At 50.5% G+C, this 286,411-nt stretch overlaps 12 protein-coding genes across 22 annotated transcripts in view; 5 read left to right on the top strand and 7 right to left on the bottom strand.

Moving 5' to 3' along the window:
• Positions 1-9,978: 9,978 nt before the first annotated feature.
• SLC7A9 (solute carrier family 7 member 9) lies at positions 9,979-41,919 on the top strand. Of its 5 annotated transcripts, none has more exons than XM_061576359.1 (13): positions 9,979-10,106; positions 14,994-15,297; positions 20,194-20,341; positions 26,992-27,234; positions 28,452-28,577; positions 32,648-32,747; positions 35,380-35,424; positions 36,349-36,472; positions 36,625-36,728; positions 37,147-37,243; positions 38,915-39,064; positions 39,539-39,707; positions 40,448-41,919. In XM_061576359.1, exons 2-13 carry the CDS (start codon positions 15,163-15,165, stop codon positions 40,510-40,512), a joined length of 1,506 nt encoding a protein of 501 aa, XP_061432343.1. In that variant the 5' UTR covers positions 9,979-10,106; positions 14,994-15,162; the 3' UTR covers positions 40,513-41,919. The 5 variants fall into 5 exon arrangements, with proteins under 5 accessions (XP_061432343.1, XP_061432344.1, XP_061432342.1 ...); XM_061576360.1 differs by lacking the exon at positions 9,979-10,106 and adding an exon at positions 10,134-10,236; XM_061576358.1 differs by lacking the exon at positions 9,979-10,106 and adding an exon at positions 10,218-10,236 and having other exon boundaries at positions 14,940-15,297.
• Positions 41,920-45,402: 3,483 nt separating this feature from the next.
• LOC133358065 (72 kDa type IV collagenase-like) lies at positions 45,403-64,411 on the top strand. Of its 2 annotated transcripts, none has more exons than XM_061576350.1 (14): positions 45,403-45,721; positions 46,424-46,665; positions 48,968-49,206; positions 50,305-50,456; positions 51,418-51,543; positions 51,942-52,115; positions 53,324-53,497; positions 53,929-54,102; positions 54,903-55,058; positions 55,217-55,364; positions 56,467-56,603; positions 57,926-58,085; positions 59,285-59,388; positions 61,178-64,411. In XM_061576350.1, the coding sequence occupies exons 2-14, from the start codon at positions 46,510-46,512 to the stop codon at positions 61,279-61,281; spliced, it is 2,004 nt and encodes a 667-aa protein (XP_061432334.1). In that variant the 5' UTR covers positions 45,403-45,721; positions 46,424-46,509; the 3' UTR covers positions 61,282-64,411. The 2 variants fall into 2 exon arrangements, with proteins under 2 accessions (XP_061432334.1, XP_061432333.1); XM_061576349.1 differs by having other exon boundaries at positions 45,403-45,740.
• Positions 64,412-65,563: 1,152 nt separating this feature from the next.
• MMP2 (matrix metallopeptidase 2) lies at positions 65,564-82,988 on the bottom strand. The gene is made up of 13 exons (XM_061576346.1): positions 82,514-82,988; positions 81,890-82,122; positions 80,597-80,745; positions 79,711-79,839; positions 79,245-79,418; positions 78,330-78,503; positions 76,976-77,149; positions 75,854-76,009; positions 74,652-74,814; positions 74,245-74,381; positions 73,614-73,773; positions 72,773-72,876; positions 65,564-70,391 (listed from the first exon to the last, which is right to left on the bottom strand). The coding sequence occupies exons 1-13, from the start codon at positions 82,769-82,771 to the stop codon at positions 70,288-70,290; spliced, it is 2,115 nt and encodes a 704-aa protein (XP_061432330.1). The 5' UTR covers positions 82,772-82,988; the 3' UTR covers positions 65,564-70,287.
• A 12,200-nt stretch (positions 82,989-95,188) lies between these two features.
• LOC133358071 (dipeptidase 1-like) lies at positions 95,189-109,507 on the top strand. The gene is made up of 10 exons (XM_061576362.1): positions 95,189-95,385; positions 96,873-97,002; positions 97,700-97,832; positions 102,507-102,657; positions 104,255-104,325; positions 105,054-105,232; positions 106,004-106,088; positions 106,624-106,699; positions 107,178-107,313; positions 109,246-109,507. The coding sequence occupies exons 1-10, from the start codon at positions 95,252-95,254 to the stop codon at positions 109,450-109,452; spliced, it is 1,302 nt and encodes a 433-aa protein (XP_061432346.1). The 5' UTR covers positions 95,189-95,251; the 3' UTR covers positions 109,453-109,507.
• A 4,479-nt stretch (positions 109,508-113,986) lies between these two features.
• Positions 113,987-139,213, top strand: DPY19L3 (dpy-19 like C-mannosyltransferase 3). 3 transcript variants are annotated; one of them, XM_061576344.1, is made up of 20 exons: positions 113,988-114,287; positions 118,464-118,600; positions 120,593-120,754; positions 121,976-122,109; positions 122,800-122,890; positions 123,694-123,815; positions 124,722-124,867; positions 126,183-126,306; positions 127,430-127,564; positions 128,003-128,134; positions 129,124-129,225; positions 130,543-130,616; positions 131,215-131,373; positions 132,370-132,492; positions 133,084-133,192; positions 133,721-133,777; positions 134,602-134,684; positions 135,367-135,499; positions 136,628-136,786; positions 138,194-139,213. In XM_061576344.1, exons 3-20 carry the CDS (start codon positions 120,649-120,651, stop codon positions 138,458-138,460), a joined length of 2,256 nt encoding a protein of 751 aa, XP_061432328.1. In that variant the 5' UTR covers positions 113,988-114,287; positions 118,464-118,600; positions 120,593-120,648; the 3' UTR covers positions 138,461-139,213. The 3 variants fall into 3 exon arrangements, with proteins under 3 accessions (XP_061432329.1, XP_061432328.1, XP_061432327.1); XM_061576343.1 differs by having other exon boundaries at positions 118,453-118,600; XM_061576345.1 differs by lacking the exon at positions 118,464-118,600 and having other exon boundaries at positions 113,987-114,287.
• Positions 139,214-143,701: 4,488 nt separating this feature from the next.
• LOC133358072 (G1/S-specific cyclin-E1-like) lies at positions 143,702-166,634 on the bottom strand. 3 transcript variants are annotated; one of them, XM_061576363.1, is made up of 13 exons: positions 166,446-166,634; positions 162,405-162,680; positions 161,621-161,710; positions 159,754-159,832; positions 157,494-157,571; positions 156,863-157,017; positions 155,695-155,830; positions 154,770-154,916; positions 153,697-153,792; positions 152,560-152,694; positions 151,310-151,421; positions 148,536-148,693; positions 143,702-147,663 (listed from the first exon to the last, which is right to left on the bottom strand). In XM_061576363.1, the coding sequence occupies exons 3-13, from the start codon at positions 161,632-161,634 to the stop codon at positions 147,565-147,567; spliced, it is 1,209 nt and encodes a 402-aa protein (XP_061432347.1). In that variant the 5' UTR covers positions 161,635-161,710; positions 162,405-162,680; positions 166,446-166,634; the 3' UTR covers positions 143,702-147,564. The 3 variants fall into 3 exon arrangements, with proteins under 3 accessions (XP_061432347.1, XP_061432348.1, XP_061432349.1); XM_061576364.1 differs by lacking the exon at positions 166,446-166,634 and adding an exon at positions 166,080-166,315; XM_061576365.1 differs by lacking the exon at positions 162,405-162,680.
• A 2,648-nt stretch (positions 166,635-169,282) lies between these two features.
• ORC2 (origin recognition complex subunit 2) lies at positions 169,283-190,830 on the bottom strand. The gene is made up of 16 exons (XM_061576352.1): positions 190,619-190,830; positions 189,790-189,948; positions 187,495-187,572; positions 185,936-186,022; positions 185,208-185,227; positions 183,625-183,682; positions 181,481-181,644; positions 180,108-180,206; positions 179,223-179,332; positions 176,915-177,047; positions 176,377-176,473; positions 175,592-175,738; positions 175,108-175,279; positions 173,205-173,266; positions 171,786-171,904; positions 169,283-170,562 (listed from the first exon to the last, which is right to left on the bottom strand). Exons 1-16 carry the CDS (start codon positions 190,659-190,661, stop codon positions 170,476-170,478), a joined length of 1,635 nt encoding a protein of 544 aa, XP_061432336.1. The 5' UTR covers positions 190,662-190,830; the 3' UTR covers positions 169,283-170,475.
• A 1,167-nt stretch (positions 190,831-191,997) lies between these two features.
• Positions 191,998-209,267, bottom strand: LOC133358073 (zinc finger protein 652-like). Its single transcript, XM_061576367.1, has 6 exons — positions 209,259-209,267; positions 204,786-205,325; positions 204,237-204,384; positions 202,394-202,509; positions 197,384-197,534; positions 191,998-196,494 (listed from the first exon to the last, which is right to left on the bottom strand). The coding sequence occupies exons 2-6, from the start codon at positions 205,311-205,313 to the stop codon at positions 196,232-196,234; spliced, it is 1,206 nt and encodes a 401-aa protein (XP_061432351.1). The 5' UTR covers positions 205,314-205,325; positions 209,259-209,267; the 3' UTR covers positions 191,998-196,231.
• A 1,107-nt stretch (positions 209,268-210,374) lies between these two features.
• On the bottom strand, positions 210,375-222,367 carry LOC133358074 (cytochrome c oxidase assembly protein COX18, mitochondrial-like). Its single transcript, XM_061576368.1, has 8 exons — positions 221,803-222,367; positions 220,795-220,912; positions 218,432-218,717; positions 217,541-217,641; positions 216,585-216,742; positions 215,334-215,455; positions 213,273-213,380; positions 210,375-212,330 (listed from the first exon to the last, which is right to left on the bottom strand). The coding sequence occupies exons 2-8, from the start codon at positions 220,863-220,865 to the stop codon at positions 212,127-212,129; spliced, it is 1,050 nt and encodes a 349-aa protein (XP_061432352.1). The 5' UTR covers positions 220,866-220,912; positions 221,803-222,367; the 3' UTR covers positions 210,375-212,126.
• Positions 222,368-224,113: 1,746 nt separating this feature from the next.
• Positions 224,114-235,208, top strand: LOC133358070 (zinc finger protein 853-like). The gene is made up of 3 exons (XM_061576361.1): positions 224,114-224,696; positions 227,423-227,781; positions 231,040-235,208. The coding sequence occupies exons 1-3, from the start codon at positions 224,660-224,662 to the stop codon at positions 232,144-232,146; spliced, it is 1,503 nt and encodes a 500-aa protein (XP_061432345.1). The 5' UTR covers positions 224,114-224,659; the 3' UTR covers positions 232,147-235,208.
• Positions 235,209-245,383: 10,175 nt separating this feature from the next.
• On the bottom strand, positions 245,384-266,027 carry LOC133358060 (glutamate receptor 4-like). Its single transcript, XM_061576342.1, has 11 exons — positions 265,891-266,027; positions 261,577-261,630; positions 260,006-260,245; positions 258,377-258,537; positions 256,839-256,895; positions 255,336-255,389; positions 252,964-253,185; positions 251,732-251,836; positions 250,242-250,340; positions 248,906-249,109; positions 245,384-247,412 (listed from the first exon to the last, which is right to left on the bottom strand). The coding sequence occupies exons 1-11, from the start codon at positions 265,940-265,942 to the stop codon at positions 246,348-246,350; spliced, it is 2,313 nt and encodes a 770-aa protein (XP_061432326.1). The 5' UTR covers positions 265,943-266,027; the 3' UTR covers positions 245,384-246,347.
• A 14,696-nt stretch (positions 266,028-280,723) lies between these two features.
• The window catches only part of LOC133358068 (zinc finger protein 696-like), an 11,560-nt gene continuing 5,872 nt past the window's right edge, over positions 280,724-286,411 (bottom strand). The window contains exons 3-4 of one of the 2 annotated variants that reach the window (XM_061576353.1): positions 285,815-285,958; positions 280,724-285,530 (exon numbers count right to left, since the gene is read on the bottom strand). In XM_061576353.1, coding sequence (XP_061432337.1) covers positions 284,421-285,530; positions 285,815-285,958 — 1,254 coding nt within the window. In that variant the 3' untranslated portion in view covers positions 280,724-284,420. The remainder of the gene's footprint in view (positions 285,531-285,814; positions 285,959-286,411) is intronic. The other variant, XM_061576354.1, reaches the window with a different exon arrangement.

Here is a 286,411-nt window from a genome sequence, read left to right as displayed (position 1 = left end):
ATGTGGTGGATGTATGGGTGGTGGATGTATGGGTGGTGGATGTATGTATGTGGTGGATGTGTATGTGGTGGATGTGTGTATGTGGTGGATGTATGTATGTGGTGGATGTATGGGTGATGGATGTGTGTATGTGGTGGATGTATGTATGTGGTGGATGTATGGGTGGTGGATGTATGGGTAGTGGATGTGTGTATGTGGTGGATGTATGTATGTGGTGGATGTATGGGTGGTGGATGTATGGGTGGTGGATGTATGTATGTGGTGGATGTATGGGTGGTGGATGTATGTATGTGGTGGATGTATGGGTGCTGGATGAATGGGTAGTGGATGTATGTATGTGGTGGATGTATGGGTGGTGGATGTGTGTATGTGGTGTATGTATGGGTGGTGGATTTGTGGGTGGTGGATGTATGGGTAGTGGATGTATGTATGTGGTGGATGTGTGTATGTGGTGGATGTATGGGTGGTGTATGTATGTTGAACTTCTTTCGCACCGTACGTAGCCAACCGTGCCAATCGGAGGTGCATGACCAGCAGTGCCCCCCTCACTTCTGCAACTTGACGACCCGCCCCGACTGGACACCTGTGATAAAGAGCTTCACAGCTCATCGGATTCCTCCTGCAGTCTCAATCAAGATTCTGATTCTGAAGACGACCACGTGACATCTGCCTTGTGACGTTGACGAAGCGCAGTCTTGGCGAGGAATCGATCGCGAGCCGTTCACGGAGTTCAAGTTCCTGCAGCGAACAAACTTGAACAGCGTGGAAGTTAATCTAGAATTGAAGCTTTCTGTAAAGTCACGTATGTAGAAATAAAATAAAATTAAAATTAATAAATTAAATAAAAGTACATCACGACGTTCCGAACGCAACACCACGTGGACGTTGCTGGTGGTACAGCGGCGGTATACAACAAGAGGCAAACATTTTCGCTGTAATTTTTTAAAATGTATTTCCCCCCCCTCGCGTTTCGCAACCCCCGGTCAGAAAATCTTGCGGGGCGATGGCGGCGGTGCGAGTCAAAATAAGTTCCCGTGATTCAGTTCCCGTGATGTCGCAGCGGTCGGGAGATGTTGACACGAGCGGCTGAACACGAAGCTTCGCAGTCTGTGGCCATACAGCAGCAGCAGCAGCCAGGGGACCCGTGGCGATTGGCTGGCTGCGAGATTTGGACTCCCCGTGCCCTCGGCCTGGTCCGACGGTTCCTCGATTCAAAGGAACCCAAACAAACGGTAAACGTTGACCTTCAGTGGACTGAATAAACCTTCGAATCACGTCAAACCGATGGACAGATTAGCCGATACAAATCTAGATTAAAGACGGTTTTATGAGGACCGATGTGTCACGCTGCAGCGGCATAACCGCCAATATAAACATTTGTTCTGCTGATAAAATCGCACGCGCGCTCTCGTGTCGTCACGAGGCCAAAGTGTGTCCACTGAGAACTCAGGCGCACATCAGCGCGCCCGAGTCCGTCACCCCGAGTTACAGAATGTGGCCTTTGGAAAGTGACACTCCAGAGCTGCTCCTGATAACTTCCAAGAAAAGCCTCGAAGCCTGACAGCAGAAGAAACTCAAACGCACGCGTTCGTGGCGACGCTGTGCGTGGCCTTAGAAGGGAAAAATAAACATACGACGGTTTGAGCAGTAGCCTTCTTCAGAGCATATGAAGGGTTCATACTCTTAGTTCTTTCGGTAAAGTCACGTAGGTATAAAATGAAATTAAAATTAATAAAAATAAAATAATATTAATTTTTATTAAAGTCACGTAGGTAAAAAACTAGATTAAAATTAATAAAAAATAATATTAATTTTTATTAGAATTAATAAAAATAAAATAATATAAATTTTTATTAATTTTAATTTCATTTTTTACCTACGTGACTTTACCGAAAGAACTAAGAGTGTGAATCCTTGCAGTCACGAAAGCTTCAAATCTAGAATCATATGAAGGGTTCTTTGCCCGAAATTGCCGACGACATTTCATCTGTGGAGGCCACTAACACTCAAGAATCTCGATTTAGCCTGCAGGAGGAATCCGATGAGCTATGAAGCTCTTTGTCACAGCTGCTCAGCAGGGGGCACGGCGACTCTTCTTCTCACGTGACCTGTGACGGCTCGCTCGCGCGGGCCTGCGTGCGTGCGCGTGTTTCGGGATGTACTGCTTGTCCGACGTTTCGCGTTCACGTGCTGGGAGCTGCATTCAGGAGCTGTAGGTCATGGAGAGCGGTCGCCTGTTGCTGCGGAAGAAGCATTCCCCACCCCCCTCCAAACACGTGTCGCGAAACGTCGGACACAGTGCCGAACAACACGCGGCTGGTTGCTGCAGTGGAACGAATGGGATCATCAACAGCGGAACCCTGTGCAGTTGCACGCACGTTGAACTTCGTTCGCACCGTACGCAGCCAACCACGGGCTAATCGGAGGTGCGGGAGGACAGCTCTGCAAATAATTTCGTCTTCGGTGTCAGGGCTTTAAAGTCGAGAAGCGAGTGCGAACTTTGACTTGTACGTTATCTACAGCGACGCAGCGTAACGGCTCATAAAATGTGAAGGTCGCATTTCAACACCCATTGTAGCCCGCTTCGTGCGTTCCGCAGCGGGGTCCCTCACGACCCCCCCAAAGAATAGATCGTTGGTACACTCCAAGCGGCAGTCATCGCATAAGCAGGCAGGCGGCAGTGGCCAGGCTGTACCATGCGGTGTGAGAGGGTTGTATGGGAGGGCCCAGGGACACGAGAAGAAAGCGGTAACTTTGAGACGCTAAATGTTCTATCGCTATTCACAAACCCAATCACAACCCCGCACTGACAATGGAATCACTGATGATGTGAATCACTGATGATGTGAATCACTATGTGCTCAGCTAATAGTTCAGCCCATCATCCCTCCGGGGTCGATAACATTGCAACTCTCCCTCGTCGAGTTGTGGCTGTGCCGTGGAGTGACTTCGCCCCTCGCCATGGGAGTGTGGAATGTTCACCGCTGGACTTCGGGCTGGAAGCAGGAGATTGGCACCGCCCTCGGCTATCACTTGCGCAGTGACTCACTTTGTGCTCGACTCGCTCAGAGCAGTTCAGAGCACTGAGGGCGTGGGCTCCAGTGTCGGGTGAAGCGAGTGCGGGTGGCCTGTCACATGATGTTTTAAAGGGGCCCTAAATAAATAAAAACACGTAAACATTCAAACACAGATTTGTTTTACTTGCATAGTAAAGTCATTGGATTTTGTCATTTGCTATACAGCCAGATAGTACGAGAACTCGACAACCTTAAACGCCCAGTCGTTCGTAAAGTTGAAGGCAGTATAGTACTATGGTAATAGAGCAAGTGCAGAATCACTGAACCGGAATTGATAGTTTGAATTTTTTAGCGCGGGGTTCTTAAAAGTGCGGGGGCCGTGAGCCACGCGACCGGTATCCGCCAGGGGCTGGATCCATCAAGTACGCACGTATAGTTGAATTTCTTTTGCACCGTACGTAGCCAAGCGTGCTCATCGGAGGTGCGGACTGTATCCACCACAAGGCTGTGTGTTGTATACACACAGCCTATAGCCGTGTGTGTACAACACACAGCCTATAGCCGTGTGTGTACAACACACAGCTATAGGCCGTGTGTTGTACACACACGGAGACAAAGAAAGGCTTCTTGAAGTGAACGGTGGCCCTGAATCACGAGAGAAGAGATCTATTTATATTCAAACGTTTAGCTATCGCTCGCGCCGGCGGTACACACTCTGCGAGTGAGAACGTCAACTTATCTGCACTTAGCCAAGACAAACACAGAGAAGATAACTAAACAAACGCAGAGGCCTGGACCTGTACGCGTGTATGTTGAATTTCTTTCGCACCGTACCCAGCCAATCGCGCTAATCAGAGGGGGGGGGGGACAACACACTTAATCTAAGTTGTCTTGTGGTTGTTGTTGTTTGACTTGCATCCCACTGGGATTTTTGCACACAGCGTTGGTGTACGGTGCTTTTTCTGCAATATTTTGATGTCTTTCTTGGATTTTCTGTTTGCACTCAGTCACATATTCACTTTAAGATGTTTTCTTGTTCATGTTTTTGTTTTTTGTTTGTTGCGGTTGCACCCGATTCAAGAGCCAAATGGCTCACAGGGCTACACCTAATACATGAAACTTGAACTTGACACAACAATCACTTCTAAAAAAACGAGTTTGCAATCTAGACGATGGTTTCTCACTCGCATAGCCCCAGTGCAGAATAATAACACAAATATTATTTATTTATTTATTGTGTCTTTGATTGAAATAGTCGGGGAGCCGCGTGCACCCCGCGCAGGGCTACTTGTACACAAACACCGCAACAGGGACACGGGAAACAAACGAATGATGACACATTCTGACTCAAATAAACAACACAGGTGATGGAATAAACCGCGTCTATTTCGTTCATTTCCCCTCCTCAGTTATTCTTTAACGGCACCGTTTGGCCGTTGCACATTTTGTCGTCACCAGGACATTCCGTAGTCACCCATTCCGTGCCATATTTAGTCGATTACCTTAACGCTCAATTATGTTGTTTTTCACATGCAAATTTTAAAATAAAACGGCTGCCCGCAATGTGCGCAGGAAGCCAACGAGTCACCGCACGCAGCCCCAGAGCCGCAAATTGCTGAGCCCCCTTGCTCCGGCGGCTTCCTAACATCGGAAGGGAAGAGAGCGTTCCAGACGGCCACAGCAGCAGCTTGTTGTGTTCAGCGGTGGAAGCGGCTCGGGACGAGCTGGGAGACGCCGAAGGAACGAATCTCGCGAATGTCTTCAGCTCTCCGCTCCGCTCTGTCATCTTCGTGCCCTGTTTGTCGAAGCGCCTGTTATATACAATTTATACATTTTGTTATTTGACCAGCTAAGGCCCACTGAGCTATACAGCTCTTTTTCAGAAGCGACCTGGACACAAACGACTGCTCAGCAAAGTCGCTTATCATCGCACCTCCGATGAGCACGGATGGCTACGTACGGTGCAAAAGAAGTTCAACATACTACACACAATACACTACACCATACATTGCAATACACTGCACTATGTATAGTACAATACGCTCCTATACACTACTGTAAGTTCTACATACAGTACATACACAAAGCAGCAGCCGAATACTCTTAACGCGTCTCTAGATGCGGAGGAGGACCCGGAGAAAAATCCACGCGACAACGTGGGAGAGAGAGAGAGAGACACGCAAACTACAAATACAGCAGCAGGAGTCAGGGTTGGGATCGAACCCACGACCTCCTGCATACCAGGCGAGGTAGTCAACATCTCCTAGCCACCGTGATGATGATGAGAGAGAGAGAGACACGCAAACTACAAATATACAGCAGCAGGAGTCAGGGTTGGGATCGAACCCACGACCTCCTGCATACCAGGCGAGGTCGTCAACATCTCCCAGCCACCGTTGCGGTGGGCCGAGAGCCCGAGGAGCGAACCACGCGGCTCTCCGCCGTCATCCTGGGACGCGAAGCCTCTCCTCCGCGTGCTTGCCGGAGAGACTCAAACAATTCCGCGGCTTGGACGGAGACCCTCCTCCTCGTTCCCCGGACCACCGCCTCCCGCGCTCGTGCGCGCTGCGATCCACCCACAGGGCGGTCTCGTGGCCCCCTCGCGACACGGGGCGGTCTCGTGCCCCCCTCGCCGCCACCGTCCCGTCCCGAGACGCTCAATGTGTTTTTAAACAGTCGACATCGTCCATTCAGCGTGATGTTTGTACTGTGTGATCCACGCGTTCCTCTGTTTCTCGGTGGAACCTCAAGAATGTTTCCCTCCACGCGTCCGTCCTCTTGGGTACGCGCCTGTATGTGCGTATGTAGAACTTCCTTCGCACCGTACCTAGCCAGCCGCGCTAATCGGAGGTGCCGGGGGTGGAATGCCAACAAACTAAACACAACAAGAGTTCTAAGGGAATGTTTACACTATGAGACCTCCTTTACCAGTGGCAAAATATAGTAGTAGGTTTTTATCCTTCAAACTGGTACAAAACTGACACCTTTATACAAGGAATCATGTTTGCAATCATCACAGCACAAGCAGTCATCTGGTCCAACACCAATGGAGACTAGGCTCTAAGGAAAGCTGTCTCGGGTGTGGACCAATCAACTTCAAGGACAGTGCATATTATTATCATCATCAGAGTTGTTTATTTTTGTTTTCATCTTGACTTCTTGTGTTGTGGTTATTGCAAACATGATGCCTTGTATTTTTCGATTTAAAGCTTTCGTGACTGCAGGGATTCATCTTCTTGGTTCTTTCGGTAAAGTCACGTAGAAGGGAAGTAATAAAAGAATAAAAATAAAACACAATAAAATAATTCTCACTAGTGAGAATTATTTTATTGTATTAGTCCAACTCTCGTGCGCTGCTCCCCGAGAGCCCGAGGCGTGAGCTGCGCTCGGCTCTCCGCTGCCACCCTGAACACAAAACACTCGGCCACGTTTCCTGCCTAGAGAGAGGACAAACAGCACAACAACAACAACGTCACCCCACTGCCCCGTCACCACCGTCAACTCCCGAGATCAATTAATTACCGTGCAACTATTAATGATTGACTCTCTCAATTAGTGGTGGAAGTTGGCCGGAACAGGTCGGGACACCGCGGTGATAACCCGCAACAGGCAGGGACACCGCGGTGATAGCCCGCAACAGGCCGGGACACCGCGGTGATAACCCGCAACAGGCCAGGACACCGCGGTTATAACCCGCAACAGGCAGGGACACCGCGGTGATAACCCGCAACAGGCAGGGACACCGCGGTGATAACCCGGTGTTCCGGCAGGAGCTGGGGACAAGCGTGGTGGCAGGCCATGTACGCGCGTTGAACTTCGTTCGCACCGTACGTAGCCAACCGCGCTAATCGGAGGTAACGGGGGAAGGGCAACACACTGAACACAAACAAGCAGTTCTAAATACATTAGTTTTAAATGTATTATGGTGGTGTCTTGTAGGGTATTGTAGTGTATAGGGTAGCATAGTGTATAGTGTATTGTAGTGTATAGGGTAGTGTAGTGTATAGTAGTGTGTATTGTATTGTAGTGTATAGAGTAGTGTAGTGTATAGTAGTGTATAGTGTATTGTAGTGTATAGGGTGGTGTATAGTAGTGAATAGTGTATTGTAGTGTATAGGGTAGTGTATAGTATTGTATAGTGTATTGTAGTGTATAGTAGTGTATAGTGTATTGTAGTCTATAGTGTAGTGTATAGTAGTGTATAGTGTATTGTAGTGTATAGGGTAGTGTATAGTAGTGTATAGTGTATTGTAGTGTATAGTGGAGTACATGCGTATATTGAACTGATTTCGCACCATGGGATCGTGTTTTTGCAAGTATCAAAGGATGAAAAATAAGAATAGGTTTTATCCTTTCTGGCAATAAAACAGGTGTTTGCATGTTCAGTACGAGTATTTGTGGTTAACGCGGACTTTATTGCTCGCGAAATGTTTCTATGTGGTTTTTTAACATCTTTACATCTCCTGTTTTATTGCCAGAAAGGGTAAACCCTCATGTTTCATTCCTTTTCATCGTCCGTATCCAACCAGTACAACCGTGCTCATCGCAGGTGCGCTAGAAGGACACCAAGCTAAACGCAACATGCAATTCTAAAGAAGTTAGTTTTCAACCTAGATGATTTAAGTGCAGCGCGATGCGGTGGTTGAAAAGGTCCGCCAATAGACCGCGACTCGCCCGTTTCCCGTCCAAGGGCGGGCGTGTTGCAGTCAATCTGAGACTTGCAAGCGAAAAGCAGAGCGCCACGTGATGTTCATTGCATCAATTCGCGTGAAATGTGTAAGGGCGCGGTGACACAGACATATTTCATGTGAAGGTTATAATCCCTTGTTCAAAATGACGTCCTTTTTACTTTGATGTCTCAACAACAGCGTGACGGAGATCACGTGACGTGAGGGTTCTGCCTTTGTCGTGAGGGTTGTGAGTTGACGCCGAGGAGGGGGGAGGAGGCGCCTCGCCCCCCCCCCCCCCCGTGGAGTGACGTCACCCGTTAATTATTATTAATGAGGGGTGGGTCCATGTGGAGGACGTAACCTGTTCATGATTATTAATTAGGGGGGCTGGCCGACGTGGAGTGACGTCACGTGCGGGACACAGACATTCTTGGCTCATTATAGTAGTAAATATACCGGAGCAAACATCCAGTAATATACCGTAACAAATAGACGTAACATCGCTTCCTTGTTTAATTAAACAGCTGAGACTGACAACATCGTTTAACTCGTCAAGGCGAGCCTCCGCCGTCCACGCTTGCGGGCACGCTCAGTTGGAACGCTCCAGATCTACGAGTTTCCCCAGGAAGTTATTCCCATTTCCAGCCCTGGCTATGCTCACAATAATTCGACTCCGGGGAGGTTGTGTGTGGGGAGTAGAGAGTTCGTCCAGGATACCATTACTAAAATAAACTATTCACTCTTTTCATTTTACCAGGTAAGGCCCACTGAGCTATACGGCTCTTTTTCAGAAGCGATTCTGGCCACAAATGACAGCCCAACGAAGTGGCTTATCGCGTGGACATTTATATCAGCAGCTAAAATACTCGAAACGCGTGGCGATGTTAAATGTGGAGGGGAAATTCGAAGGACCCAGAGACAAATCCACGCGACCATGGGGAGAGAGAGACGCAGACTCCAAATATACAGCAGCAGGCGTCAGGCTTGAGATCGAACCTACGACCTCCTGCATGCCAGGCGAGGTAGTTAACATCTTCTAGTCACCGTGGCGCCCCTGTCATCACACTCACTCCCCGAACTAACCCACTTCGCTCCACTCCCACTCACTCACCCACCCACCTCGCTACACAACAACAACAACCGCCATTCGCCACTAAGTGGCAGTGACGTCACCACGACGCTTGTGCCAGGCCATGTGCATCCTGAGGCCACGTGAAGTGTCGAACGCCCGCTGACAGGAGGTCACGGGGCAGACCTAGGTGCCACGGGTCGACTGACTGAGATGACCGAGATGACTGGCTGATGCACCACCTGTGCCCCCTACTGTGCCAAATTGCTGTGCTTTAGCCACCCGGCGCTCCGCTCGTTGTTGTGAGCGTCGCTCTTCCGCCCTCCGTTGTTGTTGGAGGGCGACTGCCTCCAACTGCCCAGTAGCGTCCTTCACGAGCCTTCTCCACTGAGGCCGATCTTGACACCGCTGGTACCAGTCATACGTAAGTCCACTCAGCTCCACGTCCTCCTGTACCACATCACTCCATCTCTTCTCTAGCCCGTGCCGCGCCCGTTTAGCCCCCTCGATCCGGCCGAACAAAAGCTGTTTAGGCATGCGGTGGCTGGGCATGCGGGCAACATGACCCAGCCAACGCAGCCTTGCCTGTATAAAAATAAATATAAAATGTATTATTTTATTATTTTTCTATCACCGTGACTTTACCGAAAGACCCAAAGAGTACGAATTCCTGCAGTCACGAAAGCTTTAATTTAAGATTTACCTGCCTCTACGGGGAGGATTTCCACACAGCCATGAGATCTGTTAACAGACTCCGAGACGAGAGGGCTCATCTGATCGAGTCGCTCACTTCTCTCAAGAGATGCCGCGACACCAAGCTAATACCCATCGCCTTCATTTCTGTTCGCATTCTGATCACAAGTATTGTGGTGAATGCAGACGTGATTAGCCGGGGTATTCCAAGCTCTGCGATCCTACATTTACATGCAAATTCCATCTCTAGCCCCGCCCACTTACCCTTGGGTTGTACCCATCTCAAACGTAAATAACCTCTAGCTGCAGTAGCTCTCTTGCTGAATAAAATACTTTTTTATTTTCGGTAACGCATCCCCGTCCGGTGAACATGTATGTCTATGGGCAACAGGCGCCATGCAGTGCATCCCACTTACGTGCTGTTTACCGGGAACGCGCGTGGCGCGCTATTCGAGGCACGCCTGTATTTCGACATTCACTCACCCCCCCTCCACATCCCACCCGCCTACCTACTTATCCAACGCCTTATCAATGACCTGCCTGCCTGCCTCACTAAGAGCTGGCTCGCCAAATTAATGAATCACCAGGACTGCATCGTGCACCCTTAACGGCACTCACTGCCGCAGCCCAGGAAACACCACCCACCCCTCCGAGCAGGTGAGTGTTTGAGTGTCTGTGGGCACGCGCACTTACTCACTGCGCTACGAACCCGGCGACCCAGAGTGACGGAATCTTTTAGCCGGTCACGGGAACCCCCCCCCCCCTAGGTCGACTCAGCCTTGAACAGGTACGTGGTGCGGTGTGTAAACATCGCCACTGTGGGAGATAAAGGCGGCCGGGCGTGGTATTGGCCACCCATTCTGCGTTGTGCCGTGCCGGCCTTCATAGGTGCTCGCTAACAGCACTTGCCCCTACAGTTTGTTAAGGCTACACGGGGGATCTTTGTCTTGTATCCCTATCCACGTGTGTGGCTCGCTGTGTATGTGTCTGTGCGCCCATCTTTATCTCTCAGTGTCTCTGCGTCCGTCTCTGCGTGTCTCCCCGTTTCCCTCTGTGTCTGCGTGTCTCTGTATCCATCCGCCCGTCTTGATCTCCCTCTATGTATCTCCGTTTATCTCTGTGCTTACGGTGGCGCCGCGGTGGCTAGGAGATGTTAACTACCTCGCCTGGTATGCAGAAGGTTCGTGGGTTCGATCCCGACCCTGACGCCTGCTGCATATTTGGAGTTTGCGTGTCTCTCTCTTCTCGTGGTCGCGTGGATTTTTCTCCGGGTCCTCCGGTTTTTCCCTCCACATTTAGAATCAACATCACGCGTTTTATTCAGCTGATGCTATAAATTCCACATTGATGACGATAAGCCACTTCGTTGAGCTATCATTTGTGGCCAGTCTGTTCTCCTATAACGCTGCGTGTTGTTTTCTTGAAGCGAATTTGGATATAATGCGATCAATGTATTCGGGAACACATTTTCACAACGAATTGCAGACAACGCGATTGAGCGAACAGAACTACGTCGTGCGAGTAGGTAACATCAGTCGTACAGTCGCCTCTTAGTAGCATCACACGAGGCAGTGGGATGCTGCTGGATGCTTCTAGATTCTACCCACGCGCCTCCGTCTTTGCTCGGCATGCGGACGCATCTCGCGTGTTAGCGCGGACCGTGCTCGGCTCCATATTATATAATTATTTATTACAACGTGATTTTTTTTTTCACAACGAAATGTGCATCGGGAACGCAACTACCGCGTTATAGAAGGACAGACTGGGGTTTAGTTTTTAGTTAATCTCCAAGCCTCTGTCTGTGTCGGGCCCCTCTACAATATCCCGCTTATCTGTAGCCCAATACCTGAGGCCCCCCCTCTACGATGTCTGGGGCCCCCTACCATGCCAGGCCCCCCTCTCCAATGCCTGGGCCCCCTCCGGCCCATAGGGGGGCCTTGCAGCTGCACCGCCCGTGCACTCCACATCTAGGCCACTGATTTGTCATTCTCAGACTGGAAGGGAGTGGGGGAGGGCAGGGAGAGAGAGCAAAGCCTTTGGCTGCTTAATAATTAATTAGGACCAATTAAGCCGGAGGTCGGCCACACATGCGCGTTCATCAGTGCAAAGTTCGGGTGACAGGAGCACAGATGTACATTGAAGAGTTTTCATTATTGATTTATTTTCTAAATGCCCCCTCTCCCTTGCACAACCAGCGATTCGTCTAGATGGGTCAAAGCAATGGTTAACCTGTTTGAGAGAGCGCGTGTCATGAAGGCGGGCAATACCTGGTGAGTGCCTTCATCGAAATACCTTCGCAGCAAGCAGCGTGAGGTCGCGATCGCCCTTCTCGCGCGCCTCGCCAGTGGGAGTGCGGCAGGCTCAGGATCAGGACAGCTTCTCGATGTCACCATTGTCTACGTTGTGATCGCGCATACTCGACCCTCAAAGTATAGAATCTTGTTGGGACTTGAAACCAGAGTAGAGAGGAGGAATGAGGACAATAGACTAACACTGCCCAGAGACTCAACACTGCCCATAGACTAACACTACACATAGACTCAACACTGCCCAAGAGACTCAACACTACCCATAGACTAACACTACCCATAGACTCAACACTGCCCATAGACTCAACACTACCCATAGACTAACACTACACATAGACTCAACACTGCCTAGAGACTCAACACTACCCATAGACTCAACACTACCCATAGACTCAACACTACCCATAGATTAACACTACACATAGACTCAACACTACCCAGAGACTCAACACTGCCCATAGACTCAACACTACCCATAGACTAACACTACCCATAGACTCAACACTACTATAGACTCAACACTACCCATAGACTAACACTGCCCATAGACTAACACTACCCATAGACTCAACACTGCTATAGATGCAACACTACCCATAGACTCAACACTGCCCATAGACTAACACTACCCATAGACTCAACACTACTATAGACTCAACACTACCCATAGACTAACACTACACATAGACTCAACACTGCCCAGAGACTCAACACTACCCATAGACTCAACACTGCCCATAGACTAACACTGCCCATAGACTAACACTACCCATAGACTCAACACTGCTATAGATTCAACACTACCCATAGACTAACACTACACATAGACTCAACACTGCCCAGAGACTCAACACTACCCATAGACTCAACACTGCCCATAGACTAACACTGCCCATAGACTCAACACTACTATAGACTCAACACTGCCCATAGACTCAACACTACCCATAGACTCAACACTACTATAGACTCAACACTGCCCATAGACTCAACACTACCCATAGACTAACACTGCCCATAGACTAACACTACCCATAGACTCAACACTACCCATAGACTCAACACTGCCCATAGACTAACACTACCCATAGACTAACACTACCCATAGACTCAACACTACTATAGACTCAACACTGCCCATAGACTAACACTGCACCTCCGATTGGCACGGTTGTCTACGTACGGTGCGAAAGAAGTTCACGGTACAGTACGTACACACGTACGAGCTCTTCTCGCGGTATCGCATGCATTATAGGTGACATCAGCGCAGCGATTATTTGCCGAGGCAATAAGACTATATAGAACAGGTTGGTTTTCTGCTGAGACAATACATTTTGTACGTGTCTAGGCAGATACGCCACGGAGATGTTTCTTCTGTGGAGTTCATTGGTCGCTATATTTTTCGAGTTACGTCTCAGATGACTCTGCGTGGAATGAGAAGCCCGCACAGGCTTCAGAGAGGAGGAACGTCTTTCTTTGCCTCTACGATTGGTAGCTCGCCAGCGATGTCTCGTGCGAGCCCCACTCCGCTGGTGAGACACTGGCGGGTCGAGACCGGTGCAGAGTTTTAGTCGTCTTCAAGCTGCTGGGGTGAAGCACTCCCAGGGCAGCGATGCTTTTAGTTTTGTGTGGAGATCGACGTGTGAAAGAGACACACAGTCTGCTTGCTTATTATACAAATAACAGCAAACTACAGTGTGCCCTCGTTATTCGCGAGGGGTACGTTACGAAAATGTCTCACGAAGAGCAACTTTTGCGGATGAGAATATTGGCCTACGAAAACCTATCCTGTTGAATGAATGACCTTAAATACGTAAACAAGCTATTCAATACGTGAAAATCATCATAATAACACGCTGGTTATTTTAAACATAAACTAAATATTAAAATATTAAATAATAGTTTATAAATGAACTTACCTTAAATTTCGATTTAAAGCTTTCGTGACTGCAGGGATTCATCTTCTTGGTTCTTTCTCTCTGCTGTACAATCGCCTTATCTCATCCCCTTCTCGCATAACGCTCTCTCTCTCTCATCGCTTTATCTCATCGCTTAATCTCTCTCGCTCGATACAACACGGTACTGCAGATGGTGTAGAGTTCAGATGCCATTCTTGGATAGCCAAAACAGCGGACGGCAAGTTCGCGAATAACGAGGGAACGCCGTATCTCGTTCCGCCCCCAACCACCCCACACCCCGACCCCTATAAAACCTGCACTCGGATAATCGTCCTCGCAGGAGTAGGGCGGTGGTTGTCAGCAAGGTGATCACCGTTCGGGCTGCCAGACTTTAGACTCGTGCAAAGAACAGAAAAACACAAGTCTCTCTCTCAGGTACGTTTACTCTGCGCGATACTCCTCTTAGATCACGGCTCACCGCCGCTTTGTGTAGATTACGAAAGTCGTTTGAAGTGGAAAGGTTTTAAGAGCTCGATCAATGTTGGCACAGAGCTGTTGGGTCGCAGCGCTGAACGGGCAACCGCTTGAGATGCCGAATCCAGGTTCCAAGCCTCCTGTGGCGAAAACTTGGCTCTGGAGTGCAGAGAGTTGATGGGGCGGAGCCCGGTCACCAACGACAGCACAACAATAACAACAACAAACCACCGTGTTAAGTATGGCTCTCCGCTGAATTTGGGCTTCGTTCTAGCTCCAAGAATGAACCAATATCGGTGTGGCTACCGTGCGACTCGCGTGCACTCTGGGTTGCAGAGCGGGCGGGAAACGCGTGGCTCCAGGACTAAATGGACCAGAGGTGGCTTGAACAGGGGGTCTCAGAGGTAGCTCTGCGGTGTCCGCTTCCACGGGCCGTTATCGACCCGTGTGTGGAGTCGCATTGATCCTGCGAGGGATCCGAACGGGGTCATGGTTAGTTTCGGGGCGTGACGCAGATCGCACAATCGCGATTATATTGAGACAGCAAAAAAGAATGTATAGCGCTGAAAACGCATTTCTTTAGAACTAATTTTTGTTTTTAGTTTGATGTCCATCCCCCGCACCTCCGATGAGCGCGGGTTGGCTACGTACGGTGCGAAAGAAGTTCAACGTACAGTACTTACCATTACATGTGTGACCAATGAACACAGTGCAAATGAGTCCACAGGGCGAATAATGATTAACCCCTTTGCTGTCATGCTTCTGGGTCGTTACTCGATTTTCATAAAACGCGGCGACAACAAACGCAGCGAGGGCGGTGCCACGATCAGGACAAAGTATCCGCCGCGCCTGTCCTGCTGCAGATCCCTCGCGACGCGGCCCGAGTCCAGCCTGCCGGCTAACAGCGAAACCGCCGCCACCGCCACAACTGCTGCTGCTGCTGCCGCCACTTGAACCGGGAGCTGGTGGGTGGCGATCGGCACCGAGAGAGAGAGAGGTGGGAGCCAGAGCCCGGGACACTCCGCAGGCGCCATGAAGGACTCGCTGAAGCGGCGGCACGTGGCCGACTCGAACGGGGCGACCCCGGGGAGCGGCCCCTCCCGAGGCTCCATCAGCTCGAAGAGCAGCAGCGGAGGGGGCAGCAACACCATGCGACTCAAGCAAGAGGTGAGCGCGGCTGCACCCACCCGCTACTGCCCCTCGAGTGTATGCGGGCTGCACCAGCAATGGTTACCACCTATTATTACACTTTTGTATTTTACCGGGTAAGGTCCATTGAGCTCTGTCGCTCTTTTTCAGAAGCGACGCTGCCTATCGCACTTAACTAAAGTCCAACGCAGTGGCTTTTCATCACGTGGGCATCGATAGCGGCCGTCAAATCACTCTAAATGCGCGACGTTGTTGATTCTAAACGTGGAAGGGAAAACCCCGGAGGGGCCTCGATAAAAAAAATCCACGCGACCACGGGGAGAGGGAGACACGCAAACTCCAAATATACAGCAGCAGGCGTCAGGGTTGTGATCGAACCCACGACCTCCTGTGTACCAGGCAAGGTAGTCAACATCTCCTGGCCACCGTGATGCTGATGATGAGAGAAACACACAAACTCCAAATGTACAGCAGCAGGCGTCAGGGTCGGGATCGAACCCACGACCTCCTGCGCACCAGACGAGGTAGTCAACAAGTGGCCACCGCCACGGTGTTCATTGTAAGAAGGTCGCATTCATCACACACAAAGTGCTCGACACAAATGAACCACCACAATTGCTCGCCTATCTCGTCAGGGTGGCATGCACCAGCGTCACGCGAACCCCGCGGTCATCATCGCAGCAGCAGCAGCGGCGGCTTTTGGCTGTCAACCATCGAACAGAGGAGGCGGCGGGCACCGCATCGCGCGACGCTTCTTGTCTCTTTGCCAGAACGGGCAAAGCGTGTTTCTGTTGTCATCATTGTGGTGCCGGCACAAAGTGTCCCAGAGATACACCCTTGGTGCTATCGTGTGTGTGTGTCCTGTTTGTTGCCGTGGCGTTCTTACCCCGTGTCCCCACTGGACATCTGTGACGAAAGAGCTTCACGCCTCATCGGATTCCTCCTGCAGTATAAATACATATTCTGACTGCGATCGGTATGCATCGGTGCAACTCTGGATGCCTGAAGCGATGCATCCCTTTCTAGCGGGGTGCCGTATAGCCGCTTTTTTTAAAAAAAATCCACTCCGCCACACAGGGACTTGCAGGGCCCTCAAGCCCGATGCCGCAGGGGACTTTACAAACACTCAGCGCTCGTCACAAACGGTGCGGTAGCCTTGGCACTGCTTCGTGTCGTTCCCCCGCACCTCCGATTCGCACGGTTGGCTCCGTCCGGCTCGAGATAAGTTCAAGTTCGACATACGTGGTTTGGCTGCTGCTACTATAAATGTCCACGTGATCAGCCACTTTCATTGAGCTGCCATTCGTGATGGCCAGGTCGCTTCTGAAAAAGAGCTCCATAGCTCAGTGGGGGCCTCACAGCTGGTAAAATACAACTCGTCGTATAGAATGGTGGCCCTCTCCACTATAGGGCACCGATGGCCCTGCCCATTCACAGAAACTGTGGGAATTGGATTCAGGCCACTGCTGCAAACAAGAAGACCTTCTGTGTCCAACAAGGAGCCCGTAGAGTGAAAGGATTGGCAGTTGATTCTCTTCAGATTCTTCCAGTCTGAATCTGATTCAAACAAGCCCAACTCTGCCGATGGGACACCGTGTGTCGAAACTATTTTTGAATCAAAGCTGCTGAAATGAAACACTCCCAGAAGGCCGTGCGGCTGATGGGTTGTGGAAGGAATATCCAGGAAACTTGATTCCTACTCTGTATAAACCGCTTGTTTTCATCTTCTGCTAAATTGTACAGAAAGATTAATGTCTCTTTCATACATCTCTCCACATAATATATTTTTAAAATAAATAATTGCTTACACAACCCATTGGCCTTCTGCAAGTGCACACATCAGCAAAACATCACCGTCAGTGGTTCAGTCGGAGCAACCTCTGGACCCGTTTCGATACGCAGCGTCTCATCAGCAGAGTCAGCCCTTCTGATTGATAATAAATATAGATCGGATTGGCAGTGCCGGGTGAAGCTCTGTAGCATGATGTTATAAAGGGGCCCTAAATAAAAAAACACGTAAATATAAACTTGCGTAGTAAAGTAATTGTATGTTTTCATTTGCTATACAGCCAGATACTACGACAAATCGCGAAACTTAAACACCCAGTCGTTCGTAAAAGGTGAAGGCGGGATAGTACTATCGTAATAAAGCAAGTGCAGAATCACTGAACCGGAATTGCTAGCTTGAAAGCATTTAGTGCGGGGCCCTTGAAAGTGCGGGGCCCGTAGCATACGTAGCTACTTTTGCTGCTAGGATAATCCGGCACTGCGGATTGGACTTAATTGAGAAGTGTTAAATTAGTTGTTGTTGTTGTTGTTTATTTGACAAGAGCCGTTGCTTTGACCTTTTTATCTCGTGCATCGAGTGGCCACTCAGCCTGCGCATGGCGAAGAGAAGCTCCCCTTGTCTGGGATTTCTCCATCCCCTCCATTCATCATTGTTGGTGTACAAGTCATCAGTCTGATGATCTCATTCTGCTCCGTTCACATCTCCAGTTCGCTCGGCATCTCCTCCGCTTCTCTGCTTCTCTGCCTCTGTGTTGCGTGTCGCAGCTCTGTCGAGTAAACCGGTCAAGATTTCGCGATTGTCTGTAAACTCGCATTGTTTGAATTTAACGGCAAATGAATACAAACGGGAGGTGTGACCTTGGAAATAAGAAACCCGAATCTTGAGAGGCACCCCAGCGAGTATTTTTAGAATTGTCGCTCAGATGTCCCTTGACTAAAACGACGTTTAACCTCTCGGCATCTAACTCTAAATAAAGATTACAGAGCAAATTCATCGTCACTTCTTCTAAACCAAAAACTAGTGTTTATATATTTCAAAACATTAAGATTATTGTTTTTATCTTACCAGGTAAGGTCCACTGAGCTATACGGCTCTATTTGGGCACAAACGATAGCTCAACGAAGTGGCTTGTCACGTGGCAATGCCGAGCAGCAGCCAGATAATTTAAACGCGCGACGTTGATTCTAAATGTGGAGGGGAAAACCCAGAGGACCCGGAGAAAAGCCACGAAACCACCTGGAGAGAGACACGCAAACTCCAACTATGTAGGCGTCAGGGTCGGGATCAAACCCACGACCTCCTGTATACAAGGTGAGGTAGTTCATATCTCGCCACCGTGGCGCCCTTTATCTCATGTCAATGTTGCTATTTGCACCGATTGTAGCTCTGGTGAAAGCGTGTCTCCGTGCCTTGGGTCTTGTCTCCTGCACACCGCGCGTGCAATATACACACTCACACACACTCACACACACTCACACACTCTCACACACACTCACACCCACTCACACACTCTCACACACACTCACACCCACTCACACACTCTCACACACACTCACACATACCCACTCCCACACTCACACACACTCACACACACTCACACACTCTCATACACACTCACATCCACTAACACACACACCCACTCACACATACTCTCACACACACTCACACACACTCAACAACAACAACAACCGCCATTCGCCACTAAGTGGCGGTGACGTCACCACGATGCTTGTGCCAGGCCAAGTGCACCTTGAGGCCACGTGAAGTGTCGAACGCCCGCTGGCAGGAGGTCACGGGGCAGACCCAGGTGCCACAAGTCGACTGACCGAGATGACCGAGATGACTGCCTGATGCACCACCTGTGCCCCCTACTGTACCAACTTGCTGTGCTTTAGCCACCCGGCGCTCCGCTCGTTGTTGTGAGCGTCGCTCCTCCGCCCTCCGTTGTTGTTGGAGGGCGACTGCCTCCAACTGCCCAGTAGCGTCCTTCACGAGCCTCCTCCACAGAGGCCGATCTTGACACCGCTGGTACCAGTCATCGGCAAATCCCACTCAGCTTCACGTCCTCCTGTACCACATCACTCCATCTCTTCTCTAGCCCGTGCCGCGCCCGTCTAGCCCCCTCGATCCGGACGAACAATAGCTGTTTAGGCATGCGGTGGCTGGGCATGCGGGCTACATGGCCCAGCCAACGCAGCCTTGCCTGCCGGAGGAGCTCACCGATGGGACTTTTCCCACACACACTCACACACTCACACGAGTCTCACTCATTCCCCGTCGTTGCCCAAAACAACAACTACAATTCCGTGGCTTCATGACTTTTCTCGCTCCTTCTCCCATCTTAGCCACAATTCGATGCCGAGTTGTCGATCCTTCAAGACCACTTCCTTTGCGATTGCATTCGACACGTGCTCTCCTTGCGTACTCGCTGCAATAGTGCCACCCTAAGTCCGTTTCACATTTACGTCACTTAACTTTTACAACCGAACCCATTCGTTCAGAGTTGAACATCTTTCGCGTTCGCGCGATACGTTTTCAGATCCTTACGCGACGCGAGTTCTTTTTGCACCCAACTTCTGAACGTTTCACCGCTGCCAATTGATCACGTCTGGCTTTCCTCGTTTTGGCCACCCAGGTCACGCATGCGAATGAGCTTCCATCGCTCTCAGTTAGCGGGGGGCTGGGGGGGCACGTGGGGCGATGCCCCACCCCCGTCCCTTCCGCAAACTGGACACCTTTATTAATTTATAGTCAGCGGAACGAGATACTGTACGGTGTTCCCTCGTTATTCGCGAACTTGCCGTCCGCGGTTTTGGCTGTCCGCGAATCGCGTCTGGAACGCGACACGATCTGCAGTGCTGTGGCTCGAGCGAGAGAGAGATGAAGCGACGAGATGAAGAAGTGATGAGAAAGAATGTGATGCGAGGTGACATTATTTATTCATTTCCTGTGGTTTACAATTAAGATGAGACACTCATTAATGACGTGCACCCGCGATTCATAATGTGAGTAACAAAGCAAACCCCTGCCGCCCCCATCCCCAAATACAGAAGTCAAACTCCGCCTACGGCTCTCGCCCTGGCCAAGAAACAGAATGACAACGACGACTTCTCGGTTGCCAACAGGTGGGTCTGATGAGCGGCATCAGCCTCATCGTGGGCACGATGATCGGCTCGGGGATCTTCATCTCGCCCAAGTCGGTGCTCGACAACGTCGGCGCCGTGGGGCCCAGCCTCATCATCTGGATGGGGTGCGGAGTCCTCGCCACCCTCGGTACCCGCCACACCAACAACGTCGCAGTGACGCACTGAGACTCCACGCGTCTTAATCCTGTCCCCCCCCCCCAGCCACATACTCATATTCAAAACTGATGTTTTTGTTATTTTACCAGCTATGTGACTCTTTTTCAGAAGCGACGTGGCGATTACAAATGATAGCTCAACGAAGTGGCTTGTCACGTGGAAAGTTATAGTAGCCAAATATTGTTAAGGGCACTTCGATACTAAATATTAAAGGAAAAATCGGAGGAACTAGAGAAAAATCCACGCTACCACGGAAAGAACTCGCAAACTACAAATATACAGCAGGCGTCAGGGTCGGGATCGAACACGGCGAGGTAATACATATCTTGCCACCGTGGCAGGCCTGATCAATAACGTTGTAAACGTGACGATCTTGTTGTGTTTGCAGAGAGTTAACACATTTGGAGTTTGTGTCTCTCTCTCTCCCCGTGGCCGCGTGGATTTTTCTCTGTGTCCTCCGGTTTTTCCCTCCACATTTAGAATTGCCATCACATGTTCAGAGCATTTGGCTGCTATACATTTCCACGTGATAAGCCACTTCGTTGAGCTATAATTTGTGGCCAAGTCGCATCCGAAAAAGAGACATCCAGCTCAGTGGGTCTTTCTTGGTGAAATGAACATTGTTTAGTTTGTTTCCCGAGCACTGATACTGACGCATTGCACAACTGTTCTCATTTCGAGTTGAATCAACCTCGGCGAGGCCTCGGAGGGGTTTGGGCAATCGCCACTGATTGTAGCTGTTGCCAAGAAATGAAATCAGCTCACCGGCTTCGTAGCACAGTGCACGAACCACCGTGCCACTGCTCGGCCCAATACAAAGATCCCCCGTGTAGCCTTAACAGACTGTTGGGGCAAGTGCTGTTAGCAAGCAACTATGAAGGCCGGCACGGCACACGAGGGGTGGGTGACCAGCACCACACCTGGCCGCATTTGTCTCCCTAGTGGCGATGTTTACTACACACCGCACCAGGTACTCATTTGAGAATGAGTCGACCCAGGACCAGTTCAGACAATCGTCACCGATGTTTGCCGTGAGCAGGAATCGAACCTCGGTTGCCGGGTTAATAGCGCAGCGCGCTAATGGCTACACCTACCGCTCTTTGTCCACCCAATACACCTCGACATGCACACACACATACTCAGTGTTAACAAATTGTCGGGATTAACTAAATCCAAGTTGACTCATTATAGTAATCTGATCCTTTGTCGCTTTTGGCCAGCCTCTTTGATTTCCTGAGTGGAGATTATGCAAACACAGGAAGCCCATGACACCCCATTGTTGGCATTGTTTGGCCAGAGATTGTGGGCCATAACGGCTTGTTCAGTGGGATTCAAGCAAAAAGAATAACGGGGAAGAGAGATAATCGCCATTCGTGGATTCCGGAACGTTTCCCAAGGTGTGTGCGCATTTGTCCTCATGGGAAGTATTCAATTATCCACCACAACGTGAGGTTCAGTTACGAGCCGCATAACCAGACGACGTCTGGTTATGCGGCTCGTAACCGAACCTCACGTAACCGAACCTCATGTGTGTCGTCTGGTTATGCGGGTGAACTCGCGAGGTGACGTCACAGCACACGATGATGTCATCAACACTTTGGCTGGCAAGGAAATTACTTTTAGCGCTGATTTTTTTTATTTTGTCACTCAGGTATTGACCAACCCTTCGATCAAAGTAGCAGGTCTCCTAGAGGGCAAGCGACTCGTAGCAAATTGACCACATCCACAATGTTTATTATTCACATTGGGTCATGCTTACGAGAGGTATGCTGGTGCCCCTTACAGACAGACAGGCAGATGGACAGAGTGGAGCTAATACATTCCTGGGAATGATCAGTTCAAGTCAGGAGAGGGGTGGGGGGGGGGGTTACGCTCCTGGAAGACACGACTTGAAACCGATACGACGTTTACCCAATCAGCTACTTCCGACAAGAGTGAGAGGGGCTACATTCCATGTCTCCCGTGTGTCAAGTCTTCATTAATGGGAGCGGGAGGGGGGAGCAGGGGGGGTAGCAGGTACAGAGATAAAGCCTCTTGGCTGGGCTGCAGCACAGCCAGTGAAAGATCTGAGTCCGGGTGGCGGGCGCCAGCGAGCAAACGGACCTCGGACCCAGCGCCGTGGGGACGCGGCAACTCCTCAACGCGCCGCTGCAAGATGCCCTCCCTCACCCGGAGGCGGCGCTCTGATTGTTGTGGTTGACCTTGGACGGGGTCGAAGTCGGCTCGAGTCATGTGGCCGAGGTCGGCCCGTGTCACGGGGTCAAGGTCGGCCCGTGTCACGGGGTCGGCCTATGTCATGGGGCCAAGGTCGGCCTGTGTCACGGGGTCGAGGTCGGCCCGTGTCACGGGGTCGGCTCGTGTCACGGGGCCAAGGTCGGCCTGTGTCACGGGGTCGAGGTCGGCCCGTGTCACGGGGTCGGCTCGTGTCACGGGGTCGGCTCATGTCACGGGGTCGGCCCGTGTCACGGGGTCGAGGTCGTCCGCCTCTCTTGTTGGCTCCTCTAATCCCGACCTTCACGACGCCTGCTGTAGATTTGGAGTTTTTCGTCTCCTCTCTCTCCCCGTGGTGGTGCGGATTTCTTTCTGGGTTCCCTTTTTTCCTTCACATTTAGAAACAACATCACGCGTTTAGATTACGTAGAATATTTTGCTGCGACAAATTTCCACGTGATAAGCCACTTCGTTGAGCTACCATTTGCGTGGCCAGGCCTTACCTGGTAAAATATTTACTTTAGTGATTTGTTTACCTTTCCTCGACTTTGCACTGCTATCGTGTTTTGTTTTTGTATTGTTTGTTGTTGTTGTAACTTTCTGCTCTGCCCCAACTGGAAATCTGTGAAAAAGAGCTTTACAGCTCATCAGATTCCTCCTGCAGAATAAATATCGACTCTGATTCTTATTAACGTGGCCCAAATCTCAAATGAGATGAGGCGTTCAAGAACCTCTTTTGACCCTCCCCAAGCAATTCCTAAGAACCATAAATCTTTAGTGCTCATACGACCCACTTAGTAATGACCCACTTACGTCTCTTCCCGTTATGTTTACTGCGCACTCAAACTTTGTAACGCGTCGAATGCCAAAGCTGTCCCCGTGCATCTGCCCCATCCATCTGTCCGACCCGTATCGATGTGACCACGAGATGACTCTCGTAAATATGATCCAATGTCAATGAAATCTGATTTAAAATTAGCAGTTCTGTTTTGGGTTAACATCGGCCAAAGTGACAGGGTTTGCCCAAAACTCACCGATTAAAAACTATAAAAAAAAGTTCCGAGTGGTTAAGCCGTTGTGGCAGGACCTGCTTGTCCCGCATAGGCCTCGTCAGCCACCAGCGTGCCTGCAGAAGACGTGGATGTCCTTCCTAGATCTTCGTTCGCGAAGCCAAGCCGTGAATCATGAATAACGTCATAACGCGCCGCTCACCCGTGACGTCATGCGCCGCGTGACGTCACCTCACCGTGTGACTCTTTAATCGCATCCATGCGAGCACAACAAAGACGCGGCTCCTCGGGAGCAGTCGCGCCATCCTGGAACGTGCCCGCTTCTCCTCCCTCGTTGAGGTCGGAGAAGTCTTCAGTGGTTTCTCGCTCAATCGAAGGCGCGGGGTGGCAGTCGTCACCTTTTTCTTCTTGGTTCTTTCGGTAAAGTCACGTAGAAGGGAAATAATAAAATAATAAAAATAAAACATAATAAAATAATTCTCACGACGTTTCGGCCACAACGCAAGCAGCCGTCCTCAGGTCAAGAACAGGTCTGTCGGGAAGACAGCGTCTGAATGAAACACCACCAGGCTTGGAGCGTATATTTAGGCTGGGTTGGAGGGGGAAGAGCGCCTTAACAAAATAATTTGCATATCAAGAGGAATTTAGCATATTTATGGGAAAAGCAAATATGGGATTAGTCACTACTTGTAGAATGCGTAGGAGGACAAAAGTCATCACCTTTGTCGCAGCCCTGAGCCCAGCCGAGATTTTTTCCACGGAGCAACCAACGTTGAACACCCCCCTCACCCCCGGAGGGAGGAATAGCTCGGCTGGTCCGTCAACTTCGAGCTCTGTGCTCCATCATTGCACACCACCTGGCCTATCAGCATCATCAGCCATGGTCAATCCGCTGCTGAATGAAGGACCTCCCTAAGGCACCGCAATCTCTCACAATCCTTGCATGTAATAATCACACTTTTCCCCTATTTAGTTTGTTGTTATGCTACGATTCCGCTCTCGGGAGTCAAGGCACGATGGAAGTGCACAATGAGAGCTCTTGCGGTGGGGGCGGGGGGGGGCAGTGCATCGCCCCATGTTATTAAAAAGCCCCTACAGAAGCAGATATCAGGGAACTAATTCTTACATCTATTCAAACGACCTCTGAATCACACGAGGGAGTCTTGAAACTCAAGTCAAAATTTCCAAGATGAACATACTACTTGGAAGACTTGATAATATCTAAATTTATATTTGTGCAACCATTGGTGATCAGGCTGAGAACCCGGGTTTAATTACGGTCAACCAGAACCCAGATTTAAACATCGGATCTCAAACGCTGTCAGTTCAACTGCTCCGACTCCACGAGAATAATCAAGCAGCACAGTATCTCACGAGCATTGGTGGTGTGCTGCGGACTTTGTACACTCACGCTCAAAGATAAATGTGCCATTAATAGACGACTGTGAGAACAAGCACCCTGACATTAGCAAGTACACATCATATCAAGTACCGATATAACGGACAGAGACGTGACCTGCCGGTTAATACGGCCATAACAAAGGGGGCATCGACCTGTTCCTTCTTCTCAAATGGTTGGGGGCGCCGCGGTGACGAGGAGATGTTGACTCCCTCGCCTGGTGTACAGGAGGTCGTGGGTTCGATCACGACCCTGACGCCTGCTGCTGTATATTTGGAGTTTGTGTGTGTCTCTCTCTCATCATCACAGTAGCTAGGAGATGTTGACTACCTCGCCTGGTCCACAGGAGGTCGTGGGTTCGATCCCGACCCTGACGCCTGCTGCTGCTGTATATTTGGAGTCGCTCTCTCCCCGTGGTCGCGTGGATTTTTCTTTGGGTCCTCCGGTTTTTCCCTCCACATTTAGAATCGACGTCAGAGTATTTGGCTGCTGCTCTACATTTCCACGTGATAAACCACTTTATTATTTGGTTCTTTCGGTTAAGTCACGTCTAAAGATAAAATAATAAATTAAATTAAATAATATCATACGACGTTTCGATTGCAACACAGGCAATCATCATCAGGTATAATGAAATAGCGACATAACATTATACCTGATGATGATTGCCTGTGTTGCAATCGAAACGTCGTATGCTATTATTTAATTTAATTTATTATTTTATCTTTAGACGTGACTTAACCGAAAGAACCAAATATAATTCCTGCAGTCACGAAAGTTCTAAAATTAAGAATAAGCCACTTTGTTGAGCTTTCATTTGTGACCAGGTCGCTTCTGAATTGGAGTTATATAGCTCCGCGGGCCTTACCTGGGGAAAAATATAATAATTCAGTGAACATCCGATCTCCATAACAAAGACAAAGATCCCCTGTATAGCCTGTAACAGACTGTTGGGGCAAGTGCTGCTTGCGAGCACCTATGAAGGCCAGCACAGAACACGAGGGGGTGGGTGGTCAGCACCACGCCTTTGTCTCCCCAGTGGCGATGTTTACACACCGCACCAGGTACTCATTTGAGGCTGAGTCGACCTCAGGGAGGCCCAGGACCGGTTCAGATAATCGTCACTGGTGTTGGCCGTGATCGGGAATCGGACTCGGGTGGCCGAGTTACCGCTCCACTACCCCTCGCCCCATGTGCACACACTCACACACATTGTGCGTGAACTCATTTGCCTTCACAATGAGGATTCAGTGCAATATCTGGAGCTCGACTGGGGGAAGGGAAGACGAGAGATGATAGGAGATGACACCTCAAGGGAGGAGTCAATTCCACCGTTCTAAGAGGCCTGATAAGATTGGGATGGTCCGCTAATCACCGTGACAATAAATCGGGGTTAGGAGAGTGCGCCGAGTTCGCACACTCGCTCGGCTCAGCGGGGCAGCATCTCAGCTGGAGAAGAGAGATAGCAGCCTCATATCATGATCACGTGGGTTACAACAAGGGCCAGATTTAGGTTTTATTCCTCCGCCACCACCCCTCGTGAAAGCACAACAACAGACGCGCGTGCGTGATTGTGCGTCATCATCGCGAAGCAAACAGCGCCGGTTGTTGTCGCCAAGTTTTTTGGCAAAACGTTGATGAATTTGGCCGGTTTTGCTCGAGGGGTAAAATCCCGAATGGGAACGCAACTTTAGAGGAACATTTCAAATTGGATCGTCGCCACGAAAGTTGTCGTCGATTCTCCGTTACGCGCAGACGGACGGACGGAGCTCACGCATCAATCGCTTTGTCCTCCTTTGGAAAAGCGCTTCAAAGCGAATTGGAAACATGGCAGAGTATGAAACCCACCGGCCGTGAATCCGACCCTTCGTCTCGGGAGTTTGGTTTAGGGATAGGGTATTGTGACTGATCGTCCATCCGTTCGTCCCTCTGCGTTGTCTGCCCGTGTCCGCGTCTGTCCGACCGTCTGTCCGACCGTCTGTCCGTCCCGCTGCCGCCTAGGCGCGCTGGCGTACGCTGAGCTGGGCACGATGATCACCAAGTCGGGCGCCGAGTACCCGTACCTGCTGGAGGCGTTCGGGCCCATCCCGGCGTTCCTCTACTCGTGGGCGTCCGTCATCGTGCTCAAGCCGTCCTCCTTCGCCATCATCTGCCTCAGCTTCGCCGAGTACACGTCCGCGCCCTTCTACCCGGGCTGCGAGCCGCCAATGCTCGTCAAGAAGTGCCTGGCCGCTGCTGCCATCTGTAAGTTGCATGACGACAAACCACGGTGGCTAGGAGATGTTAACTCCCTCGCCTGGTATGCAGGAGGTCGTGGGTTCCATCCCGACCCCGACACCTGCTGTATATTTGGATTTGGCGTGTCTCTCACCCCGTGGTCGCGTGGATTTTTCTCCGAGTCTTAGTCAGCTATCGCTGACTGAGCAAAGTACGAATGTGTATGTACGTTGAACTTCTTTCGCACCGTACATAGCCAACCATGGCAATCAGAGCAGCAGCCACAGCCACCAATACCCAGAACATGATAACGGAATCACTTGTGAGATGAGGGTGCACGATTCTCGATTGGTGTTGAGGACACACGTTACTAAAGTAACGATTATTTTGTAACATCTTATCGTACGGCACAAGGACAGCTTTCACTGCGTTGTTTGCGCTGTCCCCACGTCACGGATTAGTGCGGGTGGCTACGCACGGTGCAAAAGACGTTCAACATAATACGTACTCCACTATACACTACAACACGACACACTACTATACAATACACCACGATCCTGAAGTGAAAACGCTTCACAACCGCTTTACGCGTTTAGTTTGTTGTCCTTCCCCCGCACCTCCGACAAGCACGGTTGCCTACGTACGGCGCGAAAGAAGTTCAACATGCGTACGTACATAGGTGCAATCGCCGTGAATGCACCGCGTGCTCGTGACTTGATGGCACGACCGGCAGAGTCGTCACAATCGCACCGCCCTCGTTGGCGATTGTGCGACCGGGTATAGCAACTTGCCTCCGCTAATTGTAACTGCGAGTGTCCACAAATGGACGTCGTGCGCTGACCGGCGTCACCAGTCGAACCACTTGCTTTTGTTCACCTTCATAACGCAGTTTTTTTTTTAATACAGTCGATCCCCGACTTACGAACGCCCGACGTATGAACATCCGCACTTACGAACGAGCTTCCGTAAAAACTGGCACTTGCGAATCGAACCGCGGGGCTATTTGGTTCGGCAAATGTACAAATGCGCAATATTTCTTCTCACATGAGCTGAACGATGGTTCCCCTTTCTTGTCGAACCGTACCACATCGTATAACACTGACCGTACGTGCATTTAAATACGGTTCATTGTCGTCTTCCGACTTACGGACGGCACTCAGGTACGGCCGCCGTTCGTCCGCTCTGGTCTGATTCTGCCGCCACTGTGTCGCCCCCCCCATGCCCCCCCCCCCCACGCCACCCAGTGCTCATCTGCATCATCAACTCGGTGAGCGTGAAACTGGCCTCGTACGTCCAGAACTTCTTCACGGTCGCCAAGCTGCTGATCGTGGTGGTCATCATCGTCACCGGCATCGTGCTGCTCGCTCAGGGTGAGCGCTCCGAGGGCTGCACGGGGCCGCACGCACGACGCCGACAAACGCAACGCCGCCGAGATTTAGAAACTACGATGAAACTTGTTTTGTTTTTACCTTACCAGGTAGGGCCCACTTACTGTAGGTATTGTTCAGAAGCGACCTGGCTATCACAAATCTTAGCTCAAAGGTGCGGCTTATCGTCACGTGGCACTTTCTAGCTGTCACATTATCTCAACGCGTTGTGACGTTGATTCTAAATGTGGAGGGGAAAACCGGAGGACCCGGAGAAAAGTCCACGCGACCACAATGAGATAACACGCATACTCAGATATACAGCAGCAGGCGTAAGGGTCGGGGTCGAACCCACGACCTCCTGCATACCAGGCGAGGGCGTTAACATCTCCTAGCCACCGTGATGATGAGAGAGAAACATGCAAACTCCAAAGATACAGCAGCAGGCGTCAGAGTCAGGAGCGAACCCACGACCTCCTGTATACCAGGCAAGGGAGTTAACATCTCGCCCTGTTATTTGTGAGCTGAGCTCTTTAAACCCACGTGCTTAACGAGTCAAAAGAAATGGCTTTGTGCCCTTTCCCTTGGGCTAGATCTCCTCTCCACGCAGAATATGCCGATATAGTTTAGCAGAACAACACTGAGGATGTCCGATCGTCCGTCTGACTCTCCATCCAACCGCCGTCGTTCCATCTGATCCATCGTGATTCTATTGAGTATTTGGCAACTGCTATACATTTCCACATAATAATGATGATGATAATGATAAGCCACTTCGTTGAGCTATCATTTGTGGCCAGGTCGCTTCTGAAAAAGAAACTAATTAGCTCGGTGGCCTTTACCTGGTAAGATTACAAAAATAGTTTACCTGTAGTTGTGTTTGTATTTTTTGTTGTTGTAACGTTCTGACCCCGTGCCCCTCCTGGACATCTGTGAGAAAGAGTTTCATAGCTCATCGGATTCCTCCTCCTGCAGTGTAAATCAATATTCTGATTCTGATCTGTTTGTCCATTTTGGCCGGCCGTCCGTTCGTCTGTCAGTCTGGACCATTGGACACCATCAGCTTCTCCATACAACCCATCATGCCCACTATGATAGTGATGATGACTGAGCTCATCATCACCATCAGCTTCGACGTCCCATCGCCTGTGCCAATATCTGCAGGACAAACCGGAGCAAATCTCCGATCATCCGACCTAAGAAACGCGTGCCATCACATCGGCCTCGCCCCCCACTCCCCTTCCACCCCGGCCCCTCCCCCCACGGTGTTTACCCACCACCCCCGCCCCCCTGCCCCCAGCCTCAAGTCAACCGGTTCAATCCCCCAACTCCACCCCCCACGATTGGGAACGTTGCCAAATCGGGGTTCGCTATCTGCTCGGAGAGATACTTGATCGGTATCCCAGGTGCAGCGGTGTGCACCGCTGATTATAACCCGAATCTTTATCTCCGTGCCATTAAAGATAATGGTGCGGGTGAGCGTGGTGGGAGGGAGACACTCGGATTTTAGTGCCTCGTAATTTCCTGGATGACCGCGGTGCGACGTTTCACAACAACGACGACGACGAACGTCCATAGACATGCAAGCTCCCCTCCAGCCACGCACTCTCCCGCCTCTCCCCTCTCATCTCACAGAGAGATACTGGGCCGTCGTAGTCCTGTGTATACGCGTAAATGGGTATCTCGCAGAGGGAGATGATAGGGTGAGAGGGGAGAGGCAGGAGAGTGCGTAGAGGGGAGTAAAGCGAAATGAGAGGGGAGAGGCAGGAGAGTTCGTGGAGGGCAGTAGAGTGAGATGAGAGGGGAGAGGCAGGAGAGTGAGTGGATGGATTGTAGTATTGGGGTGATGACACCCCAGACACCACCGAAGATTGTACATTATTACAAACTAAAAACTAAACTTTTATTTTACCAAATAAGGCCGATTGAGTTATAGAGGCTCTTTTCAGAAGCGACATTGCAACAAATTATAGCTCAACTAAGTGGCTTATCACGTTGACATTTATAGCAGCCAAATACTCAAAATGCATGTTGATTCTAAATGTGGAGGGGAAACCGGAGGACCTGGAGAAAAGTCCACGTGACAGGGGGGAGAGAGTGAGAGATTCCACATATACAGCAGGCGTCAGGGTTGGGATGGGACTTACGACCTCCTTCAAACCTGGCGAGGTAGTTGACATCTCCTAGCCACCGCGGCACCCTCATTATAGCAAGCGGTGGGCGAAGCCTCGGCAAGGTAGAAATGATGGTGCCCATTGTATCGACTCTGGAGGGCCACGCGATGAAAGCGGTACGAACTTGTTATCTGACCTGCAGATAAAGCGCACGTTGATTGGAGATGTGACGGCCAGTGCCACAGCCTTGAGGAGTTCGTCGTAAAGAGTCTTGTGGGGTGGGGGTAGGCAGCGGCCCCCGGCATCACGCGGAGACACCGTGATCCCGGTGGTTTACGGCGCAATAATGGCGGCGGTGGCACGCGGTCTAAAAAGAAAAAGGACACGGGGTCAGCACGCTCGCACGGACACACACGGCACGCACGGCATGCACAGACACACACGGCACGCACAGACACACACGACACGCACGGCATGCACAGACACACACGGCACGCACAGACACACACGGATACACACAGCACACTCGCTCACACAGACATACACGGACACACACGCTCACACGGACACACACGGACACACACAGCACACTCGCTCACACGGACACACACGGACACACACGCTCACACGGACACACACGGACACGCACGGCACGCACAGACACACACGGCACGCACAGACACACGGCACGCACAGACACACACGGCACGCACGGACATACACGGCACGCACAGACACACACGGACACACACAGCACACTCGCTCACACAGACATACACGGACACACACGCTCACACGGACACACACGGACACACACAGCACACTCGCTTACACGGACACACACGGACACACACGCTCACACGGACACACACGGACACACACGGCACGCACAGACACACACGGCACGCACAGACACACACGGCACGCACGGACACACACAGCACGCACGCTCACACGGACACACACGGACACACACACACTTGTGCGTGCAAAGACTGAGACATAGATCAACAGTGGAGCCGTTAGCAGTGTGCTTGACAAAGCGGTGTTAGTGAGCATCTCCGATGAGCACAGTTGGCAGCGCACGGTGCGATAGAAGCATCAAAATCTGAATATCGACTGAGACATAAACACACATCGCACCTGAGGGTCTGGGTGGCCAGCACCACACCCAGCCGCCCTTGTATCCCCCGGTGCTCTCTGAGCTGCATTGGCTTCCGGTCGCTGAACTAATGCCTTATAAGGTCACGCTCATCACACACAAAGTGCTTGCCACAAATGAACCACAATGCCTTGCTGATTTTGTCAAGGAGCATACACTACCATCACGCGAACTCCGCTCATCAGCGCAGTGGTGGCTTTTGGCAAACCATCAAACAAAGACGGTCACCTAATTGCGCACTTTCATATGCGCTTCTGCGGCCGTCTGGAAGGCTCTTTCGATATTAGGAAGCCACTGGAGCTATCGACTTTTAAATCGTCGTCTAGATTGACAAACTCATTTCTTGAGAACGGATTTTAGTGTTTGGTTTGTTGTCCTTCCCCCGTACCTCTGATTTGCACGGTTGGCTACGTACGGTGAAAAAGAAGTTCAACATACATACAACATACGTACTACATACAACGTACATACTGCCACCGCTACCGTGCTCTGTGAACGAGCAGTTCACTCAGGAGAGTGGCCAAGTTGAACAGCGCGTCCATTCACCGTCGTGACCGACATCCAATTTTCCCGAAGTAAACAGTCGACTTACGGAACTTGGCTCGCCCTCTTGTCGACCCGCTGCTGGAGTACGTCGCGGGGGGCCTTGTTGGACCATACTTCACCACGCTGGGCGTCGCGGGGGGCCTTGTTGGACCATACTTCACCACGCTGGGCGTCGCGGAGGGGGCTCGCCGGTCGTTTTGTCTTCAAGAGGCTCCCGGTCCTTCCTCCCCCCCCCCCCCCCCCCACCACAGGACACACGACGAACCTCCAGAACAGCTTTGAAGGACATCAGTTGTCGTTCGGCTCAATCGGGGTCGCCTTCTACAATGGCCTGTGGGCCTACGACGGCTGGTGAGTGAGCCCCTCGTGGCGGGGAAGTCCGTCGCCCGCTTGGGCGGCCACGGTGGCGGCAGTGGCAACGCACGTGCCTGGCTGGCTAGGAGATGTTAACCACGTCGCTTGGTATGCAGGAGGTCGTGGGGTCGATGGCGACTCTGACTGCCGGTATATTGCCGTGTCTCTCTCGTTCTCTCTCCCCGTGGCCGCGTGCACTTTTCTCCGGGTCCTCCGGTTTTCCCCCTCCACGCTGAGAATGAACATCAGGCGTTTAGAGTCTTTGGCTGCTAGAAATGTCCACGCGATAAGTCGCCACTTGGTTGAGCTGTCATTTGTGGCCGGGTCACTTCTGAAAAAGAGCTACATAACTCAGTGGGCCTTACCTGGTAGAAGGAAAATAGTTTTGTTGCGGAGTTTCGTTTCTGTACATTCTCTCCACCGTTCTACAGAGTGTGACGGAGTGTGTGGCACTGAGCAGTAGGAAGCGGTGGTGCAGCGGTTAGCGCTCTGCGCTACGAACCCAGCATCCGCGAGTTCGATTCCTGCTCACGGCCAACAACCAGTGACGATTATCTGAACCGCTCCTGGGCCTCCCCTAGGTCGACTCAGCCTCAAACAAGTACCTGGTGCGATGTGTAAAAACATCGCCACTAGTGAGACAAAGGCAGCCGGGCGAGGTGCTGGCCACCCACCCCCTCGTGTGTCGTGCTACTCACTAACAGCACTTGCCCCAAAAATCTGTGAAGACTATAAGGGGGATATTTGTCTTTGTTTGTGTGTCAGTGGGCATAAAGTATCGGCTGTTAGCCGGTTAACAGCCGGTTAAAGGCAATACGGGAACATATTCGTTGTCGGTGACCGAGTGCGTGATGGAGTGGACTTTGTATGTTCTCCCTCTGTTCTGGGTTCTCCCCTTTCCTCCCAACGTTAACAAAACCACACGGCGTAACTGCTGATAAATATTAATAGATGTTTACCCTCTCTGGCACTAAAGCAGTTGTGTTAAGATGTTCAAACACCAAATAGATTAAACCTTTAGCAAGGAATCAAGTTCGCATTAGGCCACACGTACTTGTGGTGAACATGCAAACAAACATACAGCTGTTGCTAGAAAGGGTAAAAACCTATTCTCATTATTCTTATTGTTCATACTTTGATACGAGCAAACAGGCATCCCGTGACATCGCCGCTCACCGCGAGCTCTCGATGCCGTGACGCGTGTGGCATGGTCCTTGTGCTGTCCGCCTCTGGGCGGTGTCCTCTGGTCTGACACTGGTGGTGAGACGAGGCTATGGAGACGGCTGCTGATGTCTCTTGTGTAGGACAATCAGTCTCAAAGACAATGACCAGCACTCACGAGTTGGCCGATACCACCTTGGCATGTGAAGGACTGCAGAGCTTAGGCCAGGGGTGGAGAACCTTTTTTCTGCCAAGGGCCATTTGGATATTTACACCCTCATTCGCGGGCCTTACAACATTATCAACTTAAAAATTAGCCCGTTATATTTGGTCAAACATTTAATTAACTCACCCCTAATGCGATGGCTGGAACTGCTTCTCATTGGCGAGGCGTGTGATGTGAGCTGGTGTTGATGATGTTGCTGCTACTCGCAACTGCTTTCCAGGTTTGCTCCGAGATTTATTGAATTTCGAGTCCCGCCTGCAGTTGCCTTGGCAGGGCCAGACCAAATGATTTCGTGGGCCTTATACGGCCCGCGGGCCGGACGTTCCCCACCCCTGGCTTAGGCAATTGCTGGCGCCTGCTCACCGCGTGGCTGCTGCTGCCTTTGTGCTCATCAGTGACTCATCCTCGCACCTCTCAGTTGGCTCCCATCCTTCAGGCGCTGAGATGTCATCTCCCTCGCCTGGTGTGCAGGAGGTCGTGGATTGGACCCCAACCCTGACGCCTGCTGCTGCTGTATATTTGTAGCTTGCATGTCTCTCTCCCCCTTGTTCGCGTAGATTGTTCTCCAGGTCCTCCGGTTTCCCCCTCCACATTTCGAATCCACGCCACGCGTTTTGAATATTTTGCTGCTATACGTTTCCATACGATGATGATGATGTTTGGCTGCGACTATAAATTGCCACGTGATAAGCCACTTGGTTGGGCTATCATTTTGATAGCGGGATCGCTTCTCAAAAAGAGCTCCACAGCTCCGTGTATGGTGATGTTTGACGGTGTGATGTTTGACGGTGTGGTGTTTGACGGTGTGGTGTTTGATGTTTGACGGTGTGGTGTTTGACGGTGTGGTGTTTGACGGTGTGGTGTTTGACGGTGTGGTGTTTGACGGTGTGATGTTTGATGGTGTGATATTTGATGGTGTAATATTTGATGGTGTGGTGTTTGACGGTGTGATGTTTGACGGTGTGGTGTTTGATGTTTGATGGTGTGATGTTTGATGTTTGACGGTGTGGTGTTTGATGTTTGACGGTGTGGTGCACCACGTCGCCGCCTCTCGTGGCCGCAGTGATCATCACAGGCGACCACAACGACGACGACGACAAAGCACTTGAAAGACAAAACGTCGATTGTCACACGGGCGGTTCCTCGCGCGCGAATCGCGGAGAGCTCGGAGATTGGGCACACGAAGTCTTTGCCCCGCTGTCTGTTGCCGCTAACAACGCAAAACCTGCGTCTGTCCCACAGGAACCAGCTGAACTTCGTGACCGAGGAGCTGAAGAATCCCTTCCGGTACAAAACACGCGTTTGCTTTGTCTTCTTCTCATGCGTCTTCACGTGCGAACACCTCGTGGTGACGTGTGCGGTGCTGGTGATTGAAAGTCGCTGGCAGATTGTACTCCCAGAGAGTTCCCTGTGCGCGGTGATGCGGTGATGTGTGGGGACCAACATCCACGGGGCTTAGCCGCCAACTTACCGCGCAGGAATACATCGCGGATAATCGTCGAGGGGGGGGGGACAATTTCCCACTCGGCTCCTCTTCTCCGAAAGAAAATGCAGAGTACCGGGAAACCGTCCCACGGTGAGCAGCGGGTGTCTGTACTGAAGAGGGGAGAACAGCTTGATGGTCATAGTCGTCTTTCGTGGACCCAACGGCGTCTGCGGAGAATTGGAATCACACGTAACATGGTAACGGATAAGAGGAGTTTCTTCTACATTCTACGTCGGTCGTATAGAATAGCGACATTTACAGGCGTAGACTGCGTTTATATAACCAATAAGGCACATTCTAGGATGTGGATCGGGATCGAACCCGCGACCTCCTGTGTACCAGGCGAGGAAGTTAACATCTCCTAGCCACCGTGGTGCCCACGTCAATGCTATGGTGTGTGTGTGGGTGTGTGAGTGGTAGCGTAGTGGTTTGCATGTTGCTTTAGAACCCGGCGACCCCAGTTCAATTCCCACTCATGGCCAAAACCAGTGACGATGAAATCTGAATTAGTCATTGGCCTCCCCTAGGTCGACTCGAGCCTCAAATGGGTCCCGGGTGCGCTGTGTAAACACCGGGGAGACAAAGGCAGCCGGGCGTGGTGCCGGCCACCCACCCGCTCGTGCGCCGTGCCAGCCTTCATAGCCTCTACTCGCTAACAGCACTTGCCCCAGCAGCCTGTTGACGCTATCCGGGGGAATCTGTGTCCGCCGTGGTGTGCGCCGCAGAAACCTGCCTCTGTCCATCATCATCGGCATCCCGTTCGTCACCGTGTGCTACATCCTCATGAACATCGCCTACCTCACCACCATGACGGCCACCGAGCTGCTGCAGTCGCCCGCCGTCGCCGTCGTGAGTGCCCCCCCCCCACCGCCATCCCCCCTTCCTGCTGCACCACCACCACCACCCTCACCTCGGCCCAGGCACACACGTGGACACAACGCTCGTGACCCCGATTCTCCACCGGCGCGTGGCACCCCACCGCCGACCCGGTCTGTCACCAGACGTTTGGGGACCGCACTCTGGGCGTCATGACCTGGATCGTGCCGCTGGCGGTCGCCTTCTCCACGTTCGGCGCTGCCAACGGATCGTGCTTCACGGCCGGACGGTAACGTCACAACCGCCGCCACCACCGCCACCGCCACCACCACCGCCGCCACCACCGTCGCCACCACCACCGCCACCACCACCGCCACCTCCACTGCCGCCACCGCCACCTCCACCGCCGCCACCGCCGCCGTCACCGCCACCACCACCACCACCACCGCCACTACCACCACCGCCACCACTATAATCAGAATTTCTATTGATTCTGGGAAAACATACGAAGAGCTGTGAAGCTCTTTTTCAAAACCGCCACTCGCCAACGCAGCCACCGCCTGCACCACGCAGCCACCGCCTGCACCACGCAGCCACCGCCTGCACCACGCAGCCACCGCCTGCACCACGCAGCCACCCACGGGATGCACCACAGATGCCAGCAAGCAGGCAAGCACGTGCACCACACTCACGATGCCTTTGTGTAGGCTGACCTACGTGGCGGCGCGCGAGGGTCACATGCTCGAGGTTCTGTCGTTCATCAACGTGCGGCGCCTCACCCCGTCGCCCGCCATCTTCTTCAACGTGAGTCCTGGCATGTGTGTGTGTGTATGTCTGTGTGTGTGTCTGTGTGTGTATGTGTGTGTAGCTGTGTGTGTAGCTGTACCGGGGGAATTTCCATTTGGTACAGATATAATGGGAGGCTGATCGATGCCCGGGTGCGATCAAGGGATGGCTCCCTATTGGTCAACCACGTTATGTATGCCGATGATTTGGTAATAGCTGCTCATTCAGAAGAGGAGTTGGAGACGGTGCTGCTGAGACTGGAGCGTGCCACTAAGAGGTGGGGCCTTACCATCAGCCCCACCAAAACTAAGCACCTGCCTGGGTATTTTGTACCATCGGACACTCCACCCCCACAACTCCCAATTGGTGATGGGGCAGTTGTGGAGAGAGTGGAGAGTTTCCCATACCTGGGCAGTGTGCTTATGACCGGCTCCAGTTTATCAGCAGAGGTCTCACTCCGAATCAGTCGAGCGGCAATATCTTTTCATCGGTTGCGTAACGCTGTGTGGAAGCTACCTGGTCTGTTGCTCCGCACGAAGCTTCAGGTCTTCTCGGCCACGGTCATTCCCTCCCTTCTCTACGCTTGCGAGACGTGGACCCCCCTGGTGGAGCATCTTCGCCGGTTGGAAACATTTAGGCTGGCCTGCTTACGATCCATCCTGGGTTTAACCAGGCTGGATTGTGTGAGGAGCTCACAAATCCTTGAAAGATCTTGGCAAAGTCCCATCAGTGAGCTCCTCCGGCAGGCAAGGCTGCGTTGGCTGGGTCATGTAGCCCGCATGCCCAGCCACCGCATGCCTAAACAGCTTTTGTTCGGCCGGATCGAGGGGGCTAGACGGGCGCGGCACGGGCTGGAGAAGAGATGGAGTGATGTGGTACAGGAGGACGTGGAGCTGAGTGGACTTGCCGATGACTGGTACCAGCGGTGTCAAGATCGGCCTCAGTGGAGGAGGCTCGTGAAGGACGCTACTGGGCAGTTGGAGGCAGTCGCCCTCCAACAACAACGGAGGGCGGAGGAGCGACGCTCACAACAACGAGCGGAGCGCCGGGTGGCTAAAGCACAGCAATTTGGCACAGTAGGGGGCACAGGTGGTGCATCAGCCAGTCATCTCGGTCATCTCGGTCAGTCGACCCGTGGCACCTGGGTCTGCCCCGTGACCTCCTGCCAGCGGGCGTTCGACACTTCACGTGGCCTCAAGGTGCACTTGGCCTGGCACAAGCATCGTGGTGACGTCACCGCCACTTAGTGGCGAATGGCGGTTGTTGTTGTTGTATCTGTGTGTGTGTGTCTGTGTGTGTATCTGTGTGTGTGTGTCTGTGTGTGTCTGTGTGTGTGTCTGTGTGTGTCTGTGTATGTCTGTGTGTGTGTCTGTGTGTGTGTCTGTGTGTGTCTGTGTGTGTGTATCTGTGTGTGTGTCTGTGTGTTTGGTGGAGTGGTATTGGTGGTGGTTAGCGCTACGCTGTGCCATGAACCCGGCGATCCACTTTCTATTCCCGCTCACGGCCAACATCGGTGCCGATCATGTGAACCGGTCCTGGGCTGCCCTAAGTCGAGTACCTGGTGCGGTGTGTAAACATCGCTGCCACTGGGGAGACAAAGGCGGCCGGGGCGTGGCTCAGGCCACACCACGTCCACGTGCTTGCGTCTCTTTTTTTCTCTCGCTCACTTCTCTCTCTTGTCACCAACAGGGCATCCTGACGATCATTTACATCATCCCGGCGGACATCAACACGCTCATCAACTTCTTCAGCTTCGCCGTGTGGATCTTCTACGGCCTCACCATGCTGGCCTTCATCGTGATGCGCTTCACTCGCAAGGAGCTTCATCGGCCCGTCAGGGCGAGTGCTGCCAGGGCCCCCACCACTCCCCACCGCTCACCACCGCTGACCACTGCTACACCAAGCTCCTCAGCACTCTCCACCGCTTCGCAAAGCGCCGCTCATGGTCTTTCTCCCCGTGGTCGCGTGGATTTTGTCCCCGGGTGCTGTAAATGTCCACACGATAAGCCACTTTGCTGAGCTATCATTTGCGATGGCCAGGTCGCTTCTGAAATAGAGCTACAAAGCTCAGTGGGCCCTACCTGGTAAAATAAAAAATAGTTTTAGTTTTAAAAGGCCCCCACAATGGCCCGCTTTGTCTCTGGCGAACCAGATGATTCCTCATGTAGCATTTGGCCCCAAGGGCTGCCTCAGCCCCGGGCCTCCGGCGGCACCCCCCCCCCCCCCCCTCCAAGTAAATCTGGACACGTGAATTGAAGGACTCGCTCCGAAATCGCGGTGCGATTTTTAAATTCTGTCGCGGTCCGCGCGCAGATCCCTGTGGTGATCCCGGCGCTGGTGATGGTCGTGTCCGTGTACCTCGTGTTCGCACCCATCATCGACCTGCCCGAGTGGGAGTACCTCTACTGCGCCATCTTCATCCTGGGCGGTCTCATCTTCTACCTGCCCTTCGTCCACTTCAAGCTGAAGATCGGATTCATTTGTGAGTTTGGAGCAGGCAAAGTGGGGGGTAAGGGAGGGGAGATACGGAAGGGCCGAGCAGCGGGCACTTGAATGCTGATCGCACCTCCGAGTCGTTGATCAAACAATGCGTCCTATTCGTGAAATATGAGTGCGTTACAACATTGTGTGTGGTGCCACGGTGGCTATGATATGTTAACTACCTGGCCTGGTAACACGGAGATCGCAAGTTCGATCCCGACCCTGACGTCTGTTGTATATTTGTTTTTTCCCTCCACATTTAGAACCAATATCACGCGTTTAGAGCATTTTGTTGCTATACCTTTCCACATGATAAGCCACTTCGTTGAGCTATCATTTGTGGCCAGGTTGCTTCTGAAAAAGAGCTACACAGCTCAGTGGGCTTTCACTGGTAAAATAAAAAATAGTTGGGGAAATGTATAGCAGCAGCCAAATACTCTGAACGCGTGATGTTGATTCTAAATGTGGAGGGAGAAACCGGAGGACCTGGAGATAAAATCCACGCGTCCACGAGAAGAGAGACGCCGACTCCAAATATACATCAGGGTCGGGATCGAACCCACATCCTCCTGTATACTATGCGAGGGAGTTAACATCTCGCCACCATGATGATCTACTTGTGGCGTACCCACCTAATTGTGGTGATTATGGTGGTCACGTGCGTTGGGATAGATTAACGCTCCGGCCGCCGCTGCAGGCTACACAGGAGACCTCTGCCTCTGCCCTCTCTCTTCCCCGCAGCAACGCTGACCAAGCACATGCAGCTGCTGCTCGAGGTGTCCCCCCCGGAGCAGTCCCCCGAGTGAGCAGCGCGACACCGCAGCGGCCTCCGCTGCCTCCACGGCCGCCCCCCAACATCGCCGCTTGGAGCAAGGCCCACCGGCCACCACGACCACCGCCCACCCACCACGACCACCGCCGCTCGCCACCACGACCACTCGCGTCGCCACCACGACCACTCGTGTCGCCACCACGACCACTCGCGTCGCCACCACGACCACTCGCGTCGCCACATGTGCTGATTTTCCCAGGAGCGTCCGTCTTCTTTTTGAGGCAGCTGCTGTCCCAGGAAATCTGTAAATCTTCCCGGGACGTTAAAGTACCGTTCTTCTTCAGTGACGTAACAACAGCAATATGAGTAATACGCCACTGCGAGACGATGCCTTTGCGCGTGGTTCTCCACTCTTCCGCTACTGTGGGATATTCTTCTTCTGCTGCCCATGATTAGTCCTCGTTTTGCTTGTACCTCAGAGGAGGTGACACGTGGGCCACGCCGACTCCACCAGCCGTGGCTTCACCTGGTTTACATTTTGCGACGTCGCGCGGAAACAATGGAAGTCAGCTTCCGGGTGTGCGTGCACCATTTGAAAAAAAAATGTATCTACTTTGTTTGTTTGACCAGGAAAGGCCCACTAAGCTACGTAGCTCTTTTTCAGAAGCGACCTGGCTATCACTAATGATAGCTCAACGAAAGTGGCTTATCGCGTGGACATTTATAGCAGCCAGATACTCTAAACGCGTGACGTTGATTCTGAACGTGGAGGGAAAACCCGGAAGGCCCGGGGAAAATCTACGCGTCCACGGGAAGAGAGACGCAGACTCCAAATTTCCATTGGGGTCGGGATGGAACCCACAACCTCCTGTATACCAGGCGAGGTAGTTAACATCTCCTAGCCACCGTGGCGTCCCGGAATAAAATCACGCAAATTGCCACGATTCCAAGCTGTGCCTCGTTTAGCTTAAAGGTGACGGCTCAGTAAACATACCACAACATTGGCCCAACAATGTTCCACGTTTATGTGGGGGAGTGCCTGCTCCTCTCACGCACGATGCCCCACAGAGCCTCACATCGTCACGAATGGTTTAACGATTGCCGACGGTGGCAATGATGGCGAGTTAAAATGACACAATCCGTCATTTTTCACGTGCATCGTTCTCCAAATGTAATGTTATTTTATTTGTTTCCGCAGAGGGCAGCATTTTAAAGTAAACAGTCGAGCTCAAAATGCGTTGTGGAATCTGTGGTGTTGCACAACGTTGGGCTAGCGAACGAGATCCGGGTGATATTTAAAAGTTGAATTTGTCCCCGGAAGCAAGAGAAAATACTTTGTACGATGTTGATAAAAAAAAAAGTATATGTATACAGTAACATGTGTGAATAAAGTACGCAATACAATAAAAACAGCCACTGGATACACCTCAATATTTACAAACGGTGTTTTCGGTCTTTTTTTTTCTTCGTCCATGCCTGGATCTGAATGGAGGATCTCAGTGGTGGCCACTCTCTGATGCGCTCCGCTGAGGCCGCTGCTGTTTACCCGCGGCGAGGAATTGAGGTGTGGCGTGCCGTCGTCAGCGGCTTTTCATCTCAAAATTGTTGGAATGTGAAATCATGCGAGCGCTTGGCCAGAGTACTGAAGTACAGTGGTTTTGTTCTTGCAAATTATACGTACGTGTGTATGTTGAACTTCTTTTGCACCGTACATATCCAACTGCTTTCAACGTATGTGCAGAGGAAGGACAACAAACTAACCACAGAAATCAGTTATAAAGAAATTAGTTCGTCATTCTCGATGATTTACACATTCCTGCGGAGGGAGCTGGTAGGAACGTTGGGTTGCTCGGTCAATGGCCAGGGTCAACGACGGCGTGGTGTATTCCGCAAATATGCCCCACTGTGAGGGCGGGCACAAGCCGGCGTGAGTAGGTTAAACGTTGAGTTTTATAAGGGCACCACGGGGTGACCAGCCCCTCCCCACCCAGCCCCACCCCTCCCACCCAGCCCCACCCTCCCCACCCAGCCCCTCCCCACTCAGCCCCACCCCTCCCACCCCCCACCCAGCCCCACCCTCCCCACCCAGCCCCTCCCCACCCTCCCCACCCAGCACTTCCCTGCACTACGGACGGACACAATAATCCCCTGTGGGCTGGTGTAGCCAGGAGGTTCCTACCAGTAAAAAGTGCAAAGCTCCGATGGCTTCCTCCTCATGCGGGAAGGAAGAGCGCGAGCTGACGGTCTCAGCTCGCGCGCCAATGGCTCACACGGAACATCGTGGGGTACCGCCGGCTGAGTTGCGATGACATCGGAGTCTCAAGTGCTCAGAGTCCACCGGCTCAGCTGGGTCAGCAGTGACTGCACGATAGAAGTACCGTATTGTCATGATGTCTTGCACTTAATACGGATAAATTAGAGCTCTGTGAAGCTAAAGTAGATTGGCTCGACTGTCATGCTCTAAGGTCGCACTCAGTACACACAAAGCGCTTGCCACAAATGAGCCACAACACCGCGCTGATCTCTTCCAGGATCATGAACCACCATCACGCAAACTCCATCACCCTCACAGCAGCAGCAGCGGCGGCGGCTTCTGGCTCACCGTCGGACAAAGACGGTCACTGCATCGCGTGGCGCTTTCAGATGCGTTTTTGCGGCCGTCTGGAACGCTCTTCCTTCTAATATCAGGAAGCCACTGGAGCGATGCACTTTTAAATAATTTAGATTGAAATCTCATTTCTTTAGAACTTCGTTTTGTGTTTAGTTTGTTGTCCTTCCCCAGCACCTCCGATTAGCACGGTTGGCTACGTACGGTGCGAAAGAAGTTCAACATACATACATGTGGCAATCTATCTCGTAGCAGACTGTGCGAGAATGTGTGCTCCCTCGTGTGCAAAGATAACGAGGTCAAGTTAAGTCCCGGGTTCTTAATAAGAAGTGCTTTGAGCATATCTTGCCCAACCGTTCCGTACCACCGGGGTGATACGCAGTGCTTGATGAGAGCTAAGAATGGGAAGTAATTTAACTTTTGACGAGACGAAAAGGAATAAAGGGGGACTAGAGGGCCTGCGACGGGGTATTTTGGCCAACTCTTGCACGCTGGCCAGCCATCGTGGAAAGGTCGGAGTTACCCACACTTTACCCCCCCCCACCACCACACGTGACCTGCCCATCAAGTGTGGTGAACACCACAATTCTATACGGCTGGATGTACAAGAGGCAAGGGGGGAGATTGCTCAATGTGTGTTTTTATTTCAACTGCCAACACCAGGGAACCAGGTGCAGTGCGCTAAACCATGACAGCATGGCAACACCACAACGCCTCAATACCTCATCCATCAGCCATGGTCAATCCACTGCTACATGAAGGTCTAACCCCAAGCCGCCGTAACACCACGTGCGTTGGATTTCTTTCGCACCGTACGTAGCCAACCGTACGAATCGGAGGTGCGATGGAGGCACGACCGTGAAAGCGATCGTCGCTTTCACTAAATAAAAATAAATAAATAGCACTGCCAAAACAACAACAACGGTATCAGAGCGGCGCTGTGTCACGGAGGCGCTCTTGAATGTTTTCCAGATTAAACATTTATTTCGGATGTCGAAATCTTTCCTCCCCAGAATAAAACATCGGCGGCGGCGGCGGCTGTTGGATGGGGGCCAAACCCGCGCCGCCCGAAACTCGAAACCCCACGCCGACAACAGCGAACGCTCTGAGCGCGGCCACGGCGGATGAAGGTTCGCCCCCCCCCACCCCCCGCGGCTCTGTGCCCTCGTTTGTCACGTCGCAGACAGAGGGGGGAGGGGTAGAGGAGGCGATATTCTTATTTTGGTCCGGCAGATGTCGATTCGGAGCACCAACTACAATGTCAAATTTGTAAATAAAATAGACTTTGTGTTTTAGCAGGTAAGGCCCACCCACTGGGCTGTACTTCTCTTTATCACAATTATAGTTCAACGAACAGGTTTATAATCAACGTGGACATTTATAGCAGCAGCAGCTAAATACCTTAAACGAATGATGTCGATTCTAAATGTGGAGGGGAAAACCGGAGGACCGGGAGAAAACTCCACGCGTCAGTGTCAGGATCTAACCCACAACCTCCTGTATGCTAGGGGAGGTTATCAACATCTCCTAGCCACCGTGATGATGATGAGAGAGACACGCAAACTACAAATATACAGCAGCAGCAGCAGGCGTCAGGGTCGGGATCTAACTCGCGACCTCCTGTACACCAGGTGAGGTAGTCAACATCTCGACACATTGAGGTGGTCAAGCCAGACATCTGCGTCAGGAGCAGCGGAGTGTATCATCAGCATCATCATCGTCGCTCTGATGTCTGCTTCGTATTTGTGGCTCGGGGCATTGCGCCCCTGGACGTTGCACGGCCTCTGCTCCGGATGACCACAGTCACACCGCTGCTACTGGAGGGGTTAGAACTTTAAATCTGAGCCCCAGGGTATCCGACTCTACTGCTGCGATGGCGGATGCGGTTCAGGGGTGCACCGTGAGCTTAGTGGAAGATAAAAGCCTTGGGATCTTCTGCGTTGGGTCTACCACACCAGGGCGGTGTTTGCGAGTTCTTGTGAACTCCGTTCAGCTCTCCAAGCTGCACCGGGGGTTGTGAACTCAAGTGCGAAAGAAGAACACTTCAAGGTCCGCACAGACGGATTCACAAACCCACGCGCAGCGCTACCATTGCCATCTCGCAGCTCGCGGCAAAACGCACAAGAGGGCTGGGAACATCGTGCGGTTGAAGAAAAAAATAAAATCAACACGCTGAGCCGTGACCGTCCAACTGCACGTGACGCCGGGTCACAGAGGGAGAGATCGCGGCATGTGCCGCCCACGTGGTAACGCTCAGCCGCCCCGTGCCAGGCGACTGCAGAGTCGGCGTCTCACAGAACCCTTCGCCTGAAGCCTTCCCCTGAAGCCTGAAGCCCTTCCCTTGGAGCCCTTCCCCTGGAGCCCTTCCCCTGGAGCCCTTCCCCTGGAGCCCTTCCCTTGGAGCCTGAAGCCCTTCCCCTGGAGCCCTTCCCCTGGAGCCCTTCCCCTGAAGCCTGAAGCCCTTCCCCTAAAGCCCTTCCCCTGGAGCCCTTCCCCAGGCGCCTCCTCGCAGGGGAACGGAGCCGACAGATTCCGCTCGCCGCCCACAGCCCACAGCCCCCAGCCCACAGCCCCCAGCCCCCAGCCCCCGCCAGCCGCAGCCCGGGGCAGAGCGACTCGCGCGGCGCCACTTGCGGTGAGGAGCGATGCCGACGGTTAGGAGCTCCTCACGTGGCTCACCACCCTCACCACCATCACCACCCTCACCACCCTCACCACCCTCACCACAGTCACCACCCTCACCACCCTCACCACCCTCACCACCCTCACCACAGCCACCCTCAACACCCTCACCACAGTCACCACCCTCACCAGTCACCACCCTCACCACAACCACCCTCACCACCCTCACCACCCTCACCACAGCCACCCTCACCACCCTCACCCTCATCACCCTCATCACCCTCACCACCCTCACCACAGTCATCCTCACCACCCTCACCACCCTCACCACCCTCACCTTCACAACCCTCACCACAGTCACCCTCACCACAGTCACCACCCTGACCACCCTCACCACCCTCACCACCCTCACCACAGCCACCCTCACCACCCTCACCACCCTCACCACAGTCACCCTCACCACAGCCACCCTCACCACAGCCATCCCAGCCACTGCTGCCTCTGATGTGATGATGGCTGTGCAGCCCCCTGTGGGCTTGCGTTGTTTGTCGCACATTCCAGCACTTGCGTGACACCTCCGGCAGCCACTTGTTGTTGTTGTTGTGGACTCTCTGTCTCTCTCTCTGTGTCTCTCTCTGTGTGTCTCTCTCTCTGTGTGTCTCTGTGTGTGTGTGTCTCTCTCTCTCTCTCCCTGTGTCTCTCTGTGTGCTGCCAGGATTTGTGTCGTCGTTTCCACTGAGTTGGGGCCAGCGGTGACAGGGCGGTGCTGTCTGCTCCACGGGGAGTCACCCACTCTTGACCATGCGGCTGCTGCTGCCGCTGCGGCTGCTGCTGCCTCCACTGCTGCTGCTGCTGCCGCTGCTGCTGCTGCTGCCAGAGTCGGCTCGATGCGCGCCCTTCATCGTCTTCGAAGGCGAGGAGGAGCCCAACCGGCCCACGGACCTGCAGGTGGCCACGGTATGACGCCCCGTGGTATGACCCCCTGCGGTATGATTACCTATACGGTATGACGCTCTGCAGTGTTATGGACATGGGCCGTCAGGTGGCCGCGGTATGCCGACTGACGGTATGACAGCCTGAGCTGGCCATAGGCAGCACTAGGAGGGGCCTTGCCCCCCATTGTGAGATTCACAACAGCACGGTCGGCAGGTCTGGGATGATACGAGAGGGCCACAGTGTCATCGTACTACGTAGTCTGCACAAGCGAGACGACTATTATGTTTGATCTTCATAGCAATCATGAAAATAATGCATGAGTCGAGTTTCCCGGCTGGCTGCTGGCTGGGCTACTGTCTACCCCACAGCAACTTTCTTATAAGTGGCTACGGAAGTTGCCACCAAATCTAGCTGCATAACTGGACACACGGGGATTTACCATGCAACAAATAAACATTGATCTGGATTGAAACGGTGGAAGAAGCTTGGAAGATATAATAATTGTAAACTAAACTATAATGTTACCAGGTAAGACCCCACTGAGCTAGATAGCTTTTTACTGGTAGGAACCTCCTGGTTACACCAGCCCACAGGGGATTATTGTGTTCGTCCGTCCGTCGTGCATCCAAAAATGGGAGGGGTGGGGCTGGGTGGAGAGGGGAGGGTGGGGAGGGGCTGGGTGGGGAGGGGCTGAGTGGAGAGGGTGTGGAGGGGCTGGGTGGGGAGGGTGGGGAGGGGCTGGGTGGGGAGGGTGGGGCTGGGTGGCGCTGGGTGGGGCTGGGTGGGGTGGGGCTAGTCACCCCGTGGTGCCCTTATAAAACTCAACGTTTCACCTACTCACGCCGACTTGTGCCCCCCCTCACAGTCGGCCATATTTGCGGAATACACCACGCCGCCGTTGACCCTGGCCATTGACTGAGCAACCCGACGTTCCTACCAGCTCCCTCCGCAGGAATGTGTTTTCATAAGCGACCTGGCTATCACAAATGATAGCTCGCCGAAGTGGCTTATCACGTGTAAATATACTCTAAACGCTGCCGGGCAATGTAGAAGGGACATTGCGTGAAACGTCGCCTGCTTTATATACACATATGTTTCCCTTTCAAGGCCGTGTTTCTGCATAACGCAGGCCAGTCTTGCAAATGCGACTCATCCAGGTATCTTTGAGTTCTTAGCTGGTTAAACAGAACCAACAACTTTGAGTCCACACCTGGTGAAACAGAAACAACAACTTTGAAAACGTGAGAGTGTATGGCCAGGCAGATACGTGGACAAAGAGCGGGGGGCACAGTGGCTACAGCCAGAGATGTTGGAGTCCTTTGGCCTTGACAAGAATGCGAACTATGCAACGTCTCCTCCCATCTGTGCCTCTTTTGGCAGTCACGCGAGGTCTATCAGCCAAGAGATGGGCTCCCGTCACTGGCGATTTTAAGGACTGCGTCTCATTAGAACTTACTGACAACATGGATTTTAAAAGATCTCTGGGGTTTGATCTTCCACGATGCTCATGGTCCACCCTAAACCGCATCCGCTGCACAATCCGTGGCAGTAGATGTGGATACCTGATGATGAGTGTGCGACTGTGGTCGTCCAGAACAGACCGTACAACGTCTAGCGACGCAATGCCCGATCCACAGATACGAAGGAGGCATCACAGCGGCGATGCACTCCGCAGCTCCTAACGCGGTTATCTGGACTTGAACCAACTGAATGTGACATTGTAGCTCTTGCTCTGCATCTACATGAGCAGCTGTACGGAATAAAAGCGAGCGGTGGGTTGGTGGCAGCGTTGTAAGAGCACGTGTACCATGAACCCAGGAACCTGAGTCCATTTTCCGGCTAACATCATTACATTTGGGCGCCACTGAATAAATGAAGGACCTACTCCATTCTGACTGCTTTAGCCGATGAGACTAAGGAAACACGAAGTGAAATCCACAGTTGAAGACTACAATTCCACAGGTTGCCATCGACTGAGACTACGACTTGACAAAGATAATTCTGACTTAATTCAGATTAAAAGTATGTATTTATACTGGAGGAATCCGAAGAGCTATGAAGCTCTTCTTCACAGATGTGCAGTAATGAACACTGCAGCCCACTCTCTACCCCGCCCCTCTCTGCCAGCAGCGAACCCCAACATGGTCGCGATGTCGCGTCGTGACTCGATTCAAAATTACATTCGAGTCCAATTACTTTTCTGTCCCGTTGTGGCTTGAGTCACGCATCAGACGCTGCCTCAACACCGATAGCAGTGACGACGACGACGACGACGATAACCCACGACCGCCGGTCGCCCCCCTCTCCCCTTGACGCACCGCAGCGCTACCTGCGGGACTTCGGCTACTACGGCAGCGACGAGGGAGGAGCGCCGGAGGGCCGCCGCTTCGCCGACGCCCTGCGCAGGATGCGGAGTCGTCTGGGCGTCGCGGCGAGCGCCGGGGCCGCCCTGGACCGCGCCACGCTCGACGCGATGGCGCTGCCGCGCTGCGGGGAGGTGGACGAGGCGGGCTCCCCGCCGGGGATCGAGCGCGTGTGGCCTCGCACCGAGCTCACCTACAGGTGAGAGGGGGGGCACTGACCTCACCTACAGGTGAGAGGGGGGGGCACTGACCTCACCTATAGGTGAGAGGGGGGAGCAGGGGGGCACCGAACTCACCTACAGGTGAGAGGGGGGGGCAGGGGGCACTGACCTCACCTATAGGTGAGAGGGGGGGGCAGGGGGGCACCGAACTCACCTACAGGTGAGAGGGGGGGGCAGGGGGCACTGACCTCACCTATAGGTGAGAGGGGGGGCACTGACCTCACCTATAGGTGAGAGGGGGGGGCAGGGGGGCACCGAACTCACCTACAGGTGAGAGGGGGGCAGGGGGCACTGACCTCACCTACAGGTGAGAGGGGGGGGCAGGGGGCACTGACCTCCCCTACAGGTGAGAGGGGGGGGCAGGGGGTACTGACCTCACCTACAGGTGAGGGGGGGGGGCAGGGGGCACTGACCTCACCTACAGGTGAGAGGGGGGGCAGGGGGCACTGAACTCACCTACAGGTGAGAGGGGGGGCAGGGGGCACTGACCTCACCTACAGGTGAGAGGGGGGGGGCAGGGGGCACTGAACTCACCTACAGGTGAGAGGGGGGGGGCAGGGGGCGCGTGGGAGCCACGCTTCTAGGAGGCTCAGCCAGGACGCCGCTGCCCTTCCGTCGGCCGTGTGGCGGTAGGCTGGCAGATGTTACCTCCCTCGCCTGGTCTACAGGAGGTCGTGGGTTCGATCCCGACCCTGACACCTGCTGTGTATTTGGAATGTGTATGTCTCTCTCTCACCATGACCACGGTGGCTAGGAGATGTTACCTCCATCGCCTGGTACACGGGAGGTCGTGGGTTCGTTCCTATATATTTGGAGTTTGTGTGTCTCTCTCCCCGTGGTCGCGATGATTTTTCTCCGGGTCCCTCCTGTTTTTCCCTTCACGTTTAAAATCAACATCCCTCGTTCTCAGAGTATTTTGCTGCTATAAACGTCCACATGATTATGCTTATGATAAGCCACCTCTCATTTGTGATGGCCAATTCGCTTCTGAAAAAGAGCTACACACCAGTTTGGCCTTACCTGCTAAAGGTAAAAGATTTCAAGACTAATTATGTATTGGGCCGTGTTGCGGGCAGGGTGGTTGGCGAGACGGGCGACCTGGAGCGGGCCGTCGTGGAGGGCATGGTGGCGCGTGCCATGGCGGTCTGGTCGTCCCCGTCGCTTCTCCGCTTCAGTCCGGCGCCCCACGGCCAGCGGCCGGACATCTCCATCAGCTTCCACACCAAGGGTCAGAGGGCACAGGGGGTCACGGGTTGGAGCGCAAAGGGTTGGGGTCACGATGTGGTTTTGGCTGGGAAAGTGTCTTAACGGTGCTTTTTAATATTTTTATTTATTCAATCGCACAATCAGGATAAAACTGCGGGAGGTATTTGTTTAAGGGAAGAAAAATCACGCACACGCACAGAATTTTGTATTGCTTTCCAAAAAGGTTTCCCCATGGCAAGTGTTCAATAAGCGTCAATGTTACGTCGCAGGCCGTACGATGAGACGCCGCACGGCGCGTGACAATGGGAGTACGACGTCTCGGCGGTAATGACATCCAGCATCATCGGGCAATTGCGCCCGATGATGATTTAGTTTGTGACGTGGGCCGCGAGAGTAAGACGCCAGCCACGTTCCTGGGAGGCTCAACGGGGACGCAGATTTTCAACTCCAGTTGGAAATGGTGAAACGCGCAGGCGGGCGAGAGAGAGAGAGGGCGAGAGACAGAGAGAGACAGAGAGAGCGAGAGACAGAGAGATACAGAGAGAGCGAGAGACAGAGAGAGACAGAGAGACAGAGCGAGAGACAGAGCGAGAGACAGAGACAGAAAGAGACAGAGAGAGACAAGAAGGTTAACCTGATGGGTTCAGGGATGACGTCGTCCTGCTCTTTTTAAGACCGGAAGCAGGTGGATTGCTTCACTATTCTGAAAAATCGCCCGAAGATGCTGGATGTAATTAGCAGCGAAACGTCGTATTTACATTTTAAACATTGTGGATTTACTCTCCAACACGCCGGTGGGCTGAAGTAGTAGCTGATTGGCGCGTGGTTCACGTGACAAACCTCACCGGCTGTGTCGGGTGGTGGAGGGTTACGACACATTTACACTTCACGCGATCTAACCCAACAAACATCATCATGAACGATGTTGCTCGCGAAGCCTGCCCCGTGTCCAGCTGGCGGTGACGGCGCGTGCCCTGCCACAGACCACGGGGACGGGCGGCCGTTTGACGGGCCGGGCGGCGTGGTGTCCCACTCGCAGGGCGACTCGCGCGACGGAGTGCAGATCCACGTGGACGACGACGAGTTTTGGACGTTCGGCGAGGGACGAGGTTCGGTTTGCCGGGACTGGGGCCGTGCTCACCCACAACGTTCGCTGTGGCCCAGCATGTTCAACTAAAACTAAACTATTTTTTGGTATTTTAACACGTAAGGCCCACTGAGCTGGGTAGCTCTTTATCAGAAGCGACCTGGTGATTACAAATGATGGCTCAACGAAGTGGCTTATCATCATCACGTGGAAATCTATAGCAGCCAAATGCTCTAAACGCGTGATGCTGATGATGCTGATTCTAAATGTGTGCGTGTGTGCGTGTGTGCGTGTGCGAGCGTGTGCGTGTGTGCGTGTGCGAGCGTGTGCGTGTGCGAGCGTGTGCGCGTGTGCGAGCGTGTGCGTGTGTGCGTGTGTGCGTGTGAGCGTGTGCGTGTGTGCGTGTGTGTGTGGCTGTAGTGGTGAAGACGCGGTTCGGGACCGCGCATGGCGACTTCTGCATCTTCCCGTTCACGTTCGGGGGCCGCCTCTTCCACACGTGCACCGCGTCGGGCCGCGACGACGGCCTGCCCTGGTGCTCGGCCACCGACGACTACGACCGCGACCGCCGCTTCGGCTTCTGTCCTCACGAGGGTGAGCCGCCCGCTCGGTCGCTGCAGAGGTTCGCGGTTCGAATCGCGGAGGACGCTCCAGTGAATGCCGCGGTGCGTCCTGGTTAACGCCGTGTCTCCCGGACGGGGACCTCGCTTCCCCATCAAGGATAGTTTCGGTTTTGTTGTCCGCCCACCCAGCACCTACGATTAGCGCCGTTGGCTATGTACGTTGCAAAAGACGTTCACCGTACATACGTTTGTACACGTTGTGTTTCATGAAAGCTTTTGTTTAACAACACGCGAGTCCACTGCAGCTAGTGGCGCGATCCAGCTTGCGGGTCACCCGTCGCAATGAGCCGTAGCGACGCGGCTGCGCTGTGTACCAGGTGAGGGGTGAGCAGACCTACAATCTAACACGTCGGCTTTTGCGACCGATATTATTTCTCAATTGTAAACGTCGTGGGTTTCCCCGCCGTCACACCGATTGTGCCGAAGCGATAGCAGACGTGACGAATTGGCCGTGTTGGGTGGTGGTGGATTAACGACACATTTACATTCATGCGATATTAACAAGATATCTTTATTGTGGGTGTGTTAACCGTATAGACCAGGCAGATGGTGCGTGGTCTATACGTTCCGGATCCTGTCTAAAACTAAAACTTCCATGCGCCGCTTCTCGGTGGCTGCCCCCACAATCTGGAACGCCATCCCCTCTGCACATTCGCAGCATCGCCTCAATCATCTCCTTCAAGAGACACTTAAAGACTCACCTCGACAACCACGTGCTCTCTCGAGAGAGAGACTCTGAGCTTGGCTCCGCGCCTCTGAGTTGCGGTCGTTACGTTCGCAAATTTGCGCGCGTTACAAATTGCATCATTATTTATTTATTTGTTGTTACCGCGTTTGGCCCACTGAGCTGTGTAGCTCGTTTTCAGAAGCGACCTGGCCACAAATGATAGTTCAGCGTAGTGGCTTATAAACGGAAATTTTTAGCAGCCGAAAACTCTAAACGAGTGCTGATAACTCTACATGTGGAGTATTAAACCGGAGAACCCGGAGAAAAATCCACGCGACCATGGGGAGAGAGAGAGAGAGAGAGACACGACAAACTCTTCAATATAGAGCAGGCGTCGTCAAGGTCAAGATCAGACCCACGATCTCCTGCATACCAGGCGAGGTAACTAACATCTCCTAACCACCCACACTCAGCTGGACTGACCCTAACCCTGCCGCCTCCATCGCCCCCAGAGGCGTTCACTGTGGACGGTAACGGAGAGGGGGCCCCGTGCGTCTTCCCCTTCGTGTACGGCGGTCGCGAGTACAGCGCCTGCACCTCGGCTGGCCGCGACGACGCTGAGCGGTGGTGCGCCACCACGGCCAACTACGACGCCGACCACAAGTACGGCTTCTGCCCGCCCTCCGGTGAGAGCACCTCCGATTAGCACAGTTAGCTAGGTACGGCGCGAACGAAGTTCAACGTGCGTACACATGCCATCATCAGTCCACAGGACAGAGCGCAAATTATAATTTGGAGATTTTTTTATAATGAAATTCATCGTTTCAGACAGCGCACAACGCAGGCCTAAAAAAACCCATTCCTTTCAAACAACACTCGGTCACGTTTGCAAAGAGCTCGTGTCCTTCATGCATTATCAGAATCTTTATTCATCCCGGAGAAATCCGATGAGCAACGAAGCTTTTTTTCCCACAGATGTTGAATAAAAACAAGAATACGTTTTACCTGCAGCGGGGGGGGGGGGGGGGGGGGGGGTAAGTGGTAAGTGGCTTTAGCAACGTCCAGAAGGCTGTCACGTATTCGCGTGCGGCGTGTGCCCCCCCCTCCCACCGCCTAGCCCTGACCACGGTGGGGGGCAATGCGGACGGCGCTCCGTGCGTCTTCCCCTTCCGATTCCTGGGGCGGAGCTATGAGACGTGCACGGCGGAGGGTCGCGCCGACGGGCGGCTGTGGTGCGCCACCACGGGCAGCTACGACGCCCACCGCAAGTGGGGCCTCTGCCCCGCCGCCGGTATTGCTTCACGTTCTTTTTTTTGGGGGGGGGGGGGGTAAAAAAAACTGAAGAAGCAACGACGCCGAAGGCAACGGCGACCTCCTTCGCTGGAGGAATCCGGTGAGCGCTGAGCCTCTCTTTTCACAGATGGCCAATGTATTTTATTTGGAAGGGCGACATGGCCCAACAGTAGCGTGTTTAAACTAAACTATGTTTAAACTAAAAACTAAACTAAGCTATTTTGTTTTCAACTAAACTGTTTAACACATAGGCTTTCGCGACCAATATTATTCATAATAAATGCTTTTGGGTAAGATCGCGTAAATATATAAACGTGTCGTTAAAACCCGCGACCACCCGACACGGCCAACTAGTAAGAGTTGCCACTAAACAGAACGTGCCAATTGCCATGTTAAACTAAACTATTGTTGTTTAACCAGGTAAGGCCCCACTGAACTTTGAACCACTTTTTCACAGATATCCAGTACGGGCACGGGGTCAGAATGTTACAACAACAAACAATACAACAACACGATAGGAGTGCAAAGTCTAGGCATAGTAAATAAATCACAAAATATATTAACCAGGTGAGGCCCACTGAGCCATTAGCTTCTTCTTCAGAAGCGACCTGGCCACCGATGATAGCTCAACGAAGTGGCTCATCATGCGGACATTTATATCAGCCAAATAATCTAAATAATATAAACAAGATCCATCGTTAGGTGCGACGTCGTGCGCGCGTGTCGCGGGCGTGGGGATCGGCGTGTAGACTTCGACGCGTCCCTAACGCCCGCCGGGCCCCCCTGATGCCGCCACAGGCCTCAGCCTCTTCCTGGCGCTGGTGCACGCCGTGGGCGACGCGCTGGGGCTGGGCCACTCGCAGCAGCCCGGGGCCGCCGCCTTCCCCATCCTCTCGTACCGCCGCAACTTCCGGCTCAGCCCCGCCGACGAGAGCGCCGTCCGTGACCTTTACGGTAAGAGAGGTCGCAAAGGTCACCAAGGTCGCGAAGGTCACCGCCACCCAGATATTAAACTTTGGCGCCCCCCGTGCTCGTCTTGACTGGCGGAGACAAAATAAAACCAAACGGATGAAGGAGACCGACGATCCGATTCGCCCTCGCCGTGCGGACAGGGGAGCTGCGGGTCGCCGCCGCCACGGACGACGCGAGTGCCCGGCGCGAGGGCCCCGAGGGGTCCGAGGGGCCCGGCTTGTGCGACGGCGCCGTGGCCGTCGGGGCCGCGGTCCAGCGCGGAGAGACGACGATCGTCTTCAAGGGCAGGTGAGGGTCGGGCTCTCCCCACCACTCCCCTCCTCACTACCCCGCCAACGTTCCCCCTTGTCACCGGTTTTGCCAACTTTGCAGCGGTTTTTGGGTTTCCCACGACGACTACTTTACCACACGCATAGTCACGCAGTGAGCCGTAGATAAGGACTCGAATGGTGCCTCATCGTGTCAAGCGCCTTAAGTTGTCGCGCCAAATCTAGCGGCTCGCTGGGACGAGGACATTATGCAGAGTTTGCAACGACTCCCGCTATGAATTGACGATCCCTCAACATAGCGGTTTGCTCTGTTGGTAACTCGGAAAATAAATTGTCTGGTCAAGCAAGTCCACGTGTGGATTCGTGATCCTCAATTCACGTCCTGTTCAGGTTCACGCTGGACGGGAGTGAACTTGTTCAGGTTCACACTGGATGGGTGTGAACTTGTTCAGGTTCACACTGGATGGGTGTGAACTTGTTCAGGTTCACGCTGGATGGGTGTGAACTTGTTCAGGTTCACACTGGATGGGTGTGAACTCGTTCAGGTTCACACTGGATGGGTGTGAACTTGTTCAGGTTCACACTGGATGGGTGTGAACTTGTTCAGGTTCACGCTGGATGGGTGTGAACTTGTTCAGGTTCACGCTGGACGGGAGTGAACTTGTTCAGGTTCACACTGGATGGGTGTGAACTTGTTCAGGTTCACACTGGATGGGTGTGAACTTGTTCAGGTTCACACCCTGTTCAGGTTCGCACCCGAGTTCAATTCCCACTCGCGGCCAACATCAATGACGAATATCTGAACCGGTGCCGGGCTTCCACTGGGTCTTCGCAACCTGGACCCGAGTGCCCGGTGGGACGCGTTGCCATCGGCATCTTACTCCTTCCGTGCCCGTACGGAGCCAACCGCGCTCACCGGCGGTGTGCGGGGGAAGAACAACAAACTCAACACACGCACAAAACCAACTCTTCTAAAGAAATGGCTTTTCAGTGATTTAAAAGTGGCTATTGTAACGATCAAGTGACGCCTGCACAGCGCACCTTCACGCACCGCTTTGTAGACACCTCGGTGTTGACGGACCCTCCCCGCGTGTCTCCCACCGCCCCTCCGCCGTCGCCAGCCTCTGCTGGGAGCTCGTGGGTCCCGGGGGAGTCCCCAGGGGGCCGTTCCCCATCGCGCGGCGCTGGCCAGGGGCACCCCCCGCGGTGCAGGCGGCCAGCGGAGGCCCCGGGGCCGACGACGTGACCCTCTACGCAGGTTCGCCAGCGCCACCCCGAGCATTGCTCACTGCGCTGTGCCCCTCGGCAGTGCTGTTGTCAGTATTGTTATTATTATGACAGAGCCCCCCCCCTCCCTCTCAAGCACGGCCATTGGTTCCACGAAACCAGTCGTGAAGTGATCCGGTCGTGAAGCGAAAACATCGAACGTTACCATTTTCGCCCCAAAAACGTACATTTTAATATTTAAACAATGGATATTAATGCATAAAGATACTAACAACACAACACAATACTAACACAATACTAAAATAAACATGGTTAATCACTGCATTAATTAATATTTACTCCACCTACAGCAGCTTGTCGTTTTCTACCCACGTGACTTTACCGAAAGAACCAAAGAGTATGGATTCCTGCAGTCACGAAAGCTTCCAATCAAGATTCATAGTAATAGCTTCATCATCAGTGCTTTTCTCACGTAAATATATCTTGACTCACGTAGAGAAGCACTGACTCATATAGAGACACATAGACATAAACACAGACCTGCAAACTCACACAGAAACCCGCAGACTTAAGAGATCCGTGAGATTCACAGACAAATATAAACCCATAGAATCACGCAGAGACCAATAGACACCCATACTCATATAGAGACCCAAAGACTCACAGAGACCCATAGACTCACAAAGAGACCCATAGACTCACATAGAGACCCATAGACTCACCTTGAGACCCGTAGACTCACAATGAGACCCATAGACTCACATAGAGACTCGTAAACTCAAAATGAGACCCATAGACTCACCTTGAGACCCGTAGACTCACAATGAGACCCATAGACTCACCTTGAGACCCGTAGACTCACATAGAGACCCATAGACTCACATAGAGACCCATAGACTCACAATGAGACCCATAGACTCACAAAGAGACCCATAAACTCACAATGAGATCCATAGACTCACATTGAGACCCGTAGACTCACATAGAGACCCATAGACCCACATGAGACCCAAAGACTCACATAGAAACCCATAGACTCACATAGACACCCATAGACTCACATAGGGACCCATAGACTCACATAGAGACCCGTAGACTCACATAGAGACCCATAGACTCACATAGAGACCCATAGACTCACCTTGAGACCCGTAGACTCACAATGAGACCCATAGACTCACATAGAGACCCATAGACTCACATAGAGACCCATAGACTCACCTTGAGACCCGTAAACTCGCGTAAACATGCACTCAATGCTTTTCCCGCGTAGCGTCTTTAAAAGAAGAAAAATAAATCGGCGCGTTCAAGAATCTAAGGCCGCTAACCCAGCCACGTGACGTGTGGCCCCAGGCTCGCTGACCTGGAGGTTCTCCGGAGGGCGCCTCGTGGGGGCCGCTCCGAGGCCGCTGCCGGTAGCCGACGGAGCGGAGGGCCCCGTCCACGTCGACGCCGCCTTCTACAGCCGCCGCTGGCAGAGCCACCTCGTGTTCTCGGGACACCTGCTCTGGAGGTCTCCGTCAGACGTCACCCTTCCAGACGTCACCCTTCCAGACGTCACCCTTCACCACCAGACGTCACCCTTCCCCACCAGACGTCACCCTTCCCCATCAGACGTCACCCTTTGTCATCAGACGTCACCCTCCCCATCAGACGTCACCCTTCACCACCAGACGTATCTCACCGTATCTCACCTTTCCCTGCCACACGTATTTCTCACCTTTCGCCAAGCGTCTCTCATCAAGGAGCATCGACCACCATCACGTGAACTCCGGTCATCCTCGCCACGAGGCGAGGATGAACAAAGGCTGTCACCGAATCATCGCGCGGCACTTTCAGATGCGCTTCTGCGGCCGTCTGGAATGCTCTTCCTTCCGATATTAGAAGCCACTTGGAGCTATGCACTTTTAAATCATCATCGTCTATATTGACAAACTGATTTTAGTTGTCCAGAGCACTCGGCCTTGTTGCAAAGAGCACTCGGCCTTCGTGCATGATCAGAATCTGAATATTTGGTCACACTGGAGGAATCCAATGAGCTATAAATCTCGTTTCCACAGATGTTCCGGTACGCCTGTCAGACGGTCACGTTTGCTCAAATGTATTTGACGGTGACCGAAGACAAGGATGACCAACGATGCGGTTCTTCAGGGGCTGTTGATGGTCTGTGCATAAGGCGCGGGTGCCCGAGCGCCTCTTGTGCACGTTTCTGGGAGTTGTTTGAAATCTATGAAGGCCTCCTCTTGCCGGATTAGTCGAGGGGGTTTGTTTGACCATATTTCACCACACCAGTCAGTGCGGGTCGGTGAGGAGTGAGCCCAGGACCCGTTCAGATATCTCGCACGTTGTATGTATGTTGTGTGTACTTACGTATGTTAACCTTTTTAGCACCGTACGTAGCCAACCGTGCTAATTGGAGGTGCGGGGAAGGACAACAAACTAAATACAAAAATTAGTCTAAAAAAATGTTTGGGTGGGTGGGTGATCGGATGGGTGGGTCGGTGCTTGAGCGGGTGATTGGGTGGGTAGGTAATTTTGGAATATCGCCGTAGTCTGGTGAGTCTCGGCGTGATACATCCTTGGCGCTGGGACAGACCCGCGTTCCGTGTTGTTATCATGTTGACAGGGAGCTGCCTCAATGCCCCGAGTCGTGAACTAAATGGCTTTTCGAGCTTGGCCAGATGTGTCTCTGTGCTCGGGCGGTTTGTGCAGGTACGATTCTGAGATGAAGACGATGCAGCCCGGATCGCCGCGCAGGATCCGGGCGACGTTCTCCGGCCTCCCGGCTTCGATAGACGCCGCTTTCGAGCGCGACGGTAGGTTTGTGCGCACGCATACCGAACCCAATTCGCGCCGCAGACAGCCAGCCGTGCTAATCGTTTCCTGCCGTGCGTGACAAAAGACACGCAGGGTAATTTGCAACGCGTGCTGGTCGGAGTCTCACTCTCTCAGGACAAGTCGGAGGTGTGGGGGAAATCGCAGGCAAGCGGCGAATGCGGCCAGAACTGGCACCAAACCATTGGCCGTACTCTGCAGCCCACGACTTCAATGTTTCGTAAACGAACGAGTGTTTACGCACGTGCGAGCTAAACCGGAGCACCTGGAGAAAACTCGCGTGTGTGCCAAGGGCGGTAACACTCAATCGCTGTACAGATGGAAATGTATCTACTTGCTGTACTGCCAGCACACACACACACGCACACATGCAAAGGTAAAGGTGCAGCCCTGAAACTGCTTGATCACACCACTGCCTTCATTCGAGGTCAACTCTTCGAGACCAGCGGTCCCCAACCAGTGGACGCCGGGCGATTCGCGAGGCTACTCCGGGCGGTGGGGGAGGAGGGGTCCGCGCAAAATAAAAATCGCATCCCAGCCGAGGAAATGTCCAATTTCAAATCACTACGAGTAGCAGCAGCAGCAGCAGCAGTGGTAGCGCGTGGTGGTCAGCGAAATGTTTGGGGGTTTAAAAGGGGTCCGCACACTCAAAGGTTGGTAACTGCTGCTCTACGGGGGGGGGGGGTGTGATCCACCCTCGATATCAGGGGTCTCTAATCTGGGGTTCACGCAGCCCCGCGGGGTGCCAGGTGCCCTTTCTGGTGGTGCGAGACATGGCCAGGTTTGTTTAGAAGGTGAATCATTGAAAACACAAATTAAGCACGAGGCACGCAAGTAACAACTACTTTGTTTCATCAAACTCTGTGTATTTGTTATTGACGTTGTACAATCTGTTTACGGTTGAGAACCAGAGGGGTGCAAGGCTGCAGTAAAGGTTAAGCAGCACTGCTCTGGAGGGTATGTGACTATGTGTGCTCTGCCCTCCAGAGGGTGGTGTGTGTTTGAAGAGGTGGGAGTGCGCACACTTTACCCCACCACACGGTGAACCCATTTAGTCAGCGCCACGAGAGGGAATCGAATCGACGACCTTTGGCTTGCAATTTTTATTTGGCAGCTCCCATTGTAAGATGATGTGAGAATATGAATGTCTGCGTGTGTCGTGTAGAGGTTAGGATGCGCTGAGCTAAAAACCCGGCTACCTGAGTTCGATTCCCGCTCACGGCCAACACTAGGGACAATTGTGTGAACCGGTTCTGGGCCTCCCCTAGGTCGACTCAGCTTCAAATGAGTGCCTGGTGCGGTGTGTAAACATCGGCACCGAGGATGCACGTGCAGCCGCGCGTGGTGTTGGCCACCCACGCCCTCGTGTGGCGTACGGGCCTTCATAGCTGACGGCACTTGCCCCAACAGTCTGCTAAAGACTATATGGGGCATCTCTGTATTTGTCTTAGAGGAGCGGTAGTATTGTGGCTCGCGCCCTGCACTACGATCCTGGTGACCCGAGTTCGATTCCCGCTAACGACCAATGACAGCGGCAAATATCTGAACTGGTTATGGGCCTCGCCTAGGTCAACCCAGCCTTAAATGAGTACTTGGTACGGTCAATACCAGCACTGGCGAGACAAAGGCAGGTGGGCGTTGTGATGGCCACCCACCCCCTCGTGTGCTGTGCCGGCCTTCATAGGTGCTGCTCGCTAACAGCACTTGTCCTTGTGACAGGCTACACGGGGGATCTTTGTCTTTGTGCGTGTTTGTGTTCTGCTGCTCTAGGTCTGGCGTATTTTATCAAAGGCCACCGCATCTGGCAGTACGACGGGCGGACACTGACACACCAGGGCTTCTTCAACTCCGATTGGCTTGGCTGCATCACTTGACCTGGGCGCCTCCGTCCCACTCCGTGCCCCTGTGCCCTGTGTCTGAGGAGCAGGGCGAGGGTGAATTATTTTGGTGACCCAAGCCGGAAAATGATTCTCCCCCGAGATGTGTGCACAGAGGGCAGGGTTCACTAATTGACGGGTAAACGACAACCGCCGCTCAGAGATGCAGAATTTAGAAAACTCAACTAAACTTTATCTTTATTTTACCAGCTCTGCGTGTGATGCGGCTCTCGAACTATTTTGGTCAATGACAAAGACAAAAGCACGTGGCACTTCTTCCTTGAAAGCTTGTCCACCCCTGGTCTATCCCAAGACGTCTGGCCAACTTGGAAGAGTAGTAGGCCCATCAGAGAACGCTCTGCAAAATGCAAATAGTTTCCTGGAGTAAACTCAACTGTTGTTTATATTACCAGGTAAGGCCCACTGAACTATGTAGCTCTTTTTCAGAAGCGAGCTGGCCACCACAAATGATATCTCAACGAAGGGGCTTATCGTGTGGAATTTTATAGCAGCCAATTACTCTGAACGCGTGATGTTGATTCTCAACGTAGAGAGGAAAAACCGGAGGACCCGGAGAAATATCCACGTGACCACGGGGAGAGAGACGCAAACTCCAAATATACGGCAGCAGGCGTCAGGGTCGGCATCGAACCCACGACCTCCTGTACACCCGGCGAGGTAGTTAACATCTCGCCACCGTGGCGCCCGGTGTCCTTCTGCTAGCGCCAGTCGAGTTTATAAACGGCCTGTCGAGATGTTCCCCAGGGTGTCACTGTAAGCCAGGCTTCTTCATTGCGAGGTCCCGCGAGCCACTGGCGGCCCCTGGCGGCCTTTAGTGCGGCCCCCGACAATACACACCACGTGACAACACCACCCCACCCCCATCATCATCGTCATCGTGCTGCTGTCAACCCCCCAATGGTTCAAACGTGTGGCAACCCTCAACACTGACGATGTCTAATCCGCGAAAGTGCCCCCTCCACTGGACTCATTTTTTCCACTGCTGCGTCCCAGCCGAGCCAGCTTGAGGGCCCTCTCGGTGCTGTTTACCGAGCCGAGCCTGAAGCAAACCGTGATACATTGGCCTCACAAGACCGATTTGAAATTTGGCTCGGGTCGCAAGCGTTGTATGTACGTACGTGTGTTGAACTTCTTTCGCACCGTACGTAGCCAACCGTGCTCATTGGAGGTGCGGGGGAAAGACAACAAACTTAACACAAACAAGCAGTTTTACATTTAAGAGTGCATAGAGCCAGTGGCTACCCAATAGCGTCCATTCGTGTGACGTCAAGTCGGCGCGCACTGCGAGCACGAAGCGCCGCTGCCTCGTCTGCACGCGGCTCAACTCGTTCATTGATTGCGAAGTCGGCAGCACGGGTTCAGGATTTGCAGTGGAAAAGCAACCTAGCGTCTCCTGATCCGTGCGGGGCTGGCTTGGCATGGCTCGGTTGCGCAGTGGAAAAGTCGTACGTGAGACGTACCAGGTTGCAATTACGCACCACTCTTTGGTTCGTATAAAGAAAATTAATTAATTACTAGAATACGACGTTTCGATTGCAACACAATCAACCGTCATCAGGTAGAACTAAATTTGAGAGACAAAACACAGACACGTCGACACACAGACAGACACAAGCAGAGAGAGACAACACAGAGACACAGAGAGACACACAACATAGACACACAGAGACACCCAATGGCTCTTTTTCGAGGCCCCCTCTCTCTCGATTTAAGGCCTTGGAGGCATTGGCTCTCTGTGTGTCTATGTTGTGTGTCTCTCTCTCTGTGTATCTGTGTTGTCTCTCTCTCTGCTTGTGTGTTTGTCTGTGCGTCTCCGTGTTTGTGTTTTGTCTCTCTCAAATTTAGTTCTACCTGATGACGGTTGTGTGTGTTGCAATTGAAACGTCGTACTCTATTATTTAATTTATTTTCTTTCTACGTGACTTTACCGAAAGAACCAAAGAGTAATTCCTGCAGTCACGAAAGCTTCAAATCAAGTTTTAATTACGCACCGATTATCATGTTTGGTCAATGGCTAAAAATTTGTCGAATCTCTGCAGTCAGTATGCTGCCAAAAAGTGGCCGATTTGCTCAATTACTTCTGTTGATATTAAAATTTAGCGCATTTTGTTTTATTCTTCTCAATCTCAAAAAACAAACAAACTATTATAGCCATTGGCAAACGGCAAAGTATTTATACAACGGCCCACAGCAATTACGAGCCAGCAAGCGTGCATTCGGGGAAATCATCGGGCAGATTTCAAACCCATGGGACGAAATAAAACTCCAAAAGCAAATTAGGCAAAAATTATGGATGACGCAACGCGTTTACAAACTGCTTTTGTCTTCGGAAGTATTTAATTAGCAGACCAAAAACCGAGAATGGCTAATTTGCGTTCGCATGTTTGTAAACGTGTTTTTTTTTGCGCTGGCTTTTTGTCTTCAATCTTTGGGCAACCCTTTCATGAACGTGGCCGGTTTTCAATCGGGCAAATCCCCCGCAACTTTATTCTGCGGCTGAGATCTGATGAGAGGGGGGCGCATTCCGAGTGGCTTGGTCCTAGGCCAGGTCGACTTTGTAAGATTTTCTTCGTGTCACCAGGGCTTCTCAAGTTCATTTCCCGCACCTCCGATTAGCACGGTCGGCTGTGTACGGCGCGAAAGAAGTTCAACGTACACACAACTCCGTGGCGCAGTAACATTATCAGCTCAATATTGTATTTGTGTCGCATGGTCGCATCCAGGCTAACATATATCGCGGCTCCTCTTGCCTTTTAAAATAATTACATGGAGCGTTGTTGTTGTTGTTTTTCTTTTCCACTGCTGCTGTTGTTGAAAACAAATGTCATCATAGTGGTTGTCAAGAGGGGCCCCCCAGCTCGTAGCTGTGGCCACCAGGGGGGGCAAGGCACCCCCCACCTGCCCCCCACGCTAGCGACACTACAGGTGACCATACTTCACCACGCCAGCTACACTACAGGTGACCATACTTCACCACGCCAGCTACACTACAGGTGACCATACTTCACCACGCCAGCTACACTACAGGTGACCATACTTCACCACGCCAGCTACACTACAGGTGACCATACTTCACCACGCCAGCTACACTACAGGTGACCATACTTCACCACGCCAGCTACACTACAGGTGACCATACTTCACCACGCCAGCTACACTACAGGTGACCATACTTCACCACGCCAGCTACACTACAGGTGACCATACTTCACCACGCCAGCTACACTACAGGTGACCATACTTCACCACGCCAGCTACACTACAGGTGACCATACTTCACCACGCCAGCTACACTACAGGTGACCATACTTCACCACGCCAGCTACACTACAGGTGACCATACTTCACCACGCCAGCTACACTACAGGTGACCATACTTCACCACGCCAGCTACACTACAGGTGACCATACTTCACCACGCCAGCTACACTACAGGTGACCATACTTCACCACGCCAGCTACACTACAGGTGACTATACTTCACCACGCCAGCTACACTACAGGTGACCATACTTCACCACGCCAGCTACACTACAGGTGACTATACTTCACCACGCCAGCTACACTACAGGTGACCATACTTCACCACGCCAGCTACACTACAGGTGACCATACTTCACCACGCTAGTGACGCTACTGGATACAGCCCGAGAGGCCCTGACGAGTCTCGCTCGCGACAGTGACCCGGGCCGAGTGGACCGGCATCGCCGTGGCCTCCCTCTGTGAACCGGGCCCAGCCGTCGGCACCTTTTTGTGATTCTCTACGACGTGGGCCCGAAAAAATAAACTCGGTGGGTTTCCACTTTAAATTGGCGCTCCGGTTTCTTTTTCTAGTTTCCGTCTCTCTTTTACCCACGAAATAATTCACAGTGTAACACATTTCGTTCTTGTTCCTGGGTACTAAGTGTTATTTTCCTAATTTCTTATGCCTCAAAAGTACAGAAAGTGGCTATTATTCCCCACAAACTTTGCTTTTGTGACCAGGACAGTCATATTTAGAAATGTTCCTATTTTCAAAGAGAAAACTTGGTGTGCATGTGTCATTCGTTCACATAAAGTCCTGGTCACAAAAGCAAAGTTAGTGGCTAATAATCGCCAATTTTCTGTACTTTTGAGGCATAAGCAATTAGAAAACAACACTTAGTACCCAGGAACCAAAGTCGTGTTACAACATAGTTTCATTCCCGTCGAGGAGCGAGCGAGCGAGCGGACAGACGCGTTGTGTTCCAATAGTTTGGTTTTTATTTGTTTTTAACCAGCAAGCCGGGCTTAACGAGCAGAAATATAAAAAAAAAACTCCGGAACGAATCGGGACAAGGAGGGGAGGGGGAGAGGGAGGGGGGGAAGAGGTTTCCGTGGCAAGGCAGAGCGCGGCTGAGTGTAACCACTGCTTCTATGGGAGCGCCCCTTTAGTCAATCCACTGCTGGATGACTCCCCCCCCCTCTCCCAGCACGCGTGGTCAGCGCAGAAGAGTAGAGGCCGAGTACCCTCTGGAGCTCGCGCGCATGGGAGGCCCATCCGCCAGCAGTGGCGAGAGAGAGCACTTGCAGGGCTGCGCCTTGACCGGCTGACATGCGTGCACGCGTACAGCACTGACATGCGCCGCTTGGGATGGGCCCCACCCACACCGGGCGGGTCGGGGGGGGGGTTATTTGACCATACTTCACCTCGCTCGTCAGTGGAGGTCGGTGTAGGCAGGGAACAGGGACCGTGGGAATATAGGAGTGCAGTGCAACAATGGGAGGTCCTGCACTGCCCACAGCGTCACCCCCTCCCCCCCGTGTGTGTGTCATCTCCCGAATGTTCACTCGCGTTGAATCAAGATTAGTTCCCCAACATCAATGTTCGGGAACATTGTGGCTCACTCTACAAAATATCTGTACAGCCCTTTTTTCACGTTTTGCTTTAAACAAATTCTGACTCTTCCATCGCGCAAACGGAGAAAGCCTTGAGCGGTGACACTTTCACCAACGGCGGGGGGCGGGGTCCGTCGGTGGCACGCTCCCCGTGTTGTTTCACTCTCCGTGTTGTTTTGGGCCTAACTTTCGTCCTCACCAAATGTAGCCAATTTCTTTTTTTTGTACCCCCTAAACCAGAGCAAATATCGGTTGCTCCGGGGCCACAAATAAGTGGGGGGGTGGTAGGGGGGTGGTGGTGGGGGTGGTAGGGGGGTGGTGGTGGGGGGTGGTAGGGGGGGGTAGGACTACGAACACTCCCTGGTGGGAGAGAATTCAATTGACGGCCGCCCACGTGGCGCGCAAACGACAAAAACCAAAACAACCCCACGCGTCCGTGGATAGAGCCGCTCGTTGGCCTTGAAAGGAAAAAAATATATATATAAAAATAGGTGACGTTTCGGGCCATGGCCCTTCTTCATAGCGCGCACAAACGAAAGGGCCCATCGTCCTACAAACAGTTGCCCTTTAGAACGTTCCTCCTTGTGAGGCCACGCATCACACCGCCGTTACCGGCGGCCGTTGACCTCCGAGGGTTTTTTTTGTGTCTATTCGTTTTTAGAATCGCATTAAAGTCTCGGCGCGACCGCCGCCATTCGCGTCCCCGTGCCGCAGCCAGGAGCGCACGAGGCGCCAGAGCGTCACGGCGGGTTTGTCCAAACGTCACGGCGGGTTTGTCCAAACGTCACGGCGGGTTTGTCCAAACGTCACGGCGGGTGTCCGCCTCGCGCCCGGTGCTTACACTTCGTTTGCAGAGGCATGGGGGAGGAGGGCACTTTACGCCGATGAGACATCGTCAGTGTGAGGGCCGCCACACATTTCAAACCAGTGGGGGGTTTTGACAGCGCGACGATTATTATTTAGGGGGAGTGTTTTCACTCCTTGCGTCATTGTGTGTATTGTTCATTGTGTGTATTGTTCATTGTGTGTATTGTTCATTGTGTGTATTGTTCATTGTGTGTATTGTTCATTGTGTGTATTGTTCATTGTGTGTATTGTTCATTGTGTGTATTGTTCATTGTGTGTATTGTCGCGGGCCGCACGAAAGGCCACCAGGGGCCGACAGTCACCCGCGGCCCTTGCGATGAAGAACCCTGGCTTAGCGCACACATTTGTGATCTTTTAGGGGGTTTCGCTTACCCACAGTGGATGCAGCCCCCCCGCTCCTGCCCCCCCCTATTGTAGCTCCTGATGCACGAAGAAGAAAACATGACAATCTGAAAGGCTCGATTTAAAGCTTTCGTGACTTCAGGGATTCATCTTCTTGGTTCTTTCGGTAAAGTCACGTAGAATGGAAATAATAAAATAATAAAAATAAAAACATAATAACATAATTCTGAATGACTGTCTCCTCGACAGACCTGTTCTCCACCTGAGGACGGCTACTTGCGTTGTGGCCGAAACGTCGTGAGAATTATTTTATTGTTTTCTTTTTATTATTTTATTATTTCCATTCTACGTGACTTTACCGAAAGAACCAAGAAGATGAATCTAAAAAGCGTCGCAGTCACAGCGCTAATAAACGCGACGGTGTTTCGCTTTAGCCGCACACGTGTGGTGAACGCAGATTCAACAACAACAACAACACACGCTGGGCAGCAGCAGCAGCAGCCCTGCTCCGCCCAGCACCTCTGAAAGCTCAGCTGCCTGTGGGTGTTGACATCTCCAAGGGCACTGTTTATCCTCCTACGGGACCTAAAAAGCCATTTCATAGTAATCATAATTATCGACGGTTTCGAGGAAATTCTGACTTTAATGTGCTCGTTATGCATCATCATGGTCATTATTATTATTTTCAGCTTTTGGAACGAGTCAGATTCGCGCGTTGCGCCAGCCAGGCAGCCACGGCCGCTGTTTATTTTGAAAGAATTCGTCGTCGTCGTCGTGGGAGCAGAGAGGAGGGGACAGCAGAGGGGAGGGTAAGGAGCAAGAACGGGCAAGAAGACCAAACAAACCTCCACGGGATGTTCGCGTGAACTCGGAGAGACGACAAACAACCCCAAAGCTTCACCCGTCGAGTTGGGGCCAAACGGAAGGGAAGAAGACGTAAGGGGTCGAGAGGTCGGCCGTGGAAAAGAAAATGAAAACAACTTGATGTTGTGCAGGCCTTGCACCTCTTCCCTAGCCAAGCCATCCTAATGGGAGTTGTGGGAAATCACTTCCAATCCAGCCGCTGCCTAGACAACGACGACGATGATGGCGACCACGACGATGCTGGTCGCGTTGGTGTCGTTGTGGACTGTTGCGGTGCTTCAACATCAGCACGGGAGAGACAAAGGCTGCCGGGCACGGCTGCTGGCCACACGACAATCCTTGCATGCTCCGTCGGCCTTAATAGGCGCTCGCCAACAGCAGTCGCCCTAACAAGTCGACGATGTTCTGTACGTCAGTCGTTGCGTTGATGTAGGCGTGTGTGTTGAACTTCTTTCACACCGTACGTAGCCAAGCATGCTAATGGCAGGTGCAGTATGAGGCTCTCCCCACGGGGGTTGTTTGACCATATTCCACAACAATGACAAGGCCATCGGGAGAGATGTGTTCTTGTTGTTGGTGGTGGGTGGTCGAGTGCTTGGTGACGGCGATGAGGATGCTGACAGGGATAATGAGAGGGGTGACGAGGAGGAGCAGGGGGGGTGAGCGAGGCTCGAAGCAGGCCAAGGCATCGCGGGCGAGTGCAAGCAGCAGCAGCAGCATGCGGGCTGCGAGAATTAACGAGAGTGGGTTGGGGGGCCTTGCTTCAGTTGGCACTGCGGAGGGCATTGCTTCACAGCAGCGAGAGAGGAGCGCCGGGTGCCAGGTGCAGGTCCCCACGTTCTGCCCCCTCCCCTGTGACTTCCCGCCCGAGCGGTGGAGGCGCGGTTCCACCGACTTGTTGCGGAGGTTTGCGGTTCGTGCCCGCCACCATCGTTTTAAGTGTGTTTAGTGTTTGTTGTCCTTCCCCCGCGCAGCTCCGATTAGCGCGGTTGGCTACGTACGGTGCGATAGAAGTTCAACATACATACATGATGGTGGTGATGGCGGTGGTCATGTTGATGGTCATGTTGAGGAGGTACCTGCATGAGGAAGTGGGGGATGTTGGCGTTGATGATGGTGGTGATTCTGACGATGCGGCCGTCTGGAACGCTCTTCTGATATAAGGAAGCCACTGGGAGTCATGCACGTTTAAATCATCCAGATTGAAAGTCCTTTCTTTAGAAAGCCGGTTAATCCTGCGGGCGTGTAAACCTCATTAAACACTTACGCGCCGCTCACGTCACGGGGGGCGTCGATCGTCCACCGCGACGCGATGCGCGTGGTAACGACATCGTCGGTCCGCGAGGACGCGGCGTCGCGGGTTTGAAAGAGGCCGCACGCTTTGGGGAAAGAAAAAACCACGCGACAACATTGGCCCCTACGGCGAGACTCGGCAGGAACCCGGCTGGTAAACGAGTCCTTGAAACTCAAGTGAGGCTTTCCTAGATGTTAAATACCTCGCCTGGCATGCAGGAGGCTCGTGGGTTCGATTCCCACCCTTGACGCCTGCTGTATATTTGGAGTTTGCAGGTCTCTCTCGCTCTCTCCCCGTGGTGGTGTGGATTTGTCTCCGGATTCTCCGGTTTTCCCCCCACATTTAGAATCAACATCACCACACATTTAGAGTATTTGTCATTGGTGGCCAGGACACTTCGGGGAAAAAAAGAGCTACATAGCTCAGTGGGGCTTCCTTGGTAAAATTAAAAAAAATAGTTTAGCTTTTATCTCATATTGTATTGTACAACACAGCAGTGTCCCGGAAGAGGGGCGCATAAGAGCCTCTCGACAATGAGGCACGGCTGTCAGTGGTAGCGCAGGCAGCACCTGACACGCACGCAGAGCAGTCGGGAGGGTGGTAGTCAAGCGGCGTGCAGATGTCACACGGACCCCCACAGATGTCACAAGGACCCCATAGACGTCACAAGGACCCACAGAGGCACCCACGGAAGGGGCCCCCGCAGCGCTGCAAGGGCACGAGAGCCGGCGGAAAGGACCCGCCTCTCGCTGGGCTCATCAACATCCCAGCCAGTCCTTGAGGCAGACCCCGACCTTGCTCAGCCTCAGGTTGCGGTCCATGTACTTCTGGTAGTAGAAGTCCTTGAAGAAGTAGACGGCACCTGCAGGGGAGGCAGGGAGGGGGGGGGGGGGCAAAGGGGTCACAGTCCCCAGCATTATCAGAATTTGTATTTACACTGCAGGAGGAATCCGATGAGCTATGAAGCTCTTTCTCAGATGTCCAGTCGGGGCAGGTCAGAACGTGACAACAACAAACACAACTCAAAGACACGGCAGGAGTGCAAAGTATAGGAAAGGTAAACAAATCACTTGTGAAAAAAACTTTAGTTTTATATTTGTATATTTTTCTAACCAGGTAAGACCCACTGAGCCATTAGCATTTTTTTTCAGAAGCGACCTGGCCACAAATGACAGCTCAACGAAGTGGCTTATCATTATCATCACCACGTGGAGATCCATGGCAGCAAAATAACCCCGCGGTTCCGGACTATTCCAAAACGCCGCAGCCAGGCTGCTCCTCGTACGTGCTCGCTGAACGAGGCTCCATCGCCCTGCTCGCTCCACAGGCCCCCCATCCAAACCCGGATCGGTATCCAAAACGCTCGCTCGCCCTCCTCAAGATCCTCCCCCGGTGGAAGAAGCTTGACTCAATGTATCACTCGGCCTTAAGATTTGCATTGAACTGCCCATATAGGACTCACCACTGTGATCTCTACATTGGGTCAAACTTAACATCTCTGAATGTTCGACGGCTTGTGCACCAGATCTTATTTACTCATGATGTGCTTACAAAAAAATCTGCAGATTACCTGCTGGATCTCCTCTCTGTTTCAAAGAACAAATTTGACCTAAGGTCTACACTCATTTACCAGCTTCATATTCCCTATTGCCGTACATATACTGGAGGAAGGGCCTTTGCTATTGATGCCCCCAGGGTCTGGAATGCTGTTGCAAATAAATTGAAACTTGAGTCACTACCTATGAGATCTTCACTCAAAACTGCTCTAGAGGAGTTGTACACCCCTAGCTGCCAGTGCTATTCAGTGACCTAAAATAAAATGTTTCGATCCGGATGATCGCTACAAAGTATGACCTGTGTTTTGATTTAGTGTGCTGATCTTAAAGGTGCATTGAAAAATTACAATACTCCGATTGATGCTCCTGCTGTTGTGGAGTGACTCATGCAGCCAGCTATGGCTGCAGGGTTTTGGTAGTACATGTTGTTTATGCCATTTATTGTGAAAATTCCGTCACAGTTCCTATGATTGCTTTTTCATTGCTTTCATGGCTTTATTTTGGTGATTTCGAAAAGTGTATTGGTTTAGCCATGTTTGTTTGTTGTAGTACAGAGTTAGACTGATGGCCTTAATTTAAGCTGTCTTGTGGTTGTTGTTGTTTGACTTGCATCCCACTGAGATTTTTGCACACAGCGTTGGTTTACGGTGTTTTTTCTGCAATATTTTTGCTGTCTTTTCTTGGATTTTCTGTTTGCACTTAGTCACATATTCACTTTAAGATGTTTTTTGTTCATGTTTTTGTTTTTTGTTTGTTGCGGTTGCACCCGATTCAAGAGCTGAATGGCTCACAGGGCTATACCTAATAAATGAACTTGAACTTGAACAGAGTCCGTGCCTCGGGTGTTCCAATCTCGGGCGGTGACGTGTGCAGGTGGATTCAATGAGAAACTGCAACCTGCTGGCACGGTAACAGCTCAATGTGCCGTGGTGGCTAGGAGATGTTGACTGCCTCGTCTGGTGTACAGGAGGTCGTAAATTCGATCCCAACCCTGACGCCTGCTGCTGTGTATTTGGAGTTTGCACGTTCTCCCCATGGTTGCGTGGATTTTTCTCCAGTTTTTTCCTCCACATTTAGAATCAACGTCACACATTGAGAGTATTTTTCTGATATACATAATTTGTGACCAGGTTGTTTCTGAAAAAGAGTTATACAGCTCAGTGGGCCTTGCCTGGTAAAATAAAAATAGGAGTAAATAATAATAATAATATCTTCATCATCAGTGCTTTTCTCACGTAGAGATATTTTGACTCACGTGAAGAAGCACTGACTCAGACCCATTGACATAGATACCGACCTGCAAACTCACAGAGACCCGCAAGCTTAGCGATCCATGAGACTCAGACATATAGAAACCCACAGACTCACAAAGAAACCGACAGACTCACATAGAGACCCATAGACTCACAAAGAGACCCATAGACTCACGTAGACTCATATACAGTGGCCCAGTTGACTATGAGTGACCCCGAATGACCTTGAGTGACTTTGAATTTCCCCTGAATAATCCAAGTGACACTGAATGACCCGGAATAGTTCACATGAGCCCGAGTGACTCCGAATGACGTGGAATAACTCGAGTGACCCTGAGCGACTCCGATTGACCAGAGGGTGACCCCGAGTGACCCCGAGTGACCCCCAGTGACCCCGAAAGTGGCCGTCCTGGCATCCCGCCGTCGGGACTCACCGCCGTGTGCCAAGGTGGCGTCGACGCTGTCCGGCACGCCGTTCCAGTAGTCGCCGATCAGCTTGGGGTAGTCGGCATCCATCTTCTTCTTGTGCTCGTTGTATCTGAGCACAACAACGTCCCCCCACACATGAACACGTGACTCTCCCACCGCTGGAATCTTGTTTTTGTGATTCATATCGTTGGACTTTCCGGGAGCATTTCTGGTATTTTGTCCAGATTCTGCGATTGCAATATTTTGCATCATTTACACGCCACGTACTAATACTGTACATTGTGGTGCGATTTCTGGTGGTGTGGGGGTGGGGGAAAAACCGGACATGACGTCACTAAAATATCAGTGACATTACTTCTGATTTTCCAAAATCGTCTCAGAAAATAACGATTGGATCGTCCAAAATGTAATATATAGGCCCGATCTAACAGATGAATTCCAATTAATTGTAAAATACAGCAGGTCGTGGGTTTGATCCCGACCCCGATGCCTGTACATGGAGTTTGCATGTTTTCATGTTCTCTCTCCCCGTGGTTGCGTGGATTTTTCTCCGGGTCCTCCTGTTTTTCCCTCTACATTTAGAAACAACGTCACGCGTTAAGAGCATTTGGCCGCTGCTATAAACTTCCACGCGACTAATCCACTCCGTTGAGCTCTCAATGTGCGATGGCCAGGTCGCTTGTGAACAAAAATCTGTACAGCTCAGTGGACCTCATGTGGTTAAAAAAAAAGTTTAGTTTTATTTTCAAAAATTGCTATGAGCCACGCGCCACCTCATTCCAACGCGTCGCTCGGCACACGGCGCGTTGGCACGGTTCATCGTCGTCATCATCTCGGTGCTCATACCTCCAGTACTTGTCCCCAGCGAAGAGGTACGTCTTCTTGTTGTGGGACCAGTAGAACGCCGCATCCAGGCCCGTCAGCTCCGCGGGCAGGCCCAGTCGCGTCAAGCTCTTGGGGTAGCCCGGCAGCAGCTTGCCGCCCGCGTACGCCCAATACTTGGTGCCTGGTGGGTGAGGACGAGTTGAGAGGGGGGTGAGGGCGGGGAGACATGGGTGAGCACAGCTTCGCAGCTATCCGGCCGCGGTGCAAATAATCGTCACACGTTTGGAGTATTTGGCCGCTAAAAATCTCCAAGCGATAATCCGCTTTCATTGAGCTATCAGTAGTTATAAGCAGGCAGTTCTGAAAAAGAGCTACAATAGCTCAGTGGGCCCTTACCTGGTCAAATAAAAAATGATTTATTGTTTAGTTTTATCACTTACACATCGTTACGTGACCGCAGGAGTAAGCAAACCGCTCCAAGTCGGGCCCTGGCCCCTAAAGCGCTGGTTTTTATTGGGCCTTAACCAGCAAATTAAAATAGTTTGTAGTTTTAGTTCAGTATTAACCGACGAGAGCTGCGAGATTTGCTAACCCTGGCAGCAAAGCGGCGGTTCGATCGCGTTGGGGGGGGGGGGGGGCGGGGGGTGCTCACCGGAGAAGAACACGGTGTGGTTGCTGCTGGGTTCGGCGTACGCAGCCTCAACCCTCTCGGGGAGGCCCTCCCACACGTCGGCGTTCCAGCGGGGACGGCCCGCCCGCGAGCCTGGCTGCGCCACGCGCACGTGCATCCTGCAACAGGGGCGGGCGCACGAGGAGGAGGAGGTGATGGAGGTGATGAAGGTGTTCCCCCCCTCCGCAGTGCGTGTGTGTGGCGTGCACAGGCTCTCCCATCGCTCATTAAACCCGCTCCTCCTCCCACTTCACGGCGTTTTTTGTCCTTCCCCGCACCTCTGATTAGCACGGTTGGCTACGTACGGTGCGAAAGAAGTTCAACACGCGGTACACACACGCTTGGCAATTCGTAGTCCCGACCGGCGCTGGCCGCTGGGTTGTACTCACTTGTTCTTGAAGAAGTAGACCTGCCCGTTGATCTGGGCGATGGCGTCGAATTTCACCTTGACGTCCTTACACACCTCGTACTTGGGCCCCGTGTCGGGAGCCTGAGTCGGTGGGGCAACTGGGGCCTTGGTGGGCTTGGAGGGCTTCCCGCCCTTCCCCTCGCCTGCACCAACGGGGGAAGGGACGGGAGGGAGGGAGGGAGGGAGGGGGGGCGTCACCACCACCGACATCACCGTCGTCACCACCATCAGCATCACCAGCACCATCATCACCCACTATCATAACAACCATAATCAACACCACCACCATCAACACCTTAACCACTATCATAACAACCATAATCAACACCACCAGCACCAACACCTTCACCACTATCATAACAACCATTATCAACATCATTACCATCGACACCACTGCTCATCTGGAATAACTGAGCATCTAAATGCCCGTGGGCCCTCTTATCCAAACCAGCTGTGCCGAGCCAGCCCCAGCGCTGTTCAGGAGGCGCCAGCATTGTTTTTCCACTGCACATGCCCAGCTGCGTCGCACGCAGTGAAGACGACCCCTGATGTACGTATGTATGTACGTTGAACTTCTTTCGCACCGTGCATAGCCAACCATGCTAATCAGAGGTGCGAAACTCGTTCGCTGACCGGTATTGAACCCGGGCAGCGGAGATGAGAGCGCCAAATCCTAACCAGTGGACCACCAGGGTATGCCGTGTCCTCAGTGTAATCACTGAAAATGAACGTGTCGGTAGCCTCGACCCTGGCCCTGCTTGGCCACGAGCCAGACACGAATGTCTTTTAGAGACCAGCAGCAGCGCATCACAGTTTGGTTCCGGCTCGGCACGGCCTCAACGAGCCGGTGGAAACACCACCCGCACCGTCAGGGCCCCGCGCTGGCTCGCCTCTCGATGTGCCAGTGGCAAAAAGTGGGAATGCATGCGTGTATGTTGTGTGTATGTTGAACTTCTTTCGCACCGTACATAGTCAACCATGCTAATCAGAGGTGCTAACCTGACGCGGGTAGCAAGCAGTCCCCGCGCAATGCCAGTCCCTTCCCCAGGGACGGGCACCCTCCCTACCACAAACCCATCTATCCACCCACTCACCCACCCACCTGCACTCCCACCCACCCACCTGCACTCCCACCCTCCCTCCCACACGCCCATCCGCCCGCCCGTCCGCCCGCCCGCCCACCGTAGAGGTACTGGATGCCGGCGATGTCATCAGGGGTGAGCGGGTTGTCGCGCGTGAACTTGTAGGTGGGGAACATGAGAGCCTCCTCCTCTTGCGAGTGCTCCAGGCCCAGCGCGTGGCCAAACTCGTGCGCCGCCACCAGGTAGAGACTGTAGCCTGGGCACGGTGGCGGGGAGGGGGGGGGGACGGGAGGGGTCACGGCGCACGGTCAGGTCAGGGAGCTCGCCGGCCGGGCCCATCGTGCGGATGACCACTCGTGCCGGTCCCCTCGAGTTCTCCGCTGGGCGAGCAGAAGAACTCGACGACTCGGGCTTCATTTGTTTGCCGGTCGTGTCCCACCTCTCTCACAGGTGTCCCCCCCTCCCCCCACACCAGTTGTTTCTGAGGGGACACGTGCGAGCGCCCATGGTGGCGAGATGTTAACGACCTCACCTGGAATACAGCAGCTCCGTGAGTTTAATCCCGACCCTGACACCCGTTGTATATTTGGAGTTTGCGTGTCTTTCTCTCCCTGTTGTAAGGCCCAGTGAGTGCTCTTTTTCAGAAGAGACCTGGCTATCACCGATGATAGCTCAACGAAGTTAGTGGCTTATCATCACCTGGAAATTGATAGAAGCAGCCAAATATTTGAAACACGTGATGTCGATTCTAAATGCGAAGTGAAAAACCCGGAGGACCCGGAGAAAAATCCACGCGACCACAGGCAGAGAAAGAGAGACACGCAAACTCCAAATATACAGCAGCAGGCGGCAGGGTCGAGATTGAACCCACGACGTCCTGCAAACCAGGCCAGGTAGTCAACATCTCATAGCCACCATGATGATGAGAGATAGAGACACGCAAACTCCAAATATACAGCAGCAGGCGTCAGGGTCGAGATCGAACCCACGACGTCCTGCAAACCAGGCGAGGTAGTCAACATCTCATAGCCACCGTGGCGCCCCGTCTGACTTGGTTCGCTTTTTCCAACAAATTGCTCCCCTCGGAAATGTTCAGCTGGGCGCGCCACTGATGTTCACCTCAGCGTGGACATCTTTATTCGCCCATTTCATTTCGCCTCGAAGTGGTGTTCACCCACGAGGGGGGACGGGGGAGGGGTGAGTGGAGGTTGTGGGAGGTCACCAGCATCGGGACAGAAGCCCCACTTCTTGTCCTCGTCGAAGCTGGAGGTGGTGGCGCACCAGGACTTTCCGTCCTTGCGGCCGTTCTGCGTGCAGGCGTCGTACGAGTCGCTCAGGAACACGAAGGGGAAGACGCACGACGCGCCCTGCGCATTGCCGCCCGACGTCGCCATGGCTGCGGACGGGAACGAGTGGGATCAGGGGGCGGCACGAACCCACGCCCCACGCACGACATCGCACTCGTGAATATTATTTTATTTCTTTAAACAAAAAATCTGAAAACAAACGCTTCCCTCTTGCTGTTGTGAACTCACGGCCCCGCCCCGGCACTGGACATCTGCGACTCCTCCTCCTGCAAGTCGAAGTAAAGATTCTGAAAATCCCGGACGAGCAATTGCCGTGGCATCTGCTGGCTCGGAGAGGCAGCAGTGCCCCAACCGCTCGGTCAGTCGGGGCAAGCGGTTTCCCAGCGACTAGTTTGGTCAAACAACATTTGTATCGCGAAGATAGTACAAGTCCTGGTACTCAAGTGAAATTTATTTATTACAAATTCTACAAGTTCTTTACTTTGCCAGGTAAGGCCCACTGAGCTATACAGCTCTTTTTCAGAAGCGAATTAGCCACAAATGATAGCTCAACGATGTGGCTTATCATCATCACGTGGACATTAATATAATAGCCAAATACTCTGAAAGCATGTTGGTTCTAAACGTTGAGGGAAAAACCAAAGGACCCGGAGAAAAATCCACGCGACCACATGGTGAGAGACAAGCACACTCCATAAATACAGTAGGCATCAGGGTCGGGATCAAACGAATGATCTCCTGTATACCACCACGACCTCCTCTAGACCCCCCTTGGCCACTGGCACATCCGAGCTCCTCAGCGTGCAGGGGGGCACCTCGGATGTCTCGTGAGGCCGGCGTAGTGCGGTTTGGCTCCGCACTCGGCGCTGCGAGAAGACCATCCACACTGCGACGCGGCCTTCACAGTCCGCAGCGCGACAGCGATCGCCACGGCCTGGCCGTCGATCGCACGATCAAACGACTCCCACGCCGCCGATTCGCAACCAACTCTCGCCGATTGCCGCCGAGCCTCCGCAGAGGCTGCCGAACCTTCTTCACAACCTCGACACCCGCGGAGACGACGTCCCTGGCTTCACCGTGCCATGCGAACGAAGTCTTGAGGCACGGCTTAGATAACGCGCCAGTGGCACGGGCAAATAGCCGGCCAGCGGGAAAGACCGCCGCGTTTCAGCGAGGGCCCAGAGTGGGCTCGACTCCTGCCGGACGCTGCGGCGATGCCCCCTCTCCCCCCACTGCCCCCCCCCCACTGCCCCCCGCCCCCCCCGTCACCGTCAGAGGGGCAGAAGCCGTAGAGCTTGTCGCGGTCGTAGTCCTCCGTGGTGGAGCACCAGCGGTAGCCGTCCTTGCGCCCGGTGGCGGTGCACGAGTCGTACGTCTCGCCCAGGAACACGAAGGGGAACTTGCACGGCTTGCCGCCGCCGTTGCCGCCGAACGTCATGAGGCCTGGGGGTGCCAGCGGCCGCACGGTGGGTAAACAGGGGGGGGGGGGGGGCGGAGCGCGCACGGCGGGGGCAGCATGCGCTGGTCAATGCGTTGTGCAATCCATTGATATATGAATTGAAAACTCGTTTTCTAAATCAAAATCTCGTTTCCTTAGAACTGCTCGTCATTGTGTTTAGTTTGTGGTACTTCACCCCACTGTACCTCCGATTAGCACGGTTGGCTACGTACGGCGCGAAAGAAGTTCAACGTACGTACGTACAAAGTGGCTTACACAGATGAGAGTACCTGGTAGGTTAGGAGGAGCAGTGAAGTTAATCATAATAACATTGAAGGACCATTGGTAAATGTGCAATTTTCATCATGCAAGGCGAACATGAAGGTGCTACGTTTCACGCACGAGTATTGTCGGTGGCGGTAGTTCCACGGTCGGCGTGCGATGTCGCTTCGTGGTTTTACCCGACTGTGAGATTTGCGTTGCCGTTTTTGTGGCCTGCTCCGTTCAGAATGACGTCGTGGGGATCTTTCACGGCCACTGCGAGTGACGCGGACAGCGGGGTCCAGACACCCGGCACTATTAACCGGGGCGGCCACTGGTCGCAAAAAACCGCCACGGCAACGGGGGACGACGAGACTCCAGGATGGGTGAGCGGGAGATCGAGCGAGCGGGTGAGTGAGTGGGTGAGCGAGCGGGTGAGTAAGTGAGTGAGTGAGCGAGTGATCGAGAGGGCACGTGGCACTCACTTTCAGAGGGGCAGAAGCCATACTTGGCGTCGGTGTCGTAGTCGGCGGTGGTGGAGCACCACAGCATCCCGTCCTTGCGGCCCTTGGCGGTGCAGCCGTTGTACTCCACGCCCTCGAAGAAGAACGGGAAGTGGCACGTGGCTCCCTCGGCGTTCCCGAAGCGCGTCTTGATCACTGCTCGCCCACCGATGGCGTCATCGACGTTACAATACCACCACCCCCACCAACCACCGCCGACAACACGCACCACCGCCAATGCAGCAACGGAGGCAGTAGCCGCAGCGAAACTGGTGGCGACGTCACAAAAATGTGCGGTGCAGCACAGCGGCTCGAGACGCGCCACCACCGGCGCTGCGCGCGCGGCCACCCCGGTGGCCCCAGCCGTGGGGGCCACCGGCCGCTGGGCGGCGGCGGCGGCGACGCCTGCGCCATGGGTGTGGGAGCAGTCGCCACGCCGTTGATTTACCTTTGCCCTCCCCGAGCGACCACTCCTCGTCGTCGTCGAAGTGCGAGTCTCCCCCCTCGCCGCTGCGCGGAGGGAAGGCGTGTGCCAGCAGCCCGTCCTTGCCGTCAAACGGGTAGCCGTCGCCGTGCTCTGAGAGGCGCACGCGTCAGGGAGCGTGAAGCATCATCACGCGAACGCCGGTCATCCTCGCAGGGGCCTTTGACTGGCCACAATATAAAGAGGGTGACCACATCGTGCACTTTCAGATGCGCTTCTGCGGCCGTCTGGAGCATTCTTCATTCCGCTATCAGGAAGCCACTGGAGTCGTGCACTTTAACATCTTTTAGATTGAAAACTCGTTCATTTGGAACTGCCTTTTGTATTGTACTTCCCAGCCCCCGCACCCCCGATTAGCACGGTTAGCTACGTGCGGTGTAAAAGAAGTTCAACTTATGTGCATATATATGCGTATAGAACTTCTTTCGCACCGTACATAGCCAACCGCACTAATCGGAGGTGAACCTGAAAGTTGTTGACCCCCGCCATGAACACAAAGAGCGCAATAGAGGAAAAGAGAAAACGATACCCGATGGATATTTGTTCCCATCGGTGAACATTCGTTGCCTCCTGATAATTCGTACACCCATTTTAAGGTTAGGGTTAGGTGCTGCATTGGTTAGGGTTAGGCGCTACGTTGGTTAGTTAGGCCCTACATTGGTTAGGGTTACGCTCTACATTGGTTATGGTTAGTTTCTACATTTATTATGTTAGGGCCCTACCTTAGTTAGGATTAGGTGCTACTTTAGTTAGGCTTAACTAGTGGAGGGCGGGGGAGATAGTGGGGGGTGACGGCAGTAGTGGGGGGCGGGGCGGGAGGAGCAGGAGGGGGGTGGGTGGGGTGTCTCACCTCCGCGGCCGAACATGATCATGATGTCGGCCTCGCCATCGTAAAGCCGCTGGAAGGTGAGCGGCGTCACGGCGCTCCACAGCGCCAGCGCGCGTGCGAACGCGTCGTCCACGAGGCGCGTGTCCAGGTCGGGCGTGTAGTTCAGGATCCTGCCACGCACGCAAACGCGGTCAAGCGGCACCACCGCCACCACCGCCGCCACCGCCGCCGGCACCACCATGGCACCACCACCGCCGCCGCCGCCGCCGCCGCCGCCCCAGTCGTCATTCAGCCATTCGGTCACGACGAGTTTTGTCCGCGGTCAAGAAAAATTGGCCGCGATGATACCGAATTGTCTGCTCTGTTTTTGCGAGGAGGAAATGACTATTTACAGTACAGGGGCATAAAGCGCCACGGTGGTGATATGTTGACTACCTCGCCTGGTATACAGGAGGCCGTGGGTTCTATCCCGACCCTGACGCCCGTGTACATGGAGTTTGCGTGTCTCTCTCCCCGTGGTTATGTACATTTTTCCCCGGGTCCTCTGGTTTTTCCCTCCACATTTAGAATCAACGTCACGTGTTTGGAGTATTTTGCTGCTGTGAATATCCACGTGATGATGATAAGCCACGTCTCGTTGGGCTATCATTTGTGAGAGCGAGGACGCTTCGGATAAAGAGCTACGTTGCTCAGTAGTGAGCCTTACTTTGATAAATACCAACAGTTTATAGTTTAGTTTAACAGGAATGAAAAAAGAAATCCGTCATGACCTCAGTGGCTAACATTGACTGAAACAATTATGAATGCCATCGGGAGAACTTTAATACATCGGCTTTCGCGACCAGTATTATTTCATAATAAAGGTTTTAATTGGGTTAGATTTTGTAAATATAAAAGATTGCAAAAATATAAACGTCGTACTCGAATTGTAAATGTTGTGGGTTTACCCTCCAACACACCGGTTTTGTTTACGCGACGAACCTTACTAATTGGCTGTGTCGGGTGGTGGTGGGTGTACCGACACATTTACACTTACGCGATCTAACCCAAACAAGAACTATGATGGGAACTTTCACGTCCTCTGTGAGAGAATCAGACGGCGCGTAGTAGTATCGTCATTACCACTACCATTAGTGACTACGCCCGCGGTAATAACCAGGGCTGCCACTCCGATTCGAACCGCGAAACATCCGAGGCATCGCCGCCGGGCCGTGTCACTGCACCAAGGCCACGAGCGCGGCACGGCCGGTGTGCCGAAACCACCGCCGCCGCCACCGACTGCGCCGTGCCGAGCCCGGTTTGTGCGCGGCCCACCTGTAGGTGAGCTGCTCTTGGTCCCACTTCTCCTTGCGAGGGAACAGGTTGTAGGCGGCCACGTCGGGCACCCCGCACCGCGGCTTCTTCATGACGGCCACCGTGGCGGCGTCCAGCTCGCCCGTCTCCGCCAGGCGGAAGAAGCGCTGCATCTTGCGGATGGAGGAGGGCAGCTGCACCATGCTGCTCGAGTCGTTCCGCGTCTCCGTGTAGCCCAGGTTCTTCAGGTATTTCTGCGCACGTGCGAGACAGAGACAGGGAACGGGGTTGATGGTCGGAGGAGGATTTGGTGTGGTCGAGGCAGTGATCCTGCAGCTGCGAGGTAAGCAGAGGTGGAGGAGCTGGAAAGTTTTCAGAGTGAGATTTTGGACCGCGTGCACAGAATGTGTACGTATGATGGACTTCTTTTGCACTGTACTCAGCCAACTGTGCTCAGAGGTGGCGGGAGGGGGGCAGGAAAACAAACTAAACACAATAAAGCAGTTTTCAAGAAAGAGTTTTCAGCTCCAGTGGTCTTCCTAACATTGGACCGAGGAGGTGCGAACAGCCGAGGAGTGGAGTGAGATCTGGGAATGGGACGCGAGAGGTGTGACTGTGTGGGGGGGGGGGGGCAGGCAAACGCACCACGGCCATCCTCAGGTTGCGCATTTTCTCCTCGCTCTTCTCCTGCAGGGAGGAGGCGAGGGGCGCGTCGTCTTCCCCGTCGCCCGCCCCCCCGGCGGCGTCGCGCTCTCCGGGCTGCCCGTAGTCCTGGGGGTCCGCGCCGCCGCCGCCGCTCTCCGGGGCCAAGGGGGCACTCGGCGCCAGCGGCAGCAGCAGCGCCAGCAGCAGCAGCAGCAGCGGCGGCAGCAGTCGCACGCCCAGCCCACGGTGGGACGACATCGCAACAAGAAACTCTGCGCGGTCTTGAGACAAAGCAAACTCGAGAGACGCAAAACGGGGGAGCGAAAACAAGGATTTAAGAAATCGTCTCTCTTTGTTTCACAATGCGCCCTGGAGCTCGGGGGTCAGCGTGCGACGCGCTGTCGCTGCTCGCAGCGCGTGCGGCGGGAGACTCTCGCTTATAGCCCCCGGCGCTCGCTGGCGGAACAGGAAACGGGAGGAGGGAGAGCGGTCGGCTGCTGGCTTGCGGTGGGGGACGAAGGAGCCGGAGGAGGAGGTGGAAGAGGGAGGCGCAGCTCGGGCGGTGAGGAAATTGCACACGAGCCCCCCCCCCCCCCCCCCCCCCCGAGTGCACCAGCGGCGTTTCCGCAACGGTTGGACATCGCGTCCCCCCCGACTCCCCCCTCCGGGGGAGAGAGGGCCCTTCGCTTGTTTTGGTAACTTGAGGAGTGAGGAGGAGGAGGAGATGATGATAAGGTGAAGACGAGGAGAATGAGGAAGCAAGATGATAAATATAAAATGTACGCTGAAGTACTTTAGCAGTGTATGTGATCCACCGTGCTAATTGGAGATGTTGATAATGGCCAGGGGTCAGCAACCTGTGGCTCTGGAGTCGCGAGCGGAGCTCTTTGGCTTCCCCCTCGTGGCTCTTTGGCTGGTCCCTTGCAGCCAGCGTATTTTTTTTATATAAATCTGAAACAACATAATTGAACGTAAGAAGATAATCGATTAAATATGGCAGGAAATGTGCGACTACGGAATGTCCTGGTGACGACAAAATGCGCAACGGCCAAACGGTGCTGTTCAAGAATAACTGTGGAGAGAAAATAAACTAAATAGACGCGGTTTATTCCATCGCCTATTCTGTTTATTCGAGTCAGAATTTGTTTGTCATCGTTCGTTTGTTTCTCCCGTGTACCGGCAATGCTCGTGCACGTGTGCGAGAAGCTCCGCGTGCGATGCGGCTCTCAAACCATTTTGGTCAGACAAAAATCTAAATAAAATAGCTCCTCTTCTTCTGTGAAAGGTTGCCCAGCCCTACCCACGGCAGTGGCCGCAGCAGCAGCTACCCAGCGCCCAGGTATTGCAACTGCACCCGGGGGGGAAGCCTCGTCCTGGAGGGGCCCAGGCGCTGGGCTACGGATCGAGGAGGGGGGGGGGGGAGTGTGAATTGAGAGAGGGGAGAGAAAGCCCACCCCAACCACCCACCACTTCATTCCAGCGAGGCCCACGCCAGTCACTCGACGCCACTGCCCGACTGTGGCCATCCAGAACACGACGGCGCAATGCCCCGAGCCACAAAAATACGAAGGACGCACCGCACGGCGGCGGCGGCGATGACGATGATACACGACTCCGCTGGTCCTGACGTGGGTCGTCTGGCTCGACGACCACCACCGCAATGTGACGCTGTGGTTGTTGGCTCTGCATCGACGTCAGCTGTACGACAAGAAGAAGAAGAAGACGGCTATGGCCAGAACTAAGAGGAGGTGGGATTCCAACCACCCCCCTGCGCCTCCTCTCTTTCACCAGCCTCGCACGTGCACTCAAGACTCGGCAATGCGTCACAGCTTTGGCATATTATTTATTTTATTGGTCGACGACGCTTGTTGACCCAAGCCGCCAAATCTGAGGACTCTTCCTGTCAGGAGGACTCTGGCCCAATGTTTTCACGCTCGGTGGTGGTGGTGGGGGTTGATGGCGATGTTGCTGCTGCTGCTGCCGCTGCTGCTGCTAAGCATTATCCCAGTTGAGTCATGTGCAGGGTCTCGATTTCCCAGCACTTTGGGGATAACGTTTTGGCCAACAGCGGTCAGGGTTCGCGAGTGTTTGTTTTTAACCATTGCGACGCGTCAAAACGCTCCAGCAAACATACGCAAGCTACACACAAAGCGCTGGCACTTGCGCCTGCGATTTGTACTTATGTAGGAACTTCTTTCGCACCGTACGTAGCCAACCGTGCTAATGAAGTGTGGGTGAAGGACAACAATATAAACACAAAAATAAATTATTTCTCAATCTAGACGAGGATTTAAAAGTGCACAGCTCCAGATGTTCGACTCTGCTGGCTGTGCGCGTCACGCGATGCACACGGAGGGGCCTGAGCAAGGCACGGCCACGACAGAGCCCACGCTGTGGGGGGGGGGGGGCTGGGGGGGGTGTTGGAGGTCACGTGGGGGGGAGGGGGTGGGAGGGAGACTCGCACATGTCCGTCCAGTGCTCGCCGAGCTGCATTGGGGTCCGGTTGCTGAACGAACACATTTTACGTTCGCGCTCATGACACACACAGCGCTTGCCACATATGAACTGCAATACCTCGCAGCAGCAGCAGCTTATGGCTGGCCATCGAACAAAGACGGTCACCGCGTCGCGTGCTTTCAGACACGCTTCTGCGGCCGTCTGGAACGCTCTTCCGATATTATGAAGCCACTAGACCTGTGAACTTTTAAATCTGGATTGAAAAATAATTTCTTTAGAATTGCTTTTGTGTTTAGTTTGTTGTCCTTCCCCCCCCCCCCCCACTTCCGATTAGTACGGTTGACTATGTAGGGTGCGAAAGAAGTTCAACATACACGCACACACGTAATTCCGTTCCAATGATGTACACGCACGGCACCAGTCATTACCGATGACGTACGTGTGCGTCATCCGAACGGAATCGTAAGATAAACTAATATGCAATAACTTTATCGGTACGTCTTCAAGTCAGGGATCTGTGATCTTGGACATTTGTGAAAAAGAGCTTTGCAGCTCAACTGATTCCTCCAGTACAAGTAAATATTCTGATTCTGGAAGACATAAGGCCACACAAGAGGGTGTGTAGCACAGTTTAGTGCCAGCTATCGTAAAGTGCGGTCGTGCCGCTACGGTTCTCTGCGGTGAGTCACAATGTCTTTAAAAACAACGGCGCAATGCCTCTCTAAACAAAATTCACGCCGAGCTGCTCGCGCGTTCCGAGATTCGGTGGTGAACGGGACACCCCACACCCTGCAACTTGGAGACGTCTCGGAACGGGAGAGGGTTTGTGAGCATTTGGCGTCGTGTGGGAGGAGGAAACCGGCGCAGCACTGCGTCACGGTGGGGGTTGGGTGACACTCGGCTCTGCGACCTCTAAGCTGCCCTCGACTGTGCAGACCACAGCTCACTGGACGAAGGGATCTCAGATGCAGTTCTGTGATATCCGCTTCCGCGGGCACCGCTCCGAGAGGGGCACGAATGGATTCTCCATCTCGTGATGACGCGACGCTGACAGCGCCGTTCACAATTACATTTGGCGATAAATGACAAAAAATGTAAATCACGGTTTTGAACGCGTAGATTTTCTTAGCGAATATCATGATTCGCAATAGATTTTCTGGTGAGGCCATGTAATGATCTGTGAAACCCTGCACCAACCCGACAACAGCCAATTGGAGTAAACCGTCACGTGTACAAGCGTTTGGACGCACCAGTCAAGAACGTTTCAGATGACTGGCCGGCAAGTTGAAGAGTAATCCGCACCTCCGAGTAGCACGGTTGGCTATGTACGGTGCCGAAGAAGTTCTACAAACGTTGCACGCAGTACAACCAAGTTAATCAGTAGACACAGCGTCCACTGCTACATACACTTGTGAGGACTGCTCAGATCAGTCCTGCGGCCTGACCCCAAAATCAACAGCGATTCAGTAAACGTGAGATCCGCCAGCCCCTGTTTTCAGAGCCCTGCTTCCCAGAGGGTGCAACTGCAGCACCACACGAGGCCCACATTCCTCCTCGCTGACAAACAACACGCGACGTCTGATAGCGCGACCACGTCTGCCGCCGTGACCGCGCCAAGCCTCCCTTCCCAGGCACTCCCCACAGCGACTCAAATGGAGCGTCCCCATTGTAGACCACAGCTTTCGGAGAACCCATTATGGTTTCTTGTTGTTGTCATAATTGTCCCTGGTGGAACATCTGTGTGACTACGGGACATGCCCGCGTGGGACACAATTACTCCCTTTTCAACGAACCTGTCATCTGTGTTGACTCGCAAGCCAATGCCCGTATCAACAACAACAACATCGGAGTAGAAATGGGCAAGCGTCACCCCCTACTGCAGGAGCCGGCCACCAAAACAACCCAAAGAGAATTTTTTTTCGAATTCGATAGAAAAAAATATTTCAAGAACCCCAATGCATGCGAATACAGAATCAGAATGTGTTTACTGGAGGAATCCGATGAGCTATGAAGCTCTTCATCAAATATGTCCAGTAGGGGCAGGTAATAACGTTACAACAACAATGCAAAAACACAACAGGAGTGCAACGTATAGGAAAGTTAATCAAATCACTTAAAAATAAACAAACTACGTAATTTTTATCTCACCAGGCAAAGCCCACCGAGCCGCAAGTTGCCGGCAACAATACTTGGCAGGACCCTCCTGGAAAGAGTCACGAGGCTCCGCAAGCCTTTCCTGGGTAAACAATCGCAACAACAACAACAGTAAATGCAATGACAGTGGAGTGCCTTTCAGGACGAGTCAAAAGTCTAAGTGACGTCCTGCCCAAATGAGCATTATAGTGGTGACTCGTTTGAGTTGGGGGTGGAAATTCCACGTTCCTGTGACGGGAGCGACCCTCTACAAAAGGACGCAAATCACTGTTGATTTCACAGGAGTTGGCGGAAAAACATGGCAATCATGCTGGCATGCGCCACAGCCCATGAAGGAGTCTCACCTCCCGGGAATGAGAGAGTGGCCAAGTTGGTGGTTACTGTGGTGAGGACTGGCCATTTGTCAACGTGGAGCTGTGAGCACACAAACCACCAACGGGCGGCTTCCACAGCATCCTGTGTGCAATGCAAAACAAAGCAAGTGCCTCTGACCGCTGTACACAACGTCCTGACCGCGGTGATAGCACACGGGATGCCCTCGTTAGCTCGCACAAACGAGGTCTGCTTCTGTTGGGGGCCGCATCACTGTCGGGGGAGCGGTGGCGCAACCGCGAATGACCGCAGTGCCATCACCGAGCCGGCGTGGGCCAGAGTGTCAAATGAGTTCGAGTGTGGTATTCTGCGCTTGCTTATCAAGTCAAGGTGGACAGGTGAGGTCTTCGTGAATTGCAGAAGTGCCGGCTGGTTGACTGAGTCCAAATACAGAAGCCATTTGATGGTTATGGTGAACCGTCCAACAAAGACGGTCACCGCATCACGCTACGCTCTCCAGATGCACTTCTGCGGCCGTCTGGAACGCTCTTACTTCCCATATTAGGAAGCCACTGTAGATATGCACTTTTAAGTCGAGATTGAAAACTCATTTCTTAAGAACTACGTTGTGTTTAGTTTGTTGTCCAACCCCCGTGCCTCCAATCTAGCACGGTTGGCTGTGTACATGCATACATACATCCAAACACTCGAAACAGGATTTCTCTGATCTCTGCTTCTTGCGCACATATAGATTTGTTTTTTTCAGCCGTAGAAAACACGAGTTTGCGATTTGCCAGAGGCCATAATTTGGCCACCAAGTCTTCAGAAGAATGTAACACGTGCTTTGTAACCCACACATTTTTTGTGTTTTGCAATGCCAACTTTTACTGTACTACATTTTTCTAAAACTTTTCTTTTTACTCAAAGTTGGGTTGAGGCTAAGAATGGCATATATCGGGGGAGGGGAGGGGGGATATCAACAAAGATGATATTAACAGAGGTTTGAAAACACATTCGAATTTTTTTTTATTTCCGAACATATTTTTCAAGAATGAGAATGACGACGTGTGTAAGGTTTGTTTTAATTTCGTTTTAAATAACTTTCCCAGAAATTTTAGAATAATTATTTAAAGGAACACAACTTTTTTTTAGCACATGGCCAGGTGGTTTTAGCCGCACAGCGAGCTGCTCGCAAGAGGAAGGTCGCGAGGTCAAACCCGAGTTGGATAGGGGTTGAGACTCATCATCATCATCCCTCCGGTGTCGATACAGCACCACAAGCACAGCTCTGTGGTGGTACTCCAACAGTGACTGTCATACGGAGAGCCTCAACGCTACCATACGAATATGGAATTGCCACCACTTGCTCTGCAGGGCTGGAAACGGAACAACTGGCACCAACGCACTCAATTTTCAAGAGCAGAAAAAATGAAAGCAAACAGAAAACAACGGCTTTGAAATGTACATGTCGAACTTTTTTCGCACCGTACGTTGCCAACCGTACGTAGTGGTGTCGTGTATAGTCGTGTAGTGTGTCGTGTATAGTAGTGTATAGTAGTGTAGTGTATAGTAGTGTAGTGTATAATAGTGTAGTGTATAGTAGTGTAGTGTATAGTAGTGTGTAGTAGTGTAGTGTACAGTAGTGTAGTGTATAGTAGTGTATAATAGTGTAGTGTATAGTAGTGTGTAGTAGTGTAGTGTATAGTGTAGTGTATAGTAGTGTAGTGTGTAGTGTATAGTCGTGTAGTGTATAGTCGTGTAGTGAATAGTAGTGTATAGTAGTGTATAGTAGTGTATAGTGTATAGTAGTGTATAGTGTAGTGTATAGTGTAGTGTATAGTGTAGTGTATATTGTTTCTCCCTCCCTCAAGAACCACCTCTTCTACCTGGTCCATCCTTCCCTCCGTCCCTAGGCACCCCCCCCCCCCCCCGTAATTCCCGTACCCACTCACCCCCCTCCCCATGCCCCATCCCTATTCACCATATCGCTTAAAGCTACCCTCATTGTATCACCCATTACCTTTGTCAAGTTCCTTGGATAAAAGCGCTATATCAATAAAGGATAATATTGTGTATTGTGCATAGTGGAGTGTACGATGTTGAACTTCTTTTGCACCGTACGTAGCTAACAGTGCTAATGGAAGGTGCGTGGTCGAGGACAACTAAACTCACACTCACAAATCTCTGCACACTCGCCACTGCAACCACACGAGACACCACCGGGAAGGGACGTCGGCTTCTTGAGGCGACAGATAAAACTGCCTCTGCTCGCAAGTGGAGTTAGAATGAGGAGGGCAGCCAAAGTGACCACACACACGGAGTAGCCATGGGGGGGTGAGGTGGGGGGGAGGGGTGAGGTGGGGGGGAGGGGTGAGGTGGGGGGGGCCTCATTCCGTGCGCTCCACTTTGCCACAATCGCACCGGACTCACCGTGTGAGTCCGGTGTGAGTCCGGTGGGAGGAGGGGGAGGGAGTGGGGGGGGGGATGGGGCTGGTGGGGGTAGAAATCCGCGGCAGCTCCACGGCGGTGCAGCTCCACCAGGGCAAAGCGCGCGCGTGCCGGGGAAGCTCAGCCAATCAGCAGAGAGTGCCTAATTTTACTCGGAACGGTGTTTTTTTTATAAGTTATTTGTCCAAGCCAGCTTTCATTACGATGTTTTATTTACGTGCTCATGTACGCATGTGTTGTTTTATATTTTTTTATATGAAACGGTTGTTTTTTTGGTCTTATGATTTGTATTTGCTGTATTTCTTGGAACGTTATTTTACGAAGTTTGGTTTCGTGTCGTTTTTGTGACCCCCCCCCAGGTGGCTCCTGCTCGCGAGGCTGCTGCGTCCGTGGCGGTCCCTCGAGTCCCGGGCGGGTTCCACAAAAATCTACTTGGGGCTGTCCGAACCAATCCGGCGTATCGTAGCATAATCGATTATTCGGGGGGCGGGGGGGGGGTTTCAAAAGCGCAAGGTCCTCCGGTCCCCCCCCCCTCCACATTTAGAAACATGCATTGAGATTAGATGATTTTGGTGCTATGAATGTCCAAATGCTGGTGCCACTTTGTTGAGTTATCATTTGTGGCCAGGTCACTTCTGAAAAATAAGTGAATACTTCTGCGGGCTCTGTGTGGTGGGAGGCGATGGTTTCGTGTTGTATTTGTTTGTGTTTGTGTGATTTGGTTACCTTTCTTGTGCTTTGCACGACTATGATATGTTTGCACTGGTTGTTGTTGTAACGTTCTGACCCGCCCCTACTGGCCATGTGTGACAAAGAGTTTCATAGCTCATCAGATTCCTTCAGGATAAATAAATATTCAGATTCTGATTATTAAAATAGCTTAGTTTTTGCACATTCTTGTATGATCGTGTTTTTGGGTGTTGAATGTTTTTTGAGCGTTTTAAATATGGTCACTACATGAAATTGGCACAAATAAACACACATTGACAAAATACCCTAACTTTAAAAAGTGACTGCTTACTGTACCGTACTTACGACTACACTCTCGAAGACTCTGCGTGGGATGATGCATATAGTGCAGTATTTTCATTAAGTTGTTTGTAGGTCGTGTATAGTGGACTGTATATCATATGTAACACTCTAATCAAGCAGAGCTACTTTATTTTCTCACCACGTGAATGGTGCCGATCGCCGGACTGGTCACATCCTTTGGAGTGGGTTTTGCCGGTTCACAAATTAACATCAAAACTAACTCAAAACATTTGCCAACAACATCGGGTGACCTTAAAATGATGAAAAAATGTAATAGACGACGTTTCGGGCAATGTGTCATTATTCATGCCATATTAAGGCCACAGTGTTGTTATTGATGAATGTGTTCATTGGACTTACGCACCACTGCCAACGCAGCAGCATTTGTGTTAAATGAACTCACTCGGCTGCCACCGCTCAGGTCCTGGGCTCGAGCCCAGGTGTCGGAGCCTCTGAATCCGACCCGGTTCTCAAATGTGGCGAGCAGGTGATCGACTCGGTCACCAATAATTACAGCACAAAACAAACAAAAAATAAAGTTTGGGATTAAATTATTAAAATGTACGTCAAATTAATAATGTCTAGAATTAGTAATTGACTTACAATTAATAATAATTCTAAATGGAACATGAAATCGAATTGTTGCTGTTATGAATCCCATTATAAATGCCACATGAATTACTCTCACGAGCTTCATGGACGATGTTATTTTGCATTTCTTACTATTGTCCATTGTCCATAGTTCTGATGGTTCATTAGATATGTTTATAAAATTCCCCTGCTACTATTCTACTTGGTGCCTGTAAACCCTCCCTTCCCATGTAGCGTGCTGGCTACCACCACACCAGCTGTGCCACACAGCGCCTGTAAACCCTCCCTTCCCATGTAACTTCTTTGCCGCTTTGAGAAGGTCTCCATTGAAAGAGAGCTTATAAGCTCACAGGGCCTTACCCTAATAAACTGATTTACAAACCAATTAAATTGTAAAACAAACATTTTGCCTGAATTCCAGCTCTGAGACTTCAACATGGATATTTGACTGCCGAGTTGATTAGCATTTCGCTGCAGCAGGGCACATGGGAAAGAGCATCTCCGAAAGTGTTTACTTAGAAAACGAGCACACCTCAACACAAGGCACTATCTGCCGATCCGTTTCGTGTATAAAGGTAACTTGGAGGGTAACGTACTTGATACACAGACAATACGCCTCTTCAAATACAAAATACCATACAGGCCCTTTATAACGCAACCCATCAGCCGCACGGCCTTCTGGGAGTGCAGCATTGATTCAAAACAAGCATTGAACCGGTTTCGAAATAAGAGTGGCTTATCAACAGTCAGGCTTGCTTGAATGCCGGTGAACCACCAGAATGTATAGGCAGGAACCCTCCCTTAAGATATAAAATAATCTGAACACATTTGTCAAGAACACCACCTTATATAACACTGTCAATAGCAGTCAATAATACTGGGCCGCCATGGTGATGAGATGTTAACTACCTCACCTGGTATACAGGTCATGGGTTTGATCGCGACCCTGATGCCTGCTGTATATTTGTAGTTTGCGTGTCTGTTCGGGTCCTCAGGTTTTCCCTTCACACACGTTTAGAATATTTGGCTGCTATAAATTTCCACATGATCACCCACTTCATTGGACTATAATTTGTGATAACCAGGTAGCTTCTGAAAAAGAATATTATAGCTCAGTGGGCCTTACCTGCTAAAACTAAAATAGTTGAGTAGTAATATGAAAGAAAATGCATAACACTTTGGTTCTTTCGGTAAAGTCACGTAGGTATAAAATAAAATAAACCACGATGTTTTGGGCGCAACACAAGCGTCCGTCATCGGGTGGGAAATCATGATCTGCTGCTGAAGGCAGACTGTTTTTAAAAGGTTTGAAATGGGTGTGCAAATGACCAGGCAACATTTTTGGACAATGGCCCCTTTTTCAGAGGACAGACAAGCGAGAGAGGCGCCTCTACGCTCCGAGCAGAAGATGCTGACGCCTAAATGGTACCTTGGCTTCTCCAAGAGCTGTGAAAAGGGGCCATTGCTGGAAAGGTCGCCCATGGCCCGCTTTTACCTTAAGGCCACGGTCTTTTTAACGAATGCGCTCGGAGTGTAGTTGTGTCTCTGCACCACCGCCCAACTCAGCCGTAGCAGCAGCGGCGGCGTCACCAAATTATCTTAAGACAGGGAGAGAAGATACGATCCGAGTTCAGATACCATCGGGGGTAAGCGGTGTGTGGGTAGGTGGTGGTTACGTTGGTAAAACGTACAACATCCAAGGGGTCGGAGTTCCAGTACAGCTGTCCAAAGTTGAACGGATTAGAGTCGCACCATCAGCTACGTCGTATCTCTCCCCTCGCCGTGGGCTGTTCTCGAATAAGCGGGGGGGAGGGGGCTGATGCAACGGCCCCGAAAGATATCCTAATGGGATTTGTCGTCCCGTGACAAAGACGCCGATAGCGCGATGGGTTAAAAAAAACATTGCTGGAGGCGTAGTGAAATAGGTGAATAAGCATGTCCACGTTGATGTGAACATCAGTGGCGCGCCCTGATGAACATTTCCAAGGGAGAACTTTTTTTAAAAAAGCGAACCAAGTCATACGGGGTACGCCGCGGTGGCTGTGAGATGTTAACTACTCGCCTGGTATGCAGGAGGTCGTTGGTTTGATCCCGACCCTGACGCCTGCTGCTGTATATTTGGAGTCTGCATGTCTCTCTCTCATCATCATCATCACGGTGGCTAGGAGATGTTAACTACCTCGCCTGGTATACAGGAGGTCGTGGGTTCCACCCTCACCCTGACGCCTGCTGCTGTATATTTGGAGTTTGCGTGTCTCTCTCTCCCCGTGGTCACGTGGATTTTTCTCCGGGTCCTCCGGTTTTTCCCTCCACATTTAGAATCAACGTCACACATTTAGAGTATTTTTCTGCTATACATTTCCACGTGATTATAAGCCACTTTGAGTTATCATTCGTGGCCAGGTCGCTTCTGAAAAGGAGCTCCGTGGGCCTTACCTGGTAAAAGAAAGATACGCGTAGCTAAATCTGTTATAAAAGACCGGCGTTACGTGTGTCCGCTTGTCTATATGTCCGTCATCTAAATTATGAGAGCCTTTCAGAAGGCCTGAATCATACAAGTTATAGAAAGTGGACAACCCCCCCCCCCCTCCCCAAAGTGTGAGGGTAAAAATTTGATCCAACAGGTTTACAATAATTCACTCCCCCACCCCCCCTCCCCAAAATAAAATTATTTTGTAGGCATGTATGCCTACACACCTTACATACAATTGTCAGTAGTATCCCGGGACCTCCCCTGCCAGTATCAAAATATAGGAAGAGGTTTCCCTTTCTGGCAATAAAACAGTTGTGTTAAGATGTTAAAACAGAAACCTTTGGCAAGGAATCGTGTCTGCATTAACCACATATACCTGTGGTGAACATGCAAACAAAATAAATGCTCTGGTAGTATACGATGATGCATCGTTTCTGGAACTGATTGATCCACACAATAGACAGCTTTCTTTATAGCCTCGTCTCAAACAGTGTTAGACCAGAGGACGCCAAAAGGCGAACAGCACAAAAACAACGCACAATCAGGGCATTTACAGCTCGGGGTGACCAGATACAATATCGTGGTGCGTGGTCGTTGTGCAACATTGTAGCTGCTCACCCGAGCTATAGAGTATGATAGTTGATACACTGAACCGCCACCACCATAGCAGGATCCAGGGCAGCTGCTGGATTCGAAACCTTGAACCTCGGCAGCAAGCGGCGGACGCGTGGCCACCACAAAAGCCACAATTGATAGCCCAACAAAGTGGCTTATCGCCAAATACTCGAAACTCACGTTGATTCTAAATGTGGAGGGAAACACCTGAGGACCCGGAGAAAAATCCACGCAACCACGAGCAGAGAGACACAAACTCCAAATATCAGGCATTTTCAGGGGTTCAGGATCGAACCGACGACCTCCTGTATACCAGGCGATGTAGTTAACATCTCATAGCCATCGCGGCGCCCCAAGGGTCTAAGTGAGGAGGTTTTATCGGCCGATCGTTTCGAGGTCAAGGGGGGGGGGGGTCTCCGTTCCCCCTTTCCGGCGAGCGTGCCCCTACACCCCCGCCTCGTGCACGCTCAAGACATTCACAAGCGAGGACTTTGCCACTTTTGCAACGATTGCTAAATCGTTTCGTTTAACTTTGACCGACGAGGGGGGGGGGGAAACAAAAAAACCCACCCACACAATATCATGACACCGCATCAACCCTCGCTTCTGATGCGGCGTTATTCTCGCACTCTGGCCAGTAGCCGGAGCGGACCCTGATGGCCGGTCTCCTGATTGTCGTGGCGGCCCTGTGGGGGGTCTTGAGCCTCGCCCGGGTGCCCCTGACGGTCAGCGGTGATGTGTACCTCGACAGAGCGGTCGCACTGATGGCGAAGGTGCCGCTCATAGACGGGTGAGTCGGGGGGGGGTGAGTCGGGGGGGGGGTGAGTCGGGGGGGGGGTGAGTCGGGGGGGGGGTGAGTCGGGGGGGGGGTGAGTCGGGGGGGGGGGGTGAGTCGGGGGGGGGGGGTGAGTCGGGGGGGGGGGTGAGTCGGGGGGGGGGGTGAGTCGGGGGGGGGGGTGAGTCGGGGGGGGGGGGGTGAGTCGGGGGGGGGGGGTGAGTCGGGGGGGGGGGTGAGTCGGGGGGGGGGGTGAGTCGGGGGGGGGGGTGAGTCGGGGGGGGGGGGTGAGTCGGGGGGGGGGGGTGAGTCGGGGGGGGGGGTGAGTCGGGGGGGGGGGTGAGTCGGGGGGGGGGGTGAGTCGGGGGGGGGGGTGAGTCGGGGGGGGGGTGAGTCGGGGGGGGGGTGAGTCGGGGGGGGGGGTGAGTCGGGGGGGGGGGGGTGAGTCGGGGGGGGGGGTGAGTCGGGGGGGGGGTGAGTCGGGGGGGGGGGTGAGTCGGGGGGGGGGGTGAGTCGGGGGGGGGGGTGAGTCGGGGGGGGGGGTGAGTCGGGGGGGGGGTGAGTCGGGGGGGGGGGGGGGGGGGGTGAGTCGGGGGGGGGGGGTGAGTCGGGGGGGGGGGGTGAGTCGGGGGGGGGGGTGAGTCGGGGGGGTGCGTGGGACGGAGCGGCGAGCCACCGCCTCCGTCGTGGGCCGAGTGGAGGGAGCGAGGTCCTCACGATCCTTTGCTCAAAATCGGGAAATGTCTTCTCATATTGCTGTACTATCATATGGTACTCACTGGTATTTGTCCCGCCATCTCACTTGCGTGTACATCGTGGGACATCGTATCTCGCCAAACTTGATCATTATATCATTTATGGGGAAATGAAACCAACGATGCAAAACTTCCCATTGAAACGATGGGGGGAGAAGTTCGTAAAACCCTCCCACCTGCCTCTGTCGGCCCAGCGGTGTAAATGGGCTCACCGCAGTTCGCCAATCGACATCGCGCGAATGTGGGGTAAAGTGAGACATCTCGTGAGCGTCGAAGAGTAGACCAAATTCTCTACAGCTCCCAACAGCAGAGGCCATTCCATCAGCAGTGGCGTGAGCCAAGCAATTACAGCGCTGCACCTTTACCTTTGTATTTATGTCGTACTTCTTTCGCACCGTACGTAGCCAACAGTGCCCAGCAGAGCTGAAATCGGAGGGCTGTCGGTGCACTCAATGCTGTAAAACATTCTACTGGAATCCACCACTGGCTCCTGACCTCCAAAACCAGTGATCGATTAGGAACACGGGCAGTTGATCGGCAGTTCGCGTGTGGTGGAAAACGTGTCGGGACTACCACCAAGACACCTGGCCAGCATGGAAGAAGAGGCCAAGTATTTTTTAGAGGCCCCCCCCCCTCTCGAGTGAAGGACTCTTCTGCCGACAGTGGCGTCGCCAAGCAAATTGCAGAGCTGCGCCTTGTCCCCGTACCCTGAATCTTGGCTGCGTGGGGGGTTGCTGTTCCCTGCAGACACAACGACTTGCCGTGGCGCCTCAGGGACGTGCACAAGAATGAGATCTACGACAACGTGAACCTGAACAACATCACCACCACTCACACCAGCATGAGCCGCCTGCGTGCCGGGCGTGTCGGTGGGCAGGTGCTAACGCAACCCACCAACACCACCACCACCAACACCACCACCAACACCACCGCCATCACCAACACCACCGCCAACACCATCACCACCGCAAACACCACCACCACCGCCAACACCACCAACACCACCAACACCACCGCCACCACCGCCAACAACACCACCACCGCCAACACCACCATCACCGCCAACACCACCACAACCATCAACACCGCTAGCACCACCACCACAATCGCCAACACTAGCATCACCACCACCGCTACCACGACCACCAGCATCACCATGATCACCGCCATCAACCACAACCACCAACACCACCACCGCCACAACAGTCACCGCCAGCATCACCGCCACCGCCACCACGACCACCAGCACCAATACCACTACAAAGATGCCCCGTATAGCCTTACCAGACTTGGGGCAAGTGCTGTTAGCGAGCACCTATTAAGGCCAGCACGGCACACGAGGGGGTGGGTGGCCAGCACCACGTGATTAGCCACTTTATTGAGCGATCATTCGTGATATCCAGGTCGCTTCTGACAAAGAGCTACGAAGCTCAGTGGGCCTTACCTGGTAAAACAAAAATTGTTTCATAGCTTACAATTTTACTTAAAAAAAATTGTCACCATGAGAATTGGTGATGCTTTCCTGACAAAACAAGCCGCAATTCGTCGTTGTCTTTGTCCACCCGTCGGAGCAGTTCTGGGCCGTGTACACGCCGTGCGACACGGCCGGGCGGGACGCCGTCCGCTACTCCCTGGAGCAGATCGACGTCGTCCACAGGATGGTGAAGGAGTACGCGGACACGCTCACCCTCGTCACCTCGTCTACTGGTACCTACTCAGTCACGCTCACCCTCGTCACCTCGTCTACCGGTACCTACTCGGACACGATCACCTTCGTCACCTCGTCTACTGGTACCCTACTCAGTCACGCTCACCCTCGTCACCTCGTCTACCGGTACCTACTCAGACACGCTCACCCTCGTCACCTCGTCTACCGGTACCTACACAGTCACGCTCACCCTCGTCACCTCGTCTACTGGTACCTACTCAGTCACGCTCACCCTCGTCACCTCGTCTACCGGTACCTACTCGGACACGATCACCTTCGTCACCTCGTCTACTGGTACCCTACTCAGTCACGCTCACCCTCGTCACCTCGTTCTACCGGTACCTACTCAGACACGCTCACCCTCGTCACCTCGTCTACCGGTACCTACACAGTCACGCTCACCCTCGTCACCTCGTCTACTGGTACCTACTCAGTCACGCTCACCCTCGTCACCTCGTCTACCGGTACCTACTCGGACACGATCACCTTCGTCACCTCGTCTACTGGTACCCTACTCAGTCACGCTCACCCTCGTCACCTCGTCTACCGGTACCTACTCAGACACGCTCACCCTCGTCACCTCGTCTACCGGTACCTACACAGTCACGCTCACCCTCGTCACCTCGTCTACTGGTACCTACTCAGTCACGCTCACCCTCGTCACCTCGTCTACTGGTACCTACTCAGTCACGCTCACCCTCGTCACCTCGTCTACCGGTACCTACACAGTCACGATCACCCTCGTCACCTCGTCTACTGGTACCTACTCAGACACGCTCACCCTCGTCACCTCGTCTACCGGTACCTACTCGGACACGATCACCCTCGTCACCTCGTCTACCGGTACCTGCTCAGTCACGATCACCCTCGTCACCTCGTCTACTGGTACCTACTCAGTCACGATCACCCTCGTCACCTCGTCTACTGGTACCTACTCAGTCACGATCACCCTCGTCACCTCGTCTACTGGTACCCTACTCAGTCACGATCACCCTCGTCACCTCGTCTACTGGTACCTACACAGTCACGATCACCCTCGTCACCTCGTCTACTGGTACCTACTCAGTCACGATCACCCTCGTCACCTCGTCTACTGGTACCTACTCAGACACGATCACCTTCGTCACCTCGTCTACTGGTACTGGCCGAGCCGAATCGATACACATGCATCAGCTCGTCATCATCATCCCTCCCTCTGAAGTCGATAAATGAGTACCACTTTGTGGGGAAGTCGACAGTGGTTGTCCTATGTTTAGCAAGTGGTCGTCTTATCATCGCTGGTTGAATAGCTCGTCCCGGCCATAGGAATATGGAATTTCCACCACTGGCTCTGAAATTAGATTAGTATCGGTGCCCGTTTGAGCTGGAAACCACTTTGAATGTGTTTTTATACTCCACAGAGACTCACACAGAGACAAATAGACTCACACAGAGCCAAATAGACTCACACAGAGACAGACTCACACAGATCCACAGAGACTCACACAGACCGAGTTGTCTGTGATTAGAACCTTGCTGCAGTGGCCATCGAACAGACGGTCACTGCATCGCGCGCTTTCAGATGCGTCTCTGAGGCCATCTGGAATGCTCTTTTTTCCGATATCGGGATACCAATGGAGCTATGCACTTTAAACTCATCTACATTGATAACTCGTTATTTAGAAGTGTTTTCTGTGTTTATTTTGTTGTCCTTTCCCCGCACCTCCGATTAACAAGGTCGGCTTCGTACGGTGCTGTGGCCCTTTGGGTTCTAGCTCGCTTCAAGACTCACCTTTACTGCCGCCACTATTATATTTGTGGTCAGCCAAGTCACGCTCGTGTATCGTGTGGGTCGAGTCGAATGAGAGTAATGGATATCATCACATCCGAGGCGATTTCAGAGGGTTGGTCCGTCTTTCATTGTTCCACAAGCTCCTCCTGCCCGCTTCCACACCAACGCGTGCATCTGCGCCACGCGGGGTGCTGACAGGTTACAGCCTTGCACGACACACCCCAGGACGACTCCTCTGTCCCCACACCTGAGGCTACGCGTCCCCACACAAACACCCCCCCCCCCCCCCACTTAGGGCACGTTTAGCCCGAGCTGGCGTTCACCGCCCACTGCTGAGCGACACGTTCACAAGGCCGCCGACTTGCAGGCGACGCGAGACGTCGTCACTCGCTCTGGGCCAACCCCGGCCTGCCGCGTGCTCCGAGTAGAGTAGGAGGAGGTGGAGAGCCGGGCCCCTGCCGGCCCCTGCCGGCCCCTGGCCGCCCCAGCTCTCCACAGCAGGCGGCGTCAGAGGCAGCCTCCCCTGCCCGTGCCTGCTCCCCACCGGGTGTCCACTGACACTCACAGGGACTGCGACACCAAAGCCCTGGGGCATTGTGGCAATAGATCGACTTTAATGTCCCCACTAAACCTCTAAAGTCCTGTCGAGCTGCTACTTACAGCTGGACGCTTGGAGGAGGTTTGCGGGGACCGCTCCTGTTCCCTGCTGCCTGGAGCTCGCGAGCAGATAGAGCTGGGGTCAAACTCCAGCCACCCACCGCTGTGTGGGGGGGGGGGGTGTGGGGGGGGTGTGTGTGGGGGGGGGGTGTGTGGGGGGGTGTGTGGGGGGGGATGTGTGTCATCTCGGTCATCTCAGTCAGTCGACCCGTGGCACCTGCTGGGTCTGCCCCGTGATCTTCTGCCAACGGGCGTTCGACACTTCACGTGGCCTCAAGGTGCACATGGCCTGGCACAAGCGTCGTGGTGACGTCACCGCCACTTAGTGGCGAATGGCGGTTGTTGTTGTATGTGTGTGTGTGGGGGGGGTCCCTATTTATAAAACAGCGCTGCACTAATGGTGATTGACACTGTTTGTTGCAGGTGTCTCTAATTTCCATCAATAGCTTTCCCTATTACAGGTGGACCCCACCCTCCATTGTGTTCTACCTTGATACTTATTGGTGCAATGTGACGTCATCTCCGCCCTTGGGGAGTCAATGCTCCGCTGGCTCTCGCCACACGTGGTACACTGGGAGCTGCTTCCTCGAGTCCACACACTCCCCAGGGCTCACCTTGGCTCCAGAAATCTGCTCCTACATTGTCACAACCCTTCAATACCCTCACGTGATATTGATATGGCTGGAGGGCCACGACTCATCCCGTCACTATTATTCTCCAGTCTAGCCCGGTCTATTTGGAGCAAAGATTGGTGGTCAGTTTCCAAGAAACTTTTTCCCATCGAAATATATCTGGAATTTCGATTTAAAGCTTTCGTGACTGCAGGGATTCGTCTTCTTGGTTCTTTTGGTAAAGTCACGTAGAAGGGAAATAATAAAATAATACAAATAAAACATAATAAAATAATTCTCACGACGTTTCGGCCACAACGCAAGCAGCCGTCCTCCGGTGAAGAACAGGTCTGTCGGGAAGACAACGTCTGAATGGGCACCGACCAAGCTTGGCAAAGTATATTTAAGCTGGGTTGGAGGGGGGAAGGGGCGCCTTGACAAAGGAATTTTCATATCAAGAGAAATTTAGCATATTTATGGGAAATGCAGATATGGGATTAGTCACTACTTGTGGAATGCGTAGGAGGTGGGGGGGTTTTCAAAGTCATATTATGCCCGTGCATTATGCAGTATGCAGGATTAGCAGCATCAAAGGGAGGGAGTAAGGGTTAGCAGTAATAGAGGGGAAGGAATTTAAACTTGCAGCGGAGCAAAGAATCCATTCCCTGCGGAGAATAAAAGATATATAGTCAATGCCAGTGAGTGGACTGCGGTCTGAAAGTCACCGTAAACGTGAACACAATCAGTTAAGATCCGAAATGGTTTATTATTGAACGCTGCTGTCATGAACTCAGATCCGCGGTGTCGTAGTCCGGTGTGCCAACCGCTGCGCCACCACTTCCCCATACACTTGCATGAGTCCATGGGCAAGTGTTGACACAGACAGAATTACCACACAGACCGCACACACAGACAAAGATCCCCCGTACAGCCTTTAACACACTCTTGGGGTAAGTGCTGTTGGTTTGGGGCAAGTGCTGTTAGCGAGCACCTATCGAGGCCAAACTGGCATACGAAGGTGTGGGTGGCCCAAACCACGTCCTGCCACCTTTGTCTCCCCAGTGCTGATGCTTTGCAGACCACACCAGGTACTTATTTAAGGTTGAGTCATCCTAAGGAAGGCCCAGGACCGGTGCAAATTTTAAAAGTAATCTAAACTTGTTTTTATTTTACCAGGTAAAGCGCACTGAGCTGTAAAGCTCTTTTTCAGCTTCTCTGCAATATGGTGGCGAGATGTTAACTACCTCGCCTGGTATACAGGAGGTCATGGGTTCGATCCCGACTCTTAACACATGCTGTATATTTGGAGTTTGCGGTGTCACCCCGTGGTCGCGAGCAGCATTTTTCTCTGGGTCCTCTGCTTTTTCCCCTCCACATTTAGAATCAACGTCACCACGCGGTTAGAGTCTTTGGCCACTGTTATACATTTCCACGTGATGATGATGGTGATGATAAGTCGCTTCGTTGGGCTATCATTTGTGATGGCCAGCTCGCTTTCTGAAAAAGAGCTCCACAGCTCAGTGGGCCTTACCTGGTAAAACAAAACATTGTGAAAGCTTTAAATCGAAATCGTGATTATACTCAAGAAGCGGACGAACCTCGTGTCCCCCCCCCCTCTCGCCCCGCGGGATCAGAGCTGCGTGAGGCGTTCTCCAGCAAGAAGGTGGCGAGCCTCATCGGCCTGGAGGGCGCCCATGGGGTGGACAGCAGCCTGGCCGTGCTGCGGATGTTCTACTCGCTGGGCGTGCGCTACATGACGCTCACGCACAACTGCAACACGCCCTGGTAAGCCACAAAGACAAAGATCCCCGTGTAGCCTCAACAGACTGTTGTGGCAAGTGCTGTTAGCGAGTAGCACCTATGAACCCTGGGACGGCACACGAGGGGGTGGGTGGCCAGCACCACGCCCGGCCGCCTTTGTCTCCCGAGTGGCGATGTTTACACACCGCACCAGGTACTCATTTGAGGCTGAGTCACCACGTACGTACGCACGCAAATGAGAACGATTCTTATGTCCATGTCCAGGACGCTTGCTCTAAAGCCTCAGGAGCTCAGACGTCTTAGTACAACAACAATTTCTGACTTTAGGCTTTCATATATTTTTCTATTTAATGATGTCCATTTAGCCAAGATGATGGTATTCGTTGCGTTTAATGCGACATGAAAACACGTAACAGGTGCAGCCGTGGGTCCCTCCACCGACTCCCACCTCTAAAATAGCAAACGACACAAACTCTCTCCTGAAGCCTTCTCGTCGTGTCAAGCAGACCTCGACATTGGCCTCGAGCTCCTGAGCCACATTGCCGTACGCCAGAATGGAATGTACCATTTGGTGTGAGTAATCACGTTTAGTTCATGATAAAGGTTTTTGGGTTAGATCGCGTAAGTATAAATGTGTCGAAACTCTCCACCACCCGACACAGCCAATTAGTAAGGGATTTGTCACGTAAACAAAACCCCAAACAGTGACGACTTCAGCCCACCGGTGTGTTGGAGAGTACATCCACAACATTTACAATTTGAGCGTCAAAGGTTTGACCCTTTATGTTTTTCGTCGAGGCCACGTGCTAGTTTCGTGCCAAAATTCTTGCCAAGAAACGTTTTATATATATTTAAACAGTGCCAGCGTCCTTTGTGTAGCAAACTGCATCTCTCACGATCGTAGAGAAACCAGAGACGAGCGGCAATACAGCAGCAGCCGCCGGGCGGCGAGGACACGGCACTACCAACAATTGTCCAAGCTCTGCAGTCCTCTACACATCAAGATGTTTTCAGCCAATTAACGAGTGCTAATGCATCACATCTTGTCCCAACCATTCCTTCGCCTTGCTACAATCTAGCCAAGGGCACCCCCCCCCAATGGCAGCTGTCCCTCTGCAGCACAAGGTGTCTGCAGCGCCGGCCTGCAAAGAGGGGTTAGGTTCAATCATTGATTTTTGGGTTAGGCCACGTCAATTACCTGGTCAAATCTGTGTCCTCAAGACCCCTCCCCACCAAGCACACCCGAACAACGAGAGACGAGCCGAAAGTGCCCGGCATGGCGAGATATTATCTCTCCCGCCGCTTGGTGAGCAGGAGGTTGTGGGCTCGATCCCGACCCTGACTCGTTGTATATTTGCGTTTGCAGTGTACTCCCCGTGGTTGCGTGAATTATTCTCCGTGTCCTCTGGTTTTTTTTCCTACACATTTAGAAACATGCATTTAGATTATATGTCTGCTGCTATCAAATGTCACGTGATAAGCCACTTCGTTGGGCTATCATTTGTGGGCAGGTCGCTTCTGAAAAAAATCTACATAGCTCAGTGTGCCTTACCTAGCAAAATAAAAAATATTTAAAGTTGTTTCTAGTTTAGTTCCACTGTGCACGTGCGGTGTGTCCCAGGTCCGAGTCGTGGCGGGTGGATGGTGGGAAGGAAGAACCGACATCGTTCGACGGCCTCACCAATTTTGGAAGGTACGAGGGGTTAGCGGATTTATGTAACCTTGGCGACGATGATGACAATGCTACCACTTTGGCGATGATGACAATGCTGATTACGATAACGATGTTGACGATATAGAATTCAGCGGTGGCCAACTGGCGTCTCCCGAGCTCCGTGCCGCTCCTTAATCCACCACAAGTGGCTCTATCGAAGGGGACATAACGTAGAACGCGCTGTCACAGTAGCAAAGAATAATGGATGTCTCCCATGCTGTGCCGAAAACTGTCAACATCTATACACTACACATCTCTGCACTACACTATACACTACACTATACACTACACTATACACTACACATCTCTACACTACACATCTCTACACTACACTATACACTACACATCTCTACACTACACATCTCTACACTACACTATACACTACACATCTCTACACTACACATATATACACTACACATTTATACACTACACATCTATACACTACACATCTCTACACGTGACTCTGGCTCTGCTTCAGATTGGCCACCCATAGTATAGACGATGACCATGATGATGGCGATAATGATTATGACGCCGCTGCTACTGCCGACGACAACGATGACAATGACAATGTTGACAATGTGCGTGTAACTCCTTTCGCACTGTACGTAGCCAACCGTGCTAACCGGAGACGCGGACAACAACAACAATGATGGCGGTGATGATGACTGCGTAATGGTCTCTGTCTGGCCGTGGCCGCCCCCGCAGGAAGTGGTGCTGGAGATGAACCGGCTGGGCATGCTGGTGGACCTGTCACACACGTCTCGCGCCACGGCCATGCGGGCGCTCGCCGTCACCGCGGCGCCCGTCATCTTCAGCCACTCCAACGCCCACGCGGTGTGCGGGCACGGGCGCAACGTGGACGACGAAGTCCTCCAGAAGCTGGTGAGGGGGGGGGGGGAGCACCAACGCTCCCCGCGTGCACTCGATAGCGATGACGAGTTCTGACTCGTAACGCGTGGCCGCCGCGCGGTTCGTTCGCTCGCTCTCCAATTGGTGTTACGAGGAACCACAAGGCGAGCGGGAAAGGATAGCCAGGCGGTGAGCCGGCACCAAATCCAACCCCCCTCCCCCCTCCCCAAGATCTGCGGTCCTCTGTATATTAAGATGTTGTCGTACGTCTTCACTTACATGTACGTCATCGGAACGGGAAAGGGTTAAAGTCGCTCCTTGACCCCTGAAGCGTTGGTTCTCATCGCCAAAGTTAAAGGCAAACCCTGTGGCCAGTTTCCTCTTGGGCGAGTCCCTAATATCAACACAAGTTTACACTCAGAACGTTGCTTGTCATGTTGCAGGGTTGCCTCGACGAGAATTATTCCTGCACCCCCCCCCCCCCCACCCGTGTTACAGACAGAAGAACACGACGGGGTTAATGCAGGGGTCAGCGACCGAAATAACGAGAATATCCAATAATTGTTTTGGATTTGGTAAATAAACTCAATATTTCAAGAGCAACAAAATGCACGTGCATAACGTCACGAAGCGGCCCTTAAAGAGCCGCATGCGGCTCCAGGGCACACAGGTTGTCGACCCCCGAGGCTAATGCATGGACGCCCTCAACCGTCGCTGCTGGAAAGCTTGAAAGCGCTCCTGGCGCTCACGGCTGCGAGTTTGTGTTGAGAGCCTACGGTTCTCAATTGCTGACCGTGTTCGCAGAAAATCAACGGTGGGATCATCATGGTCAACTTTTACCCCAACTTCGTCTCGTGCAAGGACACCGCCACGCTCTCCGAAGTGGTTGGTGAGTAGCAGTGACCACGGATATTTTATTATCCTCATGCCCCATGGTGGAAAGTGCATTTTGCAATTCTTCATTATCCACTGCTACCTCTCTGGCTTATTTATAAACGCCAGGCGCTGAAATGTTTGCAACGTCATAATCGTCCCCGTGGCTAGGAGATGTTAACTACCTCACCTCGTATACAGGAGGTCGTGGGTTTGATCCCGACCGTGACACCTGTATTTATGGAGTTTGCATGTTTTCCCCGTGGTCACGTGGATTTTCAATCGCCATTCAGAATCAACATCACGCGTTTAGAGTATTTGACTCCTGCTTTAGAATTTCCATGCAATAAGCCACTTCGTTGAGCTATCAGTTGTGGCCAGGTCGCTTCTGAAAAAGAGCTATACAGCTTGATGGAGCTTACCTGGTTCCATAAAAAAAATGTTTAGTTTTTATTCTACTTTCAACGCAAAACAACCCAAATGTCAGTTCTTGTCTGTTTTTCATTTCCGACGCTCACAGAATAATTGTGCACATTCCTCTCCGCCCACAGGCCACATGGAGCACATCAAAAAGCACATCGGAGTGGATCACATCGGCATTGGGAGTGACTTTGACGGCTACGATGGGTAAAAAGACAAAGATCACCTTTATAGCCTTAAAAGACTGTTGGGGCAAGTGCTGTTAACGAGTAGCACTTATGAATGGGTGGGTGGTTTATCAGTTTATATATATTTGGTCGGAGCACGGAAGCCCACGTTGTATTGCATAACTAATTATAATAAACAGTGTACTATTTGTATTTTTCCACGTAAGACCCTCTGAGCTATATAGATATTTTTCAGAAGCGACCTGGCCACAACTGATAGATCAACGAAGTGGCTTATTGCATGGAAATTTAAAGCAGGAGCTAAACACTCTAAACGCGTGATGTTGATTCTAAATGTGAAGGGGAAAAAACCGAAGGACCCAGAGAAAAATCCACATGACCCCCACGGGGAGAGAGACACGCAAACTCCAACTATACAGCAGCAGGCGTCATAGTTTAGTTGAAATGTAAAAATTGTAGGCCTGACCCTGTTGGCTCAACGTCGTGGCGTGGTGCAGGGGCACGGAGGGGCTGGAGGACGTCTCCAAGTACCCGCAGCTCATCGCCGAGCTGCTCCGGAGAGGCTGGGCCGACAGCGACGTCTCCAAGCTGCTGGGGGAGAACATACTGCGCGTGCTGGCCCAGGCCGAGGAGGTGAGAAGGCGCCGTCGTCTGGAGGCCACGTGGTGGTGGTGGTGGTGGCGGTGGTGGTGGTGGTGGTGGCGGTGATGGCGGCGGTGGTGGTGGCGGTGATGGTGGCGGTGATGGCGGTGGTGGTGGTGGTGGAGGTAGCGGCGGTGGTGGTGGTGGCGGTGGTGGCGGTGGTGGCGGTGGCGGCGGTGGAGGTGGCGGTGGTGGCGGCGGTGGCGATGGCGGTGGTGGCAGTGGTGGTGGCGGTGGCGGTGATGGCGGTGGTGGTGGCGGTGATGGCGGTGGTGGTGGTGGTGGCGGTGGCGGCGGTGGTGGCGGTGGTGGTGGTGGCGGTGGTGGTGGTGGCGGTGGTGGCGGTGGCGGTGGTGGCAGTGGTAGTGATGGCGGTGGTGCAGTGGTGGTGGCGGTGGCGGCGGTGGTGGCGCCAGTTGGCGCAGGGGTTGATCCCGTTTCAACGGTCGCTGTATCACATATGTACCTACGTTGAACTCGTGGTCCACCTCAAACCCCCCCCCCCCAAAAAAAAAAACCTAAAAAACCCTAATAAACTAAAAAAACCTTGTCCACCGCACAAACGATGGCAGTAGATGCGGATCCCTGATGCACAAATGGAAAATGTTAAACTCTCCAGGAGTAGTGTGCGACTGTGGTCATCCAGAACAGGCCATACAACGTCTAGCGACGCAATGCCCCGATCCACAAATACGGAGGAGACATCACGGCGATTCACTCCGCTCCTCCTGACGCGCTGATCTGGCTCGAGACCACCTGAATGTCGCATTGTGGTTGTTGCTCTGCCTCGACATCAGCCGGACGGAAGAAAAATAAGATGTTGAACCTCTAATCGAAGGTGCAGGGGAAGGACATCGAATTAAACACAAAAAGCAGTCCTAAAGAAATACGTTTGTCAATCTGGATGATGATTTAAAAGTGCACAGCTCCAGTGGCTTGCTAATATCGGAAGGGAGAGCGTTCCAGACGGCCGCAGAACCGCATCTGAAAGTGCTGTGCGATGCGGTGGTGTGCAGCGGCTTCAGTTCAAGTTCAGTTTGCCACATCAGGGTTGTAACTGTAGTGCCACTACATAACCAGGCTCAACACAAGATTACGTGCTAACTTGGCTATCAAAACTTTGATGGTGCTGTTTGTTTCTGCTCGCTTGGCGTTTTTGGCCATCGGGATTGCGCTCAGTAGCTGGTTGGCAGGGGGGCGGCAGTGGCAACACTGCGTGGGTGCGCTGTGTGGTCGTGCTGCATGGCTACACTGCGTGGTCGTGCTGCATGGCTACACTGCGTGGGGTGCTTTGTGTGGTCGTGCTGCATGGCTACACTGCGTGGGTGCGCTGCGTGGCTACACTGCGTGGGTGTGCTGCATGGCTACACTGCGTGGGTGTGCTGCATGGCTACACTGCGTGGCTACACTGCGTGGGTGTGCTGCATGGCTACACTGCGTGGGTGCGCTGCATGGCTACACTGCGTGGCTACACTGCGTGGGTGCGCTGCATGGCTACACTGCGTGGCTACACTGCGTGGGTGCGCTGCATGGCTACACTGCGTGGCTACACTGCGTGGGTGCGCTGCATGGCTACACTGCGTGGCTACACTGCGTGGGTGCGCTGCGTGGCTACACTGCGTGGGTGCGCTGCGTGGCTACACTGCGTGGGTGCGCTGCGTGGCTACACTGCGTGGGTGCGCTGCATGGCTACACTGCGTGGCTACACTGCGTGGGTGCGCTGCATGGCTACACTGCGTGGCTACACTGCGTGGGTGCGCTGCATGGCTACACTGCATGGCTACACTGCGTGGTCGTGCTGCATGGCTACACTGCGTGGTCGTGCTGCATGGCTACACTGCGTGGGTGCGCTGCATGGCTGCACTGCGTGGCTACACTGCGTGGGTGCGCTGCGTGGTCACGTTGCTCTTGACCGTCCTGCAGGTGCGGGATCTCTTAAAAATGTCGAGGCCGGACGAAACCAACATTCCGCAGGGCGAGGTGCGAAACGACTGTCGCACAGACCACGGCGTCGCTGAGCAGCAGCAGCAGGAGGAGGAGGAGGCGTTAGACGGACGAGGAAACATCGCGAGTGGCCACGTCGTCTGCACCGTGGCCCCCGTTCTGCTGCTGCTGCTGCTGCTCCAGTGAAGAGGGTGGCGGAGTGGAGCAGCCCTTTTCCAAAATTAATATTAAGAGTGATATTTCCTATTTTGAATGTAATCGTTATTTTTGGTCTGGATTTAGCGCATTAAAGAACACGCAGTAACGGAGGCCTGTGAACTCCTTCCTTGAGACAACACATTCCATAGAAGCACCCCCTGCTGCCTCGCTCTCCCACAAAGATACCTGGAGGTTCATTATCCACAAGCCTTCGCTGGGAAAAGTTATAAAATTGGATTGACCACCACCTCATCGGAATATTTTCAGACATCATGGTAGTAAACGTTAACTTGATAGAATGTTACATGATGATGTAGCTCAGGTAAACAGGTTTAACATCACTCTTTTGTATATTTTCATTAACAATTACTATTACGCCATACGGTCTGGGATAAGCATGTAAACCTTAATGATAATGCAAGGAGTGACCCAGGGAATTTCTGAAAAGCAAGGGAGGACCCATGGCAAAACACCATCGACTCGCTGCGCACCCGAGGGGAAACACAGGGCAAAGCGACGAGAATGTCCCTTGCCGTATCACTCTCTGAATTAAACAAACCCTGGTGCCTGGAAAGTTGGCATGAAACATTCACAACACACTGTTTAAACTCCTGTTGTTGTCCATCATCCTACATCTGTGTCCAAGTAGTGCCACTTCCCTTCTCATCGCTACCTGCATCATCGGCTTCTCTTCTTCTATGCTGCAACCTTTTTTTCTTACTTCTACGTTGATCAACTCTTTGGGTCCATCTGAGATGCAAGTTGCCTTCTGTCGTGAGACATTTCGAGACATTTCGAGTGCCAACATGGGCCAGCTGTACGCGACGCAATGCCGCCATCTGCTGTCTAAATGTGGGAAGGAAAATAAACGTCCGAATTCGTCAATAATGTTGGATGGGTTTTAAAAGGAAAACACATAGGCGACATTTCGGGCAATGGCCCTTTGTCATACCTATTCATAACTATTAAGAAAGAGCATAGCTATGAAGAGCCATTGTCCAAAACGTCGCTTATATATTTTGTCCCTTATCGCTATTATCATATAGCCCTAACATACTTTTGAGGCAAGTGCTGTTAGCGAGCACCTATCAAGGCCGGCACGACACACATTGGGGTGGGTGGCCAGCACCACGCCCGGCCGCCTTTGTCTCCCTCGTGACCATGTTTACACACCACATCAATTACTCATTTGAAACTGAGTTGGCTTAGGGGAGGCCCAGGACCGGTTCAGATAATTACACTGTGTAACAAATGGTTTTTTTGGTTCCTGGGTAATAAGTGTTATTTCCTAATTGCTTATGCCGCAAAAGTACAGGGAATGGCTGTTATTCCCCGCAAACTTTGCTTTTGTGACCAGGACAGTGATATTTAGAAATTTACTTATTTTACAGAACATTCCAGATATATTCAGTGCTGAGTAAACTTGGAGTACCTTCTAGAACATTCTCGAACTTTCCAGTAATATAAGTAGTAGCCTTAAGCACACCAGTTCAGTTTAGTTCCAGCTGCCTCAGTGGATACATATCTGCATTTTTCTGAGATGACATCAATAGGCTACAAGCATCTGGCTGGCGCATTTTGCTATGTCTGTGGCCAATTTATCAAGACAAGAGCGAAAAAGTACTCTGTGGAAGCATCTGCTGAGATGTGTGAGGCCTACAAGGCATATTTCGGCATGCCTGTCGGGGATCAAGACAAACCCTGTGCACCTCATTTCACCTGCGAGCAATGCAACAAAAACTCCGGAAGGGAAAATGGACAATTGTTGCTCGAAATTGCATATAAACAAAATTTCTTACAATTTTTTTCATTGTACAAAAATGATTTTTAAATGTTTTTCTTACAATTTTTTTAATTGTACAAAAATGATTTTTAAATGTTTTACAATTTTCAATGTTATTGAAAAAATATACCGTATATGAAAAATGTTGCGAGATTCTCTTGCACATTAGTCATGGATGAAATAAAAACAATTTGTAGGAGGGTACAGAGAGGAAAAAAGCCATGAAATTCGCTATCCCAAGAATTTTGCGGGAACCCACTGACCACTCAAGCAACTGCTACTTCTGCATGGTGGACCCTTCCAAACGTCAGACTGGCAAGAATGCACCTGCTATCACGTACATCGCCCCGGTGCCACACTGCCATGAGCTCCCCGTACCCACTTCTCTGGACAGAGAGAGCAGCCGTCTTGAGAAGAAAGCAGAAAGTCAGAGAGTGAGGAAGACGTTGTAGATCCAGATGACAGTTTCAGAGGTGGAGCTGAGGAGAGAAACCCATACTACCCCAACCAAAAATACCTCAATGGCTTGATCAGATATCTTGGTCTCGCCAAATCCAATGCCGAGCTTTTGACGTCTAGGCTCAAGTAGTGGAACTTGTTGGATGAAAGTGTGCAAGTCGCAGATCAGAGGAAGCGTCACCAACCTTTTTGCAGCTTCTTCACCTGTCAAGATGGGCTCTGCTTCTGCCACAATGTGACCAGTCTGTTCGAGGCAATCGGAATCGCCTGTAACCAGAATGAGTGGCGCCTCTTCATTGACAGCTCATCTAGGAGACTGAAAGCCGTGTTGCTCCATAATGGTAACAAGTACCCGTCTCTTCCCCTGGCTCACTCGGTACACATCAAAGAGGATTACAACAGCATCACAAGACTTTGCTGGACGCCTTGAAGTATGATGAGTACGGCTGGGAGGTCTTCGGAGACTTCAAAATGGTGGCATTCCTGATGGGTCTCCAAGGCGGTTTTACCAAGTTTCCCTGCTATCTTTGCCTTTGGGACAGCAGGGACACCAAGGTGCACTACCACAAGCGGGACTGGCCACAGCGGACCGAGTTCTCTGTGGGGAGGAGCAACGTCAAGTGGGAGCCACTGGTTGACCCCCAGAAGGTGCGGATGCCACCACTGCACATCAAATTGGGCCCTGTGAAACAATTTGTCAGACCTGTAGATAAGGAGTCGGCAGCCTTCAAGTACCTTCAAGACTTCTTCCCTAAGCTGTCTGAGGCAAAGGTCAAAGCCGGTGTCTTCGTCGCACCACAGATAAAGAAGATCCTGGAGTGCAATGAATTCCCCAAGAAGCTCACTAGTAAGGAGAAAGCGTCTTGGGACAGCTTTGTCGCAGTGGTTCGTGGCTTCCTGGGCAATCACAAGGTCGAAAAATATGTGGAGCTGGTTGAGACTCTGGTGAAGAACTACAGCACAATGGGCTGAAGGATGTCCCTCAAAGTTCATATCCTTGATGCTCATCTTGATAAATTCAAGGAGAACATGGGAGCGTACTCGGAGGAGCAAGGCGAGCGCTTCCACCAGGATATACTGGACTTTGAACGCCGCTACCAAGGACAGTGTGACGAGAACATGATAGGAGACTACATTTGGGGACTGATTCGTGAAAGTGATTTACAGTATAATCGTAAATCTCGAAAAACCACTCACTTCTAAATCTTGTGTAGTCATTTTTGTATTACTTTAGTATAAATACATGTTAATTTTGATTCATATGTTTTTTTTCTGACTTTATGTGAACGAAAAGATACAAATTCGCCCGTTTTATAATTGAAAATAGGCACATTTCTAAATATTACTGTCCTGGTCACAAAAGCAAAGTTTGTGGGGAATAACAACCATTTATTTATACTTTTTAGATGTAAGCAATTAGGAAATAACACTTACTACCCAGCAACAAAAATTGTGTTGCATCGTGTAATCGTTACTGGTGTTGGTGGCCGTGAGCGGCGTTCGTCGCGTAGCGCGCTAACCGCTACACCACCGCTCCCCACAACAACCTCCATTCACCACTCACTCAGTGGCGATGACGTCACCGCGACGCTTGTGCCATGCTAGGTGCACTTTGGTAGGAGGTCACCGAACAGACCCAGGTTCGTCTTCACAGAAGACACAGACACGCTCATTGTCACTCAGACACATGGATTGTCATACACACACACACACTCGTTGCCACACACACTCACTGTCACATTCACACAGACACACTCACTCTCACACACACTCGTTGCCACACACACTCACTGTCACACACACACTGTCACACAGACACACTCACTCTCACACACACACACTCGTTGCCACACACACTCACTGTCACATTCACACAGACACACTCACTCTCACACACACTCGTTGCCACACACACTCACTGTCACACACACACTGTCACACAGACACACTCACTCTCACACACACACACTCGTTGCCACACACACTCACTGTCACACACACACAGTCACACAGACACACTCACTCTCACACACACACTCACTGTCACACACACACACTTACTGTCACACACACACACTCACTGTCACACACACACACTCACTGTCACATACACGCACGCATTGTCAAGCACACACACTCACTATCACACACACTCACTGTAACACACACACTCACTGTCACACACACACTCACTGTCACACTCACTCTCACACACACACACTCACTGTCACACACACGCACGCATTGTCAAACACACAAATTCAATGTCACACACACACTCATTGTCACACACACACGCACTCTCATACACACGCACACTGTCACACACACAGACACACGCATTGTCACACGCACGCACACACTCCAGCGCACGTCACCCAACATAGCCAATCGCTGTTCACCGTCGCCTGCTGCTGCTGCTGTTGTTGATGCCGCTGTTTGTGCCCCGCACACCGAGAGGAAGAAGCTCCCTGCGTGCTAGCGGCGTCCCTCCAACATCATCATCATCAGCAGCAGCCGCCATCCTTCAGCAACATCAACAACGACCACGACCACTGATGACGGAGGAATGAGATAGGCGGTGAGGCTGTTGAGTGTTTGTTGAGTGTTTGCATTTGGCGCAGTCGCAGCATTGAACGCGACGGGGGTGGGTAGATGGGGGGGGGGGCATTGGCCCAATGCATCCGATGCCCTGATGGAAATCTAACGCGTTGTTACCGTGCCCCGAGGGCATTTAATGGGATTTAAATACCCAGCTGGGCGTGGGAGCATTTAATTCGGAGTGCGGCAGCAGCGGCGGTCGTAGTCGCAACACGGCAGGGCACTGCTGAGCAATCCCGGCACCAGTTCGAGTCCAGACTGGGCTGCACCAACCCGCACTGCCCCAGCGCGTGGTGGTGGTGGTGGTGGTGAAGTATGGCCAGCAACAACGATGCCTTCGTGTGGCCAACACCGCGCCCGGCCGCCTTCGTCTCACCCAGTGGCGCCGTACAAGCACCGCGCACCAGGGACTCAACGGAGGCTGAGTCGACCTAGGGGAGGCCCAGGACCGATTCTGACAATCGTCGGTGGCTGTGAGCGGGAATGGCACTCGGGTGGCCGCGTGTGGGGGAGACCACCACCACCACCTGCTCCACCACCACCACCTGCTCCACCACTACCACCTGCTCCACCACCACCACCTGCTCCACCACCACCACCTGCTCCACCACCACCACCTGCTCCACCACCTGCTCCACCACCATCATCATCCAGCACCACCACCACCATCATCATCCACCAACACCACCACCATCATCATCCAGCACCACCACCACCACCACCATCATCATCATCCAGCATCACCATCATCATCATCATCCAGCACCACCACCACCATCATCATCATCCAGCACCACCATCATCATCCAGCACCACCACCACCACCATCATTATCCAGCACCACCACCATCATCATCCAGCATCACCATCATCATCCAGCACCACCACCACCACCATCATCATCCAGCACCACCACCATCATCATCCAGCATCACCATCATCATGCACCACCACCATCATCATCATCCAGCACCACCATCATCATCATCCAGCACCACCACCACCATCATCATCATCCAGCACCACCACCATCATCATCCACCACCACCACCACCATCATCATCCAGCACCACCACCACCACCATCATCATCATCCAGCATCACCATCATCATCATCCAGCACCACCACCACCATCATCATCATCCAGCACCACCATCATCATCCAGCACCACCACCACCACCATCATTATCCAGCACCACCACCATCATCATTCAGCATCACCATCATCATCCAGCACCACCACCACCACCATCATCATCCAGCACCACCACCATCATCATCCAGCATCACCATCATCATCCACCACCACCATCATCATCATCCAGCACCACCATCATCATCATCCAGCACCACCACCACCATCATCATCATCCAGCACCACCACCATCATCATCCACCACCACCACCACCATCATCATCCAGCACCACCACCACCACCATCATCATCATCCAGCATCACCATCATCATCATCATCCAGCACCACCACCACCATCATCATCATCCAGCACCACCATCATCATCCAGCACCACCACCATCATTATCCAGCACCACCACCATCATCATTCAGCATCACCATCATCATCCAGCACCACCACCACCACCATCATCATCCAGCACCACCACCATCATCATCCAGCATCACCATCATCATCCACCACCACCATCATCATCATCCAGCACCACCATCATCATCATCCAGCACCACCACCACCATCATCATCATCCAGCACCACCACCATCATCATCCACCACCACCACCACCATCATCATCCAGCACCACCACCACCACCATCATCATCACCCAGCAGTGGATTGGCGAAGGCACGGACGGTGGCTTGGCCACGGGTCCACGGTATCGCCGTGCCCTGAGGGCGTTTGATGGATAGAGCACTGCCCTGAGGGCGTTTGATGGGTAGATCACTGCCCTGAGGGCGTTTGATGGGTAGAGCACTGCCCTGAGGGCGTTTGATGGGTAGATCACTGCCCTGAGGGCGTTTGATGGGTAGATCACTGCCCTGAGGGCGTTTGATGGGTAGAGCACTGCCCTGAGGGCGTTTGATGGGTAGATCACTGCCCTGAGGGCGTTTGATGGGTAGAGCACTGCCCTGAGGGCGTTTGATGGGTAGATCACTGCCCTGAGGGCGTTTGATGGGTAGATCACTGCCCTGAGGGCGTTTGATGGGTAGATCACTGCCCTGAGGGCGTTTGATGGGTAGATCACTGCCCTGAGGGCGTTTGATGGGTAGATCACTGCCCTGAGGGCGTTTGATGGGTAGATCACTGCCCTGAGGGCGTTTGATGGGTAGATCACTGCCCTGAGGGCGTTTGATGGGTAGATCACTGCCCTGAGGGCGTTTGATGGGTAGATCACTGCCCTGAGGGCGTTTGATGGGAGGATCACTGCCCTGAGGCGTTTGATGGGTAGATCACTGCCCTGAGGGCGTTTGATGGGTAGATCACTGCCCTGAGGGCGTTTGATGGGTAGATCACTGCCCTGAGGGCGTTTGATGGGTAGATCACTGCCCTGAGGGCGTTTGATGGGAGGATCACTGCCCTGAGGCGTTTGATGGGTAGATCACTGCCCTGAGGGCGTTTGATGGGTAGATCACTGCCCTGAGGGCGTTTGATGGGTAGATCACTGCCCTGAGGGCGTTTGATGGGTAGATCACACTGCCCTGAGGGCGTTTGATGGGAGGATCACTGCCCTGAGGCGTTTGATGGGTAGATCACTGCCCTGAGGGCGTTTGATGGGTAGATCACTGCCCTGAGGGCGTTTGATGGGTAGATCACTGCCCTGAGGGCGTTTGATGGGTAGATCACACTGCCCTGAGGGCGTTTGATGGGAGGATCACTGCCCTGAGGCGTTTGATGGGTAGATCACTGCCCTGAGGGCGTTTGATGGGTAGATCACTGCCCTGAGGGCGTTTGATGGGTAGATCACTGCCCTGAGGGCGTTTGATGGGTAGATCACTGCCCTGAGGGCGTTTGATGGGTAGAGCACTGCCCTGAGGGCGTTTGATGGGTAGATCACTGCCCTGAGGGCGTTTGATGGGTAGATCACTGCCCTGAGGGCGTTTGATGGGTAGATCACTGCCCTGAGGGCGTTTGATGGGTAGATCACACTGCCCTGAGGGCGTTTGATGGGAGGATCACTGCCCTGAGGCGTTTGATGGGTAGATCACTGCCCTGAGGACGTTTGATGGGTAGATCACTGCCCTGAGGGCGTTTGATGGGTAGATCACTGCCCTGAGTGCGTTTGATGGGGAGATCACTGCCCTGAGTGCGTTTGATGGGTAGATCACTGCCCTGAGGGCGTTTGATGGGTAGATCGCTGCCCTGAGGGCGTTTGATGGGTAGATCGCTGCCCTGAGGGCGTTTGATGGGTAGATCACTGCCCTGAGGGCGTTTGATGGGTAGATCGCTGCCCTGAGGGCGTTTGAAGTTGACCCGTGCTTTGAGGGCGTGCGCTGTCTAATTTGCTCTGAGGGCATTCGACGCGTAATTCCCTGTGCCCCGAGGGCACGCATCTACACCGTCTTGCCTTCAGGGCATTTAGTGGGTAATTTATCGTCACCGTGCCATAAAGTTCCTCTATCTATGCATGCCCTGGGAACTGTCTTAGGGGCCGTCCATAAATGACGTCACGCACCTGGGTGGGGGGGCAGACATTTGTGACGATGTGTGACGGGGAGGGGGGGTTGAACGGGGTTTGAGAAATGTTACGTCACATCAAAATGCGCAACTTTAAATAAATATAGACAACACGTTCTACTTAATGAAATATACTTTTTAATAAATGTTTTCTCCTACAACATCAGAGTGCAGCGCCTAATTAAATACGCACTACAATGACAATAGTTTAAAGCGATTTGAAGCATGTTTTATTTTGGGGGGGGCAGAGCTTTGTGACGTCATATTTGAGGGGGGGTTTGACTTTTTGTGACGTCGTATGACGAAGGGGAGGGGGGTCAAAAATCGTGTAACGTTATTTATGGACGGCCCCTTAGCTAATGCCTCACCATTCCTTACCATGCCCTTATTATATCCCGACCATGCCCTCACGTACCCTCATATACCCTTACCACACCCCTCATGCGCTCTCACCGTTGCCCCCCCCCCCCCCCCCCGTGTTCTCACCAAGTGTGTGCCCAGGCGTGAGACGGGAGCTGGTGGGAGGCTGCTACGAGCCTGCCAGCGGAGGGCTCTGCCGTGGGTCCTGTCGGTGTGTCGCCTGGGCCGAGTCCACCCACACTGAGCCGTGTCCACCCACGCTGCTGAGACGGGCGAGGGTGAGTGGGGGTCGTGTGGTCGTGAGGGCGATTGGGAGCGGTGGCGCAACGGTTAGTGCACCGCGCTACGAACCCGGCGATCCAAATTCGATTCACGCTCACGGCCACCGACACCGATATCTGAATCTGTCCTGGGCCTCCCCTAGGTCGACTCAGCCTCAAATGAGTTCCTGGTGTGATGTGTAGCCATCGTCACTGGGGAGACAAAGGTGGCGGGGCGTGGTGCTGGCCTCCCACCCCCTCGTGTGCCTTGCCGGCCTTCATAGGTGCTCGCTAACAGCACTTGCCCCTACAGTCTCTTAAGGCTGTGCGGGGAATCTTAGTCTCAGCTCAGCTCTACAGAGCCCCTCTAAGAGGTGATTTTCGTCAACTCTTCCAGGGCTGGTCAGGCGGCCTGGCAGAGGGGAGAGTACCCACACTTTACCCCACTGTACTGCTGGAGGCAGGCTGGCGATTGATCAGGCAACCTCTGGATTGCAAGTCCAGTGTGCTTGCCAACTACACCCAGAGCCGTCCCTAGGGTACTGCGAATCAAGCGACTGCCCCGGGCCCTGTGCTTTGGGGGGGGGGGGCGCACTTGTACGTCACGGTATCAGTTGCAATACGGTTTTGTTTGAAGGCGTTGGGGGGCCAACATCGAGTGCTTTACCCCAGGCCCTGACTACAGCATTCAGCTATCTCAAGCACTTTGAGTGAAAGCACTCTATACATATAATTTATATTCGGTTATACAACCTTTCATCGATAAATCCACATATTAAGTTAATTTGCGGATATTTATGGGTTTTAAGACAAGCAATTTATTAGGAAGCAAGAAAACCCCACAGATTAATGAAAAATATTTTTCAAATCTGGAAGAAAATCATTTTTAAACAGCACAAGCATCCAGGAATATCTATAGTTACAGTATGTTGGAGAAAATCTCGTAGTTTGTATAACTTCTTATTAGTAATAGCAATTCTCATGGCCTGCGTCACCGTCCCTATGAGTATAACTTTTTTTAAAGTAGCATTACAATCAGTGGAAGGAAGTGTAATATTGCTTATATTACATTCTTTGGTGATGCATCACTAAGTGCATTATATTAATTAATACTATTGACATGATAATTCAGCCCAGGCCATCAGCACCAAGTGAATTATGCTAATTATAATCTTGTTGAAATGAGAATTGAACCAAGAAATGCATCACTAAGTGGATTATGTAAAAAGAAATGTCAATCGTGTAACATTGTTATGATTTAGTTTATCAGGCCCCATAGTTTGTGAGGTGTTGTCTCCCAGCTGTATCCACTCTCCTCTTGTGACTGTTATATACATTTTAACACAGTGTTATTGACAAACATGTTGGATAATTCTGTATTAGATTCACCAGCAGATGATCATTTCAGTGTTGTCACAGTTAAATGCTATAATATTGTCATTGCAATGGTTAATTGATATTCTGTCTGTTATTGTGATGATCTCTGTAGCAAATTGCAATTGGGTAGCTGCTTTGCATGATGTAAGGGACTTCCTTTATCAGGTTGGGAATGTTCAGAAATGCAAATGCACCATAGTGGTGAAGTATGGATGATAAACACCCTCATGGTAGTTTGCACCTAAGTGGGTAGTGTAGCGGTTAGCGCGCTGCGCTACGAACCCGGCGTCTCGAGTTCGATTCCCGCTCACGGCTAACACCGATGATGATTATCTGAACCGGTCATAAACGCGGGGACTGGCTGTATCGCCAATTTTAAATGCAGATATAAATTTAGCTCGATGGTTTTGTGCAGTCATTGGTGAGCGAGCTGAAACCATAAATTCGCTGCACGTGAAAACCCAGTTTCATTGCAGGATGCTGAAACCCGGATTCGAGGCCAGCATCTGAGTAGTGCCAGCTCAGCACCGACCTCTGACCCGCCCGGCCACCCCTATGTTAAATATTTCTCCGAAGGCAGTGTTAACCACGCAGCTTCTCCCCGCTCCGCCCCCTCCCTCCTTGCGTGCGCAGCGTACGTCTCCCTCTCTCGCGCGCGCTGCCGGCGTTTACCGGCGTTTGCCGTCGCGATGAGCCAGCTACGCTACCGCAAGCCGCACAGGGAGCAGGGTAACGGGCGGCGGCACAACGATGACGTTCGGCACGGAGCGCCGCCGACCGGGATGGACAAACGAGGTGAGGACCGCTTCGTCGAGAGCGAAACCCGGGAGAGGCTCGACGGAGAGACAAGAGGCGGTAGCGTGGCTCAAACCGTCGGAGCCGGCTGTGGCAAAGTGCCAACAGCCCCGTCCGCAGCCCGTAATGTTTTTTTTTATATCGGCGGACGTCGGGAGTACTTGTAACGTCCGCACAGGGTAAGTGTAGTCCTGACGTGGTTTCAAAACGGCGTCTGAGAAACGGTCGTTTTGAGACTGTCCTCACGTCTGCGGATGGCGAATTAAAAATTCCACCGCTCTGGGATTAGAGGCTCCTTTGTGAGGCTTTGTCACCATGGGGACTTTGAAGACAAAGTGAGTGTCAACCCTCGCGCTATGCGCCGCCAGCGCAGGACTTTTGTCCGGAGGGGGCCGTCTCGTTGCGTGATGCGCTGCGAGCGTGAGGCCCTGTGAAATCTCCGCCCCCACTCTGGGCATGCGTACGTGTGTATGTACGTGTGTGTGTGTACGTGTGTGTGTACGTGTGTGTGTACGTGTGTATGTACGTGTGTATGTACGTGTGTGTGTGTGTACGCGAGTGAGTGTGAGAGTGGTGTTGGCCACTCACCACCCCGTTTGCGGTGTCGGCCTTCATAGGTGCTCGCTTACAGCACTTGCCCCAGCAATCTGTTAAATCTATACGGGGTATCTTTGTCTTTGTGTGTGGGAGTGATTGTATCGTGTTTAGCACCAGTAACGATTATCTGAACCGGTCCTGGGCCTCCCCTCGTTCGACTCAGCCTCAGATCAATACCTGATGCGGTGTATTGCCATTGCGGATAGGCCAACAAATGCGGCTGGGCATGGTGCTGGCCACCCACTCCCTCGTGTGCCATACCGGCCTTCATAGGTGCTCGCTAACAGTTCTTGTACCTACAGTCTGTTAAGGTGAAACAGGGGATCCTTTATGGTGAATAATCCACTCTGATGCTAACCCGGTGAGCCAAGTGTGAATCACGCTCGCAGCTAATATCGGTGATTCACTTTTGAACCATTCCTGGGCCTCCCCTAGGTCGACTCAAATGAGTGCCTGATATGGTATATAAATATTACCGCTGGGCAGACAAAGGCCCGCTGGCTGTGGTGCTGGCCACCCACCCCACTTGTGCCACGCTGGACTTAATAGGTGCTCGCTAACAGTACTTGACCCAATGGTCTGTTAAGGCTATGCGGGGGATCTTTGTCGCATCTCCCCACCCAGATGGGGCGGTGGTGTCGAAAAAGCGGACGCTGGGGCTCGTCCTCGGCTGCCTGGTGGGAGTCGCTTCAGGGCTGTGCCATGCCAAGTACCTGGGCACGCTGCACGAGAATGAGCTCTGGTTCTCCAACATTCAGGTTGGTGCACTCACAGTTACTCACCCTGCTTGATTCCATGACTGCTGGGAACCCAGTCTAGGAATGGTGCAGTTCAGGCACAAGGTCAGCTCTAGGATCCGGGTTCGCGTCCCCACGTTCCATAAGCTACGAGGCTACGTTGGCTCACCTCCCCCCAAATCGCACCTCCAGTTAGCACGGTTAGCGACGTACGGCGGGAAAGTAGTTCGACATACGTACATACAAATGGTTGTGGTGTCACAGCGCGAGAGTCTCACTGCGGCATTGAAGCCACGAGCTCGCGACGCGTAGCCCCTTTTTAAAGTGAGCCATGTGGCGTGGTATAAGAGTGCCACCCGGCCTGGTGAGAGTTCGCTTGGCCTGGTGAGGCTGCCGTGTGATGTGAGGCCCTGAGCACTCTCCCGCTTTGTGAAGGTGACATGAGCGTGCGGCATCGGTGAGAGGTCGCACCCAGTTAGGGTTGCTCTCGGACTCAGCCCAGTGCCAGCAGCAGACCAGTACGAGTTCTCACTGACCATGCCATCTCAGATCATCTCCTGAGAACCCCTCTCTTCCACGTTGGCCATACGTTTTTGAAAGAGGTGGGTGGGGAGTCCCCACATTTTACCCCACTGGCCATGCAAATGGTACGGCACCCTTGCACAAGCTGCGCCGCACGATGTCCTGGGGCTCACGGAGGTTTCCCTGCAGGAGGTGGAGCGTGAAATCTCGTTCAGGACAGAATGCGGCCTCTACTACTCCTACTACAAGCAGCTGCTGCAGGCGCCCTCCTTCCTGCAAGGTGAGACGGTGGCCTGGCGAGCGATGTGGCCAAAACCACCCCCGGTGAGCTCGTCCACATTGCAGAAGCTAAGCGGGTGGAGCCGAGTTGGAAGCAGGATGAATGAACACTCCTGCAAGGTGGTCAGGAACTGGCAGTGCTGAGTATATGTACATTAGCTGTGTCTATTTCAAAACATCATCTGTCCCTCTATCTCTCTCTGTGGGTCAGTCTGGCTGTCTTGTCTGCATATTTATTGGCCCATCTATATGTATGTATAGCTCAACGAAGTGACTTGTCATGTGGAAATGTATAGCAGCCAAATACTCTAAACTCATGTTGTTGATTCTAAATGCGGAGAAGAATCCACGTGACCACAAGGAGTCCATGCAAACTCCAAATATACAGCAGGCGTCAGGGTTGGGGTCGAACCCACAACCTCCAGGCGAGCGAGTTAACATCCCATCACCGTGGCACCCCAGACGTGAAATGCGCGCGTGGTTTCACTTGTAAGCGGTGACATCCTCTGCTTCCCCTCCATCAGCTTTAGCGTCACTCTCCACGGCAGCTGCCTTATTCCATCCAATGATTGGGGAATGTTTTTTTTTAAGCGCTCGGCATGAGATTTCGAGAAACGTTGAACTTCAGGCTGAGCCTGCCTTATGAGTGAAACCAAGGGACTGTGAAACCATGATCGGGATCAAAGCCATGACATCCGGCATACCAGGCGAGGTAGTTAACATCTTCCACCATGGCACCCAATCGTGTGCGGTGGGATGATCGTGCGCCGTGGCCGTGGCTGCTGCTGCTGCTGTTGTTGCCAGGCATTCGTGAGCTGGTCTACGACAACCGCACTGAGTCGCTACGGACCATCAATCTCCTGCAGCGCATGAACATCTACCAGGAGGTCATCATGGGCCTCCTGTACTGCACCCTTCCCCTCCAGGTAAGGCCTCGGACCAAGTCAACAGAGTCAGCTCATCCGATCTCACAAGCTCAGCGGCGGTTTAGGCTGCTGTTGTGGGCAGCAGATGGCAGTTGAGCGAAAAATCCATTGTTGTAATGTACATCTATGCTCACCAACGCATACTGGCCAGCATGGTGAAGTACGGTTAAATAACCCCATGGTGTGGGGAGGCCCTCGTCCGGCGATGATGTTCGAATGTTGCACTAAGCTAATGGAGTGAACAAAATTGTACCAACTGGAGCAGTAAGAGAATGAGGACGGATACAAGCGAGACGATGAAACAGAACGAGATGAGTTTATTGGACTCTTCTTGTGTACAAAGACAAAAGAAAAGATGTAGCCTTAACAGACTATTGGGGCAAGTGCTATTAGCGAGCACCTATGAAAGCCGGCATGGCACACGAGGGAGGGTCAGCACCACGCCCAGCCACACTTGTTCCCCAAGTGGCGATGTTTACACACCGCACCAAGTACTCATTTGAGGCTGAGTCGACCTATGTATGTTGAACATCTTTCCCCCTGTACATAGCCAACCGTGCTAATCGGAGGTGCAGGGAAAGGACAACAAACTAAACACCAAAGCAGTTCTAAAGAAATGGATTTCCAATCTATATTTTAAAGTGCATCGGTCCAGTGGCTTCCTAATATCGTGCTTCAGAGGGCCACAGAAACGCATTTGAAAGCGCGCGATGCAGTGACCGTCTTTGTTTGATGGTGAGCCAAAAGCCGCTGCTGTGAGGATGACGGGACCAAGACAAAGCCACACACACCTAACGCGTGCGTCCATCTACACACGTGTTCGTACAGTCACCATTGCCACGACCTTACCGGTCCGTCCTTGAGCTCTACTCTGTTGTGCCGCTACCGCCCCCCCCCCCCCTGCAGGGTTGGCTTGAGCCCGTCTACTTCTACATCCACGCGGTGTTCCAGCTGCAAGGCCTCTACGTGGTGGCGCTGCACGTCACCGCCTGGTTGCTCAGCGGCACGTGGTTGGCGGGCCTTCTGGCCGCCACGTGGTTCACCGTCAACAGGTGAGGGAACGATTCCCCTCCGGCGTGCGTTCAGGCCTTGCCAGCCGAATGTTGTTTGTCTTCACCCAGAAGGAGCTTCTCAGGAGCGTGGAGTGAAACTTCGTGGTACAACCCCTGGAAACACCGTTAGGAGAGCGATTGCAGCGCGACCGTGAAAAACCCCCGCGGTCGATGAGAATTATCGTAAATGGGCCGGCTACGTGAGTGGCCGAGGTGGAGGCTCAGAGGGTGAAGCACTGAGCCAGTGACGCCGGGAGCCTGAGTGTGAATCCAGCCGTCCGCCTGTGAGTATCCGCTTGAATCACAGACAGCTGCGACACTCGAGCAGACTCACACCCAGGGTCGCAGTGGCTGCCGGCTCAGTGTTCTGACCCCTGTTTCCATCCACCTTTGACTGGCCTTTTACACTTAATGCCATATACTTTAACTGTTAACCATTTTTTTTATTTTCCCAGGTAAGGCCCACTAAGCAATGTCGCTCTTTTTCAGAAGCGAACTGGCTACAAATGATAGCTCAACGAAGTGGCTTATCACTTGGAAATGTATAGCTTCAGCCAAATACTCTAAAAGCATGTTTCTAAATGTGAAGTGAAAAACCGGGGGACCCGGATAAAAATCAACACGGCCACGGAGAGAGGCATACAAACTGCACACGTACAGGTGTCAGGGTCAGGATCGGACCCACGACCTCCTGTATACCAGGAGAGGTAGTTGACAACTCGCCACTGTGAGTTGCTAAGGTGGCTTTTATTGTATCAGATCACCGAGCCAGTAATACTGAGAGCCTGGTTTCGATCCCAGGTTTCAGCTACCGATGATTAAAACAGCTTCTCAAGTGTAGTGAGTTGATGGTCCCAGCAAAGTCACCAATGACCGCACACATTTAAGTTTTGTCCTGCACTTAATTTGGCTAAAACTCAACCTTTGGGAACAAAAAGTATTGTTGTTTTGGTTAGGACACTTGGTCGTTTTATGCCAAAATTATTGTCATTAACCCTCAACATGATTTTTACGTTTACGAAGATATTAGTGATACATGCCAATACTTTGATTACATTCTAATCAATAAAGCTCCTCACCGGTGATCAATGTGATCAATACATTAGCCACACGTGTGAACGATAGCTTTGACAGTGTGACAACCTTGTTGCGTGGCGGAGGGGTTAATGACGATAATTTTTGCATAAATCTAAGACCACGCGGCCTAACCAAAAAACAAACGTGGATCAACATTACACACCGGTGAGAAATTATGAAGCCGTGGCACTAAAGCTGCGTGGCGGGGCGGACGGTGGTGGTGGCTCGTCTCTCACAGGCTGGACACGACCAGGGCGGAGTTCACCATCTCCCTGCGCGAGAACTGGGCCCTGCCCTTCCTCGCCTGCCAGGTGGCCGCCGTCACCTGGTATCTGCGGCCCAACCTCAGGCCCCGGCAGGAGGTAAAGTGCGGCCACCGCACCACCCTGAGCGGACGGTGGGCCTGTGGCGACATGCACCCTCGTGGGGAATGTTGACGTCCTGCAACGAGATTGTTGGACACTATGATTGGAAGGGAACTTTCGGAATAGCATTTTAATAAGCGCGTGTGTAATGGTTTAAATTTAATTGGTCGTTCTTGTGAGATCATTATTGACTGTGCTATGCACCTGATGACCATAGTTTAATTCCCACTCACAGCCAATGAGTACGTTGTGCGGTAACATCAGCACTGGGGTGACAAATGTGGTCAGGCATGGTGCTGGCCTCCCACCACTTCGTGTGCTGCGCCGACTTTAAGAGTTGCTCGCTAAAAGCACTTTTCCCAACAGTCTGTTAAAGGTTACACGGCGGGTGTTTGTCTTTGTGCGCGTGTGTGGTTAGCGCGCTTTGCTATGAACCCGGCGACCGGAGTTTGATTCCCGCTCATGGGCACCAACACCGGTGATGATTATCTGAAACGGTCCTGGGCCTCCCCTAGGTCGACTCGGCCTTAAATGGGTACCTGGAGTAGTGCATGCATATGTGTGTATGTGTGTACGCGCTTGTGTGTGGGCGTGGTGCTGGCCACCCACCCCCTCGTGTACCGTGCTGTCCTTCATAGGTGCTCGCTTTTGGGTTACCATCGAACAAAGATCGCGGTCACTGCTTTTGCGGCCATCTGGAACGCTCTTCCTTCTGATATTAAGAAGCCACTGGAGCTATGCACTTTGAAATCTCAATTGAAAACTCGTTTTGTTAGAACTGCTTTTTGTGTTTAGTTTGTTGTCCTTCCCCCCGCAGCTCCGATTAATTAGCACGTTGGGCTACGTACGGTGCCAAAGAAGTTCAACATACATACAAAGACAAAGATCGCCTGTATTGCCTTAATAAACTGTTGGGACAAGTGCTGTTAGCGAGCACGTACAAAGGCCGGCAGGGCACACGCGGCGGTGGATAGCCAGCACCACGGCCACCTGCCTTTGTCACCCCGGTAGCGATGTCTACGCACTTGTTCTACATACATATATACATGCTAACAGCACTTGCCCCAACAGTCTATTGAGGCTATGAGGGGGATCTTTGTTTTTGTCTTTGTGTGCCCAGAGGCCGGTGCTCGCTGCAGTGTGGCTCAGCACCTTCGTGTTTAGCCTGGCGTGGCAGTTCAACCAGTTCGTGCTGCTCATACAGGCGCTGGCGCTCTACGGCCTACGCTGCCTGCAGCTCGCGCCCGCACGCAAGGCACGTGAAACCGCATCATCATCATCATCACCATCATCACCGTCACCGTTATCGTCAGCATCGTCACCATCGTCGTCATCATCATGGATAGCCATCGAACAATGGTGGCCAATGCATCGCGCACTTTCAGATGCGCTTTTGCGGCCGTCTGGAACACTCTTCCTTCCAATGTTATGAAGCCACTGGAGCTAAGCACTTTCAAATCATCTACTGTCCTCCCCTCACACCTAAGATTAGCACGATTGGCTATGTACGGTGCGAAAGAAGTTCAACGTACATAGTTTATCTTCACCATTATCGTCATCATCGTTAGCATCCTGCGTGCCATTGATCATCTACCCCGGAAGGCCTCGCTCCCCGAGTCTCAAGCCTCGTTATCAGGAGGGTGCTGCTGCATCGGGGGATGATCTTCGTCTTTGTCCGTGCGCCGGGGTACAGGTGGACTGGGTGCTTGCGGGCCAGACGGTGTCCATGCTGCTCGTGTGCCTGCTACAGTTCCTCAATCCCATGATCCTTGGTTCACTCACGCTCAGCTTCCTGCTGGCCACCTTCCTGGCGAGGCGACTGCAGGTAACGAACAGTCGGCTGACCATAACTTCCGTTGTATCCAAGTGCGGTTTCCCAGCTTTGGCTGTGTATGTACGTATGCAAAGTTATTTTGCACCGTTCGTAGGCAACTGTGGTTCTCAGCGGTGCGGGAGAAGGACAACAAAGAAAACGCAACAAGCAGTTCTAAATAAAAATAAAAATTAATCTCGGTGATTTTAAAGTGCATAACTCCAGTGGCTTCCTAATATCAGAAGGAAGAGCATTGTGTTTTTTTCAAAGCGCCACGTTCAAACTCATCGAGGTTAGAATACTTTTTATTATTTGAACTCACTGGGGTCAGAATACTCTTTATTATTTGAACCTTGGGGTACACATGTTTTGTATGTACGTTGAACTTCTTTCGTAGCCAACCGTGCTAATCCAACCGTGCTAATTGGAGGTGCTATATGATAGCAAAATGACTCCCCCCCCCCCACCCAGCCCCCCTGGGGTCAGAACACTATAATGGGTGAGTGCGTCTTGCGACCTTGTTCACACTGGCTTGTGTCTATATGTAGGTACAAGACTAAGTGGCTAACTCCCAACATGATAACAACTATCAGCTAAACTGGCTGGGGGGGGCTGTTAACTACCACAGCCAGCGGTGTTCAAATAATACTGCAGGGGTCAAAATACTCTCGAGGGTTCGAACGCGGCGGCCATCTTCAATGATACTGCAGGTCTATTATGCGTGGAATGTGGAATACGCGTCACCTGCTTCACATTGGATGTTAAAGACCCCGTGATCTCATTCACGAGAGTAGTCCATTGTGTGTTGGTACCGTGGTACAAATTTTGTCGAGTTTGAAAAATGATACCACAGCTTATCAAATTGTAATCTACGTAACAATCATCACCCCAACCTCGAAAACTTGGCAGGAACCCTCCTGCAAAAAGTCATGAGCCTCAAGTGAGACTTTCCCCGTGTACACGAGTGAAATAAATAAATAACTATTACTGCCAATTTGCAGCCGGACCTGGAAATGGGCGGGTTCTGGCGACGGATCTCCAGCCTCGCCCTTCACCTGCTCATCGTCACCTCTCTCACCTTGACCATCAACTTTGGTGCCAAGGTACGACGGGCAGGGCCCGGTTAGCGCAAAGCCTTTACTGGCTGCTGCACAGAGCATCTGATTCTGTGGTCCTCTAGAATCTGAATACAAATGCATGCCGAGGCGCCGTACAGAAACTGCGTGACTTGCCCGCCATCTTCTTCTGCTTATTCTTCCGTACGGCTGCTGACGTAGACGCAGAACAACAACGACAATTTCACATTCAAGTGATCCAGCCAGATATCTGCTTCGAGAGTAGGGGAGTCTTTCGCCACGATGTCTCCTTTGTTTTTGTGGATCGGGCATTGCGTCGCTAGACGTTGCACGGTCTGTCCTGGATGACCACAGTAGCCCACTACTCCAGGATAATTTATAATTTTCCATTTGTGCATCAGGTATCCGCATCTACTGCCATGGCTTGTGTGGTGGATGCGGTTTAAGGTGGACCATGAGCATACATGCGCATGGAGACAGTAATGTATACACTAGAGAAGATGCAGTTGGTTATAGGCAGAAAAGAAGAGGAAGTTCTTGAGTCTGGACTTTAACAGGGGCAGCGAGTAGCCAGCACGGATGGCTGGGGAAGGGCGTTCAACATTGGAGAAGTTTATTTTCTAAGTAAAGTCCAATGAATTGTACAACTCGTCTTCAAGAAGTAAACTTCCCATCGAGTGGAGATTCCACAAAAACGAATTGTTGTTCACACGTAGGAATGGATATTTGTGAATACTGTCCGAACCAATGTAGTGTCACCCAACCCTGATGGCAGGACTCTTGAGAGATGGCGACCGCTACGAGCGGTGATTAAGACGAACTACAAAGTGACAGCCAACGGACGGAATACGCCTGACAGCCAGAGCGATGACATCAAGTCATGTGCAGGAGCTCGATCAAGTTTAAAGATGTATTTCATTTAATTAGTCGATAACTCAATAGACCAGGATATTGTCTATTTTGCAAGAGCGACCTGGGTCACCGAGAGGGATTGTTGAATCACGAGATCATGAGAGATGGTGACGACTTTGTGTAGGCCTTCATCTAGCAGTGGATGTTTATATATATACTAGGTTAAGACCCACTGAGTTATACAGTATAGCTCTTCTTCAGAAGTGACCTGGCTATCAGCATGTGGACATGTATACAGCCACATACTCTAATCGCAAGTTGATTTTAAGTATGGAGGGAAAAACGGGAGGACCCAGAGAAAAATCCATGCAACCACGGGGAGAACATATAAATACCACATGTACAGGCGTCAAGGTCGGGATAGAACCCACGACCTCCTGTGCACCAGGCGAGGTAGTTCACATCTCACCACCACGTGTGCCCGGCCCACAGGTGCTGCTGCAGCTGCAGTCAGACGAGCACATCTTCAAGTTCCTCAAGGCCAAGTTCGGTCTGGGTAACACCAGGTAACGCAGAGTGCACTTTGCATATTCCCGAGATAGGCACACAGAGGTAGCCGTGGCATGCAACTTTGCCTGTGTGTACGTGCCGTAGTGCAGTGGTTCGTGCACTGCGCTACGAACCCGGCGACCCGAGTTGGATCTCGCTCGTGGCCAACACCAGTGACGATTATATGAACCGATTCTGGGCCTCCCCTAGGTCGACTCAGCTTCAAATGAGTAGCTGGTTCGGCGTGTAAACATCGCCACTACAGTTTGTTAAGGCTGTACGGGGGATCACCGTCTTTTTGTGATCTCGGTTACTAAAGCAACCTTCGTCGGTCGCCATAACCTCTTGCCAAAAAGCCTTCAACACTTTACGTAGCCTCAAAGCGCATCGATCTTGGCACAAGCACTGTGATGAGCACCTCCGATTAGCACGGTTGGCTACGTACAGTGCAAAAGAAGTTCACCATACATACGTACCGCCACTTATTGGCAAATGACGTTGATAGCGACACCACCACCTCACGTGCCGTGCCGCCCTTAATAGACGCTCACGAACAGCACTTGCTCCAACAGTCCGTCAAAGCTGAGCGCGGGGGATCTTTGTGCGTGCCCACAGGGACTTCGATGCGAAGCTTTACCTGTGCGAGGAGGCGTTTGGCTGGCTCCCGCTCGACACGTTCGTGCGCCTGTCCCGCACCGCCGTGTTCCCCGTCTACGCGCTGGCACTCGCCATCTGCGCGATTGGCGCCGGCGCCGCCGTCTTCAGAAGGCTCAGGTGCGCGTGTGCCTGGTCAGTGCGCTGCCCTACGAACATAGCGACCCACGTTCGATTCGCGTTCATGGCCACCAACACCGGTGACGATTATCTCAACCGGTCCTGGGCCTCCTCTAGGTCAACTCAGCATCAAATGAGTACCTGGTGCAGTGTGTAAACTTAGCCACTTGGGCGTGGTGCTGGCCACCCACCCCCTCTTGTACCGTGCTGGCCTTCATAGGTGCTCGCTTTTGGCTAATCGAACAGCCGTGTCCATGCTCGACGGCGTGGGTGCGCTAATTGTCCACCGCAGTTGCCGCTGCAGGATGGCAGTCGGCGCCGTGTCACTGCACATGCAGTCAACCCCCCTCTCTATCCGCAAGGGTTACGTTCTTGAAAACGCTCGCGAATGCAGGAACCTCATTCCATTGGGAAAAAGTAGGTTACATATCTGGTAGGAGTGAACATGGGGGGAAATTATGAATGTTTAATAACAATGATAACATTAAACAATTAAATAATTGTGAAGAACAATGTTCCTTTGAATTACCTTTGATGACGATGGAGGTGGTGGTGATGATGATGAATTCAGGAGGATGACTCCTCAGGAGAAGCGTGCGTTTGATAACAATACACAGTTATCATTTTAGCGCAACGCTTTCCCTGATTGCATTCGCCTTCTTCTTAATGGACTTGAAAGTCGACTCGTTTATATCGAAGCGTATAAGTGAGTGGACTGTCAGTGAAAATGCACATTTGTGCAGAATGAGATAATCACAAGACTTGAGGACGAAGCAGGCAGCCGAGGGGACGTGCCCAATTTTCGCGGGCAGTTTCCGATGCAGTAACATTCTGCACGCACCTCTGTAGGCACGCAGACGGGTCGCGGATGCCGGGGAATGAGTGTCCATTTTAGTAACTTATTATTACGCGAAACTCACGAATTCAGAAGTCGCGCATAGCGGGGGTTCATCGTCCGCACGGTTCGTCTGAATCCTGGCGTGGTGCTGCGTGCAGAGGGCCTGGCCTCGGCGAGGTGCGCACGGCGCCGGGCGCGAGGGACGTGTTCCTCCGCCCCGACCTCCTCTACAACCTGGCGCACACGCTGCTCTTCTTCCTGCTGGCGCTCTCCACCATGCGGTCCGACGGCGAAGGGAGACGACGGGACACGGGCGTGCGCGCACGTGCGAGCCGCGTTTATTCGAGCGAGAGTGACGCCGTTCCACCGTTGCTTCTTGATACGTTTAGACGGCCGTGGGAAAGCAGCCGTAGCCGTTTCGAGCACGGCTCCATCCCGCTGCCACCGACTATCTGGGTTTGCCTGTCAAAAGCATGAACTGGGCGGTGACAGTTGTGTGTACACACGTAGAACTTGTTCGTGCTGTACGTAGCCAACCGTGCTAATCGGAGGTGCGGAGAAAGGACAATAAATATACCAGATTCATTCTTTCACAATGATCACAATTAGCCATGACCAGGGGTTGGGAACCAACGAAACATGAACTCGATATTTCAAGGGCCGCAATGCACGTCGGTAACGTCACGAAGCATTCCCTTAATGAGCCGCATGTGGCTCTGGAGCCGCAGGTTGTCAGCCCCTGGCCATGACCAATCCACTGCTGGATGAAGGCACCCCCTCCCCCCCCCCCACCACTGAGCCATCGTCATCTCTCGCGGTCCTGCGACGGCGCCTGCCGTGTTCTAACGAGGCGGACGCTGTGCCCGCCGCAGGATGAAGTACCTGTGGACGTCGCACATGTGCGTCTTTGCGGCGTTCGCCGTGAGCGACGGTGGACTTTGGGCGGCGACTGCGCAGGCACTGGGCAAAGCGCCCGAGAAGGTGCCCAGTTCTAACAACAACAACAACACAACACACCCGACATTCGCCACAAAGTGCTGGTGACCTCACGGCGCCTGTGCCAGGCCACGTTTACTTCGAGGCCACGTTTACTTCGAGGCCTCGTGAAGTGTCGAAGGCTCACTGACAGGTCACGGGACAAACCCAGGTGACATGGGTTGACTGAGATGACTGGCAGATGCACCAGCTGTGCCCCCTACTGTGCCAACTTGCTGCGCCGCCCAGTTCTCACACACACACGTGTACAAAGACAAAGATCTCCCATGTAGCCTACACAAGTTTCTGAGGCAAGTGCTGTTAACGAGCACCTATGAAGGCTGGTATGGCATGCAAAGGGGGTTGGTGTGGATAACACCGTGCCTGGCTTCCTTTGTCTCCCCAGTGCTGATGTTTACACAACGCACAAGACGTATGTACGTTGAACTTCTTTCGCACCGTACGTAGCCAACCGCGCTAATCAGAGGTGAGGGTATGGTGTCTAACCGTCGACTCTTCTGTGTCCCGGAGCAGTTGAGCAAAGCTCGATACGTGGTGCCCGCCCTACTGCTGCTCTACACAGTTGTGCAGGTGGGTTCATCCGCGCAGCAGTGGCGACTTTTTGATAACCGTCGAACAAAGATGGCCACCGCATTGCGCGCTTTGAGACGCGCTTCCGTGGTCGTCTGGAATGCTCTCCCTTCCGATATTAGGAAGCCGCTGGAGCGATGTACTTTTAATAATACTACTTTCATTTTATATCGCATCGTTCATGCCAACAGCATCCCATAATGCTGTACATCTTTTATATCTGAATGGAAAACTCATTCCTTCAGAACTTATTTTTGTGTTTAGTTTGTTGTCCTTCCCCCGCACCTCCGATGAGCACGGTTGGTTACGTACGGTGCGGAAGAAGTCCAACATACGTATGTAGATGATCAATCCGCTGACATTCCAACAATGAGCTCTGTAGGACCGGTGTGTTTATTGTTGGAACGTAAATTGTTTCTGTATATAAAATAAGTCAATGAAAGCCACACGAACGAGCTGAGCCGGGCGAAGCCGACTTGTGCCTGTGATCTGGCGCTCTTGAAGGCGTAAGGGTTGGTAGATCGCATTTGGATTAAAAATAGTTTAGTTTTATTCGTATATTTTTAAGTTATTTGTTTACCTTTCCTACACTTAGCACTCCTATCGTGTTTTTGTGTTTGTTATAACATTCTGACCCCGTGCCCCTACTGTACATCTGTAAAAAAAATCAGCTTCATAGCTCATCGCATTCATCCTGTGCACATACATCTGAGTCAGAATACGTACAAGGATGGGGCTTCGTTTGTGGGCGACTCGAATCGTCGATTCTCATGGGCGAATCTTTCCCTCCCACCACCCCCCGCCGCCCGGCTGTGCGAGAGCAGGCGGTGCCCCGGGTAAGGACGGAGATGGGGGAGCTGCGGGAGTTTTACGACCCCGACACCGTGGACCTCATGAACTGGATCAAGTGAGTGGGAAGCTGGGAAGCTTTGTTATGTTGACACCCTTGACATCGTCACTGAGATATTTCATCGGCATGGTTTGTCGAAGTCAAAACGTTTAATAATTAATTAACTGATGAATGCCACACGATCATCGGAATGGTGACATTACTGGTTCAGAGCTGCGTGACCCCATCGATTTAGTCGTATCTTTTACTTAACCAGGATATGACATCAACCGATTAAAACACATCAAACAACATCACGTCTCTTGCCAGGGTGAACTGGCTTTCATCAAGAACAATAAACGAGCGAATGATTCATGATCTTTCTCTCCACGCGCATGCATGTGTGCGGGGAGCGGTGGCGCAGTGGTTAGCACGCTGCGCTATGAAGCCGGCGGCGACCTGAACTCCCATTCCCGGCCACGGCTAACGTCGGTGGCGAGTTCGGTTCCAGTTTACGACCAAAAAAACTGATGAATATCTGAACCGGTCTTGGGCTTTCCCTAGGTCAACTCAGCATTAAATGAGTAATCGGTGCGGTATGTGAACAGCAGCAGCACTGGGGAAATAACGGCAGTCGAGCGCAGTGTCAACCACCCACCGTGTCGGAATTCAGAGGCGCCTGCTGGCAGCACTTTACTTAACAACCGTGTTGAAGGCTATGCGGGGACTCTTTGTCTGTGGTGGTGTGTGTGGGCACCAGGCAGGCCACACCCCCGGACGCGGTGTTTGCGGGCACCATGCAGTTGATGGCCGGCGTGAAGCTGTGCACGGGGCGGGTGCTCACCAACCACCCGCACTACGAGGACAAGACGCTGCGGGAGAGGACACGGCAGGTGCGACAAGACCTCCTCTCGCCTCCTCTCACCGCGCGCCCCCCACGTCCTGCCACGTCCTGCCACGTGGACGACCACAACGTGGGATAGAGCGGATTACATCGGCTCTTGTGCGGCCGTGAGATGGGGTGTGGCGATTACATCCAGGAGTCGTAGGAGGATCGTCGGAGATGGGCGGAAGCATTGGGAGGCCTTTATCCAGCGGTGGAGAGACGGTGGCTCTCGTGCGCTATCGCCAGTGACCAGTGACCCCCCCACCATGCACCTGCCCCCACTGGTGGGCGGCAGTCAGAGTCATCGCCTTGCTTCGTGATTTGTGTCCGCTCGGCCATCGTTAGGAGTCATTTGGCTGCTCTAAATTCCCACGTGATGATAATCCGCTTTGTTGAGGTGTCATCTTTGACCAAGTAGACTGGAAAACAGAGAGATATAGCTCAGTGGGCCTTACCTGGTAGTATAAATAATTGTTTAGTCGTTTAGTTTAGACAAACTATTTGGAAAATAATATTTGCGCAACTACTTCTCTTAACGAAATGAACTCTGACATGCTCATTGAACTACAGGGAGGGGCGGTGGGAATGTGTAACGATTGACAAATCAGAAGCTGGTGGGGTGGAGCCAGTTTTTACCAGTGAGCAGAACGGGAGAATACAGATTTACTCACTCCCACCCACCGGCTCGCCGACTCGTCCTGCTTGAGCCCAACAGCAATCCGGTTAACCGTCAAGCGTGTGCCCAGGTGTGTGACGAAGTGTCGCTTAAACATTTTACTTAAAACTATGACGATTTATATTTCTTGATTTGTACCGGAAATGGCTTGCTGCTGGACATAAAACTTTACATTAAGACTAAGAGACAAACAACCGTACACAAACGAATACACAAGAGAAAATGTGTTCTCAGACGAGCCCTAAAAACCTTGACTGATGGAGCGTCCCTAATGCTCCGGGGCAAGGCCTTGCACAAACGAGGCGCCTGACTCCTGAGCGCTCCGTCACCGATTGAAGTCCACTCTCTGCTCTGCTATTTCGACGCCCGCGGGAAAGGAGTTTCGCGACATGTGCCATCACCGCCCCCAGCGTATCGACCGACGGCCGTTGTCGTCCTGCGTGTGCGACCGTGGTCCAGGTGTACCAGGTGTACGCGCGCAGGTCTCCCGCGGAGGTGCACGCGGTGCTGCTCTCGCTGGGCGCCCACTACGTCGTGCTGGAGGACAGCGTCTGCTACGAGCGGCGGCACGGCCGCGGCTGCCGCTTGCGCGACCTGCTGGACATCGCCAACGGCCAGGTGAGCAAGCGCCAGCCGCCCGCTCGCGCCGCTGCTGCCATGTCAGTGCCGCGTCGGTGCCGCCCCGGTGCGTGCCAGTGCCGCCCCGGTGCCACCCCGGTGCCACCCCGGTGCTGTGCCGGTGCCGCCCCGGTGCCATGCTGGTGCCGCGCCGGTGCGTGCCGGTGCCGCCCCGGTGCCGCCCCGGTGCCGCCCCGGTGCCGCCCCGGTGCCGCCCCGGTGCCGCCCCGGTGCCGCCCCGGTGCCGCCCCGGTGCCGCGCTGGTGCCGCGCCGGTGCCGCGCTGGTGCCGTGCCCGCGTCACACCTGTGCCACATCCATGCCACACTGGTTCTACGCCGGTGCCACACTGGTGCCACAACCGGTGCCACAACCGGTACCACCCTCCCGTCCTGCGTACCCACACACACAGAGGCAAACGTCCCCCCTATAATCTTAACAAATTTTGGGGCCAGTGCTGTTCGCGAGCACCTATGAAGGCCAACATGCCACACGAGTGGGTGGGTGACCAACACCATGCCTGCGCCGGCTTTGCCTTTTCAGTGGCGATGTTTTCACACTGCATCAGGTACTCATTTGAGGCAGAGTCGACCTAGGGGTGGCCCAGAACTGGTTTAGATAATTGTCGCTGGTGTTGACCGGGAGCTAACCACTCCACTACCGCTCACCCTCACGCACATGTACGAGCACACACACACTAACAGGTACGCACTAACATCCAGACGCATACACTAACACTGATCTGCATGCACTCACTCGCCTCGTGTCTCGGCTAAAGTACGGATTTGACCCCAAGGTCTCAGCTACTTCTACACGGCATCATTAAAAAATTGTGTCAAACTAAATGTCAAAAACAGTTATTTTTATTCCACTTGTTTCCCCGAGAGCCCCTCCCTGAACGTCATGACTGTTTTTTCAAGAGGGTCCTTCCTAATTTTCACAGTCGTGGGTGATGATTGCTGTGTATAATCCCAATTGAGTAATTCGTGAGTAATTGTTTTAAGTTCAACATATTTCTCTAAGTCTCATGCTGAGCAGTTACAAAAAACATTTCCTATCATTGGATCAAGTAAGATTAGCACGGTTGGCTACGTACGGTGCAAAAGAAGTTCAACATACATAGATTGGATTTTAATTAGGATGCTTTTATTATGTGTTTAATTACATTTTTAGTTCATTATACTGTGATGTTATTTTTTTATGTATCATTCTTATTGTTTACCGTGTGTCAGTCCCTACATTTAGTCCTGTAAAGCACTTTGCACGAATTGTGCTATGTACATACATTTTTATTTGCTCTGATATTTACAACTGTCACTGGCCAGTTAGCGCTTTGGCCCAGCCAGCCCAGATAGTCACCGGAAGTGTCATCTGTGGCGGGGGGCGGGGGGCTTGGGTGACCGTGCAGGTGATGGAGGGAGAAGGCCCCAATGACGCCGATCTCACCGTGCCGACGCACGGACGCTTCTGCCACGAGATCAAGGCACAGTCGCCGGCCTTTGCACGCCTATTCCGCGCCGTCTTCTCCAACAACACCTTCCACGTCTACCGCATTCTGCACCCCGCGGCGCCGGGGCCAGACCAAGCGAACTCCGTGGACTCGCGAGCCGAGCAACCGGACGGGACTGGAGCTCGTACAGATCGCGCCGGGAGCCCGACCAGGACTCCCGGCTAACCACACGTCTATGCCAGACCCCACTCGACCATTTAACTGTTAAAGCAGGCCTCAGTGCGACACACTTAAACCATTTCATCGTCCTGTGCCTGCTAAACCATGCCGCGCAGATTAAACGGTTTAACCGTGCTCGTTCAACGATCGATTGCACTGGGCCCATTAAACTGTTGAACTATTGAACCGTGCCGGACCCGTTGATCTGTTGAGCCGTGCCGGACCCGTTGATCTGTTGAGCCGTGCCGGACCGAGTCTTAGGAAGTGGCAGCCGCGGTCACGGTTGTTAAATACACCGGTGGCCGTGTCCCGCTGGGTATTTGTCCTGCTGGAGTTGTGTTTCTTGAGGGAGGGAGGGAGCGTCTGGCTCTTGCAACACCGTCACCCCGTGCGTCTGCAGGGGAAGTTGGGAACGTGACTGGTTTATGAGGCAGTGTACGTTTAAATAACTCACCTCACAGATGAATGCATTTCCACAATTCGAGGTCCTGTCTTTTGTACGGTCCATCATGGCTCGTCTCTTGTCGTCTCGTACATTCCATTTGAGGTAAGAGTTTATTGTTGTTTTGTTTGCGTGTGTAATGTTACAGCCCTTTGTCAATGCACTGCTGGATGAAGGCCTTTCCACACCATACAGGTCATGTAGATTATACCTATATATAGATTATAGCTATACATCTATATATTACCATACTTTACCATGATGGTCAGTGTGTCATCGTGAAGGTGTGAATTATAGTAAAAAGTACTGTGAATGTATGTATTATATGTTGAATTTCTTTCGCACTGTACGTAGCCAACCGTGCAAATCGGAGGTGCGGAAGGAATAACAACAAACTACACACAGAAAGCAGTTCTAAAGAAGTTTTGAATCTAGATTTAAAAGGACGTAGTTCCAGTGGCTCCCTAATAATGGAAGAGCGTTCCAGACGGCCGCAGAAGTGTATCTGAAAGCGCGCAATGCGGTGACCGTCTTTGTTCGATGGTGAGCCAACAGCCGCTGCTGCGAGGAGTACCGCAGTTTGCGTGATGATGATGGTGATGATGGTGGTGGTGATGATGATGGTGTTGATGATGATGGTGATGATGGTGATGATGATGATGGTGTTGATGATGGTGATGATGATGGTGATGATGATGGTGATGATGATGGAGATGATGGTGATGGTGATGATGGTGATGGTGATTCATATTCTTAGGTTTTTTCGGTAAAGTCACGTAGGTAAAACATCAAAATTAATAAAAATAAAATAAAATAAAGATCACGACGTTTCGTCGTGATCTTTATTTTATTTTTATTAATTTTGATGTTTTACCTACGTGACTTTACCGAAAAAAACCTAAGAATATGAATCATTGCAGTCACGAAAGCTTCAAATCTAGGATGGTGATGATGATGATGATGATGGTGATGATGATGGTGATGATGATGTTTATACTCCTTGACGGGATCAGAAAGGTATTGTGGTTCATTTGTGGCCAGCACGTTGTGTAATGAGTGCGACCTTTTCATGTAAAACAGTACCTATTGCTATACTCCCCTCTTCTGCCTACCGCATAGCCACCTTCTGCATGTAACTTGCATTCATTATGCAATTGAATTCCTAAATGCACAAATCGGTGCCGTATGAGCATAAGAATCAATTGTAAATCGGGCTCCTTTTCAGACCTCCGCCCTTAATCCCCCAAACCCTTCCGCTGTCTTAAAGTTGGGACTCACCGACGCCTCGCAGAATTAGAATCTGTATTTATCCTGGAGAAATCCGATGAGCTATGAAGCTCTTTTCACATTTGTTCAGCAGTCGCAGGTGTCCCACCATCTGCACGAATGTCACGCGCAATCGCTACTGTCCATTTTCCGTGATGCTCGAGTTGTTAGCGCTACACTGGAGTTTGCATGTCAACAGCCTGCTTACCATTCACGCGGTGATACATTTTATTGTTGAATTGGCTGAAATGAAGTCCTGGGGATTGTGCCGACGTCAGGCAGATGAGCTGGCCGCCCAGAAGTGGCCACAATCGGATGTCACCCGTCAATATTTGGGCGGCCAAAGTCAAGGCTTTAATAATGGCTCTTCGAATACACATGCACAATTGTGACTTTCAGTGATGCAATAAAGTCAGCGATTGTCTGCTCATATAAGCAATGAGCATTCAGGTGGCGCTCATCTTCCCGTTTATTGCTCTGCACCAGTGGCGGAAATTCCACATTTCAAAGGCAGGGGTGAGTTTTATCCATAGGACACCACGACTTACCACTACAAAGTGGTACTGATTTGATCGACCCCATAAGGATGATGGGTTGAGTCAACCCCCAACCAGGATTTGAACTGGCAACCTTCCGATTTCTAGCTGCTCGCTGGAGTGACTAAAGTAATCAAATTTTGTTCTATGAAGGAAAGAAAGCTGAAATTTGGCACAGATACACCTCCGAATATATTTCGCCATTCCAGGGGTTGATATCTCTCTTAGAGCAGCATTAGGCTAATGTCTATGTTATTCTAAGCCTCGTGTTAAACGGTCCCATGGCTTCACTCATAAGGCAGCCTCAGCCTAAATTTAAACTTTACTCCTAAGTCTCATGCTGAGTGCTTACAAAAAAACATTCCCCATCATTGGATGAAGCAAGGCAGCTGCCATGGATTGTGACGCTAAAGTTGATAGAGGGAAAGCAGAGACTGTCACCGGTTACAAGTGTAATAAAAGGACTCAGACACTTCTTGCTGACTCCGTGTCCTTTATTTGGGGTTCGCGTTCTCCTTCCCACACGGCACTCCTCCTGAGACTCTCTCCCTGGCAGCCCCACATCTGCCTTCGCTCCCGTAGCCTTCCACGCTCCTGCAGCTCCGCTGCAGGCTCTTGGTACAGCCCTCTGGCTGCTCCCCCAGCAGCTCCATTTATGCTCCCTGTTCCTCCGTGCGTGGCGATCTCGCCACCTCCCAATGTCAGCCCTTCGTGGCCTCTGGCTATCTCGCCATTTCCTACCTCAATCCTCCACTCTCTCTTCCACCCCGCTGGCTGGCGCCGTCATGAGCCCCTCAGCCACCAGGCTGAGGCACGGCGACCACCCAACGTGTTCACCACCCTTCACTCCCCCGACTGCCCCAGATAGCTTCCTGTCTCCCCGCTATAACTTCTCCCCCACGTCACCCTGACTCCTCCCTCTCGGATCGTCATATCCGCCCCGCCCATTTACGCCCGCATTACACAAGTGTAACCATGCACGCATTTCACATGTGGGGTGCCACAGTGACGAGATGTTAACTACCTCGGCTGGTATGCTGGAGGTTGTGGGTTCAACCCCGACCCTGACGCCTGTATAATTGCATGTTCTCCTTGTGGTCGTGGGGATTTTTGTCCGGGTCCACTGGATTTTCTCTCCACATTTAGAAACATGCATTTAGAGTATTTGGCTGCAATACATTTCCACGTGGTAAGCCACTTGGTTGAGCGTTCATTTATGGCCAGGTTGCTGTGCGCCTTACCTGATAAAATAATGTTTCATTTTAGTTCACATCTGTATATGATTACAAAACCTCATCATTACAGAAAACTTGCTGCAAGCCAGAAAACATTCTGTAGTTTCAACAACACGGAGAAATGTGCACTGAACGTGCAAAGGCTTGCGGTCGGTCTAATGGTGGATCGGTCACAATTGCTCCATTGTCAATTGGTTTGGTGACACTGCTGCATTGGCAGCGGTGCGCAGGCACAGAAAACAACACTCACAGTCATCAATAAGACTATGGCCCTTAAAAGGAAGAGTATATAATTGTGGCGTTTCAGGTAATGGTCTTTCAAAAGAAATGGTTATTTGAGACAAGTTGATGACAACGTGGTTCTACAGGAACTGGTGTTTTTTGCACAATGTACGATGCGGAGTTTGTGTACGTGCAGTGCACGTGTTGTGTGTTGAGACGATATGCACTTGATGTGAATCGTCAAACGAGTTCCATGATTATTTGGCAGTCGACTTAATCTCGAGGATCCAAGAGGAACTGAATGTGCACTTCGAATTATATCAAGTAATTGTTTTCATTGAACAAAGATCCCCCGTATAGCCTTAACAGCCTGTCAAGTGCTGTTAGCGAGCCAGAGGGTGGGTGGCCAGCACCACGCCAGACCGCCTTTCTCTCCCAAGTGGAAATGTTTACACACCACACCAGGAACTCATTTGAGGTTGAGTCAACCTAGGGGAGGCCCAGGACCACTTCAAATATTCGTCACTGGTTGGCCGTTAGAGGGAATCCAACTCGGGTCGCCGGGTTCGTAACGCAGCGCGCTGACCGCGCTGCGCACACACACACAGACGCACGCGCACAGGCACACGCACGCACGCGCACACACGCACGCGCACAGGCACACGCACGCGCACACACACACACAGACGTGTATTTACCCGAGAGAATGTGCCAAGTGTTGCTCGTTAATTGTTCGTCCACGAGGCGTTCTCGTGTACCATTCGTGACGACGTCCTTTACATTTGCGATTCACGTTTAAAAAGGGTTGAATTTATCGTTTTGTTTACGTCAACTGTCCTTCATAAAGCGTGACCGTGACAAAAGACCCTTGGTGGTGGTGGGGGGGCTGCTTTTTTTTTTATATCGTGCCGCACGCGTGCTGCTTTGCTGGTGTTCACAGTTCAGTTCAACGTTTTAGTTTAAACCCGTTCCCCTATAATGTGGCGAGTTGCGTTCTTGAAGAACACAGCATTATGGAAAAATCGCGTTATATGGGCTAAAGCAGCCCGCGATAACACGGGAGGTGCGTAACGCAGGCCAAACGAAGACTGAGGAGCGTCTAAAAGCATCCAGCAGCATCCCACCGCCTTGTGGTGCGATGCAAGAACGTAACCCCCGCGATGGGAAAGGGGTTGCTGTGCCCTCCAGAGTGGCGCTCCATTATCTTTATTTAGACTGCAAGAATCCGATGAGCTATGAAGATCATTTTCATAGATGTCCAGTTGGCACTGGTCAGAAAGTTACACTTCTTTTTCGCATGGCACATGGGAGAGTACTGTGCAGAGTGTGAATAGGTCACTTGCTGAACCCACAGCAGTGGTTCTGCTCGAGTTTGAGTGGATTATATTATCAGTTTCAAGACATGACACCGGTAGCACAACTGGAATGAAATAAACGACAATACGAATAAAATCCTCAGTAAATTAAAGCTCTGTACAACAGCGATAAACTGGTTGGTTCCACGGTATGAAGATAATGGGGTAATTCAAGAAAATCAAGACCAGCCTTGACGCATCTTACATTTATTTTTGAACGTTACACACTTTGCGGGAAACAATTGTACAAGTTGACATACCTGTTCAAAAAAAATTTAATCCTATTCCACGGAACACGTTTGTACATCGGCAAAACTCAGGAGCCAAACTCCGATATAAATTAGCACCATGCTTCATTTCAAGTTCCCAATCGCCGCAAGGCGTTTTGCCAGTTGGTTGTTCGCAACGGCACCACGAACTATAAAAAATATATATTGACACTCACAAAAAGCATTTCATTGAATTAAATATAAAACAGCCGACAATGCTCTGGAATCTCTCGCACAAAAACCTCATGTTAAAATGAACAACAACCACAAAACAAACCACACATTTCAGATTTAATAAGTTAGGTGATCCATTGGTATTTCGCGACACAGCCAAACAGCCTCCCTTCCAGTGGTAGTCTCCGTGATTCAAATAATCTCCGAGCAGTGCCACGCTTTTGGACATACATTTCAGAAACGTTAAATATATGGGTCATCATTAGTGTGTAATCATGAAGTGGCTTTCACTTAGGCAGAGTGCGTCAGCCATTTACGGCTGCAATTTGGATAGAAATCATGCCCGCCTTTTACTAAAGGAGAGATGCTAATAAAATAATACCCTCGGACGAACCTACTTTTTTATCCATACTGGAATGGTATTTTGGTGCACTCAGTTGCGTGCACAAAGTATCGCACCACTGACTTTCTCCATAAAGAAACCAAGTTTCCTAAAACTCCGCTGTACATCCTGGTGACGCTGCAAACATGCAGCGTCCTACCGCTTCCTTGAAATGGTTGGGGAAAAACACGTATAATTCAACTCTCACACTTTCAAAGCTGTTGCTTTTCCCTCCTGCCATACAATAAAAGCTTTAGTATTTCACCCACCGATGTATTGACGAAGATATTTAAATTGTGGCCACGAGGGGGAGTTCTTTTTGCGACACTTCTCATTAAAAACCCACTGGGCAGATTATGCAAACTCGACCCGTCGACGGTCGCTGGTTTAGTTTTAAACAGACGTGGACCGTGTTTTCCCTCCCTTTAAACCAGAAAGATGGGGAAGCAACCCGAACAACAAACTGAGCAATGTGAATTCTGGCTTCATCCAAATATTGTTATGACGATGCTGGGCATGTACTAGTGACCCCCCCCCCCGGCACCCTCCCACCGAGGCCAGCCCTGTAACGTCGCACACTCGCTCGCCCCATTTGTAGTGAAGCATACCCCACGAAGTAATTAATGCTGTCCTTCCACATCTGAAATACTTTACTTGTGCAAGAACGCAGATGGTTGCACATTAAGGCGCGGTCAGTTGCAACATTCTTTACGAATGTAAAAAAATACATACATATACACAATTGGCTTTTTACGTAACACCTCACGTCTTCACAGCAGGAGCTCAAGTGCACATTTGTGCGTCGACTACTTTGCAAATGCGGCTTGGCTGTGGAATTGCTGATGTTCTAAGGCACGTGGCTGATGATGGATACTAAACAGATGTGGTTACACCAGAGTTGTGGCAATGAAGTTTTGCTTTCGGTTAGTGTGGGTGGCAAGGTTCAGAAAGACAAGGCCACTTTGGTGCACGATCTGTTCACCTATTTTAATATCTTGCAGAGTTTATTACGGATATGGTTAAATCACTGCCGGATGAAGAACTCTACGCCGTGTAGGTCGTGGGGGTTGTGTGACCATACTTCACCATGCTAGTCAGTGTGGGTTGAAGTCAGTTGGCACGTCAGTAGCAGTTCAGATGTCACTTGCCACTGGCGTTAGCAGTGGCAAAAGGTCTCAGGTTCACCAGATTGCACCACCACTCCACACCCTTTTATAACATTACTCATGTTAGCCGTTTATAATATATCAGAAAAATATACACAATGTTAAGGCACATGTGTCCACCCTCGGAGTGGCATTAAGCAAACTGCAAACAATTCAACAAAGGAAAGGCAATAGCTGATTAAAGTCAATTAGGGTATCCCCTCGGTATTTACGAAATTGCTATCTGCGATTTTGGCTATCCACGAATCGCGTCTGGAACTCGACTGCATCGAGAGAAAAAGTGACGGGACGAGGTAAAGTGATAAGAGAGTATGGGAAGTGATGTGTGGCATCATCATAATTTAAGGTAAGTTCGTTTATAAAGTATTAATATTTACCTCCTTTATGTTTGTAATAACCAATTTTTATTGTTGTGTTATGATTAATTTCATGTTTTTAAAAGCTTATTTATGTATTTAAGGAAATTCATTAAAAATAGGTTTTCATCGGGCAATATCATCCGAGAAATTTGCTATTCGCGAGTGTCGACAGAACGTATCCTTCGTCGCAAATAACGAGGGAATCCTGTATCACCTCGGCAGACACAATGGGCCTGTTAGGTAGATCTATTTAAAAGCACACAAGCGCGCACGCACACACACACCGTCCCCTAGGTTCTCTCAATGTATGTAACATTGAGGCATTTCATTCAAGCGGGTGTCTCTACCCCAATACTGCAATGCATTTGGAAACTCCTGCAAAGGGTTCACATTTGTGCGGTTGAGTTCGAAGCCCCCGGGTTAGTGTTGGTCACTCCGTCCTCCACCACCCCTCCAATTTTATAAAACTTAAATATTAACTTTTTATTTGACCAAATAAGTCCCAGAGCTATGTAGCTCTTTTTCAGAAGTGACCTGGCCAAAAATGATAGCCCAACAAAGTGGCTTAGCACGTGAAAATGTATAGCAGTCAAATCCTAAAGCAGTGTTCTTCATTGCAAGGCCTGTGGGCCCCTGATGGCCTTTAGTGCGGCCCCTGACAATACACAAATGTGAAAACACCCGATTGTGCCGTCAAACCCCAATGGTTTAAAATGTGTGGCAGCCCTCGCACTGACGATGTCTTATGGACGAAAGTGGCCCCCTTCTGAAATCTAGTTAAGAACACTGCTCTCGACACGTGTTAATTCTAAAAGCGGAGGAAAAAACCAGAGGACCCGGAGACAAAGCCACGCGACCATGGGGAGAGAGAAACGTTCAAACTCCAAATATACAGTAGGCGTCAATGGTTGGGATCGAACCAACCTCCTGTATACCAGGCGAGGTAGTTAACATTAAGCCAACCGCAGGCCATGTCTCTTTGAGGAGATGGGATGATTACGAGCCGTCCTGTCGGGGCTGGTTGAGCGAGAGCAGCTGCTGCCACCTCTAATGTGGTGACCAGCCACTGCAGTTGAGCTCGTCGCACTAACACCACCACGCAAGTTGGGTTTGTTCTCCCTCCTCCTCCGTCCTCGAATTTACTTAAAACCACAAATGCCACCATTCCCGAAAGAAGTTCAACGTATATACGTACCCCAGTCCATTGTTAAAGCCATTGACCAAAAAAAAGCTGAATTCGCAGTAAAATCGCGGGGGGAGGTGGCGGCCAGTAACATCGGCATCAGTTCAGCGTTGAGCAAAGGCCACTTCCTCCGGCAACGCGATGAGCAACTCGGCACTTCTTCTCGAGCCGCTTGGACGTGCCCCACCACCCCCCACCCCCGCTGCCGACTCCCCCCACCTCCCACATCACACTTCTTGCACGCAAGCACGCAGGCTACCGTAGAAGCAGCTGAGTTGGTGAGCGCAGGCCGGCCATCTCTCGACTTCTCTTTGCTGGTCTCATCCGCGGCGTCTTGCCGGCAGCGGTTGTCATCCAGGACCGATTCCCGAAAAAATATCCACGAGGTAGAGAACCCAAGACATCCGTGACGACACCGGAGGGTCGCCGCCACTGCACGTGACTTGCCATTGTGGGCATTGTGTGGTGCTCTGGGTCCTACCGGCTGCTCTCCGCCCCCCCATCCCCCACCGCCCCCACCTTTACTTCTGCCCGCTGTGCGGTGGGGTCAGGGTGCCAGCAGGCACTGGTGACTCTTGACTCTGCCGCAAGAGCTCCGCCTGCAGGGTCTGGGCCCGGTCCTGGAGCACAGGACAGCGCCAGGGAGGGGGGGTTAAGGTTCGAACACGACACCGGGCAGAGGATGAGTGGTTGATGAGTGCGTGCATCTAAAGAGGGGTGCGGTAGTGTAGTGGTAGTGTCGTGGTTATTGCGCTACGAACCCGGCTACCCGAGTTCGATTCCTACTCACGGCCACCACCAGTTACCATTATCTGAACCGGTCCTGGGCCTCCACGAGGTGAAATCAGCCTTAAATGAGTACCTGGTGAGGTATGTTTAAATATCACCAATAGAGATACAAAGGGGGCCAGGTATGGTGCTGGCCACCTGACTCCTCATGTGCCGTGCCAGCCTTTATAGGTGCCCGCTCAGCACTTGTCCTAACAACCTGGTAGAAGCTATACAGGGAATATTTATCTGTGTACGGTCAGACTTTGCAAGTGGCAGAACAGCGATTAGTGTTCTGCACCAGGATCTGAGTTCGACTCCCAGCCACGGCTACTAACATCAGTCGCAAATGATATCAGAATTTTGGCTGGTGGGGAGATGATCTTGAAGCTGGTAAGGGGGATGGAGATGGTGCTGGTGAGGAGATGACCTGCTGCTAGCAAGTAGAGTTACGGATTTAAGGATAAATATTTGCATTTATAGGGCACTTCAATTTCTTAGCATCAGAAAGTATTTTCCATAATTGTATTTCTTTTTTTGTTGAGTTTGATGTCATTCCCCCACCCCTCCGATTAGCACTGTTGTCTACGTACGGTGTGCTAGAAGTTCAACATACATCACACATCATCTCAAACATTCCGTCGCTTTGCTGTACATCTGCTCCGGGAGAGAGCACAGTGGGGGGAGAAGGGGGGGGTAAGGGTGAGGGGTGGGGGGAACTCACCAGGTTTGCCAGTGCGCTGGTGTGCGTCTGGATGTTGTGCCAGTTATCGGAGGGGATGTGCGTGAAGCTGCGTGGCTGGGCCCGCCCGGCCTCGCGCACTGCCATGGCGAAGGGGACCATCCACCGCACGCACTCGCTCAGGTGCTCCCATCGTAGCCCTGCACAAACGATCAATCAACGTATTGGCGGCACAACGGTGAGCGGTAAAAAAGAAAAAGCACATTTTTCACAAATTGTATTTATTTACCCACGATTCCCAACTGCAGTCAGAAAATCTTGTGGAGTGGTACGGTAAGAAGACAAATGATGTTATAAGCGGTTCAACACGAAGCTCGAGTCTGTTGCTGTATAGCACCCAGCCTGATGACGATTGGCTCACTTGTGCCCAAGGCCGGACGGCTCTTCGATTTATTTCCTGGATAAGTTCTTGGCGGACTGTGGCATCAAAAGATTATGGTGTCACACGTTCAAATGCGAAAGCAGCTGCTGAATCTAAGGCAACTTTTGATGGAGAGTCTGCAGCTCACTCGAGGGCAACAGCGACATCCTCAGACTGTTTTATGAGGACCGGTGTGTGTTATGCTACACCGGTGTTCCACCAGCAAGTCCAAATACACAACGCAGTGCGGGGGTTGACGTAGCGTCTACACCACGGACTGCACGTCCTGATGCTCAATCAATCGATCTTGATTTTACATGCCAATATCACGCTTAATAAAGTGGGCATCAGTGCGCATTACAGCGGATTGGCAAAGGGGGTACAGGGCAACAGAAATGAGAAAAGAATCCGTCACAGCTAACAAAGTACAAATGTGTATGTATGTTGAAATTCTTTCGCACCTTATGTAGCCAACTGTGCTAATCGGAGGATTAAATTTGCAACCGCGCCCGAAATGAAGTGTAACCATGCTCACCAAATAGCAAAAAGCAGTAGATAGTAAGTAGAAATAAATAATAAGTGAAGGACAATAAATCGTAGCAGAAACAGCTGTTTTCATTTTGAAGCAAGAAAAGAGGCACTCAGTCCTGGGCAGAGGAAGACAGGAATGTTTTGAGCCTGGACTGGAAAGAGGGCCTGGGAATTTTAGGGTCTCTATGCGAGTCCATACAATACCACGGAGATTTACGTGGCATCTAAATGTGACAGCTTACAAATCTCCAGGTGCTTTACGTCAATGACAATGGGAGGGGGATGGATAATCAGTATTTATATTGCAGGAGGAATCCGATGAGCTATAAAGCTTTTTGTCACAGATGTCCTGTAAGGGTGGGCCAGAACGTTACAAAAACAAGCAATACAAAAACACAATAGGAGTGCAAAGCATAGGAAATGTAACTCCTTCTCGTGGAGGCAAACTGCCCAAATCACATAAAAAATATTTTACTAGGTAAAGCCCACTGAGCTATTAGCTTCTTCAGAAGCCACCTGGCCACAAATTATAGCTCAACACAGTGGCTTATCATGTGAAAATTTACAGCAGCTAAATAATCTAAACGCATGATTATAAATGGGGAGGAAAAACCAGAGGATCTGAAGAAAAAATCCACGCGACCACAGGGAAAATATGCAAACTCGGAATATATACAGGCATCAGGGTCAGGATCAAACCCCCGACCTGCATCCAAAGGCAAGGAAGAACACATCTCGCCACCGTGGCAAAGTTAAAATATGAAATGCCTTCTCAAAGAGTTTTTAGGCGAGACTTGAAGATTCCAACCAAACGGAACTCCGTGACAGCCCTCGGCATAGTTCAGGTGCCACTGAAGCCAAGGCCCGATCGTCCATGCACTTGGGCTTCGTTCTGGGGATGCAGAGAAGATCTAAGTCTGTCGATCTCAGTCTGCGGTTCTTGTTGGAACGTGGGGGGCACAGCAACTCCCGGATACACGAAGATGCGAGATCATTCAGGGCCTTTAATGTGAAGGAGGACCTTGAATTCAATACGGACTTTAACCGGCAGCTCGTGAAGTGGTGCAAGCAGAGGGGTGATATGTTCTGAAGGAGGAGTTCGGGTCAGGAACCTAGCAGCTGCATTTTTAACTGACTGAAGTCGACAAAGTACATTACCAGAAACTCAGATAGTAAGGCATACAGGTGACCCTCGACTTGCGACCCCCTGCTTTTACGACCTTTCTTATAGTAAATAAGGCCCCCACAGTAACAACCAGAACTCATATCTATGGCCAGCTAACGACTGCTACCGATGCAGAGTCGATCAGGCGCTGCTTTGCTCTTCTGCCGTATGGGTATGTACAGGATAGCCCGACCGTCTGCAGCTGCACCTACAGCGAACGCATTTCTTTTGCAATGCTCTTCACTTTTTTGTAATGTTTCTTCAAATTTTTTAATGTTTTCACCTTTTGCTACACACATGCAGAAAATTACTTAAGGATGTTCAAATATAATTGTTTGTTTTTACTTAATAAATGCTTTAAAAAGTTATGTTAAGTTACAATACATTTGTTAGGGTTATTTTCATTTATTTTCGTGTAAATTTTGGTATTTGTATGCACTGGGTTTCCAGGAACGGAACCCCAATTTAAAACATTGCGCCCATGGGAAATAAGGGTTCGACTTACAACGGCTCGACTTGTGACCGTTGTCCAGGAACCAATTAGGTCGTAGGTGCTGGGGTCGCCTGTATATAAGCAGTCAAATGCAGAAAAAAAAGGTCTTGAGGCAGGCATTGAACAGGGACAGGGAGTCGACAGCAAGGCTGGCTACGTGAAGGGAGTTCCTCACGACAAGGGGAAGCACCGTGACCCACACTTACCCGAGACTCTGTACACGAGCTCCAGGGAGGTGAAGTGGTAGAGGGCGGAGGCGGCGATGGTGCTGTACGTGAAATCCAGGCAACCCATGTCCAGCACGCACAGGTCCAGCAGCTGTAGTGGACGGACACACGCACGGAAGTGTAATAATGAGTACTTAAACTAACATTTTTTTATTTTACCAGGTGAGGCGCACTTAGCTACATAGCTCTTTATCAGAAGCAACCTGCTCACAAATGATAGCTTAACGAAGTGGCTTATGTGAACATTGTTTAGCAGTCAAATACTCTACACATGTTTATAAATGTGGAGGTAAAAATAAGAGGACCCGGTGAAAAGTCACACGTGACCATGGGGTGGGGAACACGCAAACGCCAAATATACAGGCGCAAGGTCAAGATCGAACCCACTGAACTCCTGTATACCAGGCGAGTTAGTTTCTTAGACCTTGCCAGCACCCCGGCGGTTACTGGTAGATATTGCACATCGGTAGAAGGGATGAAAGGCCACTGGTCGAGACGAACGATGGAGAAGAAAACATGCCCGATGATGTTGGAGAATGAGATGAAATCGGCTGGTGTGCAGGTACTAGCGGGATTGTTACACCGCAGGACCGTGAACTATGGCGACAGCTAGGAGAGGGGCCTTCATTGAGCAGAGGACAGACCATGCAGGACCACTGCAACTGGTCAGATGTATTTACAAATGGCGTCCGTGTACAGGGAAGAAACCCAAGAATTGTGCCCCAATGAACACTGCACCGTTGTTTTGTGGGGCAGCCCACAATTAAAATTTGCAAAGCCAAAACAACCTGAACATCAAGCTGGCAATAGCAATCTCTTAATTCTAGGAGCAGGAATTAATCCAAGTTAAGTAAAAACCCAAATTTGATGACTAGGCTGAGAGCCACCAGTTCACGACACCTAAGAACTTGATAATTGGTTCTTTACCCTTCTATCTGGCAACAAAACTGACACCTTTTACAAGGAGTCATGTTTGCATAGACCGCAATACCTGCAGTCTATGCAAACATGACTCCTTGTAAAAGGTGTCAGTTTTGTTGCCAGATAGAAGGGTAAAGAACCAATTATCATATTTTTACTGGCAAATGAGGTTCCCATAGTGTAGACCTAAGAACTTGCTTCAAGTCACAGGCGACCGCTGAACCCCAGATTCAAGCCCGGGCCTCTAAACAGCGCTCAGCGCTGTGACCTCAAGCACGCGTCACGGCGAGAGTGTTGCGCGCTCTCACCTGGGAGATCTGCAGGAAGGTGTCCTGGCTGTATTGCGGGAGCAACATTTGGGAAGTATTCTTGAGGCAGGCGATCTGCAGGTACAGGCCGAGCCAGGAGATGATGCTCACGGGGCACAGGGCCCACTTGAGCGACTGTGAGGGGGACACGCACGCGCCGCAGCCAGGTAATCACACGTCTGTCTACGTGCTCGATATATACACGCGGTGTTCATACTATAAAGCATTTGCGATATAGCGTGGTTCTTCCATTCAGGAATACTTCGCACGTGTCTGTTATAACACGAAAGGCATACCCCCTTTTATAAAACGGAACACGCTCCGTCATAACGCGGAACGCGCATCGTTATAATGCGGAACGTGCACCGTCATCACGAGGCTTCTGAGCGGTCGACGTCAAACTACTTTCTTGTGCTGCGTGGCTGAGCGGTACAGTGATAGAGTACACGGAATGATATAATAACACGGCAGCATACCCGCAGTTATTTTCCCTGCCATCTCACTGCGTGTGCGTAGTACATCATATCTCGCCAAACTTTATTATTACATTATTTTGGGGGAAATTGTTTTCGCTTTACGCCTCTTTCGCTTAACGTGGAATTCTTCAGGAATGCATCTACCACTTACTACCAAAATGTAATCCCGAGTGTGCTATTGATGTCATGTCACAAGTTGAATAATCTATGCGTAACTCTCGCAAAGCATTGCAACAACCCTCCGCAATTCCTTCAAGTGACCTCTAGTGTCTGCAAGTACTTTGAGACTCGCTCTGCTACCGAGAGTGAAATTCATCGCATGACAGATTAATATATATTTTAATAATCTCAGAAAATGAGAGCTACTTTGCTGTGAAGTCAACAGTGGTTGTCCTGGAGAGTTTAGTGTGGTGTCCTTCCTCGTACCTCCGATTAGCACGGTTGGCTACGTATGGTATGAACAAAATTCAACACACAGGGCTATAAATGGGAAATTACCCTTCCCCAATGCAAAATTTTAAAGGAAAATCACTTTGACTTTTAAAATTCTATTTTAGCACTTTAACCACCCTGGGCGCAATTGCGAGCACATAGCATCATCACAGACGCTCATGAGGGACTGAGGTCATGTAAGCCAGAATGTGGAGCATGGTCTCAGTACCTGCAGCATGTTGAGTTCCATGACGACGATGTCCTCCTCAGTACAAGCTCCGTCCGTCACGTAGGCGAATTCCGTCAGCTTGGGTGGGTAGATCTCCTGCAGTCACGTATGTATGTACATATGTATGTTGAACTTCGTGAGCACCGTACATAGCCGTCGCTAACAAAGACAGCGATCCGCCCCCACCCCCACGTAGCCTGTACAAGACCGCTGGAGCAAGTGCTGTTCGCCATCATCATGGTTATCAAATACTGGGTGGTCCAGATGTCTGACCCCCCAATTAATTTACCCAAATTAGTTTTTTTCCTTTTCATATCTGTTTTAAATAAACCCGCCTTAAAAAATATTAAGTTTTAGAGAATTAAATGCGGGTCCCAAGACATCTGGACCACCCTGTATATTATGTGGGCGATCTGAAGAATCATATCTCGTCAGAGCCGACACCAAAGCACAAATTCGGACGAGGTTGGAATACTCTTGCCATGCACCCAGCTCCTACTTCACTGTATTTTATAGAATTCAACGTAACGCAGTCTGGATGACTACCGACTGATTCACGCCAAGTCACTCGCTCACCAGCAGCCAGTCTCCCACCTTATCACTCTTCTATTGCTACTGCTACCATGGCTATTGTTCCTGTAAACTTCACTTGTTGACCCCCCCCCCCATACTGAGGACTAAGAGTTAACCGTGTACAGTGTTCACCCACCATAATGCAGGTCACCACAACTTACTTGTTCAGCCACCATAATGAAGGTCACAACAACACCACACTAAATGATTCCTCCACCCATGTTGAACACGGTCTACCAGCAACAGTTTAATCTCATCCATGCTGTGTTGAACCATCACACTGCAGCTCACAACCCACTCACTGACCACACTGCAGCTCACAACACCACGTTCCATTACTTCCACAGCACTACTAGACTTTGGAATTCCCTCTTAATTATTGCAACTTTGATTATCATATTTGTCGCTGGAAGTTCAGACATTTTGTTTTGGCCTTTAGGGCCTGTGCTCGGCAAATGGTGTTAAAAACAATCAAAACTATTTGGATAAAAAATACGCACCTCCGTCTTGGCTGCGATGAAGAGTGCGGTGATGCCGATGAGCTGCAACTGAGACTTGCAGACATCCGTCTGGGTCGCAAGGAACCTGTCGAAGTAATCCAGCGCCAGGTACAAGGTCTCCCGGTGCAGGCGGTACACCTCGCACACCTGGGGGGGAGGGGTGGAGGAACGCAGGGCAATGAGCGGTTCGCGCAGTGTTCTTGACTAAATTTCAGAGGGGGGCCGCTTTCGCTGATAGGACATCATCAGTGTGAGGGCCGCCACACGTTTGAAACCATTGGGGTTGACAGCAGCATGATGGGGGGCGTCTGGGGCCACACTAAAGGCCACCATGGGCTGCGCTCGGGGCCCTTGCAAAGAAGAACCCTGGTCTAGGGTCAACCCGAGTTCACTCCCAAGATCTCACGGGGATGGGGCACATCACGGATTATTCAGTCGCAGGTTCCATCCTATGTACGAGGTTCACCTTTTCCCCGTCAGCCCTACACGACCCGTGGCCACGTGGTGGCGACAATGGCGACTTCTGAAGCAGATCAGTGCTGGATACAGCAGTCACATTTGCAAATGTGATTTGTAACTTAACCTGTGTAATATCAATAGTTCAATATTAAAAAATGTGACATTTTATCGAGAAACTGTGTGTTGTCTTGGTGTGGCCTGGGACTGTTTTGTTGTTGTTTTTGCTGTCTTTCCCAATCTTTATAAATCGTGACATATATAATGAGTGGATTTATTATTTATTTCTATTCAGTGACTAGCTTACCGTGTTCTCTATCTTGTACTCCTATTGTGTTTTTGTATCGTTTGCCATTGTAACTTGCTGACCAGCCCAATCCTGGACATCTTTGAAAAAAGAGCTTCAGAGTTCATCGGATTCCGCCCCCCGGACCAAAATACAGATTTCGATTCCGATGATTCCGCTCACCTCCATGAGCCAGTCGAGCAGCACGGCGCGCATCCTGGCCGTCAGGGCCGGGTGGCGGTCGAGGAAGTGGCGGTCCCGCTCGTGCGACTGCTCCTTCTGCAGCAGGTTCGACCACACCTCCTCGGGGCAGGCCCAGCTGCAATGCAACGGCGCCACCGTAGCAGCCAACGGTTAGTGCAAGCGAGTACTGGGGTGTCGCGGTGGCGAGATGTTAACTACCTCGCCTCGTACACAGATGCTTCGTGGGTTTGATCCTGACGCTTGCATATTTGGAGTTTGCATGTTCTCCCTATCCGTGGTCGCGTGGATTTTTCTCCAGGTACTCCGGTTTTTCCCTCCAAATTTAGAAACAACATTCGTTTAGAATATATGGCTGCTGAACATTTCCACATAAGCCAATTCGTTGAGCTATCACTTATGGCTAGGTCACTTCGGAAAAGAACTTAATATTAAAACTAAAACTATTTGTATTTTACCAGGTATGGTATAGCTATTTTTCAGGAGAATGTATGTATGTTGGACTCATTTCATGACATACATAGCCAACCGTGCTCATGAGAAGCGACCTAGCCACAACTGATAGCTCAACGAAGTGGCTTATCATGTGGACATTTTTAGCAGGGAAATACTCTAAACACATGTTTTGTCAAGAATCATAAACCATCACGAGAACTGCGGTCATCTACACAGCTGCTTTTGGATAGCCATCGAACAAAGACGGTCACTGCATCGCGCGCTTTCAGATGCGCTTCTGCAGCCATCTGGAACGCTTTTCCTTCCGATGTTAGGAAGCCACTGAAGCTATGAACTATTAAATAATCTATATTGAAACACATTTCTTTCGAACTGCTTTTCGTGTTTTTTGTCCTTCTTCTGTGCCTCAGATTAGCACTGTTGGCTATGTACGGTGCAAAAGAAGTTAAACATACATGTTTCTAAATGCGGAAGGAAAAACCGGAGGACCCGGAGAAAATTTCACGTGACCACGGGGAGAACATGCAAACACCAAATATACAGCATGAATCAGGGTCAGGATCGAACCCACAAGCTCCTGTATACCAGTCGAGGTAGTCAACATCTCGCCCATTTCTGCTTTTTTTGGGATCAATAAAAATAAATCAGAGACATCCATTATATATATACATATATTCGCCAATGTTTTCAGTACCCGAGCACTGGTAGTGGCGAGGGTCGGTCCGGGAGCAGGCCAACGCTGGTGCAGCGGCTCTTGGAGAAATGCGGAAGGTCACGTGGCTCCTTGTCTGGCGTCACCAACGATTCGACGTCGCGTAGCTCCAACACCTGCTCGTCCAACCGGCCAAGCTACGCGGCAAAACATGCGGCACAACCAAACGACATCAGTGCCCGTGCTCTGCTGCCGATGCCACCCTTAAGCGAAAATGGGTTCTTGCGGATAACCTCACACGGTATTGTTCCCTCCTCGCGAGGATAAGTTAAAAATCAGAAGTAAATATTCGCACCGTTTTCCCAGTAACTCAACAACCGCTGCACTTGAGCCCGTGGGTGAGCGAGCGAACGAGGCCCGTTACATCTCCTCGTCACAAACTACAAGCCATGACAAGACGCCTCGTGATGTCAGGAGCAAAATAATCTAAATAACTTTAATGCATGTTTCTAAATGTGGAGGAAACAACCGAAGGATCTGGAGAAAAAAATCCACGCGACCACAGGGAGAACATGCAAACTCTAAATATACAGGCATCGGGGTCAGGATCGAACCCCCGTTCACCTGCATCCGAGGTGAGGAAGATAACATGACCACCGCGTCGGTTGCACACCTTAATCTCATGCAGATGCTTCCGATTGGTGCGTTGGTGGGGTGAGCGCACGTACACAGGAGACACATCTTCATATTCCTGAACAGGAGACAAGGAACACATGAAACAAAGACCCAGTGAGAAAGAGGACATTATGTACGTATGTTGAACTTCTTTCGTACCGTACGTAGCCAACCGCACTAATCGAAGGTTCGGAGGAAAGACAACAAATTAAACACAAAAAACCGTGAGAAAGAAATTAGTTTTCTAAGAAATGTTTTTTTACATATACTAGGCAAAGCTGCAGCCCTGCACTTGCATTCTAATGCCGCTGCTAGGTGGTTTGCCTCCACGAGAAGAGTTACCTTTCCTATACTTTGCACTCCTATCAGGTTTTTTGAATTGTTTGTTGTTGTAACGTTCTGACCCACCCTTACAGGACATCTGTGACAAAGAGCTTCATAGCTCATCAGATTTTTCCATTCCAAAATATTCTGATTGTATTCTGGAGTACAGCAAACTCTTGCTCATCGTGGCGGTTACGTTCACGAAAATAGCCGCAATTGGCAAATCCGCAAACTCAAGTTAGATGGGAAAACGAGGGTTTGGTTCATGGTTCGTAATACAACACATTCTTCTTTTGTTTTAAGTTACCCTACATCAACCAAACGTTAAAACAGGAAGTATTTTGAATGTAAAATATGGTTCATATTTTCTCGTGTTAAATATAACTTGTGCGGTAAATGTATAAAATGAAAAAAAATATATATCTATATACTGTACAATACTGTACACATATCCGTGTACAGTACTGTACATTGCAGGAACAAAAATGGTGTGGCTGCACCTCACTGGGGACTGGGAACACCGCGTGACCTGGGACCCACGATGGGTCGCATGGGAGACGAGATGGAGACAAAATGGCGCATGTGTTCTTCCGTAGTGGCAGCATCATCGCGAGCAGTATAGTTGCGATGCGTGCAGGAATCTCGCGGTAAATGGGCTAGCCACTCAGGGCACGTTTTGCGAACTGTACCTAAATAATTTGGTGCAAAACTGTGATGGCTAAACCCACAAGAGGGAATTTATGTATGTCGACCTTCTTTCGCACCGTACGTACCCAACCGTACTAATCGGAGGTGCAGGGGAAGGACAAACTAAATACAAAAAGCAGATCGAAATAAATTAGTTTTCAATCTAGATTTAAAAGTGCATACATAGCTGCAGTAGCTTCCTAATATCAGAAGGAAGAGCATTCCAGGAGGCCACATCACCACTATCAACGTCAACTTCCCCCACTTCCTCATCATGCAGGTACCTCAAAATCACCACCATGAACATCACCACCACCAAGTGTGAGGGAAGAACAACACACTACATAAAGAGCTTGCCAATCAATGGTCTTCTTATTCTGCCACAATTTTCCTAATTTCTGTATCCAAACCTTTATATTACTGAGGACAAGCGCCATGTCGCAAAGCGTTCCATGCATACGCGAGACAGTCGTGGTGCCTGTTGCCTGCACGCACGCTGCACCATAACCCAAGGTGGTACCGTAGTAACGCAGCACAGGGACTTTAAACGATGGAAGGAGAAGCTGCCTAGTCACTCGGGGGTGGGGGGAGGAGGAAAGGGTTTTCTGTATTTGGTCTACTCTTCCAGGTAGGGCCAGACATCTTTGGAGAGTGTTCGGAGGAGATACTTCAACCCACCACACTCCAATCTATCAATCGACTCTGGTATACCCATTTATACTGGCAGTTAAGACAGAATCGGGGAATTTAAGAATTGTTGTCCATCATTTCAACTGGCACGCTGAGAAATGTGTTTACCTTGCCTATAAATTGCACTCCTAAAGTTCTGACCTACTCCTGCTGGACATCTGTGAAAAAGAGCTTCAGAACTCTTCGGATTCCTCCAGTATAGATATTCTGATTCAGCCAGTGTGTTAACTATTACATTGGCACAGTATCCAGTTACCAGGGCACGATGAATATTCACACGGTGGGCACGAGTGACATGACCGTGAAAACGAGGTCTCTCTACCAGTATGTGGTGGGTATAACGGAGACTCAGTCGAGCTCTGGAGGCAACACGTTTATTAACATTAACACAGAAGGGGTGACGGCCCCTTCACCCGGGTTAGCTACGGTCCTGGCAGTACGTCACATGGCGAGCCTTGGCCAGATAAGCCCCGCACACGGCGACATGCGATGATGTCGCTACAAGTACACCAGCTTGGAAGAAACCTCTTGCAAGACATTCACTGGCTTCCACTTACCTGGCACTTTCTCTTCCTCGTCCGCAGTACAAATGAGCCATTCTCATCGTTTCTCTCCCTCTTGGTCACCAGCCGACTGCTGCTTGGACAAAATGAAACAAACGACAATCACAGCAAAGTGTGAAAAGTTACAAGAAATCAAGCGATAATATAAAACATTAAAAGTAAAAAAAAATTATTTAACCAAGTATAGCCCACTGAGGCTTATCGTGTGGAAATGTATAGCGGCCAAACACTCTAAAACATATATTGAAGCCAAACATATGTTGATTCTAAATGTGGAGGGGAAAACCAGAGGACCCGGAGAAAAGTCCACGCGACCACAGGGAAATACTATGAAAACTCGAAATATACAGCGAGCTAGTTAACATCTCGTCACATCGGCGCTCTAGAAATGGAATGCGTCAACAGAGCATCTCCCAAGGATATGGAGCAACGAAATCGGTTAATGTGCAGGTGGTTGGTGGATCGTTACATCGCCGGATTGGAGGGGTTGGTGGCCGTTTTGGGGAACCTTTATCTAACAGTGGATAGAACATGGGTGATGATGGTATTCTCAACATCGGATGGTGCAAGATGAAATGGGGAAGTCAATCGTGGTCCAGCCAACTTCATTGCGGTACCAAAATAACTTTACTCCCATCTCTGACCACCGCCATCATTTAGTCCAAACAAGCAGTGGGTCTAAAACATTAAAATGGTTTAAATAAAACAAACAAATATTTAACATTTGGAAAAACCGAGATTAAATAAAATTAGAGTTCAAATGTTGTACAGCCGAACTTTATAAACATTGTTAGTCCATCTCATCACCACGACCACCCCTCCATCCACCATATTAACTCTGAACAGCAGCCTGTTATAAACAGTGAGAAATAAAATACATTATTTAAGAGTTTTAATAAGCGAGGCTAAATGTACCTAAAATCAAATATGGTCCCGCCAATTTCAAATGAAACAATTACTCGACTTTCGTGACAGCAGGAATTCATATTCTGTGGGTCTTGCGGTAAAGTCACGTAGGTAGGTTCAAATAAAATAACCGAAAGACCCAAAGAATATGAAACAATTACTCAATCTCACACAATCCACGCCACCACGTCTTACTCCACAATTCACTACAAACGTTTAAACAGCAGAAATGTGTAAAAAAAAATTGCCAAATAAAAACGATTGCTTGCAAAAGTTGAAAGGCGCGAGTTTAAAATAAATCAGCAAAAAAACGTGGTCCCGCCAATGTTATGGAATTAGTCCATCCCACACAACCACTTCCCCTATCCTCACCACTCATCGGCCATTCCCTCAACAGGAGGCAACCAATAACGTAAAAAAATCGAAAGATTAACAAATTACTGTAAATATGAAGCAAAATACGCGATCCCGCCGAATTTCATGGGGTCCATCTCACCCATCACAACCAAAACAAAGATCCCCCCGTACAGCCTGCAAATGACTGTTGAGGAAAGTGTTGTTAGCGAGCAGCACCTATTAAGGCCGGCATGGCACACGAGTGGCTGGGTGACCAGCACCACGCCCGACCGCCTTTGTCTCCCCAGGTACTCATTTGAGGCCCAGGACCGGTTCAGTTAATCGTCACTGTTGTTGGCCGTGAGCGGGAATCGAACTCGGGAAGCCGGGTTGGTGGTAGCGCAGCGCGCTTAACCGATGCTCTAGCGCTCCCCACACCCATCACAACCACCACCACCATCATCATCACAACCACCACCACAACCACCATCATCATCACAACCACCACCACCATCATCACAACCACCACCATCATCATCACAACCACCACCACCATCATCACAACCACCACCATCATTATCATCACCACAACCACCACCATCACCACCGTCCATCTCACCTCCTCCTGAGCATCTTCTTCGCGGCAGAATCCAGCTCAAGCAGCTTTTGTCGCGGCGAAGTTGAATTGGGCTTTTGGAATTGTTTAAACCTGAGACACAACGCACATCAACAACAAAAGAAGAGCAAACTAAGGGGCTGAATTTAACTTCGCCAAATTCCAGAGAAACCTTTCGGCCAGCGCCGAGTTGGCGACTCCCGCTCAAACTGCGGGCGCGGAAAATAAAACCGCGCGCAATCCGCTCTCGAACCCCCCTCGCCCCTTAGCGACACTCACACACACACACGCGGAAAGGAACTTCACAGATCTACGATCCCCATCCCCTCTCGGTGAGTGCTCGTGTAAATTAACAGAGGCAAGAGATTCATCGTGATGAGGATACTCCTCCTCGCAAGTCATTGAAACGAATGGCGGGACGGGGCTCACACGCACGGCGCATTTCCCTCACACGGCTATAACAACCACGTCGCATACATCACACATTAATCAGCTCTTAACTAATTACGACGATCCATGCTCACCAATTAAGCACAGGAATGGCTGATTTAACCGCGAATTAGTCACGAGCCGAGATGTCTATTGTGCTTACCGCAGCTACTGCGCTCTACTCTAAATGACCAAGCGCACACATCGGCGATGTACGACCCTCACGTTTCTTGAAGAAAATCAACCTCACCCCAAATCGTTAATAAAGTAGCTCCCACTGATTAACCCAATCAAGTCACCACAAAGACAAACATCCCGCACGCAACACACGAGCGAGCGACTCGCCAGCGATGACTACCTCTCTGAGGCGGGCTCCTTGCCCGGGAAACTAACAAAAAGCCGAGCTCGGGGGGAAGGCGACGAAGCCGTTCACGTTCAGCCTGGCGGGTTAATCGTCGGCTTCGATCGCTGCTGCTGCTTGCGAGGCGTTGTCGAGGCGTTGTAGTGAAGGAACAGGAGGAGGAGGAGGTGGAGGTGGTGGTGCCGCTGCGCTCGACTCCCTCCTTCTGTTTCCCGCCAGCAGCGCGCGCGCGTTCGAACGCCGCGCAGCGGTGACGTCACGTCCGCGCGGGGCCTCATTAACATACATTAACAAACATTAACATACATTAACACACATTAACAAACATTAACAAACATTAACATACATTAACAAACATTAACATACATTAACACACATTAACAAACATTAACACACATTAACAAACATTAACAAACATTAACAAACATTAACATACATTAACACACATTAACAAACATTAACAAACATTAACATACATTAACAAACATTAACAAACATTAACACACATTAACACACATTAACAAACATTAACAAACATTAACATACATTAACAAACATTAACACACATTAACACACATTAACAAACATTAACACACATTAACACACGTTAACATAAACCACATTTGCGCGCGACTCGTTTGCTTGACAATATAGGAATATTTAAATAATAAAGGTGTTTTTTTTGTAAACCTCCCCCCCCTTAATTGTGGATAATATAAACAAACCTTTATTACGGATAATATTGGTGGCGAAAGCCGACGTGATAAGAATTTGCATTAATACTGGAGGAATCCGATGACCTAAAAAGCTCTTTTTCACAGCTGCCCAGTAGGGGCGGGTCAGAACATCGCAACAACAAACAGAACAAACACACGAAAGGAGTGCAAAGTATAGGAAAGGAAAGGTTTAACACGTGGGCTTTCGCGACCAAGATGTACTACCGAAGCTACCAACAGAAAGTGTGTACAGGATTAACTGCACGCGTGGTGAATGTTACGTTGGGCAAACAGGACGAATGATCAGCACGAAACTAAAAGAACATCAGAGAAATATTAAATTCTCCCAAATGCAACTGCCAGCAGTAGCAGAACACGCGTGCCAACAAGGACACTCAATTGGTTTTGATAATGTTGAAGTTCTGTGCAAAACCAGCTACTACTGGCCAATACTAATTAGAGAATCTATCGAAATTTAAAGAAATAAAAAATTAACCCGTAAAAACAAAGTTGTTCACTATAAATCCTTTATATGCGTGGCGGCTAGAGTCCTCTCGTCCTCTGGCTTGAGATGGCTGCCACCTATGGGTCAGATGATTGCATTGCACCATTAAGCAATTCGTAATTAAATATAATATTTTTGTCCTAAAAAGTGTAAAATTTTGGAAAAAAAATTTCACGAACATTAATTGTCACGCACAACGAGTCTGTGTGCAAAATGTCAGCTCGATTGGATCACGGGAAGTGGGTTAAAAAACGACCGAAAGATTTGCACGGTCCTAAGCAAGCAAGCAAGCACGCAAGAAAGCAAGCGAACTTAATATAAAGGATTTAATAAAGGATTTAAAAATAACCGCTCGGATAGCTACCGCCTTAGTGCTGCGTTGCAGCGAATCATCTAATAATACATTATTTAAATGCATGCCTACAAAGGGCAGCGTACTTCAATAGGCATTACTGTTGGTAGGGATATTTTAATAAACACAATAGACAGGGAGGACAAGTTTAAAGGGCTCGCATAATGCGCATGCATTGTGCAAGAGCGCAGAAGCGTGGTCACCACATCTACGCCTCTATATTAGGAACGAGACAGGAAGACTTCTCCACAAATCTGGCTGTCGCCTGGTGAAGCTAGTTGTAATATCTGGCGAAACGTCGTACTCAGATTGTAAATGTTGTGGCTTGGCTCTCCAACACACCGGTGCACTGTACGAGAATACTACACTATACACTACACTATACACTACACTATACACTACACTACACACTACACTACACACTACACTATACACTACACTATACACTACACTACACACTACACTACACTATACACTACACTATACACTACACTATACACCAGTGCTGCACTAGTGACAAATTGGCACGTTCTGTTTACGTGACAACCCGTACTAGTTGGCTGTGTCGGGTGGTGGCGGATTTTAACGAAACATTTATATATTTAATCAGGTAAGGCCCATTGATCTGTGTAGCTATTTTTTTAGAAGCGACCTGGCGATCACAAATGACAGCTCAGCGAAGTGGACAACACCGGAGGACCCGGAGAAAACCCCACGCGTCCAGGGGGAGAGAGAAACATTCAAACTCCAAACATACAGCGGACATCGTCAGGGTCGGGATCGAACCCAGGACCCACATACAGCGGGCGAGGTAGTTAACGTCTCGCCACCAACATGGGCGGGTTAGAAAGTTGCAACAGCAAACAAGACAAAGACTGGGTTCCACTTGCCTCAAGAAAATGGTAAGCAAGCTACTAAATATCAACAATGAATACATGTATTATATAAGTACGACTTATCAAGGTTGGGCAAGGCAGCAAGAACAACAAAACAGTCCCAGACCACACCAATATAACACGGAGGAGTGGATTCTTACTCCGGGGTCCTCTGATATTTCCCTCCGCATTTAGAATCAACATTATTTTAAGAGTATTTGGCTGCTATACAACATTTTCACATGATGATAAGCCACTTCGTTTAAATTTCCATTTAAAGCTTTTGTGACTACAGGGATTCATATTCTTGGTTATTTCGGTAAAGTCACGTAGAAGGGAAATAATAAAATAATAAAAATTCAACATTATAAAATTCTCACGACGTTTCGGCCCCAACGCAAGCAGCCGTCCTCAGGTGAAGAACAGAACTGTCGGAAAGACAGCGTCCTTAGGACCCTAGCAACGGCATCTCTCTGTTCTTCACCTGAGGACGGCTGCTTGCGTTGGGGCCGAAACGTCGTGAGAATTTTATAATGTAAATTTTATTTTATTATTTCCCTTCTCCGTGACTTTACCGAAAGAACTAAGAATACGACTTCGTTGAGCTATCATTTGTGGCCAGGTGGCTTCTGAATAAGTGATATAGCTCAGTGAGCCTCACCTGGTAATATAAAAAAAAGGTTTAGTTTTATTTTATAGATGATTTGTGATTTGCTTATATATTCTATTCTTTGCACTCCCGTCGTGTTGTTGTATTATTTGTTGTTGTGACGTTCTGACCACTACTGGACATCTGAGAAAAATAACTTCATAGCTCATCGGGTTCCTGCAGTATAAATAAGTATTCTGATTCTGAAGGAGAAACATCAAACCAATAACGCTTAGGCTGCACTATTTATTCACCCAAATACAACAACATCAATGACACAATCAACCCCATTACACTCCAAGAGCAGAAGTCAGCACCTAACGCAAGATAGGTTCGTGCTGTTGCTCGGAACGCTGTTACTAGGGATGCCGTTGCTAGGGTCGCCGTTGCTAGGGATGCCGTTGCTAGGGTCGCCGTTGCTAGGGATGCCGTTGCTAGGGTCGCCGTTGCTAAGGACGCCTGTTATGGAAGCATGTTGCTAGGGTCGCCGTTGCTGGGGACGCCATTGCTAGACACACCGTTGCGAGCGACGCCGTTGAAGGGATGCCGTTGCTATGGACGCCGTTGCTACACACCTCTGTTGCTAGGGATGCCTTTGCTTGGGAGGCCATTGACATGGCCAGTCACTGCATGTGTGCGTGGTACGGACGCCGTTGTTAAGGACGCCTGATGCTACGGACGCCTGTTGTTAGGGACGCCGCTGCGAGGACCGCCGTTGCTAGGGACGTGGTTGCTAGCGATGCTGTTGCTAGGGATGCCCTTGTTGCTAGGGCCAGTCATTGATACGCCTCCTTTCTTCCGGACGCCGTTTCTAGGGACGCCTGTCTGATAGGAGGCCGCCGAGAGGGACCGCCGTTGCTATGGACGCGTTGAATTTATATTCCCTCTGTCATTTTCCGATTCCGACAGCTGGCAGGATGGTGGTCGATGGCAATGCTCACCTCCTCGTCTTCACAGGGGAATCACTCGGCTGGCCGGGTAGTTGGAGGGCAGGCGAGGAGCAACTGGGCCCGAGTGGCGGACCACGAGCAGGGGCACACCGTGGAGGTGGCCCGGGCGGCCACCGTGCCGCAGCTGCGTGCTCATGACGTCACGACGAAGCCGACACTTCCTCTCGACTCCTTATTTGGACATAGGGCATGACGTCATTACCTAGCTCCCCCAACTTGAACTCTGCTCCTTATATGGACATTGTGTATGACGTCACTAAGCAGCCACCCTTTCACTCCGTGCGTCACATGGGGCGTGACGTCACTACGCAGCCCACCCTTCCATTCTGCTCCAGATGACATTGGGCATGACGTCACTATGTAGCTGCCCTCACCCCCACCCTCCTTTCGGCAAACTTCGCTGTGTCGATCAATGAGGAAGGGCCAGAGTTATGATCGATATCGCCTCTTCTACTTAATGCTGAAATCGTTTCTCCAAGTTGATACGGCTCAGTGTTATCAGAATCAGAATATGTATTATACTGGAGGAATCTGATGGGCTATAAAGCTATTTTTCACACATGTCCAATAGGAGCGGGTCAGAACGTTACAACAACAAACAAAGAAACCCACAGTAGGAGTACAAAGTATAGGAAAGGTAAACAAATCATGGGACCTAAACAAATCACTTAAAATAAACCGATGAAAACTCAACAAAGTTGTATCTTTCCAGGTAAAACCCACTGAGCTATTCATTCATTTTTCAGGAGCGACCTGGCCACAAATGATAGCTCAGCGAAGTGCATTATCATGTGGAAATTTATAGTAGCAAAATTATATCTAAATTACCTCAATGCATGTTTCTAAATGTGGAGGGAAAAACTAGAGGACCCGGAAACAAATTCGACGCCACCACAGCGAGAGAGACGCCGCAAACTGCAGAGGGGCACCAAGCTCGTAAATACCCCACGTGCGAATTTGTACCATCCTACAAAAACTGCCCATAGCAGCTGCACTTGCAGGACCCCGAATAAAGAGGTCAATAGACATGTTTTTACATTTCTAAGTTGCATTACATCCGTAGATGAGCCTACGAAGTCCACACGACGCGAGAACCGAGGAAACTTTGTAAAACAATTAAAAAACGATTTGCCAAATAAATATATCTAGGGGCCGGCCGTCCATAAATGACGTCACGCACCTGGTGGGGGGGGTCAGACATTTGTGACGATGTGTGACGAAGGGGGGGGGGGTGAGAAATATGACGTCACATCAAAATGCGCAACTTTAAATAAATATAGACAACACGTTCTACTTAATTAAATAGACTTTTTAATAAATGTTTTATTCTACAACATCAGAGTGCAGCGTCATATTTAAGGGGGGGGGGGGGGTCTGACTTTTTGTGACGTCGTGTGACGAAGGGGAGGAGGTCAAAAATTGTCCCAAATAGCGTGACGTCATTTATGGACGGCCCCCTATATAATTATTGAAAAACACTGCAACAATAAAGGCCATTCGCCGCAAAATTACGGTGACGTCACCACAACGCTTGTGCCAGGCCAGGTGCACCTTGCGGTCACGTGAAGTGTCGAAGGCTCGCTGGCAGGAGGTCACGGGACGGTCCCTGGCACCACGGGTCGACTGGTAGATTGACCAGCCATCTGTGCCCCCTACTGCGCCAACTTGCTGGGTTTAGCCGCCCGGCGCTCCGCTCGTTGTTGTGAGCGTCGCTCCTCCGCCCTCCGTTGTTGCTGGAGGGCGACTGCCTCCAACTGCCCAGTAGTAGCGTCCTTCACGAGCCTCCTCCTCCACTGAGGCCGGTCTTGACACCGCTGGCACCAGTCTTCGGCAAGTCCACTCAGCTCCACGTCCTCCTGTACCACATCACTCCATCTCTTCTCGAGTCCGTGTCGTGCCCGTTTAGCCCCCTCTACCCGGCCAAACAGAAGCTTCTTGTGCATGCAGTGGTTGGTCATGCTGGCTACGTGTATACACACACACACACAAGGAAAACGTATACACACATGTGGAACACGTGCACACACACTCATGCCCACCGAGATCTCCATCTTAATGTGAATTGGCTCTTGACGTGCTTCACAATCATCGGGTGATTGCGGAAAGTCGGAGCGTGGTGGGTGGGGGCCGCGAGGCTTGGAGTCCCCGATGCTCTGTGCAGACGAAAGCTCCAAGGTGCTTCCATCACGAATGACAGCTTCATCTGGGCTGGCGGGGAATTCGTGCCTGGATATTTCTGTATTTATGTAAACAATTTTTTATGTTTTACCTACGTGACTTTACCGAAAAAACCTAAGAATACTTGTGTGTGTACACGTCTGTGTGTGTACACGTGTCCACGTGTGTATGTACACGTGTGTGCGTGTGGTGTGGGGAGCGGCTGAGTCGAGCTAGGGGAGACCCAGGGCCAGATATTACTCGTCACTGATGATGTGAGCCGTGAGCGGGAATCTCACTCACCTCGCCGCGTTCGTAGCACAATGCGCTAAACCACTGCACCACTGCTCCCCATACCCACACAGTGGGCGGGGGGGGGGGGGGCAAGAGGTCATCCCCCCTGGCTGGTGTTTGTGCTTATTGAAGTCTATGGGACGATTTAACATTGACGTCTATGGGATACTTTAACATTGAAGTCTATGGGAGCCTTTTCACATTAACCTCTCAATTCAACCCGTATCTATTAGCTGTAATAATGATCTATTATTACAGCTTCGAACGAGCTGTTTGTTGCTGGCCGCTTGACGTTTTCAGCCTGTGATCAGAAATTGTGTAAACAACATTGCACCCTCCCAGCATGAAGGATGAACAGTGGACAAACAACCGAAGAGTGATTGGCATATGCATTTATTTTCAGGCAAAATAGCCATGTGACTATTTACCAAATATCATTTACAAATAACGTAGAAGCCCACTTTGAGAGCAAACAATTGATAACACTGCACTGACAATGGCAAACCAAGCACAAATACAACTCAACACCTTCATCAACGAGTGGCTTTATGAGGAAACAGATATAATCGGCTGAACAATGACCTATGTGCTATGAAGGGCTATTGCCTGAAACGTCGCCGAATATGTACGTACATTTTTGATGACGAGACGAGCATGTTATTGATGAATGTGAGTTTTGTGATGGGTCATATCAGTGACGTCACTGAAGGTAATGTTACAGACCCAGCAGCTGACACAGACACGTGTGTTGACATTAAACCGATTCCTGGACTCATGATAAACACACTTTTCATTTACGATTCTTATATTGTGAATGTTTCCTGAAAACCCTAAAGACTCGTGTGTAAACAGGGTGCTTCAAAAAAATGTTAACACTTCCGAGAAATTGCAACAACACCACAAGAAATGTGCCTCCGGGGCTCTGGAGACCACCTGGAGAAGATTCCAGGCGTCCGTTGACAATGATGGCGAACAAGTGGAGGTGACTGACTTTTTGAAGCTATGAACATACATATGTGATCATGTTACAGCATATTATCCATTCTTTTCCCATGAAAAACGATAGTCCCTTGTCAAAAGGCACAATACATTGTGTAACACAAAACTACGGGGTTTCGTGTCGAACAAGAACTCATATCTCACAGAGAAGGTCCTCTTACCTATAAACGTCTGGCAACTCGCCAGCATTAATTCACGTGGGGCTGACGGATGATAAGACGCTGAAAGTTGAAACGGGTCCAGAGTTTTGTTTGTGTTGAAATAAAGGAGCTGCTGAAATTATACACTCACAGAAAGCAAGACTGTGTGGCTGATGGAATGTGTAAAAAAAACACTTTATTTATTTTCTTGTTGAGGGACAGCTGTGTGAGGTAGAACTGTCTACGTCATGATTGTTAGACATTGCATAAGCAGCCTCCTCCTGATTTGACTCAAGTGTTAGATTTTGCCGCATAGATGTAGTCGCCACTTAAGCCTCTTGTGATGATCAATGCAAGGGGTACAACGCTCCGTCCCGAGTTATATCCACGTCCAATCCAGAGCATGGGCCCAACTATTCCTACCGCTCTGTTCACGAATCCAGGTCTTGGTTTTCCATGAAGCTGCCGAGCGTCGAAGCGTCGATGGGAATGCTCAGGTACTCCACTCCATCAGCGCCCTGCAAACACGGAAAAACTCTTAGGATGGCAAGTCACCATTCTTGAATGTTTTAATCGATAAGAGACCAGATGGCTCATTGGGACACTCTGTCTACAGGAAAGCCACCCACACGGATGCCCATCTAAAACCTGGATGTCTTTGTATTGACAGGCTGGGTGTCCACTGCCCCAGCCTCTGTGGTTGGACCATCTCTAGCTCCACCCACCTACCTTGATGCACCCATCTCAGACCTTGTCTCAGCAGCTTTCTCTCTCTCTCACCTGTTGCGATCAAAACGTTGTGATCTATTTTCTATTTAAGTGACTTGACCGAAATACCCAAAGAGTATCATCATTCGTGTCGTTTAGGAGAATATCAGTAAACAAAATGTGCTTCTGCAGCCATCTGGAACGCTATTAGTAAGCCACTGGACCTATGCACTTCAATTGAAAACTAATTTTCTTTAGAACTGCTTTTGTGTTTAGTTTGTTGTCCTTCCCCCGCACCTCTGATTAGCACGATTGGCTAAGTAGTGTGAAAGACGTTCCCAATTGAGCCATTTACAGAATTGAACGTGTGGCAATGTTGTTGTTTAGAACCACCAACTTAAAGAATTCCAACGGGCAGCAATGAAACAAAGACACCTGTAGATCGGTTTCATCTTCATTAGGACTCATCAGCACAGCACAGTCATCAATGATCACTGCTGCCAAATGTCTCTTAGACTGGCAGGCTGGATAAGACTGAGAAAGTTCATACATGTAATACACGCCTTTAGTTCGTTTTTAAATCTACACATGGCAGTGTTAACCAGGGCAGCCTACCGGAATCGAACCGCGAACCTCCCTCTGGGTCATGTCACCACCTATTTAAAATGAAATAAAAGTCACTCCCCATATTTACCCATCTGGTCTGTGCCAGCTACGGGAGCAGTGCACACACAACGACTCGGCATGGGCAGGGAGGGGGGTCCAGTAAGTGACTCGGGCAGGGGTTGGCAACCAAGACAACAAAAATAGCCAATTTTTTTCGAATTCGGTAAAAAACACTCAATATCTCAGGAGCCGTAACGCATGTGAATAACGTCACCAAGTGGTCCCTATAGAGCCGCATGAGCCTCCGGAGCCGCAGGTTGCCAACCCCTGGATTAGGGGAATGACCACAGCATTGAATCTCAGCGTGGAGGTGAACGCGACGGCAAGCGACAGCGACACGCATCCCTAGCGGGGCACAGCAGGGCACCTTCTTGGTGCGGATGAGTTTATGGTCGCGGAACTCGGTGAGTTGCGCTCTCAGGGTGAGGTCGCTGTTCACCAGGAACGCCACTCGGCAGCGCTCGTAGAAGTCCTGGAACGACAAACCTGAACAACGCAGCTCGCATGAGCCTCAAGCAAGGCAGCCCTGGCGTGGCGTGGCCGCCACGAGACCACAACAGACGAAGATCCCTCGTATAGCCTCAAGAGACTGTTAGGGAAAGTGCTGTTTAGCGAGCACCTATGAAGGTCGGTTACGGGCACACAAGAGGGTGGGTGACCAGCACCACGCCAGGCACCTTTATCTCCAGAGTGGCGATGTTTACGCATTGCACCAGGTACTCATTTGAGGCTGAGTCGATTTAGGGGAGGGCCAGGACCAGTTTCTGACAATCGTCACTGGTGTTGGCCGTGAGCAGGAAGTGAACTCGGGTCGCTGGGTTTGCAGCGCGGTATGCTAACCCTTGCGCCACCACTCCCCCCAAAGACCACACACACTCAATCAGCAGCAACTCGTGCAATACATGGGAAGCATTTGTTGGACGAGGAAAAAGTTATGTCAAAATCCACAATACAGCCCTTTGCAGTAAGCGGTGGAAATTCCACATTCATATGTCAGGGACGAGGCTCTCCATAGCACAATCACTGTTGACTACCTACAAAGGTTCATCTTCTTGGTTCTTTCGGTAAAGTCACGTAGAAGGGAAGTAATAAAATAATAAAAATAAAACATAATAAAATAAAATAATTCTTCACCTGAAGACGGCTGCTTGCGTTGTAGCCGAAACGTCGTGAGAATTATTTTATTTTATTATGTTTTATTTTTATTATTTTATTACTTCCCTTCTTCGTGACTTTACCGAAAGAACCATAGAAGATGAATCCCTGCAGTCACGAAAGCTTTAAATCGAAATTTACCTACAAAGGGTTACTCATTTTATTAAACTCCAAAAGACGATCACTGAGTCAACACTCAACCAGGATTTGAGCTCATGAACTGGTACAACTCAGACAATACCAAACTAAAACTATGTTTTATTTTACCAAATAAGGCCCATTGAGCTAAATAGCACTTTTTCAGAAGCAACCTGGTTATTATTGATAGCTCAACGAAGTGGCTTATCACGTGGAAATGATTAGCAGCTAAATGCTCTAAATGCATGTTGATATTAAAGAGGGAAAAACTGGACCCGGAGGAAATTCCACACGACCACGGGGAGAGTGACACGCAAACTTCAAATATACAGCAGGCGTCAGGGTCAGTGTCGAACCAACGACCTCCTGCACAGGTAACATGTCGTCACCGCGGTGAGATGTTAACGGTACACTCAAGCAGCAGCCGTGATGTCACAAGTGGCAGTCTAGGCGACGCATGGCAAGTTGGGTAGGTGTGGAGAGAGCCTCTCACCTGGGTTGGAGGGGTTGTTTTTATTGTCGATCTCATGCTCCACAAGCAGCTGGAATATTCCCCTGTAAGGAGAGAGTGATTGTAAATGGTCACGTTCCATGCACAGACAGCCAGTCAATGATAATACCCACACACAATGCCGGCCATTCCACAGTTGCTCCCGTTATATTGAACAATGATGTTCTCATCGAAAGTCAAACCATTAATATGCTTGGTACAGAAATCTTATCTTAGCTGTCATGGAACGGCTGCGTTGCTCATCTGGCTAAGGAGGCATCTAAGAAGCGTGGTTGTCTTCTCCCTGCCAAAGCCTCTTCAACTCTGCACAATCATTACTGCTGCTACACACACCAGAGTCAGCTTCAGCTGGAATCCTGCTGCCGTCATAATTGGGGTGAAGCACCCAGTCCCTCCCTCCCTGGTGCTGACAGAGTTCCGAGTCAAGCGGTCAGGGTGACTGGAGATCCAGCACTGCCGATTCACTCCCACCTATTAAGCAGTGCAACTCAGCTTTGCAACCTCATCACCTCTGCAAATCTCCTCGTTTCAGTGCCAAAAACGTACGAACCCTGACAGCTGTGAATCTTCGCTCGGTCTGTGCCCTAGACCTTCGATCCCTATGAGCTCGTGACCCCTGCACCTTGGTCAGCGAGTCCCGAGACCTTTAACAGAATCAAAATCTTTATTGAGACTGGAGGAGTCTGTGCAGCACTGATCGGCCTGTGTTTGATACTCGTGAGTTGAGGCTCACACCCCTTCCTTGACTGGTCACTGGAGTCTAGACTTTCGTCACTAACTATTAGGACTGTGTTGTTTTTGTTATTACCTGACCATGTACTTTATACTGCCGTTAATGTTGATATTGTTCATGTGACTTGCATTATTCCATTGCCCTGTAACCGTTGAAAATCTTTTCATATTTGCTTGTGTTGTTCTTTTCAAACACCAGTTACTCGTTTTTTCTTTGCCTCGACTCTTGCCCCAGAAATTGGTTATCTTGATAGGTCCATGGTTTGAGACACATGCAAGTGAGATTTTGTTTCTATAACTCATACAATACTGTGGTTTATTTTACATTGGACCATGACCGTTTCAGGAGGTGAGATTGAGAATAAATGTCAAGAAAACCAAGTTGTGACTGGACTCCGTCTTGTGTTCATAGCTGTCTGTTTGGGTTCTCTGCACTCAGGGATTGGGTTTAGTGGAAGGCTGGGTTTTGGCAAAGTCGGAGTTTCTCCTATTTCACCTTTGGGAGGCGATAACCACAATCTTGACTGCTACAATACTGCTGCTAGATGGACAGGAGCAACGATGCATTATGGGGGCATTAGGAACCTTGCACCATTGTTTCAACTGCCGCAACGGGACACGGGATCGAACCTGCAACCTTTGGATTTTAATTCCAGCCATTTGGTAACATTTACACCGCTGTGAGAGCTCCCCTTCTCATCACACAAGGTCAAAGTGTTACAATTGTCGCTCTAGACATTTCTAGACGTGCAGCACACTGGTAACTGGCAATAGTTACTGGGTCCTTCATGCCGTTACCGGTGATGCAACAAGAGAAACGATTTCAACACTCCTGGTGTGGATGCACCTGGCAAATATCCAAGTTTGATTCCTGCTAGCAGCAAATATCGATTACGAATATCTGAACAGGTTCTGGGCTACCCTTGGTAGACTCAGCCTTAAACGAGTACCTGGTGCTGTATGTAAAAAAAACACAAGCAATGGGGAAGACGGGGGTGGCCGGGCGTGGTGCTGACCTGCACCCCCTCAAGGGCCGTGCCAAACTTCATGGTGCTTGCTAACGTCACTTGTCAAAAATCTCTGTCAAGGCTACGCGGGGTGTCTTTGTTCCTGTGTTCGTGTGTGTCGGCCTTGGTATCGGCGTGCTTAATACCTGGCATTGGGCGTCAAGCTGCGCAGTACGTGGGTGAGAGAGCTGAGCGCAAGCGAGTCCGACTGTTGGACGAGCAGCGAGTTCTCGTACGACGTCTCCTCTGCATAGGGCTCGTAGGTCGTGACCTCGCACCACAGCCAGTTAAACCAGCCAACTTTGCTCTGCTCCCAGACTTAGACGCACACCACACAAAGATGCACCCATATCGCATTTAACGGACTGTTGGGGCGAGTGCTGTTAGTCAGAAAGACCTATGAAGAAGGCCAGCACGACAGCACACGAGGGGGTGGGTGGGCAACACCATGCCCGGCCGCCTTTGTCTCCCTAGCGGCGATGTTTACACAATGCACCAGGTACTTATTTGAGGCCGAGTGGACCTCGGGGAGGCCCAGCACTTGTTAAGATAATCGTCACTGGTGTTGGCTATGGGCAAGAACCAAACAGCGCGGTAACCGCTGCAGCGAATGTACGCGTGTCCCCGTACTGAGAGGGCCGTTGATGTGGTCGACGCTGGCGATGAGGTGCACGTTCGGCAGACTGGCCAGTTGGCCCAGGACCCGCTGGCTCCGCTCGGCGCGCAACATCTCCCCGTCGATGTTGTGAATCACCAGGTAGAGCTCCAAGCTGCTATCTGCCGCAGACATGAACACAGACACTCGGGTTCATAAGGTCGCACCGTTGACACACAAAGTGCTTGCCACAAATTAACCACAATACCTTGCTGATCTCGTCAAGGAGCATAAAGCATCACACAAATTCTGGTCATCCTCGCAGTGGTTTTTGGCGAGCCAAAAGACGGTCACTGAGGTCGCGGCTTTAAGATGTGCTTTTGCAGCCGTCTGGAACGCACTTCCTTCCGTTATTAGGAAGCCACTGGAACATGCACTTTTAAATATATATTGAAAACTAATTTCCTTAGAATTGCTTTTTGTGTTTAGTTTGTTGTCATTCCCCTGCACCGCCGATTAGGGTGATTGGGTCATCAATCACCGTGACCGCTTTACAACGGAACTCTGTCAGATGCAGCGATGTAGGAACTGGGTGTTCTCCACCCCAGATATGACGACAGCAGGATTCCAGCGTCAGTTGACTCTGCGCTGTGAGTAGCAGCAGTAATGATTGTGCCGAGTTGAAGGGGTTTTGGCACGGAGAAGAAAACCATACTTCTTCGACGCCTCCTCAGCCAGATGAGCAACAACACACTCATGAGCATCCAGGTGGCATAGCGTCATTCTGCGTGACGGCAGACGTGCGGACAGCTGAACCCACCCTGCCGGAACCTGGAGCAGATGTGAGCCAGCTGCTCCATAGGGTTGCGAATGCCGATTCCATCTTCTAGAACTTCTGATATAATTGAATTCAACACCTGTAGAGCCGGTAACACAACACCAATCACCACACCACACCACGTGGGCCACTTTATGAGTCTGTGCGACTGTTTGAGTCTGTGCATCTTGTTGCAAGTCTGTGCGAGTCTGTGGTGTATCTAACCTGGCATAATCGCAATGAGGATATTACCGCCACTCAGTGGCAAACAGTAGTTTTTGCGAATCTGTGGGTCTCTGTGAGTCTGTGGCTCTCAGGGTGAATCTAAGGGTCTCTGTGTGTGTATGTGGGTCTCTGTGCGAGTCTGTGATGAAACTAGCTTGGCACAAGAGCTATGGGGACGTCACTGCAACTCGGTGCAAACACTGGTTGTTGTTTTAGCGAATCTGTGGGTCTCTGTTGGTCTCAGCAACAGCAACTTGAGGTGTTACATGCTAACTCTTCTACTGTGTAATAGCTCGTATTACACTGCACCACTGACCATCTTGATGGTGATGGAGGGGAAGTATCCGTTGATGACCACATGGCAGCGGTTGGGCAGGAGCGCACATCTGAACTCCTCCAGCAGATTGCGCTTGGACCCCAGTCCATACAGCAGCACATTGAACCCCAGTCTACCGAACAGACCGAGTGAAATCAGCCAGCGTCATCATGTACACGGTGGAAGTGGGTCTGCCACTTTCAGTTAGCCGGAACATCTCCTCCATCAGCCAGAATCTATGGGGAGGTCTGACCCACATACCCAATGCAGCCATTGCAGTTGCATGAACCACAATCCTGAATCTTGACTTAAAGCTTTCGTAACTGCAGAAATTCATATTCTTTGGGTCTTTCGGTAAAGTCACGTAAATAGGTTCAATACACAATCCTGAACCTCACCCATTTCCTCTCAGCATCAGGAGGAGGAGGGTATGATGCCGACCTCAGCTGCAAGCGCTTATGAATGTCTCGCTTGCAAACTTCACGAGCTAGTCGAGACCACAGAAGGTCGGGTGTCAAGGACATGGGCCCCCGTTCACTGCTCTATCACTATACAGTCCAGCAGATGTTGTGTGGATGCGGCAGTGTGTTGGTGATGATAAACCCATGAGTTTCACACAAGTCCAACAGCCCCTGACCATTGTTATTGAGCTGCTCTGGTCCATGCCTTTCAATGACTCTGGCCTCGGTGCCTGCGTCATAACTCACTTGGGCATTAAAGTCACCAAATGGGATGATTTTTTCCCGAGGGGCTGCTTTAGCTAGCACATAGGACAGGAGGTCATAGAATGTATATAAATCATCATCCTCCGATGTTAATTGTTATTGCCAAAACAAAGACAAAGATCCTCCAAAGCCTTATCATACCATTGGGGCAAGTGCTGTTAGTGAGCAACTATTAACGTTGGCAGCGCACACGAGGGGTGGGTGGCCAGCACCACACCTGGCCACCTTCGTCTCCCAAGTGGAGTTGTTTACACACCGCACCAGGTACACATTTGAGGCTGCGTCTACCTCGAGGAGGCCCAAGACCGGTTTAGATAATCGTTACTGGCGTAGTGTAATAGCGCCGGCTGCTGGGCAGCGGCGGCAACTGTGGTGGACAGACGACACACGCCGGTGAGCGTGTGCTCGCGTGTGTTGGCAGGGCGGAGGAACTGGGGCAAGGGTCATGGAGGACCCCGTCTGGAAGCCCCTGGAGCCCGCTAGTGGGTTCGAGAAGGGAGGCGTGGCCAGGCCGCGCTGGTAGGATAAAAGGAGCCGAGAGTGGGAGCTGCCGGTTCTGGGATTGGATTCGTCTCCTCGTCGCTGTCGTCTCGTCGCCGTTGCCGTCTTCGTTCGCTATTGCGCTGCTAGAAAGTAGTTGGCTGTATCAGTCAGCGCCGTCAGTGTTAGATAGCTAGTGTTGTGTATAGGCGAAGCTAAGCGACTGTAGAGCGTGTGTGGACGAGACCGTGAATGTTCTAAATAAAAGAAGTTGCCTCCTACAAACCTCACTGATACTACACTGGTATTGGCCGCGAGCGGGAATCAAAGTCGGGTTGCCGGATTCGTAGCGCAGTCCGCCAAACGCTGCACCAACCGCTCCCCACAATATATCGCGCACACCCACCCTCACTCCAAGAATCACGCACTTGCCAATACACTCACTCACTGCACTGCTCCACTTTGGAATGCCCTCCCATCCTCTCTTTTCTCCAAGCTCTCACAATAACCTCTCAATCTGTGAAACGTGTCAACTCGTATCAGTTACAGCTCTGATGGTTGTCGTTTGCTGCCAGTCGCTTGCCATTTTGAGACTTTGGGCCCTATGCTGAGCAGCTGCGTTCAAAGAGTGCAAGAGTGAGGGCCAGATGGTCCCCTATGCTTCTAAAATCTGGTGTGCAGGCCGGGAGGTCGGGTGGAGGGGACGGCTATTTGTGCGGGTTGCGCCCCTCTTCCGGGAATGGGCGGGAGCGGAGTGCTGCTCCGTGGGACATAAGTTCACAATTTCATCTGCCGCGTGTGAATTATTGTATTTGTGGTGCTTTATTACATGGCTTCCCCTCTTTTGCCCCACCCACCCCCCGTTCCCCCCCTAGCCCTCTCTTTTTCCCATTATGTTAGTTACCTTTTCTCTTACCCCCCCCCCCATCCCCCGTATAAGATATCGTGTCCACACTAGTGATCCCCACCCAGTTCTCCCCCTTCTTTGGGCCCTGACGCGTCAAACTCTGGGCTGTTGTTCACGTAACTTTTGTCCCCCCTCCGTTCTATGATCGGTGCTTTGAGTTGTAACAACACAGAGTGCAAGGGGCGAACGTCCCGACCTGAGCTGCGTCATCCACTTTGCAAAGAGGCCTCGGTACTCCCGCTCCAGCTGCTTGCGCTCCTCGCGGAACGGCAGCTGCACAGCTCTGAGCAGGCGGCCGAGGGTTTCCTGCACGGCGCACAGCACCAACGGAATCACGACGCCGACACTGTCACACACGTCGCCCAGTCCCGCAGCAGCAGCTGCTGCACAGTCAACGTACAGCAACTTCCAACATCACGCTTCGTATGTACAGTATGTTGAACTTCGTTCACACCATACGTAGCCAACCGCGCTAATCAGAGGTGCGGGGGGAAGGACAACAAACTAAACACAAAAAGCAGTTCTAAAGAAAATTAGTTTTCAAAAAGCTCGAATAGACTCCCGTCCACCATCCGCTCTTAGGTCTTCTCTTCCCTTTTGTCACCAGACTCATGGAGATCGCTGCCATGCCGGTCTTGGCAATCAGCCCTCCATCCGGCACACACGTCCCTCTCTTCCGGACATATGCATTATATGTATGTTGAACTTCTTTCGTACCGTACGTAGCCCACCATGTTAATTGGAGGTGCAGGAGGAGAACAAACTAAACACAAAAAGCAGTTCTACAGAAATACGTTTTCAATCTGGATGATTTAAAAGTGCACAGCTCCAGTGGCTTCCTTATACCAGAAGAGCGTTCCAGATGGCCGCAGAAGCACATCTGAAAACGCGCAATGCAGTGACTGTCTTTGTTCTGGCTACGAAATTTAAAGTGTGGCAACAAAAATTTCCAGCATTCGTTACAGACACCTGAGCTCAAATGCCAACAAGATATGACCGTGCGGCTTCGTCCATCAAGAGTCCGGGTCTCTGAACCAAACGGTAACCCAGATGGACACACAACCCAGACACGTAAACTCACCTGGTCAAGGCGTGGAGACTGCAGCTTGGACAACGTGCGGTCAGAAGTGATGACCTTCGAGGTTTTGTGGGCGTCAAAGTAATCTTCCACCACTTCTTGCTGCAAGTGACAACACAGTGAACCCCCAGATTGGTGAACCCCCAAATGTCCAGAATTCACACTTGGCCAGACGAGGTCAGCTAAAAATAAAAAAATGTAAAATGTACATAAAATGAAAACACAAAATTATTATTTTAATCCGTTATACTTGATGAACCTTATGGCGGGACCCCGGGGTCCCATAAGCCCCCGGCTCTCGTCCGTGACCAGGCAACCTGCTAAACTGCCCTGATCACGTTATGTAGTATCCCCTCCCCGAGTGTGAGATTAGGAACGGTGGTCACCACCTTATGTATAGTGTTCACGTTGGTTGTTATGTGTTAATAAATAGTGTTGCCTCCAAGTTGAGTGCGCACCTCAATTGAACCCACTACACTTCTACACACCCGAGTCATTGATATGGCAGAGGAGGGCGTTCCACAAGTGGGGGGGGGGGGGGGGAGGCACACAGCTGAAGGCCCAGTCGCCCTGGAGAGGAGTTTCGTCTTATGTTGCATTGAAAACTGAGTACGTGGAACAAAGATTCAGAGATGGAATATTGGGAATATTAGCAACAAGATCTTACGGTTGATTATAAGCTTCAGCGGGAACCGATGAACAGAAGCCAGAAGAGGTATGATAGAACAGGATGTAACACTGAAACCGGAAGAGCGCCTTTTCAGTTATGCCAATGTTATTTTTGCAGCGGTTCAAAAGGATCTCATATCAAAGGTGGCACTGTGATCCGTCTAAATAAGGATGCTAAGTGTGTCAGAGCCAGTGGTCATCGGAAGATTATTTACCACCTGGCCCACAGCTGTTTCAGTACTGTGCGCCAGTCTAAAACAGATTGTAAGGGTTCCATGTAATTGGTAGTTAAATCTTTTACAAGTACACTGCTACCGCATGTTTGAGGAACTTTGATAAAAAGTTCCAAATAAGTTCAACATACAACAGAAGATCCAATATCGGTTTTTGTGAGGCTTATGGGTCTCTGTGTCAGTCTGTGGGTCTCTGTATAAGTCTGTGGGTCTCTGTGTCAGTCTGTGGGTCTGTGTGTCAGTCTGTGGGTCTCTGTCAAAGTCTTTTGGTCTCTGTGTGAGTCTGTGGGTCTGTGTGTGAGTCTGTGGGTCTGTGTGTCAGTCTGTGGGTCTCTGTGTGAGTCTGTGGGTCTCTGTGTCAGTCTGTGGGTCTCTGTGCAAGTCTGTGGGTCTCTGTGTGAGTCTGTGGGTCTGTGTCAGTCTGTGCATGGAAGTCTGTGGGTCTCTGTGTGTACGGGTATCCAAGTCACTCACAGTGATGCGAGCTCCTCGTTTGCCTCTCTTCCTCGCTGGAGTCAACTTGTGGGTTCTGTTGGCCTCCGCTCCTCCTCTGCCTTTCACGGTCTCCTCCTCGCTGTGCGAATCTTCCTCCTCCGACACAGACTCGGACAGCTCGCTCTCACTGTCTGACTGAACCTCTGTTCCAAAGAAACAACCAATCAACAATTAATAATAATATTAAAAGTAATGATGCAACATTTTTTACGAGACCCACAAGATCACACAGAGTCAGACTCGCAGAATCACAGAGACCCGCAGAATCACAGACAAAATAGACACAGACATCCACAGGCTCACAAAAAGTAATGAAACACTATCTATGTCGATTGTGACCAATATAATGCATTGGTCTAGAAAGCCTATTCACTCATGGATCATACATAATTATATCTTTATTATCCACAAAGCCAACCTCTGTCAATTATTTAATCATTTAACATTGGTGGTTATGCTCCATGACAACAACGTTAACTTTGTTAACGCGCAGGAAACCACAGACAAGCGGGAAGGCAGCCGGCGCCACCAAGAATCGCCAAGACTCGCTAGTCCTACATTGGGATCTTCGGTCAACTCCACTCACGAGTATTTATATAGGGCAGCGGTGGTCAACTGGCGTCGCCTGAAGCTCTTGGTCTGCTACAGGTTGGCCACACCGGATATACGGGCTTCTGCGCTCACACTTGTGCACATGAAGTAATCCACGCAGTGATTTTAACGAATCTATTCATGTATTTATATGCACGTGCGCGCACACACATTTGTGCAGCACACATCCAAAGACCCAAAACGCTAAGTGGCGTTATAACCTGTTTGGGGCAGTGACATGACGCCATGGTTAGCGCGTTCGCCGCATGGAGCAGAGGTCGCGATTACTTTCCTGCAGACCACCCTGGTTAATACTGCAGTACGAACACTAAAATACCGTGTGCCGTGCACTTCAAATATCCCGTGGCGTCATTCTAAACGAGTCGACCCATGTGTGGCGAATTTCAAAAAATACACTGCAAATTACTCATTTGGGATCACGTACACCGCAGCAATCATCGCCCCCTACTGGCAGAATAATGCCCACTGGCAGGCCAGATGCCAAGTCACCTTGTGCCGCCAAGGGACGGCTGCCACGGGGGGTGCCCGTCGAATGTTTGAGATGAAATGCGATGAAAGTTGCTGAGGCATTTCAGCAAACGTCATATAAATGCAAAATAGAGGTATTTATGATTGTAAAGCTCACGACACATGCACCGAATGTCACGTGTACGAATTATTTCACGATGAATGTAATTGGTGCACATGATCACTGCGTCCATTGGCGTTGTTTCCATTCAATGCAGTCTTATAAGATTAGTCCAGTTTTAAATTAAACGACAGACACACATGCATCGTCAGCACAGCTGCTACCTGAAATTGTCGTTTTTAAATTCCGTTGCTGAGCACAAGCCCAAATGCCAAGCAGCCACCGATAAACAGCACAATTACAGTTGTAGTAGCAGGGAGTTAACACGTTTGTTGAATTGAGCAAGGTTATTGTCCAAATCTTTATTTATCGTGGAGAAATCCGATGAACTATGAAACTCGTTTTCACAGGGGCGAGTCAGAGAGTTACAATAACAATACAAAAAACGACAGGAATAAAGTATAGGAAGTGTAAGCAAATCACTAAAAATTAATACATAAAATAGATAAAATATATAAGTTGTAAGCATATTGTTGTAAGAGAAGAGCTTGGGGGGAAATAGACGAAGGTTCGGGGATTTCAAAGTGCAGCAGTGCAAAGAAAGAAGCAGAAAGATAAGTGTTGAGAGCTGCAGTATGGTGAGTGGGTTTGTGGGTGAATGAGTGGTTGGGTGGGTGTGTGGTGAGTGTGTTGGTGTTACCTGCAGTGTGGTGAGTCGGAGTAAGCAACTGGGTGAGTGTATTGTTTTGACCTGCAGTGTCTGTTCGACCGATTCCTCAACATGCGTGGACAAATCAACCAGTGAAGGTTCAGGGGAACAGTAACTACTGTAGTAGCGATAGAACAGTGATAAGGAGGTGATTGAACACAGGCGAGCAAGTGAAGCCGTGAGAACTGGATCATCAATCACTCCAGACTGCTTTGCATCAACGGCTTCTCTAACCTTTCAGTCTCTTGCGCAAACGATACGGCGTTGAGGCTACGCCATGTAGAGAGGCTTTCTGTCACACGGGCAGGACACACAACAAGACACACAGTGCTCACTCTGTTCTCCTCCGACACTCGAGCTACACAGACACAAGTTGACCTTCTGTTGCATAATAGTAGTAAATAAACAAACAGGATTCAAAGGGAGATGGAATCTAACAACGTGAATATACGCTCCAGGACTTTAACGCTATCACTTTCACAGCGAGTCAGAAAGCCATAATAAAACACCGTAGGTCACGCTCACCACGTATTGTACGAGGCTATGTGCGCCGAAATTGTGGTTAGTAAAAATAGATGTCGAAGTGATTTCCTGCTCAAATGCGCATTGAAGCATTCATTGGTGCGCATTGAAGCATTCATTGGTGCGCATCTCCTGTTTACAGCCCTAAGCCAGTGGTGGTTGAGTCTATTGAACCACCACCGTTGACTTCCCCACACACGGGTACTCATTTTATCGACCCCAAAGAGATGTTGGGCTGAGTCATGCCCTAACCTGGATTAGAACTGGCCTTGCTCTCGTACCAAGGGTTGGCAGCCTGCAGCTCCGGAGTGGGAATGTAGCTCTTCCAGGACTGCCTCGTGACATCAACTATTTCCCACCACCGTCTAGAATTGACATGCATTGTGTGCCTCCAGAAAGAGCTTTTTTTTCACAGAATTCGAAAAAATGGCTCTTTTTGTTGTTGTGGTTGGCGATCCTCCCCCGCACGAGTGCATCATTTCGCAAATGGCGGGTGGCAGAACACTCGCGTGCTGCGATAAAACTCCCGGCGTACCACGATGTTTTCTGAATTACAGTGCCGGAAAAAACCCCAAGCCCCCACACGCCCCACCCCTCTCCATTAGTGACGCAAGTGCAATACGGTAGCAGCACACGGCCGTGAAGTCACCCCCACCCACCCCGGCCCTCAACTTCCACGATTCTGTGCGAGCCGCTACAAACGGATGATGGGCTAAATCAGGCACACCCCACCACCGCCCCCCACAAACGACATTTTTAACTCGCAACTTTAGATTGCGAGCCACTCACTCATCTAATGGCAGGGCAGGGTAAGTAACTTGGAGGTTCAGACTAAGGCATTGCAGGAGAGTTTTGCAGTTTTAATCAGGAAGGAGGCTGCGATGGATGGGACACGACTACAGGGAAGAGGGAGCAGCAGGTTACAGAGAGACAGACATTGGAGTGACACTCAGAGGGATTTTTTATATATGTATAAACAGTTTTTTATAAACACAGTTAAAGGCAAAAACGTTAAATATCCAGAAACAAACAGCACTATTAAAATTGTAACAGATAAAAGCTAATGCGTTTTTAGAATTGGGAAAAGAGAGGATGGGAGGGTAATTCCCAAGTGAAGCAGTCAGAGGGAAGACGCAGAGACGGCAGTCGTGGCCAGCAGAGTGGTGAGAGGGTGAATGGGTGAGTCGGTGTGTGGGTGGTTGATGAGTTTCAACTTCAATAAAAAAAGTTGCGACTGCCGGCATATGTTAATGTGTCTAATGTCACTCATTCGGTGATAAACTGAAAATTCTCACCTTTGGCTTGCGGTGAAGAGCTGAAATATTGCACAAACAGCGATTAGACAATGCCAATGACATTAAACAACTACATTAATGACAAGCACAAATTTTGGAAGATTATTACGTGGCCCAACCCAAAAAATCTACAGCAAATCGTAACACTGGCTGCGAAAACGTATGTAGTAAGCGCCATATTATTCATGAAGACAGACGGTGCACACGTGAAGTGGTGGCGAGTTGTAAACCTCACAGCCGCTCTGCGATATTGCGTGTTAGAGAGTCGCCTTTGGAAGGAATCGATTTTCCGCTGAGCCACACTCGGGGGTGGCAGCAGTGAGAGAATCGAACCCAGCCAAAAATCAAAGTCAGAAAACAGAAACATCTGTAGATTTTCTTGAAACGAAAACTGAACCCAATTGAAATATTCTGCTCCACAATGAAAATTTCCCAAAAAGGATTTGGTTCCCAGTTTAAACCAGTGACACTTGCTCATCAACTCGCACTTTGTAGCTGTAAAATTGAAAGTGGAACTTACTTGATTTCACTGCTACCTTGCTAGAGGGAGCATTTGCTGTGGTCCCTCCGGTGGCTTTTATGCCGAAGGTCACGAGTTCAAATCCTGGTCATTTTGTTGCCCCATATTGACGCGAGTGATCATTCTGGGAGAGGACGTGGTCTCGGGGCCAACCCAGACACTTCCTCCATGGCTGCTGCCGTTGGCTGTGTTGTTCGTGGTTCCCCACCTGGTGACCGCTGGGTGGGAGTGGGCTTCTCAGCAGGAGCCCGGTGAAGGGAAGTGCCGCTCCGGGGTGTCCTGGCCAGTTCCGTGGCTGAGAGATGCAACAAGGACGGAGAACACCGCGGGTGCGCTTACAATTAAACGAAGAGTGCCTGTGATAATGACGATAACAAGGATATCTGCATTTACACGGAACTTGCTAGTGCCTCAGCAACTATGCCGCGTTGCAGCACATCTCACAATTCATAATAGATTGTTGGGTTAGGCTACGTAATGATCTGGAAAGATGTTTTGCCGTGTAACCTGTCACCACCCAAATAAACGAAACTGTCACACGTGGAAGATTTTAAATATTACATCATCTCGCAACAGCAAATTTGGGTAATTATTTGATCAAATGAATAAAATCTGTCCATCAATGATGAATTGTAATATTGGCTATGAAACCCGTGCTGAATCACCTCATCTCAAGTATTTAAAGGGCATCTCCAGTGGCAGCTGTCCCCATGCGGTACAAGGTAACTTAAGCACCGACTGGCCTGGAGCGGACATTTCCTAATCGAATGAAAATTGAGGCATTGGCGTTCATCTCCTGTTTTACAGCACTGAGCCTGTGGTGACAATTTCTCATTCATATGGTGGCGGCGAGTCTATCCACAGGACTGTTGATTTCATTACCAAGTGGTATTCATTTCATTGACCCCGGAAGGATGAAGGGCTGAATCAACCCACAAATGTGTAGCCAAACGTTAACTACCTTGCCTGGAATGCAGGGGCCGTGGGTTCTATACCCCGACCCTGAAGACTGTATATTTGGAGTTTGCATGTTCTCCCTGTGATCGCATGGATTTTTCTCCGGGTCCTCTGGCTTTTCCCTCCACATTGAGAAATGTGTTTCGAGCATTTGGCTGATATAAATGTGCACGTGATAGGCCACTTTGCTGAGCTATCATTTGTGACCAGGTCACTTCTGTAACAGAGTTATATAGTGGGCCTTACCTGGTAAAAATACAAAGTTCAGTTTAGTAGTAGTACTTAGGTGAGTTGCTGGTTTTATTGTTGTGTTGCAGCAGCTAAACCTGAAAGGGTTGGTAAAGCATGTCAGGCTGAACACACGCATTGGCGCGCGTGATCGGACAAACCACACTGCTGTTATTTTGGTTGGTGACCTCTGCACTAGAGAGAACTTGAGAGAGGGTTATTGGTCTACTCTTTCATACTTACCGGACGTCTTGGAAGATGTGGGTGTACCCATACTTTACCTGACCACACGGGACCTGCCTGTCCACAAACTATGGTGGTGACCAGAGGTGTGGGGTGTAGGAATTTAAGGACTATTTGCGTCATTGTTAAACCTGCCGCTCCGTGAGATGGAATCAAAATCGGCGACCGCTGGATTGTAAGCCCAGTGCACCACCACGGTGGCAGCTCCCTTCATCTCTCAGTTTAAAAAAATGTAAACGTTGTTGTGTTTATCGCTATGGACATTCCTGTACGTTTGCTGCACATATAAGAAATGTCTAGGATGCAAGCAGACTTCACGTACCATGAGGAGGTACTCACCGACTTCAGCAAGCTTGTTCTTTTTGCTGGATGTTTTAAATGCGAATGTTCCCAACAGCATCGGCACCTCCTTGGGCCCTGGGGGGGGGGGGGGGGGAAACACACTATGTTGAGAAGCTCACGAGAGGCTGCGTTACCCTGCAGAAGAACGTCACTTTAAGGGCCAACACCAAACACCAAACGTTCCTCTTGCTTTACATATTTGTAGTGAGTCCAACTGAGTTGCAGACGTTGTTCTTCAGAGGAAACACTTTTATTGTAACATCAACCCGTTAACACAAAGGGGCACAGCTAAAACCCATTCGGCAATAACTGTGAACAAACAACTGTACGTGGTCAAGTTCCAAATGGCAACATCATGCATCAACATGTGGTACAACCAGCACAAAACATACAAGGCTAGTAGAACACATCACATGCAAAAAGTAATTTATAACTTAAATTCCGCAAAGCACGTACACGTTAATGGAAAGCTGAGGTCCTAAAGTGATTTCAAGGAGGACAAGGGTGGTAAAGTTGCGATCCCAAACATTTTGTTGGGTTATTCCAGAGACTAGGAGGTGCCGCCACACCAACGGAATATAAACCAAGTTTGGTTCCCACATGAGGGGGGGGGGGGGACTTTTGAGTAGGGCGAGGGAGGAGCTTCTAAGAATATGGGAATTTACCCGAGGGATTAAATGATCCAGAATTTATTTGGTAGACTTATTTTGTAACACTTTTGAGGGTGAAGATAGCCCAACACCATTTCCTGTGTAGATCGGGGGGGGGGGGGGCTGATAAGATTTGAAATAAAGTTAACAGTGATGGGTTCTGTAGCGTGCAGAGGGAAACATGAAGTGTGGAGTGGCACAAAGGAACCCGTTATTTTTATGTTTGCGCTAAGCCTACGTTAAGTCTATAAATAAGACAATAGTCAAAGATGGAGAGTATAGCGGCTTTAACAATATCCAATTGTAGTCCGTGTATAGAGTATTTGGCTGCGATAAATGTCCACATGATAAGCCTCTTCATCAGGCTATCATTTGTGGTAGCCAGGTCGCTTCTGAAAAAGAGCGACATAGCTCTGTGGGCATTACCTGGTAAAATAACAACAAAGTAGCAAGTTTTAAATTTCGATTTAAAGCTTTCGTGACTGCAGGGATTCATCTTCTTGGTTCTTTCGGTAAAGTCACGAAGAAGGGAAGTAATAAAATAATAAAAATAAAACATAATAAAATAATTCTCACGACGTTTCGGCTACAACGCAAGCAGCCGTCTTCAGGTGAAGAATGAGACACTACCAAACTAGGAGCTTATATATAAGCTGCGTTGAAGGTGGAAGAGCGCCTTAACAAAAAGAATGTGCATATGAAGAGGAATTTAGCATATTCATGGAAAATGCGTAGGCGTTGGGCGGGGGGGTTTCAAAGTCATATTATTGAAACCCCCCCGCCCAACGCCTACGCATTTTCCATGAATAAGAATATAACAAGTTTTAGTTGAGGAATGCAAAGTGTATTTATTTGATCGGTCAAGAAAATCAAGTATCTAGCACCGCCAAGGTTGTGCTGAATTTTTTTCTAAAACCTGATATCCTGGGGTGGAGCAAGTTATTCTTTTGTCAGTAATTTGTATTTTGAGTAGCCTTTCTAAGATTTTGATCGGAGATATGAGATTTATAATTAATCATTCGGTAGTTATACGGGTCATGAAGAGGGCACACAAATGCAGTTTTCCATTCCTCAGGCACTGAGGATTCCTGGATGGAGAGGTTCAAATTATAGGGAGATGGGTTTAGCAAAAAGGTTTGCCACAATTTGAATGGCAAAGAGGAGGCAGAGATTGGTTTAATATCAAATATAAAGATGAGCGATTTGTCACTGGGATGGTTGCCATTTAGGATGAGGGCTTCCCCGGTTTATTGTACAAACCGCGAGCATGCTTTGTGGAGCGCAGGACATCAAATCGAGTGAATTAGGAGGATGCCACCACCACGGCCGCGGGGTCACCGGTCATCGTTGAACAACAAAGCCCCGCGGGGTCACGGGTCATCGTTGAACAACAAAGCCCCGCGGGGTCACCGGTCATCGTTGAACAACAAAGCCCCGCGGGGTCACCGGTCATCGTTGAACAACAAAGCCCCGCGGGGTCACCGGTCATCGTTGAACAACAAAGCCTCGCGGGGTCACGGGGTCACCGGTCATTGTTGAACAACAAAGCCCCGCGGGGTCACCGGTCATCGTTGAACAACAAAGCCCCGCGGGGTCACGGGGTCACGGGTCATCGTTGAACAACAAAGCCCCGCGGGGTCACCGTGGCTGGAGGTGGGGGTGGCAGCGCCGCTGCTCAGGATCTGCAGGTAGCGCTCGTCGGTGGCGGCCTCCTCCGCCTCCACGTCGCTCTCCTCCTCCAGCGACAAGAGGCCGCTGCCGATACTCGGGGCCACCACCACCGCTTTCCTGGCGCGTAACCCTGGAAAACAATACAACAATATACACCACAGCGCATTAACAGGTCGCCTCCTTCACACACACACACACACATTTGTCCTTTCACATGGATGTTAAAGTTGTTAGTTCACACATCCCACCGGCCACACGGCCTCCTGGGGGAGTGCATCAATTCAGCAGCGTCGGTGTCCCCGCCACCTCTTCATGGGCGCGATTGGCGACGAACCTGCGAGATAAGTTCAACATCCAACACCAACTCTGCGCCAGTTCGGGGAATCGGTGTCCCATCAGCAGTCAGGCTCGCACGGATGACTGCGTGGGTGAATGAGGGAGCAGAGGAGAATGAATGAGTGGATGAGTGAATGAATGTGAATGGCTGATGGGTGAATGAGGGAGCAGAGGAGAATGAATGAGTGGATGAGTGAATGAATGTGAATGGCTGATGGGTGAATGAGGGAGCAGAGGAGAATGAATGAGTGGATGAGTGAATGAATGTGAATGGCTGATGGGTGAATGAGGGAGCAGAGGAGAATGAATGAGTGGATGTGTAAATGACTGATGGGTGAAATAGGGCGTAGAGGAGAATGAATGAGTGAATGAATGTGAATGGCTGATGTGTGAATGAGGGAGTACGACACGAGGGGAGTGAGTGAGTGAGTGCGGGAAGGGGTGAAGCCTTGCCCAGGCCTCACCGTATTTTCGCGCCTCCACGGCGCCGGTCTCTCGTCGCGGCATCCCGGCCGGGCTCCCCTCCTCTCCCCGAGAAAACTTTCGACAGAAGCCTGAGATCCTGAGATCCTGAGATCCTGAGATCCTGAGATTCGGCGACGCCAACCCGAGTGAAGGAAAGCGAAAGCGAGTGAAGGAGAGTGAAGGTAGCGTGAGGAGAGGTCGCTGAGGAGAGGCAGTGGACCACGACACCGAGCGGCGCGGTAAACAGAGGCAACGCCGCTCAGTGGTGGGGTTCGCCACGGCCCCGATGCCTCCGTTTTCAGAACAAAATTAAATATATATCGTGAAAATAATAAAACTCAGCACACCACTCGTCAACAACGTGTATAGTCGGCGACGTTTCGGACAATGGTCCTTCTTCGTCGCGGATAGAGCCACTTGGGATAAAGTGGTTAAGAAGAAGAGTTAGTTGGACACTGCACTTGGAGCTTGTAGAGAATTACATTCTTAAAATGTTGTCTGATGTCCAGTTTTATCTCATGGGCATGCGAATCATTTAACGAATTGTAGCGATTGAATGCTTGAAAAATCATTAAATAATCAAAAGCATTCCTTATGAAACACATTTAAAACGAAACGTTATTAAATGTTACTGCCAAAATGCATTGTGGTAAGGTTCTTGTGGGCTATGAGATGTTAACTCCCTCGCCTGGTACACAGGAGATCGTGGGTTCGATCCTGATCCGAATGCCTGCTGTGTATTTGGAGTTTGTATCTCTCTCATGATCACGGTGGCTATGAGATGTTAACTACCTCGCCTGGTACACAGGAGGTCGTGGGTTCGATCCCGACCTGACGCCTGCTGCTGCTGCTGTATATTTGGAGTTTGTGGCGCCTCTCTCCCCGTGGTCGCGTGAATTTTTCTCCGGGTTCTCCGATTTTTCCCTCCACATTTAAAAAAACACGCGCTTAGATTATTTGTTTGCAACTATAATTCCCCACGTATGATGTGTGGCAAGGTCGGCTCTGAAAAAGAGCTAATAGCTCTGAGCTTTGCCTGGTAAACACAATAGTTAAGTTTAGCAGTGGCGTGAGGAATTGCAGGGCTGCGCATTTAGGCTTCAGCCGACAGTGAATGCACCACGCGGCGACTGCATTTTTAAAGCCAATGGATGTCAAAAGACGTCAACATTAAGCTTCATGAAATTACAAATGTAATTTGCAAATAATGCCCATATATTTTAAGTCACAAAAGTTGGACAATTTGTCGCCTTCCCATATCTGTCCATTCACGTAAAAAAACAATTCTAATTTTTTCACATCCATCAGCCACACGGCCTTCTGAGTGAAAACAATTAAGCATCGTGGATTGAACACACGCACACATTGCAGATTTTTAAAATCGAAAACTGCCATTTATTTATTTTCCATCAATACAACACTGTGACATATACAGTAAAATAAAAACCCTACTGTGTATATTAAAAACCCCACGTTATTATACCACCCTGAAAGTGTTCCACGTTCCAATGTCATTGGAGGTAAAGGTCCCTCAGGCGATTTACACGGACGAATGTGAATTCAGACGGTATCCCCGGGGTAAAGTAATCACGAGCGTCGTTGTGCAAAATATAAATAACAAAATAAATAGCAACAATTAAACAATATATAAATAACTAAATAAATACAAAATTTCGCCTCCTTCAGAAGTCCCTCCATATAAATAATACCCTCCCCAGAAGGCTGAGTAGATGTGTACAAAATACAAAGACTGCAATTTTGCCTATAAAATGACAACCCATTTTGTGAAGCCATTACCTGGAGATAATTATAACATTGCGTATTTGTATCGCGCTTGCTTATCATCTCAAACTTTTGAAGGTCACCCACAGAGGCAGCTCTTCCTGTGCGGCACAATGCGACTCAGCAGCAGCAGCAGAAAGCAGCAATTCGTCTGCCAGTAGGGGGCGATGGCTGCTTGCCGAGTCGGGCTGAACGATTAATCGATTTCAAATCGAAATGGCAAATTGAAACAATGCGATTAGCAAATCGCAAAGGCTGCCATTTGAAAAGTCATGTTAATTCATTATTGGAATTGTTTTAATTTTTATGATTAAAACGTTATTTATTTAACTTAACAATTGTTCTATGTTTGATTGTTCTATGTTAATTAAAACATGAAATAAATACATGTTGGAAGCAATTAATATATTTTAAGTTCTCATCCTTGCATTAGAATATATAGAGCAGTTTATATTTTGATGTATCATGTGGTGATGCTCCATCACATGTTTTAAAGCTATTACACAGTGAATACTGAACTGAAGCTTGACTTTAAAAAATTTAATCGCAAATCAAATGTCAGAAAAATCTCAATTAGATATTTCCCCAAATCATTCAGCTCTATTGCTGAGTGCGATCCCAATTAAATCATTTGCAATGTAATGTTTCGACTTGGGGCAATTTGATACCAGCACGCAATGGACGACTCATTTGGAATGAGCTCACTGGATCTTCGCCATACACTGTGAACAACCACACAGCGCAGAGACTGGAATGGGCAATCCACACCGCAGCGTTAACCAGGGCTGCCTGGCGTGTTCAAACCACGGAGCTCTGCAACGCGCAGCGAATGCGCCGAAATTGGGCCTTGTTAGCAAAAACTTCAACCCTTCCTTGTTGCACGTTTCAAATGACCACCAAGTCATCTTCACACAGCGGAAGTATACTGCAATGTGTAACATTTCCCAAGCAACATATATACAACACTGTAGCATTATTCTTCATGCTATACTGTTATTTCATTGGATGATAAAAATGTATATACATATTAAAAATTACCATCATTAACAATTCAGTTATAAAATTACCTAATTAATTCCATTCAATGTTAATCAACTTTACTAAATACAAGTGTGTTTATGGACCTGTGCAAAGAATAGCTCATCTCAAAATTGCTTTTCAGGTGAGGCCATGTAATGATCGGCCACATTTTTGCCGTTAAAACCCTCCACCACCCAACACAGCCAAACAAATCAAATTGCCACATGTACAAGCGTTTGAACAATGCGCCACCTATTATTGATTTCAACTCAATGGTAACTTAAAGAACAATCATTTAAGTCACCTGACATTGCGTCAAGCATCCTCGGGACAAGATCCACTAAGTCAGAATACAATTCAGGAAGTCAGGACGGAGGGTCTTATGACACTCACTAGGCCAGACCATTACTTGGCCTTACCCCAAAAGCAATGATCAACCACATTAGCTGCGAAATCCTATTTGTTAAAAGTCTGCCTCAGCAGCAGATCATGCTTTCACACCTGATGTCGGACGCTTGTGCTGCGCCCAAAACGTCGTGATTTATTGTATAACTACGTGACTTTACCGTAAGAACCAAAGAGTGTGGATTCCTGTAGTCACGAAAGCTTCAAATCAAGATTAAAACGGCAGTGTTTGTGTACCTGTGCAAATAACAGGCACAGGTACACAGACACACTGCGGTTTCCAAATGGCTGCACAGCGAGGGATACTCTTACCCCTTTGACTTATATCTCCAATGCTTTAAGTGAAACGTCATTCAAAAACACAAACTCTACTTTTAAAATGCCAAAGAGATCCCAAGTCCACCGAAGCGATTCACGTGGTGTGGTGGGAGGCAGTGGACGGGAACGCACGGCGACCCAAGGGGTCGCCACGCAGGCCCCATTCCATGGTGCCACTAATCCAACGACGCCGGCCACAAGCGGGTCCCCGCTGAATGCGGTGCACATCACGCCCGTTCACATGTGCTTCTACGGCCGCCTGGGACGCTCATCTTTCTGATACCAGGAAGCCACAGGAGCGATGCACTTTTAAATACAGATGCAAAAGTAATTTCTTTATAACTTATTGCGCAAAGTTTGTCACCCTTCCCCTGCACCTCCGATTAGCACGTGGGCTACGTACGGTGCAAAGGAAGTTCAACATACATACACAACTGGCCTGAAAAAGGTATCGACAAAAACCCCACGAGCTCTCCATCATCCCCAAGCACCTGAAGAATCAAGCGGCTGTGATGCCAGACGGAGCTTCACGAAGCGGTCAGCTGCTGCTGCTGGACATCCCGCGGTTGCTGCTGCCGTTGGAATCGTCAGCGTCATTGTGCAGAATGCGAATAAAACAAACATCCAGACAATACGCCTCCACCTCGTTAAGCTAATTGTTTTTACACATCCCATGAGGCACGCTTGGGAGTTGCCGAGGCATTTTAACAAGCGCCATATACATGCAAAAATTATGACCTAGCATTTGGCTTCACAAAGTGGGTGTCCATTATTTCAGAGGCCAAACTGAGCCTTGCTATATATTTGACACATCCCATTCGCTACACGGCCTTCTGGAAGTGCTATTAATAATCTTTTTAAGTGCAGGGCCAGATATGGGAAGGACGAAAAATGTCTACTTATTTGTTACTTATATTCTCCACGACCAAGCTGATCATCGTTCTGTGTTGTGTATTATATAGTTTGTGGTCGCTAAAGGAGACATTTAAACATCTGACAGTTCACCAGCATTGGTTCAAGAAAGCTTTACTCTGCTGACGAGACGCCGAATGTTCAAACCGGTCGAGAATTATGCTTGAACCAATGCTGCCGAAATTAAGCATTCCCAGAAGAACGTGTGGCTGAGAGGATTTGTAAAAAAATACTTCTTTTGTTACGTGGACCAACATCAAACTCCTTCAATGTCTATGAAGTGACTTTCATCTCAGTGTCTCGGGGTTGTGTTGCAAAACATAAATCTTATTAAATCTTCCTGTGCAAAATCTTAAGAGGACACTTATGCTGAAAAAGCCACATTAATTGCCCCTTAATATTGACATCACCAGCTCTTGGGCAGTGCATGCAGCCAAACTCGCGAGGTCATTCCGCTCACCTTTTCAGAGGTCAAAATTAATTCAGTGACCGAGCATGATCCTTGTCTTCATAATAAAATCAGTTATAAACCCCAGCCTTAAGTTACAGACAAGTGCTTGATAGAATCCAACACAGAGCCGTTCGCTCACGGTGGTCGGTCGTCTCCTTATCTTTCTTCTAGAACTATTAGCGTGGGTGCTATCCTCGTTAACTTCACTCATTTCTCCAAACTTTTGTTTAATCCACGCTGTGTTCAGCCACCATACTGCAGGTGTGTGTGGTGGATAGTTAGTGTGTGTGTGTAGTGTGTGTGGTGGCTAGTTACTGTGTGTGTGTACTGTGTGTGGTGGCTAGTTAGTGTGTGTGTAGTGTGTGTGGTGGATAGTTAGTGTGTGTGTAGTGTATGTGGTGGATAGTTATTGTGTGTGTAGTGTGTGTGGTGGATAGTTAGTGTGTGTGTAGAGTGTGTGGTGGATAGTTAGTGTGTGTGTAGTGTGTGGTGGATAGTTAGTGTGTGTGTGTGTGGTGGATAGTTAGTGTGTGTGTGTAGTGTGTGTGGTGGCTAGTTAGTGTGTGTGTAGTGTGTGTGGTGGCTAGTTAGTGTGTGTAGTGTGTGTGGTGGATAGTTAGGATGTGCGTGTGAGTACAACAAGGTGTGGTGGAGTACACACTACTGTCTGCTTCGCGGTTTCACATGAAGCCTTGTGCCTTACCCCCCCCCCGCCACCGCTTCTCTACCCATGATGCTCGGTGTGGTATGGGAAGGCCGGAGGGACAAAGTGCTGCCCGTTCACGGCCGCCGTTGCCGCCGCCACCCTCTCGAGTGCCAGCAGGCAGCGCTCGGCGTGTGCCTTCAGCATGTTGGAGAAGCGGAAGCGCAGGCCGCAGCCCTCGCACGCGTACGGCTTCTCGCCCGTGTGTGTGCGGCGGTGCCGCTTCATGTTGGGGCGGCTCGTGAAGCGCTTCCCGCACGCGTCACACGCAAACGGCTTCTCGCCTGCAACACGTGGCACACACGCACACACACAGATTTGTATTGGTACTCTACACACCGCACACACGACACACACAGACTCGTACAATTACTCTACACACCGCACACTCGACACACACACACAGACTCGTACAATTACTCTACACAATGCACACTCAACACACACACACACACAGACTCGTACAATTACTCTACACAACGCACACTCAACACACACACAGACTCGTACAATTACTCTACACACCGCACACTCAAGACACACACACAGATTCGTACAATTACTCTACACACTGCACACTCGACACAAAGATCCCCCCGTATGGCCTTCATCCAACTGTTGCTGTTAGCGAGCACCTATGAAGGCCGGCACGGCGGCCGCCTTTGTCTCCCCAGTGGCGATGTTTACACATTGCACCAGGTACTCATTTGAGGCTAAGTTGATCTAGGGGAGGCCCAGGCCCAGTTCACATAATCTTCACTGGTATTGGCCGTGAGCGGGAATCAGAACTGGGTCGCTGGGTTCGAACCCCAGCGCGCTAATTACGACACTACCGCACACTCTACACACCGCACACTCTACACAAGATGCGAACTAGTGCTCGACACAGACACACTGGACACACACCCTACACGGCGGCACACACTATCCACCATACACTGGCTTTGAGTAAATGGGTGGCCGTGTTAGTGAAATGGGTGGCTGTATTAGTGAATAAGTTGCCAGGTTAGTGGATGGATTCCTGTGTCTGTGGATGGGTGGCTGTGTTTATGAATGAGGGGCAGTGTTTGTGAATGAGTGCCCTTGTTAGTGGATGTGTGGCCTTGTAGGTGGATGGGTGGGTGCGTAAGTGAATGGGTGGTTATGTTAGTGACTGGGTGAATGGGATCTCACCTGTATGTACCTTGAGGTGCTCATCAAAGTACTGCTTCATGCTGAAGTCCTTCCCACACCACTGGCACATGAACTCCTTGTGTCCCACGTGCACACTCATGTGGTTTCTCAGCTGATAGCGATACATGAAGCACTCAGTGCAGCTCTCCAGCTGCAACGACAGACACCAATCACTCACACATCCAGCCAATCATGGACACTGCCACACATTCACTAACCTGGCCACACATTCACAAGCCACCCATTCACTAACCTGGCCACCCATTCACTAATACGGCCACACATTCACTATCCTGGCCACACATTCACTAACCTGGCCATACATTCACAAGTACAGCCACCCATTCACTAATACGGCCACCCATTCACTAACCTGGCCACCCATTCACAAGTACAGCCACCAATTCACTAACCTGGCCACACATTCACTAACCTGGCCACACATTCACAAGTAAAGCCACCCATTCACTAACCTGGCCACACATTCACAAGTACAGCCACCCATTCACTAATACGGCCACCCATTCACTAACCTGGCCACACATGTGAAGTACCGGTGAAGACACTTGACGCCGAGGTGGAGGCACACGGATATTTATTCAACACAGCTCGTATGTGACATACAGCACTGGAGGGGGTATCGGCCCCCTCACCCGACTAGCTAAGGATACTCTTCCTAGCTAAGTCCTAGCCTGCCTCACGGTCCTCCACTACTGGGCTAGGGGAGGCTACTTGGCCCGACACTGGTAAGTCGGGCCGGTACCCGGAGTCCCAGACCAGCTCTTAGAAGAGCACCGGCTCTGGCTTTCGGGACCACGCCGCTGGCTCGGTCCTGTTCGGCCCTGACAAGGACATCGAACGAGGGGAGTCCAGGGCTCTATCTAAGACGTCTTCAGTCTTCTTAGTTAACTATAACATAACTGCCCCCCGAGCCCCTATAACGTCCCCTTTTATACCCAACCCTCCTTGAGGGGTGGGGCCCCGGGGGATCATAACGCCAAACCAGCCCCCCCCAGGGTGTCTGGCTCGGACGTCGCAGAGGGCATCTCCCTGTGCACACACGTAGCCCCGCCCACTGTGTTTCTTTCCCATAGACTGCCATACATAACGGGCCCTCTCTCTAACACCCCTACATCACTCCCCCCTGCATAGCTCGCAGCCGTCCCGGCTGCCAACATACACAATGACAATAAAAATGAATTTATACCGTAACCGCGCGTGTGCCTCACTAATTTCAACAATAACAAGAACGGCAACAAGAACACAAAAAAAATGCAACAGCAAGAAGAGAAAACAACCCGACGCACCCCCCCTTTGATAAATACGAATTCCGTAAAAAAAACAAGCTATATACAATTTGCAGGGAACCCACCATACACACAACACACAATGAACACAACCTATATACATGAAAACTGGCTAACCCACTCGAACCTTACGAATCTTCAGCTCACTGTTTCAACGCGCCTCAGAGGGTCTCAACCTCCGAGCCGTCAGGTCAAGCCGTCAGCCACAGCATGACGGGACCACCCTCCCTGAGCCATGTGAGCGCACAGCCCACAAGGCTAGACATACCACGGAGTGTTTTAATCTCCGGGCTGTCAGGTCAAGCCGTCAGACACAGCCTGACGGGACCACACTCCCTGAGCCATGTGAGCACACAGCCCACTAGGCTAGACATACCACGGAGTGTTTTAATCTCCGGGCTGTCAGGTCAAGCCGTCAGACACAGCCTGACGGGACCACACTCTCTGAGCCATGTGAGCACACAGCCCACTAGGCTAGACATACCACGGAGTGTTTTAATCTCCGGGCTGTCAGGTCAAGCCGTCAGCCATTGCATGACGGGACCACAACGCTCATGTTAAACACGCAACACTCACAGGGCCATCCTGGTCAGGATCTGCGCCCCAAGATAAGTGACAGCCAGCACCACAATTCCAAATCCCTGGCAGCATGTCACCATCGCAATTTAACACCATCACAACACATACACCTCACATCCCGTATCCGTACCCCTCATCTCCGAGACTCGCATTGCAGCAATGCAGCTGTACCAACCGAGTGGAGAGAGCAACGCAATTAACGGAAACGCACCCCCGATCCATGTAGAACACGAGGAGCATTCCCGCACAAAAGACATCCTCTGTGCAACAACGGACAGGAACCAACCAGTGGGTTTGAAACAACCCGAACCTGTAATTTCAAAATCCCCTTCAACATTAACCAAATAACACTCGCACAAGGCAAAATGCAAAAAGAACAGAGGGAAAAACCGTCCGCGAGGAACACAAAACCGGAGAGTCAAACTGAAAAAGTTCCTCCCAGCAGTGTCTCCATAGTCGGAACCCTCTCTTCAATCACGGACCCCTCTCGCTCTCACCACCGATGCCCTCCCCCGCTCTTCTTACTTCAATGGGGGGAGGGAGGCCCGTAATCACAGGGCTGCAGTGGTACGCCGCCAGGCCGGCACACAAGGCCCACAAGGCCGGCACACAAGGCGCAAAGCACACAAGGCGCAAAAGGCGGGAACGTCGGCACGTTGAAGTGGCGTGAAACGCCGGCATGGTGCAAATGGCGGGAACGCCGACACCGCCGAAACGGTGCGAACGCCACAGCCAATTTCGCCATCACTCACCAACACCCGGCCACTCCCTTGCCACCAGCAGCTGGTCGAGTTGACGGGCGACGTCGTTCCAACTCGCCGTCGATGGCGAGCAGCCCGGGCCCGCAGCCTCTGATGGAGTGCAGCTGTCGTTGTTGATTCCCGCGGGCGGATGTCACCTCCACTCGGCTGTGCGTCGGTACGAGCGGCCGATGGGATCGCCTGTCGCGGTGGTGATGACGTCGCGGCTTCAGCGACGGCGATGCCGGAGTGGATGTGTAGGCTGGCCACGCCCCGAACAGCTGCAGCGTCGATGGCGGGAGATTCAAACTCGGGCTGCTCCGAAATGGCGGGAAGGCGCCCTGGTCGTTGGGCCGCCTCAGCCCGTGTTGAACCACCGGCCCCCAGCCGCGCGACGGTCTCCAGCGCGGCGGCAGCGGCACACAGCAGCCCCGCCAGCCTCCCGTGAGCCAGCCGCAACGCGTCCGGCCGTGGTCCTTCCTCACTCAGATGCCCCGGTAAGGAGACATCAGGCCCCGGCTGCACCATGGCTTGTGTAGCCGTCTCGGGCTAGACGATCTCGGCAGTATCTTCCTCTTTCGGTACTTTGGGCCGCGCTGTCTTCCGCGTGTCCATGTTCGAGTTTTACTTCTGACACCAGTTGAAGTACCGGTGAAGACACTTGACGCCGAGGTGGAGGCACACGGATATTTATTCAACACAGCTCGTATGTGACATACAGCACTGGAGGGGGTATCGGCCCCCTCACCCGACTAGCTAAGGATACTCTTCCTAGCTAAGTCCTAGCCTGCCTCACGGTCCTCCACTACTGGGCTAGGGGAGGCTACTTGGCCCGACACTGGTAAGTCAGGCCGGTACCCGGAGTCCCAGACCAGCTCTTAGAAGAGCACCGGCTCTGGCTTTCGGGACCACGCCGCTGGCTCGGTCCTGTTCGGCCCTGACAAGGACATCGAACGAGGGGAGTCCAGGGCTCTATCTAAGACGTCTTCAGTCTTCTTAGTTAACTATAACATAACTGCCCCCCGAGCCCCTATAACGTCCCCTTTTATACCCAACCCTCCTTGAGGGGTGGGCCCCCGGGGGATCATAACGCCAAACCAGCCCCCCCCAGGGTGTCTGGCTCGGACGTCGCAGAGGGCATCTCCCTGTGCACACACGTAGCCCCGCCCACTGTGTTTCTTTCCCATAGACTGCCATACATAACGGGCCCTCTCTCTAACACCCCTACACATGCACTAACACGGCCAGTGGGGGGCAGCACTGTCAAATCACCGACAGATGGGGTATATTTATGTTTTAACACCGCACAAAATTCCAAGCGGCCAGCAATAACCAGCACCATCAAGACACGTAATCAACAAGAGTTGACAGGTTTCTTGAATTGAGCAAAGTTGTTGTAAGAACTTGGGAAAAAGAGAGAATGGGAGGGAATTACCAAGTGCAGCAGTGCAAGGGATGAGGCAAAAAGAGAAGATTTGTGACCTGCAGTGTTTGTGAGTGAATGCGTGGGTGACTGAGAGAGTGAATGTCATCTGTAGTGTGGTGGGTGGGTGAGTGAGTATTTATGTGACGTGCAGTATGATGCTTGAGTGTGTGGGTGCGCTACAAACCCGGAAACCCGAGTTAGTTTCCCACTCACGGTCAACACCGATGACGATTATCTAAACAATTTCTGGGCCTCCCCTAGGTTGACTCAGCCTCAAATTAGCACCTGGTGCTGTGTAAACATTGCCTCAAGGGAGACAAAGGCAGCCGAGGATGCTGATGGCCACCCAACCCCTCGTGTGCCGTGCCAGCCTACATAGGTGCTCGCGAACAGCACTTGCCTCGACAGTCTGTTAAGGCTATACAGGGGATCCATAATGTAGGTTTTTTGTGTTAGATCGCGTAAATATAATGGGTCGTTAAACCCGCCATCAATGTTGTGGATTTGCTCTCCAACACACCGGTGTGCTGTACTAATAACGACTTGGCATGTTCTGTTTACGTGACAAACCTTAATAATTGGCTGTGTTGGGTGGTGGCGGGTTTAACGACACATTTATATTAACGGATCTAACCCAAAATACCTATATTATAGACGATATTGGTCGCGAAAGACTCCGTGTTAAACTATACAGGGGATGTTTGTTTTTACGTGACATGCAGTATGATGGTTGGCCGAGAGGCTGTTTGAGTGGGTGCCTGAGTTGTTGTAACCTGCAGCGGGGTGGTTGGACACAGTGGAGTGAGTCAAATCTGGTAGACGACAAATTCCTTCAACACGAGTGGAGGAATCACTCGAGTGAAGTACGTGGAGGGCTGGCTCCACGTGCGCTGTACGTGCGTAGATGAACCCGTAGCCGACCGCACTCACCGGAGGTGCTCTCACACTCGGCTCTCACCTTGCACTTGTACGGCCGGAGTCCCGAGTGCTTCATGCTGTGCACCTTGAGGGACATGCTGCGTTTGAACGACTTGCCGCAGGTCTCGCACGTGTACGGCATGTCCTCGCGGTGAGCTACGGGAGGGGAGGTGGATGACCGACAAATCGAGTTACAAAGTTTCCCTCGAAAATATTCACAGTATGTACGTTGAACTTCTTTAGCACCGTACGTAGCCAACCGTGGCGATCAAAGGTGTGGTAAAGCCTCTCATACCCCGTTTAATATAATTAACACATTTCTTTGGTGATGTTGGTTTTCTTTGGAACTGCTTCTTGTGTTTAGTTTGTTGTCCTTCCCCCATACCTCCAATCAGAACGGTTGGCTACGTACGGTGCCAAAGGAGTTCAATATACGTACATACACACGGCAGTAGTGCACGAGCACACAAAACGAACGCACAACACATTGTTCCATAACACTGCGGACTTCTTCATGTGCCGATTTAATATTGATGTAGAGGGACCCTAATTTTACATCGAGGTGGCTAACGAGCCATATGATTCGTCAGGAGTAGCTGAGTGGTGAATCTTCGCTATCGCGATGCCTCCTCCATGTTCGCGAATTGGTCACCGAGTCGTTCTACGCTCCGTGGTTCTGTTGTGGGTGGTGACTGCAGTTGTATTATTTATATATATACATATACAGGGGCACCACGGTGGCAAGATGTTAACTACCTTGCCTGCGATGCAGGAGATGGTGGGTTCGATCCCGACCCTGGCGCCTGTATATTTGGAGTTTGCATGTTCTCCTTGTGATCGGGTGGATTTTTCTCCGGGTCCTCTGGTTTTTTCCTCCACATTTAGAGTATTTGGCTGCTATATATTTCCATGTGATAAACCACTTCGTTGAGCTATCATTTATGGCCAAGTCGCTTCTGAAAAAGAGCTCTATGGCTCAGTGGGCCTTACGTGATAACATAAAAATGATTGAGTTTAATTTCCCATTTGTGCATCAATATTAAGTATCTGCATCTGCTGCCATGGTTTGTGTGCGGATGCGTTTCAGGGTTGTGGTCCCCTGAGCTTCACGGAAGACTGAATCCTGGAATCGTCTGCGTCGGGTCTTGCACGAGGAGGAGGTGTGACTTCTCATTAATTTGATTAATATTTCCAAGCGTAATTTTGCACCTCCGCTTAGCACAGTTCGCTACGTACGGTGCGAAAGAAGTTCAATATACGTACATTAGGGTTGTGGAGCCGCACTGTCGAAGGTTTAGGGCATGGGTCCAAAAGGAAAGACTTATAAAAGAGGTGACGTATCGGACAATGCGGCTCTCCGACACATCACATAGATGATGAAGGGCCATTACTGGCCAGGCTTGCTTGAACTAATGCTGGTGAACTGTCAGATCATCTATTTTAGGCAAAGGCCCTCTGTGGTAGACATGGTTCCTGATTCAGCACAATACCTAAACAATAATTACATTGTATATTATCCACAATGGGGCGAGTGGTTGTTTTGTGCCGTGTGTGTGTATATGCGTGTATATATGTGGGGAGTGCTGGTGTAGCGAACAGTGTATTGTGCTACGAACTTGGTGACCATCCGAGTTTGATTGCCACTCATCGCCAACATCAGTGACAATTATGTTGTCACGGATGTCAAATGAGTACCTGGTGTGGTGTGTAAACATTACCGCAAGGGAGACGATGGCAGCCAGGAGCGGTGGTGGCAAGCCACCCTCTCGTGTGCCGTGCTGGTCTTGATAGGTGCTCGTTAACAGCACTTGCCCCAAAGTCTGTTATGGCTGTATGGGGGATCTTTGTCTTTATATATATGTCAGGTCAAGCTGTGGACTCACCGACCAGATGTTTCTTGACCTGGGCCAGGGTGTAGAATTTCTTTCCGCAGATGTCACAGGCAACGTTCCTCTCTGCGGGGCTGTGCACAGTTTTCATGTGCTGCTGCAGGTACCACAGCTTCTTGAATGACTTCTCACATGTAAAGCACTGGGGGGAAAGACAAAGATCCCCCATATAGCCTTTAACAGACTGTTTGGGCAAAAGCTGTTAGCGAACACCTATGAAAACCGATACAGCACACGAAAGGGTGGGTTGCCAGCACCACGCCCAGCTGCCTTTGTCTCCTTAGTGGCGATGTTTACAACTCGCACCAGCTACTCATTTGAGGTAGAGTCAACCTAGGGGAGGCCCAGAACGGATTCAGATAATCGTCACTGGTGTTGCGCGGGAATCAAACTCGGGTCGCCGGGTTCCTAGTGCGGCGCGCTAACCGCTGCACCACCGCTCCGCACACACACAGAACCGTCCAGAGCAACACACACAACAGATTTACTTTTTTTAACAGCAATTCGGAAACCTGTGGCCGGTCGTCCTGCGACAGCCCGCACCTGGATGCTGCGCTCGCAGTCCGTCTGCCGGTGTAGGCCGAGCTCCTCCTCCCGCGAGAACCTCTTGGGGCAGCGCTCGCAGGCGAGGCTCCGCCGGTGCCCGGTCGCGAGGTGCCGGCGCAGCCGCGTCTCCCCACGCAGCACGCGGCCACACGTGCTGCACGGGAAGCGACGACTCCCCTCCTCCTCCCCCTCCTCCTCCCCCCCCTTCGTCTCCTTGTCCTCCTCCTCTTCCTCGTTGGTCTTCTTTCTTCTCTTCCGACAAATCTTTTTCTTCTTTTCTTTCTTTCCCTCTTCCTCAAGCCTGCTTTTTGGAGGAGGGGGCCCTACCGGCCCCCCATTGCTGCTCGCTCTGTGCCGAGGACGCAGCCTCCGCTCGTTGCCGAGCTGCTGCTGCTGCTGCTCCGCAGCCTCCTGCTTCACCCGCTCCTCCTGCTGCTCCTCCTCCTGCTTCACCTCCTGCTTCACCCGCTCCTCCTGCCGCTCCTCCTCTAGTTTCACTTCGTCTTGCCCGCAGAGCAACGCCATTGGCTCAGAGACCTGGGAGACGGCAATGTGCGGTGGGGGGGCAGGTTTCTGAGGTGCAGAGGATGGTTCATGGTGATGATGGATGGGGTGATAATGGTGATGGGTGGGGTGTTGATGGGTGGGGTGATGACGGTGATGGTGGGAGTGATAACAATGTTGATGGTTTAGGTGATGATGTGTGGGGTGATGATGGTGTTGATGGTAATGGTTTAGGTCAGGGGTCGGCAACCAAAATAACAAAAAGAGCCATTTCTTTCCAATTCGGTACAAAATTCAGTATTTCAAGAGCCGCAATGCATCTGAGTACATACTGTACATACGTACATATCGTCAAGAAGCAGCCCGTAAAGAGCCGCATGCGGCTCCGGAGCCGTAGGTTGCCGACCCCTGGTTTAGGTGATGAGGATGAGTAGGGTGATGGTGATGGGTTGGGTTATGGTGGCGATGGGTTGGTTAAAGGGTTTGGCGATGTCAAACATAGAAACCTGGATGCATACTGAGTCATTACGCACCCTGTGGATCTCCTTACACTCGCGATGATGACAATGACGCAGGATATAGTGATAGTGACAATGATCACATTTACAATTCAGATTTTACAATTTTAAAACCACAATAGGAATTTACACTGTGTCGAATCGACGATGGCAATAGTGTTGGTCTAACTGGTGACGCTGATGACGGCAATGCTAATTGATGCTGGTCACAATCTGGATATACGGAGGTCTAATATACACATGTATTTGAAAACTACCGATACCGATGAAACGGTGTTGCAATTGTGCTTTACAATTTGGTTTCACGGAACACTTAGACTTGCTCGACTTGCAATCAGAAGAATGTTGAATCAAATATCCTGGTGGCAGGTTAACTCAAGCAAATTAAATGAAAAACCACCTCGTTGTATGGAGCCTGGCCATGATTTTGGGAATGTAAATTTAACACCACTGGCTCAGTGCTTCAGATGAGATACACACCATCGCTGCCCTGTTAGGTGATGGTACTGACGATGGTTGTCGAGCAAGGGTGTTCAATGCCTGAAGGAAGACTTGCAGTGGTGGACACATAGTGGGGTGCAGGGCCCAGGACAAGACACCGCCCCACCCCCAATGCCTCAAGTATTGCAACTGACACCGTGACATCGAAACGTGGGGCTCCAAAAGCGCGGGGCACGGGACGGTCACCCCAATTTGCCGTACACTAGGGACGGCTCTGAGTGGACACGTGCGGGTATACCATAGTACGTCAGACCGGCGCTTCTCAGAACACCAGACACGCACACCAACACTTCTAAGAGCGGTTCCCTATCCCTATGCCATGAGGTTTCCACAGAGGGGAAACAGCAGTGAGCATGGGCTGCTGCAGAACATAAGGGTTTCCAACCGGCACCGGAAACACGCATGGTTCTAAGCATGCAAGGCCATTTAATATTTAAATTGCAGTGAATTTGTAACTTTTATTGTATTTGGGCTACAACACCAGCCGCACAAAAAAGTACTTGCTGCTTGCAAGTGATGCAATCCACTCTTTGTAATATTTAGCACTTTGGTAAATCCACGCAAACGTTAATTACCTGGTGGTAGCTGTAGTGGGAATCGAACCGCTGGCTCCGTGTGAACAGGCTCAGAGGCCAGTGCCATGACCGCTAAGTGACGCTGTCAGTCCAGCAGTGACACATGCGGCTGTTGTAGTCGAGAGGGAAATTCAAGTCCAAGTCCTTTCTCCAGTGTATGATGAAACCAGCCCCTCTGATGGTGAAGGTTGCTTTTCCGATAGTGGTCATGGCGATGATGTTGTGGTGAAACCAGCAAATTGGACACTGGAGGATTCTGTAGTGATAGTTATGATGGTGGTGGTGGCGTTGTTGGCCATTGTACTATTGGCCATGGGTCATTGCGTTGGTGGTAAATGAGGCAATGGTGGTGATGGTGGCGATGGTAGTGGTGGCGGAGGTGAAGAATGCAACTGCAATGGGTGTTCTCTTCCCGTCATATCTAAATGTGGAGTTGGCAACCCCAGTAAAACCTGAACAAAAACTCTCCCCAATGGGCCGATGGGCTGGAGACACAAAAACACAAACAAAAGAGAAAAATGACAATGACAAAAGCAACAAAATGGAATAAGAACTCATATTTAACGCAAACATGTAGCATCAACTGGAAACTAATATAAACATATCAGCTTTTAATGTCCACTTGTAAATACGAGTTCACGATTGATTTTTGGGTTAGGCCATGAAATATTGGTCAAATTGGGTGTCTTAGGACTCCTCCACCACCGACACAGCCAAACAAATGAAACGGTCCCCCGGTGTACAATCAGAATCATCGTTTAAACAGGAGGAATCCAATGAGCTATGAAGCACGTTTTCACAGATGTCCAGGAGCCAATCTTTTCTATGCTCACCAGTAAGTTGAAGAATATTTAACAATTATAGATGCGACATTTCGCTTGAAAGTATGTCACACATCTTTAGGACAAGATTCAGGGTGTCAGGACTATTTCACCTGTTGCTTGGGTCGGGGTCAGCGCTAGATTTGCGAATATCAAATTTCACAGGCACAAATAAACTTGCCAAAATGAGAAGCTGCATTCAGATGTTCACTCTAAACAACCGTACAACATAATACATTCATTTAACGATTTAGAATGTTGAAAATGCTCGCCGTTTCTGTTTAAGAGGCATGGGAAACCACTGAGAGATGCAGGAAGGCAGCAGCCAGGCGGTGAGCCGTCGCAAACGATTGGCCAAGCTCTGCAGTCCTCTGTATATTAAGCTGTTGTTCGTTAATTCATGAGTTTTTTAACATCAAAACTAAACAATTAAACAAAAATATATACTGGACCAGGTAAAGCCCACTCAGCTACACATCTCTTTCAGAAGCCACAAATGATAACTCAACGAAGCGGCTTATCGAGTGGAAAAACCGAAGGACCTGGAAAAAATCTACGCGACATTGGAGACACGCAAAATCCAAATATACAGCAGCAGCAGGCGTCAGGATCGGAATGAAACCCACGACCTCCTGTGTATCAGGCGAGGGAGTTAAACTCACAGGTGCGAGGTGGCACCGTCCCTTTCCCACCCAGATGAGCATTAGCTATGGGAGGAACCCTAAAGACACCCATGCAGAACAGGAGGGGAGAGAACACACAAACTCCACACCGAACGGTGCCCAATATATACGCGTCCAAGTGAATTCCGACTCAAATGAGCCCCGATGCGGCGCTCTCACCTCCTGTTCACAGTCCTGAACCAGTTGTAGGATATTCCACGTTCCTACGGCGGGAGCGAGTCCATCCAAATGACCACAAACAGTGGCGTGGCTTTAATTTATCGAACCAATCGGAATGTTACAAAGTTAAAATCCTGGTCAGGGTATTACTCAGCCCAACATCGATACAATCAGCGCCACTTTGTGTGAAGTCAAAAGTGGTTGTCAAATGGAAGTACTCGTCTCCGCCATAGGAACGTGGAATGTTTACCTCTGGCTCTGCAGGGCTGCGATTAGACGAGCACCAATGCCTCAATGGTCACTTGAGCAGAAGATCACTTTGATACCATTCCCAAGGGCGCATGCCCCCCCCGCTCCTGGCCGCCTTTGTATCACAGCAGAGAGCGTCCCAACACCGCGGGGTTTTTAAATCCGAGAGCGAAACTCCGATCCTCGCTCCCCGATCCAACCTCCCCGCTCCTCCCTCCACGGCGCTCACCCTGCAACCGGCGCCTCGCGACGCCAAATCCGAAGCCCTCGAGCAGGGCCCGCTAAGCACAGGCAGAGCGGAGTGGAGGGAGCGGGGAGAGCAGAGAGAATGGAGGGAGCGGGGAGAGTTGAGGGAGCAGAGCGGAGTGGAGAGAGCGGGGAGAATGGAGGGAGCGGGGAGAGTGGAGGGAGCGAGCGTTGACAGAGAGAGGCGAGAGCAGAGAAAGCGCGCGGGGGTTACCTGCTCTGTGGAGACGGAACCAACAATCGACTCCGCGTTGACGTGCCAACCACGTGCCGGATGCTCCCGAGCGCCATGTTGGTCAGGGGGAGTCTGCGCTCAGCAATCGAAGGGGGAGGACTCGCGCCGTGACGTCATCCACACGCGACGCGCAGCCCCAGCACGGAGCGCACGTTGGCGTTTGTAGCCCCTTGCCAACATGGCGCCCGCGTAGCCTCGTGGGCGAAGCGCGGCCGCACGCCCCACTCGGAATCTTCATCTCGCCTGCAGGAGGCTTCCGCTGGGCGCTGAAACTCTTTTGTCACCAGCGTCCGGGGGGGTTACAACAACAATAACAACAATATAAAAACACGACAGGGGTGCAGAGTAGAGGAAGGGTAAACAAAGCACCTAAAAAAATATACAAATAAAAATAAACAACGGTTTTTATCTCACCCGTGAGGTTGGGTGGTTAAAACCGGTTTCCAGCGTAACCGGTAATCTATGAAAAACGCTAAAACCCGGTTATGAGTTTAGCACACTTCAAGATTTTGTTTGTCTAATCGCATAAAAATAACGCACCACCTGCTTTAAATGGGACGTTAAAGAGTCCGTGGCGTCAGTCATAAACAATTCGGCCCATTGTGTGCCGGTGTCATGGTCCAAATGGGAAAAAACGACCGCAAACTCCTCAATTGGGATTAAATTAACAGGACCCTGCGGGGTGGGCTGGTAGGAATAATGCTTAGTACCGGTACAGGGATATCGACCGGGTATAGAGGAGTTAAAGACCAAATACTGTATTCTAGTGTAACGTAATTAAAAGTGTTTGTTTTGACAAGAAACGCTGTGAGATTTAAAAACCTCCCACCACCACCCCCACCACCACCTTCTGCACTAGGCCTCGCGAAGCCTGCCGCACTAGGCCACGCGCCGTGCTTTTCGTGAACAATTAAGGCGATTAAATGTATCTCGTCTCTGTGTTATAAATGTTTCTTGTCTCTGTGTTAAAAAAACGTGCTGCGTTTCAGTAAAGTAAATTTGAAGCGAAGTTTATTATTACACTTGTTAAGCCAGGAAAGCCCCACTGAGTGTAAAGGTTTTGTAGGGTCCTGCCAAGTGTTTGCAGTAGGGGGCGATGTTGCTACACCGAATCGGACGATACGGAGAGATTGAGGCCTAGTTCTAGGCTTTAGGCCTATCTGTAGGCTTTAGGGCGCTGTGAGTTAATTTTTAATTTAAATGTTTTAATGATTTATGTAAAAGCTTTTAATTTAAATGTTTCTATTTAAAATCTTGAGGGAATGTAACATTGTTAAACATAACTCCCTTTCACACACGCGGGGGTACGATACGAAGGGAGACTTTGAGGCCTAGTTCTAGGCTTTAGGCCTAGCTGTAGGCTTTAGGGCGCTGTGAGTTTTTTTTATTTAATTTCAAAGTTTTAATTAAAAGCTATCTCAGGGAATAAGGGAAAGTTACACGTGTCATGCCAAGTGTTTGCAGTAGGGGGCGATGTTGCTACTAGGATAGCGTCACTGAGTCTAAAGGTTTTTGTAGGGTCATGCCAAGTGTTTGCAGTAGGGGGCGATGTTGATACACGGACGGACAGTCGGACGGACGGACGGACACATTAATCTATTGGTGGTCTGGTCCACTTCGTTCCTACCAGTATAACCCCCCCCCTGCACCCCATAGTGCTAAGACTTGACAGGACCCTCCTGAAAATGAGTCTTGTGACTCTTTCTGAGTAAACACGCGAGAATACTGCAGCGACGATAGCGCTGGGTCGCCTTGGCACTCACAAGAGGCCGCCACAGAATTCCGGGAGAGTCGCGTTTGCAAACGTGACTTGGGTGACCAGAATGACCAACATTACACAAATAATACAAAAGCATCTCGTGTACCGATGTAGAACTTCCTTTGCACCGTGCTAATCGGAACTGCGGGGGGAGGCTAACAAACCAAACACAAAAAGCGATTTTAAAGACATGAGTTTTCACATCAATTCCTGCAAATAGTGCGTGAGCTGTCTGATGCTACGGAGCTGTTCAGAGCTTCATCCACATCTTTGCGGAATGGCAGCAGATGCCCAGCAGCTCATGGCACTCGTGACAATCGAGGTTATTCGAGTTTCCCGTTTCTAAATGTACTGCATAGCACTTGGCCATGATGTTGACCCCGTGATGTTGACCTTACGGGGTTTTCCGGCCACGGATTTATGCAACAAAAAAAGTTCTTAAGTTGCAACTTCCAAGAGCGACTTGGAGGGCACTGCGATGTATTTGGGGCATCACTGTCTGCGAGTAACAGTGATTCATATCCACTCATGGGGCTGCCTGCCAATCGAAAAAAAACCCGATTTGGAAACGTTTATTTTTAAGTTGCCCCACCACCACCCGACACAGCCAAATACGCGTCACGTGTGCAAGCGTTTAACAATGCGCCAATTATTGTTTTAGCTCACCGGTGATTTAAGAACAATTATCACCACCAAGTTTTGCAATTATATCGACAGCGTTTTAATTGAATCTGCATCTTCAGGTCAAAACCCAGGAAGTCAGAATAACTGCGTTGCCTGACCCAGCTTTTTAAATCGGTGTGTCATGACCTCACAGGAACAAGTAATCACATTCAAACTATAGATGACAAATTAAACTATTAAAAATGTATTCTAATTTATCTAATTTATTTCACCAATAACCTCTCAGAAGAGCCAGCATCATCTAGAGTTCATTTTGTATTTGAGCTGTGAAAAAACATCTGCAACAATGTGATCACACATACAATAATATGAAAACGGCTCCGTTCTACAAATAGAATAGGTTTTTATTTTACTGTTTAGTCAGACTATTCAAGCAAGGCCTCGGCCTTTCACTTCGTTCCATTTCATCTTCGCGCCTTGGGTGTCTCCGCAGAACCGCCTCTGTCCATGATCTTGGAGCGGAATGATCGAGCCAGGTCTCTGTATGGTGTCTCGGAGTCCATGGGGGAACGTGGGAGATGCAGGAGGGAACGGACTCGTGGAGCGCGCAGAGCCAGGTTCTGAGCCAGACCCACAGCGCTGGAACTCACCCAGTACAGGCTCACGGCCTGCGGGGGACACAGGAGGCACAGGTGAAAGATCACACACTCTCCACTCTTACACACACGGGATATGTTCTCAGTGGGTTACCGGTGTCTGGCTACAGTTTAGGGTTATATGAAGCCGGGCGCATATTTGGCATGCACTTAGCAGGAAACAAAGGTATTCCAGTAAAATTCGTTAATTCCAACTCGGAGGACTAACATTTTACTGGAATGTTTTTTTATGCTGTCATTTGTGACTTGGCTGAGATCATCAACTAAAACAAAACCTATATCCTGCTCAAATGAGTATTGAGGCATTGGTGCTCATCTCCTGTTTACAGCCCTGAGTCAGTGGTGGAAATTCAACATTCCTATGGCAGGGTTGAGTGTCTATCGAACAACCAGTTGACTCCCCCACATAGTGGTATTCTTTTTAGTGACCCCACAGAGATGACGGGTTGAGTGAAGCCCCAACGAGGATTTTAACTAGCGACCCTCTGCTTGTGAGCTGCTCGGTCTACGGCTGAACTACCTGGCTCGGCACGAGTGCAGCACTTCGCAACCGGTGGGCCGCACAGCACCAGCGTACTGCGATAGAACTCGCAGGTGTGCCGCAGTATTTTCAGAATTACTGTACAGGAAAGAACCTCAAGCTCCCACCTCCTGCCCTCCCCTCTCCAATGGTCACGCAAGCGCAGTACGGCAGCAGCAGCAGACAGCTGTCATCCTCCACCCCCGGTCCTCTCAACCCCCTCGGTCTCGCATGCGCAGGGGGGTAAACGGCCGCCACCAGCGGCGTGTATAGTGAACTACGATACAATGTTCCCAGCCGGGCCTACCGTCGGGACGTTTTGCTTCGGTGTGCCGCGTAGATCTAGCGGGCTTGAAAGTGAGTGCCGTGGAATGAAAAAGGTTGCGGAGCACTGCTCTGACTGGCTCGCGAGCTGTGAGCGTGAGCATACGCACCGACGGGACCGCTGCGGCGACTGGCACCATCACTATTGACAGCAGTCGGATGAAGTTTGTAGCAAGCCGCTGCATGCGCGACATGTCCTTCCTCTGCAGCGCAAACATCTGCAACACAGACATGGACAGCTAACTATAAAATTTTACCAGGTAAGGAGATACTTAATATTGATGCACAAATGGGAAATTAAACTCAACGATGTATATTTTACCACGCAAGGCCCACTGAGCCATAGAGCTCTTTTCCAGAAGCGACCTGGCCGCAAATGATAGCTCAACAAAGTGGCTTATCACCACTGGTGGAGCCAGTGGGGGGGGGGGGGGGGTGGCACGTGCCCCCCCAATGATCCGATCGAAATCCCTAATTTCGATCGGATCATTGGGGTTTATTAGTAATAAATCGGCATTTTGCGACCTCCACTGCCACCATATGAGATGATAGGGCAATAGTCTGAGTCCATAATTGGCAATAAGTAACTGCAAAGCAGTTATAAGTGATTCAGAATTGTGCGCAGTTGCGTATATAGTACACGACTTCCCTGAAGGCATTCACCTTCAGCGAGCGCGATGCCGATCACACACGGTTCAAATTCGAGCCTCGATCGATGGCTGTGCCATCGCCGCACACGCGTCGAATAAAAAGCAAGGGACAAGTCCTTACTTACTAACAACTATCATTTTTCATTGCTGGAAGGGTTGCCCCTCCTACCTGAAAATCCTGGCTCCGCCATTGCCTTATCACATGCAAATTATATCAGCCAAATACTCTAAATGCATGTTATAAATGTGGAGGGAAAAACCGGAGGACCTGGAGAAAAATCCACGAGACCACCATGGGGTGAAAGAGACATGCAAACTCCAAATATATAGGAGTCAGGGTGGGGATCAAACCCACGATCTCCCACATACCAAGAGGGAGTTAACATCTCGCCACCATGGTGCCCCTTGCTGCCATCCATCAGCATAACACGCAAACCCCGCCCCACAATACGATAGTGCGTAAACATAAACATGGCTTTTAATCGAGCTTACAGGGCCGCAAAGCACAGGCAGAGACAAACCAACAAGAGAACAGGCAGGAAGTGCAGGCAGACACCGCAGGGACCTCCTCCGTGGAGACGGAGTGGAACATAAGAAGCAGGTGGTATTTTGAATAATGAACCGCGTTTTTACTGCTGCACCGGGAGATGGAATCGAATCGGTGATCTCTGGATTGTAAGACCAGCGTGCTACCCGTTAGACTACAGCGGCGCCCTTAATATCTCTGTTCACAAGGTCACACGTTACGTTTATTGGTTACGAGCAGGAAGTGCCCGGGGGAAAAATATATTTCAAAACTTGTCTTCTATTAAAAACATAACATATACATACACAAACACTAAGCTATTGTGAAAGCCCGGCGTTCCATCTGTCTGTCCATTTGTCCGTCAACAAAATTCTAAGAGGCTTGTAGAAGTCCGGGGGCTTAGTGTGTGTGTATCTGTCTACTTTGTTGAAACGTAAACCCAACAGTTTGTTAGTTAAAAGCGTTGCAAGGATAGGCATGCACAGACAGACAGACAGAGAAACAGACAGACAGAGAAACAGACAGACAGACAAAAAATTACATTTATAGCTAAGAAGACATATGGATAGTCCTCCACTTACGAACGAGTTCCGTTCCCAAAACCCGTTCGTAAGTCAGGTGTTAGTAAGTATATGTATGTATGTACGACACATCATATATATTTTTCACTATTCGGTTACGGGCGACAAGAAATAGCCGATTTTAAAACCCTAGTTGGAACCCCCCCGTCTTTCCCTCCCTAGTTAAGTCTTCATCTTCCCCCAAGTGCGAGGTCCCCACTTGGCTGGGGCAGTGGGGGCCCCTATTCCCCTCCTTCTCATGCCCTTTCGTGTGGTTCCATCACACCGGAGTGGATTACCGTGGATTTTCTGTACCCCGTCACTGGAATATTTCGGGGTGTTGTATCGGGCTGGCATTTTGTTGTAATAAAAATGTGTTTCAAGAAACTCGAGTTGGAAATAACGTCACCTTGGTTCAACAACTTCATCACAAACCTCGACAATGAGCAGGTTTATGAGGCCGAGAGAAATGGGCAGAATCCACGTGGCGTCCGGTAGCGTGAGATTGGAAAACCACAACATTCCTCCTTCCAGGAGGCCTCCATACACGCTTGACTCTGCAATCAACACCACACTTTATCAGTTGCGCATTATCCCCCACTCTCAATACCATCCACTCCTTTGCAGATAACACACTTTACACATCACTCATTTAAATCACAGACTGAAAAGTATTTAGTTGCCCAATGTGCAGATACTTTCAAATCAATCACCACTGACTTCAAAATTAGTTTGATTGGGATGACAAAAACCAAGGCATGTTCAACTCAGAAACTCAATCAACGATTATATCACGTAAGGTTGACAATTCCACAGTTCCGTAACAATGATGTTCTTATACATACTAAAACCATTTGTCTGCTTGGCACAGCGACCTCAGCTGAGCTGTCATGGAACGGTTGTGTTGGTAATCTGGCTAAGGAGGCATCTAAGAAACTTAGTCGTCTTCTCCGTGCCAAAGCGTTTTCAACTGTAAATAATCATTACTGCTGCTACACACAACACAGAGTCAGTTGGAGCTAGAATCCTGCTGCTGTGATATCTGTGGTGGAGTGCCCAATTCCTACATCACTGCACCTGAGTTCAGAGTAGAGTCGTCAGGGTGATTCATGATCCAGCACTCAAGGACTCACTCCAGTCACTCGCTCAGTGATGGCCAGATACCTCCTTATCACTCTTCACTACTACCATGGATACTTTCACCGTGAAATTCACCCATTGATTCCTACCAATGTTGAGCACTCTGTCGACCAAACGGTTTTGTCTCAACCACTGTTCAACCACCACACTGCAGCTCACAATAACATACTCACTAATCCACTCCAACACCTACCTCACTGCACCTGACAGATTTACGAGTAAATAAGTTAGGGTGAGTAATCATCTAGAATTCACTTATTCAATCCAGTCAGTTGTTCACCAGTGGTAATTCACCCCCGTTAGTGGGTAGGTTGGTGGGTGGGTTGGTGGTGTGGGTGTGTGTATAGATGGGTGAGTGGGTTGGTTTGTGGGTGGGTTGGTGGGTGGGTAGGTTGGTGGGTAGGTTGGTGGGTGGGTGGGTTGGTGGGTGGGTGGGTTGTGGTGTGGGTGGGTTTTTGGTGTGGGTGGGTTTTTGGTGTGGGTGGGTTTTTGGTGTGGGTGAGTGGACTGGTCGGTGGGTCTTGAACCCTCTGGCCTCTGTCTCACCATCCTGTGCGAGCCGGGAGATGTTCTGCAGGGAGACGGTTAGGATGATCCACAGGGGGATCTGGACCCACATGATCAGCGAGGTCTTCACAGGGTGGCAGTTGTCGCGCACATACAGCTCACTCACCAGGCGTTTCAGCTCCTTGCGGAACTCAAACCTGCGCAGGGGATAAGCTGAAAGGTAAGCTCACCTGAGCGGACTTTATCTGGCTAGGTGAGAGCCCAAACAAACAGGAAGTTTTTTCTACCAGACTGATTGCTGCATCTCATCTGTACAGTGTTCCACCACTATACTACAGGTCACAATTAAACACTCACAATAATACAATAATAATAATAAACACTATTTGTAATGCATGCGTATTTCACGTATCGAATGAATTGTTCTACAGAGAATTCAGAGGTGCGGAGCCAGAGCTCAAAGTCCTCCGGAAGCGAACCTGAACGTTTGAGAGCCTGAACAGGTGAGTGCCTGAACAGGTGAATGCCTGGACGGGTGAGAGCCTGCATATACATGAACTGATGGGGAGTCAGTGCAATGGTTTTCACAAAGTCATGGAAGTCATATGGCCATGCCTAATGCCCAGAATGTGAGACAAGTTGTTTTGAAGTCGCTGTAGTTTATTGAGGTGTTTTCCTGATGTTTGGGTAAGAATGGTGAATAAATGAGTGCGTGTGTTGTGATCTGGAGTGTAATGGTTGAACACAGTGTGGTGGATAAGACAAAACAGTGTCTGGTAGGTAGACTGAGTACTCTATATGGGTGGAGGAATCAAGGAGTGAAGTTCACAGGAATAGTAACGATGGTAGTAGTGATAGAAGACGACTGCTGCCTGACGATGCTACTGCTGATGATGCTGAGGCGATTATGATGATGCTGCTGATGGTGGAGATGCTGCTGTTGCTGCTGCCACTCATTACGATGTGGGTGAGTGAGCGGTGAGTGTCAGTCTCACCGCGCTGTGCTCTCTGGCCAGCCGCGCTGCCGCGCCGTCACGGACACGTCGCGCCGCAGCAGCCGTGCCAGCTCCGAGATTTCCTGTTGCAGTGCGGAGAGCTGCAGCCAAGGCAGGCGGCACGGTGAGACTCAGAATCACACAACAACAACCCGTGTTTTTCATTAAGTAGTGGTGACATCACCATCGTGCTTGTGCCAGACTATGTGCACTTTGAGGCCACGTAAAGTGTCGGAGGCTCGCTACTGGCAGGATAGACCCAGGTGTTATGGGTTGATCGACAGAGATAACTGGCAGATGCACCACCTGTATATCCTACTTCGACAGGGCCTACATCTCTGATTTCATGACTTGGTCAAATCCTTTGATACCATCTATAGGCCAGGGCTTTGGGTTGGTCTTTGCTTTTGGGGTTCCTAACCCTCTGCTCACAATGATTAGGCAGGCCCAGGCAAAGCTAATTGACTGGGAGTCAGGGCCATTTCCTGCTCACCTTGGAGTGTGACAGGGATGTCCTCTGACCCATAAACTAGTCACACACTCACATATTTAGACAAAGATCTGCCGTATTGCCTTAACAGACTGTAGGAGCAAGTGCTATTAGCGAGTGCCTATGAAGACCGGCACAGCACACAGGGGGGTGGATTGCCAACACCACGCCCGGCCGCCTTTGTATCCCCAGTGGTGATGTTTAAACACACCAGGTACTTATTTGAGGCTGAATCGACCTAGGGGAGGCTCAAAACCGGTTCTGATAATCGTCACTAGTCTTGGCCGTGAGAGGGAATGGAAATCTAATCGCCAGGTTCGTAGTGCAGCGAGCTAATCACTACATTACCGCTCCCCACTCACAATACACAGTCAGTCACTCACAGAGTCACACACTCACACCTTGGCCATCACGTGCATCTGGTAGACTGTGAGGGGGAGGGTGACGCACGAGCGGAGGGCGACCGTGCTGCAAGCGATCGTAGCCCACCAGGGCAGGCCTAAGGAGGCCTGCGTCGCCGCCAGTAGGTGCTCAGCAAGTAGCACAGGCGCCGTGTCTGCCAGGGAGCTATACAACCCAACACCAGGATCAAGACTGGGACTGGCATGGCTGGGCGCAGACACGGAGAACGCACGGCCAGAGCAGTGCCGATGATCAGGGAAGAGGGTGAGGAGACGTGGCGCAGGGCTGGGAGAGATGGGAACAGCAGAGGAGCAACACTTCTGATTAGCACCGGTGGCTATGTACGGTGCAAAAGAAGTTCAACAACATACATACATACATAAGTGTGATGAAGTTGCTCACAGAGCCAGACTGAGGTACCACATAGGGCTGGCAATTCTAATTCCTACCATTATATGTGTCAATGATATTCTTATACATCATAAAACCATGAATCTGCTTGGCACCACAGTCTCATCTGAGCTGTTATGGAACAGCCGTGTTGCTGATCTGGCTAAAGAGTCATCTAAGAAGCTTGGTATTCTTCTCTGTGCCAAAGCCTCATCAACTCGAGACGATCATTCCTAAGCTGGAATCCTGCTGCTATCATATCTGGGGTGGAGTGCCCAGTTCCTAACTGACTGCACCTGAGTGCAGAGTCGAGTCGTCAGGGTAATGATCCCGCACTTGCCTCCTTATCACTCTTCTCTCACTACTACCATGGTTACATTCCCTGTGAAGCTCTCCCATTGATTCCTACCAATGCTGAGCACTCGGTCAACCAAACTGACTGCTTTGTCTCATCCACACTGTGTTCAACCACCACACCGCAAACAAAGACCCCCGTGTAGCCTTAGCAGACTGTTGGGGCAAATGATGTTAGCGAGCACTGATGAAGGCTGGCATGGCACGCGAGGGGGTGAGTGGCCAGCACCATGCCCAGCCGCCTCCGTCTCCCTTGTGGCGATGTTTACACACCGCACCAGGTATCCATTTGAGGCTGAGTCGACCTAGGTTCAGATAATCGTCACTTGCGTTGGCCGTGAGCGGGAATCGAACCCAGGACGCCGGGTTCGTCGCGCGCGGCCCGCTAAACGCTTCACCAACACTCCCCATACCGCGGCTCACAATAACACACTCACTAATCCACTCCCACACTCTCTCACCCAACCACTCAATAACCCACTCAACAATAACTACCATTCGCCACTAAGTGGCGGTTATGCCACCATGGTTTTTTTGCCAGGCTAGGTGCACCTTGAGGCCACTAACTTGTTGCGTTTTAGCTGCCTGGTGCTCCGCTCATTGTCATAAGCATTGCTTCTCTGCCCTCCGTTGTTGTTGGAGGGCGAATGCCTCCAGCTGCCCAGTAGCAGCATCCTTCACGAGCCTCCTCCACAGAGAACGATCTTGACACCGCTGGTACCAGTCATCGGCAAGACCAATCATCTCAATATCCTTCTGTACCGCATCAATCAATCTTTTCTCCAGCCCGTGTCGTGCCCATTTAGCCCCCCCTATCCAGTCAAACAGAAGCTGCTTGGGCATTCGATGGCTGGGCATGCGGGCTACATGACTCATTCAGCGCAGACTCGCTGGCCAGAGGAGCGTACTGGTGGGACTGTGTCCAGATCTTTCAAGGTTATATGAGCTCCTCACACAATCCATTCTGGTTAAACCCAGGAAAGATTGTAGGCAGGCCAGCCTGAATGTGTGAGCGTTCAAATAACCGACTCACTCACCCACCCACTCGCTTACCTGCCCACTCACTCGCCCACTCACCACACTACATGTCAAAACACTTATCTTTCTTTCCTCCCACTGCCTCACTTTGGAATTCCCTCTCATCGTCTCTTTTTCCAAGCTCTTTAAATAGCCTCGCTCAATTCAAGAAATGCGTTATCTATGAAACTATGTTTGCGCTGTTTGTTGCTCGCCACTTGACATTGGGGCATTTGGATCTGTGCTCAGAAACTGTTCTTTAGTCACTCAGAGTCACACAGTCATGAACATACTCAGGCCCTGGCAGTCTCAGTCACTGCTACACCCAGTCACACAATCACTACCTCGCACACTCGGGTTACTTTCAAAGTCCCAAACACACACAGCCAAAAGCAACCAGTCACTCACACTCATTCACACAGTCACTCACGCAGTCTCTCACACAGTCTCTCACACATGCAGTCTCTCACCCTATCACGAACACACACGGCCACTAACTTACTCACACAGTCACACTGAAAGTCACCCACACAGACAGTCCCTCACATCGTGGCACACAGTCACAATCACTACACACGCGACAGCCTCCCACACGGCGCACTTGTTGAACTGGCTCGCTCTGCGTGCCACCAGCCGGACTGTCCCCCAGACACAGCGGTGATGTCCTCCCATGGCGCCACTGGTTCGCGGTTAGACTCCTGTCACTGGCGCCTGCATGCCTGAGCAATGGCCAGATCACACACACAGCGCACTTTCACACAGAGCACCGCAGGCGAGTGACTAAACACATGCGCGAACAAGCAGACAGGTCGCCTCCTTTCCCTATGTCCACAGACAAACATATACTATTATTTACAAGTCCCATCAGCCACACGGCAGCATTGGGATGGCATCATTTCGGCAGCATTGGTTCAACACAAACAACACTGTTGACCGGTTTTGACATTCAGTGCCTCATCAGCAGGCAGGCTTCCTTGTGAACCATCACCACCACCATTATCACCACCACCACCACCATCTCTCAGTCATCACCACCAGTCAGCATCTCTATAGTCACCTGTCACGTGCAGATTTGCGTGTGTGTGCTGTGTGTAGTCTGTGTGTGTGTGTGCTGTGTGTGTGCTGTGTATGTGCTGTGTGTATGTGCTGTGTGTGTGTGTGTGCTGTGTAGTCTGTGTGTATGTGCTGTGTGTGCGCTGTGTATGTGCTGTGTGTATGTGCTGTGTGTGTCCTGTGTAGTCTGTGTGTATGTGCTGTGTATGTGCTGTGTGTATGTGCTGTGTGTGTGCTGTGTATAGTCTGTGTGTGTTCTGTGTGTGTGCTGTGTGTATGTGCTGTGTATGTGCTGTGTGTGTATGTGCTGTGTGTGCTGTGTGTGTGCTGTGTGTGCTTGTGTGTGTGCTGTGTGTATGTGCTGTGTATAGTCTGTGTGTGCTGTGTGTGTGTGCTGTGTGTATGTGCTGTGTATGTGCTGTGTATAGTCTATGTGTGCTGTGTGTGTGTGCTGTGTGTGTGCTGTGTTGTGTATAGTCTGTATGTGTGCTGTGTACGTGCTGTGTATAGCCTGTGTGTGCTGTGTATACTCTGTGTGTTGTGTATAGTACAGTACCTGTAACTGTAGTACCAGGACAGTACTGTGCAGTCTGTTTGGAGTCGCTGTATATGCAGTTTGCGCTGTGTAACCTGCGTGTGTAATCCCTCTCTCTATTCCCTATCTGTCATCTCTCTATTCTCTGTCATCTCTCTATTATCAATCTGTCATCTCTCTGTCTGTCCTCTCTACAGTATGTGCTCAATCTGTCCCGCCTCTCTTCTCGCGCCCGCTCCGCCTGCCCCGCCAAGGTCGCACGTGGAAGTGACGCCGGCACCCCGCGCGGCGTGTCCAGGCTGAGCAGTCGACTTCCGATCGGCGTCGCTCCGGAGCAAGTCGCGACCAATCGAGTCGCGATCTCGTCAACAAACCCGACGATTGTCGCGATATCGAGGGGGTCACGTGCTTCGATGCGACACCGATCGAGTATCGAGTTATCGAAATGCCGCTCAACTCGACACAAGCCCGACACGAGTCGCGATAATTATTTATACTGCAGGAGGAGGAATCCGAAGAGCTCTCAAGCTCTTTTTCACAGATGTCCAGTAGGGGCACGGGCCCAGAACAACACAACAGCAACAACAACCAACACAACAACACAATAACAACAAACAACACAACAACCAACACAACAACAACAACCAACACAACAACAAACAACACAACAACAACAATCAACACAATCAACAACAACACAACAACACGATACGAGTGCAAAGTAGAGGAAATGTAAAAAAATCACTTTCAAAATATATACAAGTACAACTGAAATAGTGTTTTATTCTACCGGATAAAGCCCACCGAGTTATTAGCTTATTTTTCAGAAGCGACCTGGCCACAAATGATATCTCGACAAAGTGTCTCGTCGTGTACAATTATCAACACAATGCTCTAAGTGCGTGCGACAGCGTGACACTCCGTGCAAGTTCATGTATTAGGTGTGGCCCTGGGAGCCAGTCGGCTCCTGAATCGGGTGCAACCGCAACAAACAAAAAACAAACAACATGAACAAAAAATATCTTAAAGTGAATATGGCTGCATTGCCACTCACAAGCCACGTGCACTTGTCATCCAACACGGGTGTCAACAACACGGTATGAGCGACGTTTCGGTCAATGGCCCTTCTTCATCGCACTTTTACTTGTGTTAATTACCTCCAAGACGACCCATTATTAATATTTAATTCGGTCATTACCCACAGGCAAATCGCTGTCCCGGTAACGAATGTTGAACTTTTTTCGCGCCATACGTAGCCAAGCGTGCTAATAGGAGGTGCTGTCACTCGGCTTTATTCACAGATCTTGGGCGGTCAGGCGGATCAGCCACCAATGATCGATTGTCAGTCAGTTTGACCGGCGCGCATTGGCCTGGCTAAGGGATTCTAAGAGGATGCAGGTGAGGGAGGGGGTGTATCAGAATCTTTATCCATTCTGGAGGAATCCGATGAACTATTCAGCGCTTTCTCACAGATGTCCAGCAGTAGGGAGGGGCAGGAGAGCTGGAAATCCACTGAAGATCTCCCTGCTGGCGATCGACAGAAACTCTCATCACGTCTGCTGGACTCTCGTGAACAGTTCATCTCAACTAAAGGTGCAGCTCTGCAATTGCTCTCTCACGCCACTGCTTGGAGAAGAACCTCTACTAAGAGGGCGCTGTCGAGGTGGTATTTTGGTCAGCTTGTCCACACTGACCAGACGTTTTAGAAGAGGTGGAGCTGACTTCATCATTAGACTGTGGTGAGCCCGTTTACACTGCTGGCGGGTGTACAGGAGGCGGTGGTGGTGTGTGGCCGCGCTAGGACACCGAATGGCGAGGGTAGCGGCCCCTGGAGTCGATTTCGGGGAGGCCCAGGACCAGATCAGATGAGTGTCACCGGTGTCGAGCGGGAATCGAACTCGGGTCACCAAGTTCGTTACGCAGCGTAGCGCTAAGCGTTGCGCCACCGCTCCCGACGCACGCAAAGAAGCTGCCGTGTAACCTTCACAGACTGCAGGGGGGGGGGGCCACGTGGCGTGGGCGAGTCGCACCGATGAAGGGCGGCAGCACGCCGGGGGGCGGGGCCTGTGCAGAAGGGGGCGGGGCAGTGAAAGGGGGAGTGGGGGGCGGGGTTCGTGTTGGGTGTGAGTGAAGGGCGGGGCCATGGAGGGTGTGAGCGAGGGGCGGGGCTGTGGAGGGGTCGAGCGAGGGGCGGGGCCGTGGAGGGGGCGAGCGAGGGGCGGGGCCGTGGAGGGGGCGAGCGAGGTCGGGGCCGTGGAGGGGGCGAGCGAGGGGCGGGGCCATGGAGGGTGTGGGCGAGGGGCGGGGCCATGGAGGGTGTGAGCGAGGGGCGGGGCCATGGAGGGTGTGAGCGAGGGGCGGGGCTGTGGAGGGGGCGAGCGGGTGGCGGGGGCCGCTGCTGCTGCTGCTGATCAACTTCCCAGTGACGCGAGGTCGCGGCGAGCGGAGTTCTCGCGCTCCCCATGAACCCAGCAGCAGCCGCAGTAGCAGCAGCTGTAGCAGCAGCAGCCGGCCCAACTGCAGTTGCAGGAGTCGTACACGAAGCAGCCGCAGCTGCGTGAATAGCAGCAGAGCAGCAGCGGCCTGGAGGCGCCGAGGCCTGAGAAGTAGGCCGCGACTGTCACCTCCTCCTCCTCACACGGGCAGCTTCGCAGCTCTCAGCAGCCTCGCACGGCGCTCCGAGAGAGCTGTGGCCGACAGAACTCACAAATCCCCTCAACTAGCACAGCCTCGCACGGCGCCCGCATCCTCCTCGCCACCGCCGCCCCTCAAGCCTCGCGGCGCCGCCGCCGCCGCCGGGGCCTGGTCCTGGTCCTGACCCCCCCGCGCCTGGCGGCACCGCCGCTCGCTCGAGATCGCGGCCGCCGCCGCCGCCGCGATGAGTTTCTGTCCGGACAACCCGGGGCTGGGAGCAGGTACCACGCCTCCTCTCCCCGCTCTCTCTCTCTCCCTGATGTCTCTCTCACTCTCTCCTCCCTCCCACCTATCGCCTTCCACTCTCCGCGTCTCTCCTCCCCCCCCGTCTCCCTCTCCCCCAGGCCCATCTCTCTCTCTCTCCCGTCCCTCCCCATCTCCTCCGTCTCTCACTTCCTCTTCTCTCCCCGGCTATTGCCTCTCCCCCCCCTCCCTCTGTTACCGCTCTCTCTCTCTCACATCGCCTCTCTTGCTACAATTGGTCTCCCCTTTCACTCGCTCCCATCTCCCGCCGCCGTCTTCCTCCATCTCCCGGCTCTTGCTTTGAACGCCTCAACTTGACATTATATCTCTCGTGTTTATATTCACGGTGATGAAACGACAACCGGTCACCGTTTTCAAAATCGATACACGGTTTTCAGAGTTTAGTAACCGTTCGCCGATTCCTGTGAAAGGTCATTATGGAACGCGCTGGGTAGCTTGGAAGAGTAGGCCAAATAACTCCCGAGAGCTCTCGAGTGGGAGGCCCTGACGCCAGCAGTGGAGTGAGAAACTAAACGCTTGCAGGGCTGCAACTTTACCCTTCAGCTTAGAAACGAGGGCGATTTTACCACTCAGGGCTTTAGCCCTTTGTCGGTGCGTTCATTTCTGACATTCCACAGAAATCGGTAACCAATCCCTGACTTTTGTAACCGGTCATCAATTCTGAAAACAGTTCCCGCTTTACCGATTGCATGGCCCTCTCTTATAGAACAGACGGCTGCAGCTCCGAGCAGAGCGAATGATTCACCAGCTACATTTAGGACCTTCACTGAGCTGTTTTAGTTTCTTATTTAAACACATTTTCTGAGCGCAGACCCATAGACCCAAAGTGTCAAGTGGCCAACAACAAACAGCACTGCCAAATAATTGTTTTTTTTACCCTTTTATCTGGCAACAAAACTGACACCTTGTTGCAAGGAGTCATGTTTGCATAGACCGCAATACCTGCAGTCATAATACAAACAAAAGAACATAACTCTGATAATGTGCACTGTCCTTGAAGTTGATTGGTCCACACCCGAGACAGCTTTCCTTCGAGCCTAGTCTCATATGGGTTGGACCAGATGACGCCAAAAGGCGCACTAGTGCGCCTTTTGGCGAAAAGGCGCACGAGTGCGCCTTTTGGCGTCATCTGGTCCAACCCATATGAGACTAGGCTCGAAGGAAAGCTGTCTCGGGTGTGGACCAATCAACTTCAAGGACAGTGCACATTATCAGAGTTATGTTCTTTTGTTTGTATTATGACTGCAGGTATTGCGGTCTATGCAAACATGACTCCTTGCAACAAGGTGTCAGTTTTGTTGCCAGATAAAAGGGTAAAAAAACAATTATCATATTTTTACTGGCAAATGAGGTCCCCATAGAGCACTGCCAAAGTTTCAATAGATAATAATTAACGTATTTCTTTAATTGATTACGGTTAAGAGCCATCGAAAATTTAAATGGGAGGGAATTCCAAAGCGGAGCAGCACGAGGGACGAAGCAGAAAGAGAAGTATGGCCTGAAGTGAGTGGGTTGTTGTGGCCTGAAGTGAGTGGGTTGTTGTGGCCTGCAGTGAGTGGGTTGTTGTGACCTGCAGTGAGTGGGTTGTTGTGGCCTGAAGTGAGTGGGTTGTTGTGGCCTGAAGTGAGTGGGTTGTTGTAGCCAGCAGTGAGTGGGTTGTTGTGGCCTGCAGTGAGTGGGTTGTTGTGGCCTGCAGTGAGTGGGTTGTTGTGACCTGCAGTGAGTGGGTTGTTGTGGCCTGAAGTGAGTGGGTTGTTGTGGCCTGAAGTGAGTGGGTTGTTGTAGCCAGCAGTGAGTGGGTTGTTGTGGCCTGCAGTGAGTGGGTTGTTGTGGCCTGCAGTGAGTGGGTTGTTGTGGCCTGCAGTGAGTGGGTTGTTGTGGCCTGAAGTGAGTGGGTTGTTGTGGCCTGCAGTGAGTGGGTTGTTGTGGCCTGCAGTGAGTGGGTTGTTGTGGCCTGCAGTGAGTGGGTTGTTGTGGCCTGCAGTGAGTGGGTTGTTGTGACCTGCAGTGAGTGGGTTGTTGTGACCTGCAGTGAGTGGGTTGTTGTGGCCTGAAGTGAGTGGGTTGTTGTGGCCTGAAGTGAGTGGGTTGTTGTGGCCTGCAGTGAGTGGGTTGTTGTGGCCTGCAGTGAGTGGGTTGTTGTGGCCTGAAGTGAGTGGGTTGTTGTGATCTGCAGTGAGTGGGTTGTTGTGGCCTGCAGTACAATATAATGGTTAGACAACACCAATGAGACGAGAGTCATTCTTGGTCGACTAATTCCTCAACATGGGAGAAATCGACGAGTTAAGTTAACAGGAACACGAAACATGGTGGGAAACACATTTAAGCGACGTCAAACCTTAAGATTGTGCTCGCTATTCCAAGAAGCTCCTTGTGAAGTCAATGAGATGAACTAGAATATATTTAGAATACAAAAGAAGAGGGATATAGAAGCGACTGACTGCAAGTGAGTGCCTGGAGTGAATCAGTGAGTCCTGGATTCACAATCACCATGACTATAACGTAATATCGTTGACAATCACATTTGCAAGTGAAATGTAACTGTGATATGTTTAACTATCGCTGTGGATTTTCCCACGATATTGTTATTTTTTTGAGTTTATGTAAGCTCATGATTTCTCCAGATTTATAAAATGTCATGTCTATTGACTAAAGCTTTTCATTCGTCTGTGTGTTTCCCCAGGCGTGTGGGGGTTGGAGATCCCAGAGCGGTCCCTCCCCCAGCTCTTCCCAGGACATTTCCACCTCCCACTGCCCCAGCAGCAGCAGCAGGTGAACATGCAGCAGCAGCAACAGCAGCCGCAGCAGCAGCAGCAACAGCAGCAACCACAGCAGCCACAGCAGCTGCAGCTATCGGCAGAGCAGCCGGTGGCTGTGATCTCTCCACACACGGTGTCCGGTCAGCGTGCCGTCGCTGGGAAGGTCACCACGCTGCAGCTGCAGTGGACTACACTGCCGCACATACAGCAGCAGCAACAGCAGCAACAGCAGCCGCCACCTGTGCAGTTGCAGCAGCAGCAGGCACCACAGCCAACACAGCAGGTAAAGATGGCCACACTTGGTGGAGCTGAGTGGAGCGCATGGCAGCGAGAGATTGTGGTGTACGTTTTGAATGTGTTCAAGAGATCAAGATAAAGACGTTATCGTGGCCAAAGCCGTTGATGCCACTGCATGGTACTACCAACTCTCCCTACTCTCTGCCTGATCCTACAGCTGCTGTGTAGCTGATGCCGGGCCACCCAAGATCTGCCCTCACGGTATCCCACTACCTTAGACTCATATAGTGACCTGCAGAATCGTATAGGAACCTATAGACTCACAGATACGCATTTAGCTGCTCTTAACAGTATCCCATCCTCGCAGAGATCTTCCCCTTGACCGTCAGACTCGTGGAGACCTCTCCCAATGCCTGGTTCAGCAATTGGCCCTACCCAGCACAGCCGTTTTTGCTCGGCATATCTATAATACTTAGTGACCAGTTTTCTTCTGGACACCTACATTTCTCATCAAGTCTTGCTGAAATGCCATTGAACTGATTATTTGGGGTCCAGCTCTCTGATCCATACAGATAGCACTCGCATCATATACCCTTTTCTTTACACTCAAGACTGATCTCTTTTCCGAAATAGCTTCCATAGCACATCAAAAACTCTGATTGCTAAGCAAAATGCTTTTTGCCCGTCTCTCTTGACCTGAATGTGCGAGTTAAATGAATGTGGTGATATGAGCGTGTTGTGGGCTTGTACTGGGCAACATTGAATCAGATTTAATGGGAACAAGGATGAGAAGCATCAGATGCCTTTCATGACCTCCTTCCTAGGTTCTGGCTAAAGTGGCCCCTCGAAATAGTCATCTTGTTGGTTGACTTTTAACACCGAGTGGGTCATGATGCAGGCATTTGGGCCTCAGTGATTCGAAGTCATGGGCCAGATCTGGTCGGTAACGGTAGAAGGCTGCTCATCCTCTGTCCGGCCAGAAATCCTGGCTGATGGAAGTTTCACAGCATTCGGAGAAGCGGCAGGCTCACTCCGTCTTCAACCAATGCCCGTGAATGAGATGGCTTACCGCAGTATGCGCTCGGAGATTCAGAGTGCAGTACAGCACTGTAAGCATGAGTAGTGGTCGTGGGTTGCTGAGGAGAAGAACACTTCCTCAGCCACACCTTTTGCCAGGGAAAGAGTGGCGATATGATCTCTGACCCTCAGGAGCAGGTTTGCATATTTGTTGAACATTTCTGAGGTCTTGGGGGGGAAAGGCAACCCCTCAGCTCAGATAACATCATAGGGCAAGGTGTCAGTCAACCCTGCGCAGGCTGCAGAGCCATTTACTGAGGATTTGCAAAGAGTGATCCCAAGATTGAGAGGAGGTATAACACTGGGCAGAGATAACCTCCCAAGTAAATCGCTGGGGGGTGGTGATTGTGTACAGGCTGCCCTATACATCATTACAACTGCTTGGACCACAGAATGGTTTCCGCAGGATTGGAAGAATGCTTTATTTGTAAGGGGACCGCAATGATTGTAAAAAAAACTTCTGGAGCATCTCCCCCAATATGCCAGAAATAGTTATAGAAAAGATGATTTAACATCGCCTTACCGGCACTCTGAGGAGTCTTGCAGAGCCCACTGTGGTTTCAGGCCGGGATGGCCCTGCACAGATGCCATATTCCCTGTGCGTCTGCTATATAGAGGTGTAGGAAAATGTTACAGGGCCTACAGCTCTGCTTATTAAGGAGTTGGAGCCTTTTCCTGCAGCAGGGAATTCCTCTTTATTCCCTCTTGCACCTCTGATTAGCGCGGATGGCTACATACGGCATGAAAGAAGTTTAACATACATACGTCTTTTTTACCACGTTCAAGAATCTTTCCATGGCTGAACCAAGAAATTTCCATCTGGTACAGATATAATGGGTGCTTATTAATACATTGGTCATCCATATGCTGCTGATCTGGTAATTGCTGCTCACTTTGAGAAGGAATTGAAGACTACTGCTGCACCTGTAGCGTGTCACTCACAAGTGATGCCATATCATCAGATCCGGCAAAACAAAGCACCTGCTCGGGTATTTTAAATCATTGAATCCTGCAACCGCTCAACTCACCATAAGTGATGGGGCAGTTGTGGAGAGTGTGGAGGCGTTCCCATACCTGCGCAGTGTGCCCATGACCAGTTCCTATTCATCAGCAGAGGTTTCACTTTGAATCAGTCAAGCAGTATTCTTTGCATCGTCTGCGTAGTGTTGTGAGGAAGCTGCCTGGCCTATCGCTCAATATGAAGCTCTGGATGTTTTTGTATAGTTATGCCTTTCCTTGAAAAAAATGTGCAGATCTTTAAATGAACATCTGCGCCGACATTCAAGCTGACCTGCCTACGATCCACGCTGGGTTCGAGGGGTCTAAATAGGTGCTGTATGGGCTACACAATATCGAGCTGAGTGGACTCGCTGATGACTGGTATCAGCGGTGTCAAGATTGGCCTCTGGTGAAGGCTCATGAAAGACGCTGTTGGGCAGTTTGAATCCGTCGCCCTCCATCAAAAACACAGGGTGGAGGAGCAATGCTCACAATGTGGGGGGTTCCTAAAATGCAGTAAGTTGGTACAGTTGAGAGTACAAGTGATGCATCTGTCAGTCAATCCATAAACACCTGGGCCTATACAATGACCTGCCTGCAAGCATTGCACACTCCGTTGCCTCAAAAGTGCATCTAGCCTGGCACAAGCGATTTGACGTCAACACCACTGGTTTGCGAATAGTCACTGTTGCATGTATGTGTCTTTGTCTCGTATTTTACTTGTGCGTTTGTAGTCATTCATTTGCTGTGTATCATTGAGTATGTGTGCGAGTGAATGTGTGTTTGTGTTGAGTGCATATGTATGTTTGTATATGAGTTATGTGTTTGCTATGTGTGAGTTGACATCCTGGACACCTTTGCAAATGAAACGTTCCATCTCGAGAGTTTTGCAAGTGAAATATTTAAATAAATATAGTAGACAGGTTACTTGAGTTTTGCAGCAGCAATAGAGGCAGTGCTCATCTTCTGTTTACAGCCCTGAGCCAGTGGTGTGAATTCCACATTCCTAGGCCAACCACTGTTGACTTCCCTATGAAGTGGTATTTATTTTATTGACCAGGGAAGTATGATTGATTGAGTCAACTCCCAACCAGGATTTGAACTCGCAACAATACCGCTTGCTCTACTGCTGAGCCACCTGGCTGACTATGTTGAGAACTGCCTCAGTGGCCAGTGCATGGACAAAAAGGCCACAATTAAATAAATGGTTAATTTGTGTTTTTGTCAGATGCAAGTTGTGCCACAGCTTGAGTGCGGGAGTGTTATGGCAACGCAGCAACCACAACCGCAACTACAGCAACAACCGCAGCAGCAGCTACAGAGAATTGACCAGGCGTTCAAGTGTGAGGGTTGCTGGAAGGAGTTGGTCTTCTCGTCCTACTTAATACAGCAACACCACCACCACCACAACCACCACCAGCAGCCGCAGCAACAGCCACAGAAGCAGCCACAGCTACAGCAACAGGACGAGCAACAGCAGCAGAGCACAGTTTCTGAGAGTAAAACCGCGCGCCGCCCCCACGGAAGCAAACGCAAGAGGGTGGCCACCACCAAGGAGGAGGAGGGTGCCAACGACGCCATCGTCGGCACGACGGGCAGCTCCGCGATGGGAGAAGACGTCCTGGAGAGCGTCGTGCGCGAGACCATCGACTGCGCCGGGCTGGCGGCGTCGCAGGCCATGGAGGGCATCTCGGACGGCGGCGTCGGCGAGGACGCGACGGTGGCCGTCGGCGCCGGCGACGACCCCCTGCAGCTGCCGCTGGCGTGCGAGCGCTGCGGGAAGCGCTTCGCTCAGGCCCCGCGGCTCGCGCGGCACCGGCGCACGCACGACGCGCCGAGGCCCCACGGCTGCCCGCAGTGCGGCGCGCGCTTCAAGCAGCGGCAGCACCTGGCGGCCCACGCGCGGCTGCACACGGGCGAGCGGCCGTACGCGTGCGGGGACTGCGGGAGGCGGTTTGCGCGCGGCGCCAACGCGGCGCGGCACCGGCGCGTGCACACGGGCGAGCGGCCGTACGCGTGCACGGCCTGCGGCCGCCGCTTCCGGCAGAAGCCCCACCTGGCGGCGCACACGCGGCTGCACACGGGGGAGCGGCCGTACGCGTGCGCCGCCTGCGGCCGCCGCTTTGCCAAACCCTACAGCCTCACGCGGCACCTGCGCTCGGCTGCGCATGCGCGTAGGACGCAGCAGCAGCAGGATGCACAACAGCAGCAGCAACAGCAGCAGCAACAGCAGCAGCAACAGCAGCAGCAACAGCAGCAACAACAGCAGCAACAGCAGCAGCAGCAACAGCAGCAGCAGCAACAACAGCAGCAGCAACAACAGCCAGCGCAGTAACCTGACAGTTTGCATGCGTTAATGTCTGTGTTAACGTTTTTGTGCATCGGTGGCAGTGATTAAGGCGCTGTGCTATGAGGTGACGACCCAAGTTAGATTCCAGATCACGACCAACACCAGTGACGATTATCTGAACCGGTCCTGGACCTCCTCTAGGTCGACTCGGCCTCAAATAAGTATTTGGTGTAGTGTGTAAAACATCGTCACGAGGGAGACAAAGGCGGCTGGGCGTGGTGTTGGCCACCCACCCCGTCGTGTGCTGTGCCAGCTTTCAGAGGTGCTTGCAAACAGCACTTGTCCCAAAAGTATATTGTGGATTTCTGGGGGAGCTTGGTTTGCCCATTCTCTCAGACGACCTATAGCACCTGGATCTGTTGGCGTATGTGCAAACACCTATAAAGGACTACACATCACACAAAGGGGCAGTGTGGCCCACACCTACATATCCAGTGGAATACATTCAAAGTCTTGTGGGTGTTTTCCCAGGAGTGACTCAAAAAATGATATGAATGTGAAATAAGTTGGCAAGTTCACACTTACCACGGGCCTGTAATTGACGTTAGTGGCGCTGACACAAAGCTAAATATAAGATGCCCATCTGCAGCAATGGGAGCACACAGTGAGTTGCTAAACATTCTGGAAAGTCTCTGTTATGTTACACTAAAAATACTCGCCAGGTATGATGAACTCGGGTTGTTAAAACCGTGTTTTGGCATTACCAGTCGTCACATGAAAAAGGATGGTAAAATATCGGTTACTGCTTTTCTGCACTTATACAAATTTCTCTGGCAATGAACATAAAACACGTTTACCTTTGTTCAACTAAGAAATGAATGGAGCTGCCAATGGTGAAATGGAATTTCCATTTAGACTTGGCCAGTTCAATCCCATCTCCTGGTGCCGTAGTTGAAACAATGGGGCAGCGTAAAAGGGTACGCCGCGGTTAGTCGATCTGCAGGTCACGCGAAGTGTGGGTATGCCCACTTCTTCCAAGACGTCTGAAGCATGTACCAGTACTTGCTGTTTTGTATCGCGACCTATGTAACAATGCTTGTGTCACTAAGACCTGTACAGTATACCATCTGGGCGATCATATGACACCCATGAAGTCGAGCCTAACAGTTCATTGGGCCCTTCCTGCTGAAATAAATTAAATCTTGGAGTTGACCAAATACCCCCGAGAGCTCCCCTCCATTGGAGATCCTTGCGCCAGGGCTGCACTTTTATCTTTTAACTGAGAAACGAGGGAAAGTGGACAACGTACGCTGACTGAGGCCACGGTGCAGTTTGTACATTCGCCCGTGCCAATCGGTGCTTTCACGACTGACATTCCAGTGGAAACTTTGCGGTTTGTGGCTTTCGGAACCGATTTTTGAAAACGGTTACCAGTCCGCTTTTAACACCCCGAGTACGAATTGGTGAAACATCTGAAGCAGAGCAGACATCAAAAACCTCGACACACCTTTGCTTTGGAAGGCATTGTTACATTATACAATACGTTACCCAAATGTGGTCAATGAACTGATGTAAATGGTAATATTTTTAGTTGCAAAGTATTTTATTAAAACTTAACCTTTACATTGATATTTTTTAACATCTGTTAAGATAACTGCAAATGATGCTAAGTTACTTTTAAGCCGTGTAAATATATGCTGTATAAATGCGTCAACCTGTACGGCCACTTGCTAATGCCATGCATGTCTATGGTGGTGATATGGCCCAGTGATAGCGCGCTCGCCAATTGTTGCAGAGGTTTGCGGTTCGCATGCGGCAGGCTGCCCTGGTTATTACTCCAGGTGCATTCAGCATAAAACATTCTCCGCTCTGCTTCACGGTGGACATTAAAGATCCCCTGATGTCATTCGAAATTAGTAGGCCATTGTGTGCCTACTTTACAACCCAAATTTCACATGTTTTAAATGACAACGCAAATTACTCAATTGGGATGACAAATGGGCAATCGATCATCACCCCCTACTGGAAGATGAATCCCCGCTTGGAGGCTGGTGCCGAGTTACTTTATGCAGCATAGGTACAGCTTCCTGGAGTGGAGCACCCATTTCCTGGAGCACCCAGCACATAGCCAACCGATTGGCAGTTGGCTACGTATCGTGCAAAAGAAGTTCCAAGTTGATGCTTAATAGAATTCAATATATAACAATTGGGGTGATCGATGATCGAGCACTTATTCACTTCATTCGCTCACGGTGATGATCAGCCTCCTTATAGCTTTGTCGTTGCTGATTACCATGTTTACTGTTTCCGTGAATTTCACTTATTGATTCCTTCACCCGTGTTGAGGAGTCGGTCTACCTGGCTGACTGTTTTGTCTCATCCATGCTGTGTCCGACCACCACACTGCAGGAGACCTCACTTTCTACATCTACAATTGCACTGCTCTAGCTTGGCACCCCCAACACATCTTCCCAGGTTCGTATATAATGATCTTGCTCAATGCAAGAAACAAGCTCACTCTTACCCAATACAACTTTGAAAGTGCTGTTTTTTTCTGGCTGCTTGACGTTTTGGGCCTCTCGGCCTATGCTCATCACCTGTGCTTAATAATAAAATACCAGTCTGAAAAAATAGAATTCTAAATGTACTGAATCCGACTGGCTTTCAGAAGAATGAATTCTGATTGGCGTTGTCAATATATCCTTTTTGTATGATGTCGCTTGGAATAGGGTTTAACTAAAACGCTGATGTACAAACTTGTTAATACTAGATTTCCATCTCCAAGTCTATTGTCATTCTTTATATGGTGATGTTGATGATGACGATGGTATTTATGGTGCTGTTTATTGATGGTGGTCGTGGTGAATGATGGTGTTGAAGATGGTGGAAGTGGTGTTGATGATGACTAAAAGGAATGACAGACAATGTAATGCCCAAAGACGAAGTACTGTCATGGTAAGTGCAAAGCCCTTAAGACTAATGGACAATGGTTTGGTCATAGATAACAGAAAACGGAATGACAGTTCATATCTGCAAACCCCTTGTACTAATATGAAAAGCCAATTATCAGGTGATTTGTTAATGTGTAATAAAAGACTCGGACGCTTCTCTCTGACTCCGTGTCCTTTATTTGGGTTCTTTTCTTTTCCCTCACGGCACTCTCTTAGAGATACTCTGCTTGCAGCCCCAGGCTGCTATCACTATTGTAGCCTCCTTCCTCTCCTTGCAGACTCGCTGCTAACTCCGTGTGCAGTCCCCCCGCTGCCAACTCCGTGTGCAGACCCCCGCTGCCAACTCCGTATGCAGACCCCCGCTGCCAACTCCGTATGCAGACCCCCGCTGCCAACTCCGTATGCAGACCCCCGCTGCCACCTGCAGCCTCCTCGCTGCTACCTGCAGCCTCCTCGCTGCTCCGGGTCGGTCACCGTTGGCCGACGGTGCCGAACCTCGTTCCCCGTGTACGTGGCGATCTCGCCACTCTCCCGCTCTCGCCCTACGTGGCCTCGCTCGTTCCTAGTCTCCCGTCACTCCCCCTCCTCTTCCGGTTTCTCTCCCTATAGACCTGACCCCTCTCCCCCACGTGACTTAACTCCTCCCCTCATGACGTCACCTCCGGGAGGTCGTTTACGCCCGCATTACACCACCCTCCCCCGTAGAGAAAATCCAGCCGACCTCGGCTGAACAACAACTTAATAAGCAATGCGGGTGTAAAAGACCAATACGTTAAAGGACACGAAGCATACAACAACAATATAACAAGAACACAACACAAAGTTAACGAAATGTGAGGGATTTCGAGCGAGTACGGGTAGCCGGGCCGTCCCGTACGGTCGGCGGCCCACCCGCCGAGCGGGAACGTGGCAGGGTTTTAAGGGCGACAGGAGCAAGTTCGTCCGTCGCCATTGGAGGCCTGCCACCGTCCCGGTCCCGTTCAGAGGCGTCCCGTAATCGCGTCCGTGGCGGGGTAGGAAGGGCTGCAGGTCCCGGAGATTCCGCGGCCCTGGTCGGCACCCCGCGAGCGGAGCGTCCTCCCTCCTGCGGCGTCACGGCCGGCTTGTCTGTAAGGGGTACGACAGGCGCTCTTGCAAGGTCAGCAGGCACAGGCAAGGGCGAGTCGGCAGCAACAGACCCCGGCAAGGCAACCTCAGGAGATGACGCATCAGGTCGCGGGGCAACGTATGGCTTCAACCGAGATGTATGTACGAACCAGCGCCGCGAACCAACCCGAACACGCGCCGACTGTGGGTTGGGAACCTCGATGAGGCGGACCGGTCCTTGCCATGGTTTATATAATTTAGGAGAGGTACCCGGCCGCACCTGTGGGCAATGAAGCCAGGCCAGGTCCCCCGTTTTCCAGGGGCACTCCCCCTTTGAGCGTCGAGCACACCGCTCGTTCCGGGCCTGGGCTTTGGCCGTAGCCATGCGGGCTCCTTCCCTCGCCTCAGTGACACGGCGAACGTTGTCCTGAATATAATCAGGAAGAGGTTTAGCAGGTCCCCTCGCTCCGGTTCCCAACTGCTCATTGATTGGCGGCACGTTTTCACGGCCGTACATAAGAAAGAACGGCGAATATCCAGTAGCCGCGTGCGGCGTCATGCGATACGCCGAAAGCACCCCAGGGATATGCAAATCCCAATCTGATTGTTTTTCACTGACCGTGTGACACAGCATGGCGGACAGGGTCCGATTTAACCGTTCCACCCTACCATCCGTTTGTGGGTGGTAGGGGGATGTCCGTATCTTTTTAGTTCCAAGAGCCGCACACACCTCCCCCAACAATTTAGACGAAAAATTCCGGCCTTGGTCTGTAAGGAGCCTCTCCGGCGCCCCCTTGTCCATAACATACCCAAATAGAAAGGCGTCCGTGATAGACGCCGCTGACTGGTCAGGCAAAGGCCAGGCCATCGGCCAGCGGGAGAGGTACTCCACCCCCACCAGCAAATACTTATTTCCCCTAGCGGATGGCGGAAAGGGTCCTAAAATATCTAACGCCACCAATTCATTAACTCGAGATACCTGAATAGATTGTATCGGCGGCACATATGGATGTTTAGGTGGCTTCCGACGGGCACAATCGGGACACGCGCGAACGTGACCGACGACATCTGTCGTCATGCCGTGCCAATAGTAATCTCGCTGCAGCGTCAATAGGGTCTTCTGCACCCCCAGATGTAAAAGTGTGTCACAATGCAGAGTCCTAATCAATTCGTACCGCATTGATGTCGGTACAACAAGACGCCAGCGTTCCTGTATCCCTTCCCTCCACATCAGCAACCCATCTCGGAGAGCGGTTTCCGGCACACCACCCGCACCGAGTCCCCTACTTGCCTTCTCCGGTCGCTTTCGTAACGTTACCAAGGAATCGTCCAACATTTGCTCCCGAATCCACACAGACCTCGGGAGACGCAAAATCCCATCAGCCGGTCCCCCATCAACCGGTCCCGGCTGAAGCGGAGCTTCAGGCACATCAACCGCCAGCGCGACAGGCTGAGGGGGGTGCTGAATCGGTCCACACCTATGCGTCCCCGACGCACACGCGCAAGGGGATCGCTGCGGCAACCTGGAAAGCGCGTCCGCATTAGCGTGACGCACACCCTTCCGATGGTGAATTTGGAAGGAAAATTCTTGCAGCGTGTCCAGCCACCTTGCCAATTGGCCGGATGGCTGGTCCATCTTAAGAGCATACTGCAAGGCCGCATGGTCCGTGCGGACAATAAACGACCGAACGTACAGATACGGTCGAAATTGGCGGAGAAAAAAAACAATAGCCAAAAGTTCCCTGCGAGTGACGCAGTAGCGGGTTTCCGCGGGAGACAAAACCCGACTACCATACGCCACCACGCGTTCAACTCCACCTTTTGACTGAGACAACACCGCCCCAATGCCAGTGTCACTCGCATCCGTATCCAGAATGAAGGGATGTTCAAAATCCGGATAATCCAACGTCGGTGCCGTAGCCAATAGATCGCGTAGGCTTCGAAACGCCGCCTCCTCCGGCGGTCCCCAAGCAAATTTGTGTCCTTTTCCCGTAAGGAGATGCAAAGGCCTCGCGATCGTAGCAAAATTTGGAACAAACCTCCGATAATAAGAGGCGAACCCCAAAAACCGACGCACATCACCCACCGTGGCCGGGGTTGGCCAATCACGGACACACGCTGTTTTCTCCGGATCTGTGGCCACCCCGTCCGCACTAACAATATGCCCCAAGTATCGAACGGAGTGTTGCAGTAGGTGACATTTTTTTGGCTTGAATTTCAAATTAGCAGAACGCATCCTGGTGAATACAGCCTCCAACTGCAGTAAATGCTCATCAAATGTGCGGCTGAAGACGATAATATCGTCTAAATATATCAGACATGTCTCCCACTGCAACCCCGTTAATACCAACTCCATCAACCTCTGAAAAGTGGCAGGGGCCGCATTCAACCCCATCGGAAGACAGTTAAATTGGAATAACCCCTGCGGCGTACGGAAAGCAGTCTTTTCTCGCGAGGGCTCGTCAAGGGGGAGCTGCCAGAAGCCCGAAGAGAGATCTAGCGTTGAAAAGAACTTGGCCCCCGACAAGGCGTCGAGAGAATCGTCCATACGCGGCAGGGGGTACGCATCTGCTACCGACACTTTATTCAACTTACGAAAATCGACACAAAATCGCAATTTGCCATCCTTTTTAACCAACACAACAGGCGCGCCCCATGGGCTGTTAGACGGAGATATTATGTCCGCTTTCAACATGTCGTCCACTGCCCCTCGAACATGCTCTCGCTCAGCCGGACTCATCCGACGCGAGTTTAAGCGAATAGGGGCAGCGTCCCCTGTGTCGATATGATGAGAAAGTAGCGAGGTGCGTCCCAAGTCCAAATCGTCGGAGCTAAACACATCCGAATAACTCGATAATAATTTATGAATCGCACAACGTTGGTCGCCGGAAAGGGCTGAATTCTCCCCACACAATTCAGCGATCCAACGATCATCCACCGCTCCATCGTGTGAAACACCCCCAACCAGCCCCCCGCTGGACAGATCACTCTGAGCCGTAAACGCCGTAGTGGCATGTGCCACAACGGTACCAGCCGGCACACACACGCTTTCGGTACTCGCGTTAAGCACCTGCAAAAACGGCCGCTGATCTGGCCGGACAATAGTTTGCGCCCCCACCAGCGCCGATCCGCCCGTAATAGCGGCGGACGGCGACAGCAAAACCCCAAAAGCTCCCTGCCGACCAGGCAACGGCTTCCGATATCGTAAGGGAATGAGCATCTGTGAGCCAGGTGGAATATCAACAGAAACTTCCGACAACGCCTGCACCTGGGCGACAGGAGCAGGTCGCCCCCAGGCGGACGGTAAAAAAAACATTTTACGGCCCCCCGGTAATTCAATGCAGTTTTCATTGATTCGAATTAGAATGGGCATTTTGGCCAGAAAATCAGTACCCAACAGGCAAGGAACCGCAAGGGACCTCGAAATTAACACAATTCCCGAGGCCGACACTCCCCCGATAGATATGTTAGCGTCCACCTGGCCCACGATGCCCATGCTACCCCCGTTCGCAGCGACGCAGGAAGCGTAAGCCGGCCTCACGGCCCCTGGTGGGATGTTCAAAAGGTGGAATATCACGTCCGAAATGATGGTCGCGGACGCACCGGAATCCACCAAAATACGTACGTCCACCCCTTGGATCGACCCGGGTACAGTGGACGAACCGGTAGCGGCTGCGACAACCCGCCGAGCCAACTTGCGCCACTGCGTTACCGAGCGACAAGGCGCAGATAATGGCCTCCCGTATTTAACAACATCCGCCTCGCACGACAACGGCGATGAGTGAGGTGTCAAGCCTTGCCGGGTGTCTGGTGCGCACCGACTTGCCTGTGCTGTAGAATCTTTCTTGGGAGCGTCCGCTGTCGAGGCCTCCTGCTGGGGCGGACCCGGAACGCGGGCCCAGCAGTCCCTGGCATAATGGCCCCGACGCCCGCAGCGGAAGCACTCGATGTCGTTGCGGCGCGCAGCGGGCACCCCGTCCCGACGCGGCCGTATCGGCGGCGCAGCCCGCGGCCCCGGCCCACCCCGGGCCGGCCACGGAGCGGAGGCAGCTGACAGCTCCTGCTGGCTGCTCCCATCCGGCACGTACACGGCCTTTTTAGGGTCCCACCCTAAGGCACCCCCCTCAACGACAGGACCACCTGTCCACGCCGTAACTTGTTTCCAGCGGCGAAGGTTAAACTGGGCGTCCAGACACTTCGCCGCGGCCCAGGACGTGAGCTTTTCATGACCGCACACCGGCATAGGAATGCCGAGATCCCGGGACAACTCCAACATTTTCCCCAGGATGAGAGGTTCCAGCAGGTCAGGCTCCGTCTCCGGGTAAGCGGCCATAGCTAGCTCCAACACCGCGCCCCTATACGCTACCGGTGACTCCTCGGGTGCGCGTTGTCGTTGCACAAACCGGCGATGGGCATCATCCGGCGGCTCGTACGCGTCCGCCATTTCGTCGAACACCCCTCGCAGAGTCTTCTCCTTCGCGGCTTTTATAGAGCGAAAAAAACGAACGGACTCATCATCGAGAAGAGTCGGAAGAACCTCCAGTGCCTCGGCGTCCGTCCACCTCGCTGAGCGTACCGCTGCCAGAAATCTACAGGCGAACGCACTCCAATCGCCCCCGATGGAGAATTCCTTGACAGTTGTTAGGTGACGACTGCGACTCCTTGGCTTGCTCCCTCCAGCCGCTGGCTCCTCCGGTGGCAAATTCAACATGGCGTCGCAACGCGGTGTCGACAAGATGGCGGCTGACCGTCGCGGAGGTCCCAAAATGGCGGCTTCCCGCTTTTTGTCGTGCGCCACGCCCAAGATGGCGTCTTCGTGCCGCATGGCCGATGGCGGCGACATCGAAGACAACCCGGGCTCCTGCGGACCACCAACATCTCCTTCCGACGCCGCCCTCGGCGTGACAAGCTCACACAACTGTGTAATGACGTTCTTGAGAGTTACAAGTTGCTCCGCCATCTGGGTCCATCTTGAATCCGCGTCTTTTGGAGCAGACGGGTCCGCCGACACGGCGACCTCTTGGACCCCCGGACCCGCACTCGTCCCAGCACGGATCTCTTCCTCTGCCAGAGTCAGGCCGACTTCAGGAGGAAGATCATCGTCGTCGGAAGATGAAGCCGATGCCGGAGACGGAATATTCTTTTTTCTCAGTTGTTTCGCCATGCCGTTACACTTCTGACTCCAGTGTAATAAAAGACTCGGACGCTTCTCTCTGACTCCGTGTCCTTTATTTGGGTTCTTGTCTTTTCCCTCACGGCACTCTCTTAGAGATACTCTGCTTGCAGCCCCAGGCTGCTATCACTATTGTAGCCTCCTTCCTCTCCTTGCAGACTCGCTGCTAACTCCGTGTGCAGTCCCCCCGCTGCCAACTCCGTGTGCAGACCCCCGCTGCCAACTCCGTATGCAGACCCCCGCTGCCAACTCCGTATGCAGACCCCCGCTGCCACCTGCAGCCTCCTCGCTGCTACCTGCAGCCTCCTCGCTGCTCCGGGTCGGTCACCGTTGGCCGACGGTGCCGAACCTCGTTCCCCGTGTACGTGGCGATCTCGCCACTCTCCCGCTCTCGCCCTACGTGGCCTCACTCGTTCCTAGTCTCCCGTCACTCCCCTTCCTCTTCCGGTTTCTCTCCCTATAGACCTGACCCCTCTCCCCCACATGACTTAACTCCTCCCCTCATGACGTCACCTCCGGGAGGTCGTTTACGCCCGCATTACAAATGTACAAAATAAAAGTGGAATGGCATGAAATGACCGCTCCTTTCCTTACGACAGGCCTGGAATACCGTAAACAAATCCCTTTAAGATGTGGGTGTAACCTCGCAACTGACAAACGAATATACAAATCGACACCCCTTACCACTGGTTAACATGTTTAACTGCCTTGTTGGGGCGAAGCAGATTTAGTGCCTTGCACACCTGAGTGGCTGTAATGGATAGGGGCACCTGTAAAAGTCAGCTACTCGGCAAGAGATGAGATATATGAATGTTGAACTTATTCCGCACTGTACGGAGCCAACCCTGCTAATCAGAGGTGCGGAGCCAATGTGCTCCTTGCAACCCACTGCGGCCAGCATGGTGAACCTTGGGACACATTGTGCTGCGGCACACCGGGTGTGAAGCCGTCCCCTCGGCCATGCGGGCCTCCTGCACAATCGGCAACTTGGTTGAGCCCTGCGGGCCTCCTGCACGATCGGCAACTTGGTTGAGCCCTGCGGGCCTTTTGCTACCGGGGAAGAACTAAGATGGGGCCATTTCGCGTTTAAACATTGGCGCCAAAAACGACTTACACGACGTTAAAACACTTCAAATAAACATCTCACGTCTGCAAGAGACCGCATCAAGCCACACGCCACAACCCCCCTGAAGACGGAATGGAGCAGTGGTTGTATTCCTCTCAGCCACCGCTGAAATTTCCACAGCTACACATTACGCTATCAAACCGATTAGCACGGTTGGCAATGTACGGCGCGAAAGAAGTTCAGAATGCATTATCAAAATCAAGTTTACCACCAAATCTAAACATACACATTCATCACCAGTACTGTATTCAATGAATCAATTGACATTCATTTTAAGCTAAATAAACATAGAATGCTACAATTAGCAACACGTGGTTTAACAGTCTCCTACGGAGCAAGCATTGCAGAGAGGGCCTTGGTCGTGGACTGTCCAGCTGCCGTGTGCCCGTGGCCTCACGTGGACGCGTGTCTGAGGGGGACCAATCCTCGACTCACGACGCAGTTGTGGGGCCCGTCGTCCGCCGGCTTCCTCTCCCTCCTCCACCGCGTCGGTCGACTCCCGCCGGGCTCCTGCCGGGCCCCCGCCGATCGAGTGATGGGGCCCCCCGCACTGGAGCCCTCTGAGGGACATGCTCGTGCTGCTGGCTCACAGCCGCACGGAGTTCACCCACACGCCCGCGCACACCACGGCTATTGCTCGCACCACGAGTGGCCATCTCGACGCGTGCGCACGCCGCGGCTCCGCGTTCGCTCTCGCCGCGCGTTCTCTCACGCAGTGGCTCCACACAGCAATCACAGACACCACGCCGATGCTCTGTACGAACTTTTATTGTCGGCGCAAATCCCGCACCGCCCGGAGGGAATATTTCGCAAGAAGAGCCCCAAGCCTATGGCTGCCCAAGTCCCCAGATATTCAGACGCCCTACCACGTTCCTCGCAGCTGTCCTCACGGACGAGAGAAAACTTCACCTATCCTCCCTGCCTCGTGGCGGCACTCGCTGGTGTCACACGGATGCTGCGAGCGGCTCGAGAAGGCAGGACGCCAGGGGGTGGATCTTGGCGGCCAAGAGATTGAAGACAGAAAATCTGCCCTGAACGGTCCCAGGCTCCTCTTTTTATCCCTCCGACTTGAAAAGCCCAGGGTCGCGTTATCCCGCGCGGCCAATCGTGCGCCTACCTGTGATTATCGCTCGTTTTTATTCCCTCACATGGAGCACTGCGGCGGTTGCTTCTGCGACCCATTGTCTATCCATCCGTACTCATGAATCTCTTACTCATCCTGGTTAATCTGGGAGGACGCCCGGCTGGTGAATACGCGCCCTGCTCGTGTGTATTCGGTCTGGGGCCGGGGGAGGTCGTGGCGCTGCGCTCCCCTGGACCTCATGGTCTGCTCTGCTCGCTTAATATTCCAACCCAGCCCCTCCCGATGTCGTGCGTGACTCATTGCAGCTGGCCCGGTGAACCTTTTTGCGTCCGAACTCAGGGGCACCGCAATGTGACCTGACTTTCCACCTAGTGACCCTTCGGATTAAAACCCGCCGTGCCAGGCAATCCCCCACCAGGACACTCCGTGCGTGTGCTGCGTGCGTGCGCTGCGTGCGTGTGCTCAGTGTGTGTGTCAGTGCGTGTGTCAGTATGTGTGCTCAGTGTGTGTGTCAGTGTGCTCAGTGTGTGTGTCAGTGCGTGTGTCAGTGTGTGCTCAGTGTGTGTCAGTGTGCTTAGTGCGTGTGTCAGTGCGTGTGTCAGTGTGTGTGTCAGTGCGTGTGCTCAGTACGTGTGCTCAGTGCGTGTGTCAGTGTGTGTCAGTGTGCTCAGTGTGTGTGCTCAGTGTGTGTGTCTGTGTGTGTCAGTGTGTGTGTCAGTGTGTGTGTCAGTGTGTGCTCAGTGTGTGTGTCAGTGTGTGCGCTCAGTGTGTGTGTCAGTGTGTGTGTCAGTGTGCTCAGTGTGTGCGCTCAGTGTGTGTCAGTGTGTGTGTCAGTGTGTGTCAGTGTGTGCGCTCAGTGTGTGTGTCAGTGTGTGTGTCAGTGTGTGCTCAGTGTGTGCGCTCAGTGTGTGTGTCAGTGTGCTCAGTGTGTGCGCTCAGTGTGTGTCAGTGTGTGTGTCAGTGTGTGCGCTCAGTGTGTGTGTCAGTGATTGCGCTCAGTGTGTGTGTCAGTGCGTGTGTCAGTGTGTGTGTCAGTGTGCTCAGTGTGTGCGCTCAGTGTGTGTGTCAGTGTGTGCGCTCAGTGTGTGTGTCAGTGTGTGCGCTCAGTGTATGTGTCAGTGTGTGTGTCAGTGTGTGTGTCAGTGTGCTCAGTGTGTGCGCTCAGTGTGTGTCAGTGTGTGTGTCAGTGTGTGTGTCAGTGTGTGCGCTCAGTGTGTGTGTCAGTGTGTGTGTCAGTGATTGCGCTCAGTGTGTGTGTCAGTGCGTGTGTCAGTGTGTGTGTGTGCTCAGTGTGGGGGCCATGGGGGAGTCGCGGCGCTTGCAGAGTCGCTTCGAGGCCGTGGCACCACACGGTGCAAGACTAATTGGGCATCTTGGGCATACGAGCGATTCGTCTCACCAGCGATACTTCACTCGGCACTCAAAGCATGAATCGAGGAGGAGAGCCACTTTGGTGCACGTTAAACATTGTTTTTGTATTCACAATCAAAGCCACTTATATACATATGCATTTCGTTCCGTTTAAGTGTGATATCCATTGTACACATGCATACTGTAGAAGTTATAAGGTGTAAGATGTGTGTTGCCGTATATCAATAAAATCGAGATTGAATCATGAATAATTTTACCTAATTATAGATTATAAGTTTTCGTGACTGCAAGGATCCACACTCTTTGGTTCTTTCGGTAAAGTCACGTAGATGAAAAAAAATATGAAAATAACCAAATTAAATCATGACGTTTCGGAGGCAACACAAGCTTCCGTCATCAGGTGGAACCTGGAAGCTTGTGCTGCCTCCGAAACGTCGTGATATAATTTAGTTTATTTTTCATCTACTTGACTTTACCGAAAGAACCAAAGAGTAATTTTACTTATCTGGGGAAGACACACGGAGATGTAGGACTCTTTCAGGAGGGTCCCACTGCTGCTACATTGGGGTTATCATTTTAAGATGTTTATTACAAAAGTGAGAGGAGCCCGGAGCATTTGGAGAAAGCCCATTGCATGCAAAGGGGGCAAGATTCTTATCCCCGTACAGATGGATAGAGATGACGATTAGTCCACTTGCTATTCTGCCTTCTCAATGTAAATGTATTGAACGTCTTTTATACTGTACGTACCGTACGTAGCCAACCTTGCTAATCGGAGGTGCGGGGAAAGGATAACAAACTAAACACAAAAGGCAGCTCTAAAGAAATGAGTTTTCAATCGAGATTTAAAAGTGCATAACTCCAGTGGCTTCCTAATATCGGATAGAAGAGCATTCCAGACAGCCGCAGAAGCACATCTGAAAGCGCACGATGCAGTGACCGTCTTTGTTCGATGGTTAGCCAAAAGCCGCTGCCGTGAGGATGACCGGAGTTCACGTGATGGGTGATGCTCCTTGACGACATCAGCGAGATATTCCGGTTCATTTGTGGCGAGCACTTTGTGTGTCGTGAGCGTGACCTCATCAATGTATTCATTCGGCAACCGAAAGCCAATGCAGCTCAGCGAACACCGGTCAGATCTCGCAGTACCATTCACAACACGTGCGTGTGTGTGGATCGGTATATGTGTAGTGTATATATGTGTTTGTATGCTTGTCACGTGTCTTTACATGGTAGCTATTTGTGCACCAATCGACACCCTGGACACCTGTGCAAACGAGATGTTCAATCTGGAGGAGTTTTCCGGGTGAAATATTTTTCGAATCCAATAGTTAAACCCCCAACAACATTTTTTCAGAATATTAATTTCCCTGCAGTACGAAACAGCGATGCCCACCGACACAGCCAATGCCATCGCCGCTGACGAGTGTCGACTTTGCCGACAGCGATGCCCGGCTACAGGTGCGTGGCTAGCGGCTTCGCCAGCAGGCGGGCTGCTTTAATGTGAAAGCAGAGACACTCGACGGCTCCTATGCCACAGCCTGCCACGATGCCCAAGACCAGGAAGATGAAGATTCCACGGAAGTCGTTCATCTCGATCTGGTCTTTGCCCGAAAGTTGGGAAACGCATTCCTGCGCCTCCTGCGCGAACCAGACGCGCTCAATCTTGTCGAGGTCGCCGGACTCCTCCAGCTCCACGATCGCACGGGACACCTGGTCCACGAGCGGCGAGTCGCGGCGGAACGGCAGGGCAAGCCGGTGCCGGTAGAAGCGACGCTCAGAGATGGTCATGTCACAGTAATCCTTCTTGGCCGTGTAAACGGCTGACATCTCGCCGATGAAGATGAACGGCTCGTTCTCGACTCTCTTGAGACCGAGCTCTGGCGAGCTGGCCATAGTGCCATTGGACACGTGGAGCCAGACGGTGACGTAAGGCTCGCGCGACGCGTTCTTCAACAGGGAGAACACGGAGTAGCCTCCGTACGTGCCGTAGTTGGTATCCACGCGGTCTGCGAGCTCCCTGAGCGAACGCACGCCGCCGGTGCCCTCGGCCGTAAGAAACGCCGCCAGGTTGGCCGTGTACGTCGAGCAAGCCACCAGCACGAAGCACCACCAGGTGTACGAAATTATTTTGCCGGCCATGGATGCCGGCAGCGGCCCGGAGCCCTGGTTGACCATGCTGGAGAAGGCGAACCACAGGCTGTTGGGGATGCTGAAGGCCCGACCTTCGCTGGGGGTCGCGTGGCCGCGTCTGGCCAGGTGGTGCCACTCGTCCGGGTGTATCCGGGCGAGCAGCGCCAACGCCAGGCCGATGCCGGCGCAGGCCGACAGCATGGACATCCACAGGTAGGTGTTGAGAGGCTCAAGGAACTGGAAGAGTCGCACTTCCGCTCGCTCGTGGCTGCCGGAGATGATGTGGTAGCCATTCTCGAACACCATCTCCGACAAGGCTATGGCTCTGTCGCCAGGGTCGTCCATCACCGGGTAGCCAAACAGGGCAAACTCCACGGCAGTCGCATCCTGTGAACGTGTTATTAGTATTCTTAAATATGCTTTTTTTTGTGAGATTGTGTCGTGTTAAGTCTATTCATTTATAAATTATGACAAATTGTCCGATTTTACGTTGTGAGACCGTCCACCACCAAACATTGCTGAAAATATTCACATAGTGTTGCACAAAACATTTAAAGTGCAAATTAGTATCATTATTTCACTTCATATGCTTTGGGGTTTTTGGGAAAGCCACATAGATAGAAAAATTATAATAAAAAATCACGACGTTTCGATCGCAACACAAGCAATCGTCATCCAGTGAAACAATATAGCGGGAGAGCTGCTGAGGAAGGATGCATCTTTGCTGATAGCCAGTGCCTTTGGAGAGTACCTTCGCCACACATAGCAGGGGTGACCAAAAATATTTCCAAAATCATTAGCAAACACAAGATCCAGGTTCGATTCAACATAGTACGTACAATTCGTGATCTGATACCACCTGTCAAGGATGTGACCCCTGACATGCAATACCCCGGCGTCTACAAACTAAGCTGTGTCTGTGGCAGTAGTTACATCGGGGAAACTAAGCGACACGTCTCGGACCGTGTTCGTGAACACAAGGCGGATCTGAAACACGGCAGGACCAATACCTCGGCCGTGGCTGATCATTGTAGTAACGCGGTGGGCTCACACGATATTGATTTCTCCAAGACGAAGGTACTCTGCAAACCCACTGGCTATCAGCAAAGATTTGTTCATGAAGCCATCCAGATAGATAAACACAGACACAATTTCAACCGAGAAGATGGGTACAAACTGAGCAATCATTGGAAGGACGTTATTAACCAGTTTAAGTCATAACTGGCTGTGATGTTTCCATCCTACCTGCCGATGTTAGCAGTTATTTTCGACTCTCCGAGTTACATTACCAGGTTCAATGTCTTTACATTAACAGGCGAAATGTCTCACTAACACAGCCAGCGTTGCTCGTTTTCCTCGATGTTGCGGTGGTTTTTATGTTGTTCGTTGTTCTTACTTTTACAAATGCTAATCTCTCACAATACAATGGCCACCTCCACAGCTTCGTCGTCGTGAAGGTAGTCCAGCTCTCGGATCTTACATTTACATGCAAATTCCATCTCTAGCCCGCCCACTTCGCTGATGACCCTTGGGCTGCACCCATCTCAAACCTTTATAACATCCTGCCTCAGCAGCTCTCCCGCCATATGTTTCACCTGATGACGATTGCTTGTGTTGCGATCGAAACGTCGCGATATTTTTATTATTATTGTTCTTCTATCTACGTGGCTTTACCGAAAGACCCAAATCATATGAATTGCTGCAATCACGAAATTTGGTGACTGATGACGGTTTTTGATGGTGGTGGTGTTGATGATGGTGACGGTGTTCATGGTGGTGGTGTTGATGATGGTGATGACGGTGTTGATGGTGGTGGTGGTGTTAATGATGGTGATGATCATGATGGGTCGTGGCCATGGGTGTTAGGCCACATGACGCACCGGTGATCCTGTCAGTTGCCCTTTCACGCGTTCCTGCATTGTCTCCTGAGTAGCTACCGAGTTGTCCGTCTCCTCCCAGGCTGCTGGAGGCGGGATGAGCTCCGTCTCAAACTCCAGCTTCTCTGTAATCTTGTTGAGCAAGTCCACCAGGAAGCCCGATGCCTTGGACACGTTCCCGTCTTCGTACCACACAAAGCCAGCCACCTGCAGAGCCATCCCCGGTTGACCGTGGCCGATGGTGGGGATATATTGTTTAATAGAATGCATGACAACTAAACGTACGTTCCAAAACCACATTTGTCACAAGCAGTGCTGCGATGTGCTTCACATGTCAAAGTTGCTGCTTCGACATTTTCATCTGACCCTGGCTATTGCACCACGAGCATGTTTTAGCGGTATTTAAAAAAAAGCATTCTATGAATATAGGCACCAAGGCCGAATAAGTCATGCAGCCAGCAACAAACAGCACGATAAAAGTAGTCATATGAGTCAACACGTTTCTCGAATTGAATCAAGGTTATTGAGGGCTTGGGGAAAAGAGACGATGGTAGGTCATTTCAAAGTGGAGCAGAGCGAGGGAAGAAGCAGAAATAGCCGTCACTTGCAGTGTGGCGCGTGAGTGGGTGAGTGGGTGGGTGTGTGGGTGGGTGAGTGGGTGAGTGGGTGAGTGGGTGGGTGAGTGGGTGAGTGAGTGGGTGAGTGGGTGGGTGAGTGGGTGGGTGAGTGGGTGGGTGAGTGGGTGAGTGAGTGGGTGAGTGAGTGGGTGAGTGAGTGGGTGAGTGAGTGGGTGAGTGAGTGGGTGAGTGAGTGGGTGTGTGGGTGGGTGAGTGGGTGAGTGGGTGGGTGAGTGAGTGGGCGAGTTACTGAGTGAGGGGTAGCGGCAGTGCAGTGGTTAGCGAGCTGCGCTACAACCCCGGCGACCTGAGTTCGAATCCTGCTCATGGCCAACACTAGTGACGATTATCTGAAATGGTCCTGGGCCTCCCCTGGGTCGACTCAGCCTCAAATGAGTACCTGGTGCTATGTGTAAACATCACCACTGGGGAGACAAAGGCGGCCAGTCGTTGTGCTGGCCATCCACCCTCTCGTGTACTTTTCCGGCCTCCATAGGTACTCGCTAACAGCACTTGCCCCTACAGTCTGTTAAAGGATATATGGGGCATCTTTGTCTTTGTTACTAAGTGAGTGAGTGGGTGATTGGCGGGATGGGTCCGCGGGTAGGTATGTGAGTGGATGGCTGGGTGAGAGAGTGATTAAGTGCATTGTTGTAACCTGCAGTGTGATGGTGTGTGTGTGTGTGCAAGTGGCAGCTCCGTGTGAGTGGGTGTGTTGTTACCTTTGGTGCCAGCACGCGCACCTTCCTTTTGGCAAAGAAGTAGTTGGTGATAGGCAGAGGTTGGGTGGCTTCATGCCGAGAAATTGACCAGTTTCCAACCTTGGAAGAGAGGCAGAAAATATCCCCTTCAGAACAAATGTTGAAGACTTGGCCTACTCCACTGACTGTCTCGTCTCATCCACGCTGCAGGTCTGTTCCACAGTGGAATTCCCTGCCATCGTCTCTTTCCCAAGGTCTTACAACCTCACTATATTCAAGAAATGTGTTATAATTCTCATCTATTACAACTTTGAGAGGACAAATAGTTCTCCGAACTTTATCCGAAGTTGTGCTTTGTATAGCCCTCATTACACACACAAATAACCCACAATACCTTCCTGCTATTATCAAAGAGCATTAACCTCCATCACGCGAACTCCGGTCATCATTGCAGTGGCTTTTGGCTCGTCAGCAAACAAAGACGGTCACCGCATCGCGTGCTTTAAGATGCGTTTCTGCGGTCGTCTGGAATGCTTTTCCTTCCAACGTTGGGACGCCACTGGGGCAATGCACTTTTAAATCTAGATCGAAAACGAATTTCTTTAGAACTGCTTTTTGTGTTGTGTTTGTCGTCCTTTCCTCGCACCCCCGGTTAGCACGGTTAGCAATGTACGGCGCGAAAGAAGTTCAACATAAAAACCAATTGAGTTTCATATCCGCTTTTGAAGTCGAACTCTGGATATCCGTAGTTGCACAGCGTGCTGTGGTTATAGACATTGGGATTCTCGAAGTAGTCTTGGTGGCTCAGAAGTCTCCATAGGTGACCAGGCTGAGACCACCGACTCGCGACAACTGTAAACCCAGTTTAATGACAGGCAGATGCCCAGATTCGAACCCAGGATGTTCCACAGTGCTCCCCCAACACTCGTGCAGTTTGGGCAGCTGCCTGTGGTCAAAGCGGGTTACACGGATTGATGGTCTCAGCCTGGTCACCAATGATGGCACACAAATAATCGTAAATCTGGTTTCTCGCTTAATTTGCATGTGCATTTTGCAGCTATGAAAATTAGAAACTGCATCGCTTTGCAATATAACGAACATTTATCTTTGTAGCAAGGCGGGCGGGATAGTGTTGCCCCCTAGTGTGGATAAGAAGGGTCAGAGTCCGAAACGTCACTGGTTATCATCATTATTTTAAAGCAGTGAGTGTTGTTGATGGAGGAGCGCGTGGTGGAGTAATTTGTTTTGTGACCTGTGCTTTGTTCAGATATTTGGACACGTGAGCCTCATGGCGGGCACCCGGGGTCCCATAAGCCCCCGGCTCTCGCATATCAACTGCGTTGCGACGTCATTTTATGTCTGTTTAAGGTGAACGACACAGACATTTATTCCTCTCGACGAGCTCTAGAACGATGCGCTCATCACGGTGTCTGTCACAGTCACGGTGTCTGTCCGCTCTGGGATCTCTCAAGCGGCGGTGTCTGCGTGGCAGGGAGACGTGCTGCCAGCACCTTGTGCGGTCCGTCTGTCCTCAGCTCGAACAGGTCGATTGTGACATTGGTGCGAGTTCCATCGCGAGCAAAGGCGACGAGGCCGGAGAAGCCCAACACCGTCGTCTGCCAGTGGAGGAGAGGGGAGGAGAGAGGAGGGTGGAGGAGGAGGAGAGACAAAAACAACGATCGCCCCGTGGAGTCGAAACAGACTCGTGGGGCAAGTGCTGTTAGCGAGCACAAGTCAGATCTGAAACACGGCAGAACTGATTTTTCGGCCGTTGCCGATCATTGCTACAACTCTGTGGGCTCTCATGAAATTGTCTTTTCCGAGACCAAGGTGCTCTACAAACCTCGTGGCTACCATCAAAGGTTTGTACACGAAGCCATACAAATATACAAACACAGACATAATTTCAACCGTGATTTCGATTTAAAGCTTTCGTGACTGCAGGGATTTATCTTCCTCCCACTACTCACCCATTGACACGACGGTCAATGGTACAGTGTATAATAACAAATAGTATAACATTTATATGCTTAATACAATGTACAAAGTAATATATAGTATCGTAATTGTATAGTGAATATACAGCAGTGTGATATACATTAAGGTGGGTAGAATAATACATAGTGTAATATTACAATGTATAGTCGAAGGTATAGGGTGGTTTATAGCAATACAGTATATAATTTAATGTTGGGTTTGTCTATGGCAGTATATAGTACGGTGTAGACTCGTGTGATGTAAGAGAATAAAGTTTAGATGGAAGCATATTATATAATTTTTACGACGTAGAATTGTAATGTATTACTTACTGTTAGTAACTCAGCTTATTGTAGAGTATAGTTAGTATACTGATGATACTATGTAGTTCATACTTTAGTTGTTTACGTGTTGGTTTTAGTTACTGCAGCTACATACTATTAACACTCCTTCCCTTTATTAATGCCACCCTATCCCCTCCCTTTGATGCTGATAGTCCTGCATAATGCACGGGCATATGTCGTACTAATCACATTCCTGCATTTCCCATAAATATGCTAAATTACTCTTGATATGCAAATTATTTTGTCGAAGCGCCCTTTCCCCCCCTTCCAACCCAGCGTATATATGCTCCAAGCTCGTGTGCTGTTTCATTCAGACGCTGTCTCCCCGACACATACACACACACACGATCACACACATACATACACACACATGCACACACACACACATAATCACACATACACACACACGCACACACGCTCGCCTGCAGCACGCCAGCAGGCGAGCACAGGCCGTCCCGCTCCATCTGCTTGAGGAAGGTTTGCGCGTCAAACTCCAACGCATCGAGCGGCGTGATGGAGAGAGACGTCGGGGACGAGCGGGAGGGGGGATTGGCCGCTCCGCCCGGCTCTTGGAGAGAGACCTCGAGCAGTGTGAACCGAACGCCTGTCTCGACGAACCGGCTGAGATACGTCGGTGGCAGCGTCTGTGACGAGGCAGGGGGTGGTGGGGTGGTGCGTGGTTTGGCTTAGAAGTTAGAGGGGGGGGGGTGATGGGGGGGTTTGTGTAAAAGGACGTTTAGAATAAGTTACATCCACGGTGGTGAGATGTTAATTTCCTCGCCTGGTTTACATTTAGAAATGTGTTCAGAGTATTTGGCTGCAATACATCTCCACACGCGAAGCCACTTCGTTGAGCCGTCATTGGTGGCCAGGTTCATAGCTTAATGGGCCTGACCTGGTAAATTACAAATTGTAAGTATCAGATGTTTTCTCCTCTTTCGTCACGTTTGCTGACACATAGTGCACTCCAATACAGGTGTTTTCCTATAGCAGAATACCACGTTATGTAAACATCTCGTAATAATAAATAGTGTCGGGTGAAGCACGGCCCGAGATAACACGCGAGATGCGGACGCAGGCCGAGCAAAGATGGAGGCGCGTGCAGGCAGCATCCCGCAGCATCCCGCAGCATCCCGCAGCATCCCGCAGCATCCCGCAGCATCCAGCAGCATCCAGCAGCATCCAGCAGCATCCCGCAGCATCCCGCAGCATCCAGCAGCATCCAGCAGCATCCCGCAGCATCCCGCAGCATCCCGCAGCATCCAGCAGCATCCAGCAGCATCCAGCAGCATCCCGCAGCATCCAGCAGCATCCCGCAGCATCCAGCAGCATCCAGCAGCATCCCGCAGCATCCAGCAGCATCCAGCAGCATCCCGCAGCATCCAGCAGCATCCCGCAGCATCCCGCAGCATCCAGCAGCATCCCGCAGCATCCAGCAGCATCCAGCAGCATCCAGCAGCATCCAGCAGCATCCCGCAGCATCCAGCAGCATCCCGCAGCATCCCGCAGCATCCAGCAGCATCCAGCAGCATCCAGCAGCATCCTGCAGCATCCAGCAGCATCCCGCAGCATCCAGCAGCATCCCGCAGCATCCCGCAGCATCCAGCAGCATCCAGCAGCATCCAGCAGCATCCAGCAGCATCCAGCAGCATCCCGCAGCATCCCGCTGCCTCGTGCGATGCTACTCCCAGGCGGCTCTACAACCGCTTATTGCTACGCACACGACGTAGATCTGTTCACTCAATCGCGTCATATCCAAGTCGCGTTCTGAAAACACGCAGCGATATAGGAGAACAGACTGGAATAAACCGACTGCCCGGGATTTACAGGTCTACACGTCCTGATTTACACAGCTCGTTGTTGGAATTTTACAGGGTTGGCAGTTTTTCTTCACCTCTGTCCACCCAGCAGTGTAAATACTGAACTAAAACTATTTTTTTTATTTTACCAGGTAAGGCCCACTGAGCTATGTAGCTCTTTTTCAGAAGCGAGCTGGCGATCACAGATGATAGGTCAACGAAGTGGCTTATCATCATCACGTGGAAATGTATAGCAGCCAAATACTCTAAACGTGTGATGTTGATTCTAAATGAGGATGGAAAAACCAGAGGACCTGGAGAAAAATCCACGAGACATGCAAACTCCTAATATACAGCAACAGGCGTCTAGGTCGGAGTCGAACCCACGTCCTCCTGTATACCAGGCGAGGTAGTGAAAATCTCCTAGCCACCGTGGCATCCCCAGGTTCACCACCACAGTCTATACATCGGTAGGTCGCGTGCAGTGGCGTGACGTGTGGACGCATCTACCTCTTCCAAGACGTCTGTTCAGCGTGGAAGAGGAGACCAAATATCCCCTAGATCTCCCTCTAGTGGAGGCCCTTCCGACAGCAGTGGTGTGAGCCGGCAATTGCAGGGCTGCACCTTGACCTTTTATCCAGACACGAGGGGCGAATGCACCACGCGGTGACTGGGGCCTGCGCCGTGCGGTGTGTACGTTCACGTGCACGTGCCAATTCATTACTGACAGTCTCAGCAATTGGTTCGCGATTTCTGACTTTTGGAACCAGTAATCAATTCTGAAAACGATTACCGATCACCGTTTAACAACCGAACTAACGATTACGTTTTTCAGCTCGAGCCCAGCGGCTGTGGCTATTCCCGAGTGGTGCCGATGAAGGCCGTGTTAACCGCACATCGGCGCAGTCAGCTTCCCCCGCTGAGAGGCAAGCCCCGTGGGCTTGAAAGCAAAAGTACAGCGAGATTGTCAATGTGTAAGGTCGGGAACTCGGTACCTGCAGTGGCACGACCCAGTGGTAGGGCATTGCAATGAGACCAAAGTAGATGGACTGTAGACACACACGCACCCATACAGTTTCACGCGTTAGGCTTTCACGACCAATTTTATCCATCATAAAGGTGACTTGAGTGAGATCGCGTGAACATGAATGTGTCATTAAACCCGCCACCTCCCTGACACAATAAACGAGTGAGGTTTGTCACGTAAACAGAGCGTGCCAAGGAGTTTCTACTTGAGCACACCGCCGCTGTGTTGGAGAGTCAGACCCACAACATTTACAATTTGAGTACCGTGACGTTTCTGCCGGTGATTACAACCAGCTTCATAAATGTCAAGGAGAGTGAGCAGTAACAGAAATAGTGAACAATATCACCGATAGAGGTGACTCAAGTAACCGACTCGACTTTCCAGGGTAGCTCAGTGCCACAGGTGCACGCACGACGATTAGTTTGTGCGCGATGCATCCGGTGACACCCTGAACACCCTTGCGAACGAGATTTTACATCTCAAGGGATTTTCCATGTGAAGTATTTGAACTTATGTTTGTTTTAAGTATTCTGCTGTCAATTTCATTCTTGATCACACATTAATTTTTTTTATAACCTTGAAAATTATTTATTTCTGCTTTCTTCCATTTGTAATAGGAGACCACACCTGGTCTACATTTTTTTTTGGGGGCCCAAGACCGGTGACGCTGATCTGAACTGGTTTTGTGCCTCTCCTCGTGTCTGGTATGGAGGAGGTCGTGGGTTCGATCCTGACCCTGACCCCATTTGTGGACAGGTCGCTTCTGAAAAAGAGCTATATAGGTCAGTGAGCCTTGCCTGGTAAAATTAATAGTTATAATGTAGCTCGCAGAGACTGGTTTCAAGGCTCGCAAGAGCATTGAGAGAGTGCCCGTCTGGTACAGACACACAACGGGGAGGCTGATCGGTGCCCGAGTTGCCGAGGCTCAAAATGCCTCAGCGAATCGCCTTAGATAATTTCTCATCTCTGCTCGCACAATCAAAGTGCACCTCCAAGTGGCAGCTGCCCCTGTAGCAGACATTTTGGGCCATGACACCAGTACACAATGGCCTCGTTATTTAAAATGTTGTCACGGGATCTCTAACGTCCACCGTGAGTGAAGCAAGCAGCGGTTAATACGTCGTGGTTAATACGCCGTGGTTAATACGCACCCGCAGTATTGACGCGGGCAGCCTGCCAGCTGGTAACCACGAACTCTGCAGAAAGCAGCTAATGCCCTATTGCTGGGCCATGTCACTGCTCCCAGATGTCCATTCTATACTCGATGTCACTCTTTGTGTAAGTCATTTTTATTTACAACACTAAACACCTCGTGGCTCAGAGCAGTATGCTAGGCACCGAGCTACTGAACATCTGTCAACTCCTGAACATCTCTGAAAAAATTGCTTCATAGCTCATCGGATTCCTCCAGTATGAATACATATGATTATTATTATTCTGTACCCATTCACCGCGAGGCCCTTGGGCTTACCTGATTGAGAATGTGGGGGATGAGGGAATCGCGACAGTAGAGTACGATGTTATAGACCTGGAAATAGGGATGGCATCTTAATACGTGACGGTTATTATTAGCGAGCAACACAAGCACCACGATTGTAACTAAGATATGTACCATCACAGGTATAACCTCTCTAACGTCACAGGTATAACATCTCTAACGTCACAGGTATAACATCTCTAACGTCACAGGTATAACATCTCTAACGTCACAGGTATAACATCTCTAATGTCACAGGTATAACATCTCTAACGTCACAGGTATAACCTCTCTAACGTCACAGGTATAACCTCTCTAACGTCACAGGTATAACATCTCTAACGTCACAGGTATAACATCTCTAATGTCACAGGTATAACATCTCTAACGTCACAGGTATAACCTCTCTAACGTCACAGGTATAACATCTCTAACGTCACAGGTATAACCTCTCTAACGTCACAGGTATAACATCTCTAACGTCACAGGTATAACATCTCTAACGTCACAGGTATAACCTCTCTAACGTCACAGGTATACCATCTGTACCATCACAGGTATAACATCTCTAACGTCACAGGTATAACATCTCTAACGTCACAGGTATAACATCTGTACCGTCACAGGTATAACATCTCTAACGTCACAGGTATAACATCTGTACCGTCACAGGTATAACATCTCTAACGTCACAGGTATAACATCTGTACCGTCACAGGTATAACATCTCTAACGTCACAGGTATAACATCTGTACCGTCACAGGTATAACATCTCTAACGTCACAGGTATCAGATGTGTGTAGTGACATCGGGGATGTCGCTGCATGGTGCCGGCCTGAAAGGGCCACGGCACGCGATGCACCGTCATCGCGTGCACCCCGTGGGCGGGTGAAGGACGTTTCGATCGCAACACGAGAGCAATCGTCATCAGGAGAATGATGACGATTGCTTGTGTTGCGATCGAAACGTCGTGATATTTTTTATTATTTTTTATTCACTTTATTTTCATTTTCATCATTTTATTGTTATTATTTTTTCTATCTACGTGACTTTACCGAAAGAACCATAGAATATAAATTACGAATCGTACATTTAACAGTATAAATCCCGTGTTATTATATCAATTTACACACAGAGTTTTTGCAACAAATGAACCACGATGCCTGGCTGATCTCGTTAAAAGTGCACGGCTCCAGTGGCTTCCAAATATCGGAAAGAAGAGCGTTCCAGACGGCCACAGAAGCACATTTGAAAGGGTGCGATGCAGTGACCGTCTCTGTTCGCTGGTTAGCCAAAAGCTGCTACTGCGAGGATGACCGGAGTTTGCGTCACGGTTGATGCTCCTTGACGAGATCAGTCAGGTATTGTGGTTCATTTGTGGCAAGTACTTTGCGGGTGACGATTGCGACCTCAGTGTATTCGTTCGGCAACGAGGGTCATGATGAGTTCACGAGCACGATGTCAAGCTTGCGGCCCCACTGAGGTGAAGGAGGGGGGCGCTCACGTGGCCCACCGCCACCCTCGTCCTTACCTCCTTGCGGCGAATCTCCCGGAACATGTTGTCAAGGGCCAGGAGGTCGGGAGACTGCCCCGTGTCCTTCAGCTGTATGGTGCTCAGCGTCACGGCCATGCTGCTGCTGCTGCTGCTGTCCTCCAGGAAGCTCGCCACTTCCTCCACAGACAGGCGCAGAGCTGGTGGGAATCATGGGCAGTGGCGTCACAGCACCGCTCTGTTGGAATTCGTCGTTTATTGGCCTGAATACTTTCACGGTTATTTTATTGAACCAGGCGATTAGTGAAGATACAAGTGCGTCTCACTTGCAAGAATGACATGGGTCATCACGTTTACAAAAGTAATTACTTAAAAACAAGAACAACAGTGACGCAAATTCAGACCAAAAACAACCAAAATAAAAAAAAACTGAGCAGAGACAGTCAATTTGAAATCATCGGAAAAGCAACTGTGTTACAGGAGAGAACAAGTGACAGACACAATGGACATTAAATCAAGTGAATTGCCACTAACAAAACTTCGCTTTTTCTACTTAGCACGGATGGCTACGGACGGTGCGAACGAAGTGCAACATACAAACATAAACAGACGACGACGCAAGTCTGAGATGAATCCCTGCCACAGCAACGCGCTGCACCTTGGTAAGAGTGAGCCCGGGCGCAAGAGAGCCGAGACAGCAGCGGGCAATCAGTGCCTGATCTGATGGTGGCACTTTAAAACAAACACAATCGATATTAATTTAAGAAACTTGCCCACTTGTTTGAACTGCCGCGCCGGGAGATCCAATGGAATCAGCGACATCTGGATAACAAGGCCAGTGGGCTGAGCATTCCATCACAACAGCTCCCCCTCTCTCATTTAACAAAGGGTGGGAAGATCACGTGAATCGCTCGACAATTCCACAGAGTGCTCATGATGCATGTAACATTAACGTCGTTTTTTATTCGCTGCATGTACAGGTGGGGTTGCAACGTGGCAGACAATTGGCGAATTTACGACAGAAAAAGTAGTATGCGAGTATGTGGGTCCACGATCGTGAAAAAGGCCCGACAAGCTATGAGGGAATATAAGAACCAGATTTTCACAGAGATTTCAATAAAACGCGCTCCTTCACGCGACACATTAGGGGCATGGAAGTGCGCGGAACTGCTCTTACAGTTGACTGCCATCCACTTGGCGAACTTTGGCACAAACCCAGCCGCAGTGTGCCGTCGATGGAGGGCAACACACGGAGCTGTTGGGATCAAGGCGCGTTTTAGTTTACACGCAAAGCGACTTTGCCGCCACGCTGTATGTGCGAGGCAAACCAGTAAAAGCGAATTCACCCAACAACCCTCGCGGCTCCTCGGTCGTGACCCCGACCCGCGGGTCAGGGCAGCGAGTCCACACGCCGCCCGGGCCATCCCCGACCTTGCGGGTTTGTTGCGCCGAGTTTGTGTCGCGTTACCTGCTGGGTTCCCCGCCTCCTCCCCCCCCCTCTTTTTCTAAAATCCGCTTTGTATTCTGGGTTTTTGACTGAGAGTAAAAAAATATATATATAAAAATTGTAAAACAAATTCAAAAGTAACTAAAGAAATCTGATAGGTCAAAATATATTTTGCCAAAAAATAAACACAAAAAGTGAAAGAAGAAATCCCTGCCACGAACCGGGGTCGTGGAGGATGATGGCCCGGCGCCACTTTGCCTGCGACGCGAGCCACTGCGCGGCTCCCAGCACGACGCCGCCGCCGGGGTAGAGCGGGAAGGCTCGTCCAGAGCAGCAGCCGCTCCCCGCGTACAGCACCGCGCCCGGAGACGCCGGGACGATGAGTCGGGGCCGCGGGGAGCTTCTCTGCTCCCTGGGGGCGTCGGGCCGGGCCACCCACACCTCGTCGCGGCACGGCGCCGCTGCGTGCGGGAGGATGGGGGAGGACTGACTCACTCGTGCCGTCAGTCGGCGGTCACCATGCTTGTTGGAGACTGGATGAATCCGATGAGCCGTGAAGCTCTTTTTGTTCACAAGTGTCCAGCACAAAGTCCACGTGGGGCAACGCGTCCGCAGCAATAGTTTAGCTTGTTGAGGCAGCTGGGTCAGGACTATTGGTCCCCACTCTTGAGCAACACAGACTTGTGTTACAAATCTAACAACATTGAAGAAAAAAGCTGTCTCGGGTGTGGACCAATCAACTTCAAGGACAGTGCACATTATCAGAGTTGTGTTCTTTGTTTGCATTATGACTGCAGGTATTGTGGTCTATGCAAACATGACTCCTTGTAAAAAGGTGTCAGTTTTGTTGCCAGATAGAAGGGTAAAAAAACAATTATCATATTTTTACCGGCAAATGAGGTTCCAATGGTGAACATTGAAGAATCACAAGACACATATATACTACGACAAATAATTAAAGTAACATTGTATACATCTTAAAGTCTCATCAGTGGTCCTTAAACTATCCAGGACACTGTTGCGGTGCCCAGCCAGGCTGTTTCAAACACTGTGAAGTGAAAGTTATTTCCTGCTATTTGTATTTTGCCAGGTAAGACCCACTGAGCTCCATAGCTATTTTTCAGATGCGACCTGGCCACAAATGATAGCTCAACGAAGTGGCTTATCATTATCAAGTGGAAATGTATAGCAGGAGGGATAAACCGGAAGACCTGGAGAAAAATCCACATGACCACGGGGGGAGAGAGAGAGACACGCACACTCCGAATATACAGCAGCAGGCGTCAGGGTCGGGATCGAACCCACGGACCTCCTGTATACCAGGCGAGGTGGTTAACATTTCCTAGCCACCGTGGCACCCTGAAGTGAAAACGTCGTTCCATTTTGTACTCAGTCGATCCATGTGATTACTGTACTTTGGTGGCTCAGTGGTAGAGCCAGCACCTCGCAATAGGAAGGTTGTGAGTTCAAATCCTGGTTGGGGGTTGATTCAGCATATCACTCCTACAGGGTCGATACAACGAGTACCACTTTATCAAGAGGTAAACAGTGCTTGTCCAACGGATTAACTTGCCCCTGTCACGAGATTGTGGAATCCCACCACCGTCTCAGGGCTGCAAACAGGAGCTGAACCACTGCTTCAATGTTCATTTGAGCAGGAAATCACGATTGTTAATCAGAAACATTATTGATACTTGTCATAGATTCGTGTTAATTGTATCAACAATGTATAGAGTAGGCAACTAGTCATGCCAGTACTAATTGACTGAACAAATGGTGAAGGCATGGGTACCTGCGTGGGTCTTGCTTCTGTGGCTGCCATTGCTATGGCCGGTTTGGAGATAACCTGCAAGAGAAGAACAACGTGAATAACAGGAGACACATGCGTTGTTGGATGTCTGCTGTTCATAGCTCAGTAGAAGCGATAGAAGCTTTCTCTCGTTTGGTCATGAATTGAAATATCAGGATCGATTCAATCCGGTTAAATAATACAAATAAAATTGCACCTCGATCGGTGGCGTAGCCAACTACATTATCAGCTCAGGGGGTGCGATAATGGGTCACACGGGGCCCCAATATTTGATGATGCTCAAGCCGATTCCCCCCCAAGGCGGAATGATCTTCTTGTCGACCTCGTTACCCTGTGGTGGTGGTGATGATGCTGATAATGACAGAGAACAAACACGCGATGCGCAATTTGAGGAAGCCAAACTTTACTGCTCTAAGTTAAAATTAAATGTGGAGCGTAATCCCAATTGAGCAATTTAATTATCCGGTAATTTATGGAATATGGAAACTTTAACTGGGACGCACAATGGGTCTCTGCTCGTTTCCAATGACGTCAGCGGATCTTTAAACGTCCACTGTGAGTGAAGCAGACGGCGGGCGCGCTGCGATACGTAACGGATACACGCCACGCCAGTATTGTCCAGGGGCGGCCTGTCGGAGTTGCACCACGAGAACCTGGGACACAAGCGGTGACGTCACCACCCCTTTGTTGCTGCATTCAACATCGACCCGCTGAGTGGCGTCGGGCCGTGTTTTGACACCGCGATAGGCGCGCGAGTGCATGCAGAGGCCGCTCGCTGGTCGTTAACGTTGTTACGTTTCATGAATTATAGATTCGGGTCTCTGAGGCTCACTCTTCCAACGGATGTCCTAAGAGCTTACAGGAAATCCACATCCACGCCTTGTCACTCGAGCAATTGCCTCTAATGCATCACCGGAATGCGACAACTTTCGTCTGTCATCGTAATCACGGAGCAATGCCCTCATGCAGTCACCAAGGTGACCCGATGTTGCTTGATCCTTGGCTCGCTTCGAGTGGCTATAACTTAACACGCTCGTGGTGAAACATCGCCTGGAGACATCACCCCACCCCCCCTGGACACCGCGCCGCGCTACGAACTTGGAGACCCGAGTTCGATTCCCGCTCACGGCCACCAACATTCAGTGACGATTATCCGAACCGGTCCTGGGCCCCCTCCTCTAGGTCGACTCAGCCTCACAATGAGTCCTTGGTGTGGCGTGTAAACATCGCCACTCGGGAGACAAAGGCGGCCGGGCGTGGTGATAGGTGCTACTCGCGAACAGCACCTTCCCCCAACAGTCTGTGAAGGTTACACGGGGATCTTTGTCTTTGTGTATGGAGTGAAAGAGGTTGACCAACAACCTCGACTCGCACGGTTGGCTACGTGCGGTTCTACATCTACACACCGACAAAGACCCCACACATATACACAGCATACAACATCCACACATACAGCATACACACATATACACATACAGCATACACACATCAAGTTCAAGTTCATTTATTAGGTGTAGCCCTGTGAGCCATTCGGCTCTTGAATCGGGTGCAACCGCAACAAACAAAAAACAAAAACATGAACAAAAAAACATCTTAAAGTGACTATGTGACTGAGTGCAAACAGAAAATCCAAGAAAAGACAGCAAAATATTGCAGAAAAAACACCGTACACCAACGCTGTGTGCAAAAAATCCCAGTGGGATGCAAGTCAAACAACCAACAACAACCACAAGACAACTTAGATTAAGGCCATCAGTCTAACTCTGTACTAAAAGAAACAAACATGGCTAAACCAATACACTTTTCGAAATCACCAAAATAAAGCCATGAAACCAATGAAACAGTGATCATAGGAACTGTGACGGAATTTTCACATTAAATGGCATAAACAATATGTACTACCAAAACCTTGCAGCCATAGTTGGATGCATGAGTCACTCCACAGGAGCATCAATCCACAGGAGCATCAATTGGAGTAGTATAATATTATAATTTTTCAATGCACCTTTAAGATCCACACAGTAAATCAAAACACAGGTCATACTTTGTAGCGATCATCCGGAGCGAAACATTTAATTTAAGGCCACTCAATAGCACTGGCAGCTAGGGGTGTACAACTCCTCTAGAGCAGGTTTGAGTGAAGATCTCATAGGTAGTGACTCAAGTTTCAATTTATTGGCAACATAATTCCAGACCCTGGGGGCATCAATAGCAAAGGCCCTTCCTCCAGTATATGTACGGCAATAGGGAATATGAAGCTGGTAAATGAGCATAGACCATACAGCATACACACATACAGCATACACACATACAGCATACACACATACAGCATACACACATACAGCATACACACATACAGCATACACACATACAGCATACACACATACAGCATACACACATACAGCATACACACATACAGCATACACACATACAGCATACACACATACAGCATACACACATACAGCATACACACATACAGACACGCGACAAAGATCCCACGCGCAGCCCTCATGGCCTGCAGGGGCAAGCGCCGTGATGAGCGAGTAGCAGCACCGACGAAGGCCGAGACGGCGCACGAGGGGGTGGGTGGCCAGCACCACGCCCGCATACAAACATACAACATACACACATACAACATACATACACACATACACACCAAGGCCGTAGCCGTGGAGTCAACATTGGGGGGGGGACCAAATTTTCCAGGGGGTCTGGGGGTCCCAACCCCCCAGAAAAAAAATCTAAATTAGAAAAATAATTTCCTGCCTACATTTTTTAAAAATTAATTAACACATAGGATGGACTTTATTTATTTTTTACAATAATGTCTAAAAGTGTATTGCATTACATTGCTCTGTTTTTTCTTTTTTCCCTTTTCTTGTTTCATTGTATGCAATTGCAGATACAACCATAACCACAATAATATAAACAGAAATCTATGCGTTGATTTATATGAAGACAAGTCCAGATATTGTGGCCAGGGTTTCGCGAATTGTTGTTTCTATTTACATAGCGTAGCAAACATTTTAAAATATTTGTAAAGCAAAATATTGGGGGGTACATTTTGAGCATATTTGAATATTGGGGGGGGATGTGTCCCCCAATATATATTAGAAATACGGCCTTGATACACACATACAACATACACACAATATACATGGCGATATCCTGATGTGTAGATTGGGTAGGGTGTGTAGAGTGTGTATGGTGTTCATAGTGTGAATGGTGTGTGTGGAGTTTGTGGAGTGTGTATTGTGTGTCGAGTGTGTAGGGTTTGTATGGTGTGTTGGGTGTGTGTGGTGTGTTGGGTGTGTGTGGTGTGTGTCGTGTGTAGGGTGTGTATTGTGTGTAGAGTTTTTATATTGTGTATATTGTGTGTAGAGTTTGTCGGGTTTGTATGGTGGGTTGGGGGTGTTGGGTGTGTGTCGTGTTTAGAGTGTGTATGGTGTGTAGGGTTTGTATTGTGTTTAGAGTGTGTATGGTGTGTAGAGTGTGTATGGTGTGTAGAGTTTTTATGGAGTCTGTGTGGTGTGTATGGTGTGTTGAGTGTGTAGGGTGTGTATTGTGTGTAGAGTTTTTATATAGTGTATATTGTGTGTAGAGTTTGTCGGGTTTGTATGGTGTGTTGGGTGTGTGTCGTGTGTAGAGTGTGTATGGTGTGTATGGTGTGTAGGGTTTGTATTGTGTTTAGAGTGTGTATGGTGTGTAGAGTTTGTATGGAGTCTGTGTAGTGTGTATGGTGTGTTGGGTGTGTATTGTGTGTGTGGTGTGTTGGGTGTGTAGGGTGTGTAGAGTTTGTAAAGAGTCTGTGTGGCGTGTATTGTGTGTAGAGTTTGTGTGGTGTGTAGAGTGTGTTGGGTGTGTATTGTGTTTGTGGTGTGTTGGGTGTGTAGAGTGTGTAGGGTGTGTAGAGTTTGTAAGGAGTCTGTGTGGCGTGTATTGTGTGTAGAGTTTGTGTGGTGTGTAGAGTGTGTTGGGTGTGTATTGTGTGTATTGCGTGTAGAGTTTGTATGGAGTCTGTGTGGTGTGTATTGTGTGTAGAGTTTGTGTGGTGTGTAGAGTGTGTTGGGTGTGTATTGTGTGTAGAGTTTGTATGGAGTCTGTGTGGTGTGTATTGTGTGTAGAGTTTGTGTGGTGTGTATGGTGTGTTGGGTGTGTATTGTGTGTAGAGTTTGTATGGCGTCTGTGTGGTGTGTATTGTGTGTAGAGTTTGTGTGGTGTGTATGGTGTGTATGGTGTGTTGGGTGTGTATTGTGTGTAGAGTTTGTCGAGTTTGTACGTCTCTCTCTCTCTTACCTGTAGCTGAGCAAAGTGGCAGCAAGAGCGTCAAAGCGTGCAGGCAGCCCATGGCTCTCTCACCGGAGAACCCTTCTCAGAGTGAACGTCTCCTCTCTCATCCCTCCACTCCTCTCATCCCTCCACCCTCTCATCCCTCTACCCCTCTCCTCCCTGCACCCCTCTCATCCCTTCCACTCCTCTCAACACAGCACCTCACTCCTCCACGTGGACTTGCCTCCTGCTCGCTCAACACCCAACCTCTACCATCCCCATCACCGCTCCTCCACCATTATCATCCTCCACTCTACCTCATCACTTCTCCTCCTCCCCACCATCCCCATCACCCCACCCTGCATGCATTTTCCACAGACGCCAGAGACCGTGTCCAGGTATTAAATCAACCTGGCAGCAGGGGTGACAGGACGGATGTCTATCGTGGTAACACGGGCCGATGAGAGTCTATGGGTTGTTCCAATATCTGCTATTGTCAATTTGTTTGTTGTATTGAAGCGATGCTCTTCACAGCTATTTCTCTGGACCGACTCTGCTGACGAGTCTGAACATCTGTGAAAAAGAGCTTCATATATCTCCTCGGATTCCTCCATGACGATTCTAAGTTGTGAACCCCGATGCTGTAGAGAAATCTTGAGCGAGCCGAGGCAGCGCCCGTGATGTGTATTGTTTACTCACGAGGGATATTCCACGCGGCTCACGAAACAAACAATACTACTCGGGGAGCAGCGTATTATTATTGCCATTATTATCCAGGCAGCTGTGCAATTCAGGAACATGTGCAAAGTCCATTGTGTAAGGAATGTAAGGCGGAGCAGACCAGCTATTTGATTGAGACTTGCTGTCAGACTCGTAGCTGGACGCTGTGTGTGTACTATGTTGCACTTCTTTCGCACTGTAGACTCCCCACGCACGATGCGTCTTCCCGGGATTACCAATTTACTCCTCCCAATTCAAATGCAATCAAAGAGGCAGAGAGTATTGGATTCCTGCAGTCACGAAAGCTTAAAATGAAGATTGCAATAAAATAGTTTCACGCTGGACGCGCCCGATGATGGCTAAACACGTTCCACGAGTCGCGCCAAGCAATTGACGCTGTCTGTGTAATGTGAAACACGTGCACACATACACACTGAAATCGCGTCTTAATGACCAGTTTAACACGCAGGCTTTCGCGACCAATATCATCCATAATAGAGGTTTTTTGGGGGTTAGATCGCGTAAATTTACGCGATCAAGGGAAATTTCTGGAACACATGGGTACAGGTTGTACAAAAAAAGCTCTATGTTAATACACAACACGAAATGAAAAGTGGATCAGTGGAGAGTGCACTATGGGGTAGCATTCAGACACCCAGATAAATAATTCACTCGGACCGTTTTGCAGGATGAGTTTCCACAAATAGTTTAATGCGCGAAAAGCACTTAAAGCATCCACAATTATCAAGCACAATGCATTGAACAGAGGAATAACAACCGGGGACTGAGTCAGCACTTACTGAGCAAGTTCCCATTACCGTTAACCGAATCAAGCAACCGTTAAAACCCATGTTTGCCGCACATATAAACATATCTAGAGCAATAAACGTGACAGTTTCATCTTTTTGTTGTTGTTTTTAACTGACGGACGAACGGAGCTGCCACAGCCATGGAAGGGCGCCGCGATGGCGAGGTGATGTTAGCTCCCTCGCCTCTGGTATGCAGGAGGGCGAGGATTCGATCCAGACCCTCACGCCTGTGTTAGTGCAGTTTGCTTATTATCCTTGTGATCGCGTGCATTTTTCTCCGGGTCCTCCGGGTTTCCCCTCCACATTGGAAATAAACACCAGGCGTTTAGAATATTTGCCTACTATAAATTTCCACATGGTAAGCCACTTCGTTGAGCTATCATTTGTGGCCAGGTTGCTTCTGATTTTTTTTTATATAGCTCAGGGGCCTTTATCTCGTAAAACATAAATAATATCAGATTCACGGTTATAACAGTGGACTTGCAATCCAGGGCATGTCGGCTCGATTCCAACTCTCGGCGCGGCAGTTGATCCAGAATAAAAAAAAAAATTCATTTATCCTGGAGAAATCCGACTAGCTATGAAGCTCTTTTTAAGGAGGAGGAATCTCCAGTGGGGACGGATCCAAGAGCGCAAGTTTCTTTAATCCCCCGACGTCACCTTGGTCCACACAGCAGGATTAATGGGTTCACGGCAAGTATCTCTTTCCCGTTCCGAGCCGCCTGCAAGTTGCAGGGTGGGTGTCCCGTTCACCGCCGAATCTTGGAGCGCCCGAGCGGTTAGCTTTAATTTATTTAGAGAGGCGTAGTGCCGTTGTTTTTAAAGACATTGCACTCACCGCAGATAACTGGAGCGACACGACCGCACTCTATGATCGCTGGCGCCAAACTGTGCCACACACCCTCCCGCATGGCCTTGTGATCGATAAAGTTGTTTTATTTTTTCTTCCGATTCATAAAAAAACTATATGACATACACGTACGTCATCGGAATGCGAAAGGGGTAGTCGATCGGCAGGTGACGTGTGGAGGGGTAAAGTGTGGGTACGCCAACCTTATCCAACACGTCTGGTCTACGTGAAAGGGTTTGTAATGGACAGTTTTGGCCCCGCGCCCCCCCCCCCTCCCGATGCGTTGTACGTTGGCACTCCTTGCCGTCTTTGAGCCCCGCCTCCCCCTCCCTCCCGATACGTTCCATTTATTGGCTACCACATTCTGATTAGCTCCCCCCCCTCTCCTCCCCCTCAACTTGCTTGTTAAGGGATTACATCTTGAATCATTGCCTCACTTGATGCAGCTAATCCGGCTGTGACGGTCCCACCTGATGACGGAGACTTGTGTTGCCTCCGATACGTCGTGATTTTTGTTTTATTTTATTTTTATTAATTTTGATGTTTTACCTACGTGACTTTACCGAAAAAACCTAAGGGTTTGTAATGGAGGTTTTTCGGATCGCGAAAGGTGACGTGTTAAAGTGAAAGTGTTTGTCAAATACTCTGGGGCCCGGCCGCCAGCTGTGGCGTGAGCTAGCAGTTGTAGGGCTGCACCTTTGCTTTTTATTTCCCTTTGTTTTATTAACGATCGTTTTTGTTTGCTTTTGTAACTTGCTCACCCGCCCGTTCTGAATGTCTGTGGGAAAAATAGCTTCATAGCTCATCGGATTCCTCCTCCAGTCTAAAGGAAGATTCAGATTCACCTGCCCCAAAGCGGGTTGTACGTTCGCGCGTGGCAATCCGTGCATTCCATTTACTGATGTTCGCAACCGGTAATCGATTCTGAAAACGGTAAACCATGTTTTACCGCTTACTCTTTAACAACATTCAAAATGATTGCGCCACCAGATATTTGCGAACGCACTCACAGCGCACTGGCATCACATGATGCTGCTGCTGTCAAGAGATGAATATTGATTGGTTTCGGTTCACTCTTTCAACCCGAGCCCAGTCCTCTGGGGTTGAGCCAGATCGATGCCCTGCGCACGCGCCCATTTGCCGGAACCACTTCTGTTAATCTGTCTGACAAGCGACGTTTTGTTTTCTCATTGTCGTGTTCTATTCGTTTTATAAAGAACATTTCAACGATTGTCACGAAGTCCACATCGCGCTTGACTTATCGGGTTACCGCCGTTAGTGTTTGTTTGTTCTTGATTTCCATTTGCTGCATTGTTGGCTTTTGTCAATATGGTGACCCAGACCCGACTCGTCCTTGTCTCTTGAGTTCTCGCTTGGTTCGACAACATAAATTTTCAACTTTTCCACAGACCAAACACGCACATGTTTTCTCAGTCAGCATATGGCTATCTTAACGGTGCACTATACTGCAATAAAGTTCAACACAATACCAGTATCAGATCTTCGTACAAATTAATTCCTCTTGATTTGAAATTAATTCCTGCCACCTGACCACAGATGCCAATTCCCGGACTGTCGTTATCAAACCTAACTCGCGTAACATGAGGGTATGTTTTATCCATCTGCCGATGCACACATCAGAAGAATCCTATCTATTAAATATGGATGAAGCCTTTATATAAAGGAGATGGTTACTTTCTCAGATTGCCTTTGACCAAGTCTTCCGGAATGTGTTTGATCTGATCAGATCCTGGAAGCTAAGCAAGTGTGATCTGGATTGTGCTTGGCACCGGCAACCACCAGATAAAGCCCACTGAGCAATGTTTTCATAGGCGACCTGGTCACACGTGACAGTTCATTCAAATAGCTTATATCATCACGTGGGAATTTATAGCAGTAGCCAAATGATCTAAGAGCATGTTTCTAAATGTGGAGAGCAAAATCGGAGGAACCCGGAGGAGATGTGAGAAGAGAGCTGGGTTGTTTTAAGTGTAGCGAGTTGATGGTCTCACCCCCAATGATTGAATGTTTACATTTGGTTCGTCACTTTTTAAACGTTGATTGCAAAATGTTATTTAATGTGCAAAAACCTCAGAATGGATTATTTTCTACATTGTACTGTAAATACATTGTGTAATTTACCATATGCGTATTTCAAGTGAGAAATGTTCAACTTACCTGTAAGTCGAAACAATAACTGGGACGTTAACCGCTTATACACGTGACAATTGAATTTGGTTTGCTATGTAAAGCGGTGGAGGGGGTTATGATGAAAAAAATTGGCCAGATCGTTAGTTACCCACAATTAAATTATCAACCGTGATAAAGGTTTAAAAAAAAAACTGGGTTTGTGCGCAGCCATTGTATTACCACACGTTCACAAATGTCTAATTGTAATCAACTACATCATTACGTGGCTGAATAATTCCAATTACTCTGCTTGAGATATCTGGCGTGTACGCTAAATTAAATCACACACATCCTTTGCAGCATGTTTCAGCAATTTTATTATTCTTTTTTATATAATTTACTTTTGTAAGTTATATCTAATACGTAAAGATACAGGGGCAATGTAACAACATTTTAGTTTCGATCTACAAAGTGCACCCTTATTCACCAAAGGATGGCAGCACGATGGTTCATCGCACACTCCATCACTTTCCACACTTAGTGCTACGTGAGTCCACAACGCAGCCCATATTTTGGATAAATCTTGCTTTCCACGCCTCGAGTTGAAATCCCCCTCCACACCTGCTGAAATTCTGAAGAGCTGTATCGAATGTACACATCAGCGACTGTTTGCAATGCTGATAGGTCCCCAAAATAATAATTTGTACGATGCTAATAATTGTTTTGTTTTGTATGGGATTTGCATTTCTGGCAGAGGGTCCATTACTATAAACATCTGGCATATTAGTACAGTATTGGCTGAAGCAAGCCTCATTCTACCGATTAGACATCGAATGTCGAAGGCAATCCAGTTTACTTTTAATGAATCAATACTGCTGAAATTATGAACTCCAACAGGGCCGTTTGGCTGATGGGATGTGTTAAATATTCACAATTTTCGCGTGGAGGGACATATATTAAGTTGGGTGCATCGTCTGCTTATTTCGTGACACCTGCTCAGTCGGTAAGGTCACTCAATTGTATCTTGGCGAGGTTCCGCAACTCAGCCTCATCATCAACTGCCAGGGTCAGTAACATAGTACCACTTGACATGGCTGCAATACGCGGTGCACAAACGTTAACTGCTGTCATTTTTTTGAGGGTACGACAGGGCCCTGTCACACGAAAATGCTCACCAATGTCTCACACCGTCTCTTACGCATGAGGAGACTTATAATTGCAAATTTTACACAATGGCATTCAACCATAGCCTGCATTAAGCATACATTACACGAGGCAATATTGCTGCAGTCACAAACCGACACTTTTCATTCACACCCATGGTATAACCATGCCTCTTTCATTTATTATTTGATGAAAAAGTAGCAGTAAAAACGTGATCAAACGGATAGGCTTTCAAAATAGTCAGCTCTAGGCCAGGAATAATTTTGGAGTAGGTTAATTATCTGCAACTTTATGGTAAAACAAACTATCCCAATAAAAGGACTGCTGCCGATTTCTCAATTGGACGAGAGAAAGAATAGCACCAGGCTGCTACCTAACTCAGCCAATTGAAAGATAAATCTTCCCAGCAAATTGTTGACAAAAACGTAACATTGTTTACATGCACTCCGCATAAAATATGCAAAACAAATGTATTGAGTGCACATTTACGATATAGTCGTGAGTATTGTGGTTTGAGAGCGCTGGGACGTAAAAGTACACAGTCTTCTTAAGTGAAGGACATCGGAGGATTTTGCCAGCAGAATTACTGGGTCGCTGTGGCAGAATTTTTTTGGGATATTATTTAAACTGGTTTAGTAATTGATCACATTGTTCATCTTAGCTTATGTTAAAATAATGTATATAACGCCTTTTCTAAGGCGCTTTACACATAATTGACAATAGTAAATATGAATGTAATGGTGGAGATGAGTTTCGATTTAAAGCTTTCGTGACTGCAGAGATTCATCTTCTTGGTTCTTTCGGTAAAGTCACGTAGAAGGGAAGTAATAAAATAATAAAAATAAAACATAATAAAATAATTCTCACGACGTTTTGGCCACAACGCAAGCAGCCGTCCTCAGGTGAAGAACATGTCTGTCGATAAGACAGAGTCTAAATGACACGTCTTAGGCTTGGAGTGTCTATTTAAGCTGTGAGGGAGGAGGAAGAGAGCCTTGACAAAATAATTTGCATTTGAAGAGGAATTTAGCATATTTATGGGAAATGCAGGAATGCGAATAGTGCTAATTGTGAAATGCGTGGGAGGTGGGCGGGGGGTTTTCAAAGTCATATTGTGCCCGTGCATTATGCAGGATTAGCAGCATCAAAGGGAGGGGGCAGGGGCAGCACCAACAAAGGGAAGGAATGTGAATAGTATGCAGCTGCAGCAACCAAACAACCACGTAAAAAACTAAAGTATAAACTTCATAGTATCATCAGTATGCCAAATACACTCTGAATAAGCTGAGCTACCAACCTTAAGTAATACATTACAATTCTAGGTCGCAAAAAATATAATATGCTTCCAGCTAAACTTTTTAAACTTTATTCCTTACATCACACGGGTAATACATTACAATTATACGTCGTAAAAATTATATAATATGCTTCCATCTAAACTTTATTATCTTACATCACACGAGTCTACACCGTACTATATACTGCCATAGACAAACCCAACATTAAATTACATACTGTATTGCTATAAACCACCCTATACCTTATACATTGTTATATTACACTATGTATTATTCTACCCACCCTAATGTATATCACACTGATATATATTCACTATACAATTACGATACTATATATTACTTTGTACATTGTATTAAGCATATAAATGTTATACTATTTGTTATTATACACTGTACCATTGACCGTCGTGTGAAAGATACTAAGAGGCAGCAACGAAATATGACAATGGGAGAGTAGCAGTGCAAAGAATCCATTCCCTGCGGAGAATACAATGCCAGTGAGTGGAACGCGGTCTGAAAGTCACCGTAAACGTGAACACAATCAGTTAAGATCCCAAATGGTTTATTACGTCCTTCCAATGATTGCTAAGCCAGAATCCATCTTCTCGGTTGAAATTGTCTCTGTGTTTGTATATGTGGATCGCCTCATGAACGAATCTCTCATGATAGCCAGATGGCTTGCAGATAATTGTAATGTATTACCCGTGTGATGTAAGGAATAAAGTTTAAAAAGTTTAGCTGGAAGCATATTATATTTTTTGCGACCTAGAATTGTAATGTATTACTTAAGGTTGGTAGCTCAGCTTATTCAGAGTGTATTTGGCATACTGATGATACTATGAAGTTTATACTTTAGTTTTTTACGTGGTTGTTTGGTTGCTGCAGCTGCATACTATTCACATTCCTTCCCTTTGTTGGTGCTGCCCCTGCCCCCTCCCTGTGATGCTGCTAATCCTGCATAATGCATGGGCATAATATGACTTTGAAAACCCCCCACCCACCTCCCACGCATTTCACAATTCGCACTATTCGCATTCCTGCATTTCCCATAAATATGCTAAATTCCTCTTCAAATGCAAATTCTTTTGTCAAGGCTCTCTTCCTCCTCCCTCACAGCTTAAATAGACACTCCAAGCCTAAGACGTGTCATTTAGACTCTGTCTTATCGACAGACATGTTCTTCACCTGAGGACGGCTGCTTGCGTTGTGGCCGAAACGTCGTGAGAATTATTTTATTATGTTTTATTTTTATTATTTTATTACTTCCCTTCTACGTGACTTTACCGAAAGAACCAAGAAGGTGGAGATGAGGTTAATGAAATAGATGAGAGGAAGCAATGGCCAACCACTGGACATCATCTGATGCACAACCACTGGCTGGCTAGATCGCTCTTCCTTCCAATATGAGGAAGCCACTTGAAATTGATGACAGTAAACGATGATGAATGGATTGAATGAATGGGGAATGAGTGAAAGCCATGTGAGCATATGAAGACGGAAAAGTAACGGTGGCGGATATGAGGTGGAGATGAGGGGGTTGTTGAGTGAGCTAAGGGGAATAAGTGAGTTTTGAGTGCGGACTGGAAGCAAGTGAGCGAAGGCGACTGATTAATGTGGAGGGGAAGCTTCATCCAGCGAAGGGAGGAAAGAAGAGGAAACGAGCGAAAGCGTGGCTTGAGCGCAAGGAAGAGGAACAGAGAAAGACCGCAAAGATTGTGAACGTAGAGGGCGAGAAGGCACGGAGAACGAAATCAGCGTGGCAAGATATGAAGGGGCAAGACCACACAACTTGCATGAACAAAACTCCATATCACCAAGGTACACATTTTCTCAGCTTGGTTATCGACGAATGTAATCTCACTTCCTGGGTTCTTTTCTGAAGATGCTTGGTGCAGTTTCAAGCGAAAGGTTGGAAATGTAATTACTATATTTTAACGTGAGAATTATTCAACTTACAGGTTTCCTGAAAAAATAATTGGTGCATTGAAGACTTTTACAAGTGAACATTTGTTTGGCTATGTCGGGTGGAAGGTCTTACGACACAGATTTGTCCAGATTATTACAGGACCTAACCCAAAAATCTATTATGAACCACGCTGCATGTTTAAAGAGTAAATTAGACCTTAAGCACCACTGCAGGACTACACATTCACAAACTTCTTCATTGTAACCAACTACAATATTTACAGGCGTCTGCATGAGATACGCCCGCTCACCGCATTGCGAATGTCTATCTCGTAGCAGTAGCAGCAGCAGCTCGTGATAAACACGCGACCAATCCAGCCACGCGCCTTTGTTTCAAACAATGCAGACTCTGGAAGGGCGGATTCACGGCAGGGATAAAAATGCAGCATTATTGCTGATTAAACAGGATTTTACAGTCGATGTTAATTCATAATTGATTTTGAGTTAGGCCGCACGACTATCGCGCACATTTTTTTATCGTGTAACTTTCCACCACCCGACATTTATTGTGGCTGTCAGGTGGTGGGAGGGTTCGGGGCCATCCATTTAGTCCGTACCCATGGAGGGGGGAGGGGGGGTTAACCCAAATGCGTTCGCTTGCGTATGGGAGTCTACTGACAATGTACGTACGCAGAAGAAACGGGGGGGGGGGGGGGGGGGTGAAGCCTCGATAATAATTTGTCTACATTGGCCTTCAAATGAGTTAGATTGTCCGGCGGTGGACTATCTGTTTGCTTAGATACGTGAATATTCATCTTCTTGGTTCTTTCACGTTAATATTATGAATCCTTGATCGTTTCTGCGTGGATTAAATATCGGCCGTTCTATAGGATTCTGGGGGGGGGGGGGGGGGGGTGCGTCTAGCGTACATACGCAGGTGGGGGGGGGGGGGTAAAAAGTACGCGTGCGTACAGGGAGGGGTCAAGTTTGACAGATGTTTGCGTACCTACTAAATGGATGCAAGTGCGTAGCTGGCCGGTCTGTAGCCGAGCATGGACTGGCTCTACCACGAGGTTTGTAAGGGGACCTCCAGACATCTGCGAAAAGAGAAGCCAATGAATTTGTGACCTCACCTAAATGTGCATAATACTTAAGTGTGCTTAATAAGTATTGAACGCTCAATACTTAATAACTACACGCTACAATGCGATGCTAGCGAGTAATATTCCCTTGTTTAATGATACATTGAATTGCACACACGTTGCGAAAAATCTTTGCAAAAAGAATATCGGCGGGCTCTTACAGGTGAACACAAAACAACGCATCTCAATTGGTGATCAAAATGTCAAGGACATCACTACACGAGTTCGCTTTTACAGTTATATATATCTCGTTTAAAAAATGTTTCAACATCAAATATAGCACCCAGTTGTTACCTGACTGCACTTGACAGAATTCAAGGTACAGACGTCAGGATGACTGATGATCCAGCGCTCACCGGCTGTACCCTCCACCTGAACAGCCAACACCTTCGCAAGTCAGTCCTGGCCTTGTCTACCAGGGCGGATGGGAAAGGTTTGTGGAAAATGCACGGACCATAGGACTTGGCGCACAGCACTGGGCTACCTCAACTGCAGCGAGTCCTCACCGGAGCGCGTGCCTCATAGGAAGCGCTGTCCCGATATGCGTGGCCCGTTTGTATGTAACAAAACAAAAACCCACCACGTGCCTTGTACACAGGGAAAACCAGACAGCACCAGCTGTTATTCTGAATATAAATCAGCGTCTATTTTACTGGCCATCATAACCTTTAGTAAAAATCTGTTTTTTTGCTGAAAAATAGTTGACAAAATCGTTAAGTCACAAACCACAATATATTACGGCACTTCATAGACACCAAATTTATATATACATTTGCACATTTAGTTTTGTACTTTTGTCATATGGGATGTGTTTGTATGCGATTATGGTGATTAATGTTTGATAGAGCGGAAGTATCACGCGACAAGTGAATTGTATCACATCTCATCTCAACACACGTGAAGGGGCACCCCTCGTGGCAGCTGTCCACGTGCGACACACAAGGTGGTTTACCGAATTAGCACATAATGGGCTACTCATTTTGAATGACACTTGCTCTTTAACATCCACTGTGAAGTAAATGGTGCATAGTATTTCATGGATAACACAGCCACACTATCATTCTGGGCAGCCCGTCAGATTTGAACGGAACACCTCTGCATTTGTCTTCAATGTATGAACTGCGAGCTATTACAACCTTTAACTTCTAACGATTACAACCTTAAGACGGAGCCGCTTGTTGACGGCCACGTGACCTTGTTAGAACACAAAAAAAGGATCGCCCGGTGTGTGCCAATGTGTTGACGCTGCTCATTATTTGTAATCGGTTAGATGTGCGTAGTCTGTGAAATTTAAATGCTGTGTATTTTGTGTTGATGTTGCGCGTGTTGTGAACGCAAACACAGAAACTCTCGCGATAACTAATACATATACGTCAAGACATTTTTAAAGTCAGAAAACACTACGTCCAAAAACGGTTCGTATGAGCAGAAATACTGTACATTATCCGATGCACACGCACAACCACTGGCCGTCTGGAACGCTCTTCCTTCCTATGTTAGGAAGCCACTTGAGCTATGCAATTGAAATCGAGATTGAAAACTCATTTCTTGAGAACGGTTTTTGTTTTTAGTTTGTTGTCCTTCTCCCACACCTTCGATTAGCACGAGTAGCCATGTACGGTGCAATAGACGTTCAGCGTACACATATATATGTGTGCTCTGCAAACAAGCAGTGCAATCCGGAAAGTGGACAATTGCCACAGAGTTTACACGGGCAGCAGAACAGTTGCCCGAAAAAAAATCATTTGTGGATTCAAGTGCCCATCAGGGCCACAAGTTAAAACATTTAACCCTTTGCCATTCCGATGAAGTACGTGTACAACATCAGTTTTTCTTCCGGCTAAAACAAAATAACTTCATCCATACCGAGGCTCCCACAAGGCCATGCAGTAGGACGTGCCACAGTTTGACGCCAGCTATCGTATAGCATGGTCGTGTGGCTAGTTATATGCGACGAGTACAATAATAATTCAAATTTATAATGCACATTCCATGCTGGGATCCCAACGGATTACAAACGTCGCCTATGCCTCTCTAAATAAAATTTACGCGATCCGCTTGCACGGTCCGAGATTCAGCGGTGAACGTGATCCACCCTACAAATTGCAGACGTCTCGGAACGGGTTGACGTGACAGGGCAGCTCAACGTTGCTGAACGGAGTCCCGAACACGATGAGAAGGGTTTGGGGTTGGCGCCCCACCCCCTCCGTCTGGGTTTGAGGCAGACAGTGCAAAACTCGGCATGTGTGTTCGGGTGACAGCAATTGATTTGTACCGCCCTCTGATTTTTATAGACAGAGGCTGAGAAATGTCCGGATTTGGTCAATGGAAAACGGTGGCAACTTCAACCCGCAATAGTAATATTACAATCTGTACCACTGATTCTGCACTTTGAAAAGATAACTGGCCAGTAATTTGAAGAGCTTGGGGACACTTAATGACTTGTCTCTTTTAACGGGGGGGGGGCATGGAGTATTTTATTTATTTAAACATTTGTCAAAAAATATCATTTGCGAAGGTGTTCCGTGGTTACGTCTAAACGATGTTAGCATATGCGACTTATTCTGCTCAAACTATGTTAAGGATAATTTGTAAACATCAGTGTTATCATTTTGAGTACCACACAAGCTTGTGGGTGCTTACGACTGCAGCGATATCCCTATTTGGAAGAGGCCGTGTCCCAGCACTGCCCAATCAACTCTTTACATCATCTCTCTTACAAAGGGAATGGCGGCTGCAATGATGCACTCCCAGAAGGCTGTGTGGCAGATGGGACGTGTAAAAAATACTTTTATTTTTACTTGGAAGGACAGATATATGAAGGCGGTGTATTGTCTGCATAGCTATTTGTTAAATAATGCGTAAAGAAGGGTTAAATGTAGGTGATGCGATTGGCCCTGCCTACCCTCTGCTGCCTTGGAACTGTGTTCAATTGGACCCGAGTTCTGAAGCGAAGCTGCCACCGTGTGGTCACATCTAGCGCAGTGGGGCTCGTGGACTGGTGACATCTTATAGCTCTCACTCATCTCCCCGATACACGCCGTATATACAACTACAGAAATAATAATCATTGTAAATGTTGTGGGTTTACTCTCCAATACACAGGTTTGCTGAACGAGTAACGATTCGTCATGTTTTTGTTTACGTGACAAACCTAATTGGTTGTATTGGGTGGTGGCGCGTTTAACGACATCGATATTTATGCAATCTCACCCAAACACCTCTATTATGGAACTATTTCCTCTCGGCTGCCCCGTTTCCTTGCGTGTATATCCACGCACGCCTTGGTGCGCAATTATTTAAAAACACGTCAGCGATAGCACAGACGATGACATGAGCTCAAGTGAGGGCAACTGTAAGGAGTGCGCACAGCATTTATTAAAATAGCCCGAGGAACTGTCGTCCTGGAGGTCATGGGCCTGAAGCAATGTGCCAACACCATTGGAATCTTGGGTTCAGATCCAGGCTTCATCTGCGATTATGTACGTATGTTGAACTTCTTTTACAACGTACGTAGCCAATCATGCTAATCGCAGCTGCGAAATTAAACTTTTGAGCACAGAGTCTGACAGAACTCGGCCACCAATGCTTGCAGGAAAAAAAACCCATTCTATGACAGTTTGTACTCAAGTTTGTCAAGCTAATTTCTGAAGGGGGAAGTTGACATTGGAAATGACTGCTGATGTTAAACCACATGTACAGCACGGATACGCACCTTCCTGTGCAGGGGACTACTCAAGTGACTTGTAAAGTCGCTCTGAAGCGTCAACTTCCAGGGTCACTCCTGGATTGGAAGACATGATGCTACTGCCACTAGCACGTGTTCCATAGCGTCCAATCCATGCCTACATCCCTTTTAATATTACGTTTAATGCACATATATTAAAACATAAATTTTAGTAATTGAAAAAAAACTCATTTTCAGAAGGGCCAGCAAGTGGCTTAGCCCTAGAATGAGTAGCTCACAATCACAGTTGCGAGTTCAAATCCTAATTGGAGTTGACTCATTTCTAGTGGGTCCTTAAAATGTTTCACTTTGTGGGAAAATCAAGTGTCCAAAGGATAGATTCACCCTGCCATAGCAATGCTGAATTTTCACCACTGGCTCAGGACTGTAAACAGGAGACAATTATCACCAATGCCCATTTGAGCAGGAAATCCTATTTTTTTATCTGTTGGACATTTCACCAATTCCGTGACGAAGTTACATGCGGGAGAAATCGGGTGTCTAGAGAAAATGCACGCACAAGCCCCGCACAGGTGACGTCAGCCAACCCCTTGCTGTAGCGACTCCAAGAGAAACCTTCCTACCACACAGGGGTTCTCACACACCTCGCCAGAGCTGTTCCGAGGCTTCTCAGTGCATCACAGAGTAGAACAATACCATGAGGCCCTGTGCCAACACACTCAAAATAATTTATAGGGTTGTTATAACATCGTTTTTTTGCATTACCGGTGCTGGATTTGCTACAGATATAGAATGTCCAGCGATAAAATTAATGTTGCTTTTTCACTAAAAAGCAAAGGGCTCTGCCGTTGTGTAATGCCGGGCACACTGGAATCCAGTGTGGTTGCTGGTTCTTTAAAACATTGGGCAACTTCCTTCAGTTGCCCCATGCCTCTGTCCATCCTGCAGTATAATGGGTCCACCAGTTGACTGACAGGTCACACGCTCGGGGGGGGGGGGTGTATTTGACCTATTCTTACATCTGACGAGACGTCTTGGAAGAGGTGGCTGTATTCACACATTACGCCATACATACATGTGGTGGGGTAATGTGTGAATACACCCATCTCTTCTGAGACGTCTGGTCAGGATGCAAGAGTAGGCCAAATACCCCCTTCACCCCCCCCCCCCCCCCCCCCCCCGAGAGCTTCCTCGAGTGAAGACCCCTCTGCCGGCAGTGGCTTGAGCACTTTCGAAGCTATGACCTCTCAACTGAGAAACGAGGGCGAATGTACCATGCAGTGGACTTCGGCCGCCGTGCGGTTTATACATGCGCTTGTGCCAATCGGTGCATTCATTACTGACATTCCACTGGAAATGGTGACCGGTTCCAGACTCACGGAACCAGTCACCGAATATTAAAACGGTTACCAGTTAACAACTCTCGCCAGTCGTGCTCTAGTTCACGTCGGTTTTTTCTGCGACACTCGTTTTCTCCAGCACAAAAAATATACCAAAACGAATTTTAACATTCAATCTGGGATCATCCGAATTCTCAAGACCTTGGTGTGACTTGTCCTAAGGAAAACATGAAATACTGCATTATGTTAAATAGCTGACATTTATGCAGTTCCTCATCCATCACGTTACACTTGTCTCTACAAGCAATTTGTTTTTAAATGTTGGCTCTGTGGCTCGCAATGAAAGCAATAGAAACCTACGTTGCACTTGCAAACTCCCTGCCCAGTAAAAGGAGGCAGCCTTATTAGCAATTTATAGTTTTGTAAGTAGAAAAATAAACACATTATTTAAAAAACTTTTACATTACAGCTGTAGGATTCATATTACTTTGTTAAATTGGAAATGTGACCAGGTGGCTCAGCGGTAGAGTGAACGGCTCGCTATCATACAGTTGCGAATTCAAATAATAATTATAGCTAATAAAGTGCCTTTCATAAAATCTCAAGGCGCTGCACATCAATGACGATGGGGGGGGGGGGGGCAGGGAGGCATGGGTAAGAATGGCTAAGTTAAAATAGAAAACACCTTCCTGAAATAGAAATGTTTTTAGAGACTTTAAGACCCCAACCCAACCAAACTCTGACAGCCTTCGGCAGAGCATTCCACAATCCAGGTGCCACAGAAGCGAAGGCCTCAATCACCCATGATGGACTGGAGCTTCATTCTGGGGTTGCGGAAGAGATCTGAGTCCACCGACCTCAAGAGTTCTTGTTGGAATCTATGGGGGGATGGGCGCAGCAACTTCCGATTTTACGGAGGTACGAGATCATTCAGGGCCTTGAATGTGAGGAGGAGCTAGAAATCAACGTGGAATTTAACTGGCAACCAGCAAAGAGATGCAAGAACAAGGGTGGTATGTTCTGAATGAGGAGCTTGGGTCAAGACCCTAGCAGTTGCATTCTGAATGGACTGGATTCAACAAAGTATCTTACTGAAGGTACTATTAAGATAGTAAGGCATTGCAGTAGTTGATGCTTGAGAAAATAAAAGCATGAACTAATTTATCCGCATCAGTGGCTGAGAGGATGGGATGTAACCGGGCAATGTTCTATCGTATCCGCCCATACTAGACATCTGTAAAAAAAAAGCTTCATAGCTCATCGGAATCTTCCAATATAAATAAATATTCGGATTCTCCCCATTCAACTGGAGGAAATTGTGCTGCATTCAAGCTCCGATGAGTTAAAGTGATTACGAGGGAACAGAGAAGGCATCACTTAGACTCACTTTGCAGTGTATGTAAATTTGAGTGTCATCATGAGTGGAAATTTAGACCTAATTAATGGTGGTACCTAATGAAGTTGTGTCGATACAGAAAAGAAGTGGACCCAGGACAGACATGGGGGATACGGGCTTAGAGCCACCAAGGCTAAGAAATTACTTTCGATAAACAGGATCTAATCCAGCATAGTGCGATACTATTAACACCCACAGGATTCTCCAATCGTTGGTAACCAAGATGCCACAAGCACAAACCAGGTTGAGTGTGTGACCAAAAGCTGGTTGGGGAGTTGTCTTGGGCCATCATCCCTCTGGGGTTGGCAAAATAGGTACCGCTTGGTAGGGAATCAACAGTGGCAGTCCTATGGATAAACATGACTCAAGCAGTTTCTCTACTTGCTTACATTTGTTACATTTAATAAAATCCTTATGTTTACATAATCGTCCAATAATGACCCAAAATCTGTTGATGTTGCTCAAACTCAATTTGATTGAAAGGTTTTAAAAATTTGTCCAAACCAACATTTGTTCCTAAAAATGTATTTCATGTGTCTGCACTGTTTTCAATGTATTCTATAATGGGGATGTTTTTGCTCCGATTTATATCTGCTTCATTGTTGTAGTTATTTTTGTATGTTATGGCTTGTCACTTTGGTGACCAAGATCATTTCTGGTCTCTTGAGTTCTCACCTGGTTAAACAAATGAACTGGAAACTCATCAAACTTGACGTTGGGTTGTGCTAAGCAACTCGTCCCTATAAATATTTTGACCAATGTCTTGAATTAAGTAATTGCAGAGATTAAAAAAAGTACTTGAAATAGGCAAACACGTAGCCACAAAAGCAGAAAACATAAGCAGCGTCCAGTAAATTATCTTGCAGAGGCAGTTGCAGCGTAGTGTGTTGAGGCTTTAAGACAATCGTTCATAGATATAAACAATGAGATAACCCATGTAGCCTTTATATACTGTTAGGGTACATACTTTCAGTGACCACTTATTAAGGCCAGAGCAGCACACACGAGGGGTTGGTGTGGTCACTATTATGACCACTCGCCTTTGTCTCCTCGGTGTTAAGAATTACACACAGCACCAGGTACTCATTTAAGACAGGGTCAATCTAGGGGAGGCCTAGACCTGGTTTCAGATATTCAACACTGACACACCACTCCCTCGTGCGTTGTGCTGGTTTTCATAGGTACTCCCGATAGCGTTTATCCCAACAATCTGGTAAAAGCTATGTGGGGCGTCTTTTTTTTTTACACACACACACAACAGCCACCATTTGCCACCATGTGGCGGTGATGTGATCACAGTGCTTGTGCCAGGCTAGATGCACATTGAGGCCACGTGAAGTGTGGAAGGCTCACCGACAGGTCACAGGACAGACCCTGGTGTTATGGGTTAACTCACTGAGATGACACAAATGTACCACTTGTGCTGCCAAGTGTGCCAATTTGCTGTATTTTAGCTGCCCTGCGCTCCGCTCATTATTGAGCGTTACTCTTCCACCATATTGTTGTTGGGAGAGCGACGACTTCCAAATACCCAGAGGCCAATCTTGACTCTGCTGGTACCAGTCATCGGCAAGTATAATAATCAGCCCGAAATCCTCCCATACCACACAGCCCATCTCTTATCTAGCTCGTGCTGTGCCCGTTTAGCTTCCTTTATCCAACCAAACAGAAGCTACTTAGGCATGCAGTGGCTGGGCATGTGAGCTACAATACCCAGCTAACGCAGCCTCACTTATCAAAAATATCAGTTATGGGACCATGTCCAGATCTTTCAATGATGAATGAGCTCCTCATACAATCCATCCTGGTTAAAACCTGGTTAAAACCAGGATGGATTGTAGGCAGGCAAGCCTGGATAGTTCAAGTCAGCGCAGGTGTTCCTTTAAAGGGGACTAACATTTCGAAAGCATAGAGAAAGTACGGCATATTGAGCAAGCGGCCAGGCAGCTTTCACAGAGTGGTACTTATGCAGCCGATGAAAAGATAATGCTGCTCGAATGATTGGAAGTGAGACCTCTGCTGCCAAACCGGAGTTGGTCATGAGCACACTGCTGTTATACATATACACATAAACATTAACACTCGCAAACTGTCCTCAGTCCACTCTGGGGCAGGTTATTGCGCTGGCGTTTGTTGCTGCTGTTGCTGCTGTTGCTCCTGCTGTTGCTCCTGCTGTTGCTGCTGCTGTTGCTGCTGCTGTTGCTGCTGCGTCCTACGCGCATGCGCAGCCGAGCGCAGATGCCGCGTGAGGCTGTAGGGTTTCGCAAAGCGGCGGCCGCAGGCGGCGCACGCGTACGGCCGCTCCCCCGTGTGCAGCCGCGTGTGCGCCGCCAGGTGGGGCTTCTGCCGGAAGCGGCGGCCGCAGGCCGTGCACGCGTACGGCCGCTCGCCCGTGTGCACGCGCCGGTGCCGCGCCGCGTTGGCGCCGCGCGCAAACCGCCTCCCGCAGTCCCCGCACGCGTACGGGCGCTCGCCCGTGTGCAGCCGCGCGTGGGCCGCCAGGTGCTGCCGCTGCTTGAAGCGCGCGCCGCACTGCGGGCAGCCGTGGGGCCTCGGCGCGTCGTGCGTGCGCCGGTGCCGCGCGAGCCGCGGGGCCTGAGCGAAGCGCTTCCCGCAGCGCTCGCACGCCAGCGGCAGCTGCAGGGGGTCGTCGCCGGCGCCGACGGCCACCGTCGCGTCCTCGCCGACGCCGCCGTCCGAGATGCCCTCCATGGCCTGCGACGCCGCCAGCCCGGCGCAGTCGATGGTCTCGCGCACGACGCTCTCCAGGACGTCTTCTCCCATTGTGGCGCTGCCCGTCGTGCCCACGATGGTACCGTTGACGGAGCCGGGGTTCATGCTGAGCCCAGTGACGATGATGGTGCCGTTGGTGCCTACGCAGCCATCATCATCGCGGCCACCCCCCTCCTCCTCCTTGGTGGTGGTCGCCCTCTTGCGTTTGCTTCCGTGGGCGCGGCGCACGCTTTTACTTTCAGAGCCGGTGCTCTGCTGCTGCGCGTCCTCATGCTGTGGCTGCTTCTGTGGCTGTTGCTGCTGCTGCGGCTGCTGGTGGTGATTGTGGTGATGGTGGTGCTGCTGTAACAAGTACGATGAGAAGACCAACTCCTTCCAGCAGCCCTCACACTTGAACGTCTGGTCAGCTCTCAGTTGCTGCTGCTGTTGCTGCGGCTGCTGAGGCTGTTGTGGGGTGAGATTCCCACATTCGATCTGAGGCACCACCTGCGCCTGGGAAAGGCAACCGCTGCAAGTGGCATTTACGATTCCTTACATTAAAACGGAGCCGTGTTCAACTGCTACGAAGTGGTAGCTAATGAGAGGCAGCTGAGGCTATTTAACAAAACATTATTAGTCTCGTTGTGGAGAATAGCAGTAACAAAATACATTTCTTATGTTACTTCTATTTCTGCAACGCTGCCAAATTCGAATCGCAAACCTCTGAGACAAACGCCGAACACACTACCACAGGGCCGTGTCACCGCCAATCAAAAAAATATTAATTTTGCATGTACCTGCTGTCCCTCCTGGTGGGGCTGCTGCTGTAACTGACAGCAGACACTCAGAGCGCCGGCCTCGCCCACCACAGGAACCCCGGTCGCTCCTGGCGCCCCTGCCACGATGATAGACGCCGCCACCCCATGCTGGGAAGGCACCACCTGCACGCACGTAGTGGTCATGAGTACAAAGACAAATATCCCCCCTGTTGCCTTAACAGACTGTTGGGGCAAGTGCTGTTAGCGAGCACCTATGTATAATACCTGAAACATTTATTAAAAATGTAATGATAACAATGAACAAAAATCTTATAATTTAAAATAGTTACATCTCAATAACAATAAAAATTCCCACTACTCTACAGCATATTCCTCAGTCACCATCAGCATGCAGTAGAGAGGGAAGGTATGTAAAAAGCAAGCTTCAAGAAATATTTACTACCTTGAATGACCTGGATAACCAAGAGCATGGGTTTGCTGAATTCCAGACAACAGAGAAGTATATTGGGTCAGAATTGGTCGTTTACACACTGAATTTCCCACAACAAATACGTGTTTAGCTTCAGTGCAGAGTACTACTGCTCATTAACTCCACGTGACAATACCACCTATGAC

This window comes from Lethenteron reissneri, chromosome 60, assembly GCF_015708825.2.
Source record: "Lethenteron reissneri isolate LAM-NWPU_2019-01 chromosome 60, ASM1570882v1, whole genome shotgun sequence".
In the NCBI taxonomy this organism is placed as follows: domain Eukaryota; kingdom Metazoa; phylum Chordata; class Hyperoartia; order Petromyzontiformes; family Petromyzontidae; genus Lethenteron; species Lethenteron reissneri.
This window is presented reverse-complemented; position numbering and strand designations above follow the sequence as displayed.

Bases quoted from the DNA above. Each gene is read 5' to 3' on its own strand.
- LOC133358070 (XM_061576361.1), top strand. From the start codon at position 224,660: ATGAGTTTCTGTCCGGACAACCCGGGGCTGGGAGCAG. The intron at 224,697-227,422 runs GTACCACGCCTC...GTGTTTCCCCAG, and splicing joins CAACCCGGGGCTGGGAGCAG to GCGTGTGGGGGTTGGAGATC. The intron at 227,782-231,039 runs GTAAAGATGGCC...TGTTTTTGTCAG, and splicing joins CACCACAGCCAACACAGCAG to ATGCAAGTTGTGCCACAGCT.
- ORC2 (XM_061576352.1), bottom strand. From the start codon at position 190,661: ATGCCGCGACGAGAGACCGGCGCCGTGGAGGCGCGAAAATACG. The intron at 181,645-183,624 runs GTTAGAGAAGCC...TCTTTGGAACAG, and splicing joins TTTGCGCAAGAGACTGAAAG to AGGTTCAGTCAGACAGTGAG. The intron at 176,474-176,914 runs GTCAGTGGTGCA...CCGGCTCTACAG, and splicing joins CCTCCATCACCATCAAGATG to GTGTTGAATTCAATTATATC.
- LOC133358073 (XM_061576367.1), bottom strand. From the start codon at position 205,313: ATGGCGTTGCTCTGCGGGCAAGACGAAGTGAAACTAGAGGAGGAGCGG. The intron at 204,385-204,785 runs GTGCGGGCTGTC...CTTTCCCCCCAG, and splicing joins ACTGCGAGCGCAGCATCCAG to TGCTTTACATGTGAGAAGTC. The intron at 202,510-204,236 runs GTGAGTCCACAG...CCCCTCCCGTAG, and splicing joins GGTCAAGAAACATCTGGTCG to CTCACCGCGAGGACATGCCG.
- LOC133358072 (XM_061576363.1), bottom strand. The intron at 152,695-153,696 runs GTACTGAGACCA...TCCCCCTCACAG, and splicing joins TGGAACTCAACATGCTGCAG to TCGCTCAAGTGGGCCCTGTG. The intron at 151,422-152,559 runs GTGAGAGCGCGC...CGTCCACTACAG, and splicing joins CCTTCCTGCAGATCTCCCAG to CTGCTGGACCTGTGCGTGCT.
- LOC133358065 (XM_061576350.1), top strand. From the start codon at position 46,510: ATGCGGCTGCTGCTGCCGCTGCGGCTGCTGCTGCCTCCACTGCTGCTG. The intron at 49,207-50,304 runs GTGAGAGGGGGG...TGTTGCGGGCAG, and splicing joins CGCACCGAGCTCACCTACAG to GGTGGTTGGCGAGACGGGCG. The intron at 53,498-53,928 runs GTGAGAGCACCT...CCCACCGCCTAG, and splicing joins CGGCTTCTGCCCGCCCTCCG to CCCTGACCACGGTGGGGGGC.
- DPY19L3 (XM_061576345.1), top strand. From the start codon at position 120,649: ATGAGCCAGCTACGCTACCGCAAGCCGCACAGGGAGCAGGGTAACGGG. The intron at 128,135-129,123 runs GTAACGAACAGT...GCCAATTTGCAG, and splicing joins TCCTGGCGAGGCGACTGCAG to CCGGACCTGGAAATGGGCGG. The intron at 129,226-130,542 runs GTACGACGGGCA...CCCGGCCCACAG, and splicing joins CCATCAACTTTGGTGCCAAG to GTGCTGCTGCAGCTGCAGTC.
- LOC133358071 (XM_061576362.1), top strand. From the start codon at position 95,252: ATGGCCGGTCTCCTGATTGTCGTGGCGGCCCTGTGGGGGGTCTTGAGC. The intron at 102,658-104,254 runs GTAAGCCACAAA...GGTGTGTCCCAG, and splicing joins CACAACTGCAACACGCCCTG to GTCCGAGTCGTGGCGGGTGG. The intron at 106,700-107,177 runs GTAAAAAGACAA...GGCGTGGTGCAG, and splicing joins GACTTTGACGGCTACGATGG to GGGCACGGAGGGGCTGGAGG.
- SLC7A9 (XM_061576359.1), top strand. From the start codon at position 15,163: ATGAAGGACTCGCTGAAGCGGCGGCACGTGGCCGACTCGAACGGGGCG. The intron at 28,578-32,647 runs GTGAGCGCTCCG...CCCCCACCACAG, and splicing joins CATCGTGCTGCTCGCTCAGG to GACACACGACGAACCTCCAG. The intron at 36,473-36,624 runs GTGAGTGCCCCC...GTCTGTCACCAG, and splicing joins AGTCGCCCGCCGTCGCCGTC to ACGTTTGGGGACCGCACTCT.
- MMP2 (XM_061576346.1), bottom strand. From the start codon at position 82,771: ATGTCGTCCCACCGTGGGCTGGGCGTGCGACTGCTGCCGCCGCTGCTG. The intron at 80,746-81,889 runs GTGGGCCGCGCA...CGTGCGTGGCAG, and splicing joins CAAGAGCAGCTCACCTACAG to GATCCTGAACTACACGCCCG. The intron at 70,392-72,772 runs GTGAGTCCCGAC...CCTCCCCTGCAG, and splicing joins CGCCACCTTGGCACACGGCG to GTGCCGTCTACTTCTTCAAG.
- LOC133358074 (XM_061576368.1), bottom strand. From the start codon at position 220,865: ATGGGAGGACATCACCGCTGTGTCTGGGGGACAGTCCGGCTGGTGGCA. The intron at 216,743-217,540 runs GTGAGACTGACA...TCCCCTGCGCAG, and splicing joins TGGCCAGAGAGCACAGCGCG to GTTTGAGTTCCGCAAGGAGC. The intron at 213,381-215,333 runs GTTTGTGATGAA...TCTGTGTTGCAG, and splicing joins TAAACCTGCTCATTGTCGAG to ATGTTTGCGCTGCAGAGGAA.
- LOC133358060 (XM_061576342.1), bottom strand. From the start codon at position 265,942: ATGGGCTGCCTGCACGCTTTGACGCTCTTGCTGCCACTTTGCTCAGCT. The intron at 255,390-256,838 runs GTAAGCCCAAGG...GTGTGTCTACAG, and splicing joins TCCCCCACATTCTCAATCAG to TCCATCTACTTTGGTCTCAT. The intron at 249,110-250,241 runs GTAACAACACAC...ATGGCTCTGCAG, and splicing joins TGCGCGTGCTGGCACCAAAG to GTGGCTGGCTTTGTGTGGTA.